Source organism: Sturnira hondurensis, unplaced genomic scaffold, assembly GCF_014824575.4.
Source record: "Sturnira hondurensis isolate 20B ecotype Veracruz unplaced genomic scaffold, ASM1482457v3 Scaffold0007487, whole genome shotgun sequence".
Classification (NCBI taxonomy): domain Eukaryota; kingdom Metazoa; phylum Chordata; class Mammalia; order Chiroptera; family Phyllostomidae; genus Sturnira; species Sturnira hondurensis.
In genome coordinates, this window is record NW_028080118.1 from 318,974 (window position 1) to 582,805 (window position 263,832).

Sequence of the window (263,832 nt, forward strand, 5' to 3'; positions counted from 1 at the left end):
AGCCAACATCATACTCAATAGGCAAAAACTAAAAGCTTTTCCACTAAGATCAGGAACAAGACAAGGTTGTCCACTTTCACCACTTCTATTTAATATAGTATTGGAAGTTCTAGCCACAGCAATCAGACAAGAAAAGGAAATAAAAGGCATCCAAATCGGAAAGGAGGAAACAAAACTGTCACTGTTTGCAGATGACATGATAGTGTACATGGAAAATCCTATAGACTCTACCAAAAAACTGCTGGAACTAATAAATGAATTTGGCAAAACAGCGGGATACAAAGTCAATATCCAGAAATCAAAGGCATTTCTGTATACTAACAATGAATCAGCAGAAGCAGAAATCAAGAAAAAAATCCCATTCGATATAGCAAAAAGAAAAATAAAATATCTGGGAATAAATCTAACCAAGGAGGTTAAAGACCTGTATGCAGAAAATTACACAACACTGAAGACAGAAATCAAGGAAGACACAAACAAATGGAGACGTATACCGTGTTCATGGATTGGAAGAATTAACATCATCAAAATGTCCATACTACCCAAAGCAATTTACAGATTCAATGCAATACCTATTAAAGTACCAATGGCATATTTCACAGACATAGAACAAACACTTCAAAAATTTATATGGAACCATAAAAGACCCCGAATAGCAGCTGCAATGTTAAGAAAGAAGAACAAAGTAGGAGGGATCACAATACCTGATATCAAACTGTATTACAAGGCCACTGTAATCAAAACAGCCTGGTACTGGCATAAAAACAGGCACATAGACCAATGGAACAGAATAGAGAACCCAGAAATAAACCCAAATCTCTACAGTCAATTAATATTCGACAAAGGGGGCAGTATCATAAAATGGGGTAAAGATAGCCTCTTCAACAAATGGTGTTGGGAGAACTGGACAGCTACATGCAAAAAAATGAAACTCGAGCACCAACTTACATCATACACCAAAATAAATTCAAGGTGGATAAAAGACTTAAATATAAGCCATGACACCATTAAAGTCCTAGAGGAGAACATTGGCAGGAAAATCTCAGATATTTCACGCAGCAACATTTTTACTGATATGTCCCCTAGAGCAAGGACTATAAAGGAAAGAATAAACAAATGGGATCTCATCAAAATAAAAAGCTTCTGCGCAGCTAAAGAAAACAGCATTAAAATAAAAAGACAACCAACTCTATGGGAAAACATATTTGCCAATGATACCTCAGACAAAGTTTTAATCTCCAAAATATACAAAGAACTCACAGGACTTCACTCTAAGAAGATAACTAACCCAATTAAAAAATGGGCAAAGGACTTGAACAGACACTTCTGCAAGGAGGACATACAGAGGATCCAGAGACACATGAATTGATGCTCAATATCCCTAGCTATCAGAGAGATGCAAATTAAAACTACAATGAGATACCACTTTACTCCGGTGAGAATGGCTATCATAAACAAAGCAATAAACAATAAATGTTGGAGAGGGTGTGGGGAAAAGGGGACTGTGGTCCATTGTTGGTGGGATTGCAGACTGGTACAACCATTATGGAAAACAGTATGGAATTTTCTCAGAAAACTAAAATTGGTCTTGCCTTTTGACCCAGCAATTCCACTGCTGGGATTGTATCCTAAGAACCCTAAAACACCAATCCCAAAGAACCTATGCACCCCAATGTTCATAGCAGCACAATTTACAATAGCCAAGAGTTGGAAGCAACGTAGGTGCCCATCAGTAAATGAATGGATCAAAAAACTATGGTACATATACACAATGGAATTTTATGCTGCAGAAAGAAAGAAGGAGCTCCTACCTTTTGCAACATCATGGATGGAACTGGAAAACATTATGCTGAGTGAAATAAGCCAGGTGTTGAAGGACAAATACCATATGATCTCACCTCTAACAGGAAGCTAAACAACAAAACAAACAAGCAAGCAAAATATAACCAAAGACACTGAAATAGAGAACAGGCTGACAGTGACCAGAGGGGAGAGGGGAGGGAATTTCAGGGGAAATAAGGGAGGGATTTAGAGGAACCTATATAAAGGATACATGGACAACAACTGAGAAGGGTGGAAATGGGAGGGAGGGGAAGCATGGGGTGGGATGGGATTTGAGTAATAGACAGAAAACTGTACTTGAAAAATAATTAAATAAAAAAACTGGAGGGAAAAAAATTGGGGGGGGAAATAAAAAATAAAAAATAAAAATAAAAAAATAAAAGTTGTACTGTTCACAAGCATTTGGGAACTTAGACACAGGTGGAATGACTACTTTTAGAGAAAAGGAATTGTCTTGCCCTTCCTTTCAAACTAGAGGAAAGAATGATAAATATGAATAAAGGCAGAGATGAGTTGACGTGGGGATACAAAGATATACAAGGAAAGGACTCAATCTGTAGAAAGTAGAAAGGGTCATTTGCTAAGGCTGGGAGTGGGTGGAGGCTTAAGGGGAAGAGGTCTGGAATAATTGGTTTTTGGAAGTCCCTTGGGTATCGACAATACTAAAATTCTGCATCAAGGATCTTGAATCAACTTGACATCCTTAAATAAAAGCCCCATTTTTTGTAGTTTTTGAAAGTGACTGTAGAGGCTGACTAAATTAAAAAATTTATTCTGAACAATTCATGGTTATAAGATAGATGTTTCAGGGCAGAGTGGCCCATTTACACAGGTCCCATTTATAGCATCGGTAGCACACAGTTCCTCTTATAAAAACAATCATTCTAGATATAGCATGAGATGATTCTTCTTTGCAATTCCTTTACTGCAATATTAGGATAGGGTAGAAAGTCAGTTTTAAATTATTAGTCTTTTTATCATTATTATTACTTTTACTTGAAGAAATATGTGGGTAACCCATATGTTTCTTCTTCTAACCTCTTCCAACATTTAGCTTTATGCATGTCATTTTTTATTTTCTTATCTTAAAGTAAAGATGCAGAAAACCACACAAATAAATGTAGAGCTTAGTGAGTTATACGAATAAAACCCTTGTAACCACCATTCAGGCTTAAAAAAAATAGCCAGCCTGGAAGCTCCTCCAAATGCCCAACACAAAACACAGCCCCCTTGCTCCATCAAAATATAGCCATTACTGTAAATTTTAGAGTAATTATTTTTTATTCTCATGGTTTTATCACCCAACAGTGAATCACTAAACACTATAGAATAATCTTGCCCAATTTTTTAATAACTTGATATGTCTTTTAGGCCTACTTTAATCTATAGGTTCTCTCTCCATCCATTTATTTTCCCTACAGTTTATTTGCCAAAGAACTCATGCTGTTTTGCCTGCAGAGTTCCCCATCATCTGCATGTTGCTGATTGCATACTCATGGTACATCTCGACATGTTCCTCTGAATATCCTGGTGGATTCAGGTCTTGATCAGTCTCTGAATTTCATCTTCTTCTTGTTGGCAGCCACTGATGCTCAGTTTCAAAACGATCATATTCTATCTTCTTATTTTCATTTACTGGCTGGGATGATTTTTTATATAATTTACATACCATAAAATTAACCCCTTTAAAGCATATAATTCAGTCATTTTTAGTACAGTCACAAAGTTTTGCAATCATCACCACAGTTTGTTGTTATTGGTCTTTGGTTAGTGATTTTTTTCTGAACTAATTTTGCAGTCTGCATTCTTCGCTATGTAGTCGCTGAAGTCTCTGCTTGGTGAGTACAGTGATCAGTTAACAAGTAGACAGAGATTTCCTTAAAGGCCTGGAACCATCAGTCTTTACCTGGAGGTTATGTGTGCCTTTTGGGGAATGCTTTCAACACTCAGCCAGGCAGTTTGCAACTATATCTTGGCCTTCATTTCCCCCTCTTGCAAAGAATGAATGCCAGTCTGCAGTGATAGTATAAGGTCTTTTCATGTCTTTACTGAGTGTGTGCAGAGCTCTACAAATTAGCATGTCCATCTAGGTATTCAGGAATGCCTTGGAGCTTTTCAAAGTCCTTACTGACACTCCATTTCACAAATTTTCATTTTTGGCTTCTTCATTAACCAATCATTTGTACCATTTGACTGCCTCAGGCAGAATTAAGCCAAACAGTTGCCCTCAAATGTTTCAACAAACACCCCTAAGGAAGAGGCTTTTTGCACTAGATGAACTGTGTTAGATTTTCACTCTACAAGATTTTTTTGTTTTGCCTTCTCGAGGGCAGTATTAACCCCAGTGAGAATACAGGACTTAGAATATTCCACTATTATTCATTTCCTTTTTCATAAAAAACACATGGTAATACATGCATAACAACACTATTACTGCCTTCACCAATATTACTGAATAGTTTAAATATTTTGCATGTACTGCATCCTTTCTTCTCCCATTTGTTTTATGGTTCTACCATATCCACAATGCCTCATCATATAGCCATACCATGTTCTCTCCCTCTGAACTCTCACTTAGACTTAATTCTAGGAGTTACTGTATATGTTTAATGCTCACAATTCACCATATGTTTATATATCTCTAGAGATACATAGACATAGTTTGGTTCTCTAAAGTTCATTCTCCATTATTTTTCTCAGGATGTGCTTATATCAATATTCCTTTAGTTTCTAGATGTTAACAATTCATTTGTGCCCTCTATACTGGCAAGTCAGTGTTTCTGGATATAAAATCTTGGCTCAGATTTTCTTTCCTTGAATATCTTAAAAATATTAGTCAATTCCATTGTGACTTAAAGCACTGTTGTTAAAAAGTCAGATGATATCTGATTTGATTTTTCCTTCTAAGCCTTATTCTCTTCATCAAAGAATTTTTTCCTTTAAAGCTCAGTGATTTTACTAGAATATATTCCTGGTTTTCGTCATTCTGGGCCAATATTCTCAGGTACACAGTAAGTGTGTGTTTTCAATGTGTAGTTTATATATATATATATATATATATATATATTCATAATATACATTATATGTATTATATTTTATATACAAATTATCATATGTATGTGTTTTGTTCTCTTGCTCAGTTTCCTTCTTCAGAGATTCATATAATATGTATGTTGGATCTTCTTTACTTGTCTTCCATGTGTATCATTTCCAGTCAAGTTATTTTAGCTCTTTATTTATTCTATAAGGTTAGATCCTATATCAAATGTCTTTGTTACAAAATTATAATAAATAGAGAGGGGAATAGAAAACTTTTAGATGTAAATATAAAATAAAACCAAATTTTCCTTTTAATCTTGTTTCTCTTTAAGGTATTTCACTTATTCACTCTTGTATTTTTTCTACTGTATTCTTCATTTAAAAATAAATATTCCTGTTATTCCTAAGTATTTTTGAGCTTAGTACCTTTATTCATGAGTTTCTATAATTCTGATTTATATTATTTTTATATCATATCCTTAATACATTTTTGTTTATATATATTTTTTCAATTTTTAAATATTTTAGAGATTTTATTTACTTACTTTTAGAAGGGAAGGAAGATAGAAAGAGAGGGAAAGAAATATCAATGTATGGTTGCCTCTTACACACCACCAACTGGGGACCTGGCCCCAGGCCAGGCATGTGCCCTGACTTGGAATCAAACCAGCAACCCTTTGGTTTACACGCTGGCACTCAGTCCTTTAAGCCACACCAGCCAGGGCCAATTTTTAAAAGATTTTTAATAATGTATCTTATTAATTATGTCATTACAGTTGTCCCCTTTCCCCACCTTCATTCCCCTCCACCCTGCACACCACCTCCCACACACATTCTCCCACTTTAGTTCATGCCCATGTGTCACAAGTTCTTTAGCTTCTACACTTCCCACACTACTCTTGCCCTACCCCTATTTTCTCCCCACCATCTATGCTTCTTATTCTCTGTAACTTCTCCCCCTCTCTCCTCCTACTCCCCTGTTGCTAACCTTCCATGTGATCTCCATTTCTGTGGCTCCACTCCTGATCTAGCTGTCCACTTAGTTTGCTTTTGTTTTAGGTGTGGTTGTTAATAACTGTGAGTTTGCTGTCCTTTCACTGTTCATATTTTTATCTTCTTTTTCTTAGATAAGTCCCTTTAACATTTCATAGAATAAGGGCTTGATGATGATGAACTCCTTGAACCTGACCTTATCTGAGAAGCACTTTATCTGCCCTTCCATTCTAAATGAAAGCTTTGCTGGATAGAGCAATCTTTGATGTAGGTCTTTGGATTTTATGACTTGGAATACCTCTTTCCAGCCCCTTCTTGCCTGTAAGGTCTCTTCTGAGAAATCAGCTGACAGTCTGATGGGAACTCCTTTGTAGATGACTGTCCCCTTATCTCTTGCTGCTTCTAGGATTCTCTCCTTCATTTTAATCTTGGGTAATGTAATGATGATGTGCCTTGGTGTGTTCCTCTTTAGGTCCACCTTTTTTGGGACTCTCTGAGCTTACTGGGCTTCCTAGAAATCTATTTCCTTTGCCAGACTGGGGAAGTTCTCCTTTATTATTTGTTCAAATAAGTTTTCTACTCGTGGCTGTTCCTCTTTCCCTTCTGGTACCCCTATAATTTGGATGTTGGAACATTTAAAGATGTCCTGGGGTTCCTAAGACTCTCCTAATTTTTTTGAATTCTTGTTTCATTCTTTTCTGTTTGGTTGTTTTTTTTCTTCCTTCTGGTCCACTCCATTAATTTGAGTCCCAGTTTTGTTTCCATCACTATTGGTTCCCTGTGCATTTGGCTTCATTTCACTTAGTGTAGCCTTCATTTTTTCATCAAACTTGTGACTAAAATCAACCAGTTCTGTGAGCACCCTGATCACCAGTATTTTGAACCATGCATCAGATAGGTTGGCTATCTCTGTTGCTTAAAAGTGTTGGCTCTGGGGCTTTGATTTGTTCTTATGTTTGAGCCATAATTTTTTGCTCAGGTCATGCCTGTTATGTATGAGTGGCAGAGCCTTAGGTGTTCACCAAGGTGGGGCAACCCAGCCACTGAGTTGTGACACTATATGTGGGAGCGGGGTCAGAGAGGGAACAATGGTGCTTGTTCTGCTTTCTCTCAGATTTCAGTCCCCTCTGCTGCTTCCCACAAGGAAATTAGGCTCTTCTCGTGCTGGTTCCTGGGTGAGTGGGCTTGTGTACATTCCAGGACCCTGTGGGTCTCTGCAACAAATTCTCCTGTGATGCTAGGAGTCTCTCCTGGAACCTTTTCAATCGGTGCTTTTAGGCTTTATTTCCAGGCTCTGGAGCCCTAGGTTGCACGGTCTGTCTTGCTGCCCATTTTTGCCTAGTGTATCGACATGCAAATGCGTGACCGTGGGTAGTCCTGTGCTGCCTGCACAATGGGGTCTGCCATCCACCACCTTTTCTGCCGAGAACCCTCTCCACTGGCTGCCAACTCTGCCCCTCTTACTGGTCTGGTTGAATGGTTGTTGGACTTCCATACAGTTCAATTTTCTGTCTGTTCTGGTTGTGTTTTTGTTTCTAAATCTTTTCTCCTTAATTTTGGTTGTGTGAGGAGGCACAGTATTTCCATCTGTGCCTCCATCTTGGCGGGAAGTCCGAAAGATTTTTAATTGTTATTCTATTACAGTGGTCCCACCTTTTCCAGCTTTGCTCTCCTTTGCCCATTCCATCCCTCACTACCACAGTCAGTTCCCACACTGTTGTCCATGTCTATGGGTAATTCATACATGATTTTTCACAAGTTCCTTCCCCTTCTTTCCACCATGATCCCCCACCCATCCTCTAGTCACTATCAGTCTGTTCCATGTTTCCATGCCTTTGGCTCTATTTTGTTTGTTAGTTTATTTTGTTCATTGGATTCCTCATATACATGAGATCAGATGGTATTTGCTTTTCACTGACTGGCTTATTTCACTTAGCATAATTTTCTCCAGTACTATCCATGCTGTTGCAATAGGCAGGAATTCCTTCTTTCTTTCTGCTGCATAGTATTTCATTGTGTAAATGTACCACAGTTTTTTCACACACTTATCTACAGATGGGCACTTACATTGTTTCGAGCACTTGGCTATTGTAAATAGCACTGCTATGAACATAGGCTTGCATAAGTTCTCTTGAATTGGTGATTTGGGATTCTTAGGGGATATTCCCAGCAGCAGAATCACTGGATCAAAGGGCAGTTCCATTTTTAGTTTTCTGGGAAAATTCCATAATGCTTCCCACAGTGGCTGCATGAGTACTCATTCCCACCGATGGTGCACTAGGGTTTCCTTTTCTCCTCATCCTTGCCAGCACTTGTTTGTTGATTTCTTAATGATGGCCATTATGACAGACATGAGGTGCTTTTAATTTGTATATCTCTAATGGCTAGTGATGTCAAGCATCTTTTCTTATGTCTGTGGGCCATCTGTGTGTCCTCCTCAAAGAAGTGTCTATTCATGTCCTTTGCCCATTGGATTATCTTCCTGGTGTTGAGTTATACGAGTTATTTATACATTTTGGAGATCAAACCCTTATCCAGTGTACATTGGCAAACATGTTCTCCCATATGGTGAGTTCCCTTTTCATTTGGGTAGTTTGTTTAGCTGTGCAGAAGCTTTTTAATTTGATGTGGTCCCTTTTGTTTATTGCTTAATTTATCTACCTTGACCTAGGAGATAGATTGGTAAAAATATTGCTACATGTGACATCTGATATTTTTCTGCCTGTTTTCTTCCAGGAACTTTATGTTATCTCAACTTATATTTAAGTCTTTTATTCATTCTGAGTTTATTCTAGTGTATGGTATAAGTTTGTGGTTGAGTTTCACTTTTTTGCATGTACCAGACCAGTTTTCCCAACACCATTTATTGAAGAGGCTATTTTTACCCCCTTATATGCATGTGCCCCCTTTGTCAAATATTAATTGACCATAAAGATATGGGTTAATTTCTTGGCTCTCCATTCTGTTCCATGGATCAATGTGCCTGTTCTTATGCCAGAACCACACTTTTTTTTTATTACAGTGGCCTTATAGTATAGTTTGATGTCAGATATTGTAATCCCAAGAGTCCTGAGACTACTCAGAGTCTTTTTTGGTTCCATATAAATTTTTGAAATATTTGCTCTAGATCTGTGAAATATGCCATTGGTATTTTAATAGAAATTGCATTGAATCTATAGATTGCCTTGGGTAGTATGGACATTTTAATTATGTTAATTATTCCAATCCATTAACATGGTATATGCTTCCATTTATTTGTAACTCCCTTAATTTCTTTCTTCAGTGTCCTGTAGTTTTCTGAGTACAGGTCTTTTACCTCCTTAGTTAAATTTTTATTCCTAGGTACTTTATTTTTCTTGTTGCTGCAGTAAATGGAATTTTATCCCTAGTTTTTGTTTCTGGTATATTGTTTTTGGTCTACAAAAATGTAATCAATTTCTGAATATTGACTTTGTTACCTGCTATTTTGCATAATCCACTTATTAGGTCGAGTAGTTTTTTGGTGGAGATTGTAGGGTTTTCTATGTGCACTATCATGTCATCTGCGGATAATGACACTTTTACTTCCTCCTTGCCAATTTGGAAGCCTTTTGTTTATTTTATTTGTCTGATTGCTATGGCTAGGACTTCCAGTGCTATGTTGAGTAGAAGTGGTGGAAGCAGACACCCTTATCTTTTTCTGATCTTACAGGGAAAGCATTAATTTTGCCCACTGAGTATATTAATGTTGGCTATAGGTTTCTCATATGTGGCCTTTATTATGGTGAACTATGCTCCCTCTATTCTCATTTTGCTGACTATTTTATCATAAGTGAGTGCTCTACTTTATCAAATGCTTTTTCTGCATGTACTGATATGATCATGTGATTCTTGTCTTTCAATTTGTCTATATGGTATATTACATTTATTGATTTGTGACTATTGTACCTTCCTTGTATCACTGGCATGAATCCCACTTGATCATGGTGTATGATGTTTTAATGTATTGCTGGATCCAGACTGCCAATACTTTGTTGAGGATTTTAGCATCTATGTTCATCAGGGATATTAGCCTATAGTTTTCTTTCTTTGTTGTGTCTTTACCTGGTTTTAGAATCAGGATAATACTGGCCTCATAAAAAGAGCTTGGGAGTCTTCCCTCTTCATGAATTTCTTGGAATAGTTTGAGAAGGATAGGAGTTAGTTTCTTCTTTAAATGTTTACTGAAATTCACCTGTGAAGCCATCCAGTCCAGAGTCTTCATGTGCCTGGAGTTTTGGGGTCATTGGTTCAATTCCACTGGTTGTTATCAATCTATTCAGGCTTTCTCCGTGTTGTTGATTCAATTTTGGAAGATTGTATGTTTCTAGAAATTTTCCAGTTCCCCTAGGTTGTCCAGTTTCTTGGCATATAGTTGTTCATAGTAATTTTTAAGAATCCTTTGTATTTCTATGGTATCAGTTGTAATTTCTCCACTTTCATTTCTGATTTTATTAATTGGGTCCTCTCTCTTTTTTTTCTAGATGAATCTAGTTAAAGTTTTGCCAATTTGGTTTGCCCTTTCAATCAACCAGCTCTGGGATTTATTGATCCTTAGAATTGTTTTTTTAGTCTCTGTGTCATTTAATTCTGCTCTGATCTTGATTATTTCCTTCTTTTTATTCACTCTAGCCTTTGTTTGTTCTTTTCCTCTCAGTCTTGTAAGGCTGTTTATTTGAGATCTTTTTACCTTCTTCAGGTAGGCCTGTATTATTACCAACTTCCCTCTCAGGCCTGCCTGCACTGTGTCCCATAGGTTTTGGGTCATTGTGTGTTCATTTTCATTTATATCCAGGAACTTTTTGATTTCTTCCTTGATCTCATTGTTAGCCCACTCATTATTTCATAACATGTTATTTAGTCTCTATGAATTTGAATGTCTTTGAGTTTTTCTTTGAGGTTGGTTTCTAATTTCAAGCCATTGTGATCTGAGTACATGCTTGATGTGATTTCAATTTTCTTGAATGTGTTGAAGCTTTTTTTGTATCCTACCATATGGTCTCTCTTTGATCATGTTTCATGTACATTTGAAAAGAATGCATATTTTGCTTCTTTCAGGTAAAAGGCTCTGTATATATTGATTAAGTCCATTTGATCTACAGTGTCATTCCATGCCACAATATCTTTGTTGATTCTTTGTTTAGAATACCTATCCATTGTTGACAGTGGGGTATTAAAATCCCCTACAATGAGTGTGTTGCTGTGGATATATTCTTGAAGTCCTCCAAGATTTTCCTTATATATTTAGGTGCTCCTATGTTGGGGGCATTTATGTTTATAATGGTTATATCCACTACATAAGTATTATATAGTGACATTCTTTGTCTCTTTTTATGGCTTCATTATCAAGTCTATTTTGTTTGATATAGAATTGCTACCCCAGCTTCTGTTCATGTCCATTTCCTTGGCATATTTTTCTTTCCTGTGTACATATTTTTCAGCCTGTGTACATCTCTTGTTCTGAGGTGGGTCTCTTGTAGATAGCATGTATGTGGGCCATGTTTTATTATCCATTCAGTCACACTATTTCTTTTGATTGCAGCATTTAATCCATTTATATTTTTTATTATTATTGATAGGCACGTATTCATTTTTCCCCTTTGTACCAGTGTTCCTCTCTCTCTCTCTCACTTTTTTCTTCATTTTCTTTCTTTAAAAAATATTTTAATGATGGGCCCCTAGGTTGCTTCCAGCACTTGACTATTGTAAATTATGCTGCTATGAACACTGGGGTGCATAGGTTCTTTTGGATTGGTTTTTCAGGGTTCTTAGGATAAAATCTTCATCTTCTTAAAGCAGATCCTTTAGCATATCTTGCAATGTTGGTTTGGTGGAGGTGTATTCTTTTAGCCCACTTTTGTCTGGGAAACACCTTATTTTGCCTTCCATTTTAAATGCGAGCCTTTCTGGACTAGTCTTCATCGCAGCTCCTTGCTTTTTATTACTTGGAATATTTCATGCCAATCATTTCTGGCTTGTAGTGTTTCTGTTTAGAAATCAGCTGATAGCCTTATCAGAGGTCCCTTGTATGTTACTAGCTCTTTCTCCCTTGCTGCTTTTAAGATTCTCTCTTTCTCTTTAAATTTTGCCATTTTAATTATGATGTGTCTTGGAGTAGATTTATTTGGGTTCACCTTGATTGGAACCCTCTGTGCTGCCTGAACTTGTGTGCTTTTTTTCCTCATAAAGTTAAGAAAGTTTTCTGTCATTATTTTTTCAAACAGGTTTTCTATCCCTTCTTTTCTTCTCTCTTTCTTTTAGATATTCTTATAATGTGAATGTTGTTACCTTTCACATTGTCTTGAAGTTGCTTTAAACGATCCTCATTCTTCTTTAGTCTTTTTTTTTTTCATTTTGTTCCTCTGACTGGGTATTTTTTTCTACCTGTCTTCCAGCTCACTGATTTAGCTCTCTGCTTCATCTAGCCTGATTTTGATTTCTTCCAATGTGTTCACCATTTCAGATATTTTATTATTCATTTCTTCCTGGTTCCTATTCATAGTTTCTATGTCCTTTTTCATGCTATTGTAGTTTCCACTAAGTTACTTGTAGCTCCCATAAAGTTCCTTATAGTTCTCACTGAGTTCCTTGAGCATCCTTATAACCATTATTTTGAATACTTTGTCTGATAGATGGCTTGCCTCAATTTCACTTAGCACTTTTCCTGGGAATTCCTCCTTTCCCCAGGAAAAGAGCTTTCGACTAGGTGTTCTTTCTTTGTCTCCCCATTTTAGGAGACTCTTTTTTGCTTCTGTGTCTCAGATTGCTCTGGTCTGTCTGCCTGTCTTCATGGGGTGGCCTTCATGGCAGAATTTCTGTGGGATTCAGTGTCACAGTCTCTTTAATCTTATGATCTGGATGCTCTAAGATACCCTTTACTCAATTTATGTGGGCTCTCTTATTATACTTGGGCATTGATTATTGATGGCTCCTTCTTTGGTGGTTCTCTCCTCTAGCTGGCTGACTGGGAGTCTCAACCATACCATGTCCTATATGCTTTTTGCACAGCCCTCATCTTGCTAGCCATGCTTGGCTGGAACCAGAAATCCCTTTACTGTGCAATTTTCTGATCTCCCTACCCAGTTATATTCAGTGGAAGAAAACTTCACTTTTAATATTATCCCTTTGCAAACAGGGCAGCTGCAAACAAGGTCCCAGCCCAGCATGTTTCAGCTCCCCTTTTATAAAGTCTTTCTGTGACAAACAACCTGATTAAAAATAGGCAAAGGACCTGAACAGACATTTCTCAAGGAAGGACATACAGAGAACCCAGAGATATATGAAAAGATGATCATCATCACCATCTACCAGAGAGATGCAAATTAAAACCACAATGACATACCACTTCACACAGGTCAGAATGGCCATCATAAACAAATCAACAAACAATAAGTACTGGCGAGGTTGAAAAGGAAAAGGAAACCCTACTATACTGTTGGTAATGCAGACTGGTGCACCCACTGTGGAAAACAGTATGGAATTTCCTCAAAAACTAAAAATGGAACTGCCTTTTGACCCAGTGATTCCACTGCTGGAATTATACCCTAAGAATCCTAAAATACTAATTCAAAAGAACCCTGCTATGTCCATAGCAGCACAATTTACAATAGCCAAGTGCTGGAAGCAGTGTAGGTGCCCATCAGTAAATGAGTACATCCAAAAACTGTGGTACATTTACAGAATGGAATACCACACAGCAGAAGGAATGAGCTCCTACCCTTTGTTATAGCATGGATGGAACTGGAGATCATTATGCTAAGTGAAGTAAGCCAGGTAGTGAAAGACAAATACCATATTATTTCACCTGTAAGTGGAACATAAGCAACAAAACAAACAACCAAGCAAAATAAAACCAGAGACATTGAAATGAAGAACAAACTGACAGTACCAGAATGGTGGGTGGAGGGAGATAATGGGGGAAAGAAGAAAAAGGGTTGTCAGGGAACATGTATAAAGGACCCATGCCAAAAAAGGGAGGATAGAGGGTGGGGGGTGGGGGTGGGGCAGGGGGAAGTGGTGATGGGAAAATGGAGACAACTGTATTCAAACAACAATAAGCAAATGACCAAATAAAAGAGAAAAAAAAGAAAAGTCTTTCTGTGGCACCCCCACCGCAGCACCAAGTCACCATCTGGCTTTCCACACATATCACCTCTCCAAAAATCCAGTTTTTTCAACATCTAACAATTCTATCTGTTTATAAAATATGTCTTTTTAATGTGTTTTCATAATATGAAGAATATTATTTTTCTCATTCTCTTTTCCTATAGTAACTTTACATGAGATTTTACTTTGACACATTCCTGTTGCTCACTTTAATATGAATTTAATTTGACTCAACTTTTAGAAAGTGGCACAATTCAGATAGACTTTCCTCTTCACAGAAGAGGGCCACTCTTCTATTGTTTTCATGTAGCATTAAATATGGCTGCTTTTTTTCTTATATTTGTTTCCCTCCCCAACTTTTGTTGAACCTTCTTTTTCTGTCCTCTATATTGTTTCTAACATGTTCAAATTTTATTCAACTGCCAGGACTTCCTCCTCAACCTGAGGCTCCATCATGATGGTGGAATCATAGTGGGTCAATTTTAATAGATCATATAAATGCGCAACTCTAGCTCTTTCAGACCTTCTAGCATGGGCTCTTATAATTTGTTTTTTATTTGTTTTTTTAATTTCTAATTTTATATTTAGTATATACTGTTCCATGTATCTCAATAATCTTCATCATTTTCATTGGTTTCAAGCAATACTATTAAAATACCACAATTTTATAACCATCTTTCTATTAATGGCTGTTTTGTATATACCCAGTTTTCTATAATAATAAAAAACATGTAATACTTTCCTTCTGAATTATATACTTAAAACAAATACCCTGAACTGAGATTATTCAGTAAAGAGATAAGAACAGTTTTATGACTTGCTAAAAACTGCCAGATTGTTCATTAAATTGACTGAGGCAACATATAATGCTCTTAGAAATGTATAAATATTTCAATTTCCCCAAGATTCCTATCACTAGTTTTAATAATGTTCCATTAGTGTTGCTAATTTTAGAGACATAAAGCAACATTTCATTGTTTTAATTTGCACTTCCTTTACTGTTGGCAAGGCTGCACATTGTTTCCTATGTTAATTTAATAATGGTGTTTCATCTTGTATAATGATTCTTCATATTTTTTACCATTGTCCACAGTGAACTTAATCCATTTTTTTAAGTATAATTTATTGATTATGCTGTTACAGTTGTCCCAGTTTTTCTCCCCTTTATCCTCCTACACCATGAACCCTGCTCCCTCCAGCATTCCCCCACTTACTTCAGGTCCATTGGTCATACATGTCAGTTCTTTGACTTCTCCATTTCCTATACTATTCTTAACCTCCCCATGTCTACTTTGTACCTACTGATTATGCTTCTTATTCCCTGTAGCTTTTCCCCCATTCTCCCCTCTACCCCTCCCCCTCCCTGCTGATAACCCTCCATGTGATCTCCATTTCTCTGATTATGTTCCTTTTCTCGTTGTTTGCTTAGTCTGTTTTTGCTTTTTTAGCCTCAATTCTTGATATTTGTGTGTTTGTTGTCATTCTATTTTTATAGTTTATATCTTCTTTTTCTTTTTTAACCTCTTTTTTAAAATGTGTTTTATTAATTATGTCATGACAGTTGTCCCCTTTCCCCACCTTCATTCCCCTCCACCCTGCACACCACCTCCCACCCTCATTCCCCCACTTTAGTTCATGTCCATGTGTCACAAGTTCTTTAGCCTCTACATTTCCCACACTACTCTTGCCCTACCACTATGTTCTTCCCACTGTCTGTGCTACTTATTCTCTGTACCTTCTCCCCCTCTCTCCTCCTACTCCCCTGTTGCTAACCCTCCATGTCATCTCCATTTCTGTAGCTCTGCTCCTAATCTAGCTGACTACTTAGTTTGCTTTTGTTTTAGGTGTGGTTGTTAATAACTGTGAGTTTGCTGTCCTTTCACCATTCATATTTTTATCTTCTTTTTCTTAGATAAGTCCCTTTAACATTTCATAGAATAAGGGCTTGGTGATGATGAACTCCTTGAACTTGCCCTTATCTGAGAAGCACTTTATCTGTCCTTCCATTCTAAATGAAAGTTTTGCTGGATAAAGCAATCTTGGCTGTAGGTCTTTGGATTTCATGACTTGGAATACTTCTTTCCAGCCCCTTCTTGCCTGTAAAGTCTCTTTTGAGAAATCCACTGACAGTCTGATGGGTACTCCTTTGTAGGTGACTGTCCCCTTATCTCTTGCTGCTTCTAGGATTCTCTCCTTCATTTTAGTCTTGGCTAATGTCATTATGATGTGCCTTGGTGTGTTCCTTCTTGGGTCCAACTTCTTTGGGGCTCTCTGAGCTTCCTGGATTTCCTGGAAGTCTATTTCCTTTGCCAGACTGGGGAAGTTCTCCTTTATTATTTGTTCAAATAAGTTTTCTACTCGTGGCTGTTTCTTTCCCCCTTCTGGTACTCCTATAATTTGGATGTTGGAACGTTTAAAGATGTCCTGGAGGTTCCTAAGCCTCTCCTCATTTTTTTTAATTCTTGTTTCTTTATTCTTTCCTTTGGTCATTTTTTTTCTTCCTTCTGGTGCACTCAATTGATTTTAGTCCCAGTTTCCTTCCCATCACTATTGGTTACCTGTGCATTTGGCTTCATTTCACTTAGTGCAGCCTTCATTTTTTCATCAAACTTGCAACTAAAATCAACCAGTTCTATGAACATCCTGATCAGTATTTTGAACCATGCATCAGATAGGTTGGCTATCTCTTGGTTGCTTAGAAGTATTAGTTCTGGGGCTTTGAGTTGTTCTTCTGCTTGAGCCATAATGTTTTGGTCTGGTCATGACTATTACGTATGAGGGGTAGAGCCTTAGGTGTTCACCAGGGCAGGGCAACCCAGGTGGCTGGGTTTTGACGCTGTATATGGAGGTGGGGTCAGAGTGGGGCAATAGCGTGTTTCTGCGCTCTCTCAGATTTTTATCCCCTCTGCTGCTTCCCACAAGTAAATTGGGCCCTTATGGTGCTGGTTCCCGGATGTGTGGGCTTGTGTACCCTCCAGAACTCTGTGGGTCTCTCTAACAAACTCTGTGAGCCTGGGAGCCTCTCCTGCACCTCTACCCCCTAAAGTTTTTCCAATTGGTGTTTTAGGCTTTATTTCCAGGTGCTGGGGCCCTAGGTTGCACAGTCTGTCTCACTGCTTGCTCCTTTGCCTGGTTTATCTGCACACAAATGTGTGACTGCAGTCAGCCAGCCGCCTTGCACCCTCCCTGGGTCTGCCCGTTGCCACCCCATACCTGGGATCTGCCAACCACTGCCTATGTGCCTGGGTCATTCTGGCCACTTCTTCTTGCTGAGATCCCTCTCCACCAACCACAGACTCTGCCCCTCTTACCAGTCTGGATGAATGGTTCATTGTTGTCAGACTTCGGTACAGTTCAATTTTCTCTCTGTTCTGGTTGTGTTCTGGTTTCTAAATCTTTGTTGTTCATAAACTTGGTTGTGTGAGGAGGTACTGTGTTTCCACCTACACCTCCATCTTGACTGGAAGTCTCTATATCTTCTTTTTCTTAGATAAGTCCCTTTAACATTATATATAATATGGGTTTGGTGATGATGATCTTCTTTAACTTGACCTTATCTGGGAAGCACTTTATCTGCCCTTCCATTATAAATGATAGCTTTGCTGGATAGAGTCATCTTGAATGTAGGTCCTTGCCTTTCATGACTTTGAATACTTCTTTCTAGCCCCTTCTTGCCTGTAAGGTTTCTTTTGAGAAATAAGCTGATAGTCTTCTGGGAACTCCTTTGTAGGTAATTGCCTCCTATCTTTGATCTTGGTTAATATAATTATGATGTATCTTGATGTGTTCCTCCTTGAGTCCAACTCCTTTGGTACTCTCTGATCTTCCTGGACTTGCATATCTATTTTCCTCATCAGATTGGGGAAGTTTTTCTTCATTATTTTTTCAAATAAGTTTTTAATTCCTTGCCGTTCCTCTTTTCCTTCTGGCTCCCCTATGATTCAGATGTTGGAATGTTTAAAGTTTTCCCAGAGATTCCTAGGCTTCTCCTCATTTTTCTCAATTCTTGTTTCTTCATTCTGTTCCAGTTGAATGGTTATTTCTTCCTTCTGTTCAAAATTGTTGATTTGAGTCCCAGTTTCTTTCCCTTAACTGTTGGTTCCCTGTACATTTTCCTTTATTTCACTTTGCACAGTCTTCACTTTTTCCTCTATTTTACGACCATACTCAACCATTTGAGTGATCACCCTGATTACCAGTGTTTTGAACTCTGCACCTGATAGTTTGGCTATCTCCTTGTTGCCTAGTTCTTTTTCTGGAGTTTTGATTTATTATTTCATGTTGGCCACATTTCTTAGTCTTGATGCACCTGTTATATTGTAAGAGGTGGAGCCTTAGGTACTCACGAGGGTAGGGAAACCCACTTTGCTGCATTGTCATGCTGAATGTGGTGGAGGGTTCAGAGAGGGAACAATGCCACTTGCTTGGCTCTCACCCCACTTTCAACCACTTCACTTCACCTGCTGCCCGCAAGTGAATTGTACCCTTCTGGTGCTGATTCTTAGGTGGGTGGTTTTGTGTACATTCTAGGATTACATGGACCCCTCCAATGGACACTTCTATGAGACTAGGAGTTTCTCCCACCACCACAACTCCCACGGGTTTTTACAGCCAAAGACTTTGAGGCTTTATTTTCCCACACTGGAACCCTGGGTTGCATGGTCTGTCTCACTCCCCAGTTGTTCCTCCTGGTTTATCTGAGTGTGGGAAAACCTGGTCTGCCAGCCACCACCTTGCCATGCATCCTCTCTGTCCCAGCTGCCTGTCCCCACCCCTCCTACCAGTATGAATGAATGTTTCTTCTTTAACTCCTTGGTTGTCAGACTTCCATACAGTTGGATTTTCTGGCATTTCTGGGTGGGGTTGGTTTTTAAATTGATTGTTATCCTTCTTTTGGTTACACAAGGAATTGAAGCATATCTACCTATGCCTCTATCTGGGTCAGAAGCCTTTAATGCAAACTTATTTAAACTCAATATATTTTGAAAATGCCATTCTATGTATTAAATATAATTGTCTATTTTGTCACTTCTGCCTTGATTTTATTGTGTTTTAGTTGTATTAACATTTTATGCAATAACACTGCCTATCTTTTTCTTTGTAATTTATTTTCTACTTTAATCAAATATTATCTCCCTTCATAACTGAATAAGTGCTCTATTCTCTCCCTTTATTCCCTGATAGTTATTTTTCTAAATATTCAACACTAATTTTTAAATTAATTATGATATATTATCACATGAGATGTAGGTTTTTTCATTTTCCCCATGGTAATATCAAGTTATCTCAATAGCATTTATGAAAATGAACCCCTTTTCTGTTGCGTTGTTAAATTTAGTTGAGTGCATATTGAACTGTTACAGATGTTGATTAAAGCCCATATTCATGTTTGCCAGAGGGTACCTAATTATATTCAAACAGTCTGTGTTTACGGTGTTGCTTTTTGAAAAACAAAGTCAATGCTACAGAGTCATATCACCAGATGGCATAGTGGCAAGTACTCAAAAGTAGCCTTTATCCTTTCTTTCACCACCTTCCCTTCCTTCAGTCTATAAAGTGCCACTAATTCCTTGACTCTATCCCCACTATAACCATCAGAGTTGCCAGCTGAAGAAGAGTCTCTGGCCCTTCTATGCTTTATGAATAGAAAATGGAGAGAATGTAGAGAACCAATGTATGTACACAAATGCCTTTTCTAGAAATATCCTTCCCTCATGCCTTCCTTTCCTTCTGGCATCTAACTCTTCTCTGACAGAAGTAAATAAATGCCGCTGACTGAAAGGGAGACTGCTTTGGAGAGCTTGGATTGACAGTCATTCACACATTGTTTACATTAGGCAGTAAATATGTTTCCAGTGTGTGATCTGAGTTACTATAAGTTTAGCTGGGGTTTTCTAATAAATGGAGATATAATACACACTTTCTCTGTGGCATTGTTGATAAGTAATTTTCAAAACCAAAACTTTGGTAAAGCAAATATATTTGGCATGCTTCAGAATTGCCAGTGATTTTTCAAATTTTTAAGCGACTCATCCTCAAGGATCTATATGCCTTACTTCCAGAAATTTTAAAGAGTAAAAATGGAGAAGACAAATGTGGGAATGTATGTAGTTTGACAGAGCCCCACAGGATAATCTTATACCTATCCCCTACACACTCACACACACATCCCTCAAGCAAGGTGCACTAATTATATTTTAAAAGTTCAGATATTTTCTTTTTAGGTTTTCTTAAAGTTGAATGCACCTGTGCAGTATACAGATAGACAGTCAATATAATATGTCAAAGAATGTAGACAGATAAAAAGAGAGTCATAATTTTTAAATTAAATTGAGTCTTCAAATAATGTATTTCCAAAAGTGTTTATGAATTTGTCAATTTTTGCTGTATTGTTTAACTAAGCTGGCGCACTTTTGAGTTTAGATGGAAATAAAATGAATGATCAAAAAATAGGGGAAGGGCCATCAAGGAACATATATAAAGGACACATAGACAAAGCCAAAGGGGTTAGTTTGAGGGTGGGAGGTAAGGGTGGGTGAGGTGGAGGGGGCAAGGTGGGGTGAAAATGGAGACAACTGTACTTGAACAACAATAAAAAATTTGCTTCATAGCCCAACTGTCCATCAGTAGATGGATGAGTGGACAAAAAAGCTCGTACATTTACACAATGGAATACTACTTGGCCATAAAAAAGCAGAAAATATTACCTTTTGTGAGAGCATGGATGGACCTGAAATAAGCAACTCAGAGAAAGACAAGTACCATTTGATTTTTCCTATATTTGGTATGTAATTAACACAATAAAGTAACAAAATAAAAAAACAGACTCATAGATATAGAGAACAGATTGATTACTGTTGGGGGTTTGGGGTTGGGAGGCTGTGTGCAAAAGGTAAAGGGATTAAGCAAAAAATACCTCAAAGAACATACAATACAATATATAAATGATGCACTATAGATAGAATTGTACACCTGAAACCTATATAGTTTTTTTAACTAATGTTCAATAAATGAGTTAAATAAATTCAATAAATTAAAATAAAAAGTAAGAAAAACTGCTTCAGAGGCAACTTCTAAGCTTCAGATACTCAGGCTAGGACTCATGAGACATAATTTCTTACTAGTTATTGGGCCTGCAATGAAGCCAAACAGCAGATATGTGAACAAAATATCATCTCTTAAGGAATAAGTACCCAGAGATACTTCATACTGGGAATCTATAATCCCTGAGGTCTTACCATGAGTCAGACACTAATATAGGGTTCTTTTTTTAAATATTCTTCCTAATTTTCACAGAAACTCTGGGAAGTAGAGAATATGTTGATAGATTAAGAAATTGAGGCTTGGAGGAGTTTAGAAACTGTCCAAGTTATATAAAAAGTAGGTGATGAAGACCTGGAATCTAGCTTTTTCTGAGTTAAGGTCCCTGTTTTTAATCATTAAATGTCAATGTAGCAGAAGCAATTTAGGAACGTTACCAGCTAGACAGAAAGCAGATAATTGGCAGTAAATGTCACTAGGGTTGGTTGTAGGGATGGTGATGTTCGGGTTTCCTACTGCCTTCTATTTACCCATGGAATGGTGCTGTTAGTGGCAGGCCAAGAATTAAGGCAACAAAGCAGAAAGCAAGCAAACTCACGGTGTGGCTGTCCACATGTCTATAATGACCTGAAGAACAAGGAGGCCAGTGTCAATCATTGTGGAATTTGTGGAAGGCTATTTTTTCTTGAGAGAAAGGAGAGAAGTAAAATAAAATTTGAGTAAATCAGACTTCGTGGCACCATCTCTTGTCATTTGCCATTTGCCTTATCTCATCATTTGCCACATGCCCATCCCTTGCATTCTCCCAACCTGCACTGAGGACAGCACATCATTGCTTTCTTTTGACACTGGCAGCTCAATCTCAGCTTTAATCTTCCCGACAGTGTTTTCTTAATTTGTCATTGACAGTTGGTATGCAATTTGGTTAGATACCTTTATCTTTTATGATGGTTTTCTTAAATCCAAGTTCTTTAGAAGTTTATTTCATAGCCATAGTTAAATATTTTAAATATTTAATTACAGTAAAATACACCTAATATAAAATTTACCATCTTAACCATTTTTAAGTGCTCAGTGCAGTAAAGTATATTCCATTGTTAAGAAACAGATCCCCAGGACTTATTCATGTTGCAAAACATAAACTCTTCCTGTTAAACAACTACCTTTTCTCAGTCTCCCAGACCCTAGAAACTACCATTCTGTTTTCTATCTATGAGTTTCACTACTTTAGATATCTCATAAAAGTGGACCTATGCAGTTCCACCTTTTTTAATGGCTTATTTATCATAATGTCTTCAAGGTTCATCCATCTTATACCATGTGTAGAATTTCCATCCTTTTAAATGCTGAATAATATTCCATTGTATGTGTATACTATATTTTCGTTTAACTATTTATGTGCCAATTGGCATTTGGGTTATTTCCACATTTTAGCTATTGTGAACAATTCTGCTATCAACATGTTTTAGCATCTCTTTGAGACCCTGCTTTCAATTTTTGGGGGTATAAACACAGAAGTAGAATTGCTGGATCATATGGTAGTTCTATTATTATTTTTTTAAAGACTTCCCTACTCATTTGGATAGTGGTTGCACCATTTTACATTCCAACCAACAGAGCACAAGTTTTCCAATTTCTCCACATCTTCACCAGCATTTGTATTGTACTTTTAAAAAAACAGTAGCCTTCCTAATGGAAGCAAAGTGATATCTCATGGTGGTTATAATTTTCATTTATCAAATCCTTAGTGCTGAAAATCCTTTTCATATACTTGTTGGCCATTTGTATATCTTCTTTGGAGAAAAGTCTATTTAAATCTTTTGCCAATTTTTAAAATAGGTTACTTGTTTTTTGTTGTTGAGTTGTAGGAGGATTTTTATATGTTCATAGATATTAAGCTTATTAAAGATAGCATTTGCAAATATTTTCTCCCATTCCTTCTTAGGATGACTTTCATTCTATTCATTGTGTCCTTTGAGGCATAGAGTTTCTTTTCATTTCATATAGTCCAATTTATATATGTTTCCTTTGTTTTCTGTGTTTTTGTGTAATATCCAAAAAAATCATTACCAAGCCAAATGTCATAAAGATTCTCCCTTATATTTTCTTCTAAGGATTGTATAAGTTTAGGTCTTATATTTAGGTCTTTGATCCATTGAATTACTTTTTTATATAGTGCAAGGTAAGGGTCCAACTTCATTCTTTTGCAAGTGAATATCCAATTGTCTCAGCACCAACTGTTGAACACAGCCATATTTTTTATATTCCTCCTTTAACTTGCTTATTGGAGTCATTCAAGAAAGATCAGTTTCATTTTTTAGAGTGCCCACCTTTCCAGAGCTATCTTCCTTTCTAGAGTCTTGAGCCATGGATTCATACTTAACTTTTCATTGAACTTTTTGAAATCATAGTTTGTGGTGGGCTTTTGTGCACAGCTTCCTTCTTCTTTGCTTTTATAAACACTATGATAGATCCTGCCCTTCACAGTTACCATTACTTCTTTTAATTTTAGTACAATGTAGCAAAGCTGAGGATCTCTGAACCTGAGTAAGTCCCATTGTCTGTCACTACTATACTAAAGGACAGAACATTAAATTCAAATGTCCACTATTACACTTGGCCTGCACGCTGGTCTCAAATATGTGTCTGGACTCTATTTTCTAATTAACAGGGTGAGGTTTTAAGAATGCCTTCTGCTCATATACAAGAAAGGCCATGCAGCCACTACTTCTGTGCTTTTCCTTTGAACAACTCAACTTCCCATCTACCAAAGTCTGGCCCTTTGACTTGATCTTCCAGAAGTGGTACAGAAAAATCAACTGTGGAAATTATAGCACATCCCATAGCTCCATCCTGGTCCTAGCCCATTCTAAGGTAACTGGGATTTGGGGATGAGTTTGAGTATGCTGAACAAAGGAATACTGATAAAGAGACCCCTTTCTAAGAAAAATGTGGTTCAAGTACGTAGTATTGATTGGAACACATGAGGAAAAGAGAATCCAAAATGGGTATACCAACACAAAGAGAAAGCTTCACCCTCTTCAAAAAATGATATTACTGGAAATCACAAGGTAAGTTCTAAAAATAAATTCATATTGCTCTTTTGTCTAATACTGTCTATTTTAGAGATGCGAATTCTGTGTCTTATAGCCATACCTTTCTTATCCCAGAGCACATTAAGTCCTCTATTTGACAGTTGAAATTACATGCAAGGTAAGTCAAGAACCTCTTGGATGGGTATAGTTGAAATGTGCCATCAGTACTCCACCTTGTTTTTCTTCTATTTTTTATTGATATTATGACAGCATTATCCAAAACAGCCATCTATATGTTCATGAATTCCATGGTACTCTACCAAAAATATCATGACCTGCTTGCTTTTTATCACATTTATCCTTAGATCTATAGATTGAGATTGTGAGGTACAGCATTTTAAAACTCTTAACCCCTTACAAGATAAGTTTTTTAAAGTTCATACATCTATTATAGTATTCCAGTCAGAAATTCCACTGTACATGTGTGCTTCAGCAAAACTTAGGACATATCAACAACTCCATGTCTGAAATATTTAAGGTCACTTTGGCCATAATGCTTCTCTATACATTAGAAATTAATATCTGAGGCCATGAGAAATTATCTTCACAGCTTTGCGTTATGAATACTAGATACCATCTTCAACGTTTTTCTTATACAGCAAGATTTTAGAACTTTAAGCCATAAATCTTCTTCAATGAATTTCTAAGAAGAGGCCTCCCCACAAAAAAAAAATGGATAAAATCATAGTTGGTCTGGTTAAGCTGGTGTAAGAAATCTGAAGCCTCACCTATACCATTCCCCTTCCACTCCTCTACCATATGTGTTAGTCCCACAGGTACTTCCTCAAACTGAGAAAGTTCTACATGGCACAGTGTGATTTTATAATAATTTCCCCCATAGTACCTAATTATGGCACTTTTCTCCCTTGTTCTCAATTTCAGCCCAGTTTTTTCTTTATCTAATTGGTGGGACTGAATGTCTTTAGCATCTTTTAGAACTTAGGTATCCACATGACCTGGCAGATGCAAACATCCCAAAAATGTAAAAGAGTAATTTTTCAGGTCAAAACAACTCATTGAATATACACTTTAGGATTACCCAAATTCACTTGCCGTGACTCTGTTTTAACCATGCACCCATCTGCTCTTACAAAGTTTCCCAAGTAAAACAGAATCTCTCTTAAACAACCTCTATTTAAATTAGTTAAAAATTAATCAAAGACTTCATTCTATCTGTAAAATGTACTGCCAATATCCAAGGCATGCTGAATCGTCAGGGATAATAAGCTATGTTTTAGTCTATGCAACTACTCTGCTTCCACCATTAGCCTGTGTGCATACTAAGTATAAATTCAATTTATTTCCAAATCTGTTTATTCAAATGTTACTTGTTATCATGATTATCAGATTTAATTAAACATTAATTAAATCAAATAAACAGAAGTTCAAAGAAAAGGTAAGCTGTTCTTTGTATAAAACTTAAGCTGAAAAGCTCTGTGAAGAACAATATCCAGAAGATGAGAAAACAAGCCACAGAGTGGGAAAAAATATTCACAAAGGACACATCGGATACAGGACTACTATTCAAAATATAAAGTACAATAAGATACAAAATACAAAGAGCTCTTAAAACTCAACAATAAGAACACATTTAGAAAATGGACAAAAGACCTTAACAGACACCTCACTAAAGAAGATATACAGATGGCATATAAGCATATGAAAAGATTCTCCACACCATATGCTCTCAGAGAAATGCAAATTAGACAATGAGATACCACTATATATCCATTAGAATGGCCCAAATCAGAAACACTGACAAAGCCAAATGCTGGATAAGATGTAAAGCAACAGGAACTCTCACTCATTGCTATTGAGAATGCAAAATGGCACAGACACTTTGGAAGACAGCTTGGCAGTTTCTTACAAAACTAAACATACTTTTATTCTAAATCCAGTAATCACACTTCTTAGTATTTACCCAAATAAACTGAAATCTTGTGCTCACTTCGGCAGCACATATACTAAAATTGGAACGATACAGAGAAGATTAGCATGGCCCCAGCGCAAGGATGACACGCAAATTCGTGAAGCGTTCCATATAAGAAAAAAATTTAAAAAACTGAAATCTTATGTCCACACCATAAGTGTGGATGTCCTGCAATCTTATGTCCTGCATGTGGATGTTCATAGCAGCTTTATTCATAATTGCCAAAACTTGGAAGCAACCAATATGTTCTTCAGGAGGTGAATGGATAAACTGTGGTACATCAACACAATGAAATATTATTTAGTGATAACATGAAATGAGCTATCAAGCCATGAAAAGATGTGGAAGAGCTGTAAATGTATATTATTAAGCAAAAGAAGCCAATCTGAAAAGGCTATATACTGCATGATTCCAACTACATAACATTTGGAAAAGGCAAAACTATGGAGACTGTAAAAAGATCAGTGGTTTCCAGGGTTTGAGATAGGGAGGGAGGGATGACTGGGCGCAACATAGAAAATGTTTGGGGCAGTAAAAATATTGTGTATGATACTATAATGATGAATGCATGTCATTTTACATTTGTCCAAATTCATAGAATGCACAACACCAAGAATGAACCACAAGATAAGCTAGCAGACTTTTGGTGATTATGATGTGTCAATAGAGCTTCCATCAATTGTAACAACTACACTGCTCTGGTGGGGGATGTTGATAATGGGGTAGACTCTGCATGTGGAGTGAGGGGCTGGGGGTATATTGGAAATCTCTGTACCTGCCCCTCAATTTTCCTGTGAAACTAAAACTATTCAAAAATTAAATTCTTAATTTTTAAAAGTTAAGCTGAATACTTCAGAAAGACTTTATAAATGCATGTCACTGTAAAATTATATATAGAAAAGACATCTATAAAAGTGGGGAGAATCCTAGGAAGATTCTGCATTCAGTTGCACTGTAGTGTCATTATCAAATTCATTATCTAGTTTAAATAAATACAAACTGTAGATGTTAGAGGGGGTGTTTTTAGTGCAAGAAAATAAAACTCAGCCCTGTGTTAAATATTAATAAATAATAAACATTTTTGTTTTAAATTAAAATGTTAGAATTTGTACGTAACATTTATTTAATCACCACAACTGTCATTTAAAAATTAACTAGTCAAACCACACTGTGTAACTAGTCAAACCACGCTTGTGTATCCTCAAACTAATGAAAACCAAAGTTGGAGAGAATCTAGAAAGTAAAAAGAGGAAAATGACACATGAAATATATGTGAACAATAATACACATGAGATACCTGGATTCTTGAATGAAACAATAGAGTCCAGAAGACAAAGGAATAACATTTAAAGTGTAAAAATATATATCACAGAGAGAGATCTAAGATAGAACCAAAGTAGGTGGAAGATAAACCACCTCCTCTCAGGACCAAACTGGAATTAAACCTAAATCATAGAGCCATCATCCATAATAACCAACTAAAAACTAGCTGAAAAAAAGTCTTATAACCAAGGATTTACAGACAAAGCCACATCAAGAGCAGTAGGAAGGGTGGAGATGCAATAAAGGCTGGCCCTATTCCCATGAGTGGTGGCTGAGTTTCTAAAGAAATATCTCGGGTTTGAGAGGTTCCCCCTGATAAGCATAGAGTCTAAACCCCAAGCCAGTCCCCCCACCCAGAACACCAGAGACAGGAAGGATGCACCCATATAACATCTGGCTGTGAAAAGAAGCAGGGCTTCTCTCCACCAGGGAGAAATTAGAGTTTGCTAAAGATACGAGCACATTCTCAAATACTCAAGGCATAAAATTTCATTCACAGTCACCCACTCTGGCTCTGGCAGAGGAAGGGTCAAAGAGACTAAAGTCATATGAGCAAAGTCTGGGATTTGTGGCTCTGGGGAAAGAGCTGAAGAGACAGCTCTTGTGCTAGTCATTCCCCCCGCCCCATACCACAGACATCATATTTCTTGGGTGGAGCACTCCCCTCAGTGTGGCATCAACATGGGGGAAAGCAATAACTCCATACTCTGGAGTCCCTTTCACCCCACAACGTACAGATTACACCCTTCTAAGGAGTTGGTGGCCTCGGACAGTGCGTATAGGTCTAGACGCACTCAGGGGGTGTCAGTGACTGAGTGTTGTGTAGTCAGCAACTGCACAACAGTTCACATGCCATGGTCAATGTTGAGCCTCATAGTCAGCCAGCCTGAGGGTCTATCACATGCACAAATAGGCCAATAGCAACCAAGATTCAATTATAACAGGAGGGCCCAAATAACACGCACAAGAGACATTTCTGGAACACCAGCCCAAGTGATCAACAGGATAGCACCACTAGACCCCCGACATGACACCTACTACATAAGGCCACCCCATAAAAACTGAGAGTCATAATAGATCTATCTAATACATAGAAACAAACACAAAGAGGCAGCCAAAATGCAAAGATAAAGAAATATGCCCAAAATGAAAGAACAGGAGAAATCTCAAAAAAATGAGGTATAAAACTTAACAGATATATAGTTCAAAGCAATGGTTATAAGGATGCTCAATAGCATGAAAAAAGACATAGAAACCATAAAAAAAGATCAGTCAGAAATTAAGAATACAATATCTGAAATGAAGAATACACTGGAAGGAATAAACAGTAAGTTGGGTGAAGCAAAGGATTGAATCAGCAATTTTGAAGACGAGGCAAAAAAAAACACCCAATCTGAGCAGCAATAAATAAATAAATAAATAAATAAATAAATAAGGATAGTTTAAGGGACCTTTGGGACAACATGACGCATAAGAACATCTGTATCATAGGGGTACCAGAAGGAAAAGAGAGAGAGCAAGGGATGGAGAACCTATTTTAAAAAATAATGACTGAAAACTTTTCTAATCTGGTGAAAAAAAATGGCACACAAGTTCAGGAAGCAAAGAGAGTCCCAAACAAGGTGAACCCAAAGAGGCCCACACCAACACATCATAAATAAAATGGCAAAGGTTAAATAAAAAGAGACGCTCTTAAAAGCCACAAGAGAAAGACAGTTACCTACAAGGGAGCTCCAACTAGACTGTCAGATGATTTCTCAACAAAAACTTTTCAGGCTAGAAGAGATTGGCATAAAATATTCAAAGTGATGAAAAGCAAGGACCTACAACCAAGGCTACTTTACCTAGCAAGGCTATCATTTAAATTTAAAGGAGAAATAAAGAGCTTACCAGACAAAAAAAAGTTAAAGGAATTTGTTACCACCTAACCAGTATTGCAACAAATGTTAAAGGGCTTGCTTGAAGGAAAAAGAAGAAAGAAGAAAGAAGGAGAAGAGGAAGAAACAACAGAATATATAGTTAAGAATATAGTTAAAAGAATAAATGGCAATGAATACATACCTATCAATAATCACATCAAATGTAAATGGCTTAAATGCTCCAATCAAAACACAGGGTAGCTGAATGGATAAGAAAGCAAGACCCATATATATACTAACTACAAGAGACGCAGCTTATAGTAAAAGACACACACAGACTAAAAGTAAAAAGATGGAAATGATATTCCACGCAAATGAAAAGGAAAAAAACTGGGAGAGATACATTGATTGGTTGCCTCTCTAATACCCCTAACTGGGGACCTGGCCCACAAACCAGGCATCTGCCCTGACTAGGAATCGAAGCAGTGATCTTTCGGTTCACAGGTCAGCACTCAATCCACTGACCTACACCAGCCAGGGCAATTTTTTTTTATTTTAAAAAGAAAATGTGAAGGTAAAATATATATATTAAAGCTGAGAATATATGTCACCAATAGACATAGACAATTTCTTGAGGTATAAGGAAAGGACACCAAATGGTAACTCATATCTGCAGGATGTAATTAGGAGCATTTGAATTAGTAAATATGTGGATAAGCATAAAGACTATGTATTTTTCCCTTAAATTTTTAATTATTGTCAGTATTTATAACATTCAGATGTGATATATATGAAAACTATAGGGCAAAAGACACGAAGCCAAATGGAACTGTGCAAGTACAAGATTCTTTTGTCATGTGAAAATTCAGCATTAATTCTATATAGACAACATAGAATTAATTTAACAATATTACTTTAACAATAAGTTAAAGATGTATGTTGTAATCTGTAGAGCAATCATTGGCAAATAATGAAAAGAGTCAAAATTTAAAAGTCAACAGAAAAATTAAAATGAAATACTGAAAATGCTCAATTAACCTTTCAAAAGAAGGAAAGGGGCAATAAAAGGGGGGATATGCTACAAATAGAAAACTAAAAAGCGAAATAAAAGACCTAAATACAAATAGATGAGTAATTACACTAAACCACCCTGGGTGGTATGGCTCAGTGGATTGAGTGCTGGCCTGAAAACCAAAAGGTTGCCGGTTCAATTCCCAGTCAGGGCACATGCCTGGGTTGCAGTCCAGGTCCCTAGTAGGGGGTGTGCAAGAGGCAACCATATATTGATGTTTCTCTTTTTCTGTTCCTCCTTCCCTTCGCCCTCTCTAAAAATAAACAAATAAAATCTTTTTTAAAAAGTAATTACACTAAACCAACTATATTAATAAATATACTCAATGCAAATGATCTAAACATAAATAATAATCAGAGGTGAACCGATTGTATTAAAAAGCAAGACTCAGCTATACAAGGTCTATCTATAAAAGTATCCACCATGTAATATGGAAAGTAGAGACATTTATTAAAGAAGATACAAGGTACAAGAAACACTGTCATAGGACAATGATGCCTCAGTCCCCTTCAAAGTAGGCACCTTGAGACCTCACACAGTTCTCCCAATCACCATCCATTGCCCCATCATACAAGGTCTGTCCAGAAGTCTAGTCATTGTTAATATAATGAGAACAGTTTGTGCAACATCGATGTAACCTGGCAGCCAAGGAGAGTGGACTGGAAAGTGCATGCACGAAGAATGACGACTTCACAGTACTAGTCAGTGGGAGCAGTAGATACTGTTGAATCAGCATGCGTACTGTGTGGCCATCACATTTAAAATGACTAATCCAGTAAAGCAATGAATCTGCATCAAATTTTGCATTAAGCTTGAGCATACCCCCGCAAAAACTATTCCAATGATTCAGAAGGCCGAAGCTACAGGCAATTGGCAGCTTCATCATGACAACATGCCCGCTCAGGCATCATGTCTCCTGCAAAGATTTTTGGTGAAACATCAAATCACCCAAGTGACTCAGCCCCACTACAGCTCAGATTTGGCACCCTGAGACTTCTGGCTTTTCCCAAAACTAAAATCACCTTTGAAAGGGAAGAGATTTCAGAAAATCAGTGAGATCTAAGAAAATATAATGGGCCAGCTAATGGCAATTGGGAGAACTGTGTGAGGTCCCAAGGTGCCTACTTTGAAGGGGACTGAGGCATCACTGTCCTATGTACAATGTTTCTTGTATCTTGTATCTTCTTTAATAAATGTCTCTATTTTTCATAATTATATGGCTGGATACCTTCTGGACAGACCTCCTATACCTAGAAGATATTTTAAAGGGTAGAGATATGTTATAATCACACCAAATGTTTTTTCAAATTTTCCTTGGTAATTGAACACAATTTCTGCACCACCTTTTAAAGCCATTTTAGGCTTAAAACTAAAGATCCACTGCATCTCATTGCAATATTAAAAGATAACCAACAGTCACAAAGAAGTCTTTGAAAATCAGATCGGGCATCAGAAAATTAAAGAGGAATGTAATAGAGTAACCACATGCATGTTAAATGAGGGAAAGTCAATTGAGAAAAACAACTAAAAATGAGTCTAAGGAGTTGGAAACAATGTTGTTAACCAGGGGTGTGCAACCTTTTGGCGTCTCTGAGCCACACTGGAAAAAGAGCTGCCTTGGGCCACATATTAAACACACAAACACTAACAAAAATGGATGAGCAAAAAACAGGTCTGTGCATAATTTTCATGATATCTGGCACCACAGATACACAAGAACGTCCTCGCATAATAACCCCAATTATGCAATAGCCCTTTCAATAATCTTTTAAAATCATCAAGCATGCCCCAAGTTTGTGATCACTAATACAGAAAATGTACATATCTAAGTAATAAAACTAGTAATGTTTTAAGTAAATTTATGATTTTGTATTGGGCTGCATTCATAGCCATCCTGGGCCACATGTGGCCAGCGGGCCAAGGGTTGGACACCCCTGTTGTTAACTGTAAGCACCCAAGTATATCTTTCCAAGAATTAAGTCAGGATTCAACTGCGAGTATTTGTTAAACAAAACATTTGTGCAAATGTTTTGTGCCAGATGAAAGGCAATGGCTTTACCTAACAGGGTGAAGGAAAATGAAATCTGAACATTGTTTCTCCAAACTAAGGTGATTTTTCATTGAGTAATGTTGTAAATGGCTGATTTATGAGTTCCAGAATGTTCAGACAGAAAACTGAATGTACCCTCTGAGCAGTCATTTGTTGCTCTGCTAAGTGGAAAGCAAGAGAATACTCATATTTCCCAAATGTCCAAGAACATCCATGTCAGCAAGAACAAACCTTGGTGCTTGTGTAGAACAGGCTGGGGGGGCCAGTTCTCACCCATGAGGAAATGAGCTATGATCTGAATCTAAAAGAGCTACTCCTCTCCTTGCTGAACACACAAAAAGGGTCAAGGAAAAGAATGAAGCCAGAATACAATGAAGAATAAAGAAATTATTTGGATCCATTGGGTGCTCTTATAATTGCTATATTCAGAAAAGCTATTGCCTTATTGTGAACTCATTGAATTCAATTCAACACATTTGAGTGCCTACCAGTGCCAGATATTGCTAACTTACTTGAGGATAGTCCCAGTAAAGGGCAACTGTAAATGTAAAGATCATAAGTAGGAGTTTTCCTGTCATATTTAAGAAACAGCAAAGAGACTAAGGAGGCTGGCATGGAATGATCAAGAGGAAGAAAAATAAATAATGGGGTAAGACAGAGAACAGGGGACAGATCATATAGGGCCCTGTGGGCCATTATAAGGAGAAGCCATTGTAGAATTTTGAGTAAACACGTGTAAAAATCATTCTGACAAGAGATTGTAGTGGTCAGAGTGGAAGAAAGAACAGTGAAGAATATAATGCAATAATATAGGTAAAAGATGGTAGTGGCAGATACAAGATGGCTTCAGAGTAGCTGGAAGCTCAGCCCACTTACATCCAGAACCAGACCCATCTTGCAGCTAAACCACAGAGCAATAAACTCGAAAATCCAACTGAGAGAGAGTGAGAGTATGTGTGAGTGAGTGTATACATGGACGAGTGTGCAGGGGATATGTGTTTGTGGGCAAGAGCCTGCCCACCTGCAGGGCACTCAGAAGTGAGTGGCCCACGCTCTCCTAGTGGAGCAGCAGCTGCCCAACACAGCACCTCTTGCTGCACAGATTTGGGGAGAGAACCATTTTGAGAAGTTTAAAATATCCTCCTTTGGAAGAAGCTTCCAAAGCACCCACATCTTGGAACCCTGAAGTGTTTCTGTGCTTTCCGCCCTGGCAGGGCTGTACACTTTGCTGCTGCCAGGAGCCAATATCTGGGGACTGTGGTACTTACTGAGGAAGGGGCTGCCACCTCCCTGACCCTGGGTACCATGGGAACTACAAACAAGACAGAATCCCACTGAGGAGGCTGTGGTTCGCTCAGGAGCAGCAAGCTCCAGGGAAAGAGAGATGGCTGAGTGGTGCTGGCTGTAGAAACAGTGTGGTAGGGGCAGGCCTGCCCAAAGCTGAGAATCACTGGAGGGAGTGGCGAGAGCACCCCACCACCACCCTGTGATATAATGTTGCTGCTGGACTCTTCACAGCACCATCTCAGGAAGATCAAGAGAAAACCTTTTTCTAAAACTGTCAGAGGCTCTGGCAGGCTGTGGCCACCTCTGACCAAGAGAGACTTTGTGCTTTTGGGGGAGGGGGAGTGTGCAGAGAACAGGCCCTCCAGGGCTTGGTGCTTCAGTGTGAGGGCCAAACAAAAATTCTTTTAAAAAGGAGCTGAGGCGAGACTCAAGACTTGGCATGGACCTTGTGCTCATGTGCTGCCATACACATGGGCTGCCATACACATGTGCAGCAGCTCTGCCAACAAAGAACTCAGAGTGACAGAGTCATGTTGAAGAGGCTGTGTGAACTGACCCAGCACAACTGGTGAGCAGGAGACTGTGCAAGTGGAGAGTTCGGGCACAAGTCTCCTGCAAGAGCAGCAGGCTGGGGACTCAATGGCCAGGAGATGAACATCCGAGACTCACCATAGCTAGGCAGGTGTCCTCACAGGTAGGTGTGCCTGACCTCCCCCCCCATCTGTGGGATTACAGGCTCTGCAGATTAGTGAAGGCAATATTGGGACACCTTGCTTGGTGCATATCTGCAAGGGAAAAAAAGGAAAAGCTCTCAAGGGGCCCTTTCTACCAGACACTACAAGCTACACTGTTCCTCAGGCCATGATCTGCTGAAACAAGCAGAGCAGAGAGATTAGAGACAGGAGCCACAAGGGTTGTTCAGGACCACAGACAGTCTCGGTGCCTAGACAGAGCTGCTGTTGTGCCAGGCAGGAAAGAGCTATCTGCTTTACACAGATTAGCTACTCATAAGAAACAGACAGTTAATTCACCAGGAACCATATATCATTGGAAAGAATCTGGGACAGACTGTGACATGTGATGAAGGGGGATGGGGAGGTTGGCAGGGAAACACTCCTACCATCTTCCCTTGAGGACTGAATAGCACCCCTCTGGTGGTGATCCAGGGTTCCCACCTTCCCAATCACACCACAGGCCCCCTCTGGAGGCAGGTGAAGAAGGTACTGGTCATTAAATGAAACACTGCTGGGCCCTGAGCCGATGGAAAGCTGGCAGGGCAGAAGAGTGGGGACCAACCAAATCTGAAAGACACAGCCACAGACTATGGATCACTTGTGGTCTCGAACAGGCTGCCTAGGGCCAGGCTAAGAAAACATCTGACATTACCAGGGCAGATCCAGAATGAGAAGACAGTGGTAAACACTGTATGCTACTGAGACTAATTCCACCATGGTCTTCTTAATTATTTGTATTATTTTTTCTCCTACATAACTTCTAAACACTCATTTTTTCAAGCTTTTTCCTATTATTTCACTAGTTTTTTAGTTTAGTTTATTTCAAATTGCATACTTTGCTCTTCCCTTCTCTTACCCCATTTTATCTTCTTTCTTTCTCTTCTTATTTTTGTTTAAAATTTTTTTCTGTTACTGTGCCTTGTTTCTATTCTTCACTCTTACTATTTCTCCCCACCTCCAGCCTCTCAAAAACTTTTCTCTTGTCATTAGTCATCTCACATTCTTTTTCCCATTCTTAAAATATCTTTATTCTGTCTCCACTTTTATCAATATGTGCTCATTTATTGTTGATATAGTGGCTGTTGTTGCATTTCTTTAGTTTTATTCCTAAATCTTCACTATCATTGTATTTCAAATCTCAAATTTTACAGTTCCCCTCTCTTACTCTATTTTGCCTTCCTCCTGCCCTTTCTTTTTTTCATTTTAAAATTTACTTTTTCCCTGTCTTATCCTGGTTTTTATTCCTCACACTTAGTATTTCTTCTCCATCTATCTTCTCAAAATCACTTTTCTTTCCTCTAGAGATCTCATAAGACTTTTTCTTTTTTTTTTTCTTGTTATTACCATTCCACTGGTATTAATCTTTGCCCATTTGTTAAGCGGGTATTTCTGTGGTGGGTCTTTTTCTCCAATTTTATTCCTAGTTCTTCAATATTCTTTTTAAAATTTTTTAAACCTCACACTGTACTCTCCCCTTTTCTTACTCCACTTTGCCATCTTCTCCCCTTTTTAATTATAATGTAAATTTTCTTTTCTTTCTTTCTTCACCTTGTTTCTATTCTGTACTCTTATTATTTCTCCTCTTTCTACCCTATCAAAATCATTTTTTTCAGTTAGTCATCTCATATTCAGTTTTCCTTTCTTATAACAATCTTAAACTCTTTACAACCTTTATTAATATTGTCTCATCTGCTGTTGATAATGTGGTTGTGGGTGGGGGTTATTACAGCTGGTGTAGGTTTTGTTTCCTGGGTTATTTTGCTTGTTCTGGCAATAACAGTACAACAGCATACAAGACATGGTCAGAGGTGTAACTCTGAGTCAGCCAGCTGGAGGAAAGAACCATGAAAGAATGACCCAGCAACAATCAAAACCCAATTAATACAAGACAGCCCACACAAGCAGCATAAAGGGCATCCCAAGCACATCTAGCTCAGGAGATCAAGGAGACTGCAGCACTGAGTCCCAAAAGTCTCTACCACAGAAGACCACACCATGAAGACAGCTTGTCAAAGCAGATCAATCTAATACGTAAAAACAAACAGAATAATCACCTAAAATGCGGAGACAAAGAAAAAAAACCCAATCAATAAAAAAAAGGAGGAATCCCCAGAAAGAGTAGCAAATGAAATAGAAGCAAGTAAACTATTAACCACTGAATTTGAAATAAGGAAATCTTCACAACCTTGAGAAGGGCAGTTTAGTAAAGTGGTGAGGGTGAAAGCCTGTCTGGACTGGCTTCAAGAGAAAATGAAAAGAGATGAATCTGAGACAACTAGAGTAGACAACTCTATGACTTCTTATGCAGATGGGAAATGGGATGGTAAGTGGGGTCAACAGAAGACTACTATAAACTGACAGAATGAAAAGCATGTCTTTATACTGATGAAATTCATCCAGCATAAAAGGAAAAAATATATGAGGGAGAGGGTAGAATTGCTGAAGTGATGTCCTTGTGTAGGTAAGAGGGAGATAGGGTCTAATTCAGGGTTGGAAATGTTGGCTCTAGAAGCAATTGGACTTCATCCTTAGTAATCAGATAGGAGGAGGAGAAGCAATACACACAAATATATGTGGGCAGATGTTTTGGGTAAGAGTCAGCAGAAGTTGTCTCCTGATTGCTTCAATGTTCTCAGTGGAGTAAGAAACAAGAACATTATCTGAAAAAGAAGTTGAAGGAGAAGGTGTTGCATGTTTGAAGAGAGAAGAGAATGTGTGAAATAGTCATCTGAGAGAGTGGGTGATAAATAAACTAGGGAAGAGTAGTGAGATTTTAGGCAGCACTAAGGGTCCATTTGAAACAGTCAGCAAAGCTGTGTGTTTTCTCAGTCATGTTCATTGTATAGGTGAGTGGACAGAGAAGGCAGAGTTGGATTTAGCCAGGACTGTGGTTTTGCCACAAAATACATGAAGACAAGTGATTATATGATACATACAAAAGGGTCAATAAAATAATTCATCATATAATATGAACTGGAAAAGGAAGGAGGAGAAGATACAAGTTAAGATATGTAAATGATAGTGAACCATAGTAGAGCATACCATGGTTGGGCTCCTAACTCTAAACCCGCTTGTCAGAAGCAGAGCTGAAAAAATGAAAATGAGTCCAACAAATCATGGGAGATTTATTAATATACTTCAGCTTATACAGAAATGAAACAAGGCAATACATAGGTCTCTATGGGACCTCAGCAATGGCAGCAAGATCCACTACGATTCATCACCTTTTCCAAAGCAGTATCTTATGATGAGAAAATGAGTCAAAGCCCACAAAAGTGAACACACCCCTGACAGGGTAGAGGAGCCCAGACATATTTAGTATATTAAAGAATGTCTACCTGTTGATTTTATACTTCAACACCTCAATACTTCACTGAGTAAAGTATTTTGGAGTCACATGTACTTTCCTTTAGGATTTTGCTCTATCCTCCACCACTGAAAGTTTCCAAGAAAGAATCGGAGGCCAGTAAGAATTTTCCTTTTTTCTTCCTGCATTCCTAAGTAGTTTGTCTTCATGTTTTAGGCTTGATAACTTAACTAGAGCATGTTTAAATTTTTTTAATTTTTTAATTACAGTTGATATACAACATTATATTTGAAGAGGAGCCCTAAACATGGGTTATTCCCAAATACCCATGCTGCACCAGCCAATCTCTCCATTGGCAACATCCATTCATCTAAGAGAATAATATCCTTCAGCACTGAAACTATAGAAACCAATAATGCCCAAAGCTCAAAATGTACCTCAACAAGGGATTGGTGTTTAAAACAGGCCTAGATTAAGTAGGAATAGTATCAAAGATGGTCATTATACATCACTGCAGAGCAAACAGAAAGATTGAAAAAAGGTGCCAATAATAAGCAGGAGGCAGGTATAAAATTACAAAGCAACTGTGTAAACACTACTTCAGGAAAGTACAGGGGGTGAGGGGAAGAAGGGAAGTTGGAATAGAGGAAGACTCATCAGGGCTGGAGGAAAAAAACTTAAGAAAACACAGCAATTTTGTTTTGTTTCTGAAAGGACTTCACATTTTTTAAAGGTAAGAAAACAGTTGTTAAAATATAAGATAAAATTAGAGGTTGTCCATGTATCCTTTATATATGTTCCTCTAAATCCCTCCCCTATTTCCCCTGAAATTCCCTCCCCTCTTCCCTCTGGTCACTGTCAGCCTGTTCTCTATTTCAGTGTCTTTGGTTATATTTTGCTTGCTTGTTTGTTTTGTTGTTTAGCTTCCTGTTAGAGGTGAGATCATATGGTATTTGTCCTTTAACACCTGGCTTATTTCACTCAGCATAATGCTTTCCAGTTCCATCCATGTTGTTGCAAAAGGTAGGAGCTCCTTCTTTCTTTCTACAGCATAGAATTCCATTGTCTATATGTACCATAGTTTTTTGATCCATTCATTTACTGATGGGCACCTAGGTTGCTTCCAACTCTTGGCTATTGTAAATTGTGCTGCTATGAACATTGGGGTGCATATGTTCTTTGGGATTGGTGTTTTAGACTGAGCAAGTAGAGCAATGAATCTGCATCAAATTTTGCATTAAGCTTGAACATTCCTCTGTGGAAACTATTCAGATGATTCAGAAGGCTTTTGGGGACAATTCATTGAGTGCAACACAAACCAAAGAATGGTACAAATGCTTCAAAGATGGTGGAGAATCTGTTGAAAGTGATCTACATTCTGGAAGGCCTGCAACAAGTAGAACACCTGAAAATGTTGACTGTGTACTGGCTGCAATCAACAAAGATTGGTGACTGACAGTGTGGGAACTAGAAGCTGATCTGGGGATTCCAAAAACTACTGTGCCTGAGATTTTGAGCAGGATCTTGGTATGAAGCATGTCATGGTGAAATTCATTCTGTAGCTTTTGCTATGAGAGCAGAAGAAACCTGACACTGGGAAAATTGTGTGAGGTCCCAAATTGCCTACTTTGAAGAAGACTGAGGTGTCATTGTCCTATGTACAATGGTTCTTGTATCTTGTATCTTCTTCGGTAAATGTCTGTTTTTCAAATTGCATGGCTGGATACTTTCTGGACAGACCTTGTATTTAAATTCACAGACATCAGAGGTTTCAAGGTACATGTATTTTTTTCAAATATTCTATGTAGTTAGAACCTATTATCTCTGGTTATAAGGTCATATGATGGGATGTTTTGGATCATAATATGTTAATCTCTATGGTTAACAACACTATGGATAAAAGGAGCTGGCCTGCAACTCAGGAATGTGCCCTGCCTGGGAATCAAACCAGTGACTCTTTGATTTGCAGGCTGGCACTCAATCTGCTGAGCCACACAAGCCAGGGCCCAAGTATTTCTTAAATGGAAAAATAAAGATACTGAGCATAAAAAAAATTAGAGGGAAAAGATGGAGGAGCTAAGAAAGTAAAATGAAAACTAAAATGCTCCTCATACAGATTATAATACATTGTTCATAGCAAGAAAATAGAATCAACTGAATGAAAGAAATATTTGAGATAACAAAGGTGGATAAAGCTGCAGATCCCAATTCTGATTCATGGTGGGGAGGGTTCTCTACCACTACCGAGCAATTCTCTGAACCAACTTGGTGTTGTCCTATAATCAACTCAGTGCTGACACTATCTACCAGGAGACAGCATCAGAATCCACAAGCTACAGGCTCAGTCCTATAAGATACCCTCCCTACCATTCAGACACCAGTCCCAAGCCCAGGTGTTCAGAGAAACATTTCACTTATTAGATGAGCAGTTTATTATAAAATGATATAACTCAAAAAAAGCCAGATGGAAGAAATATATAGAGCAAGGTATAGGGAAAACCATGTAGCAGTCTCCAGAAAGAGAACATCTTACCATGCCCTAGCAACAGGGAACTTTTACTTGTGCCCTGGGAGATGGACATCAGCCCTTCATTGGCTAAGCCATCTTTCACAAGTACCAACTCAACTATATTTGTACTTTATTCCTTTCATCTCTCCTTGCCTGGAATATTAGTGTGATTAACCTGTCATTGGAGTAAGTTACTTCTTTGTTGGCTTATTGAGAGACATTATCCTAAAAACCATTGGCTTGTGGAGTTATTACAAGTCCCTCAGTGAACCTGTGACTAAGTAAACTACCAGCAAAGACAATCTCAGTCTCCAAGCATAATTTTACCCCCAAAGCAAAACAAATGACCCATCGATTTGGCCTCTAAAATAGAGAACCTTTCCAAGAATGAAGAACTGGCTCTTCCAATCAAAAGGCACACTATATATCAAGAAACACTGACACAAAGCAAATACCATCAAAACATACTCTGGTTAGTGGTTTCAGATGGGTGCTAGACTTATTGGGGGATCACTCTGTAAGTTATATAAATATCTAATCACTATGTTTTACACCTGAAAATAATGTTTGCAGATGACATGATAGTGTGCAGAGAAAACCCTATAGACGCCACCAAAAAACTACCTGACCTAATAAGTAAATAGCAAAACAGTGGGATACAAAGTCAATATTCAGAAATTGAAGGCATTTTTGTACACCAACAATAAAATACCAGAAACAAAAATCATTTAAAAAATCCTATTTGATATAGCTAGAAGAAAAATAAAGTACCTAGGAATAAGCCTAACTAAAGAGGTAAAAGACCTATACTCAGAAAACTATATAACACTGAAGAAAGAAATTAAGGAAGACACAAATAATTGGAAACATATACCATTTTCATGGATTGGAAGAATTAACATCATCAAAGTGCATACTACCCAAAGCAATTTATAGATTCAATGCAATCTCTATCAAGACACCAATGACATATTGCACGGATACAGAACAAACATTTCAAAAATTTATATGGAACCATAAATGACCTCAAATAGCTGCAGCAATTTTGAGAAAGAAGAACAAAGTAGGAGGGATCGCAATACCTAATATCAAAGTATATTAGAAAGTGACTATAATCTGGTGGCCTTTGTAATCAAAACAATCCAGTACTGGCATAAGAAGACACACAGATCAATGGAACAGAATAGAGAGCCCAGAAATAAACCCATGTCTCTATGGTAAATTAATATTTGACAAAGGGAACAGGAGCATAAAATGGAGTAAAACTAGCCTCTTCAACAAATGGTGCTGGGAGATCTGGACAGCTACATGCAAAAAAATGAAAATAATAAAATATTGAATGTCAACTATAATTGAAACAGAAAATTAACATATTCTGGTTATTAAACCTGAAATATGAAAAAAACTGTTTAAGTTTGCAGGAAGAAAAAGCAAGTTACCTACAAGTAAGAAAATTCTTGCTGGTCTCAGATTCTCCCCTGGAAACTTTTAGTGCTAGAAGATAGAGAAAAGTCCTAAAGGAAAGTACATGTGACTCCAAAGTACTTTACTTGGACAAGTTATTCAAGTACAAAATCAACAGGTAGATATTCTCAAAACAAATAAATTAAACACTCAGGACATGTAGCCCTGTGAACTCCTCTGAAAAGAAATACTACTTGATAATGCAGTTGCGCCAACCAAGAGGAGAGTGTAATGAAGAACTCAGGACAAGACAAGGTAATAAAACAGTAAGGATTAAATTCAATTAAAGGTAGAATTTAACTGAGAACATTGTGATTGCACAATAGCATGTAAATAATTATAAGCCCCGATGACATAAAACCCAGACCAGCCACAAAAACTGAGAAGTAAAGTGGAAGCAAGTGAGAGAAGTAGTAAGAAAGCTAAGTAGCTGGCCTTTCAAGATCACTCATAATGTTAAAAATTGAAATATGGAGTCCTACCAAAAATCATTACATCACTCTCCTAATGATCTTTAAATCATATTTCTTAATTTTAAAGGGATATTTTAGGAACCAACATCCCTTATGGCAAAGACAGTTTTATCTAGCATTCAGTGATTTCTTTGGCTCAATTTTATTTTACTTTCCTTTTGTTAAATTCAGGAAAAATCTAATACCTGTTATTATGAAGATAATATGCTTCTATATGACCCTATTATTTTAAATTTGTTTTTATGTGCACACCTACATATCCATTTATCCTTCTATCTTTATAAGAAGAGATACCTATAATAATGACCACAAAGTATGATAATATCACTCATTTCTGAGTACTGAAATTTTTATTAAATTCGTACATATGTACTTTTCATATTGTGTGAATTTTTATAGCTAGTCTGCTTTACTTTCATAAAAATATCCATTTCTATTAAAATTAGAGGATAACTCTATGATAAAGAGGAAACAAAGAAAGAGAGTTGGCCAAATAGCTATTTTTGACCCTAAAATGATGCTTTAACTGTAAGTCTCCTGTGTCAGAACTATTTTACAAGGGCCATCACTTAGAGCAATTCCAAATTGATTTAAGTTACTGAACATGTGCTGCCTGTGCTATTCCAACATGTAATCTTTTTCCTTTTGTTTGTTGTGAAACAAACCCTGGTCAACAGAACACTGACAGCAGACATAAATTATCCTGTTTGTTAAAGGTGCAACCAAGGGTTTTATTATCTGTGGCAGTTTAGGAGCTGATCAGGGACTGAAAGTAAAAGAACCCTGGGGTCAATAGCTGGAGACTATGGTAACTGTCGTGGCCTTCTACCATTCAACATACAAGACCATAGCACATGTAATTATACATAACCCAAAGCACAGCTTGAGTGGAACAACACCTATTTAGAAGCATGCAGAAACAATATAATTATGAGGTTCCAGGTACAGTGATAACAGGATTATTTTTATTTATAGACTTATTAAACTGTACATTAATTACTAGCTCAGTGCAGATATAATTAATAATGGTGTGTGTCCTATGAAGATATCAATGGGAATGGGAATCAGCTTCCCTCCACCCCCACCTTGAAAATCAGGTAAGACTTGTCCTCAGGGATGGAACTAGAGTTCTTCAGAAAAGGAACTTTCCCAGTAGAAAGGTTATAAAAATAAGAAAGTTCATGCCTACTCTTTATCCAGCTTCCCCTAATGTTAACATCTTCTATAACCATAGAACAATCATCAAAACCTGGAAATTAATGAAATGCTATCAAATACATGCCTTATTCAAGTTTCAACAGTATGTCCACTGATGCCCTTTTTCTGTTCTAGGGTCCCACCTTGCATTAAGCTGTTATTTCTCTTTAATCCTCTTCAATCTACAAGAGTTCTTCAGTTTTCATTTGTTTCATGACCTAGATACTTTCAAAGAGTACTCAGCAGTTATTTTGCAAAATGAGCCTCTATCTGGGTTTGTCTTGTTTCCTCATGGCTGGACTGAGGTTACATATTATTGGCATGAATGCCACAGAAGTAATGTGTGTCTTTCCCAGGGCATCAAATCAAGAGGCACATCATGCCCTACTGTCACTATTATCACTGATTACTTGGTATAGGTGGTATATGATTGGTTTCTCCACTGTGAAGTTAATATTTTTCCTTTTCTATTTGGTAAACATCTTTGAGATATTTTGTTTTTAATATATTTTATTGATTATGCTATTACAGTTGTCCTATTTTTTCTCCCCTTAATTTTCTGCTGCCCTGTACCCCACTTCCACCATCGTTGCCCCACCTTAGTCCATGTCCATGGGTCATACACATGAGTTCTTTGGCTTCTCCATTTCCCATACTATTCTTAACCTCCCCCTATTTTGTACCTACTATTTATGTTTCTTATTCTCTGTACCTTTTCCCCCATTCTTCCCTTCCCCCTCCCTGCTAACCCCCCATGTGTTCTGTTCCTGTGAATCTATTTCTGTTCTAGTCGTTTGCTTAGTCTATTTTTGTTTCAGGGGGTTCTCTTGTTGATAGTTGTGAATTTGTTGTCATTTTACTGTTTGTATTTTTTATCTTTTTCTTTTTTCTTAGATAGGTCCCTTTAACATTTCATATAATAAGGGCTTAGTGATAATGAACTCCTTTAACTTGAACTTATCTGGGAAGCACTCTATCTGCCCTTCCATTATAAATGATAGTTTTGCTGGATAGAGTCATCTTGGATGTAGGTCCTTGCCTTTCATGACTTGGAATACTTCTTTCCAGCCCCTTCTTGCCTGCAAGGTTTCTTTTGAGAAATCAGCTGACAGTCTGATGGGCACTCCTTTGTAAATAACTCTCTCCTTTCCTCTTGCTGCTTTTAAGATTCTCTTCTTATCTTTCATCTTCGGTAATGTAATTATGATATGCCTTGGTGTGTGCTTCCTTGGGTCCAATTTTTTGGGGACTCTCTGAACTTCCTGGAAGTCTATTTCCTTTGCCAGATTGAGGAAGTTCTCCTTCACTGTATTTTTAAATAAGTTTTTCACTTCTTGCTCTTCTTCTTCTCTTTCTGGCAACCATATGATTCTGATACTGGAATGTTTAAAGTTGTCCTGGAGGTTCCTAAACCTCTCCTCATTGGGTTTTTTTTTTTTTTTTGAATTCTTGTTCCTTCATTCTGTTTCCTTCCCTTCACTGTTAGTTCCCTGTACATTTTCCTTTATTTCACTTTTCACAGCCTTCACTTTTTCCTCTGTTTTGCAACCACACTCAACCATTTCTGTGAGCATCCTGATTACCAGTATTTTGAACTGTGCATCTGCTAGATTGGCTATCTTTTCATCACTTAGTTGTATTTTTTCCAGAGTTTTGATCTGTTCTTTCATTTTGTCCATGTTTTTCATCTCTGCATGCCTGTTATGTAGTAAGGAGTGGAGCCTTAGGTATTTGCCAGGGTGGGGAAACCCACTTTGTTGTGTTGTGGCACTATATGAGGGAGAGGGGTCAGAGAGGAAACAATGACACTTGCTCAGCTCTGGCTGTCTTTCAGTCACTTATCTCTCACCCACAAGCAAATTGGGCCCTTCCGGTGTTGATTCCCAGGTGGATGGTTTTATGTACATTCTAAGACCCTGTGTATCTCTCCAACAAATGTGCCTGTGAGGCTGGGAGTTTCTCCTGCCACCTCAACCCCCACAGTGTTTTTTCAGCCAGAGGTTTTGAGGCTTTATTTCTCCATGCTGGAATCCTGGATTGTGTGGCCTGTCTTGCTCCCCAGTTGTCCCTTCCAGTTTATCTGCATGCAAATGTGGGACCGTGCATTGCACCAGGCGCCAGCTTGCCTGGTCCACCAGTTACCACCTTGGTTGCCCTGGTCCTCTAGCCACTGCCTTCCCTGTGAGTCCTCTCCTCCCTGATTGCCCATCTCTGCCCCTCCTACCAACCTGGATGAATGTTTCTCTCTAATTTCTTGGTTGTCAGACTTCCACACAGTTTGATTTTCTAGCAGTTCTGGTTATTTTTTGTTTTTAAATTTGTTGTTGTCCTTCTTTTGTTTGTGAGAGGAGGCAAAGTGTATCTACCTATGCCTCCATATTGGCCAGAAGTCCATGTTTGAGATATTTTGAAACATGCCAATATCTTGGTTCTCCTCAACTTCACTTACCCATTTTATCTATGAGCATGTCTTACTATAAATAATTATCATTGTACTATTTGTCTAGTGATGATTTTGTATTTTGCCCATTTTTCTGCACATACAAGGTCTATCCAGAAGGTATCCAGTCATGTAATGTGAAAAATAGAAACATTTATTGAAGAAGATACAAGATACAAAAAACATTATACATAGGACATGACACCTCACACAGTTCTCCCAATTACTATCAGCTTCCTCATCGTATTCTCCTGAATCTAATCAATAGTTTGAAATCTCTTTCCTTTTAAAAGTGATTTTAGTTTGGGGAAAACCCCAAAGTCACAGGATGCCAAATCTGGGCTGTAAGGGGGCTCAGCCACCTGGGCGATTTAATGTTTCACCAAAAAAATGTTGCATGAGATGTGATGCATGAGCTGGCATGTTGTCGTAATGAAGCTTCCCATCACCAGCTGCCCATAGCTGCAGCCTTGTGAATCATCTGAATAGTCTGATCATCCACAGAGGAATGTTCAAGCTTAACAGAAAATCTGGTGCAAATTCATTGCTCTACTCACTCAGTTATTTTGAATGCAACAGTATACATGCTCACTCAACTGCGTCTACCACCCCCACTGACTAGTACAGTGAAGTCATCATTGTTCATGCATGTGAATTTCAGTCTACTCTCCTTGACTGCCAAGTTACATTGATGTCATGTGAACCCATTCTTTTTACATTAAAAATGGCTGGACTTTTTCCAGACAGACCTCATATTAATTGAGATCCTTCTATAAGGAAGTGCTACCCATTCTCTTCTGTCATAGACTGAATGTCCGTATTCCTCTAAAATTCAGATGTTGGAACCCTCCCCTCCAATGTGATGATAGTTTTAGGAGGTGGGGTTTTGGGGAGGTAATTAATTAGATGAGGTCATGATTGATTAGTGCCCTTGTAAAAGCCAAGAGAGAGCTTACTGCTCTCTTTCTGCCATGTGAGGATACAGAAAGTCAGCAGTCTGCAATGTAGAAGAGGGTCCTCACCAGAACTCTACCATGCTGGCACCCTGACCTTGGACTTCCAATCACCAGAACTGTGAGAAATAAATTTCTGTTGTCTATAAGACTCCAAGTTTATGGTACTTTGTTTATAGCAGAACAAGCAGACTAAGATATCTTCCATTTGTATAGTCATTAAATCACTTATTTACATCAATAGGGACAAATGGATATTTATTTAATTATACAGGTTATAATATAATGCTATCACTATTTATTTTGTTGCTCAACTTGTCCCAGATTTGGCCATTGGGGCCCCATCGGATTGGTTCCTATCTAATTTTGACATGCTTTTGTTTAATTTAATAATTTATTTACTGTATTTTTATTACCATTTAGTCCTCTTACATTCCCAGCCACAATCACCACATGTCCATGTCTATGAGGCCTTTTTCCTTATTGCTCAATCCCTCCACTGCCTACTCTCCCCCTGCTTAGCTGTCATCCTGCTCTCTATCAGTGTGTCTCTATTTGTCTTGTTAGTTCAGTTTGTTCATTAGATTCCACATGTGAGTGAAATCATATGGTATTTGTCTTTCTCTACCTGCCTTATTTCACTTATCACATTGTTCTCCAAGTATATGAATACTGTCACAAAGGGTAAAACTTTCTTCTTTTTTTATAGCTAGTAGAATTCCATTGTCTAAATGCCCCGCAGTTGTTTTATCCATTCATCTACCGAGGGACACTTGGGCTGCTTCTACATCTTGACAATTGTAAGTGACCATAGGCATAGTTATGTTCTTTCAAATTAGTGGTTTGGGGTCCTTCACATGTATTCCCAGATGCAGGATTGCTCGATCAAAAGGCAGAGCCATTTTTTATTTTTTGAGGTATCTCCATACTGCTTTCTATAGTGCTGCACCAGTCTGCATTCCCACCAACAGTACAAAAGAGTCGCCCTTTCTCCATATCCTTATTGATGATAGCCATTCTGATAGGTGTGAAATGATATCTTATTGTGTTATTAATTCATGTTTCTCTGACAATTAGACGTATTGAACATCTTTTCATATGTCTATTGGCCATCTGTGCATTCTCTTTGAGGAGGGGTCCATTCAAGTCCTTTTCCTTCCTTTTTTTTCCCTTTTTTAAAATATATTTAATTATTGTTCAAGTACAGTTTTCTGTCCTATGTTCCCAGCCCTGCCCACCCACCCCCCCAGTGCTCCTGACCTCCCTCCCATTTCCACCCCCCTCCTTAGTTATTTTTAATGTGTCCTTTACACTTGTTCCTGTGAATCCTTCCCCTTTTCCCCTGTGATTCTCTCCATTATCCCCTCTGGTCCCTGTCAGCCTGTTTGTATTTTAGTGTCATTGGCCATATTTTGCTTGCTTGTTTGTTTTGTTCTTTAGGTTCCTGTTAAAGGTGAGATCATATGGCATTTATCTTTCAACGCATGGCATATTTCACTCACCGTAAAGCTTTCCAGTTCCATCCATGATGTTGCAAAGGGTAGGAGCTCCTTCTCCCTTTCTGCTGCATAGAACTCGATTGTGTAAATGTACCATAGATTTTTGCTCCATTCATTTACTGATGGGCATCTAGGTTCCTTCCTACTCTTGGCTATTGTAACTTGTGCTGCTTCCATTGTGTAAATGCACCACAGATTTTTGCTCCATTCATTTACTGATGGGCATCTAGGTTGCTTCCAACTCTTGGCTATTGTTAATTGTGCTGCTATGAACATTGGGGTGCATAGGTTCTTTTGGATTGGTGTTTCAGGGTTCTTAGGATATAATCCTAACAGTGAAATTGCTGGGTCAAAGGCATGTTCATTTTTTATTTTCTTAGAAAATTCCATACTATTTTCCATAGTGGTTGTACCAGTCTGCAATCCCACCAACAGTGAACTAGGGTCCCATTTTCCCCAGAACCTATCCAACATTTGTTGTTTGTTGCTTTGTTTATGATGGCCATTCTCACCGGTGTAAAGTGGCATCTCATTGTGGTTATAATTTGCATCTCTCTGATAGCTACCGATATTGAGCATCTTTTCATGTGTCAGGATCTTCTGTATGTCTTCCTTGGAGGAATGTCTGTTCAAGTCCTATGCCCATTTTTTAATTGGGTTGCTTGTCTTCTTAGAGTGGAGTCATGTAACTTCTTTTTATGCTTTGGATATTAAACCTTTGTCTGAAGTATAATTGGCAAATATGTTTTCCCACACAGTTGGTTGTCTTTTTATTTTAATGCTGTTTTCTTTAGCCACACACAAGCTTTTTACTTTGATGAGATCCCATTTGTTTATTCTTTCCTTTATGTCTCTTGCTCTAGGGGACATATCAGTAAAAATGTTGCTGTGTGAAATATCTGATATTTTCCTGCCAATGTTCTCCTCCAGGACTTTAATGGTGTCATGGCTTATATTTAAGTCTTTCATCCACCTTGAATTTATTTTGGTGTATGGTGTATAAGTTGGTGCTCAAGTTTCATTTTTTTGCATGTAGCTGTCCAGTTCTCTCAACACCATTTGTTGAAGAGGCTATCTTTACCCCATTTTATATTACTGCCCCCTTTGTCGAATATTAATTGACTGTAGAGCATTGGGTTTATTTCTGGGTTCCCTATTCTGTTCCATCGGTTTATGTGCCTGTTTTTATGCCAGTAGCATGCTGTTTTGATTACAGTGGCCTTGCAATACAGTTTGATATCAGGTATTGTGATCCCTCCTACTTTGTTCTTCTTTCTCAACATTGCAGCTGCTATTTGGGATCTTTATGGTTCCATATAAATTTTTGAAGTGTTGGTTCTATGTCTGTGAAATATGCCATTGGGACCTTGATAGGTATTGCACTGAATCTGTAAATTGCTTTGGGTAGTATGGACATTTTGATGATGTTAATTCTTCCAATCCATGAACACGGTATATGTTTCCATTTGTTTGTGTCTTCCTTGATTTCTTTCTTCAGTGTTGTGTAGTTTTCTGCATACAGGTCTTTTACCTCCTTGGTTAGATTTATTCCCAGATATTTTATTTTTGTTTTTGCTATATCGAATGGGATTTTTTTCTTGATGTCTGCTTCTGCTGATTCATTGTTAGTATACAAAAATGCCTTTGATTTCTGGATATTGACTTTGTAACCCTCTGTTTTGCCAAATTCATTTATTAGTTCGAGCAGTTTTTTGGTAGAGTCTATAGGATTTTCCGTGTACACTATCATGTCATCTGCAAACAATGCCAGTTTTGTTTCCTCCTTCCCAATTTGAATGCCTTTTATTTCCTTTTCTTGCCTGATCACCGAGGATAAAACTTCCAATACTACATTAAATAGAAGTGGTGAAAGTGGACAACCTTGTCCTGTTCCTGATATTAGTGGAAAAGCTTTTAGTTTTTGCACATTGAGTATGATGTTGGCTGTAGGTCTCTCATATATGGCCTTTATTATATTGAGGGATGCTCCCTCTATTCCCACTTTGCTGAGTACCTTTATCATAAATGGGTTTTGTACCTTATCAAACGCTTTTTCCACATTTATTGATGTGATCATGTGGTTTTTGTCTTTGCTTTTGTTTATGTTTATTACATTTACTGATTTGCAAATATTGAACCATGCTTGCATTCCTGGGATGAATCCTACTTGGTCATGGTGTATGATCTTTTTGGTGTATTGTTGGATGCGATTTGCCAATATTTTATTGAGGATTTTAGAGTCTATGTTCATCAGCGATATTGGCCTAAAGTTGTCTTTCTTTGTTGTATCTCTCTCTGGTTTTGGAATTAGGATGATGCTGGCTTCGTAAAATGAGTTTGGGAGTTTCCCATCATTTTGGATTTTTTGGAATAGTCTGTGAAGAATAGGGGTTAGCTCTTCCTTAAAAGCTTTGTAGAATTCTCCTGTGAAACCATCTGGTCTAGGGCTTTTGTGTCATGGGAGTTTTTTTTTTATCACTGCTTCTATTTCATCTGCTGTTTTTGGTCTGTTCAGGCTTTCTACTTCTTCTTCATTGAGTTTTGGAAGATTATGTTTTTCTAGAATTTTTCCATTTCACCTAAGTTTTCAAATTTCTTGGCATACAGTTCTTCATAGTAATTTCTTACAATCCCTTCTATTTCTGTGGTATCAGTTGCAATCTCTCCTCTTTCATTTCTGATTCTGTCTATTTGGGTCCTCTCTCTTCTTTTCTTAATGAGCCTACTTAAAGGCTTGTCTATTTTGTTTATCTTTTCAAAAAAACCAACTCTTGGATTCATTGATCCTTAGAATTGTGCTTTTAGTCTCTATGTCTTTTAATTCTGCTCTGATCTTGCTTATTTCCTTCCTTCTACTTGGTCTGGGCTGTCTTTGTTGTTGTTCTTCCAGTTCTTGCAGGTATAGGGTTAGGTTGTTTGTTTGAAATGTTTCTATCTTCTTTAGGTAAGCCTGTATTGCTATGAACTTCCCTCTCAGGACTGCCTTCACTGTGTCCCATAAGTTTTGGGTTGTTGTGAGTTCATTTTCATTTGTTTCCATAAACTTTTTCATTTCTTCCCTAATTTCAATCTTGACCCATTCATTGTTTAACAGCATACCATTCAGTCTCCATGATTTGGGGTGTTTGGGTTTTTTTTCTTTGGTGTTGGTTTCTAATTTCACTCCCTTGTGGACAGAAAAAATAATTGGTATGACTTCAATTTCCTTGAATTTGTTGAGGCTCATTTTGTGTCCTATCATGTGGTCTATCTTTGAAAATGTTCCATGTGCATTTGAAAAGAATGTGTATTTAGCTTCTTTGGGATGAAGGGCTCTATATATATCAATCAAGTCCATTTCATCTAGGGTGTTGTTTAGTGCACCTATATCTTTGCTGATATTTTGTTAGGAAGATCTGTCCATTTTTGACAGTGGGGTGTTGCAATCCCCTACTATAATTGTGTTGCTGTCAATATCTTTCTTTTTTTTAAGATTTTATTTATTTATCTTTAGAGGGGAAGGAAAGGAGTGAGGGAGAGAAATATCAATGTATGGTTGCCTCTCATGCGTCCATTGCCAGGAACTGGGAACCAGGAACTGGCCTGCAACCCAGGCATGTGCCCTGACTTGGAATCGAACCAAGATTGTGTGGTTCGCAGGCCTGCGCTCAATCCACTGAGCTACACCAGACAGGGCTGTCAGTATCTTTCTTGAGGTCCTCTAAGATTTTCTTTATATATTTGGGTGCTCCTATGTTGGGTGCATATATATTTATGATGTTTTGTCTTCTTGGTGGATTCTTCTGTTGAGTATTATGAAGTGACCTTCTAGGTCTCTCTTTATGGCCCTTTTTTTGAAATCTATTTTGTCTGATATGAGAATTGCTACCCCGGCTTTTTTTTCTTGTCCATTTGCTCGGAAAATTTGTTTCTAGCCTTTCACTTTTAGTCTGTGATGGTCTTTTATCCTGAGGTGGGTCTCTTGTAGGCAGCAAATGTGCGGGTCATCCTTTATTTTCCATTTAGCTATTCTATGTCTTTTGATTGGAGCATTTAATCCATTTACATTTAAGGTTATTATTAATAGGCACTTATTCATTGCCATTTATGTACCTGTGTTCCTCTCCATCTCTCTCTTTCCTTCCTTAAAGCAGTCCTTTTAGTATTTCTTGTAAAGCTGGTTTGGTGGAGGCATATTCTTTTAGACTTCTTTTGTCTTGGAAGCTCTTTATTTGGCCTTCTATCTCGATTGAGAGCCTTGCTGGCTAAAGTAGCCTTGGTTATAGGCCTCTGGTTCTCATTACTTAGAATATTTCTTGCTGTTCTCTTATTGCTTAGAGTGTTTCCATTGAGAAGTCAGTAGCCAAACTTACTGGGGCTCCCTTGTATGTTACTTCCTTTTTCTCCCTTGCTGCCTTTAAGATTCTCTCTTTGTCTTGGAGTTTTGCCATTTTAATGATGATGTGTCTTGCAGTGGGCCTCTTTGGGTTCCACCTGTTGGGACTCTCTGTGTTTACCGTATTTGTGTGACTTTTTTTCTCATCAAATTGGGGAAATTTTCCAACATTACTCTTTCAAATAGGTTTTCTATCCTCTGTTCTTCATCTTCTCCTTCTGGTATTCCTATTATTTGGATATTATTACGTTTCATATTGTCTTGCATTTCTCTTAATCCCTCCTCATTCCTTCTGAGCCTCTTTTCCTTTTCTTGCTCTTTCTGGGAGACTCTTTCTACTGTGTCCTCCAACTCACTGATATGATCTTCTGCCTCATCGATTCTGTTTTTCATTCCTTCTACTGTGTTCTTCAGTTCCGAAATTGTATTCTTCATTTCCTCTTGGCCTTTGCTGATAGTTTCTATTTCCTTTTTCCTGTTGATATAGTTTGTGATGAATTCATTGTAGCTCCCCTCTAGTTTCTGGTAGCTTGTTGTGAGCTCTTTGAATTTCCTGATAACCAGTGCTTTGAATTCACTATCTGATAGTTGACTTGCCTTTATTTCATCTAACATTATTTCTGAGATTTCCCCCTTTTCTTTCATTTGGGGATTCTTTGTCTTCCCATTGTTTGTGAGACTCTTTTTGTTAGCCTCAGCTTCTTAAATTGATCTGTTCTGATCCCCTGGGTTTATGGTGTGAACTTCTGTCGTAGAATACCTGTGAAATTCAGTGGTGCAGTCTGCTGCCGGTATCTTGATGTTCCCTGATTCCACCTACTCCTTTCTTTGTGCATGTGTGATCATTTGGAAGGGGGGCAAAATGGTTTATGACAGCAAAAGAGTATTTTATGTTATTTACAGTCACAGCCAGTAGAAAAGAAATAGAAAATATTTAGGCTATATATAGCGTTACCCGTAATCTTCAACCCAACTTGCCACTTTTAAGAAAGGATGGACAAAAGATAAGTCTCTTGTTGGGAAGGGAAAGCTTGTGAGTTGCATCTAGAAAGCAGTGAGGTTGAAGGTGGTCAGATTTTGAGGTAAAGTGACAGTAAAGAATAGTAACTAGGTGTAGCGTGTGAGCAAATAGAGTTAATCACTACAGTAATAGAATTCAGGAACCTGTAAAGTGGACTAAGATCTGAGAGATGTGTTGTGAAGTATTTACCATTGTATAGAACAGCTATTATTTAAAATAATATTAGAGCAACAGTCGTATGACAGACTCTTTGTGATCTGTCTGAATGGGGGGTATAGAGCTTTGGGTAGTATGCCAAAGGAAAACAAGTGGCGTGAAGTATAGAAAATTAGCAATACACTGTGGAGGAAAGAACAGGGGAAACTTGTCAAATAATACAATATAACCAGCCAAGACTAAGAAACCTATACAGAAAGAGGAGGAATACAAAGATAGTATTGAAATATAAAAGAAGTGAGAATAATGAAAAAATAATACAACTATGCAGCCACGTAAGGCTTCTCTGCTATAGCAAAGTGAAATTTGCCTCTCTGTCTCTATTGTTGAGATGCCCCCTCTTTGGCTCACACTCTGGTCCTTTCACAGTTCCCAGTTGTTTGTGTCTCTTGTGGGTAAAAGAAAACGAAGCAACAAACAAACAAACACAAAAAAAGCAGGAGAAAGGAGGAATAAGCGATAAGTTTGGGAAGAAAGGAAGAAGGACTAAAACAAAAAAAAAGAAAGAAGAGGAACAAAGTATTGAAAGATAAAGCAATAATAAAATTTAAAAAAATATAAGATTACTTAAAAATTTGCTAAAAAGCAAACAAACAAAGAAACAACAACAACAAAAATCCTTCCGTTGTTGGTCTCAAACTTTCCAAACTGTTTTTTCTGGTTTCAGCAGGACCTCTCTGTGGGCTGGGGTACAGGCGCACTTGTGCCTCCGGAGCGCCAGCCAGGCTACCAGACTGGGATGCGGGTACCCACACACCTGGCAGGCTGCCTGGGTTCCTTGGGATCTGGCACAGTCCTTCCCAGTCCTGTGGCTGGACTTAAGTGCTCCCGCCCCTCCTCTGGATGGCTGCTGGTCTGGGTGGGAAGTGAGGCAAGCTGCTGTTGCAGGAGAACACCTCAGTTCACTTTCCAATAAAGACTTCTCACAAAGCCTGCCTCTCAGCCCAGCCCAATCCCCAGCCAGACAGGTGAAGATAATGTGCCTCTCAATTCTCCACGGCTGGTGACCACAGAGTCTGCAGTTGAACATGGCCCTCTGCCCTTGTTACCCTTTACGTAAACTTAAGCCCACAGGTAGAGACCAGTATTGCCCAGCCTTGCTTAGATGGGGAGGGAGGGAGTCAGTTCTCTCCCACTGACACTGTAGCAAGCCCAAGGCTCCCAAGGAGTCTGCTGTAGACCGCCTGGGTGCCCGCTTCCGAAGCTCCCTCTGTAGCAGGCGCCCCAGCTCTGGTCCCAGACCAAAGCCTCTGCTTCCCCAGCCACAGTGGCGGCACCGAGGCCATTAGGCGCTGGCCAAGGGCGCCAGCTGCCACCTCCACCACCCAGCACCACCGCTGCTTTTGTCTTTACTCACATCTCGGAGTCCCCACTGACCTGTAGCTGTCTGGTCCCTCTGTCACACTCTCTGGTCTCTTATTTTCATAAATGCTGGGGAAGTGTTGGTTGATTGAGCTGTTCCTCAGTAGATTTGCCAGGATTTTCTACCAGGGGTACGGGAACTCGAATCACTCTGTCCTACTCAGTCACCATCTTCCTGCCTCTTCCTTGCCAGGACTGGTTATGATGACCAGCTGCAGTAACCAATTCTGCTTTTACATGGTTCCCTTGGAGCCCTGGAGTAGTGCTCAATAGATCCATTCATTCTGTTCTCCGTGGCAGTGAAGCCCCAATTCCCCCAAGGAATTGATTGTAGTGGCTGGCCGGGAAAGGGTGAAGAGAAGCAGGAGGAGGAGGCAGAAGGGGAGGGAAGATTGCGCCAGGATCCAGCTCAAGTGTTGGCCACAGGAGCGCACAGAGCAGGAGTAAAAAACAGCCGGAAGCCCAAGGATCTCAAGTCCTTTGCCCATTTGTTTAATTGGGTTGTTTGGTTGTTTGGTATTGTGTTTTGTAAGTTCTTTATAAATTTTAGATATTAACCCCGTATCAGACGTATCAGTGAATATGTTTTCCCATTCTGTGGGTTTTCTCTTTATTTTGTCAATGTTTTCCTTTACTGTGCAAAAACGTTTTAGTTTGATGTAGTCCCATTTATTTTTTCTTTTGTTTCCCTTATCTGAGGAGATATATCTGATAAAATATTGCTGTGAGCAATGTCCAAGATTTTGCTTCCTATGTTTTCTTCTATGATGTTTATGGTTTCAGATGTAACACTTATGTCTTAAATCCATTTTGAATTTATACTTACTTATGTATGGTGTAAGAAAGTGGTTTAGTTTGATTTTTCTGCACATAACTGTCCAATTTTCCCAACACCATTTATTGAATAATCTGTCTTTAGCCCATTGTATGTGTTTGCTTCCTCTATTGAATATTAATTGACTATGACATGCTTTCTTTGTGTGTAAACATTTTCACACAAAGTACTAACTTTGTGGCCTTAGTACTAACTAAGGAAGAATAATATGCTTTCTCAAGGCTTTTCTGTGGATTTGAAAAGGAATGTTTTATTTTCTGGTACCACTAGATGTTCCAGATTCATCCAACATTTTCTGTGTCCCATTTCTGAAATCAGTCAGTCTCTGAGGAGCTTTGGTTCCTTTTATTGGAAAATTGTTTAGAAATCAAGGTCTGGGCACTAAGTGTGCTTATTGCCAGTGGATTGTCATGAGCCTTAGGCCCTCTGAGGACAACCTAGAAATATAGGAGTATACACTAACCCATATATAGCAACAGCATCTATTTCTATATTTATTTCTCTGTATCTACACTAAAAACCATGAGTTTATACCGATACCTCTGTATCCAAACAAAACCTCAACCATTCTCACATTCCCTCTTTCCTTATTTGTAACATCTTTGTTTCTCTGCCAAAGAGAAAACTGGCTCTCATTATCTACAATAGACTCATTTTATTTGTGCAATATTTTTTTAAAAAATATTTATTGTTACATAATTGCTAAACAATACCATTGTGATAACAGTGTTATCAAAAGGAGTATTTATGCAGTTTGTCTTTAAACTTACAATATCAAGTCACCATGCTGTTTTCCAAAGTTACTATATTAGTTATCTATTGCTACATAACAAATTTCCCTCAAAATTTAGCAAATGAAAACCACTATTTCTCTCACAATTTTTTAGGTCAGGAATCTGGGTATAGCTTAGGTAGATGCCTTTGGCTCCTGGTCTCTCACAAGGCTGTAATCAAGGTGTCAACCAAGGCAGCATTCATCTCAAGGTTCAACTCGAGGAGGACCTGTTCCCCATCTCACTTAAGTGCTGTTGTAAGGCCTTGGTTTCTCAATGACTGTCAACTGGAAACATTAATTCCTAGCCACATGGACCTCTCTGTAGAGCAGCTGACAACATGGCAGCCAGTTTCTGTTTGAAATGAGTAGGGAATAAAAGGTGCCCAAGACAGAAGCCTTGTCTTTTTGTACTCTAATTTCAGAAATCACACCCTATCACCTCTACCACATTCTTTTCACTAGAAGTAATCACTAAATCCAGGCCAATTCAAGAAAAGATTACACATCCACATGAAAGCCAGAAGGTGGGGATCACTGGGGGCCATCTTAGAGGCAACATATCACAGTTATTTTGGTCAGTTCTTTTCTCATCATCCCTTTTGGTATGGTTATATTATTCATTTGAAATACACTTTGGGTCATTTATTACTGTTTGTATTCCAACTGGCTTCTCCCTCCCACATCTTTGTTGATTTTAATTATTGATTCATTTTTGGCAGGGTATGTGGAACATTACCACAGTTCTAAGAATCAAAGCTACACAAAATGATAAACTCTAAGAAGTGTCATTGTCACCTCATTTCCTTTTTCCCTTTCATTGTATTCCTTTCTCACCCACACTTTGTAGGTAATCAGTCTCTTCAGTTTCTCGATTATCCTTCCCGTATCTATTGTACAAATGAGCAGATATGTATATATTTTCTTTTATCCCTTTGTTACTTACATAAATGATAGAATAGCATAGCTAGTGTTTTGTATTTTGTTTTTTTTTCACTTAAGAATTTATAAGTGAAATTATTCCAAAATCAGTTTATTAGAAATCACCTGGGTTTTTTGTTTGTTTGTTTGTTTGTTTGTTGTTTTTTTGTTTTTATGGCAGCATAGTTCTCCATTATGTGGATGTGCCACACTTGATTCAACCATTTTGGGAGAGAAATTTCTGACTATCTCTTTATGATCAAGAAACATTCCCCAAACATTTAAGGATAATTTTCATGTACTAACTAAGGAAGAATAATATGCTTTCTCAAGGCTTCTCTGTGGATTTGAAAAGGAATGTTTTAATTCTCATTGCTTGATAAAGTTCAAGTGGAACTAGAATCTCCACACTCTACTGGTGGCCTTGTAAATAGAAATACCAGTTTAAAAGCAGCAAAGCAATATGGAAGAGCCAGCTCCTTTGACTAACTCAACTCATGAGAATTTATTCTAAGGCAATAATTTAACAGAGGAAAAACTCTTAAAGCAGAAGGATGTTCATAGAAAGAAAATTTATAATCCTCAAAGCCATAAAAATAATCCAAAAGTCCAATAAAATGCCCTAATAAATTATGATTTATCAGTACAATAGAATATTATGTGACAACTAAAATAATTATGCAAACTATGCAGATAGAGAAGGTTTTACTACATTGAGTGAAAGGGTGGGGTACAAAAATGATACATTATGATTGTAATGATGCCAAGTTGAAAACAGTAGCTGTATCAAAGTGTACTGATGCTGGGAAGAGGCTGCCTTGTCAGTTAATACTTTTCCCAGCACCTCTTGCATTCTTATAGAATCATGTAGCTAAATCCTGGCTAACAGAATTGTGTAGAATTTATGTGAGCAATCTCTGCCTGATCTAAACACATCTCCCATGCCTTTTTTCCTTGTCTACCAGCTGCATATCAATACCAAAAAATCATGTATTGAAAATGGCAAAGTCTGTTAATATGAGTCCCTGAGCGTGGGACAGAGCTTCCTCTCCCTTAACATTGCTAATTGGGCTTTAGCAAACATGAAATAAATGTCTACTATTTTAAGACACTGAGATACCAGGAACTGATTCGAACTTGTCTTTAATGCTAATATTTTACTATATTTTAATAAAATAATTGAATATTTCAATCTATAGGGAAAAAATTAAAATAAGCAAGTGAGTTATTAGTATTCTTCCTATGGTACTTCATCAGGAAGACAGCCAATGGAAGGCAAATGTCCATTGTGCAACTGTTTATTTTAAGCAGAGTCTCAGAACACTCCTGGGTAGGGGCTGGAAGGTGTATTTATGTTCTTTTGACTCTCAAAATTCTGTACTCACAGGGCTGCCACAGCCAGCAAGAATACAATCATCTAGGAAGCCAAGAATGTCAGATATACCAGCTCTTGCCTTAGTGTGCTACAGTCCTCCAAGAACAACTGCTGGCCTTATTCACTGACTTTGGCCCACCTATGGCATGGTCAGTCAACAGGTTAGTGACACGCATTAAAAAAAGTGTCAAATATTTGGTGCTATAAAAGGTAACTAGCAATATGTCAAAGCATCACCTTAATCCAATTGTTCAAGCAAAGATGTATTTGAAGAGCTGCCTTGGGCCTTTTGGAGATCAGCTGACACAGCCCTCCAGACCCTGGCAAAAAGAGGCCATGGGGCTGTATATCATCAGCCTAAATGTTTGCAACCACATCTAAGAATGGCATTGCTTCTCTTATTAGAATTCCTGCTACCAGTTTGCCTCCTGTGCCTTTGTGCTGATGTTTGTGGCTTAGTACATATTCAGAGATCAAAACATGGAACTAGATAAATGAACAGCTAAAAGAATTGTACTATAAATATTTTAATTAAATTTATTGGGGTTACTGGTTAATAAAATTATTTAGGTTTCAAGTGTACACTTCTATGGTACATCATCTGTATATTGCATTGTGTGCCCACCACCCAAAGTCAAGTCTCCTTCCATCACCATTTATCCCCTCTTTAACCTTCACTGTTCCCCTCATCCCCTTCCCTCAGGTAACCAACATACTGTTGTCCATTTCTATGAATTTTGGTTTCTTATATTTTTAATTTTCTGTTTTATGGTGTTTTGATGTCCTAAAAAAACACTTCTGTCTAGAAAAGTTCTGCCTGTCCTGAGACTAGCCAATTCTTAGAGATAACAAAGGGCCCAGCCAAGAGCATTCCTTTGATATGCAAACCAACTAATCCAGAGCCTTATCTCCTCTGCCTGACCCCTTATACCCACAGAAGACAATATTCCTTTGCCTTGACCATGCCAGGACCTGGTGCCAGACAATGAGAAAACACTGCTATCGCCCAGAGCTCATGGAAATTATTCAAACCAGTCAATCCAAAACTCTGCCTTGCCTTTCCCACAGAAATCTTTGCCTTTCCCACAGAAACTCTTTGACACCTAAACCTTTACCCCTCGCTCCAGTGTTCTGCCTTCTGAGTATCTTGGTGCTTTCCCAAGTGGTCCTGCAGGGCCTGCCATGCCTCCTATCTCTAGTACCTGTGAGTATAATAACCATTGCTTTTCTGAGTCTCTCTACCTTTTCTCCTCTTGTGGCCACACCTGGCTAACCCTCCATAAAAGAATACAAATAAGGAACCTACGTCATTTTTAAATATGTTTTTAAAATTTTTATTTATTTACTTTTAGAGAAGGGAAGGGAGGGAGAAAGGGTAGGAGAGAAACATCAATGTGTGGTTGCCTCTCACATGCCCCTACTGTGGACCTGGCTGGCAACCCAGGCATGTGCCATGACTGGGAATTGAACCAGTGACCCTTTGGTTTGCAGGTCTATGCTCAATCTACTGAGCCACATCAGCTAGGGCAGGAACCTATGTCATTTAAAAGTGCAAATAGACGCTCAGTCCATCTACAATACCATCCTGCCACCTCTCTCTCACAACTACACCAAGGAGAAAAAACCCTTGATTCTTACAATCTGTTGGAAGGTATTCAGATATATATAGATATATAGATATAGATATAGATATATATATAGATATATATGTATAGATAGATATATACAGATGTAGATAGATCAATATATATCTATATCTACATCTATATCTATATGGATATGCACATATATAATCTACAACTTCCTCGAGCAGGAATTCACCCCTACTCACCTTCTCATTTTAGGGCCTAGAAAAGAGCCACACAAATCCTCTATACTCATTTATTGAATTTGAAATAGACTTGCAAACACCCAAATAGTCAATACATTTCAACTACAAAATGCTTTCACTGTAGTAAATGAATAATCTAAAGATGGTGATATTATTGGGGTTGGTAAACCCCAATAATATTTGTTTTAATTTAGGGAAATTTTCACAGAATGCCCCTCCTGATTAGGCTACCTATATTGGCCTTTCTAATAAATGAGATACTTTTTAAAAAAAAATTCAGTACCAAATAGCTGATTAGATTGGTTTTCTTTTCCATGGAGGTAACTAATTTTGGACATAATCAGTTGTTCAACCTACACTCTGCCTTACATGAATATAATAAAAATTCTCTACTATTAGATCTGTTATAGCTTAGGTAATCTGTTAAGTGTCACTAAACTTTCAACTCATGTAGTCTTCATTGATACTCTGACATGTAGATATTATGCCCATTAAACAGACAGAAAAACTCAGGCTCAGAGAAGTTAATTGGTTTTTCCTATGCCATGTGATAAGTAAATGACAATACCAGGAGCTGAACTCAGTTCTATCTGATTCCAAAATCCACTAGGCCAAGATGTGTCCATAGAGAAAAAAAATTTAAAAACAAACCTAGTCTTTTCTCTGTATTGAACAGGTCCTCTACTTTAGATGGAGCAGCTGGAATATCAGAGGTCAGATGGAGACAAACAATGGGACATTAAGTCTTCTGGAGGCATAACTGAGTAGATGGGGAAGGAACAGGAGGGGCTAAAATTGGTGTATATTTGGAGACTTCCAATTATGGTGAATGGAACCAAACAGGGTTATATCTATTTCATTCCCAAACACCATAAAAATGAGGGTAAAGGAATAAAAATAAGACATTTGTACAAGAACACAATCCTATAAAGAAAAGGAACATTCTGGAAACAAGATTTACTCTTATGGATTAAGAATGCATCACAGAATCTCTTTTAAAGACCACAGAAGAGTTGGAAGCTAAAGTTCAGGCAGTCTGATCTCCTTAATTGCAGATTGGCTGGTAGGTAGGCTGAAGAGGGGGTTTGAAATGATTCACCTTTAAAAATAGCAGAAACACTCAAGTAGTTGTTGAAATGAATGACCACTGTCATGGGACTCTCCTGATGCTAGAACAGGAGACTCTACAGAGCAATATCATACTAACTCTATGTCCACAGTGTCTCACATTGTTCTGTTAATTCCTCAGACAAAAACATAGATGCTCAAAAGGATATCTCTTTTTCACCCCAATACCTGGTTTACTCTGACAAACATAGTCTAACCATTCTCCAAATGCCATGCTCTTAGTGAAGAACTTCCCAAGGCACATACCAGCAATCTTTGGCATTACTAGCCCAGGTAAAATACAAAACCATGCACCTACAAGAAACTTATCCCTCCAAAATGAACACCTAAAATCCCAATATGATGCTAGTCTTGAAGTACTGATATCAGTTTCAGTACAGTGTTGTTATATCTGGGGTACATGTTTTGGTAAGAAATATAACTGAACCTATATTACAGAAAGGTTGGTGTCATTGAGTTTGTTTGTCTCAGTCAGTTTAGGCTGTTATAACAAAATTCCACAGACTGAATGGCTTAAACTACGGATGTTTATTTCTTACAGTTCTGGAGGTTGAGAAGTCCAAAGTGCTGGTAGATTTGCTTATTAGTAAGGGTTCCCTTCATAGCTTGCAGATAGCCAACTTCTCACTCTGTACTCACATGGCAGAGAATAGAATCTCTAGTGTGTCTTCCTCTTCTAATAAGGGCACTAATCCTATCATGGGGACTCTACCCTGCTGACTTCATCTAATCCTAACTTCTTCCCAAAGGCTCCACCACCTAATACTGTCACATTGGAGGATAGGGCTTCAACGCACAGTTTCTGAGAAGATACAAACATTCAGTCCATAAGGGAGTTCTTCATTCAGTCTTTGCAGAGGCAAGTAAAACTCATTTTCTACTGTTGTTCCAGAACTGAGTGCAGAAGACAAATTTATAGTCAAGGTATTTTAATTCCAAGGACTTAGATTAGGCTAAAATTATTTTTGGAAAATATTCCACACTATATCTCACTCAGATCATCTAATTCAAGGAAGATTTATATCTCTCCCTTCTTGATGCAATTATAACCAATCAACAAAGTTCTCAAATTAAAATGCATAAGAATATAGATGATAATTCCAAGACTGAAAGCTTGAGTTAGATTGTCTTCATTGATCTTGCTTTGCAATGTAATAACAGAGCCAAACCATGTACATAAGTGACCACACAGACAGTTCATCAGTCTCTGGCTTCTCTCCTAGAATCCCAAACAGAGACTAGGTAGCTGAAAAGTTATTTTTTGTTTGTTTGTTTGTTTTTAGAGGTTTTGTTGTTGTTGTTTGCACCTCTTAGAAAATGAAATTGAAAAGGAAAACTCCCCCTGTTGGTATGAATGATGTCCTACTCTATAAAGATGCTTCCCAAGGACCACAACAGCTACAGTCACCAATACTATCCTGATACAGAGACATTTGAGGGACTCACAAAGCTAAAAAAAAAGGATAATAAAGATTTCATTATCAACTTACATTTACTGGAAGTCTCCCGCTTTTTGAGGCTTGAATTTTTTTTTAACACAGTTGGTCATTATCGTATTTTATTCTTCTGTAACATAGGAAATAAATTACTTCCATTAGTCTTTGACTAGAACCAGATGTACTGCTATTCAAAATATTTAACAATTAGCATCCCACAGGCATTGAACAATCAAAAAAGATGCATACCTGAGCTAGTTACTGAATGTCCCCTACAACACTAGAACTTAATTCTTTAGTTGCTAGATTTGGGAGGGTATGTTGTAGGTTGAGAAGTCTTCTCCTATCCTTGCAAAGCATCTGGAAATGGAACTGACTGCAACTGGGAGTTAGACTACAGTAGTCTCCAAGTCACACAGCTAGTACATTAACTGAGCCAAGATTGGACCCCAAGACTCCAAAAACTACGCTAATACTGGCCCCTCCTATGAAAAAAGGAAATCAAAGGCTAATGCTCTCTACCCAATGGTTCACATTTCATGACTTAATTATGACACATGCTTACACAACTTATAATTCTATAATCAGCTTCTGCAATGGAACAAATAAATTATAGTTAACATGGAAAGGTTTATCTTCAAGGACTATAACTTTCACCAATAAAATTAAAATTTTAGAATAAGAAAAATTATATAAACATTACTTTGTATACTAGGTCAATCTACATTTTTTTTCATTTAAAGATACAGGACTCAGCTACTTAAAGACAGCCAAAGTTCCCCTTCCTAATAGTGTCTAGTAATTTTCACAAGAATGGTTAGGTGTGGAATTGATTGACAGGTGTAGTGACTAACATTCTTCTCATAAGTACTTCATGGTCATTTCTTTTATTCTTCTTGCTAACAAGAAGAACCCCAGAAGATTAAGAACACCAGGTTATTCCTTGGTCCCTGCAAGTTAACTGCAGAAGATTAAGAACCCCGGGTTATTCCTTGGTCACTGCAAGTTAATAGTATGCAGGGAGGCAAGACAATCAAATACAGTATTTTTAGCCTCTATAAAAATACACCCATATACATATATGTTTAGCCTTTTTTGGAGATGTGTTATGCTGCAAGGTGTCCCCAGACCAAAATGTTTAAGACAGGGGCTCCTTACCACAATGATAAGAGTCATACTCTGTGGGTAGAAACCAGTACCAGAGAATACCAGTCAGGGAACTCAGCTAGGCTAACCAAAATCCAGCTTTTGTCTAAGAAAAATGAATCAAGGTTTCTATTTACAAAATTTATGCTATAACAAATATGAAAACTTTAGCTGAAATTAGTCAATTGCATTTTTTATCCTCTAAGTGATGGTCCAATTTTAATGAGGGAATTTCTGGCTCCAGAAAATATAAATTGTACAGTGTTGTAGGTAGGCATGTAAAGAGGTGCCCACTCTTCTCCAGATACATCATTTATATTTTTAAAAACCATGACATTTCTTACTGATGACTTTGACTTAAAGAAGACTGTGTGATGACATATAGTTCAGCTGGTATATGGAACAGAGGCATCACTTAGGGATGCATCAGAGAGCTGAGGCACTCTCATGGAACACTGCTTTTCAAGGATGGTGAAAAAGAAACAGACAGCAATACGCAAAAGTGTACTACTGTCATTGGAAACTGACTGCCAAGCCATGGCCCACATTTCCCAGTCCCTCTTGCATTTTGTGGGACCATGTGATTGGTTCTGGCCAATGAAATGAAAGCAAAAGTAGAGTATGTAACGCTTCTGGATAAAGTGCCAAGTATTCCATCCTTGTGCTTTCTTTCCCTTCTGAAGTGACCATAGAGGCTCATACTGAACATAACAGCAACACAAAATGAGTGGAGGCTGCATTCTTGAGTCACCACCATTCAGAGCAACTGCCCAGGACAACTGATTACCCAGAAACAACAACAGTGGATTTTGTGTGACTGAGAAATAAATATTAATTATCTTAAGCCATTGATGTTTGAAGGTTGTTTGTTGAATTACTAAGCCTACCTCCACAGGGGCTCACTGAAAAGGCCTCTGGTATCTGAAAACCTCATTTGGCAAAGATGAAGCATGGAGGAAAATGTGGAGTGCTTCTTGGAACAGACTGACAGCTGTCAGAGGAGAGGAGGGAAGGGGAACTGGATGAAAGAAGGTGAAGGGACTAGACAAAGAACATATACTCATGACCCACAGACACCAACAACAGTGTGGTAATGGCCAGAGGGAAGGGGGGTGGGGGTAGGGGCTGGTTGGAGGTGGGCAAAGGGGGAGGAAATGGGAACATCTGTAATAGTGTCAACAATAAAGACAAAGACAAAAGATGAAAATCATTATTTCTCAATAAAACTAGGGGGGTTATGGAAAACAACACAAACGGGAAAAAAACAGGGCAAGAAGAGAACAAAGAATGAAGATTTATAGTCACAGGGAATCAAACTTGGAGTCCCAGAAAATCAAGACAGTGGAAGGAAGTCTAAAATCAAATTTCTTTTTGATACAATTGAGGTCCTGATTTGTTCCCTGGCCTACATGACCAATGAAACAAATTACATACATATATTTCTGGCAACAAGCAGTGTTTCTTTGGTATTCTAATCATTCCTATTCCCCCAAATAATCTCCCTTTGTGATTGATGACTCTTGATTTTAGGTCACATTCCATTTCATTGAGTCCTCTTGAGATTTCGGTTACTGGTTGAAGCAACAATAAAGACATAAAAAATAGTTCAAGATTTCATTACACAGATTAAATATGTTAATCAAAGCTTTTTGATCCTGAGTGAGATCACTCAGGGTTTTTTAGTCAGCTACATATTTTTCAGAGCTCTAAAAACATTCACAGTGACATGAGCTGCACCAGTCTGCGTACTAATATCTTGAGTGGTAAATGCTCCAAGGATAAAGGAATGTTGAATCGTTATAGTGTTAGCCCTGGCCTTCTGCAACTCCCCTCTACTGGAATTGCTAACTTTCATTTTCATCTATCTATGTATCTATTTGTCTGTCTGTCTGTCTATCTATCTATCTATCTATTTTATGATTGCTAGCTAGCTAATTTTAAGCCCTAATAATGAGCTAGGCAGCAGATACACTAACTGCTAAAACCAAACCTGACTAGGGCAGAGATTCTTATGGGAGACCCAGCCACACCAAAAGATGTCTTGTTCTAGTATAAGGTAGTCACAAGTAGGTTTACAGTTGTTCATATGGACAATAATACAATAATTAATCAATAATATGAGAAACTGTGTTTCAAGTACTCAAAAATGTAAACATACTTTTGCCCCACCCTGTACGATCCTAGATTGGCCTGGTGTGTACTATCTCCACTGGCCTCTCACTTCCTTATAGTATGGGCATTATATCCTCAATACCCAGCCAGAATCTGGCCTATAGTAAACACTTGACAAATGTTCACTGAGTAGAACTAAGTTCTGGAATGCTTGCAGTCATGATTATCTTGGAATGCTTTCTAAATTTGTAAAGGCGGTTTGCATGGGCCTCTGCCTCAATTTCCTATTAGGGCTGAATATCATCTTTGCAAACCAGCTGTAGCAACCCCTGCACTGCTCAGGACCCTCTTATAGGATTTTGGACCCTTTTCTCAGTTGATATAGCTATAGTTTGAGGACCTTCTCCAAAAGAAACAAAAGCCACTCTCCATTTAATTCAAGAGCACCACTCACTCCTGCCAGATTCCCCTCCCCACTCCACTCACCCCACTCCACAGGATACTGTATTTTCCATTGTTGGACAGTCACACCTTAGGAACACAGACTATAACTCTTCTGTTTTATCTCCTAACCTCTCCCACTATTTCCACTGCTTCTCCCTCAATACCTACTCACTGCAAGGCTCAGGTAAGTCCCTCAACAGAGTCCACTCACTCCCCTAACTGCAAGGTATAGCCTAAAGCTAGATGGAGGGACCTTTCAAATGATTTCTGCTACTTATCAGCTCTAAAGTTTGCTACATGCAATTAACAGAATTAGAAAGCCATAAAATATTATTGTTTTCTACAAATAACTCATTTGATCTAAGATACATTGAAGGTAGAACTCTGTCTACTTATAAAAGGAATTGAGGCGACATATACATGTGGTTAATTATAGATAAAATGAATGGGGGGGGAGGCATGGTTATAAAACAGTAACATGAAGGAATCTTGTGAGGTTATAACTGTTTTATATGTTGACTGCATCAATGTCAATGTCCTGGACATGATATTGTATTATCATTTTTGTAAAATGTCACCTTTGGGGAAAGTGGGTATAGTCTGTTTTATTTCTTGCTGCATGTGAATCTACAATTATGTCAAAATAAAAACTCAATTAAAATAAAAGAATGAGAGTAAAAATATATTAGACACTTTGGGAATTTTGCTCTTAAAAGTCTTGTGTACATAAGCAGAAAGTCCATTAAGCTTTAGCTGAAGATGACTAAATTGATTTGCTGGTAAGGAAAATTCAGATAAGACACAGGTTAGTTAGGCAGTTCTCAATAAGAAAAATGAAGAGCCACTAAAAACACAGTATCAGAACCTTCTAGAACTTACCAGAATACAAACTATTCAACTTCTGACAATAATACAAAAAAACTCCTCAGAGCAAAACATTTATTTCAGTCCCCATATGGTGTATGTCACAGTGATAGCTATAGATATAAAAGAAGAGTCTTGCCTTTCTACCACCTTCCATTTAAAAGACTGGCATGTGAAACAGCAATATGAAGCTCTGATTCTAAGACATATGAGCTAAAATTTGCTTAAAAGTCAAGATCCCTGATTACCAGAGGAAGTATTAGGCTACAGTGAAAAAGCCAATGAGCCCTGGCTTGTGTGGCTCAGTTGGTTGGAGCATTGTCCCATAGACTGAAAGGTCATGGGTTCGATTCCTGGTCATGGTACATACCCAGGTTGCAGGTTTGATTCCCAGTTGGGATGCATATGAAAAGACAACCAATTGATGTTTCTCTCTCACATCGATGTCTGTCTGTCTGTCTGTTTCTCTCCCCCACCCTATTCCTCTCTCTCAAAATAGCAGTGGAAAAAATGTCTTTGGGTGAGGTTTAAAAAAGAAAAGTAAACTAAATAAATCCATAGTATTAACTTGGAACACTTCTTGGCAGTTGCAACATAAACCAAATTATTAATTAGACAATTGGTCATAGGCTGTAGTCCTCTGTGTAGTGATGCTAAGTTACACCCCTCATGTTTATATTCACTAGGAAATGATCATAATTACTTTTAGCATAGCCCTGAACTATCATTAGTGATAAATAATGATGATTATTACATTCAACGTTATTGACTGTATGACTGATAATACTATCAGCAAATTAGACTGAAGATCATATCTACAACAAATGTTATAATGAAGTAAAATCCTTTCAATGAGAGGCCCATAGCTACTCACATGTTTCCCATACTGTTTCATGTGAATTCTGATGGTATAATGTAGATAATCTAAGAGATGATAAGTCTCCAATTCAACAAACACTCAGGCCCCTGCTCTGAGTGAAAATGAATATCCTGGTACTTTTTACTTGCATTAATGAGGCAAGGTTTCCAGCCAGCTTCTTGGAAAGAGACCCAGAGAGCTGGCACTGGAGGCACCTAATAAACTGGGAAATATTCAGGTCAGGTCAGTGTTATTAGAGTAGAGATCACTCCAGAAATGCCAAATCATGGGGTAAGTAAGAGCATGAAGAGCTTGTGCTCACCCAATTGAAATCAGCCATCAGAACCAGGCAGGGGCGAAGTTCAGAATGCATACTCAAACTCACAGGACACAGCCAAGCCCAGGCATGTGCCTATTTTCCTTTCTCCATCTCCACCTCCAAGGCCTTCACTTAATATTTATCTTGAACTGTCTGATTGCAAGTGATCTCAAATTCTCTTTTGGATAAAGTACAAAGGAAAGAAAAAATATCAGTCAATAGTACACTGCCCTTTCTTGTTGCCTTAAAGGCCTATATCAACCTTCCTTCAGGGTGACATGTTGGTTATCTAAAGGCAGCTTCAGTTGTACAATTGTGAGTAACCATTAACCAAACAATCATTTGGACATGGGCATTTCTGGAGAAATGTCCTGATTAGCCATCTAGCCCCAGGTAGTAGTGATTTCTGAAAAGAGAGATCTCCTTCTTAGAGAACCACCCCTTGTACACCCTAGTTCCCAATGATAGTGTCAGATTATGAGAGCTGATCTAGACCAAGCAGCGCCCCCATCATTAAATGCCTAGGTAGGGTTAAAATATTCAATGATTTTTATCTTTTCAAGTAATCTGAACTAAAAATCATTGAATATTATTACTCTGTTTCCAAAAGGATGAAGCATGTTCAACAGCTGTGACTAATTGTACATAAAAGTGGATGGGGAAAATACAGGTTGGTCATTTTTGAAACTTTCTCTTAAAGTCCTGTCAACACATGCAGAAAAATAAAGAAACTTCAGCTGAAAATGACTGAATTGATTTAATGAGAAAGAAAAGGTAGCCAAAGCATAGGTTACTCAGTAAATTTTCAGTGGGGTGAATGGGAGCTGGAAAGCAAGGAGAAGAAATCCTAAGAACAGTGGGAAAGAATAGCTCAGGTCTACTGCCTCAGTATCATTATACATGTCATTCTTCCCACTTGGAAATCCCTTTCTATAATTTTCTTTTTTTTAAGATTTTATTTATTTATCTTTAGAGGGGAAGGAGAGAAACATCAATGTATGGTTGCCTTTCGTGCGTCCCCTGCTGGGAGTTGGCCTGCGGGGAACCAGCCTGCAACCCAGGCATGTGCCCTGACTGGGAATCGAACCTCGATTCTCTGGTTCGCAGGCCCGCGCTCAATCCACTGAGCTACACCAGCCAGGGCTTCCTTTCTATAATTTTCACACCCACATTGGATGTGCCTCTATTGCTCATTAACTCTTTCCCATTTTCATTTCTCACTCTCCTGGTGGTGATCCACTCCTTTTGTGATTAAAAAGAAAACAAGGCAAAGAAGATGCAGTGTTGGGAATAAGGGAATACAGCTCAAGTACACCTGAGCCATGACAAGGTTTTCCATGGCTGGTGATGTGATATATTGAGATGTGTAAGAAGGTTTGCAGTCCATTTTGGTCTCTACAGTGGAGGAACAGATGAAGGGATGGCAGAGTGAATGAGGAGAAATTCTCTTGCCTGACTCCAGAAGCATCTGGTGTGGCCCAAGGGCCCAAGCATAATGTCATTAAGGGAGAAGAGAGACAGGAATAGACCAAAAGAGACTTAATTCTGTGTGAGTGAGAAGAAAGAGGCAGGGATGGCATCCAGGGGTTAACTCTTCCCATTATGCCCCCAGAAATAGATTGTCAGATTTAGCAAATAAACATATAACACCCCCAATTAAATGTGAATTTCAGATAAACAATGACTGACTTTTAGTGTAAGTTTGAAGAGGAACCCCCCCAAAAAAACAGAGAATTATCTTCCAGAGGGCAGACCCCTTGTAGTACAGGTTTCCTTCACTGGGTGAGTGTTCTAGGAACCCATCTGCACCACTGTACCAGCTGGTGTTGTGAGAGGCTGCATTCAGCATCAGTGAATTTTTTTTTAGGGGATTAGAGCCAGGAAGCGCTTTTCCCAGAGGACACTGGACCTCAGGCTATCTCACATAGCCAGAGGACACAGGTCTATTGCTCAGTCTTTCTTTTTAATATATTTTATTGATTATACCATTATAGTTGTTCTATTCCCCCCTTCATTCCTCTCCACCCTGCACACCCCCTCCCCCACCCTTCCCCCCTTTAGTTTATGACCACGTGTCTCAAGTTCTTTAGATTCTATATTTCTCCTACTATTCTTGCCCTCCCCCCCTATTTTTTTACCTACAGTGAGTTTTTTTAAGACTCTTTCAATGTGCTTGCCCATTTCATCATGGGTGTTTTATGAGCACACCTGCCCACACTGTGCTGAGTGTTGACCAGATTTGACCACAAACAGCATGACCCCTGCACCCCACCCTTCCTATATACACAATCTCACCCCTAGAGATTTTTTTGTTTGTTTTCCTGGGTCAAAAAGTCCCCAAAGGGAAATGTTTTGCAAATGTGGAAAAAATGAACACAAAAACGGCACAAGCACAAGTTCAAAAACTGTATTGAGCGGTGGGAAAAAGTCTTGATAGGTGTATTGCATCAAATGGATAGTACTTTGAAGGTGACTGATGTTTAAACATATAAGAATAAATACAGTGGTACCATGGTAGTCATCATTAATTCATTCCAAAACTTGTGCCCAGTGCCAAAACTGATGAGTGCCAAACTGTTTGAAAGCTACCATAAGAATGACACATTGACATGTGTTTCATTGTGAGAGAGGGGTACCAAGTAGTGAGCAAGCACCAAATGCTGAAACATTCTTTTCCTCATCAAAATGTGAGTTCAGGGTTTGAGGAGTTCTAAAGCTGACAAGTACCATGGTATGACTATACACAATTTTTTAGAAATAAATTCTGGGGGTTTTGAGTCCCCCTTCATAAATCCCAAATATGGAATGGGACATACTTTTGCTTTAAAAAAATTGCTGTTTATCTGAGATTCAAATTTAACTGGTTAACCCTATGCAGGAGTGTTCAAGAACTTGAGTGTCAGACAGAACTGGGTTTGAAAATAGCTCCACTGGTCAAGTAACTTAATTTTGTATGTTTTTATCTCACTTTCCTCAGCTGTAAAGGGGAATGATAATAGAGCCTACTGCACAGTCCTATTGTGAAGGCAGTAATTACTCAGAGAATGTTAGTTTGATATTACCCAGAAGCTCATCAAGGAACACAATAACTGGATCAGAAAAGTGGCGGTGGGCAACTTCAATTGTGACCTTTATAGAAATGAACCCCCAAAGCGTTATGTCTAACAAACTCTTCCCCCACTGGCTGCTGATAGACCAACTTTTGTGGCATCTCAGACTGGCCAAGGCAAATACAATATTTTCTCCAGAAGCTACGACTCCTCAAGACAACCTTGTCTCCATCAATAGCACCACCCTTCTCTTAGGTTCAAAATTTATGAGCCATCTCTGCCACTCCCTCTCTCCTGACCCCACATCTAATATCTTTGGTTGAATTCACTATTTGCAAGTTGCCTGTTAACTCCTTTTCAATGCTGTAAGACTATGAAATTCTGTCCTGGCATTATAACCATTTTCTTCTTGGTACACACATATGCTGCTTATTTGACCAACACTCCTTTCAGAAGCAAGAGATATTTTTATTGCTTTTGGTGTAAATGACATAGTCACAGCTTTCTTCATGTAAGAAAACAATTATGTGAACCTTAACTATCGGAAAGGTCACAGGTCTTGGATCTGACCTAAACACCTGAGTTTTATTTAGTTGAAACACCAATCCATAAGAACCTATGCACCCCAATGTTCATAGCAGCACAATTTATAATAGCCAGGAGCTGGAAGCAACCTAAGTGCCCATCAGTAAATGAATGGATCAAAAAACTATGGTACATTTACACAATGGAAAACTACACAGCAGAAAGAAAGAAGGAGCTCCAACCCTTCTTCACAGCATGAAGGAACTGGAGAGCATTATGCTAAGTGAAATAAGCCAGGCAGTGAAAGACAAATACCATATGATCTCACCTTTAACTGTGACCTAATCAACAAAACAAACAAGCAAGCAAAATATAACTAAAGACATTGAAATTAAGAACAATCTGACATTAACCAGCAGGGAGGTGGGAGGGGATAATGGGGGGAAAGCAGGGAAGGGTTTTCAGGAACAACTATAAAGGACACATGGACAAAGCCAAGGAGGGGTGGAATCAGGGGATGGAGGTGAGGATGGCTGAGGTGAGGGGGGAGTGGTGGGGACAAATGCAGACAACTGTATTTGAACAACAATAAAATATTTTTCATCTAAATAAATAAATAAATAAAGTCCCCTAAAACCTCAAAAAAGAAAAATATATACATACATATGTATATACACACACATGAAATATATATACATATATTAACCACATCCAGGCATGCTTCTATAAATCTGAGTCCAATTGCTTTTGAAACTGTATACTACACCAACACAGAATATCAGTCCATAGACATACCCTTCATTTTCTACCTCCATGCTTCCTAGATTTTTTTTATTTTTTAAGATTTTATTTATTCTTAGAGGAGAAGGGTAGAAGAGAGAAAAACATCAATGTGTGGTTGCCTCCTGTGTGCCTCCAACTGGGGACATGGCCTGCAACCTAGGCATGTGCCCTGATTGGGAATCAAACCAGTAACCTTTTGATTCACAGGCCTGTACTCAATCCACTGAGCTACACCAGCCAGGGCCCCTAGATTTTTTAAAGAGTTTTATTTATTGATTTTTATATAGAGAAATATGGACTTGTTTTTCCACTTATTTATGCATTCATTGTTTCTTGTATGTGCCCTGACCAGAGATCAAACCCATAGCCTTGGTGTATCAGGATGACACTCTAACCAACTGCGCCACCCAGCCATGGCCATGCTTCTTTGATTTTTGTTACTCCTTCAAATTGACATTTTTGAGCACTGCATCAGGTGGTGTAACATAGACCATCTCATTTATTGCTTATAACAAATCTGTCAAGTATCATCACCCTCATTTTATTTCTTTTTAAAAAGATTTTATTTATTCATTTTTAGAAAGAGGGTAAAGAAGGGATGGAGGGAGAGAAACATCAAGGTGAGAAACATCAATGGATTGCCTCTTGCACACGCCCCATTCAGGGACTGAACCTACATTCCAGGCATGTGTCTAACTGGGAATCGAACTAGTGACCTTTTGCTTTGTGGGACAACTCCCAACCAACTGAGCCACACTGGTCAGGGCTCATCATTCCTATTTTATATGCAAGGAAACTGAGGCTGAGAAGTTTATTGACTTACTCTAGGATACATGCCACTGAGTGGCAGAGTTTGGATCTGAACTCAAATCTGACACAAATCCCATATTCTTCCCACTATACTACACAGCTTCACTTGTACATAAAATGCCTTCAACTGCACCCAATTCCAAATCTGTACCTATGAAAATGCATATTTTAAAGCCTGTTTCAAATACTATCTCCATAAAGTCTTCCCTGATAACCCAATCCAAAAATGAGCTCTCCATACACTGACTTCTTTAGAATGTTCTTTGTCCATTCATTCAATGGACTGAGCACCTACTGTGTGGTAGCTTCCACAGTAGGTGCTAAAGAAATAGCAGTGAATGGCACATAAGAAACACTCTCTTCTCTTGGGTCATATATTTTTATGCTTTATATCATAAAATCATAGAATGATTGCTTTAAATTTCATGTTATCTAAAGCCTTATTTTACAGATGAGTAAACTCCTACATATGAAGTTCAGTGTCAGGTTTTCATAAGCAGAGCCCAGACTAGAGGGTTCCATCCACACTTCTCATCAACAATGTGTCCACGATCTCTTTTCCATAATAGGCTGTCAGCAACTTCAGGGTAGCAACTGTGTCTGAATCATCTCTGCACATCCTTCAGCATTAACATAGCCATTCCAAAAGTAAGTGGAATGTATGATAATGGTGGCAAACAGTATAAATGGATTATCTATATGCTTAGATCCCAAGTGGACCAAAGAACTAGATATTTAACATTCATAAAGTATGTTACAATTCGAAGTATTCTAGACACTCTTCAGCAAAGAAGTTTTCATAAATTATGGATATACACTGCGAAGCTAAGCTTGTGGAAAGGATTACATATTTTAAAAGTAGAAAATATTGTTTTCTATAATAACCTGTATTTTTTATTGTTTCCCCTTAATTCAATTCCCAGAATTACAAATAACATACTAATAACTAACTTATTTGAAGACTGCATACCTATTTACTTCAACTATGAAGAAGCCACCTTAAATGAAAAAGGAAGCAAAAATTTCCTCTAAATAGCCAAAATATATTTTATGAAGCATAGGCACTAAAGAAATATATTGCATTGAATCTTTAATGTTTGTTCATTGCAGAGTGACTGAGTGCTCATGTTTCCCTGTGCAATTAACTCACTCTGGGACTCTTTAGTTTGGGCACATTTCAGACATACAATTTTCATATCCTGTAGTCAATAAAAAGCAGCTAACAGGAGGTAGAATATATTGGCCAAAAGCAGGCTATTTCATCCCATTCTCATAGTTCACTGTAATTCCAACAGCCATAGGCATATGTCATAAAAGCTAAAGAATGGACATAATGCACTACCAGTCTATCGATTACGGTACTTCATAACATCTGCAAAATGTGTTATATAAACATGCTGTGCAAGAGAAGCGGGGTTTCAGCTTAGCAGCAGCCAGACCACAATGGATTAAATCAGAAATTATTCATTTATCTTTCCGTATTTAAAAGGCAAAATCATTACCTTTGTGTAAGTGAAGGCATTTTGTTACTGCAAGACTCAGATTCCCTTCCTTTACATTTTTCAGCTTCTGAACAGATTTTATGTGGATTATTTTTCACCAGCAGGGGGAGGTTAAACCAAGGAAGTTATAAAAATGTCCAAGTCTTCACCAGAGGGGATGAGCCTTTTTGACTATGACTTTAGCAGCAAGATCTCACTTAGAAAGGTCAAAAAATAGTGCTTAACATTAACTGAGAAAACAAACTGAGGAAAAACAAGTAGCAAAAAGGAAATACTCTCAGCAGGACTGGCACTTGCACAGTGGCTTCAAGAACAGCTGAGAAAGAAACTCGACAATTTCTGCACCACTGTACACTGCCAGAAAATCTTTTTTTGCCATATGTTTACAGTGAGAAGACACCTACAGGTCAACTCGGAGAGAGGCAAGGGCTTACACTTCATTGCACTGAAACCGATGACGTAAAGACATCTGTTGTTATTTTTATGTGTAAATCTTCACGGGTAAATCCAAGTGTTTGGCCAGATAAGAGGAATGAGCAGAGTGTAGCCAACTCTCCAATGTAGCTTCCAGGAGTTCCAGAAAAGATGGGCGTTGGGGGCTGAAGGAACATACTGTTACCAAACCAAAGTGGGGTTTGGCTGCTTGCCTCCACCAACAGGCAAATTCCAGAGGTAGCAGTTGGTAAGGAAGGAAAGAAGTCTTTATTCAAATGCTGCACAATCTGGGATAAAGGAAGACTCTTGTCTCTAAGTCTATCACCCCTGGGAAACACAGAGGGAAACAGTGTCACCCTCAGTCAAACCAAAACCAAAGACAGCATCCAGACTTCTTCCTCCCATTCAAAGTACCATCCTATGGGAGCCACAGGTGACTGCTGAATGGTCATCCAGGCAGATCTTAAGCTTTCTCCTTGGAACCTACGCTTGCAGCTGGCACCACATTGGCCATATGGCTTCCAGGGCCAAAAACTCCACAAACATACTGGCTAGAACTTTCTGGAGGTGGGCAAGAGACCCATCCTTTCCTTTCTTTGGGTTTATATTCCCATGGGCTAGACCAGATGCTTTGTCAGACCAAACTTCTGCATACTCCAAGAGGGTCCATTCCCCAACCAATCCCTCTTTTTCTCCTGGCTAAACTGGCAGGTTTCCTTGATACAGAACCTCCCCCTGCCGCCATTTTTACCTCTACAGTGCTTGTGCCTGCCTTCCCCTGGTCCCATCCCCAATCAGGTACCAGAAGTGGATAGGGCTTCGCCACCATCTAATCAGCTCATGAGCTTTGCGCATGCTCAGTGCAATGCTTCCGCCTGTTGCCATCGTGCCTGGTGGCGAGGCTATCAGTGTAAATGCCACTGCAGTTAGGATTTTTTCCGGGAGGCTGAGTAAGCAACAAACTGTGAAGCTCACCTTCACCTCAGCATAATACTGAAAAACCACCAGATAAAAATCACACCCAGGGCAGAGGGAGGTCTGCTTTAAAAATGCAAATTTTACCAAACCATTTGCATCTCCTGAGACACAAGGACAGGCATAGAGAATTCAGGGGGAGTCCAAGCTGTAACACACACTTGGTATGACCGCAAACAAGTTACAGATCTCTTTCTTCAGTTACTCTATGTACAAATTAACAAAGGAGTATGGACAACAGAATCACTAAACTAATCTCAGTCCCAACATCCTGGGCTCTATGATTCAATTGCTAGATCAAAAATATGTAAGTGGCATTATCTTCACAAACTAGTATTATCAAATTTATTTGTTTATTCATCATAAGAAATATGGGCCAATTATTGTTATTATAATGGGTCAAACCTTCATGAGGTCTGTTTAAATTCTGTCTAGGTAACTGTTGAAGAACAAGAACACTTGGTATGCTGAGCTGGCTGTAACATTCCTCTCTGGGAGAGAACTGTTTATATTTAGGACAAAGTCCATGTCTGGTTATGAATATGAGCCCCCTGGGCTGTGACTGAATAGTTTGGGCTGAGACTATACCAATAGCTAAACTGCTCTCCACAACAAATGAAAAGAAATTGGTGTGGTTAAAAGGAAATAAGCTGCAGAAGGACAGAGAAGAGGTGAAAGGCAGAAGCAAGAGGTCATGCAGCTCAAAGAGCAACGGAATCATAAATATAAAGGAGGTCTGGAGAATATCTCCCAGGGCTAGTGTTACAGATCAAACTTAAGTAGACACTTTGTATTTTAATTTCAGGTGAACAACACATATTTTTTAGTATTCAAATACCCCAAATATTTCTTGGAAAATAGTTATACTAAAAAAAATTCATTGTTTATCTGAAATGTAAATTCAACTGGGTGCCCTGTATTTTTATTTGCTAAATCTGGCAATCCTACCAGGGCAGAAATTACAGATATTTTAAGAATTTCACTCTGACGTTTTTTAGCTGTACTAGGATGTAAACCCCTTTCAGGGCTGCCAGTAACCTATACATCAAGTTTGAGTTAATTAGTAAAAGATGCCCCTTTCACCCAGGACCCAGTGAGGGCACAAGGCTTGAGCAGTGGCTCATGGGCTGAATTTCTGCCTCTGTTTTCTCCCCAATTCTGCCTCCTTTTCATGTTTTAAACCCTTAGCAAATTTGGCTACTCAAAGTCCTAGGTCAAAGGTATGAGTAAGAGCAGAGTCCTGCCCCCCAACCCCTGACACACACACCCAGTGCAGGACTTACATGAAGCAATGCAGGAAAAGAGAAGCAGGTTTATTTCAGGGGATAAGCCTCAAAGCAAAGATCAAGAGGCTACAGAGAACAGAATTCAGAGGTGACTAAATAAAACAGTCTTTAGCCCTTACCAAGAATCCCTAGACATTGGAAGGAGTCTGGGTTGCCCACTTTATATTGGGTGGGATTAGAGTTCATTATAAATGCCAGAGAGATGCAAATTAAAACCACAATGAGATACCACTTAACACCAGTAAGAATGGCTATCATAAACAAAGAAACAAACAACAAGTGCTGGAGAGGTTGTGGGGAAAAGGGGACCCTAGTTCACTGTTGGTGGGATTGCAGACTGGTACAACCACTATGGAAAACAGTATGGAATTTTCTAAGAAAACTAAAAATGAATGTGCCTTTTGACCCAGCAATTCCACTCTTAAGAGTATATCCTAAGAATCCTGAAACACCAATCCAAAAGAACCTATGCACCCCGATGTTCATAGCAGCACAATTCATGATAGCCAAGAGTTGGAAGCAACCTAGATGCCCATCGGTCAATGACTGGATCAAAAAACTATGGTACATTTACACAATGGAATTCTATGCCGCAGAAAGGAAGAAGGAACTACTACCCTTTGCAACATCATGGATGGAACTGGAAAGCATTATGCTGAGTGAAATAAGCCAGGCGATGAAAGACAAATACCATATGATATCACCGTTAACAGGGATCTAAACAAAACAAACAAGCAAGCCAAATATGACCAATGACACTCAATTACGGAACGGGCTGACAGGGTCCAGAGGGGAGAAGGGAGACAATCATAGGGGAAAAGGGGATGGACTCACAGGAACAAGTATAAAGGACACATGGACAATAACTAAGGGTGGGGGGTGGAAATGGGAGGGAGGTGGGGAGCATGGGGCGGGGGGTGGGCAGGGTTGGGAATATAAGACAGAAAGCTGTACTTGAACAAGAATTAAATTTTAAAAATATTAAAAAAAATAAAATAATACAATAAAAAAAATAAATGCCAGGGTAAAATTCAACCATGAGACTATTTGGGGGAATAAATGTAGTTATATAACTAAATAAGGAAGTAGAAGAGTGATGAGGATTTATAGATCAGAAAGAAAGAGGAACTCCTACTCAGACTTCAAGACAGGTCAACTGTTACCTGCTCTGTGAAGATTTTCCTGATGGCTCCAGGCATAATTCATTCCTTCTTTGTGCTCCACTATTCTTGGCACCAAGCTCTGTTAAGCCACAGGGAAAGAAACAATCAGAATATAATGTGCAACTCTCTCTCTCCAACTAGATTATGAATTTGAAGGTATTGTAAGAAACCTCCAAACCTGTAGATAATTTTTATGAATTTATTTGAATCAAACTGATAACATATGCTGGGAAGCAAAATCCTAAATGCTTTGGACAATAACAGTTTTGCAGCTTTTATGCATTTGAAATTAAGGAGGGGACTTAAGAAAGGTTACAAAGTGGGGAAAAGCAAGGCAGATATTGGATTACAGGATAGTTAACAAAAGTATGTGCTTTCTTGTGGGTGGTTACAATTTATTTCAAAGGTATGTTAACTTAGATGCATAAAGACAATGGACAGAGTTTGTTTGAGGTAAAGATTAATGCTTTATTAAAAATTATATGCCTGGGACATGACTATCTACAATGACCTGCCTAGTTAGAGATTTATGATCAGATCACCATGTGAGGTTACTTTCCATAGAATTCCTTTTTGTTTTCCCCTCCAAAAAGAAGCAAATATGCCACCCCAATATATGGCTCTTTGGCAGAAGCATTGTTATCTAGGCACTTTGTATGGGTTTTTTTTTTCTCTTGTATGTAGTATTTTTAATTTTGTTTTTCAGTTACTGTGGACATTTAATATTATATTAGTTTCAGATGTGCAGCATAGTAGTTAGGTGGTAGGCAGTTAGACAGACATAAGCAGAGCAAGGTCGATGAGCCAGGTATGGAAGGCCACCAGCATGAAAGCCTCATGTACCTAGCAATGGGAAAAACTGGGAAAACAAGGACCTCAGCCCCAGGGTAACCTTTCCTTCCCTAGCATACCATTGCTCATGCAGTTTAGAACCACTGACCTTTCCTAGTGCTGTACATGTGGTCCAGACCCTCCCCTGACCTTTCTTCTTGTGGCATGTCACTAGTCCTGAGGTAGACCCCTTCCAGGTAGAACAAAGGGCAGAAGACTAGCTTCATGCAATTCCCATCTAGGCCCCTTCATGACCACTCCCTTAAGCATTAAACCCTATGGATGACATCTAGGCCTCAATTCTGTTTCAGCCCCAGGCTCAGAGAAGCAGCAAAACCAGATAAATGACTCCATGACTGACATCAGGGCCAGATGCAATGACTAATGAACCTCTGCTCTAGCACTGACCAATTACTGGAGACCACAACCCTGCAAGGACACATCTGGAAAGCTTATGAATATACTATTGGGATCTTCCCCTGGGACTTCCGGATAAATACCCTCAAGATGGAGGACCCTGTGTGGCTCTCTCTATGGAGCAAGCCAGTGCCTTTTCCCACTCTCTTCCCCCAGGTACACTTTTCCTCGTCTCTCTCTTTCTCCAAAGAAAGGGCCTTTCTTTTACCTCTGTAACTTGTTTCCTGAGTCCATTTCTTCTACAACTGACTTCTTTTACCTCTGAGTTTCTAAATAAACTTTATCTTACAGTTTGCATCTTAACTCTGAATTCTTTCTTAGCCAGAGCTTAAGTACCAAGGTTGCTAAACCAAGGTCTAGTATGACTCCACCAGTCTAGCACCTGGTGCCATTTCACCTCCAACAGTTAGGTATTTATAAAATTTACAAGGTGATATTTCCCCCTCATAACTGTAGTACCCATCTGGCACCATACACAGTTACTACAATATTATTGACTATATTTCCTATGTTGTACTTTACATTCCTGTGACTATTTTGTAACTTCTAATTTTGCTTCGTAATCCCTTCACATTTTTGACCTAGCTCTCCAACACCTCTCTCATCTGGCAACCATAATTTGTTCTCTGTACCTATGAATTTATTTCTGCTTTGTTTGTTTATTTTTAGATTCCATGTGTAAGTGAAATCACATGGTATTTATCTTTGACTTATTTCACTTAGCATAATACCCTCTAGGTTCATCCGTATTACTACAAATGTCAAGATTTCATTCTTTTTATGGCTGAGTAATATTCCATTGTGTGTGTGTGTGCCACTATTTATCTAATTGTCTATCAATGGACACTTAGGTTGCTTTCACATCTTGGTTATTATAAATAATGTTGCAATGAACATAGGGATGCATGTGTCTTTCTAAATGAGTGTTTTGGATTTTTTCAGATATATACCTGTAAGTGGGTTTAGTGCGTCATATGGTAGTTTAAGTTTTAATTTTTTTTTGGAATCTTCACACTGTTTTCCATAGTGGCTTTACTAATTTGCAAGGCAGAGGGGTTGTCTGCAGGGATTGTTTTTCCAGAAATAGCAGATGGGCAGAAGCTCTAAAAACCAGTAGGAGTTACTCTTTTCTAAGATATACTCACATTTATAAGGGAAATCTCTATTGGTAAGGGGGTCTCCCTCTCTGTACCAGAAAGAGGAGGATGACTCAATCTCTAGAAACTCTTTTCAATGCAGAAGGCAATAGCCTAAATCTGTAAAACACTCATACCCCTGTTTACTGTGCTTTTCCCAAAAACCTCCGAAAATTGACCTCCATCCACCTCCAAAATCTTGTTTTTAGCTTGAAATGGCACTTAAGGTGATAGCTTGGGCCATTTCTGAGAGTGACTCAGTTTTCTTGGATCTCTCCTATATATATAGGAGATATACATGTTATTAAACTTCCATTTACTTTTCTCTTATTAATCTTTTATCATAGGGTGGGTGGGAGGGTCTCAGCCAAGAATATAGAGGAATAGATGGAAAATTATTTTTTCTCCCTTACAAGTTTTTAGAAAGCAAAGAATGACCCATTAGTTTATTAATTATATAGCCACAGTGACTGGCAGATATTATCCACTTGATAAATTTCTGGGGAAGGGAAAAGATACTTTGAGTTTGAAATTGAGACTGTGGTACAATATAATAAAGGTTCTTCAAGAAAAATGAATATACAGAAACTTCATTTAAAGTGAAGTAGGGAGGCCAGAAGGGGGAGCTCTTATGCCCTACATATATGCAAAGCACAAGAGGGAAATAGCCTACCCAATTTCCTCTTCTTCTTTATAAAAGATATTATTCTCCTTTGTTTTAGTGGACTTGGCTCAGAATGGTTGCATGTACTGGATTTTAATTCCTTGTTGTTCCTGAATAAATCAGTTTTGCTGGAGAAATATCTGGCTCACTTTTTTTACAGTCAGCAGTCTTCATATATATAAAGGCTTGCACACTTGTTCTCATGCCCATGGAAAGCAAAAGGACAGATATCTTAAATGCAAGATGAGGGAACTAGGCTAACCATAATGAAGAACAGAAACAACCTGGTATCAGCTTCTGATATGGGCTTTATAAAATGGAAAATAAATAATTTTTCATTTACTTTAGTCAGTTTAGTATGGTCCTACCTCAAGGTCCCTTGCAGATCTAGAATCCTATTTCTCGTGATGTCGAATTGTAAATATAGTGGAGGCAATATCATTACTGTTTCTATGACCCAGTAGTATAGTTCACTATTCAAATTGTAATGATATGACCATGGCCAAGAGAACTGACACTTTGGGAACCTACAAAATAACATGCCGCTCAAAAAGGAAAATATAAAACTGCCAATCCAAAGGGACCCTGAAGCTTTGATTCAACTCGGAACTTTACCTTTAAGATGGATAGATGCAGTTTACTCTTGAATACACTGTTAATTCAGTCCTGTTGACTAATTGCCTTAGGACAGGGGTATCAAACTCATTTTCACCGGGGTCCACATCAGCCCCACAGTTGCCTTCAGAGGGCCAAATGTAATTTCAACTACTTAACAGTTAAGGAGCAGTTACATTTATATAGTCCTAAAATTATTTTAGCCCTTGGAAGACAACTGAGGCTGATGTGGCCTCTGGTGAGAATGAGTTTGACACCCTTGCCTTAGGGCAATTTTGGAAGTGCTGGAGCTGTCTGAACTCTCATATGAAAAAATTGTAAATAGAAATCTATAAAGGAGAAAGGAAGGACAAGTCAAGTCTCAGAATAATATTGCTAATAGTGATACATTTCTGTGACCTACAAAATGAAAGACCTCCTTCTCCCTCTTTTGTTCACATTTGACTTTTCCTTAAGAGTTAAACGTGAAACATCATCCCTGCCATAGGTAGTTTTGTGTCCATCCTTCTTCTAGGACTTTATGCTGTTAATTCTTGGGTTTTTTTCTCACCCTTTTCCTTCCACACTTCAAATTCCTCTTCTTCTGGCACCTTTCTCTTGGCCTACACTCATGCTTAGCTCCCTCCCAACCTAAAAACACTTTTCTGCTTCTCTGACTCTTCCTCACTAATATCCGGTCCTCCTCTCTTTCTAGGAGTGTAAAGTCTTCATTTCCTACTCCCTTGCAGTTAAGTAGACTCATGTGACTAGTTCTGACCAATGAATTTGGGAGTGAAGGCAACATGTCATTTAGAGACACAGTTTAAAAGAGTGGGTGTGAAATGTTTGACAAGGTATGGCAGCAAGATGATTGAAGCCTTGTCAGCCAAGTTCAACAGGACCTCTCTCCTGGCTTATGATGATCATACAGTATGAGTGAGAAATTAGCATTTTTCACTGAGAAATGGGTCAAAAAACTGATATGTGGGGGGGTTTAGGGAATTTTTTCCTATCCCATCCTGATCAATAATCTTCTTTCTCTTCTACTTCACTGACAATTCTCTTCACAAAACAATCTAGTAAATGGTTCTCAAATCAGCCTGTGTATAAGAAACACCCAGAGTACTTTTTAAGTAACCAAATTTCTAGGCCTCATCCCAGACTGAATGAATCCAAATACAATTCTGGGTCTGACACTGGAAATCCACCTTTTTATAGTCTTACCAGCTGATTCTAAAGCTATTCTGTACCATTCCTCAGATATGTCCTACTATGAATGGACCACCCCCCATAGTCAACAGTCCCTCACCTCTCATTTATTCATCAACATTTTATAACCTGGCTTCTCCATCCCCTACACCTTACCATAGGCCATATAAGACTTCTAGAACCTCCTAATTGTAAAACCATTCAGTCTTTGTCCTACTCAAATTCCCTGGAACATTTGGCACTGTTATTTGCCACTCCCTTTTTTGAAATTCTCTCCTCCCTTGCTTTTCATGACAGGACACTACTGTTATTCTTTTTCCAACTCTATAACCAATACATTTTTGTTTTATTTTTAATTTCCTGTCATCTTTCATCCTTGGTAGAAGTGATCCTATGCTTTTAACTTTAGTCCTCTGCTCTTCATTATATACTCTCTTCCTCTATTAGTGTGCTAGAGCTGCCATAACAAATTACCACAGAGTGGGGGGCTTAAACAACAGAAATTTGTCTCACAGTTCTGGAGGCTAGAAGTCTGAGGTCAAGGTCTCAGCAGGGTTGGTTCTGTCTGAGGCTATGAGGCAAGGAAGTATTCCAGGCTTCTCTCTATGGCTTGTAGGTAGTTATTTCCCCCCATATTTCTTCATACATTATTCTTTCTATGTGAAATGAAGCAGTATATGTTAACCTAAAATATTACTCTTTGGAAGAAGGATTAGCTTGAGTTGGTTATTTTTTAAGAAATACCAGACAGGAAAGAAGCTCTGAAAACCAAATAGAAGTTACCCTTTTGTAAGAGACATTTACATATATGAGGGAAATATACATTTACAAGGGTGTCTTCCTCTCAGTGCCAGAAAGGGGAGGATGACTCTAAATCTCTAGAGCTTTGCCTGATAACCTTCCATAACTGACTCCCCTTCCCCCAACATCTTCTTTTGTCTTTAGCTGGACATGGTGTTTAAGGTGATGGCTTTGGCCATTTCAGATAGTTGCTCTGTTTTCCTGGGTATCTTCCATCTATACAGGGGGTAAACAGGTTATTAAACCTGTCTGGTTTTCTCTTATTAATATGGCTTTTTATTACATGGGGCTCTCAGTCAAGAAACTAAAAGGAAAGAGGGGAAATTATTTTTTCTCTCCTATATATGCATGTCTGTCTGTCTGTCCAAATTTGTCCTTTTTATAAGGACATCAATCATATTGGATTAGGGCTCACCCTAATGACCTCATTTTAACTTAATTACCTCTGTAAATATCCTGTCTCCAAATAAGTCACATTCTCAGGTATTAGAATTTCAGAATTCTTATTCTGAATTTCTAATTAGAATTAGAATTAGCAACACATGAATTTTGGGAGGAAACAATTCAACCCATGACATTTCCTCAGTAATTTCATCTACTTAGTGGCTTCAATGATCACTTCAGTAAATGTGAAACATCAGACTTGGCCTTGACCTTGCTCCTAATCACTGATTTTAAAAAGTAGTATTGTGCCCTGGCTGCTATAGCTCAGTGGATTGAGCACAGGCTGTGAACTGTGAGGTCACCAGTTCAATTCCTGGTCAGGGCACATGCCTGGATTGTGGGCTGGGTCCCCAGAGGGAGCCATGCGAGAGGTAACCACACACTGATGTTTCTCTCACTCTCTTTCTCCCTCCTTTTTCCTCTCTCTAAAAATAAGTAAATAAAATCTTAAAAAAATAAAAATAAAAATAAAAATAGTATTGTGAACCTATGATTTCTCAGTAATACACTGAACAAGCAAACTTCTCCTCCATACAGAGCTAACAGAAACTCATTACACAAATAGCTACAAAGGAAGGTGGTGAGCATAGAGGTAGGGAGAGTATGGGGACCTATGGAAACCTATGAGAATGAGATCTACCCTCACTTTTTAGATGTCTCCATTTAGATGTTCAGCCAGTACCAAAAACCTAATGTACAAAACCAAGCAAATCTCCTCTTTCAAATCAATGACTTCAGGTGACTTCTCTATTTCTATAGTGACCCTATTCTAGGGAATAGAGGCCCTATTCAGGTGACTCTATTTCTAAGAGTGACCCTATTCAACAAGTCACTCAATCTTCAAACTAGTTTTCATCTTTGTTTCTTCTCCTCCTTATTCCCAACAGTCAACCAATCACTAAGTCAGAGCCAACTTAACTCTCCAACATATCTGTCAGTCCTGTCTCTATTCTCTTTTCACTACCACTGAAGTAGGTCACACCCATATCTTCCCAACTTAGACCAATGCAATGGCCTAACTGCCTCCCACACTTTCAAGACATTCTACATAACACTATTCGATTAGCATTCTAAGTAATAGCTGCTGTAGCTGGCATTGGAGTCTATCCCAACATATCTTTCCAGGCTCGTGTCTTGTCATTTTATTTTCCCCTACTTTACCTGGCACTGTAACTAGAACATGACCCATGTTTTTCATCTCTCTTCATGTTTTTATTATGTAAGATGAGATACTTTATATTTACTGAGTGCATGGAATGTAATACCCATTTCTATACCCACCTTACTCTAGTATGATTTTATCACAATCAATAAATACAGCTCAGTAAATATTTGTTGAATGACATGTGTGCTGTTCTATGTTTCACAAAAGATATATCATTAATCCTCAAATTAACTTTTTGGCATAGGTACTGCATTTGAAAAGTGTTTACTAATCCCATTCATACCTCAAAACATACAATTCCTCATGGTTGTCAGCTCTTGGCTAACCTTACTAGACCATGAAGAGGGGCAAGACAGCTATTCTAGAGCTTTAAGGGCTTACCCCTTGCCCAGCAAAGCATACCTGGCCATGCAGAGGAAGGCTGTATTCCTAAAATTACTTTTGTCACCAGTTTCAATCCCCTGCATCTTGCTTTCCTCTCTACTTGCTCCCTTATGCTTCTCTGGCTTCCAGCTAATACTGCCCTTCCAGTGTGGTAACCTGTTTGATCAATCTTGTGGCTCTTGACCCTCCTGCCTTTCTTCCCAACTCTAAATTGCTTTCTTCTTCCAGACTCAGAATATTCTGAGACACTTCCAAGAGACTTTTAGGCTTGGCCCAAGAACCTTGAGACAAGGAAGAGCATAAGTGCCATTTTTTTCCCAGGAGGGATCATACATCTAAGGATTTTCAAATTTTGTGCTCAAGTCCAATAGCAGTAACTGAAAACCATCTCCTGTCTTGTTTTAGCATGAGCAGTACAGTTTGCAAATGCTTGGGTGTACCACCTTGCATCAATTATTCCTGAAATCCTGGGTCCTGGTGTGGAGGCTATCAGGACCAAAGTTGATTAGCCTCTTAGCAAAATCTCCTCTGAAACCACCATATTTATTGACCACAGAGGGACTGTGCATTGATTTCCCCCATTGTGCGTGGTGTCCTTATCACCTCCCAGCATAAAGCTACTCGTTAATTTTTCTACACTGAAAAGAGAAAGGATTATCTGTTTTCCCCTTTCTCACCTGCTTAAAATCCTGTCCTACTTTGACACTTCTGGGATGGGTGATAGAAAGGTTTTGTCTGAAGGGCTTCAGGACAGTAATCCAGACACATGGCAGACCTGGCATCATTGTGTTTGGTGTGCTTCTCTCTTCACAGTTCCTGAGCAAAAAGTACAAGGCCAGGAAGAAAATATTCACACATTCTTTCCACAACTATATGAGGAGCACCAACTCTGCAATAAGTGCAGGGAAACCAAAGGTTGAATCTCTCAAGTAGCTCACAGTACAGTAGGGTAGGGCCACACAGATCATTTTCTTTTTTTTATTATGATCATTCAAAGTACACATTTCTCACATTTTGGAGGGCCCTATTCAACCTTTTCTCATAAGCTTCTGCTATTTTTCCCGTGCAAGAGAAAATGAGAATTTTGCTTAGGGAATTTTGCATGTATATCCAGTGGGCAAAAGATAAAGGATTTCCATAGCAGTGGTTTATTATAGTCTTTTCTTTGCAGAGATTATTCAGCCATAGACAATATTCCATCCACAGGAGACTTTGCTCCATTTTCTCTTTCTTTTATCTTGAAAAAAACTCTCTTATCTGGTAACATGGACTTGAAAATCCTCCACCTCCACAAAGAGATCACTTCCACACATTGTGAGCAGAGCAGAGATAGATGTGAGGCCATGCTGCCAGATAAATACAAGAGACCAGGCCTGGTATCCAGCCCAGGCTGGATTGGGGGAACAGGCAGGGAGTGAATCAGAGTAAGAGGATCATGGTGGGGGAGGGCCCCAGGCAGAGCAGACAGTATGAGCAATGGTGTGGGGGAGGGAGGAACATGCCATCAAGATTACTGGACAGCCAGCAAGAGATGGGGGATGAAGCTGGCACAATAGACTGAGTCAGGTCATCAATGAACTAGCTTTACTTCCTCAGCAAATAGGAACAGCAAATGATCTATCTCTGTTATTTGGGAAACCTCTTCATCAACTTTGGAATGATTACCCCCTATGTTGCTATAAAGAATTTCCCTTTCTCTTCTAACTCTATATCAGCTGGGTGCCCATTTCATTTGGTAGCCTCTTTAAGTCACTGCCGATACAGCAGGTCCTCAAATAACATTTCATTTTAAGGTTGTTGAGACACTATAGGAACTTAACTCTTGTTTACATCAATTAGCCTACAGTAAAATTGGTTTCATGATATGTCATTTCACTTAAAGTCGCAGAACCTGTTGATGACATTAAGTAAGGACTTACCATATACATAGAGTAGTGAAAGTCACTGGGTCTCCTTTGAAAATACAGAGGCCTTAGGCAGCCATTAAGGCCCTTTTGTGAATGTATAGTAACAAATATCCAACTGCCAAAGAAAACCAGAGGACGAGTTCTTAGCCCAGAACCAAATGACAGGTGCAGTCTGTATCAAAAGGAAGTTTTCACAAATGACACTGAAGAGAAGAGCACCAGTGAACTGGCAACAGAAGTCAGTATGATTTTTTGAAGATGCCATACAGTGATGAAGGGCTGAGGAGAGCCAGAGAAAAGATCTCAGTCAGATGTTGATACAGAAGGAATAGTGAATGGGATACATGGCCCATTGTAGCATATATTAGTTTCCTGTGGCTGCTATAATAAATTACCACAAACTTAAAACAACAGAAATGTATTTTCTCACAATTCCAGAGGATGGAGGTATACTCCCTTGGGAGGCTCTAGGGTTGACTCCTTTCTTGCCTCTTCTAGCTTTTTGTGGCTGTTAGCTTTACTTAGCTTATGGCCACGTCATTCCAAACCCTGCTTCCATCTTCACATGACTTTCTCCTCTGTATCTGTGCCTTCCCCACTTCTGTCTTTTATAAGGACATTTCTTATTGGATTTAAGGCCTACCTGAATAATCCAGAGTGATCTCATCTCAAAAGCCTTAACTTAATTACATCTGCAAAGACTTTTTTTCAAATAAGGTCACATTCATAGGTTCCAGGGATTAGAACATAGACATAGATGGGGGCCAGCAATCATTCCACCCACTACAACAGTGTTTACAAGGGGTAGAGGTATCCGTTCTTTTTATGACTATAAATTTAATACATGTTCATTATCAAAGTGTAGAGAATACTTTTAAAGCACAAAGAAAAATAAAACCTGTCTTTAATTCCACAACTCAGGGACAGCCACTGTTACAAATTTGAGGAATTATATTCCAGACTCCTATGAATATATGTGTATATTTTATTAGGCTTCTACTATACTTACTAATGTGTAATCTCCTTTTTCCTAATTATGGATATATTGTGAACATTATCCCATGCAATTAAATCTCTTTCAACAACAACATTTTACCAGCTGCGTAACACACTATCACGTGACTGTATCATAGTTTAATTAATCAGTTCTATACTCTTTAACATTTGAGTGGTTCCCAATATTTCATTGTTATAAATAACATGGAGATGAGAATATTCATGCCAGCATATCTAAAAGAGGAATTGGGTTGTATGATACAAAAGGATATTGATTGTGTACACCCGATATTCTCTGAGTTTTATACTAAAGCATACACTGGACTTCATGGTATCAGGCCAGAGATAGGCCAAGGATTTGCCCTGAAGTTCAGAATCACTTTACTACTCTCTTTCTCAGAAAAATGCCTCATTTTTCAGCTTCATCTCCTGCCATGCCTGTCTTATGCTTTTTATTTTCAAGGCAGGGGTAACACAACCATTGCCTCTTTTTAAGTATTAATATTTTATTAATGCTAACTTTCTTATCTAGTGAAGCAAACATCTTTATTCAGTGACATACAAATACAGCCTTTATTTTAAGCCCCATGATAAAGTCTGAAATGAATAGCACTAGAAAAAGCTACTATAATTTTTTTCTATACCTGCACTGAGAAATATATGTATCTAGACTAGAATAAATACAGAATAGGAGAGGGATCATGGGTAAACTGAGCAAATACAAAGTTATTTGAAAAAGCTACTGAGGCTCCAGAAAAAAAAAAAACAGAAAAGATTCATGTGAAAGAAGGGAAGAGTTTTCAGGAACAACTATAAGGGACACATGGACAAAGCCAAGGCAGGGTGGAAGTAAGGGAGAAACGTGGATTTGGCAGGGAGGGGGAAGTGGTGGCAGGTAAATGCAGACAACTGTAATTGAACAATAAAACAATTTTTTTAAAAAGAAGGGAAGTTTATGTTGAAATTACAACAAAGTCAATACAACCTATCTCATAGTTTCATAATAAGAACAACAAAGAGCTTCCAGACTGTTCATTAAAGAAAATTAGTATTTGCTGAGGAAGCTCATTCATTGTTTAATTTAAATTTTACTTCTCAATTACAGTTTAATATTATTTTGTATTTGTTTCAGGTGTACAGCATAGAAAATCATATACTCTACAAAGTGTTCCCCCCCCCAACATTTCCAGTACCCATCTGGCACCATGCATAGGCATTATTGACTATATTCCCTGTGCTGAACTTTACATCCCTGTGACTATTTTGTAACTACCAATCTGTACTTCTTAATTTTATGTTTATTTTTTCAATCATATTTTACAGTTAATATTATTTGGTATTAGTTTCATATGTACAGAAAACTGGTCACAAAATCATGTACTTTACAGAGTGGTCACCCTGCTGCTTGAAGTACCCACCTGACCCCATGCATAGTTATTATTGACCACATTCCCTATGCTGTAATCTATAACCCTGTGACTATTCTGTATCTACCAATTGTGCTGCTTAATCCCTTACCTTTTCCACCCTGCCCCAAACCCTCTCTCTTTTGACAGCTGTCAGTCTGTTCTCTATATGTATGAGTCTACTTTTATTTTGTTTATTCACTCCCCTTGTTGTTTAGATTCCACATATAAGTGAAATCATATGATATTTGTATTTCTCTGACTGACTTATCTCACTTAGCATAATACCCTCTAGGTCCATTCATGCTGTTGCAAAAGGAAATATTTCATTCTTTTTATTGTTGAGTAATATTCCACCACATACATGTACCACAACTTTTTTATCCACTTTTCTATTGATGGGTACTTGGGTTGCTTTGAGGAAATCTATTTTTGTGATGATCAAGCTTAATTTTTAAAATGACACAGGAACTAGCAAGTTCTGATATATTTGTGATTTCTAGTATTACTGCCATAGAAATTTGGCTCCTAAAGTGAATGCTCTTTCTGTCATTCTGCATTCTTAAAGTGAGAAATTGCTAAAAAAAATCTAAACATTTTATTTTTTAAGATATTTTTCAAATATTTTATTTATTTATCTTTAGAGGGGAAGGAAAGGAGAGAGGAAGAGAAATATCAATGTATGGTTGCCTCTCGTGCATCCACTGCTGGGAACTGGCCTGCAACCCAGGCATGTGCCCTGACTGGAATCGAGCTGCAGTTGTTTAGTTCACAGGCCTGCATTCAATCCACTGAGCTACACCAGCCAGGGCTAAACATTTTAAAACATTAGTCTTGAGTAGCACAAGGAAACAATTAAAAAGTGGTAGCAATATACAATACTAGTACATACAGTTTCAAAAAGTATATTAAAAGTGCATTTTCATCACCCACTCTGGTTGACTCCAATGGTGATTTACCAAATTATTTTTTTAGCTAGTTCTGGAAGAGGGAGTTGCTTAGAACTTCAGAAAAACACATTTCAGTCCAAACAATCAACTCAATAGCTGCTTCTGCCATCTTGCAGACTCATACAATTCATTTCTTTCCACACTGAGCCTTGATACAACATGAACACTTAGCCCTTGGATGCACTTTTAGATTTGTCCCATTCAGTTATTTCTTCATTCATCAAATATTTACTATGTTCACTCTCAATGATCTCAAAATCTAATAAGAGAGTAAACACATAGCTGAAAGCATACAGACTGGTAAGTATAGTGAGCAAGGTAAGAGCACAGAAGAGGAGCAAACACCTACCATGGCTAAGCCATGCTCAGTCTCTCACTTCCAGAGTTCTACCATGTAACTTGCTATATCAGCTGACTAGCCAATGTCTAGATTCTTCCCAGCCCAGTTACAGAGCTAACATTTATTTTTAAATTTCTCTTGTGCTTACTGTATGGTACATATTTTATATCTATTATCTTATGTAATCCTCACAAACACCATATGAGGTACATAAAAATTCTATTTTGTGGGTGTAGAGAAGATGAATAGAATTACCCAAGAATTTGAGCCCAGCTTGGGCCTAACTCTGGTACTCTGGCATATTGTATCTCATCATGCTGAGCATCCAATTTTAAAACAGAAAGTGGCTAATAGGTCAGAGGGGTTGACCAAGGTGAGTAAGAAAGGGTCTTTGGATTTCATCCTTAGGAAATCACATTTGTACTCATTGTACTAGTGTCCTAGAACTGCCCTAACAAAGTCCAACAAACTGGGGGGCTTAAATAACAGAACTGTATTGTCTCCCAGTTCTGGAGGCTAGAAATCAGAGATCAAGTTGTCAGCAGGGTTGGTTCCTTCTGAGGGCTCTGAGGGAGAATCTATTTTGTGTCCCTTTCCATGCTTCTGGTGGCCTCAGGCATTCATTGGCTTGTAGGTGGTCGTCTCCTCCCTGTGTGTCTTCATATTGTTTTCCCTTGGTGTCTATCAGTCTCTGTGTCCAAATTTCCCCTTTTTATAAGGTCATCAGTCTTACTGGATTAAGGCCCACATTAATGATGCCATTTTAACTCGATTATCTCTATAAAGACTTTATTTCTGTTTTAATTTTTATGTATTGGTTTTTAGAGAGTGGAAGGAAGAAAGAAGAAAAGAAAGAGAGATTTGTTTTTCCACCCAATGATGCACTCATTGGCTTACACCTGCATGTGTCCTGACCAGGGATTGAACTGGCCATGCTGGCATATGTGGATGATGCTCTAACCAACTGAGCTACCCAGGGCAAGACTTCATTTCTGAATTAGGTCACATTCTGAGGTACTGGGGTTACAAATTCAGTGTACAGATTTTGGAAGGATATGATGGAGCCTGTAATACACACTGAATAAGCACTTTCGGCTCGATAACTACAGAGTGCAGGGAAGGGATAAGGGCTGTGATGTAAGATGACAGAAATCAGCTGGGAGCTAGGGTAGGCTTGAGAACATTTTCCAGGTGAGAGAAAGCCTCCAGGAAAAAAAAGAGAGAACTTCAAGAACTATGGAGAGAGGATACCTGATGGAGCAGAGTCTAGCAGGGAACTGGAGGGGGTGCAGATCCTCAGAAAGAAGGTAGGATGACACTTCTGCAACAAAGGAAGAGGAGAGATATTTAAACAACTGATATTTATATGCATTTCTGGAGACATCTGCATCACATAAGCTCCAATGTCATCCCAGATTCTCCAGAAGCCTGCCTCATATTTTTTCAGTAACTTATAGTTAGAGCTTTATCATTTTATAACCATCCTATTTGCAGCTCTATAATTTTCAGGTATTGCTTACCACTTAATACAAAGTATCACAGGAGCTTTCCCATAGTCATTTCTAGAAAAACAGAGTGAACAAATGAGTATATAAATACAAAGAGAAGGAGGAAACATCACACAAAATAATCAGGTCTTGTATTACACTGCTCTGCATAGGTGAAGTTAAGCGGTGAGGCAAAGCCTGTGTGCACAGGCAGGGAGAAAGCTCTGAGCAAGGGTGTCAACAAGGCACATGCCTGTGCCAAGAAACGTGACAGAGAACAGTCCTCCATTCACATCTGTTCATACTCCAATAACAGGACACTAGGAGAAAACAACTGCAAAATCCCTTGTCTTCATTTCCTGCTGGGTGAGTAGCTGCTACATGTGAAACTGAAAACCTCACCATACAATGAGCAATTTCAATGAAAAGGATGCTTTATTGCCTAAAACTCAGTATTTCAAACCAGTTGTCAAAATCTGAAGTGATTCAATAAAGGGCAAGTCCTACAAATTGGTGCAAGGTGAGCATTTTTGAAAATGGACGTTTTGGATGTGGTGACTGACCAGACAGCAAAGTGCCAGTGATTCTAGCAGTGCTATGTGTAGTTGGCTGTGGTGTGCTGACCTGGGACTTGGTAAAGCTTGGCTATTGCTACCTCATCATGTTCATTTCAGCATATTAAGAAAAGCTCATTAGGGAAAATTGAAATGCTTTCCCCTGGATCTTTTAGCAGATCAGTGTAAGCATACACACTGTGACCTGAGAGGTCCCCAGGTGGCCACCTTGTCTCTTAATCATGAACAGTGGCTTTAGGAACATAGCACAGAAGACAAGTATGACAGCATTACCAGTATTTCTGTCTCCCTTCCCAATTTCTTTTGCACTCATACACATTGTATTTATGAAAAGAGTTTATATATAGCTTACCTGCCTAAAAGCATGATTCATTCCTTATAAAACATATCTTATAATTGAGCACATATTCTATACTATTTATTCTCACACTAATATGACAGTTCTCTTTTGAAATAAAATGCTCTCAAAATCCAGCTGCATGTGCATGTATGTATGTGTATCATGGCCAAGAGAATGTTTCAGTATTTAAAGCGGCAGGGTACTAAATTCAATAAGCCTATCCCAAAAAGAAAATGAAGTTTTCAGAAAACCTAACAGGTTCAAACATAAATCTTCTTCCCTTCAAGGTATGGGCTCAAAGAAAGAGATTTTTGAAATTTTATATCAAATTACAAAAAGTATTATGGAGTCCCACTGCTCCACTGCCTGTTTATAATTCAAATATTTTCTTTTCAAAGTAGAGTTCATATGAAGAAACAAAGCACAGAAACAATGCCTGTGGAGTAATACAGTCAGACTATTTCCTGCTTGGTTTTCTTTTTTCCCTTCTCTATTCTCCTTTTGGGATCTAAGAGGCAATTAGTGTTGTCTCTATGCACTCTGGTTAACCATAGCAGAACTCAATTCAGAAAGTGCAACTGTTGCTCACTCACACCAATTAAAGGGCTCTGTGCTTAAATATGCTCCAGGCCATCTTTCATAAATGAGTCTTTCTGACCAAAATTCTCAGGTGGGGAAAGGCACTGAAAATTAATTAGTACTATTCCTAGGTACCAGTGAGGATGCTGCAGTGCCACTGTGCTTTAGGAAAGCTCATCTGGGACTTGAAGCTATGCTCAGAATTTGCATCAGCTCACTGATTTTCTAAATTGTTTCCTACAAATGACAGATACTGACAGACAACTTTCAGGGAAGGTAAAAGTCAAAGAGCAAAGAACCAAAAGTTGGGCTGAGCTTTGGGTTCATGATACACGTGGCCTTGACCTTCCACTTCAGAAGATAGTTGTATAGTAAGGATGGTGACTGAGGTGAAAAACAGCCTTTGGGTCCTCTTTTGTGTGACCTAATGTTGAATGTAAGAATAAACAATGTCAAATGTTCAATTGGTTGGTCTCTATCGGCTCTTCTCTATCCTATCACACCCTATCCCCCAAATGAAAGAAAGAAAGAAAGAAAGAAAGAAAGAAAGAAAGAAAGAAAGAAGGAAGGAAGGAAGGAAGGAAGGAAGGAAGGAAGGAAGGAAGGAAGGAAGGAAGGAAGGAAGGAAGGAAAGAAAGAAGAAAGAAAGAAAGAAAGAAAGAAAGAAAGAAAGAAAGAAAGAAAGAAAGAAAGAAAGAAAGAAAGAAAGAAAGAAATTGGCAAAGTACTAAATTGACCTGTCATGATGATGGAGTACAATGATGTCCTAATTATAATATATTGCATTCACTAGAACAAAAAGTGGTTCTATTACAATATTTGCTTTGACACATTTGTCACTGCCCAGTACATTTGCCATCTTGTAACAAAATTATGAGGAAATTATCTCCCACCAAATACTTAAATGAGTGAGGAGTTCCCCTACATACAGTCAACTCTGAAGCCCCCCACCCCCCACAAACTGAGGGAGAGTGCAAGGTCTAACAGAGTGATGGGACTCCTGGAAACAACAAATTTTGTTCTGCATTTATTGTATCAGCCATATACATGGGGTCTCTCAGATCACCTCAATGGCATCTCTATTTCAGTCTTCCCAAACTTGTTGACCTATTTCAGTCTTCCCAAACTTGTTGACCTTTAAATGTTAAAGGGTCACATGGCCCAGTGTTCACACATTTTCCCTTCTCTACACTTACTCTCTTGGTGAATTCATCTGTTTCATATTTTTGTTGTTGTTTTATTTTTATTTTATTTTTATTGTTGACACTATTAGAGATGTCCCCCATCTTTTCATCTATATGCTGAAATCTCATATATATGGTGTCACAAAAGTAGGTTTACAGTTGTGAGTATGTGAAACACCATTTATTCTTGTATTATTATTTATTTATTGTATTATTTTCCATATGAACAACTGTAAAACTACTTTTGCCCCATCCTGTGTGTATGGGGGATGTGGAGGTGTGTATATATATCTTCTGAAGCCAAGATACATATATCTACCTACCTCCTCAATAGCTTCACTTGAATATTTAATAGGCATCTAAAATTTAACATGTCCAATACCAAAACCCAGACTTTCTTCCTAAACCTGTTCCTCCTCAATTTTCTCCATCTAAATTCATAACAATCCCATCCTTTCTGTTGTTCTGGAAAAGTCCTTAGAGTCATCCTGACTTCTCATAGTCACACTCCATAAGAAGGAATCCCTGTTGGTAATACCTTCAGAATACATCTAGAATACCATCTCTCTTACTGCCCTGGTCCACCACAGATTGCTGCTTCTGCCATGGCTTCTTTAAGTCTGTCTTCAACACAGCAGGCAGAGTGATCCAGTTAACACATGTCAGATCATACTGCTTTTCTGTGAAAACCCTTGTAGTGGGCTCCAACCTCTTCAAGTCCTTGTGCTAGACTACAAGACCCTCCACGATCTGCTCTTCCACGTGACCTATGACTTTGTCTTCTACCATTCTCTGCCTCCTTTACTCAGCTCCAAACATCTGACATTTCACAGACTTGGCTACACATAGGTCTATCTCAGGGACTCTGCACTTGATGTTCTCCCTCCACTTGGCCTGTTGTCTTCCCCAGGTACCTGCATGTATCATTCCTTGAACTCCTTCAAGTCTTCACTGAAAGGGTTCCCTCTCAGTGAGGCCTTCCCTTACCACACAATCCTAAATGGCGCTGTCTCCCATTTACCCAGGAGCACTCCTTGTCCCCCCACATTCCTTTGTTTTACTCCATAACAATGACATAGAGTACATAAATAACATATAGCACAATTTCATTTATTGTTTAATTTTGTCTCTTTTAACACTTGAATGTATATTCTGTGAGGTCAGAGATTTATTCCTGTCTTCTTCTCTGCTTTACCCCTAAGCCCTAGAACAGTACATAGCACATAGTGGGTGCTTCATAAATATTAATGTATATATAACTGGTTACACATTGGCTTCATAATCACCAGTAACAGTTGGCACAGTTCATCATGTAGGCTCAGGGTCAACTTCTGTTTCAAGATTAAGGGCGTTTCATCTACATACTGTTTTCTTAAATACACAGTGTCATAGGAAACTGTGTGTAGAGAAAACCAGAGTCCCCTGCTGCCTCCTTCCATCTCTTGGAGTGGTTAGTTGGAGGCAGACACAGTGAGTGCAGCCAGATGCTGGACTCCGAGGGCTGGTTCTTGCGTTCAGTGATGTAGCTGTTGAGATAATGATTGGTCTTCTGCTTAGAAAGCCCTCCATTCAGGATGTCCTGGATGTGCTGCATGATGAGGTTGATGGCCACTGGACTGTCTACCCCTCTAGGAATTATCACATCCATGTATTTCTTTGTTGGCAAGCAGAATTCCTCAAAGGCACATTTGGTGAATGTAAGATATTGAGATAAAATCTCCTCCAGGTCCTGCGCTCTTTCACTGACATCTCTTAATACTATACGGGAGAGCCAGGTGTCCACATCCGAGTTCAGGGAGATCTTCAACTGGAACAGGTCTCGCATTTCCTGGGAGTAGAAGGCCAAACTGCCTTCAAACAGGACCGCTTCTGCAGGGTAGACAGTGACTGTCTCCTCCTTCTGGGAATGGGACACAAAGTTGTACACCGGAATCTGCACGGTTTGCCCTTTGGTGATTTTTTTTTGAGAGTTTTGAGAATGAGTTCATTGTCAAAGGCATCTGGGTGATGGAAATTGAACTGACTTTTCATGGCTTCGGTCTTCTACTCTGAAGTGAGGATTTGGTAGAAGTTGTCCTGCCTCAGGATGACTGCCTGCTTCTGTTGGCACTCCACTTTGCTCTGCTGCAGAAGTTGCACAACCTTTAGACAAAAGAAGGGCTTGCCGCTGGCCTTGTCCCCGCTGACCCCAATCAGTAAAGGCTCACCGTGGCAGTTAGTCAGTTTGTGGTTAAGTGGGGTGGGCTTGCCATCACTGTCGCCATCGCCAGCCATGGCTGTCACCACCCATTCTGAACAGTGAGCATGTGCTAACGCATGAACCCTCGCTAAACATTCTTTGAATACATTAAAATTCCAAGGCAACTGGTCAATTCAGAAGAATGAGATAAATGTATTAAAGTAACTCTACATTTATTAGAATGTTAAGTCCAGCCAACTATTTACGATTTGTAGGGGGAAAGTGTGTGTGTGTGTGTGTGTGTGTGTGTGTGTGTAAGAGAGAGAGAGAGAGACATAGAGAGAGAAGGAGACAAAACCTTTGAAGCAATAGAGACAGAAAAGGAGATGAGGTAACTAAGCAGACATGCTCCCAGCCCCTGGGGCCCCATCAAAGCCAAGGCCAATTTTTCAGGCCTAAAGTTTTATAAAAATAACTTGCAAAGTTATGATGAAGTATTATTGACAATCCAATAAGCCATAAAAAGGCAGATTCATCCAACCCCAAGCTAATTTTTTTTCATTGTGCTACATAAAATGGCTATAATCAGTTATAGCTATAAACAGAATTACCAAGTCTGATTATTTTTTATCTGGTACTTCATCATCAATAGAAAAACATAGTAGACTCAATAGAAGGAAAATGATAAATGCTACGGGAACAAAATGTGGTTTATTAACAAATTAAAATCATGTTTGCCTATTCTACAGTGAAGTCCTGCCTTTCTTACCACTTATTTCTGCCATTTGAGTAGAAAAGCTATCTTCCCCTCAAAAAATAAAAATCAGGCACTTCATCTCAACCTGCATTTTTTTTGCCTTTTCATATTTTTCTTCCCAGACATATTGTGCCATGACAGAATTTCTCAGATGAAAGCAGAGTTCAAGGTAAGTTACTATGTAAAGATCTAATTAAATATTTGAAAAAAAATAGGTCTTTTGATCCAGTAAGAATTCAAAAATTTACTTACTCATTTTTGTCTATTAAAAGTAAAATTGGGGTCATTGAGATGGCTGAACAAAAAATAACTAAGCTGGGTCAAACATCAATTCAGCTTGTGTTACAGCAGAATGAGATAAAGGCAAGAACACTAGCCAGTTTTTAAGAGTCTTGGTTTCCATACCTACAAGACAATCACCCTTTTCCCTGCCTATCTCAAATGGTTGCTGTGAGATCCAAATATGAAAATGAATGGGAGTAGGCTCTGTCAATTTTAAAATGCTGCCCACATATAAGCCAAAGTATTTAATACTTGAAAAACTAGAAGGAACCTGTTTCTACTTGATTCCCAAGATGGGAGAGCAAATGAACTGTTTAAATGTAGAAACATTTGGCTCCCAAAGAAAATAAAATGCTTTAAAAATCAAAAGAAAGTACTTCCACCAAAATGGAGGTATAGGTGGAAACACTGTGTCTGCTCTCACAAACAAGTTTAAAGTCAACAAAGTTTCAGTAACAAAAACACAGGGAAAACACAGAGAATTGAACTATATGGAAGTCCAACAACAACGAACCATTCAGCCGGACCAGTAAGAGGGGCGGAGCCAGCAGCAGAGCAGGGTCGGGCAAGAAAGATCTCCTGACTCAGGCATGCAGGCAGCTGTGGGTGGATCCCAGGTGTGGGGTAGCAACAGGCGGACCCAGTGAGGGCGCAAGGTGGCAGGCTGACTGCCTGTCCAAGGTCACACATTTAGATGCTGATAAACCAGCCAAGGAGTGAGCAGTGAGACAGACCGTGCAGGCCCCAGTGGTGGGAAGCAGCAGAGGGGACCACCATTGCCCCTCTCTGGCCCCACCCCCACATACAGCATCACAACCCAGCGACTGAGTTGCCCTGCCCTGGTGAACACCTAGGGCTATGCTCCTCATATGTAACAGGTGCAAACAGACCAAAACATGGCTCAAAAAGAACTCAAAGCCCTGGAGCCAATAACTTTAAGTGACCAGAAAATAGGCAACCTATCAGATGCACAGTTCAAAATACTGGTGTTCAGGATGCTCACAGAACTGGTTGATTTTAGTCACAAATTCGAGGAACAAATGAAGGCTCAACTAATTGAAATGAAGGGAAATACACAGGAAACCAACAGTTATGGAAAGGAAACTGGGACTCAAATCAAGGGGGTGGACCACAAGGAAGGAAGAAATGACCAAACAGAAAAATATGAAGAAACAAGAATTCAAAAAAAAAATGAGGAGAGGCTTAGGAACCTCCAGGACATCTTTAAACATTCCAACATCCGAATTATAGGGGTACCAGAAGGGGAAGTGAAAGAACAAGTGGAAAACTTATTTGAACAAATAATAAAGGAGAACTTCCCCAATCTGGTAAAGGAAATAGACTGCCAGGAAGTCCAGGAAGCTCAGAGAGTCCCAAAGAAGTTGGACCCAAGAAGGAACACACCAAGGCACATCATCATTACATTACCCAAGATTAAAATGAAGGAGAGGATCCTAGAAGCAGCAAGAGACAAGGGGACAATCACCTACAAAGGAGTTCCCATCAGACTGTCAGTGGATTTCTCAAAAGAGACCTTACAGGCAACAAGGGGCTGGAAAGAAGTATTCCAAGTCATGAAAGCCAAAGACCTACATGCAAGACTGCTCTATCCAGAAAAACTTTCATTTAGAATGGAAGGACAGATAAAGTGCCTCTCAGATAAGATCAAATTCAAGGAGTTCATCATCACCAAGCCCTTATTGTATGAAATGTTAAAGGGACTTCTCTAAGAAAAAGAAGATGAAAAATATGAACAGTGAAAGGACAGCAAACTCACAGTTATTAACAACCACACTTAAAACAAAAGCAAACTAAGAGGACAGCTAGATCAGGAGCAGAATCATAGAAATGGAGATCACATGGAGGGTTAGCAATAGGAGAGTGGGAGGAGGAGAAGAGGGAAGAAGGTACAGAGAATAAGTAGCATAGACAGTAGGTAGAAAATAGACAGGGGGAGGGCAAGAATAGTGTGGGAAATATAGAATCTAAAGAACTTGAGACATGTGGACATAAACTAAAGGGGGAGAATGGTGGGGGAGGGGTGTGCAGGGTGGAGGGGAATGAAGGGGGGAATTAGAACAACTATAATGGCATAATCAATAAAATATACTTAAAAAATCAAAAGAACATTTTTGTGTTGAAACACTCAAAAATTCCTCTTGTGTTTCACCTGCTATGATGTATTATCTTTGGAGGCAATATGATGCTTCTCTTCTAAAAATGTCACAACTTCGTCAACAATAATTTAAGAATTTCAGGCAATTCAATGCATTTTTCTTAGAACATCTTTTTTGAAAAATTATCAAGTATAAATTCTTTACCCTCAATTTGTGTCATAACAATTGATAACCAGAATGTCTGGCTGACTTATAATTACCTACATCCTACCAACATGGCTCTTGATTCTAGAATGCAGGGGGTCAGCAACTACCTTTATAAGAATCAGAGATATGTATTAAAAGTCAGCTACTTACATAGCATTATTTTCTTATATGTGAAAAACCTTAATACCTAACTTAGGTAGAATGGCATCCTCTCTGTTCCCTTTTATTCATGTAGTCACAATGTGCTATACAATTGTGCCTCATTTTCCATGAGCTCCTTTCCTCATTTGCAGATTCTTACACAGAAAGTATGCCAAGTGATTATCATGGCACCCTCCAGTTAGAATTCATAAAGAGATTAAGTACAACTTAACATGTTTCTGCAGCTGAACTATGAGAGGGTTTACTTCACAAATCATCCACTAGTGCAATCTAAATCTCAAAACTATAAAATGAAAAAAAAAAAGTCAAATCTTTATGCTGTCAGTTATAAGACTGAGCTCCATCCAGTAAACCTGTATAAGTAGGTCAGCCAGTTGTACCTCAACATGCCAGCTCTGTAGGCTTCCCCGATGATTTCTCTTCCTTTCTTTATTCGGCAGCAAAATTACTGATAATAGGTACAAATATTAGCTTCCACACTACTATGATACACAGTTGACAGAAATCAAAGATGAAAGAAAAGTACTACTTATTTTATCAAGTGCCTACAATGTGACCAGCAATTTAGACATAATTTCACTCATTTATTCATTAGTTTCTTCACAATGACCTCTAAATATCAGACAGCCCAAAATAAACACAGCAGACAATGTTCCTACCTTCAGGTAGGTTACAACCAAGTTTAAGAAAAATACATTTAAGCTTCCGGGAAAATGGTGGCGGAGTAGGTCGGAGCGACTCCAGTTCTTGTACTCCTGGGAGAAAATCCTGGCAGATCTACTGAGGAACAGCACAATCAATTCCCCAACCAACAATTTGCTAGCATTTATGAAAATAAGAGACCAGAGATAGTGACGGACCAGATAGCTACAGGTCGGTAGGGTCTCAAGGACACAAGTAAGAACAGAGGAAGCCAGGCTGGCAGCCCTCAGCCAGCCGGTATAGACCTTGGAGGTGCTGCTGCCTCAGCAGTCGGGGCCCAGAGGCTTCCATCTTCACCCAGAAACAGGGGTGTCTGCTACGGAGGACTCATGGGGAGCCTGGCACCCCTGAGTAAAGTCAAGGGTGGCGGAGGCAGGACCGGCGGCCCTTGGTGGATGCATAAAGACCTTAGAGCTGCTGCTGCCTCAGCAGTTGGGTCCCAGAGTCTTCCATCTGCACCCAGCATAGGGGCGTCTGCCACAGAGGACTCATCGGGACCCGGCACCTGTGAGTAAGGACAAAAGTGGCAGCCGCGGGGCCAGCTGCCCCGGCCAGCCCTTAATGGCCTCGGAGCCAACGCTGCCACCGAGTTAGGGGTATAGAGGCATCCCTCTGTGGCCAGCATCGAGGGTGTCTGCCACTGAGGACTCAGCGGGAGCCTGGCACACAGTGGAGACTTGGGCCGGATGTGGGGTCCTTGGAAGAGAGCTGGCTCCCTCCCTCCCCCATGTAGGCGGGGCTGGGTGGCAGAGACCTGTCTGCCTGGGTTTGCAGGGAGGGTGGCAAGGACAGGGGGCCATGTTCAGTTGGGATCTCTGTGGTTGCCAGCCCCCCAGCCTGCCAGCCCGGGAAATTTGAGAGGAGCATTGTCCTAACCAGTCGGGTTGGGGATTGGGCTGGGCTGAGAGGCATGCTTTCTGGAGAAGTTTTTATTGGAAAGTGGACTGAGGTGTTCTCCTGAGAAGGCAGCTTGACTTGCTTCTCACCCAGCCACAGGACTGGGAAGGACCAGTACCAGATCCCGTGGGGCCCAGGCAGCCTGTCGGGTGGGCGGATGCCCGCACCATAGTCTGGTAGATTGGCTGGCGCACGGGTGTGCGCCTGGGCCTACAACTCACCCACAGAGGGGTCCGGCTGAAACCAGAAAAACCGGATTGGACAGTTTGAAACCAACAAGGGAGGTATTGGGGGGGGTGTTTTTTTTAACCTGTTTTTTTACCTTTTTTTTTTCAGTAATCATATATATTTCTTAATTTTATTGTTGCTGTATCATTCAGTACTTTCCCTCTACTTTCTTTTTTCCTGTTTTAGTCTTCCTTCCTTTCATCCCAAACTTATTGCTTTTTCCTCACTTCTCCTGCCCTTTTTTGTGTTTGTTTGCTTGTTTGTTTGTCTGTTGCTTTCTATACCACTGTAAATACTCCACAACACATCTCTCAGGTCTTAGCCCACTTTACAGGTTCCTGAATTCTATTACTGTAGTGATTAACTCTACTTGCTCACACACTATGTCTATTTACTATTCTTTACTCTCACCTTACCTCAAAATGTGACCACCTGCAACCTCACTGCTTTCTAGATACAACTCACAAGCCTTCTCTCAACAACAAGAGACTTATCTTTGGTCTATCCTTTCTTAAAAGTGACATATTCGGTTGAAGATTACAGTTAACACTATATATAGCCTAAAGATCTTCTATCTCTTCTCTACCGGCTATGACTGTAAATAACATAAAGTACTCTCCTGCTGTCATAAACCATTTTGCCTCCCCCTCCAACTGATCACACACACACAAAGAAAGGAGTGGATGGAAGCAGAGAACATCAAGATACCTGCAGGAGACTGCACCACTGAATTTCACAGGTATTCTACCACAGAAGTTCACACCAAAAACCCAGGGAGTCAGAACAGATCAATTTAAGAAGCTAAAGTTAACAAGAAGAGTCTTGTGAATAATGGGAAGACAAAGAAACAATGCCCAAATGAAAGAAAAGGTGGAAGTCTCAGAAATAACGTCAGATGAAAGAGAGGGAAGTCAGCTGTCAGATATTGAATTCAAAGCACTAGTTATCAGGAAATTCAAAGAGCTCACAATGAGCTACCAGAAACTAGAGGGGAGCTACTAGAAACAAGAGGGGAGCTACAATGACCTCTCCAAAAACTATACCAACATGAAAAAGGAAATAGAAACTATCAGCAAAGGCCAAGAGGAAATGAAGAATACAATTTCGGAACTGAACAACACAGTAGAAGGAATGAAAAGTAGGATTGATGAGGCAGAAGATCAGATCAGCAAGTAGGAGGACACAGTAGAAAGAATCTTCCAGAAAGAGCAAGAAAGGGAAAAGAGGCTCAGAAAGAATGAAGAGGGATTAAGAGAAATGCGAGACAGTATGAAACGTAATAATATCCAAATAATAGATATACCAGAAGGAGAAGAAGAAGAAAAAGGGATAGAAAACCTACTTGAAAGAGTAATAACAGAAAATTTCCCAAATTTGATGAGAGAAAAAGTTATGCGAATCCAGGAATCACAAGAGAGTCCCATTCAAGAAGAACCCAAAGAGGCCCACTTCAAGACACATCATCATTAAAATGGAAAAATTGCAAGACAAAGAGAGAATCTTAAAGGCAGCAAGGGGGGGAAAGGAAGTAACATACAAGGGAGCCCCAGTCAGGTTAACTACTGACTGGGAAACACTTCTCAATGGAAACACTCCAAGCAAGAAGAGAATGGCAAGAAATATTCCAAGTAATGAGAAACAGAGGCCTGCAACCAAGGCTACTTTAGCTAGCAAGGCTCTCAATCAAGACAGAAAGCCAAATAAAGAGTTTCCAACACAAAAGAAGTCTGAAAGAATATGCCTCCACCAAACCAGCTCTACAAAAAATACTAAAAGGACTGCTTTAAGGAAAGGAAGGAAAAGAGAGAGACAGAGAGGAACTCTGGTACAAAAATAGCAATGAGTAAGTACCTATCAATAATAACCGTAAATGTAAATGGATTAAATGCTCCAATCAAAAGACATAGAATAGCTGAATGGATAAGAAAGCATGACCGACACATATGCTGCCTACAAGAGACCCACCTCAGGTCAAAAGACCATCACAGACAAAAACTGAAAGGCTAGAAACAAAATTTCCAAGCAAACGGACAAGAAAAAAACCCCAGGGTAGCAATTCTCATATCAGACAAAATAGATTTCAAAAAAAGGGCCATAAAGAGAGACCCAGAAGGTCACTTCATAATAATCAAGGGAAGAATCCACCAAGAACACATTAACATCATAAATATATATGCACCCAACATAGGAGCACCCAAATATATCAGAAAAATCCTACAAGACTTCAAGGAAGATATTGACAGCAACACAATTATAGTAGGGGATTGCAACACCCCACTGTCAAAAATGGACAGATCTTCCATACAAAATGTCAACAAAGATATAGCTGCACTAAACAACACTCTAGATGAAATGGACTTGACTGATATATATAGAGATCTTCATCCCAAAGAAGCTAAATACATATTCTTTTCAAATGCACATGGAACATTTTCAAAGATAGAACACATGATAGGACACAAAACGAGCCTCAGCAAATTCAAGAAAATTGAAATCATACCAAGCATTTTCTCTGTCCACAAGGGACTGAAATTAGAAACCACCCCCAAAGAAAGAAAAACCAAACACCCCAAATCATGGAGACTGAATGGTATGCTATTAAACAATGAATGGGTCAAGATTGAAATTAGGGAAGAAATGAAAAAGTTTATGGAAAGAAATGAAAATGAACTCACAACAACCCAAAACTTATGGGACACAGTGAAGGCAGTCCTGAGAGGGAAGTTCATAGCAATACAGGCCTATCTAAAAAAGATAGAAACATTTCAAACAAATAACCTAACCCTACACCTGCAAGAACTGGAAGAACAACAACAAAGACAGCCCAGACCAAGTAGAAGGAAGGAAATAACCAAGATCAGAGCAGAATTAAATGACATAGAGACTAAAAGCACAATTCTAAGGATCAATGAATCCAAGAGTTGGGTTTTTGAAAAGATAAACAAAATAGACAAGCCTTTAAGTAGGCTCATTAAGAAAAGAAGAGAGAGGACACAAATAAACACAATCAGAAATGAAAGAGGAGAAATTACAACTGATACCACAGAAATAGAAGGGATTGTAAGAAATTACTATGAAGAACTGTATGCCAAGAAATTTGAAAACCTAGGTGAAAAGGACAAATTTCTAGAAAAATATAATCTTCCAAAACTCAATGAAGAAGAAGTACAAAGCCTGAACAGACCAAAAACAGCAGATGAAATTGAAGCTGTGATCAAAAAACTCCCATGACACAAAAGCCCTAGACCAGATGGTTTCACAGGAGAATTCTACAAAGCTTTTAAGGAAGAGCTAACCCCCATTCTTCACAGACTCTTCCAAAAAATCCAAAATGATGGGAAACTCTCAAACTCTTTTTATGAAGTCAGCATCATCCTAATTCCAAAACCAGATAAAGACACAACAAAGAAAGAAAACTATAGGCCAATATCGCTGATGAACATAGATGCTAAAATCCTCAATAAAATATTGGCAAATCGCATCCAACAATACATCAAAAAGATCATACACCACGACCAAGTGGGATTCATCCCAGGGATGCAAGGATGGTTCAATATCCACAAATCAGTAAATGTAATACACCACATAAACAAAAGCAAAGAAAAACCACATGATCATATCACTAGATGCAGAAAAAGCTTGTGATAAGGTACAACACCCATTTATGATAAAGGTACTCAGCAAAGTGGGAATAGAGGGAGCATTCCTCAATATAATAAAGGCCATATATGAGAGACCTACAGCCAACATCATACTCAATAGACAAAAGTAAAATATTTTCCACTAAGATCAAGAACAAGACAAGGTTGTCCACTTTCACCACTTCTTTTCAATATAGTATTGGAAGTTTTAGTCTCAGCAATCAGGCAAGAAAAGGAAATAAAAGGCATTGAAATTGGAAAGGAGGAAACAAAACTGGCATTGTTTGCAGATGACATGATAGTGTACATGGAAAATCCTATAGACTCTACCAAAAAACTGCTCAAACTAATAAGTGAATTTGGCAAAACAGCGGGTTACAAATTCAATATCTAGAAATCAAAGGCATTTTTATATTCTAACAATGAATCAGCAGAAGCAGAAATCAAGAAAAAAATCCCATTCGATATAGCAAAAACAAAAATAAAATATCTGGGAATAAATCTATCCAAGGAGGTAAAAGACTTGTATGCAGAAAACTACACAACACTGAAGAAAGAAATCAAGCAAGACACAGACAAATGGAAACATATACCATGTTCATGGATTGGAAGAATTAACATCATCAAAATGTCCATACTACCCAAAGCCATTTACAGATTCAATGCAATACCTATTAAAGTGCCAATGGCATATTTCACAGACATAGAACCAACACTTCAAAAATGTATATGAAACCATAACTGACGCCAAATACCAGCTGCAATGTTGAGAAAGAAGAACAAAGTAGGAAGGATCACAATACCTGATATCAAACTGTATTACAAGGCCGCTGTAATCAAAACAGCCTGGTACTGGCATAAAAACAGGCACATAAGCCAAAGGAACAGAACAGAGAACCCAGAAATAAACCCAACTCTCTATAGTCAATTAATATTTGACAAAGGGGGCAGTAACATAAAATGGGGTAAAGATAGCCTCTTCAACAAATGGTGTTGGGAGAACTGGAGAGCTACATGCAAAAAAATGAAACTCGAGCACCAACTTACATCATACACCAAAATAAATGCAAGGTGGATAAAAGACTTAAATATAAGCCGTGACACCATTAAAGTCCTAGAGGAGGACATTGGCAGGGAAATATCAGATATTCCATGCAGCAACATTTTTACTGATATGTCCCCTAGTACAAGAGACATAAAGGAAAGAATAAACAAATGGGATCTCATCAAAATAAAAAGCTTCTGCGCAGCTAAAGAAAACAGCATGAAAATAAAAAGACAACCAAGTGTATGGGAAAACATATTTGTCAATGATACCTCAGACAAAGTTTTAATCTCCAAAATATACAAAGGACTCACACAACTTCACTCTAAGAAGACAACTAACCCAATTAAAAAATGGGCAAAGGACTTGAACAGACACTTCTGCAAGGAGGACATACAGAGGATCCAGAGACACATGAAGAGATGCTCAATATCGCCTGCTATCAAAGACATGCAAATTAAAACCACAATGAGATACCACTTTACACCAGTCTGAATGGCTCTCATAAACAAAGCAATAAACAACAAATGAGGAAAAGGGGAGTCTGGTCCACTGTTGGTGTGATTGTAGACTGGTACAACCATTATGGAAAACAGTATGGAATTTTCTCAGAAAACTAAAATTGGACCTGCCCTTTGACCCAGCAATTTCACTGCTAAGATTATATCCTAAGAACCCTAAAACACCAATCCCAAAGAACCTATGCACCCCAATGTTCATAGCAGCACAATTTACAATAGCCAAGAGTTGGAAGCAAACTAGGTGCCCATCAGTAAATGAATGGATCAAAAAAACTATGGTACATATACACAATGGAATTGTATGCAGCAGAAAGAAAGAACAAGCTCCTACCTTTTGCAACAGCATGGATGGAACTGGAAAGTATTATGCTGAGTGAAATAAGTTAGGTGTTGAAGGACAAATGCCATATGATCTCATCTTTAACAGGAAGCTAAACAACAAAACAAATAAGCAAGCAAAATATAACCAAAGACACTGAAATAGAGAACAGGATGACAGTGACCAGAAGGGAGGGAACTTCAGGGGAAATAGGGGAGGGATTTAGAGGAACATATATAAAGGATACATGGACAACAACTGAGAAGGGTAGAAATGGGAGGGAGGGAGGAGCATGGGGGGTGGGGTGGGATGGGAGTCATAGACAGAATACTGTACTTAAAAAATAAGTAAATAAATTTTAAAAAATGAAAAAGACATTTAAAAATAATCACACAGCTGCCCTGGCTGGTGTAGCTCAGGGGATTGAGTGCAGGCCTGCAAACTAAGGGATTATGGTTTGATTCCCAATCAGGGCACATGCCTGGGTTGCAGGCCAGGTCCCAGCAGGGGAACCACGACATGCCACCATACATTAGTATTTCTCTCCCTCTCTTCTTCCCTTCCCCTCTAAAGATAAATGAATGAAATCTTTTAAAAAATAAATAAAAATTTAAGAAAATAAATAAATAAAAATAATCACCCATCTTCTGTGGCTGGGTAGAACATAATAAATCACAGCAAGTAAATATTCCTACTATAATAACTAACTAAATTCACATACATCACAAAAATCATATTTTAAATGCCTGGGAGAAATGCCTAATTTCGATAAAAATTAGGACTAGATGAACTACAATTTCAGAGATTATACAACCATTCCAAAGTCTGTGCTACAACAAAGACATAAGGAAATCCTTCAGCATGGATGGACCTGGAGGTTATTATGCTAAGTGAAATTGCACAAGTAATTCAACAGAGGAAGGACAGTCTTTTTTTTAAATTGTGCTGGAGTAATCAGACATTTATAGGCAACAAAAATGAAGTTCAAACTAAACCTCATACCTTATACAAAAAATTAACTCAAAATGGAATATAAGTATAAATCTAAAACTAAATACAATAAAATTATTTTAATGGGAAAAAGCTTCAGGATTAATATTAGTTCAAAAGTTCTAAATGTGACACTAAATATGTGACTTGTTTAAAAATGTTAAATTGGACTATATCAAAATTACAAATTTTAGGAGAACTGGACAGCTACATGCAAAAACTAAAACTTGAGCACCAACTTACACCATACACCAAAATAAATGCAAGGTGGATAAAAGACTTAAATATAAGCTGGGAAACCATTAAAGCCCTAGAGGAGAGCATTGGCAAGAAAATCTCAGATATCCATGCAGCAATATTTTTACTGATATGTCCCCTAGAGCAAGGGATATAAAGGAAAGAATAAACAAATGGGATCTCATCAAAATTAAAAGCTTCTGCATGGCTAAGGAAAACAGTATCAAGATACAAAGAGAAGCAACTGTATGGGAAAACATATTTGCCAATGACACCTCAGACAAAGGTTTAATCTCCAAAATATACAAAGAACTCACTTGACTCCACTCAAAGAAGACAAGCAACCCGATTAAAAAATGGGCAAAGGACTTGAACAAACATTTCTCCAAGGAGGACATACAGAGGATCCAGAGACACATGAAAAGATGCTTGATATCACTAGTTATCAGAGAGATGCAAATTAAAACCACAATATGATACCACTTTACACCAGTCAGAATGGGTTTCATAAATAAAGAAACAAACAACAAGTTCTGGAGAGGTTGTGGGGAAAAGGAGACCCTAGTTCACTGTTGGTGGGATTGCAGACTGGTACAACTACTATGGAAAATAGTATGGAATTTTCTAAGAAAACTAAAAATGAACATGCCTTTTGACCCAGCAATTCCACTCTTAGGAGTATATCCTAAGAACCCTGAAACACCAATCCAAAAGAACCTATGCACCCCGATGTTCATAGCAGCACAATTCACGATAGCCAAGAGTTGGAAGCAACCTAGATGCCCATCGGTCAATGACTGGATCAAAAAACTATGGTACATTTACACAATGGAATTCTATGCTGCAGAAAGGAAGAAGGAACTACTACCCTTTGCAACATCATGGATGGAACTGGAAAGCATTATGCTGAGTGAAATAAGCCAGGTGGTGAAAGACAAATACCGTGTGATATCAACGTTAACAGGGATCTAAACAAAACAAACAAGCAAGCCAAATATGACCAATGACACTCAAATACGGAACAGGCTGACAGGGTCCAGAGGGGAGAGGGGAGAGAATCATAGGGGAAAAGGGGATAGACTCACATGAACAAATATAAAGGACACATGGACAATAACTAAGGGTGGGGGGTGGAAATGGGAGGGAGGTGGGGAGCATGGGGCGGGGGGCGGGCAGGGTTGGGAATATAAGACAGAAAGCTGTACTTGAACAAGAATTAAATTAAAAAATTATTTTTAAAAAAAATTACAAATTTTACCTGTGTAAAAAAACCACTTAAAGACAAATACCATATGATCTCACCTTTAACAATAACTTAAACAGCAAAGCAAACAAGCAAGCAAAATATGACTGAAGACACTGAAATTCATGACAGGCTGACAGGGACCAGAGGGGAGAGGGGAGAGAGTTTCAGGGAAAAGGGGAAGGATTCACAGAAACTAGTATAAAGGACACATGGAGAATAACTAAGGGGGGTGGAAATGGGAGGGAGGTGGGCAGCACGGGGGGGGGCGGCTGGGATGGGAGTGGGGGACAGAAAACTGTACTTGAACAAGAATTAAATAAAAAATAAATTTTTAAAAACCCACTTAAGAAGATGAAAAGACAAGCTACAGTTTTGAATACAATACTTACAAACCATATATCTGACAAAGGACTCATATCTGGAATATATAAAGAACTCTAAAAATCTTGGGGGGGGGGAATGCAGACAATTGTACTTGAACAACAATAAAATAAAAATTAAAAACTTAATTAAAAATTTTAGAAACTGAAAAAAAAAGAACTATAAAAATCCAACAATAAAAAAATCAGTATAATTGGAAAGTAGACAAAAGACCTAAACAGACATTTCACTGAACAGGATATGCAGATGGTTAATAAGTAAATTATAAGGTGTTCAGCATCATTAGTCATTAGGGAAATACAAATTAAAACACAATGAATTATTGCTACATGCTTATCAAAATGTCTAAAATAAAAATAGTTCTATAATAACAAAAGCTTTCAATGTATGAGAAACTGAATCCCTCATACATTGCTGAGGAATGTAAAGTCGCACAGCCATTGCAGAAAATAGTTTGGTAGTTTATTTAAAAAGTAAACATTTAGCCCTGGCTGGTGTGGCTCAATGGATTGGGCATGGGCTGCGAACCAAAGGGTCACCAGTTTGATTCCCAGTCAGGGCACATGCCTGGGTTGCAGGCCAGGTCTCCAGTAGGGGGCACATGAGAGACAACCACACATTGATGTTTCTCTTCCTCTCTTTCTCCCTCCTTTCCCCTCTCTAAAAATAAATAAATAAAATCTTTTAAGAAATAAAAACTAAACATTTAACTACCATATGATCCAGCAATTGCATTCCCAAGCATTTATCCCAGTGAAATTTAAGTTATATCCACAGCCTGGTTGGGTAGCTCAGTTGGTTGTAGCATCATCCCATACACCAAAAGGTTGATAGGTTTTTCTATTGTAAGCAATGTGCTCTAAACATTCATGTACAGGTTTCTATGTGGGTGTAACTATTTTTTAAATCCTCAACTGAGGATATGTTTTATTTATTTACTTGGTTGTTATTTATTTTTATTTTTATTTATTTTCTAATCCTCACCCAAGGATATATCTTTTGAAAATTTTTTATTGTTTATTTATTTTAGTTTTCTTTCTTTATTTATTTTTAATTTATTTTTTAAAATTTCAATCTTCACCCAAGGATATCTTTACTGATTTTAGAGAGAAAAGGGATAGAGAGAAAAAGAAACATTGATGTGAGAGAGAAACATGGATCACTTGCCTCCTGCATGTGCCCTGACTGGGGATCAAACCCACAACCCAGGCATGTGCCCTGCTCAGAAATCAAACCCATGAACTTTTGGTGTATGGGATGATGCTCCAACCAACTTAGCCACCTGGCCAAAGAACCAAATTACTTCTTAAAAATGAAGGTAGCCCTGGTGTGGGGGTGGATTGAGTGTTGGTCTATGAACTGAAGGGTGGCTGGTTCAATTTCCAGTTAAGGTACGTGCCTGGGTTGCAGGTCAGGTCCCAGTTAGAGGCACACAAGAGGCAATCAGTAAATGTTTCTTTCATAGATCTTTCTCTCATATATTGATGTTTCTCTCCTTCTCTTTCTCCCTCCCTCCCCTCTCTCTAAAAATAAACAAATAAAATCTTAAAAAAATGAAGTTAAGATGGAAACATTGTCAAATAAACAAAAGCTGAGACAATTCATCATAAGAACATCTACATTATCAAAAATATTAAAGAACATTCTTCAGAGTGATAAAAATTATAATACATTGAAACTTGGATCTATACAAATGAAGAATATCATAATGGCAAATATATGACTAAATATAAACTTTTTTTTTCATTTTAAAACTTCTTTGAAAAATCATTGATTGCTCAAAGTAGAAGTAATGATATTATATAGGGTTTATAACATGGAGAAATAAAATGTATCACAACAGCACAAAGAACAGTAGGTAAATGTTGGTATAATGTTATGAGTTTTTTATATTACATATGAGGTAGCATAATATATTACTATATGGTAGTCATTTATTTTATATACATAATACATACATATATTTGTATACACATACATTCACACATAAATACATGTATTCTGAGACACAGTCTATAGGATTCACCATATAAATACATGGCATGACAAGTTTATAAACTCCTCACTGTGAGAAGGAACACAAAAGATCCACCAGGTAACTCAAGATATGTAAGTATTGAGGGTGTTTTAAGGATGGTGACAGAATGCCTTTGTATGTTCCATCGCTTTATAAGACAGTGGTGTTCCTTGACAAGCATAAGATGGACTTCTCTGATGAATTTTGCTGCCAGAGCAACGGTAGCCATATCTCCCCTTATTTTAATAATGTGTCACTTCCTGCTTCAGTCTCAACTCAGCCACAGGGACAAAAGTCCATGGAATGTGAATGAAGTTTAATGGTGACTACTGCCTATTCTCTTCACTTAACCCAAGAAGCTATTGAAAATAGCCCAAAGACCTACTGTGGGAGATGGACATTGCTTCCCAGAAGTAAATACAGCTCAGCTTGTACTTTGGAACAATTGGTGAACCTTGCTGCTTGCACAATCTTCTAGCAAAGGTTATGCAGTACCTGAACATGATCATGGCAGAATCACCAGGCCTCGTCACCATCTGCCTTTTAGGATATCTACTCAGTGCTGAATGTACAGGTTTGTTTCCTTTTAAAAGATACATTGAGTATGCTTGTCTTTTAGATATATAATGTCTGGTGCTGTCTTCTTTACTGAATAATGAATAAGGATTTGACAGCAATACTTAAGATTGTGGTAGTCAGCATGTGTGTTGGCAAATACTGGTTCTCTGGTAGCTGTGTCTCCTTGGTATTTAAAACTAAATAGATTTGCAATGCTTATGGTACATTTTTAATGGATACTGTTGGATTTAGGATTTAACCATGTAATTCCTCTTAGAAAACAGTCATCTCCTTGGTTAAAAAAAAACCTTAAAAGTGGGAAAATGCTTTAACATAGAAATAGCAGAATATGGAGAAAAAATTAACTGTCATTTTGGTTATTTTTACTCATCACTTTGAAATCAAAAAGGGAAACATTAAAGCCGCAAAGATGCTTTTATCTGCACAAAAATTTTGATTTTAAGATCTGTGATGTGTTTCAAAATTTTATAACTATATAATAAGGCATGCCTTTAATTCTTTAAATGTATAAAATTATATGCCTTCAACTTAAAGTTTTAGTTAAAACAAAATTTTCATTAGTAAGTTGTTATTTATCACCAACATTTTTCATGGATTAGAAAGAAATTATTTTATCTCTGACTCTAAATATCTCAGAGTTAATACATGAGAGAAGTAAATACTTGAGCTCTTAGGAGAGATGAGCCAGTCGAAGAATTGACATAACGTGTAGAAATTCATTTATGCAATGTGTACCACTTGTTTTTTCACAGCCTCAGTGACTTTATGCACTGTCCCCAAAGGAAAGCACACAGGAAAGAAATTACCTCATTTAGACAAACAGCATGTTCTCACAGGAAGCATTTATCACACTTAATTGTCAGCCTACTATAATCAAATCTAGTCACTGACAGTGCCAGGATCAGGGGTGCCAACCTTAAGGGTCCCCAGAAAGCCGACTGGCCCTGTGGTTCCCACTCCAGACATGATGTCAGACTGAAATGCAGAAATAATGATACAAGAATGCAAAGGTTAAATCAAACTAGCCAAGTGGGTAGAGTCCAGGAATATAGAAATGTAGCTGGAAAACTCACAAAGCAGGACATAAAGCTAAGCCTTTCTCCTCAGTATGAGATCAGCAGGACAAAGGACCCAAGGCCTTCCTTCAGGATAAGTGGTGAGATGATGGAGATGTTAAGAGGGCTGCTGACCCCTTGAAGAACTCAGATGTTGGGGAAAAGGACAAAGAGGAAGAAAAAAGAGGAACTGGGATTTCAGAGCTTGGGAAATCATGACTAAAATAAATAAACCTGAAAAAATTAAGATATATGATCCTCAAACAATATGAGGAGAAAATAAATGTGATTCTAGAGTCAAAGAAAAAAGGCCCTTGAGGAGAGATGCAGGGGACTTTCCCTAAGGGTGGACAGTATTGAGGCAGCACTCTCTGCTGCTGTTAAATTGGGATTGACTTCTAAAGGCAGTTCTGATGAATGATCTACCGAGGTGTTGCATTTTCATGACTGCTGCCCTTAGGTTTTATTGCATCAATTTGGATTTTGAAATCAAAACTATTCTGTGAAACCAATTCAGGTTTGTAAAGTACATGGGCCAAAACTGTCTTTCATTCAGAATGAATGAATGAAATGAATGAGAGAGAGCGTCAATCCACGCACTTTAGAAAACTTTACAAAACCAAGTGACTACTACTATGCTGCCAGGTACTGTGGCAAGGTACTAGGGACATGGGGACAAACCAGACTCCCCTCTTTGGCCTAAGGCACCATAAAATCAGGAAACACAATTTAATATAATGGGCTAAAATGTGCACCAGGTGCTAAAGGACCATAGAAAATGAAATACATAAACCGGGGAAACACTTAACAGAGAGATAATATTTTGAGCTGGGCCTTAAAAATGAATAGATTCACCCTTGAATGTCTCATCTAGGGCATTCTAGGCACAGAGGATCACTCATGTGCAAACATCCAGACCCACAAAGAAAGTGAAGGCTTTCAATAACTCATTATGTTTTGAGTGTTGAATATGACAAGTGAGGCAGGATACCAAGGCAGGGCCAGGTAATCAGACAATAAAAGCCCTAAACTAAAGAGTCTGGACAATAGAAAGCAATGTAGCCCTGGCTGGTGTGGCTCAGCGGGTTGAATGCCAGCCTGTGAAGCACAGGGTCACTGGTTCAATTCACAGTCAGAGCACATGCCTAGGTTGTGGGCCAGGTCCCCAGTAGGGGGTATGCGACAGGCAACCACACATTGATGTTTCTCTTCCTCTCTTTCTCCCTCTCTTTCCCCCTCTAAAAAGAAGAAAGAAAGAAAAAGAAAGAGACAGAGAGAACAAAAAAGAAAGAAAGAGAATCTCAAAAATACTCCCTTTAGAAAGCCATTTGGACTCATCAGAAGTACAAACAAATACCACTGATGGCTGATTTTGGATACTCAGGCTGGAAACATTATAATCAACTGTCTGAGGCAGGGGTAGCAAGACTACAGGAGACCAATCTTGAGGCTACTGTAATCATCCAGGGAAGGCAGGAGGGCTGGAACATGGACATTACCTACATAGACAGAGGAGGAAAAGGAATTCAAGTAACATTAAGGAAGTAGAAATGATATGACTTAACCATCTGGGTATGGGAAAGGAACAGGTTTAGAGAAAGTGTACTGAGTATGTCCTGGTCATTTTATGTGATTACTGGTCACAACCTAGGGCCTGAAAGCATGAACTGTGCATCTGACTGCCAGAGTCGGAATCCTGGCCTGACACATTACTATATTACCTGGGGCAAACTACTGGACTTCTCAGAATCTCTGTTTTTCTCAATTCCAAAAATGAAATGACAGTGCCTATCTCATGAGACCATTGTGAGTATGGAATGAAATAATGCTAGCAAAGCACTGAGTACAGTGTAGAACACATCAGAAGCATTATATAAACATCAGTGCTCTGTCATATTGCACTGTACAGTTAGGAATATGGAATTCAGAAGATGTATCTGACTGGTGATGAATATTTGGAACTCACTGTCAAATAACAGTAGTTACAGCCATATGATGATAATCCAGGAAACGAACATGGGTGTTGTGTCACTTAGTATAGTGCTTGACAGTAGTGAGTGTTCAGAAAATTGTGTTGAAAAAGCTAGGGGTGTACTAGGGTGAGGCAAGCAAGGCTAGTTGGACATCAGTATACTTGTACACACTAAAAGAGAGTGCCTCCTTCAATTTTGTGCCCTAAATGCCTTGTTTACCTTACCACAGTCCTGGCCTTGGCAAGGATGGATAGCATGAAAAGGAAAAGGGCTGAAGCTGGAGCCTGGGGAACTCTGAACATTTTCAGGGCAGGCAGAGGAGGTGAATTAACTGATTCAAGTGGCAGATGAATAACAAGAGTTAGAGCAAAGAGGAGAACCAGAGTAGAGTGATTTCATGGAAAGAATGTCCTGAAAAGGGAAAGATCAATAATTAGGAATGTTTCAGAGCAGTCAGGAAATACATAAACTCAGAATTATCCTTTGGGAGGCCATAGCTGATCCTGACAACAGTCATTTCATTACATGACAGAAAAGAAGGGAAGGAGCTAAAGAAAAGATTATTAAAGACCTAAAGGGAATTGAGAAAATTCTGAGACGGTGTAAGTTTCACAGGTTGACATACTTAAGACCACCTACATGAACACAAAGTAACCTGCACAGCAAATTCAGAGTCACTTCAATTTGAAATCCAGTTCTATTTTCAGGGAAGGAAGGGAGGGAGGGAGGGAGGGAGGGAAGGAGGGAGGGAGGGAGGGAGGGAGAGTTGTTTGTCATAACCAACATATGAGGGGGCAAACAACCTAGAATTATCTTCTGGAGGTTGAGGCCCTTGTAGTACAGGCTTCCCCGACTAGGTGAGTGTTCTAGGAACCCATCTGTACCAGTGTACCAGCTGGCATTGTTGTGAGAGGCTGAATTTGGGCTCAGTGAATTGTTTTTAAGAATCTTTCAAACTGCTTGCCCATTTCAAGATGGGTGATTTGAGTACACCTGCCAACACTGCTAACTGTTCAGCAGTTTTTGACCACAAGCAGCATTACCTCTGTGCACCACACACACTCCACCTCCATTCAACTGATCTCACCCTGAGCAACTTTTTTGTTGTTGTTGTTTCCTAGACGAAAAGAGTCCTCACGGGTAAACATTTTGCCAATGTGTAAGAGGTAAAACAAAAAATGGCAGAAGCACTAAAAGGCATCAAAATCATTTAATTCAAAAACTGTTTTGAACAGTGGAAAAACATCTTGATAGGTGTATTGCATCAAATGGAGAGTACTTTGAAGGTGACTGAGGTTTAAACATGTAAAAGTAAATATACATTTTTTTATAAATAAATTTCAGGTGTTTTGCACCCCCCCCCATATACCACCCTACACATATTATTATCTCATGGATCCTGTCAACAACACTTTTCAGGTACATATTTGTATTATCCTACTGGTAAACCCATTTTTCTTTTTTTAAAAATAATTTTTTAATTTAATTCTTGTTCAAGTACAGCTTTCTGTCTTATATTCCCAACCCTGCCCGGCCCCCACCCCATGCTCCCCGCCTCCCTCCCATTTCCACCCCCCACCCTTAGTTATTGTCCATGTGTCCTTTCTGCTTCTTCATGTGAGTCCATCCCCTTTTCCCCTATGATTCTCTCCCCTCTCCCCTCTGGACCCTGTCAGCCTGTTCCGTATTTGAGTGTCATTGGTCATATTTGGCTTGCTTGTTTGTTTTGTTTAGATCCCTGTTAACGTTGATATCACACGGTATTTGTCTTTCACCACCTGGCTTATTTCACTCAGCATAATGCTTTCCAGTTCCATCCATGATGTTGCAAAGGGTAGTAGTTCCTTCTTCCTTTCTGCAGCATAGAATTCCATTGTGTAAATGTACCATAGTTTTTTGATCCAGTCATTGACCGATGGGCATCTAGGTTGCTTCCAACTCTTGGCTATCGTGAATTGTGCTGCTATGAACATCGGGGTGCATAGGTTCTTTTGGATTGGTGTTTCAGGGTTCTTAGGATATACTCCTAAGAGTGGAATTGCTGGGTCAAAAGGCACGTTCATTTTTAGTTTTCTTAGAAAATTCCATACTATTTTCCATAGTGGTTGTACCAGTCTGCAATCCCACCAACAGTGAACTAGGGTCCCCTTTTCCCCACAACCTCTCTAGCACTTGTTGTTTGTTTCTTTGTTTATGAAACCCATTCTGACTGGTGTTAAGTGGTATCTCACTGTGGTTTTAATTTGCATCTCTCTGATAACTAGCGATATCAAGCATCTTTTCATGTGTCTCTGGATCCTCTGTATGTCCTCCTTGGAGAAATGTCTGTTCAAGTCTTCTGCCCATTTTTTAATCAGGTTGCTTGTCTTCTTTGAGTGGAGTCAAGTGAGTTCTTTGTATATTTTGGAGATTAAACCTTTGTCTGAGGTATCATTGGCAAACATGTTTTCCCAAACAGTTGCTTCTCTTTGTATCTTGATACTGTTTTCCTTAGCCATGCAGAAGCTTTTAATTTTGATGAGATCCCATTTGTTTATTCTTTCCTTTATATCCCTTGCTCTAGGGGACTTATCAGTAAAAATATTGCTGCATGGAATATCTGAGATTTTCTTGCCAATGCTCTCCTCTAGGGCTTTAATGGTTTCCCAGCTTATATTTAAGTCTTTTATCCACCTTGAATTTATTTTGGTGTATGGTGTAAGTTGGTGCACAAGTTTCATTTTTTTGCATGTAGCTGTCCAGTTCTCCCAACACCATTTGTTGAAAAGGCTGTCTTTACTCCATTTTATGTTATTGCTCCCTTTGTCGAGTATTAATTGACTGTAGAGAGTTGGGTAAACCTATTTTTCACTGAACCAAGTTAAGCTTCAAAGATTATGTGATCTCACATAATCTTTGTCAGGTTCTTATGAGACCTAGTGATCTCACAGGCAACAGATGGTAGATTGAAATCCAGAGGTGTCTGATCTGACTCCACAACTCTGTTTCTCCACTAGACCACACTGTAAATGGATGCAGACATAGATGATATTGTAGATGTGCCCAGGACCAAGCAAAAGAATCACCCAGCAGGGAGGAGGGCCTGGTGGAAACTGGGAGGCATCAATATATGGTGGCATCTACCTGTAGCACAGGAATTGTATCCCACGGTGCTCAGGTGCCTCAGAAGAGAAGGAAGGCACAAATGGCAGCACTGATCTAAGGGTTGGGATTGCAGGATATTGCAGCACTGAAGAGGGGGTGAAGGAAATGGAGAAAGTTGGCAGGTAAATCCCAAGGGTTATTTGCTGAACAAGAGAAAAGCAAGGTTGTCAAGAGACTGGAAGGGTCCCTAAAGTGAAGAGCTGCAATGAAAGTAGGGAAATATAGTTTAGTTTCTTTTTTTATACTTCTTTTGGAGTTAATGAGAAAGTAGTCCCAAAATGCCCTGGAAAGTTCATCTTAGAAGCATCTGGTCCTCTGAGATGGTGTCAGATAGTCTCTTGAAGAAAGAAACAACTCCAGGCAACTTCCTGAGTTCCTGTTATTAATTATAGATATAGATATAAATAATAGATTTGTATCTATTTATATATCTATAGAGGGAGACAGAGAAATAGGAAGAGGGATATTTAAGAGTGGGAGATTTAAGAGGGAAATTGGAAGAATTGGTTAGAGATCTCAGTCCTCTAGAGCTCAGGAGTGTCTCCACAGGCTAGGTAGTCACACCTAAGATTAACCATATCCTGAATCCCAGGGGAAGATTTACATCACTGAAATTCCTACAACACATGCCAACTGAAGGTGTTGTTGAGTCTGAAGATAAAAGCAATGAAGGCAGTGTTTTTTCTTTTAAATCTAGTGAGCCCCTGTGGTTGCGACTGGAGTTGGACCACAGTTAGGCTTCTGTTCTTCCAAGAGAAATTTGTTACAAAGTAATTTGGGCAACTGCATCCTTAAAACAGAGCCCTGTCATCAGGGTTGGAGGGAGGGGGTCGGCCACCTTGCAAGGATCTGCAATTAGCTATTTTCAAATGATAACAAAGCATGCAGTTAACTGCTTACTTAAGAACTTTCTATGGGAGTAAAAGACAGAAAACCGTACTTGAACGACAATTAAAATAAATAATTTTTTTAAAAAGAATACATTTTATATAACAAAAAAGAACTTCCTTTTTCATACAAAGTAAATTCAAATACAATGAAAAATCTGACCTTTTATTAGTGGAGCGCTCTTGACTAAAGGTAAAATTGAATTTTAATTCCTCAATCTCCATGTGTATACAATACCATGAGCACATCATAGATTTTTGGCTCCATTTCCCCAAAGATAAATTGGCTTTAAGATTCCCTATATTTTAAAAAAAACCCTTCCCTAAGAGTTGTATTTAATTTCCATGATATTTTCATTTTCATAAAGCTAAATAATAGTTCTTTCAAATTTCAGTTTTTCTCGATCATGAAAATGCCACCAAAGTTCTGAATCGTCCAAAGAGATATAATTCAGGTAAATTGGAAGAGTTTGTTCAAGGGAATCTGGAAAGAGAATGTATGGAAGAGAAGTGTAGTTTTGAAGAAGCACGAGAAGTTTTTGAAAACACCGAAAAAGCTGTGAGTATTTCCACAAAACATCCTTCAGATACAGAACAAAAAATAGTAAACCATTTTTAAAAAGACAAAAACTTCTTGTAATTTAAAAATATCTATACATATATGTGTATTATAAATGCTATAAAAGAGAAGGAATAAAATCCAAAACATTTTAAATGCCACCATTAACCTCTCCTTTTTCTTTATAGACTGAATTTTGGAAGCAATATGTTGGTAAGCAATTAATTTTATCTTCTAGCTTGCATATGAAACATTTGAGAATTATGTATTTTCTTTCTCTGTGCAAATATATAATATATTTTAACTCTGTCAAAAGGGCTAAATAATTTCAACTGTTTTACCCAAGATTGAAGGTGTTACACTACAGGTTTACCCCAGCATGAGAGACATCAGTTGGCAGATAAGCTTACTCCTCCCTAGGGCTTCAAAAAGAACATCATTCTACCTCAGGAAGCTGGAAGAAGAAACAGAGATTATTGCATCTGGGGACTGAATGAGGGTTTGCCATCCCCAGTAGAGAATCAGAGAATGTTGATTGACTTAAATGTTTATTGGTTAACCATCCTTCTTATGATAGTCTATAAAGCCCTCCACAATTGCCTAGACCTTCTCTTCCCATTGCCCCCCTCGTCTCATCTCCTACTGCTCCCCACCTGACACACTGGATCCCAGCCATCCTGGCCTCTCTGGTGTTTCTTGCATGCTCTAGGAATGCTTCTACTTTAGAGTCTTGGATCTGGCTGTTCCTTTAATGTGGAATGCTCTTCTGCTAGGTTTCCCTAGACTCACCACCTCACCTCCTTTGGGTCTACACCCAATGTCACCATCTCAGTGAAGTTGACCTTGATCATATATTAATATTCCAACCTGCCTCTCCATAACTCCTTAACTCTAGACACTGTATCCTGGTCTATTATTTTTCACACATAGCATTTTTCACCATCTGAGATATCATATAATGTTCTTACTTATACTATCATTCATTTTTCCCACCTCAATAGAGAGCTCACTTCATACTGGTAGGGGTATTCAATTTTTTTGTTTATTGATGTATTCCTAGTAACTTGAACAAGATCTGGTAAAGAAACACTGAGTAAATATTTGTTCAATGAATTTGCCAAAATGATGAAAAGTCAAAACTTTTAATTACAACCAAGTTTTAAAATCAATTTAAAATCCAGCAGTAGGACTTTGTAGCAGTATCAATTTCACAGGTTGACTTACCCAGGCAGCAAATTTACTGAGTTCCTTCCATTTGAGATCCAGTTCTATTTTCCAGATTCTGTTCTGGAGACATTGTTGGGATTGTTCATACTCTGCTAACTCATAATTCCTCCACTTTTGTTCTTAAATTATGGTGAAAGAAAAGATTCCCTTCATTTCATTTGCTTTATCTTCCTTTCCTTATTCTTGGTAATAAACACTACCAGGCCAATTCTCTACTGAGGTATTCCTGTAGTTATTAGTCTAAGTAAGTCTTCTCATTCTCTATTTCAACTATATTTAAAGTTTCTCATCTTGTGATATATTTTTAAAGCACACCAATTCCTACACCCCCCCTCAAATATTCCTGGCTGTATTTAAACTCCTATAATCCCTTCACTGACAACCCCCTAACCTGATCTCCCACCCCATAGCAGGGTAGGTCAGGACCTCTTAAGAACTGTATTTTTAAGTCGGGTTCCTGCCTTCTGATCACAGGCAGTGGTTACTCTATCTCAGGTAAAGATACCTCAGAAACATTCAGGACATGATTCTGTCACTACCCTACCACTTTGTCTATAGAAAAACACAAACAAGAACAAAAAAGAAAAAAGAATAACTGCATGCCTCTTTTCACTTGCAACAAAGATTCCTAATTCCCCCAAATAGACTATGCTAATTCTCACTGTGTGGGCAGTCACATACATCAGAGACACAGGCCCCTCACTCCCACTCCATTCTGTACCATCAACTCACCACATGAAGAGCCAGGCTAAGAAGGAATATCATTCAAACACCTGTTTGAATCACCATTCAATAACCAGCACCTGTCAAGTCCTTTACAGTTTACAGAGTACCTGTCACATTTAATCCTCACACCAGCCCTGGAAGCAAAGTATTATTAACCTCATTTCACAGAGAAGGAAACTGAGGCTTGCCAAAGTTTACCCAAATGGGCAGTCATGGAGCCCAGAAAACAATCCAAGCTCTCTAAGGCCCAATCCCTTGTCTTCACTATTATTCCTACCAGCCTTCAAATTTAAATGCAGTTATTTGCTAAACACCAACTTTAGTAGCCTTAAACAGGAACCCCTCTCTTGGCAACATCTTATCCCTTGTTGTCTTTGACCCCTACTGTCTGTGGCTTTGCCTCAGCCCAAAGTACACACAGACAAGCACCCCAAGGAGGACTAAATGCAGGATAAAATGACACTCATTTTAAAGATATGTCTCAGCAAAAGAGTTGCTGTGTAGCTGGCTGCAAGCCCAGACTCTTTCAGTGAAACATCCTAAATAATTCAGATCTGTTAGTCTATAATATAAAGTGCAAATGTGGCTCGTTTTTTAGACCAGTTCTGAACATCAATAATAATAAGCCAGATATAACATATTTTGTTTCCATGGAATTAGAACAAATTGAAGTATTTGTGCAAAAGCACATTGGATCAAGGGGCAGAGAGGACAAGGTATAATTTTTACAGCAAGCAGACTTTCCAGAGAGGGACTATTTCTGAGAAAGGGATATTAGTCTTTAATCGATGGGGCCTGGATACATGCTACCGACATAGGACATGACAGACATTTGGTGCTCTCCCTAGAACAGGATCACCATGCTAGATGACAGGGAGCTTCACTCTAAAGTGTGATTGATAATCAGGAATTATTTGCCCCTTTTCTCTCATTCTTTCATTCTTATGTCATCTTCAGCTCCCACTGTTTGGCTTCTCATGTACTGGCTTACCTATCTAGCTCCCATTTTTTTTCTTCAGAGCTATTTCTCTCAGCTCAAAGTGCATACCAGTCTACCTTATGATCCTATTCATCCATTTCTCCTGAAGCTGCCTCAGAAGTATGGATGGAGGCAGAGCTCTAAGAAATGAGACTTAAAGGTTCCCTTCTCATTTTGACCCTTCCCCTCTTGTCTATTCTTCCTTCTGTTTTCTTGCCACCAGTGTCTTCAAAGGTTTTCAAGAACTCTACAAAGGTTGAAACTGTAGGAAAGGTAGAAAGGAAACATAGTCAATCTGTACCTAAAAAGGAATGTTTTTCAGAATTTTTTCTCTTTTACTTCTTTGTATCAAAAGTTGTTTCTCTTGCCCTGGCTGGTGTAGCTCAGTGGATTGAGCGCGGGCCTGCGAACCAGACGATCGCGGTTCGATTCCCAGTCAGGGCACATTCCTGGGTTGTAGGCCAGTTCCCAGCAGGAGATGCACGAGAAGCAACCATACATTGGTGTTTCTCTTCCTCTCTCCTTCCCTTCCCCTCTAAAGATAAATTTTTTAAAAAGTTTTTTCTCACTTTACTTAGACCATTTAGGACCTAACTCATAGACAGAATACCTTTAAGAAGTAACATATGCTTCAGGCATCTTTTCTATTGTTTTGAACCATTACTGCATATTATACTTAAAAGTGAAATGACAACACAAGGAAGAAAATGCATTTTCTTCATGCCTAGGCCACCAATCCCTTGAGCAGAAGTACCATATGTTATCTGGCTGAGCTTGTGCAGCAATGTGATAGAACAAGCCTTGTATAGCATATAGATAATAATAGTTGAAGCGATGTGATTTGATTTGGAATTAAATCTGCCACCATTCTATAAGAAAGGACTGAAAATTCTTCTTAGCCTATGCTTCTCCTATACATTTTATACTCAGTCATCTCCCTTTGCATAAACTATGCACATGTCTTCCTCAAGGCAACTTCCTAAGACACTGTTCACCTAAGCACCATTGTCCGGGTTGCTTTTAGAAATACAGAAAGGCAGGGGCATCCCATAAGCACCTAGCTTCCTGACCCTAAAATTAGGATCTTCTTTCCATGGGTCTGTGCAGGGAGGATCATGCATTGTAAACAATTTATCTGCTAATTTAACATCTTAACCTATCTCAAAGATGGAGACCAGTGTGAGTCCAATCCATGTTTAAATGGTGGCATGTGCAAGGATGACATTAATTCCTATGAATGTTGGTGTCAACCTGGATTTGAAGGAAAGAACTGTGAATTAGGTAAGTAACTAGTTTTGGATTACTCATGGTTCAAAGTTTCTCTTTGACAGCAGATGAAACTGGAAAACACAATATTTACATATCATAATTTTCCTTTAAAACCATATACATTTTTATTATGGTAGAAAACAACACGATATCTATACTTTTAAGAAATTTTGAAGTGTACAACACAGTATTGTTAACTACGGGCACTATGTTATACAGATGATCTCTAGAACTTATTCATCTTACATAACTGAAACTATACCCATTGAAATGCAATTCCTCATTTTCTCTTCCTCATTCTGTGCTCCTATATGTTTGACTATTATAGCCACTGCATATAAATAAAAGAATGCAGTATTTGTTCTTCTGTAACTGGTTTACTTTACTTAGCATAATGTCCTACAGGTCCATCCATATTGTTACATATGACAGGATTCCTTCTTTTTAAAGCCTGAATAATATGCCATTGCATGAAACATATTTGCAAAGCTTATAACCATTTATTTTATCTGTAGTCATATTTTCTGGATGAGTTCAAGAAACCATTTTAAGAGCAATAATAATATTTGGTAGATAATAGGTAAAGACTCAATAAAGCCATATGCAGTCAGTATCATTATTATTATCCCAATTCCATGATGATGAAAAAACTACAGATAAAAACAAATGGTCAGGCCAGGAATTGGACTTCAGTTTGACAAAAGCCTATGCTTCTAACTACTATCCACAAAATGCAAAGAAAACTGAACTTGTTGACCTCATGACTAAATTGCTATCAACTTAGGCACTGGAGGTCAAGCAATCGGGGTATGACAAAGTCAGTTCTCTCATATAGTAGACACTTCTCTACACACACAAACCACTTTACATGTAAAACTTATTGACAAAAATCTGAGCTCATACACGGATTACATTGAAACAGTAACATATCAAATTGCAGTTCAGTGTAAATCTTTTTCTCTTATAGCCTAAACTATTTTTTTCTGAGATTTTGGCAATTGGAGCTATAAACCCTCAAAGTCCCTCAGCTACTTGTTTATTACTTCTGGATGCAAGATTACTGGTATTGTGATTGTGAAAATCACACAGTGCTAATGACAGATTCTCTTTCTACTCTGAAACTCCAGAAGAATAGAGATGCAATCCTGGGGAGTGAATTTAACACCACAGGCTGTATGACTAAGGGCAAAGGGTAGAAAATTAGCAGGACTCTATTAAGGCATTATAGCAATCCACCGAACCCATAGATTAAAAAGGCATAAAACAAAATGAAATGCAGCAGCTGCACTTGTCCCATTGAGAAAGGGAAAGAAGTAGACTGCAATGCTCAGAAACCCTTTCAGTATTAAAGAAAAATCCATTGATCATCCTCCTCTGAGATGAAAAAGATAAAAAAGAATAGAAGATAAAAAAGGAGAAGGTGGCAGGAACAAAACACTTTAAAATACAGAAAAGAGTAAATGCAGGTGGGTGAACTGGTATACCTGGCCTGCATTCCCATTCCCTCAGATTTCCTAGTGAGGGGACAAACCATTGCCTGGGCTCCCTTTCCTATGAGTGTGTTGACTGGTTCAACATCTCTTAGGTGCTACTTTCATATGAAAGTTTATGATTTTGAATTCAGATTTAGCCAAATAAATTTGAGCTTGTTACGGAAATCTACAAAAATCTTTGGAATAGATACTCATTTTCAGCTTAAATAACATAACTATTGGAGCTCAGGAAATGAATAACTCAATTAGTCTCAGTTAAAAATGAAGGACACATTATAGTAAAGTATAATTAAAAATAGCATTTTGCATTAAATATTCCTAAATGTCTTCAGTTTAAAAATAAAGTCACTGTAGAGAAAGAGAATAGGACTTCCGCCAAGATGGAGGCATAGGTGGAAACACTGTGCCTTCTCCCACAACCAAGTTTGAATACAACAAAGGTTTGGAGAACAAAGACACAGCCAAAAAACAGAAAATTGAATTATACGGAAGTCCAACAACCACGAACCATTCAACGGGGACAGTAAGAGGGGCGGAGCCAGCAGCAGAGTAGGGTCGTGCAGGAAAGATCCCCAGACCTAGGCGCTCAGGCAGCCTGGACCCAGTCAGTGTGTGGGGCAGACTGACCGCGGTCGCACATTCGCACACAGTGAGATGGACCACACAGGCCCCAGGGGGCGAGGGCTGACGGCGGTGGCACACTCGCATGCAGTGGGACAAAACATGTGGGTCCCGTGACAGTGGCAGCTGAAGCACCTGTGGGGGCTGCGGCAGGAGGCGGCAGATGGGACACCATAGTTCCTCGTTGACCCCGCCCCCAATACAACGTCACAACCCAGCGACTTAGTTGCCCTGCTCTAGTGAACACCTTAGGGCTCTGATCCTGCTATGGAACAGGAACGAACAGCCCAAAAGATGGCACAAGAAGAATTCAAAGTCCCAGAGCCGATAACTCTCAGCAACCAAGAAATTGTCAGCCTCTCGGAACCACAATTCAAAACACTGTTTATCAGGATGCTCACAGAACTGGTTGATTATAGTCACAAATTAGAGGAACATATGAAGGCTAAACTAATTGATATGAAGGGAGATGTCCAGGAAACCAATAGCGATGGAAAGGAAACTGGGACTCAAATCAATGGAATGGACCAGAAGGAAGAACGAAACATCCAACCAGAAAGGAATGAAGAAATGAGAATTCAAAAAAATGAGGAGAGGCTTAGGAACCTCCAGGACATCTTTAAAAGTTCCAACATCCAAATTACAGGAGTACCAGAAGGGGGAAAGAAACAGCCATGAGTGGAAAACGTATTTGAACAAATAATAAAGGAGAACTTCCCCAGTCTGGCAAAGGACATAGACTTCCAGGAAATCCAGGAAGCTCAGAGAGTGCCAAAGAAGTTGGCCCCAAGAAGGAACACACCAAGGCACATCATAATTACACTGTAATTACATCATAATTACATTTTAGTCTTTACAAGACTAAAATGAAGGAGAGAATCCTAGAAGCAGCAAGAGATAAGGGGACAGTCACCTACAAAGGAGTACCCATCAGACTGTCAGCGGATTTCTCAAAAGAGACCTTATAGGCAACAAGGGGCTGGAAAGAAGTATTCCAAGTCATGAAATCCAAAGACCTACAGCCAAGATTGCTTTATCCAGCAAAACTTTCATTTAGAATGGAAGGACAGATAAAGTGCTTCTCAGATAAGGTCAAGTTCAAGGAGTTCATCATCACCAAGCCCTTATTATATGAAATGCTAAAGGGACTTATATAAGAAAAAGAAGATGAAAAATGTTAACAGTGAAAGGACAGCAAACTCACAGTTATTAACAACCACGCCTAAAACAAAAGCAAACCAAGAGGACAGCTAGATCAGGAGTGGAACCATAGAAATGAAGAACACATGGAGGGTTAGCAACAGGGGAGTGGGAGGAGGAGAAGGGGGGAGAAGGCACAGAAAATAGCATAGAGGGTGGGTAGAAAATAGATAGGGGGGAGGGCAAGAATAGTGTGGGAAATATAGAATCTAAAGAACTTGAGACACATGGTTATAAACTAAGGGGGGGAGAATGGTGGGGGAGGGAGTGTGCGGGTGGAGGGGAATGAAGGGGGGAATAGAACAACTATAATGGTATAATCAGTAAAATATATTTTTAAAAAATAAGTTTAAAAAAGAAAGAGAATAGGACTTCTGGCCAAAATGGAGGCGTAGGTAGACACACTGTGCCTCCTCACACAACCACAAGAGGGAAAACAACAATTTTAAAACAAAAAACAACCAGAACTGACATAAAATCAAACTGTATGGAAGTTCCAACAACCAAGGAGTTAAAGAAGACACATTCATCCAGACTGGTAGGAGGGGTAGAGACAGGCAACTGAGCGGAAAGGACTCATGGGCAAGGCAGCAGCTGGCTGACCCAGCAAGGTGGAGGCTAGTGGAGTGGGCAGTCCCACATTCACAAGCTGATAAACCAGGAAGAACAACTGGGGAGAGAAACAGACCATGCAACCCAGGGTCCCAGCACAGAGAAATAAAGCTTTAAACCACCAATTAAAACCACCTGTGGGGATTGAGTTGGGAGAAACTCCCAGCCTCACAGGAGAGTTGTTTGGAGAGACCCAAAGATCATTAGAATGTACACAAGCCCACCCACCTGGGAATCAGCACCAGAAGGGCACACTTTGCTTGTGGGTAGTGGAAGAAGTGACTGAAACCTGTCAGAGAGTGGAGCTAGCACCATTGTTCCCTCTCAGACCCTGTCCCCACATACAGTGTCAGGACACAGTGATGTGGACTACCCTGCCCTGGTGAACACCTAAGGCTCTGCCCCTACTACATAACAGGTGCACTGAGAAAAATAAATTGCCAAAATGAAAGAACAGATCAAAGCTCCAGAAAAAATACAAGTAAGTGATGAAGAGGTAGCCAACCCATCAGATGCACAGTTCAAAACACTGGTGATGCTCACAGAATTGGTTGAATTTGGTTGCAAATTAGATGAAAAAAATGAAGGCTATGCTAAGTGAAACAAAGGAAAATGTACAGGGAACCAGTAGGGATGGGAAGGAAACAGGGACTCAAATTAATGGAGTGGACCAGAAGGAAGAAAGAAACATCCAGTCAGAAAAGAATGAAGAAATAAGAATTCAAAAAAGTGAGGAGAGGCTTAGGAACCTTCAGGACATCTTAAACATTCCAGCATCCAAATTATAAGGCTACCAGAAGGAGAAGAGGAACAGCAACAAGTGGAAAACTTATTTGAACAAAAAATAAAGGAGAACTTCCCCAATCTGGCAAAGGAAATAGACTTCCAGGAAATCCAGGAAGTGCAGAAAGTCCCAAAGAAGTTGAACTCAAGGAGGAACACATCAAGGCACATCATAATTACATTAGCCAAGATTAAAAATGAGAAGAGAATCTTAGAAGCAGCAAGAGAAAAGGAGACAATTACCTACAAAGGAGTTTCCATAAGACTGTCAGCTGATTTGTCAAGATACCGTACAGGCAAGAAGGGGCTGTAAAGAAGTATTCCAAGTCATGAAATCCAAGGACCTACATCCAAGATTGCTCTATCCAGCAAAGATTTCATTCAGAATGGAAGGGTAGAAAAAATGCTTCCCAGATAAGGTCAAGTTCAAGGAGTTCACCATCACCAAGCCCTTATTATATGAAATATTAAAGGGACTTATCTAAGAAAAAGAAGATAAAAATATCAACAGTAAAATGACAGCAAACTCACAGTTATTAACAACCACACCTAAAACAAAAACAAAAACAAACTGAGCAAACAACTAGAACAGGAACAGAACCACAGAAATGGAGATCACATGGAGGGTTATCAACAGGGGAGTGGGAGGAGGAGAGGGAGAAAAGGTACAGAGAATAAGTAGCATAGATGGTAGGTAGAAAATAGACAGGGGAGGGCAAGAATAGTATAGGAAATGTAGAAGCTAAAGAACTTATACGTATGACACATGGACATGAACTAAAGAGGGGGGATGTGGGTGGGAGAGGGTGTGCAGGGCTGAGGAGATAAAGGGGAGAAAATGGGATAACTGTAACAGCATAATCAATAAAATATATTTTTAAAAAGAAAGAGAATAGCCCCAAGGAATGTAAATAGAAGCACAAACCTTCCCTAACAGGTTTTGCTACATGTGCAGGCTACAGTCTACATAATGAAAGTGCTAAGTCTACAACTGGACCTCTTAGTCTCAGGTTCCCCACATTTTGGTTTGGTTGCACTACCTCCACCACCAAGCCTGGCCTCTAGGTTACATTGATCTCTCCAAGCCCATCTTATCAAGACTTAGAAAAATCCTTCCAGCTCAGTTAGTTCAGGAACAAAGTGGGAATTTTCTCAAAAAAGCACTTTTTCTCAGACACTAGAGGACAGCAACAAACTTCTATTTATGCTGTTGTTTCAAACTGAACTAAAGACTAATCTCAAAAGTTCCTATGTAGCACAGTTTATGGAGTACCTTGGCCCCTAGTCTCTTGCCGCATCCTGGCTTCAAAAGGGAAGGGAGATTTCCATTGTTCAGAATATTTGGTTTTCCTTTTTCCTTGTCCATGAGGCTCCTCTCCCATGAGAAAGGTACAAATATTCAGGACATGTTTTCTACTTAGAAGAATAACCATTAATTGGCTATTGTGTCCCTTTGGCTAGAATAAAGATCATTGTATGTCCCCAGATGTACACATTACATCTGAGTCCTTTTCGGATAGATCAAGGTCTGTAAGAACTTGGTCATTCTTGTCCTTTCTAAGAATACAAGAAGCGTTTCCTCATATAAGAGCATAGAATCAGACTTGGGAAAACCACATAGAGTTTCCTCATATCTGTTATACATGCCCAGCACCAAACCAGACTGGACCTACCGCCTACCTCTGTTAACTTATCACAATCTCATATTGACTGAACATTTTCCACAGGTGGTATTTGATTTGGCTGAACACTTTAGTACTGCTTTGAAACAACAAAATGATAGCTAGCCTCATGAAAGAGCCAGGAATGGAGTCACTATGAGTGAGGAGAAAGGTCTTTAAAAAATAAATAAAAAGGACCAAGTGACATCTTTTTGGATTATGCACTTAATGAATTATTGGTAGCAAAAGTTTAACGCTCAGGCTGGTTTCTCTCTGTCTATCTGGCAACTGTTGATTGGTTATTATTTCCTGAAGTGTCAGTAAGGAATATGAGCTAATTATTAGCAGAGCCTATGCCAGCCTGTGTAAAATATAATTCAAAAATTTAGGCCTCAAACCTTGAAACTCCATAATAGCTGAGGCTAGTGTGGCTCAGTGAATTGAGCACTGGCCTGTGAACCAAAGGGTCACCAGTTTGATTCCCAGTCAGGACACATGCCTGGTTTGCGAGCCAGGTCGCCAGTATGGGGCACAAAAGAGGCAACCACACATTGATGTTTCTTTCTTTCTCCCTCCCTTTCCCTCTCTCTAAAAGTAAAAAAATAAATAAAATCTTTTTTAAAAATTCCACAATATACTCCAAAACCATGCAGTCACTCTGTTAGCCTGGATTCCACCAGAAAAAAAGGAGTCTGTGATGCAAGCTTATTCATATGGTGTGCAATTCTAGGGAACAAGAGTAAAGGACAGGGGAGTGAGGCAGTGGGGAAAGGAGACCTACAAGATGAGTCTTCTCTTCATCCACAAGGGATGAATCCCATCCTGGGACTATTTTTCAAGAATCCATATCAATTGGCCTCAAGATAGTCCATCTAAGAGGGGGAAAGAAGTGAAAAAATGTGTCCATCAGCATCTGTCTCCCATTGGTCCAAAGTTCAGCCCATGAGTTGAACATATCTCCAGCTTATACATGCTGGGATATTTGGAAAGTTTATGTGGCATCCCATGGCTCAGCATCAACAGTGAAGTGCCAAGGTAGGAGATGAGAGGCACATAGTACAGATATGATTATTCAAGGCCATTCAAGGCCACACCTATGAAGTCAGTGGAAGTCTGTGGAGAACTGATCACCACAGTGTTGCGAGAAGACACAGGAAAAGCTAAGAGGAATTAAGATGGTGCATAGGAGGTATCTAATACAGTCATTCATTTTTAATTTTTCCATGTTCTAACTGCAGTGATAAGTAAGGATTTCTATTGAAAGTTGTACTGCTGTTGAGCATGTAGGTAAGGCAGAAGGTGTTTTCTATTCACTGTGTTCCTCTGCTACTCTAGAGACAAAATAGGCCCAAGAGCAGAGCCTGTTTCTCTTAACTCAGTTGTCTCAGCTAGCAAGCCCTGAACCATACTATTTCCTGTTACTGAGATTGCATGGGAGAAACAAAAGGAAAGCATGGTAATTAGAAAATATGAAATAAACCAAGTATATCAGGAACCACAGTTCATGTAAAATGGTCTTGATGACAATATTCAGTCTGGTGTTAAAAATCAAATTGTATCTTGTGGACAAAAGAGATACCTGAAATGAAAATACACCGGTAGGCTAAATTAAAGGGATGTAAAAATATTTTTTAGGTACATACTAACAAAAAGTAATGAGTGAAGCAAACACTATCAGACAAAAAACAATCCAAGACAAAAAGCATTACAAGAGACAAAGAAAGATATTTTATATTAATAAGGGCTCTTGTGTAGGAGAGTAAAGAAAATGTGAGCCACTGAAATGCTTCTCAGTATCAAAACATAATGTCTTTGGCATTTAGCTACCTTAAAGGACTCTATTTCGTTCTCTTGTGTTGTTTCATAGCCCCCTCAGCCAGCTTCAAGTTTCCTTTGATAAATTGGGTTATATGAAAACTATGAACTTCTATTTAGCAAAATATACTATGTAGTGTGAAAAGGCAAGTCACAGATTCAGGAGGAGAAATATTCATCACATGTACCCAATAACTGGAACTCTCAAACACTGCTGGTAGGAATTTAAATGTGTACAATTATTTTAGAACACTACTTGGCAGTATCTACTAAGCCTGAACGTATGATCCAATAATTGCACTTCTAAGTATATATCCAAGAAATACGCATGCATATATTACTGAAAGACACATACAAGAAAAAAATTTTAATTTTATTTATTTACTTTTAGAGAGAGGGGAAGGGACGGAGAAACAGAGATAGAGAAACATCAATGTGTGAGGGATACGCCTATATGTTGCCTCTCACGTGCCTGCAACTGGGGACCTGGTCTGCAACCCAGGCATGTGCCCTGACTGGGAATTGAACCAGTGACCTTTTGGTTCCCAGAATGGCACTCAATTTATTGAGCCACACCAGCCAGGGCTTAATAAACATTTTTAATTTTAGTACATGATTTCTTAAAAGTAGAATATCCAAACCTTCAGTTTTATGCCAAATCAAATATATCACTGGCACCATTTTATACCTTATGAAGAATATTTTTAAACATTTTATTTTATGTTTCTACTCAGCTCAAGGCTCCCCTCACCCAGCTTTTCTCCAAGAATGTTACCAGTTTATACTTTACCTATACCTGAGTCAGCAGTTTCATGTACTTTTTTGAAATGCATGTTAAATAATGTTATTGCTGTTGATTTTGCTTTCTTTCAGATGCAACATGCAGGATTAAGAATGGCAGGTGCAAGCAGTTTTGTAAAAAGGGCACTGGTAACAAGGTGCTTTGTTCCTGTACAGCAGGATATCGACTTGCAGAAGACCAACAGTCCTGTGAACCAGCAGGTCAAAATCTAAATAAGTTTTTTTCTAAGCTTGGTAGATATACTCTCCAAATCTGTACTTGAACTGTTAGCATTTTAACTAGCCTTCATAATTATAATCCCTACTCATTTCTACTTCCTTTTGAAAACATAGAAAAGAATAGTCACTTGAATTGGAAAAATTAATTTTTCCAACTGCATCATCATTTTAAAATAGAAATTCTATAAATGTGTTTAGTCTGAATTTTTCCATGTGTCCAATTTTTTCTCTGACTTTTATGTCATGAAGCAATTGGTTTTATATATTTGTAATTCATCCAGTCAAATTAATGTACTAATCCTATGCCATGAAAGATACATAAATGATTGATTGGTAGGCTTCTAGTATAAGGATGGTGAATTTTAAGCATAATTCTGCTAAAGTGTGGCTGATTTCCTCTGAGAAAGTTATTTCCTGTCCATGGGTCTCAGGCTGAGTTTATACCCTTGGCATCAGAATAGTTCCAACAACCATCTGTTTTAAGCTGTGCCAGGGTGTTCAGCACAGTCCGTCTATTCAGCAGTGGTCAAAGCAGTGTTTCCCAGTCATGTCAACCATGCTGCCATGTTGACAGCTGCCTATCGTATTCAGAACATCAGTCCTCCACACTCACATTACTTTTGTCTGAAAATGAAAGCAGTAGAAACTTTGATTTTTTAAAAAATAGGCTCTGCAGGATCAATTTCATTTGATAAATGAGGGGCCTTTTTGAGGCAATATACAATTTCCTTTGCATTTCCGAAACCTGATATCTTATTAAATTGGTACATTAAAGCATGCCTCATTCCTCTGTAACTGGGTTCGATACCTATCTCAGCAATGCACTCGGCAGAGGAAATTAAAGAAAGGACCAGAATCCAAGAGTATTCATGCTGTAACTAAAATAAGAAGTATTTAATGCTTCAAGGCACTGCCTGCCTATCCTACCTGGTTCCTCACTGCTTCAAAGCCAGCCTACCTTGGAAGGAGAACGTATGTATGTTTCAGTGTACATGGATGGCATAGTAGCGAAACCCTTATAAGCCCTTCTATGTTATGAGAGAAAATAATTGAGAACCACCTCCAACTATTATTGTATCTGAATATAGCCTTAGCTTTAGCAGAATAAGTAGGCCAAACCTAAAATAAGCTTTTCTGCCTTTCAATAGTAATGGTCCCTTTTCTCTAACAAAATACATAAGTATTTTGAACTAATTTCCTGTTTTCCCAACCACATGCTGCCTTCATGATACTTTGCCACAGCTGGTTGCTATAGAAATGTCTGTTATAAGGAATGTGGCTGAAAGGAAAGTGAGAAATAAAAATGAAATGTAAGGTGACTTTGCTTGACTACAAATTTCCATTCTGGTTGTTCCCAATGCATCAGAAGACAATTTCTGTTCTTTTTATTTATTTTTTTATCCTCACCCAAGGACATTTTTGTCTCATTGCTTTTAAAGAGAAGGGGAAAGAGACAGAGAAAGGGGACAAGAGGACACGTTGATTGGTTGTTTTCTCATATGCACTGCGACCAGGGCACACACCCCACAATCGGGAATCAAACCAGTAACCTAAATATGTTCCCTGACAGGGAATTGCACCTGTGAACTCTTGGTCCACAGGACAATGCACGAACCAACTGAGCCACACTGGCCAGGTGACGATTTCTTTTCTTTAGGAAATAAACCAACCAAAGGTAATAAAGTGGCCAGTTCTCATTCCCAGGTGGATATGGCTGTAATAATCATATTAGTAATTTATTTGGTTAATACTTGACAGCCAGGTAATTAAATCACAATGATCTCTCACCCAAGAGATACTTAAAATTCACCTTGGAATCTAGAAGGCATTGTAGTCTACAAAAGAAATCCTGTTAACAATAAGCAGCGGGAGTCCCATTTACCTAATTCTGAAGTTAAAGTTACATGGCACCAATCATCAGATTTTCATTCAGGGAGAATACTTGAGAATGACTTTTTAGTTTTAAAAAAAACTGCCCTGACTGCTGATGAGGCTCAGTGGGTTGTGAGTTGGGCAACATCCTATATACCAAAAGGTCACTGGTTCTATTCCCAGTCAGGGTTGCGAGCCAGGTCCCCAGTCAGGGGTGTGGGAGAGGCAACTGATCAAAATTTCTTTCACACATCAATTTTTCTCTCCCTCTCTTTCTCCCTCCCTTCCCATCTGTCAAAATAAATAAATAAAATCTTTAAAATACTAAACACAAAGTCATTAGACTTTATAAAAGTCTTACAAAATTTGATTCTGGAACTCTTCTATTTCTTTAAAGATGATGAATTCCTGAATCAAATGTTTTTTTTTCATGAAGGGTTTGAAAATTTTCCATTAAAATAATTCAGTTAACCTTTTAGTTTGAGACTATATTCATTGATTAATTTTTTTTAAATATTGATGGGCCTACTTTTCAGAAGTGACAAGGATGGGCTTCATTTTTTATCTTTTGTAATACATGTTCTGCTTGTCAATGAGAAATATTCAAATATTAATTGTTTTTTCTGTTTTTCTAGTGCCATTCCCATGTGGGAGAGTTTCTGTAGCACTCACTTCTGACAAGCTCACCCGTGCTGAGACTATTTATTCCAATAGGGACTATGAAAATTCTACTGAAGATGAAAAATTTGAGGATAACATCACTCAAAGCACCCAACCATTTAACGACTTCACTCGAATTGTTGGGGGAGAAGATGCCACACCAGGTCAATTCCCTTGGCAGGTACTCTGTATTGATGTGTTGTAACTGGAGTTCAGAGGGCAAGGGGCAGGCCAGGTGGAGGCTGAGGCTAAGACACTAGGTAGACTGCCCTGGCTGGTGTGGCTCAGTGGATTGAGTTCCGGCCTGCAAACCAAAGGGTCACTGATTTGATTCCCAGTTAGGGCACAGGCCTGGGATGCAGGCCAGGTCTCTGGTGGGGGGCACACCAGTGGCAACCACACATTGATGTTTTTCTCCCTCTCTTTCTCTTTCCCTTCCCCTCTCTCTAAAAATAAATAAATAAAATATTTCTTTTAAAAGACACTAGGTAGTCCTATCAAGGTGAGGGAAGCATTTAGGCAAGTTTCAGCACTAAGCAATATGAGGAAGCCTTCATGGGGTCCAGGGAGCTGGTGAAAGAGAAGTCCAGAGACAGCTACTATAAAAGGTCAAGGAGAATTTGGCACCAAGGAAATAGAGTAGCAGGATCCCAGACAAGCAATAGGGAGGGATGGAAGTGAGATCACAGGTACTGGGGTTCAGGATGCTACTTTAGCTTCTGCCCCTGTGAGAACTGGTAAGAGTCAGAAAATCTCTAGGTCCCAAAAAAATTGTATTATTTCAAAGGAATTTTATAAAGGACTCAAGTAAGAAGAATTAAGATAAGAACTGGGTAATTGGAACCAGGGTATGAGATACCAGCTTGATCTAAGGCTGTGGTTCTCACAGTGTAGTAGCATCAGAATCACCTGGGAACTTGCTAGGAATGCAAATTTTCATGCTACACCCTAGGCCTACAAAATCAGAGTCGGTGGGGGGGGGGCGGACAGTAATCTGTGTGCTGTAAATACTTTGGATAATTCTAATGTACACTACAATTTGAAGCCACTGGCCCAAAGACAACACACTTATTAGAGAAATTAAGGTCCAAAACCCCAAACAGTGGAATCATGGTACCTAATTGCACATTGCTCCAGATGTGATCTGCAGACAACACATATGAGAATCAACTGTGCACATTTTGGGGGCAACATCCAAGAGCTAGACTTGTAGCAAAGCCTGAGTTGTAATTAGCTATAGCTAATGCCTAAGTGATTCCATCAAAGAGAAAAAGTAGGCCCCAGAGGCAAGGAGTCAAGCCAGTCCTTGTATAAAGTTGTGCTGTCAAATAAGATAATTACTAGCCATATGTAGTTATTTAAATTCAACTACTGTTAAATCAAATTCAAAATGGATTTTCTCAGTCCATTTCAAGTGCAAAATATCAACAGGTGGCCAGTGGCTATACCATATTGGAAAGCACAGGTACAAAACATTTCCATCATCATTCTATTGGACAGCACTTATAATAGCTGAGTTTAAGATAAAAACTCCTAGTGGCCACAATCATGTAATTTTGTAGTATTCTCAAGAATGCTTCACTAAACCTCTACTGAGGTTTAAACATTTGCCATAAAAAACAATTGCTTTAAAGAATTTTTAATCACCAAAGAGGTTAACAATTTAAGCCAGGATCAGGTAAATGTCCCTGGGTTTAACACTAATGAAATTTTCTGAGACTAGCTGTGTCTCTACCCAGGATTCTTTAGATTGCCTGCTATTGTCTAATACAATGGGTAAGATATTGAACCTATCCCTGGAAGGTAGAGATTTGGCACAGACATTGTTGTGAACCAAAAGGTCATTGGTTCAATTCCAAGTCAGGGCACATGCCTGGGTTGCAGGCCAGGTCCCCAGTTGGGGGCATGCAAAGGCAGCCAATTGATGTTTCTCTCCCTCTCTTTCCCCGACCCTTTCCCACTCTCTAAAAATAAAGAAATAAAATATTTTCAAAAATTTCAGCTCTAAAAGTAAAAAGCTGAATTAAGAATGCAACAAGTGTCTGAGAATTCCGTGAATGCTTGTTATTGAACCATTGGCACAGAATGTTACTGAAGGGTTGTTGATCATCATAACCAAAACTTTATATTTTCCTTTCTTTTACCTCTGTTTTTAATAACATTTGTTGGACTTCATCTTATAAACAGTAAGATATACATATGTTCCTTTATATACCTTCTGTCCCCTACTTAAGCATCCTACCAGTGCTGCTACCTTCATCCACCATGACCCATTCCTTCACTTACCCATGTCTTTACTTTCATTCATGACTCTTCATAAGACTGACCCTTGACCTTGTTCCTCAATGTGTCCTTGAACAATCCCTCTTGGGTCAGCCACTATAATTATGCTTCATTCTATTTAACATCTATGTATCTAATTCCCTATAATTTTACTACTTGTGTTCTTGTGTATTTTCATTCATTCTGTATCCAAGTTCCATGGATAAAGGTGCTTAGAACAAAAAAAATCGACTTCATAATTATTACCTTTCTTGGGCTTGTGGGACATAAAGCAGTACCTGGAGTGGAGGACTCAGTCATCCAGGGGTATTTCATTAGCTAAGAAGATGACTTCCCATTAAAAAAAAAAAACAGGATTATTTTTTAAAATCCCAGAATGCATGCATTGCAGGCTTAGCATGGTTCCCTTGTCAACCCAAAAGGAAATGCAAATGCATTTAAAGCAGAGCTAAAAAATGGGGTTTTATAAGCTCTCAATTGAGTTATATAATCTGTTCCCCATGCATCCCCTTTAAGCCAGTTGCTTGCCAATTTTTTAAAATGCCAGTCCTTCCTAATAGAAATTTTACTATAGCAAACTATTTTTTTTCTTTTAAGCAGAAGAAACTATTAGATGATGGTACAGTTGTATTGTGAGAAAGAAGGTATAAATGATACACATCATTTGAAATCTGTCATGTCCTCCTTACTGAACACTGGTAGTTAAGTATACCTGTTCTCTCTTTTCTATCAAGTCAAGCTAAAATCATTTGTAATGTTCAAGATCACTCATACATATGTGTGCACACACACTTTCACTTCCTATTTCACCCACATGAAGTAAGATTACTGACTGGAGAATTACAAAGTACTAGGTGTTTGTTCTTAACCAAAGATAAAGAACTGTGAGCTACTTTCTAGGATACTCGAAAAACACCAAGTTGTATTTCTTCACTGTTTCTGTCCATCTCCACCCCCACCCAATTTCTCATGTAAGGTTACCTGTTTTAAAAATATGAGATAAACCGAGCATACAAAAGTCGTTTTTAGACAAAGAAGAAACAAAATTAAAACAAACCAGAATCTATCATTTGTGGAAGAGCCAGCTCCACCCCATCATGGTTAATCTGCAGGGTGGAAATACTTGATTTGATTGCAGACAAGACTGCAGTGCACCTGCTACAGCCAAGGCATCAAGAGGAAACAAGCAACAGCTGGGGTTTCAAAGGCCAAACTATTCTTATGGCAATGAAATAGAAAGTCCTGTTTAGCAAGGTCACCTAGCAAAGAGTGATTTAAAATGCTGATGCTTCAGAAATAAGGGGGTGGGGAGATAAAGCAAACATGTAAATGTAGAGATTCCACAAAGAACATAGGGAGATGACTTTCATCTGGAGTAATGAACAGTTTGAATGAACTAGAAAGGTTTAGTCTGTTAAAGAAAAGCTTTAAGCGATCTGTTTTGCAAGAGCTAAAGTGCCACTGGGGGAAGGGAAAGATGACTTCTTCTTCGTGGGTTTACAAGTGAAAGTTAAAGGCAGGTAGGCAGGTTTTGGCCTTGGTTCCGAAAGCCCTTTGCAGCCACAGTGTTGGTTATGTGGGCTAGGCAGCTTTGGGAGAAAATGCTGGTTGAAACAATGTTTGTCTGATTGTTCACTGGGGACAGCAGTGGTGCATAACCCCACGAGGGGAATGTTGAGAGCACTGGTTCACCTGGGGAGAGATTAGAGTAGGCTAGGGGACAGCTTTGACACCTTAAGGAGCTATGTACACCTTCCATGTGGCCCCTCCACAATTGCATTTATTTCTTACCTTATTCTGTTTAGGACTTTCATCTCCAGGACTGGAGGCAAGGGCTCCACAGCAGCCACTGTGGTTGCCACAGACGCTTCAAAGAACAGCTATTGGTTCCAGCCTGCAAGGCTCTGACCCAACCCCCAACCTCAAAGGTGCAGGCCAGCTAGCCTGACCTCAAACCCTCATCCACTTTGACAGAAGGCCTGGAAGTGTGAGGGAGGTACAAGGCTAATTTCCTTCATTTTCCCTCCAGATGTCTGGTGGTGGGCTCAGAGCCACTTTGAGAACTGGGGGAAAGGAAGCAGGAACTCTGCAGGGACGCCTCAGGAGGGAAGAGAGGTAGCTACAGGGTTTAGTGAAAGGCTATTTCCTCATGTCAGTATAGCCTCAGCCTCCTTATCGCAGTGGGAACTAAAACAACACTCAATTTTCATACAGCTACATAGGGAAGCAATGGAAACTCTTGAACATTAGGGGAAAAAGGGAAATCACAACCCTATACTACAAGACATCTTAAAAGTGAAAGATTTGATGAAGTGAGGCAGCATTGAGACTTTCCAAAACTTTCATTTGGTTTTGGTCCCATGACCTTGAGCCTGTCAACTGATCATTCTGAGCATGCTCAAACTTACCCCAAGTACCTTATCCCACGTCTTCTGCTTCAGCTTAGATCTGTTTGCCCCTGAATGCCAAGTACCTGGTCTTCTGTTTTATCAAAGACAGAATACAATGGAAGCCACGGTGTTAAGCTTTCCCTATCCTTTATATTAAGTTGTATCATATGCAATTGCCTGTATTTAAATGTTTTAACAGACAAGATATGTTTATTCTTTAGTTTATTCTCAGCCTAAACAACCTTAAAATGTCTTAGTTTTTTTCCCAGTCTGGGCTTTCCTCAACTTTGGCTTGAAGCTGCCCTTAAAGGTATGCAAGCTCTTGACTGTACAGCTACTTGCACAGACCCAATTCTTTCCATTCTATTAGGACACACCCATGGCAGACAGCATTTGTATGTCATGCAAAGTTATCATATGTATGAACCAGAACTTTTCCTTTTGCGGGGGGTATTGGAAAGAAGATGTTATATCAAGATCCTAAGACTATAGCAATATCTTCACCTTGAAAGGTAACCCTCTATCATAGCTCAGTTGATAAAGTTCCAATTAAGAGAAATAAACAGATGACAAACGTAATCTTACCTGGCCTCACAAAACTATTTTGGACAGAACATTTGGACTATTATTCTCTAGGATAGTTTGATGAAATCTATTTCAATGACCAGTCTAGTTCACCAGTCATTCAAAACTGAAAGTGAGCATCACCTCTGTGCCCAGAAAAAAATGAAGTAGGGCTTAGGGCTTAGGGCTGAAAGTGAACATCCCCTCTGGCCACAACAAGCTACACACCATTCAGAAATGGTTTTGCTTTTTATATGAGAATGAGTATGCAAATATAGAAAAAAATATTGTAAAGCTGGAGGTGGCTAGGTAGGCAGAATAAAGGTTTACTAAAATCACAGGGAAAGGCCAGGCTCAAGTTGAAAGTTTAGGAAGTGAACAACAGGGCAACAACTGTCACACCTAAGTTGGGATTGTCAGTGAACAACACCAGAACAGATATGTAAATGTGTATTTTGTATATGCATGTAGGTGTATGCAGTGTGTATCTGTTAGTGTCTGAAAGGGAGAAAACAGGCTCCTGTTAGGACATTACAAATATTAAAATGTTTGACAGGTCAGAACTCAGATGCCATGCCTAAAACATATGCTTTCCCATTTTTCCCATCATTCTCCAAAGGGGACGCCTTACAAGAAGTTGTCCTTGGCCAAGCAGACAGCTCATCCCCAAATAGTTAATATTTAGATAGCTGTGACCCCGAGGTGGTCAAGCAAACATTCCAAAACCAAGTCATTTATAATATCTTTAAATGCAAATATATTTTAGGAATTTTCTTGGCAAATATGTTTGCTAAAACATCAAATACCAATCAGGGATTGGCCAAAAAAAAAATGCTCTTCAGGCATAAAAGAACACAACCCTATTTCTCAGTCATCCACCAGGAAGCTGTTGAAGCTCCAGGCAGCAAGTCTTTGGCAGGAGTCAGACTGCCTACATCATAGTCTCTCTGCCCACGGGCTACAGCAATCATTCGATCTGGCCTAACTAGCACATTTTGCCAAGAGATGTCTATGTCACCTCTGACACAGAGGAGAAGCCCACTTACATCACTGCTTGTGCATTCTTAACTCCAGTTACTTGAACAGAGGTATTCAGTTGTAACCATTAGGACCAATATAGAATAGTGTTGCCCAAATTTGCTTGGTGATGAAAATCACTTGGGGTCAGGACCAGCTTCATGAGCTTGTGACCATTGCACAGGGCCCTGCATCCAGAAGAGTCCCCCATTTAATCTTCAATGTTTTGCATTTGTGTTTTATGACTCAAGTCCAATGAGACAATGAGATATAGATGGGCTACAGACTTGGAACCTGGAATCACTGTAATCTCACTTCTCACACCCCAAGGGGATGTATTTTGGACCTCCCACTCCCCTGTCTCCTGGTGCCTGGTCCAGCCCTGCCTCTTCCTCCTAACACTTGCCCAATGACCACGGCCACCCCCCAACCCATGGCACACAGACATATTCTCCTTCCTCATCCCCAATAGCTACCATAGTCATCTTCCTCCTGCACAGTCACAGGGAAGGTTGAGATGGGTGCACACACCCTACGACATCTTTGGAGGGGGAATGGCCACATTACTTCTCAGGACCAAAAGTGTGTCACAGAAGATTTGGAGGGTGAATTGTAGGGAAAGCTGCTTGCCCATCTCCATTCCAGATACTGAGCACATACTGACACGAAAGTTGCAGTCCCTTGGGAATCCCTGTTCTGTGAATGATTGCTGCATTGGGCCAGTGGGAAGGGAAGATTGACCTACCCTTACCACTGCTGGGCATAGGGTACCAGCCAGGTGTGAGGAGGTTACATGCACTTGCATGCTAACTTGCTGGATGCAGCCCCTGGGCACCTGTCAGTATCTGCCCTCCCAGTAAGTATCACCCATTCCTGAGGGAGCAGGACACTAAATAATAAATTAAAAACACCCTGATGGGTTGCCAGAAGCCACAGAAGGAAAGGAAAAATTTTGTATTTTAATGTCTTCAATGCTATTTTTCTTGGCTTTTAAACAGGGGTCCTGCATTTTCATCTTGTAGTGAGTCCCACAAATTATGTAGTCCGATCTGGCCAGAATGAGCACTTTTAAAACATACAGATCACCTGTCCTTGGGGATTCTGAAACAGTTTTTCAAAATTATGTGTAAGGATATTCCAGAGACCCTCATTTTCTCTCTCCCCACCCCCCCCCCAATATTCTGATTAAGTCTTGGTTGGCCTCCAAATCTGCATTTTACAGGCATCCCAGGTGATTCTACCACAATTGGCCCACCAACCACACTTGGAGAGATACTGGGTGCTTAGAAACATAGCTTCCGGAACCAAGAAAACTTGTTTGCATCCTAGCTTTGCCACTAACCCTAGGGTAATTAATGCACATATTCTAAAGCTCAGTTAGCTCAGTATAAATGATAATATTAATATCACTCCCCAACATGCTGTGAGTATTATATATACATAAAACACTTAGCACCAACATAAGCAACTAGTAAATGTTCCCCCCAAATGAAGAAGACTGTTAAGTCTAGGTGGTGTGTACACTGAAGTTTATTATATTATGTGAGTTTTCCTACATTTTTACAAATTTGGAAGTAAAAAAGCAAAAGCTAGAATGAGAGGGAAAGCTAGAGTATGGAAAAGGGGGTCAGAAGCTTGCAATGAGTCAGCCCCATGGGTCGTGGGACACTGGTGTTCCTGCATCTACGACTTAGTGGGTGTTCAATTGAATTCAGGACAAAAAGAATCTTCACTAGAACATGTCCCAAGGACCTTTTCAGACTCACACTGAAAGAAACTGACCGTTCCTTTCTCCTAGTGTATGAATGGGCTTATGCCTGGGGCTTTGTGTGCTTTATGTAGTAAAAGAGCATCTATTCACAAGAGCTAGTCGGAGTCCACAAAAAGTTTATCAAATGTTAAGTGTGCCCTCTAGCGTTCACTTTCTTTGGTTTCCTCCTGAAGAGGTGGATCAAGGACTTTGCTTACTTTGGAAGTGAAATTCTCCAAGTTGATCTAGTCATTGAGGTGGTGAGAATATTCACTGTCTGCCCTGATTATGCCATGAATGTGCAGATGAAAGACTAGAGTGGCTTCTTCTCCAATAATGCCCAGGCTCAAAGCAGCACCCAAACACCTTTGTCCACTGTGCCTCAAAATAAGGCACGGCTAAGTACAGTGTTTAGGACAAAGACAGCTGACAAATCTAGCCATGGACAGTCATATATGGTTAGGGACAATGGAAGGAGTGAATGAGTGGATGGCCATAAACATAGCCCTTATGGAGGCCATAGGTCTCAGTTCATAATATTCCAGTTTATAAATGGCTTGAAAAGACCTCCTTTAAAAAATCAGTAATTTTTCTCTTCAAATAACCTGCAGCAAAAAGATTTCCTTATGTAAGGACAGGATACTCAAATAATAACTACTGAGCTCACGGAGTCAAGTCAGCACATTTGTGAATGTACAGTTCTAGCCATCGAGAATCTGATTCACCTGGAAATGGAATCTGGGGGTCCCAGATTTCGAGGAGAAGCTGTTCCCTCATATTTGCCTCATCTCGAGCTCCCCCTGGCTCTCACTGCACATTCTTTTCAAGACAGTTACAGGAATGGCTTTTTTGATTATGCTCCAGGAACACTAATTAATCTGTGATGCTGACATTTTCCAGAAACACTCCAGTTCTGCCAGCACCTACAGGCCAACTTTTTGACCACTCCTATAAACAGCACACATTTATTTTGCTCTGAATCAAATTTATTATGTTTTAAGACTTATAATTTTGTTTCCACAGGTCATTCTGAATGGTAAAATTCAGGCATTATGTGGAGGTTCCATTGTTAATGAAAAATGGATTGTAACTGCAGCCCACTGTATTGAACCTGGTGTTAAAATTACCGTTATTGCAGGTAAATAAACAAAAGGATAGTAGTCTGCAGCATCACTAGATCTTCTATAAGACTAGTATATCACATTTTACCAAAATCTAATAAGATCATTGATAAATAAGCTGGGTTAATCGTAGAAGGGCCATATTTTCAAAGTCCAACTTGTTTTATCCTCCAAGCTCTTCAGAGTTCTTTTTGTGTACTCATATTAGTACTCACTTTATTGGGAAACAATCCTATATTGATGTCACTACAAGACTGAGCCTTCCCAAAAGCTGTGTCATATCACAGATCTTTGTATTGCTGGTCCCTGCACAACCTGTAGTGGGCCCTCAGCTAACATTTTAATGAATGACCATAAAAAGGGGCCAAAATACTTGCAATTGGGAAAGTCTAGAATAATTCATGACGAGTAGATTATCAACTGTGAACAACGTTAAGACCTGTAACAGCAAGGGTGAATGAAACCATCTCTATGATGGGTCTTAAATCATGTTTTTGTCTGAAAACTATGCATTGGCCCTCGTTACATTTTACCCAAATGATACCAATGTAAGATTAAGATCTTTGACACTTGACTGCCAGTTAATTCAGTGATGCTGAGTAGACACTGAAGGCGTTTCTTTATGTGAAAGACTATTTGTGACTGAAGATAAATTTATTTTCAGTGGGTGAAATGCTAGTTAAGTAATTGATGCTTGGTGGACACTTGGAAAATGTGTCTCTATGGAAAAGACAGTGACTGACAAAAAAAATCTGTTTTCAATAGGTAAACATAACATTGAGATGGAGGAACAAACAGAACAAAAGCGAAATGTGATTCGCACTATTCTTCACTACAACTACAATGCAACTATTAATAAGTACAGCCACGACATTGCCCTTCTGGAATTGGATAAACCCTTAATGCTAAACAGCTATGTAACACCTATTTGCATTGCTGACAAGAAATACACAAACATCTTCCTCAATTTTGGGTCTGGCACAGTGAGTGGCTGGGGGAGAGTCTTCAACAGAGGGAGATCAGCTTCAGTTCTTCAGTACCTTAAAGTTCCTCTTGTTGACCGAGCCACATGCCTTCACTCCACAAAGGTCACCATCTATAATAACATGTTCTGTGCTGGCTTCCATGAGGGAGGGAAAGATTCATGCCAAGGAGATAGTGGGGGACCCCATGTTACTGAAGTGGAAGGCATCAGTTTCTTAACTGGAATTATTAGCTGGGGTGAAGAGTGTGCAGTGAAAGGAAAATATGGAATATATACAAGGGTATCCCTGTATGTCAACTGGATTAAGGAAAAAACAAAACTCACTTAAAGAAAAACGCATTTTTAAGATTGATATATTTGGGGTTGAAAATTAACAAGGTCATTTACTAACTAATCACTTTTCTATCTCATCAAATTTGAATATATACATTCTATGAATATTGTTTTTTCAGTTTATGGGAGAAGTCTATCTAGAATTGATATTTTACTAGAGTAAGTAGATTAGAAAATGTAATCACTTGAGAAATACAGGGTCCAGCAGAAGTAAGGCCTGCTTGAGTGTGGTTGGTATGGAAATATTGTGGGTATAAATAATTTATAGTTTTAATTTGAACATTTCACCTAAAATGTCCTATGGTGTGCTTGAGTGTGATATTGTTGTGTTACAGAATTACAAGCTTATGATTTTGTAATAAAAGATTTTGTAATAAAAAAATGTTATTTGTGCCAGACCTGTATGCTGTGGTAAGAATTTGTGGCCATAACAACACTGGAAAGTTAACTTCTTTATCCTGCCCATCAGGCATTATGTTTATCCACTGAAGCAACTTCCTGATTCTCCTTCCTTAGCAGCATGCCATGTTCCAGATCTTTCTTACCTTTCCCACCAAAATGCCAACATATATTAGGAGTGTATCCAGGATATTTGGTCTAGTCCATCAAAATTCCAGCACTACACTCATAAAGGAAAAATACAGGAGCAGCTGACAGGTTAAAACTCATAAGAAATACTACTTCTTCTGTATCCTTATTTTTGCACCCTTTAACTTTCCCAACTTCTAATCTCCAAGTCAGTTTTTTTTTCTCTCTCTCTCTCCCCTTCCCCCGACACACAGAGGAGGGAAGGGGAACGTCATACTGTTTTGCTGGTACACACAATTATATATGTCTATCAAACCCAGACTTGCCTTCAGTTTAGTCTTGCATTTGCTTATCTGAACATAGGGACTAAGTAAGTCCTAAAGAACTTGGGTGAAAAGTTCTCTCAGAGAGTCACATTATTAAAATACATACATAATGGAAGGAATGCCTTATCAGAATAGTTCCCGAAGATCTTGTACTTGTGTAGTTATGGAGGTCTGACCAGAGTTGGCTCTATAAATGTAAATTTATGTGGCATTGTAACTAAGAAAGCTGAAAAGATGTTAAGAGAAAGAGGATAGTCAGCTTATAATCTAGAGTGAATTCTGCAAGGAAGAATTCATCAGTGTCTCCAGTACTGACCAGGGCTAAGGAGGAAGTTGCCCAGAACAGAGAACATGAGCATCATGTTCTTCTAACTAGTGTATCCCTGTAGTGGAGAAGGGTACACCAGGTTCACAAATGTGAGTCATTCCAATGAGCCAACTAACTCTCCCTTTTCTGGTTTCATGCCCACTGAGCAACTTTTTATTATAATTAGGTCTTCTATATCGGATTTTCTAAGTGGTTGCTGACCAGCCAACATGTGTACTTCAGTTGATTAGACAGAATATCTCCCTTTATGAATTAATAAACCACTGCTCTTTTTCATACATCAGCTTTCTGAATTTGGTTGATATGGACTGGTCACTCCAGCCAGACCTCACTATGGCTGATTTCTTTCAAGTTATGACAGTTAATACTTCAGTCTTTCAAGAATAAATATCAATAAATGTATTTCTCAATTCCTCAAAAAGTGTTTCTTGTTGCCTCATTCACAGAAAAGAACCCCAAACACTACATTCAGCCAAACGATCAGAAGAATGTGTCCAAAAGCAATACAACACATCAGAGTTTTGATGCTCTGTTATGACTCAGTTTTCATTTGAGTGTGGATCCACCAGGGACAGGACTGAGTTTAAATAGCGGCGGTTATGGTCTTCATAAGTCACTCTACATTTTGGGCTTTGATTTCTCCATTTGTATAATGAGGGATTTTGACAGGATTCTCTCCGAAAGTCCTTGTTGACTTTGATAGGCTGTGCTTCTATTCCTTTATTTAAAAAACATTCAAAGAGAGATTATTACTCTGTGCCACACATCATTGGTGTTCATTAAATTTCCTTTTTTTAAAGATTTTATTATTCATTTTTTAGAGAGAGGGGAGGAGAAGGAGAGAAACATCAATGTGTGGTTGCCTCTTGCACACCCCATCCTGGGGACCCGACCTGCAACCCAGGCATGTGCACTATGAATCATACTGGCAACCATTCGGTTCCCAGTCCGTACTCAATCCACAGAGCTACACTAGCCGTTAAATTTCATTAAACATGTTCATTAAATTTCAATCCTTATTTACATATTTTGTGAGTTAACTAAAATAATGTATGTAAATTGCTTTGTCAGTGCTAACTGTATTACTACCCAGTAGATGCTCAATAAATGTTAGCTGAATCTGAACCCATGTTTATTCCAGAGTAGGAACAAGCATTGTATTGTGTCATGAAAAGAGGCCATACCTAAATAATGAATGTGGTTGAGGTTTAATGAAAAAAAAAAGAAATCAGTTCTGCTATTTTGGGCTAAAGAAGGGAGAGAGAGAGGAGAGACACTGTAATTGTCCATCTTAGGTTTAAAGAGGATACTAACTCATTCATGGAAACATGTTACTTTAAATTTTAATGACTAAAGGTCTTTAGACCCATTAATTTAGCATTTTAATGACTGGGTCTACAGTGCTCTACAATTGGTAAAAGCGAGTCACTCTGGCCTTGTTGCCATGGAGATTGCCCCTTACAAAGGCAGCAGTAGGGGCATGGCCTTCCACCTTCTGTGGTTGGTCTTCCCTGTCACAGAAGGAGATTCTGGACCTATCAGTCTCCAAGCCACACTTATCCTTTTTGCCATGAGCTCAGAAATGAGTGAATTTATCATGAGCCACCTGTAGTATGTTGCCATCATTAAGCACATGGGTCCTTCAAGTGCACCTAAAAGCCAGCATCTTCAGAGCCATGCCCCCCTGGATTCTACCTAGAGCATTTGAAATTGCCATATAAGAATCATTAATGCCCTCAAAATCACTGGAGCCTCATAACCTATATGGGCTAAAACATAAATGCTGCTGCAACACTGGAAATGACAGATTAAACTAGAACTCTTGCTGAGTGAAGAAAAGTGTGTTAATGTAGTACAGTCATTTTAACTTGCTTAAGTATAATTGTGTTTGGTTCTTTTGAATATTAGATGCTTCGTGCTGATAGGAATTAAGTGTGGTCCAATTTTCTGTGCCAAGGGAAAAAATGGGTTTCCTCCCCTGCTTACCTGAACCATGACAGGCCAGTTCACAAAACTGCTTCATTATAATTCTGCAACAATTTCTGAATGCAATCTAACAACATCCAATCTAAGAATGTCAGAGCTGCAAAGGCCTGTAGGCAATATTGTAACCACTCTGCCCATTTAACAGATGAAGAAGTTGAGGCCAAGTCCTGGCTGGTGTGGCTTAGTGGACTGAGCGCTGGCCTGCAAACCAAAGGGTTGCTGGTTCTATTCGTAGTCAGGGCACATGCCTGGGTTGTGGGCCAGGTCCCCAGTGGGGAATGTGGAAGAGGCAACCACATATTGATGTTTTTCTCCCCCTTTCATGCCCTATCCCTCTCTCTAAAAATAAATAAATAAAATCTTAAAAACAAAAACAAAAAAGAAAGAAATTGAGGCCAAGATAAAGCTAGGCCCAAAGTAACAGAGGCAGAGCCAAAACTAGAAGCCAGGTCTCCCACTCCATACTATGAAAGCATAGAGCTTTTGACTGGAGTACTGTCTATATTTTTAGAGCAGCTGGGGAATTCTGCATTGGTGGCAATCTTTTCAGACAACCTGGGACTGAAACTGCCTAGAATTCTTACTAGTGATGTTTGACAACTGACAAAATCAAGAAGATGAACAGATAGCCTGGAAAGCAGAGTGACAGTCAAATAATAAACTGAAAGTACAGTCCCTGGCTCATAGTAGGCACTCAGTAAATGTGATGGGGGATTCTAGAAAACCAGAATTTATTTATAAAAAATTATGTATTCATTCTTATGTTTAAACTTTAGTCACCTTCAAAGATTCTCCACTCGATAGAGGTAATATACCTATCAAGACTTTTTCCCAGTGCTCTAGACAGTTTTCAAACTTGTCGATTTTGATGCCTCTTAGTGCTTCTGCCATTTTTTGTTTGTTTGTTTCACCTCTTCCACATCAGAAAAATGTTTCACTTTGAGGAATTTTTTCATCCAGGGAAACAAAAAAAAGTCACTTGGGGTGAAATTGGGTGAATAGGGAGGGTAGGGCATGGGGGCCATGCCGTTTTTAGTCAAAAGCTGCTGAACACTCAGTGTGGTATGGGCCGGTGCACTCATAAATCACCCATCATGGGTGATTGCCCCAATGGGCAAACATATTGAAAGTCTTGAAAAAAAATTCACTGAAGCCAGTCACAGCCTCTCACGACAAGGCTGCTGGTACACTGATACAGATGGATTCCTAGAACACTTCCCCCTGTTGGGGGAAGCCTGTACTACAAGGGGCTCACCCTCCAGAAGATAATTCGGCTTTTTTGAGTCCCCCATCATACACATGGAATGAACTTGTGCTGCTGATGTCTGAGTTTTAATCCAGCCGTGAGTACTGGGCCTTCCAGATGTGACCTTTGACTTCTAGAGCATGTTCGTCAGTGTCACCTGGCACACAGTCAGAGAAGCAACATTTCAACTCACTTCATTGCAACTCTGCTGGGTAAGACATATGCAGCCCAGCAAGACAGCAGGCTACTTCAGGAGCATTTCAGGGTTGAAGGAAAGTTTCAAAGGCCCACTGAAGGCCGGATTCTGACAATGCAATGGCAGGCGTGGGTGACTGGGAAACAGACTTCAGTGGTGGACAGGTCTGTGTGGGCAAAGCATGCAGGAATCAGGGCTCTTTTTAAACCTGAAGCTTATGCCATCTCCAAATGTCATGATTAAAGCCACAAAAACTAGCGTGTTCTGCAAACTATGAAGGCTGCTGAGGGAATCATGGCAAGGAAAAGGCTATGGCATTCTGACCCTTTTCACCCAGTCCATGTACACAGATCACTCTACTCATTTTCTGCAATTGTACTTTCAAGGCATACTTTTTTCACCCTCTTTTGGGGGTTATGGCTTGCCTTGAAATTCCCAAAGTTCACCTCAACCTCTGCTGTGGATAAAGTTATCAGAAGGGATGAACAGCAGGCAGACCCTTTCCAATACATATAGATAGAAAGACAACAGCTTCTGGAACATGACCAAAGTTTTTTCACACCCTCACGGGGATATTTCAAACTCCTGGCCAGATCATTTCACTCTGGTAGAAGAATTACCCTCTTGGTTGAAAGAAGAATGGAAATAGGAACACAGATATTCCTGATTCCAAAGACTTCCCTTCAAAAGGTTACTTCATTGTGATGTTAAATATGAGATCCAAATCTATAAAAAGTTGCCAACATAATAAATCTCCTGGATGCTGTCATTCTTGAACTTTTAGAAATCCTGTATTTAGCACCTCCAGATCAATAACCACAAAGTGGCTTAAAGGCTGACCTCATAAAGAAAAAGGGGTCTCATGATCTACACATTACATGCTTTAGTAAAGATCTATATATAAAAATTTTCCCTGGATGGTCTGGCTCAGTGGATTGAGCACTGGCCTGCAAACCAAAGGATCGCCAGTTCGATTCCCAGTCAGGGCACATGCGTGGGTTGCGGGCCAGGTCCCCAGTTGGGGGTGTGGGAGAGGCAACCACACATTGACATTTCTCTCCCTCTCCTTTTCCCTCCATCCCCATCTATCTAAAAAATAAAATAAATATTGTATACATAAATATCCAATTTCCTCTTGGAATATATTACAAAAATAAACATGCATTTTCATGATATTAAAACAGCTCTAGCCCTTGCTAGTATGACTTAGTGGATTGGGTATCATCCTGTACACCAAAAGGTCATTGGTTCAATTCCAAGTCAGGGCACATGCCTGGGTTGCAGGCCAGGTCCCCAGTTGGGGGGCATGCAAAGGCAGCCAATTGATGTTTCTCTCCCTCTCTTTCCCCGACCCTTTCCCACTCTCTAAAAATAAAATATTTTCAAAAAATTCAGCTCTAAAAGTAAAAAGCTGAATTAAGAATGCAACAAGTGTCTGAGAATTCTGTGAATGCTTGTTATTGAACCATTAGTAAAAAACTCAGTCACTAAGTGAGGAATGAGATAGTCATCCTGAACACATAAGGGACTATGCCATAGGAGGGGAAACAGATAAGTACAGAGAGACCTCCTACACTGATTTCTTTCCAAGTATATAAAAAAGGAGTTATCACTAATTTCCAGGAAATGTAAAAAACATTAGCTTAGATGGCTATGGTTATAGCCAAGGCCTTTTCCTCTGCTGTTAACATTCATTGCTTTTGTGTCTGTGTTCTCAGAAGCTGTATTATCTCTTGTCTATGCTTTGTATCTTTGCTTTGGTAGGTATTTTGTTGTTATACCTTGTTTTTCCTTAAGTCAGCTCTTGGGTTCCATTTGGGTCTGGAAGTTTTATATCTGAATTAAGTTGTCATTCTTGGTCACAGGGATTAAATTTCTCTGAATACACCTCCCATGTTTTTCACTGTCCATAGTCTCTTCCAGATGCTGTTTCTAGAGCTCTACCCAATCATGTCTTAAGATTAGAATCTCTGCATCATTCATCTAGAAAATGTAAATTTGGCTAACATGAGCTAAGAGGATAATCACACATTACCTAATGCTGGGTTAAAATTCAAAACTCTTACCACACTCCAAAATGGAATTTTGCTGAATGCTTACTATGGGCCTAGCACTGTATCTGTTTCATAAGACAGAATTAGTGTTGTGCTGGGACTGGCTTGTACCAACTCCTAAATGCCAATTTTGTACATTTCTTTCCAACTCTCAATTCAGAAATTTCATGTCAATAGCTTGAAATCCACCATGGTAGAGATATTTATACCATAGATACTGACAAATACTACAAATACATATTTTTTAAGACATCCAGTTGTTTAACATTTACAAACATACCAAATGAACACATTCTAAATATTTGACTAAACATTCATAATTTTTAGTCTTCTAATCAATTATTGCTATGAGTGAGCACTACATACACTGTGAATTAAAATATAAAGTTGTTTAAGGAAGCTAAATATTCATGAGCTACAAATATTGAAAAATCAGACTTTTGTAGTTGTTCTCAGATGGCAATGTCATTATTTTATGCTGTAAAGTAAAACATAACATTTCTTCTTAAAAATATTTTTTTAATTTATTTAGAGAGGGGGAGGGAGGAAAAAAGAGGGAGAGAATCATCAGTGTGTGGTTGCCTCTCAGACACACCCCAACTGTGGACCCAACTGGCAACCCAGGCATGTGCCCTGACCAGAATCGAACCAGTTAACTTTCACTTTGTGGGATAACACTCAACCCATTGAACCACACTGGTCAGGGCAAAACATAATATTTCTTTTTTTAATAATTTTTTATTTAATTCTTGTTCAAGTACAGCTTTCTGTCTTATATTCTCAACCCTGCCCGGCCCCCGCCCCATGCTCCCCACCTCCCTCCCATTTCCACCCCCCACCCTTAGTTATTGTCCATGTGTCCTTTATACTTGTTCATGTGAGTCCATCCCCTTTTCCCCTATGATTCTCTCCCCTCTCCCTTCTGGACCCTGTCAGCCTGTTCCATATTTGAGTGTCATTGGTCATATTTTGCTTGCTTGTTTGTTTTGTTTTTTTAACGGTGATATCATATGGTATTTGTCTTTGCAACATCATGGATGGAACTGGAAAGCATTATGCTGAGCGAAATAAGCCAGGCAATGAAAGACAAAAAACATAATATTTCTTAAGCACAAATATTTCTCCTATACAACACATTCACACATTGTTAAGCCAACGGAGCTTTAGTCTATGGTAGTTTTCTGCAGGTATGTTAGTTTATAGCAATTTATAATTTATTTATAAAGACTGTGGGAAAGAGTTCTTAACTGTTATTTTCACCAGCATGTAAGGGAAAAAAAGTCCCACAGGCATGTATGGAAGGTAAGATGTCACACACTTTTACAGCATTTCAGTCATTGGGGCACATAGTATTATATTTTACTTTTCTAGTACTGAATTAAAGTGAGCAGAATTTCTTAGTATGAAATGTTTCAGACATATACAAATGTATAGAGAATAATGTCATGAACTCTGAAGCACCAACACTCAACCACTCCTTCTCTTCCACCCACCTACCTTCAGAGGTGGCCACCACCCTTAATGTGGTCTTAATCACTATCTAGCCTACCTATACACCTTTACTCTAAATTATTCATTATACATTTTGCTTTGCATATTTTAAAACTTTATCAATGAGGTCATATTGTATCTATCCTGCAATTTGTTTCTTGTGCGATTCATTGATGCTGATACAGGTGGCTCTAGATCATTCATTTTCATTTCTATCTAGTATTTGATTGTATGATATTCCATAATCTAGTTACCTCTTCTAGCGTTCATGGCCATTCATGTTGTCTCCAAATATGTCACTCTTCCAAATAATTCTTCTATAAACTTTCTGGTCCATGTGTCTCCTTGAGCATGTATGTTTCTCCAAGGTAGATACTTAGGGTGGAGTTGGTCAGCCTTATAGTATGGGCTTCAACTTCACTTGGCATTAGCAAAAAACTCACATAAGGGTTGTGCTAACTTATGCTGCCTGTAGCAATGTGGAAGAGTTCTTTCTGCTTTATGTCCTTCCCAATACCTGGTGGTTTTAGCAGTATAGGTAGGTTTTTAAGCTACTAATACTAATATTTTAAATGCCAGCTTTGCATTGAATTAAGGGATCTTAAAACTAATTGTAAAGGTACAGGCACAGTCTTGTGTCCTCCCTGGGGTCAGTAATATTAGGAGCATTTTAGCTCCTAATATTAAATTTTAAAACACCCACTATAATTTTTCTCTTTTAAGCATTTTAGGTGTGGTTATAAAGTTAGAGTCCACCTAGTCACATTTTATTTGTTGTCACTTGATTTCTCTCATAGCTTGCCATGTTAAAGAGGATGTTCACTATCCAACTGAGATAAAAACTATTAACTAAAACCTCAGCATATCCAGTTCTTCTCATGCTTCCAAACTTTCTGACTTCCTCTCCTGCTCCATTATATTTTAATTTCTTCTCCAGCCTGGCTGTATTTAGTTTGTTATTTTCATGGTGATTGAGTCAGTGAGTCTATCTCACAAATACTTACACAAAATGTATCTTTGAAATGGTTTATATTTTATTTTTGTTTGGGTTTAAGGAAAGTTGTTTAGCCTAAGGAATACACTCTCACAAAGTCCGACTTCACTGACTCTTCTTGATATACCTTATCAGTCCTATTTGGTGGACATCAGCTGAAACTACCTCCTCAGAATTTCATGTGCTGATCCATATGTGTGAAAATGAGGTCATCAACAAATATTGGGTTAGACTCTCACAGAATGAAAGGAAAAACTTAAGACTTGAATTTGTCCTGAGCTTAATACAGAAAATACATTTCGAACTAAAAAAAGAATTATGTTTTTAAAAATGTGCCTATTGTTGCATGGAGGACCTGGAGATTATTATACTAAGTGAAATAAGCCAGTCAGAGAAAGACGAATACCATATGGTCTCAACTCATATGTGGAATCTAATGAACAAAATAGACTGACAAAACAGAAACAGAGGCATGGAAACATGGAACAGACTGACAGCTGTTGGTGGGGAGGGGAAGGCTGGATGAAAGAAGGTGAAGGGATTAGATGAATGACATACATGCATAACCCATAGATACAGACAACAGTGTGGGGATGGCAGAGGCAGGGAGGGCAGGGACTAGGTGGAGGTAGGCAAAGTTGGGGGGCAATGGGGATATCTGTAATAATGCCAACAATAAAGTTAAAAAATATTTCTGTAAAACAGTGCCTATTATAACTTTTATAAATTTTCTTTTGAACAAAAATATAAAAGGTTTAGGTTTTATTTTTAATACTTTTTTTTCCTAAGCATTTTGCTGTCCTTGGGCAGACCCTATAAGACTAATTGCAAACTGACTATTCCAAGTCAATGTACAGAAGCATGCTGAAATGAAATAAAAATCACTTGTTTTGACAATTTAATACTGATACTAAATTCATTGAGACTTCCGAAAGTACTGCCCTTGTGGGAAGCTGATTCCTGTGGTCTAGTATATCAATAGGCATTATTATACTTAAGAATAAGCATTTTTCTCAGAGAAAGTGTGAAACTGGATTGATTTCTGACTAACCCCCAAACAAAATCATTGACCTAATTTCTCTTCAAGTGGAGATTTCTTACATGCCCTTACACTTTCAAAAATACACTCTGAAATTTTCTCTTTTTGTAACAGAATATTGTAGCTTAGATGCCAGGGTTTTTTATAACAACTATATATATTCTGTGTTGTGAAACTGACACATGATTTTGGAGAAACATCAACAATAACATTCACTTCTTAGCCAACATAGGAATAAAAACTTAATTACACTTTAATTTTTAAGGTGTTCTTTGGGGTTGCATCAACTTATTGATTAACTACTTCACTGATCATACTTCCTCCAAAGAGCTCAAAAATAAATTTAAAGGCAAGAGAAATAGTTGACCCTGTGTTGGGATGCTCATTAAGCCATCTCAAACAATCTCAGATTTTAAACAGTGGAAGAGTCCATCAAACCAGCCTCTTAGGCTTTTGTATCCTAACGAATATTAAGACACAAGTTCTGGAACCCAAATAGGCTGGGAAAGAAACCATTAAGTCTGGTAAACTCAACTAAGAGTCCTTTGCAAGCAATAGCTCAGAGAACAATCACGGGTATCTAGATGCTTTCCAGGTTTCCTTGGGCTCCAGTTATATGGAAGAAGATTTTCTCAGTGTGTAAAAATATCCATTCATAACCATAGCTATTGAACCCAGGAAACCTCATTTATTGCTATCCTAGATTTGGGGTGAAGAAGCCTTTTTGAACAGGCATTTTACCCTATTGCTACTCAGATATCTCTGTCTATCTGTCTCTCTCAGAGAATCATCCAGTTAGGCTGAAGTAAACATTTAACTCAAAAGGCATATGGTGCCTATACGGTATCACTAATGAACCAGAAGGAAACAGTTTTCAATATATAATTGATACTATACTAAGCTGAAAAAGTATGTGAATGAATTTAAGGATGCACATTTTCAATGTGGAATTAAAACAAGTGTATTTACATTGTAAGTACATTTACAATGTAATTCGAATTTGAAGACTTAAAGGGAAATTGCTGCTATATTTCATATTAACACATTTATAGCCCAATAAAATGAATACAGTACAGTTACATATACAAGTAAACCATTCATTGTACAGTGGTTAAAACATTAAAAGCCTATAACCATATGCTTGAATCTATAGAATTCAGTATTGTCTTAAATGATTAAAAGCCCTAGTTTAATACCATGAAATTAAAACATTTTGTGCAGAAGGGCATCATTATTGAAAAAAATTTATTTCCTAATTCTGTCTTCTAACCACAGGATCAGCACACAAAAGAAATGAATTTTAATTTCATTTTGGTGTTATTTTTGCAGAAGCATTAAGTAAAATATCAAATATAAGGGCATTTTCATGAGTGAGTCATAAATCAACCATCATAAATTCCAGCAAGTGTACATGAGAAGATTTATAATTTCCAGGTATCTTTGAACAAAATACAACTGGTTTGTCATACAAATTGTTACATCAAATGATACCACTGGCATAAACTATGATCTTGATATGACACACAAACCTATTTAAAGGATAAAATATTTATGTATTATATAGTTACTGAATTGTTTATTGTAACACATTTCATCAAAAAACATGCACGTAATATGCCAACTTGATAATAAAATGCATAATCCATGATTCAAAAGGCAGCAATTTCAAATCATTGTCTTCAGTGGACTTGATATAAACTACTCCAAGCATCAACTCAATATTGCATGCAACAACTGGCCCTGCACTTTAAAACAAGTCATCACACTGCTTACATACATAAAAGAAAGACATCTATACATGTATTATTTTAACAAATAAAAAAAACTAGAAAGAAACACAACATAAGAAAACATTTACTACAACACATATTTTTCCAGAAAATTCAAAAGCAAGTAAAGACACTGGAAAGTAGAGCATTTTTACAGGAACACTTCTTGTGCATACATGAATATTTAACTTAAAGCTGTGACAAGTGTGTCTAAATTAAGTTGCAATGCATAAAATGTAAACTTCAACACATCCTAACTACAGGACTTTTAGCTTTGGATCTTTTTAAAACTATAAGACAGCTCTGAAAGCCTTAAATACCAGCCAAAGTGCAAAAGAGGTCCTTCAGAACATCTCCCTTTGGTTTGTTTTAGTCACATAGATAACAGCATTAAATAATAAACTATGACTTAACAAAGTAGTTTAAAATTTCTGATTCTTCCTCCTCTCTCTTTGGGTTTTTGTTTTGTTCCGGAGGTTGCCAACAAAATTACAGGTTAAGTCTTTTATCTATAAATGTTCAAACTAATTCCTATCCAGCTTTTTTAGATAGAATCTGAATGCATGCCATAAAAAAAAACTACTTGGAAACAAAGTAATACTGCATTTTTCACCTGCAGGGAATGAAAGGTGTGAAGACGCTCCTTGCAAAAATGAGACAAACTGTTAATGATGAAGTCCACCTCAGTCCTGAGGAGATTCTGTGAATGTCATGGGCAGCATAGGATCATCCTGACTCTTGTGCTGTTTACTGTAACACTTTTACAAAATATAATCTAGTTCACACCTCCAAAAAAATCTTAATTTTACAAGTCTATTCATTCTCCTTTAATTCAAGGGGAAGTTAGTTTCCTTGAGTTACCCAGAGCAGCATCTACAAAATAATGAAGAATGATGTTAATATTCAAGTGACTTTTCAGGCCAAAAATGTTGTCTATGCTATAATTTCTAACACTGATAATAAAGTACAAGATGGAATCAGTTAATTTGGGGGAAAATGTGATTCATCACAACACATAGTTGGCTTAGACAATATTCCAAATCTGGGCATCTTAGATTTTTATCTTATTCTAATAGGCATACTTTTTTAATGTTGTAAAGTGCAATCTTTCTTTGTATATCTGTTTGATACTTTTCTTTCCTGGTTAGTGCTTTTTCTGCTCTGTATAAAAACGAAATTATAATCACAAAGGGTAGGAGCTCCTGCTTTCTTTCTGCTGTGTCATATTCCCTTATGTAAATGTACCACAGTTTTTTCATCTACTCATTTACTGATGGGCACTTAGGTTGCTACCAGCACTTGGTTATTGTAAATTGTGCTGCTATGAGCATTGGGGTGCATAGGTTTTTTGGATTGGTGTTTCAGGGTTCTTATGATATAATCCTAGCAGTGGAATTGCCAAGTCAAAAGGCAATTCCACTTTTAGATTTCTGAGGGAGGGTGATAATGGTGGAAAGAAGGGGAAGGCACTAGACAAGGAACGTGTATGAAGGACCCATGCACATGGACAACAGGGTGGGAATTGACTGTGGGAGCAGATCATCGGCAAGGCAGGGGAGAGCAATGGGGGAAAATTGGAACAACTGTAATAGAAAGACAATAAAAAACATTGTTAACCACTCGGCCATGAATATATTGTTCTGTGTTTGCTTTTGATCAAGCAAAAAAAGTAAAAAGACTCATGGATGTGGACAACAGTGTGGTGATTGAGGGGGATGGGGTGAGGTGGGAATAAAAAGGATAAATGGTAATGGGAAAAAATACAGTAAAAAATAGTAATTGCTCCTGGGGAAAAAAGGAATTTTATGATTCTAGCTTTTTATGTTTAGGTCTATGATCCAATTCAAATTAATTTTTGTATATGGACTAGTGAGGTAGAGGGATAAAGATTCATTTTTCCCCCTTGTGGATATACAATTGCACCAACACCATTTTTAAATATATTTTATTGATTATGCTATTATAGTTGTCCCATTTCCCTTCATTCCCCTCCACCATGAACACCCCCTCCCACCCACAATCCCCCCCTTTAGTTCATGTTTATGTGTCATACTTATAAGCTCTTTGGCTTCTACATTTCCCTTACTACTCTTACCCTCCCCCTGTCTATTTTCTACCCACCATCCATGCTACTTATTCTCTGTACCTTCTTTCCCTCTCTCCCCCTCCCACTTCCCTGTTGCTAGACCTCCATGTGATCTCCATTTCTGTGGTTCTGTTTCTGTTGTACTTGTTTGCTTAGTTTGCTTTTTTTGTTGTTGTTTTAGGTGTGGTTGTTAATAATTGTGAGTTTGCTGTCATTTTACTGTACATGGTTTTTATCTTCTTTTTCTTAGATAAGTCCCTTTAACATTTCATAGAATAAGGGCTTGGTGATGATGAATTCCTTGAACTTGACCTTATCAGACAAGCACTTTGTCTGCCCTTCCATTCTAAATGAAAGCTTTGCTTGATACAGTAATTTTGGATGTAGGCCCTTGCCTTTCATGACTTGGAATACTTCTTTCTATCCCCTTCTTGCTTGTAAGGTCTCCTTTGAGAAAGCAGCTGAGTCTGATGGGCACTTTTTTGTAGGTAACTCTCTTCTTTTCTCTTGCTGCTTTTAGGATTCTCTCCTTCATTTTTATCTTGGCTAATGTAATTATGATGTGCCTGGTGTGTTCCTCCTTGGGTCCAACTTCTTTGGGACTCTCTGAGCTTCCTGGACTTCCTGGAAGTCCATTTCCTTTGCCAGATTAGGGAAAGGAGTCCATTTCCTTCTTTATTATTTGTTCAGATAACTTTTCCACTTGTTGCTCCTCCTCTTCTCCTTCTGGCACCCCTATAATTCAGATGTTGGAATGTTTAAAGATGTCCTGGAGGTTCCTAAGCCTCTCATTTTTTTGAATTCTTGTTTCTTCATTCTCTTCTGGTTGAATGTTTCTTTCTTTCTTTTGATCCACTCCATTGATTTGAGTCCCAGTTTCCTTCCCATTACTATTGGTTCCCTGTGCATTTTCCTTTATTTCATTTAGCATAGCCTTCATTTTTTCATCTAATTTGAGACCAAATTCAACCAGTTCTGTGAGCATCCTGATTACCAGTGTTTGAACTGTGCATCTAATAGGTTGGCTACCTCTTGGTCACTTAGTTGTATTTTTTCTAGAGTTTTGATCTGTTCTTTCATTTGGGCCAATTTTTTTTGTCTTGACCGCCTGTTATGTAGTGAGGGGCAGAGCCTTAGGTGTTCACCAGGGCAGGGAAACCCAGTTGCTGGGTTGTGATGCTGTATGTGGGGCAGCGATTAGAGAGGGAACAATGGTGCTTGTTCTGCCCTCTGCTGGATTTCAGTCACTTCCCCCGCTTCTCATAAGCAAATTGGGCCCTTCTGGTGCTGATTCCTGGGTGGGTGGGCTTATGTATATTCTAGGACCCTGTGGGTCTCTCCAATGAACTTTCCTGTGAGGCTGGGAGTTTCTCCCGGCACCTCAACCCCCACAGGTATTTTCAATTGGTGTTTTCAGGCTTTATTTCCCATCTCTGGGACCCTGGGTTGCACAGTGTCTTGCCCCCCAGTTTTGCCTGGTTTATCTGTGAATGTGGGACTGCCCGCTGCCTTGCGCACCATGCCACAATCCACCACTGCACTAGGTCTGCCAGCTGCCACCCTGTGTGCCCGGGGTCACCAGCCACTGCTTTGCTGCAAGTCCTCTCCACCCCACTTACCCAACTCTGCCCTGCCTACCAGTCTGGATGAATGTGTCTTCTTTAACTCCTTGGTTGTAGGACTTCCATACAGTTCAATTTTCCATCAGTACTGGCTGTTGTTTTTAAAATGTTGTTGTCCTTCTTTTGGTTGTGCAAGGAAGCACAGTGTGTCTACCTACACCTCCATCTTGGCCAGAAGTCCCACACCAGCACATTTGATAAAACAACATTCCTTTCTCCATTCAGTTGACTTGGCACCTTGATTGAACATTAATTGGTTATGGGTCGGTGGGTCTACTTCTGAGCTCTTTTTCTCTATACCACACTCTATTTACTGTAGCCTTATAGCAGGGGTGTCAAACTCATTTTCACCAGGGGCCACTTCAGCCTCATGGTTGCCTTCAAAGGGCAGAATGTAGAGCTCCTTGGCCCTAGTTAAGGAGTAGTTACATTTATACAGTCCTAAAATTACATGTGGCCCTTTAAAGGCAACCATGAGACTGATGTGGCCTCCAGTGAAAGTGAGTTTGACACCCCTGCCTTATAGGGTCTTGAAATCAGGGTATGTAAGTCTTTCAAATTTTTGAGATTCTATTCCAGACTCTGTGCCTTTCTGTATACATTTTAGAACAAACTTGTCTTTACTTCCTCCCCCTCCAGCCCCCCCAGTGAACCTGCTAAAATTTTGGTTGCATTAACTCTACAGGTCAATTTGGGGACAATGGACTTCTTAACAATGCTGATATTTCCAATTCTTGAACATGATATATATTGCTCCCTTTCTTAGGCCATTTTAAATGTATCTCATCAATGACTCATGCTTGTCAGTATAGAAACCTCAGACATCTATTGTTATACCTATTTCTATTTATTATATCTTTTATATCACCGATGTAAATGGTGTTATTTTATAAATTTCATTTTAAATTCTCTGTTGATAAGATATAGAATTATAATTTATTTTGCATAATGACTTTGTATACTATGGCCTAATAAAATTCACTTATTACTTCTAGTACTTTTTTGTGTATAGATTCCTAATGGTTTTGTACATAGACATGATCTCCTGAGCACAAGAATGTTGTGTCTTCTTTTCTAATCTTTTTATCTCTTTATTTTGAGTTATGGCACTGGCTAAGATTTCCAGTAAAAATGTTGAATAGAAATGGTGAGAGTAAATATCCTTGCCTCGTTGCCAATCTTAGGGGGAAAGCTTTCAATATTTCACCATTAGGTATAATGTTAGCTATAGCTTTTCACAATAGTACATTATCAGATTGAGAAAATTCCCTTTATTTATAGTTTGGTGAGAGTTTTTATCATGAGTGAGTAGAGTTTTGTAAAGTACTTTTCTGCATCTATTGAAATGATTACAAGAATTTCCCCTTAATTATGTTAATATGGGGAATTACACTGAATTTTAAGTGTGTAATACAAGTATTTAAAGCTATCCATTTCCCACCCTATTTGGCTGCATCTGCAAATTTTGATATGTTTCATTTTTATCCAACTTGAAAAAATTCTAATTTCTTTTGTGCTTTTTTGTCCCACATGTTGTTTAGATTTGTATCATTTAATATCCAAATGTTTACAGATTATTGATTTCTAATATAACACCTTTGAGATTTTATATGATTCCAATCTTCTGAAATTTATTGAGACTTACTTTATGACCTAGCATATGCTATATCTTGGTGAATGTTTTATGTATACTTAAAAGAAATGGTGTATTCTGCAGTTGTTGGGTTTTAAACAAATATTACTTAGTTCAGATTGTTGGTATATCAGATTCTTCTGATTATGTAAATAATTCCATAATTCAATAATTATCTAAATAATTCAACAATTAGTGCAGAAAACATTTAAAAGGAGACTCAGGTTTGGAGTACCCAAAAAACAACCAAACAAGTGACTCTATTTGTGGGGTTCCCATGCAATCCAGTATTTACATTGAGCCCTATCATCCTTTGATTTTATTTTACGCCATTAAATGAAATTTGGAACCAAATAAGTTAATACTGCTCTATTAGATTTATCTAAATACAATGTACCATTACCTGGAATTTAAATACAAGTCCAAATTAGAAATTCAAAGGAAATACATACATATAGAAATAATAGTCCTGTTCACAAACAAGTCTGGTTTCTCTTTTGTGCTGACTTTTCACAGATAGCTCAGTATCACTTAGGGAGAAAATGTACAAAAATATGGGTCCGTATGCAGGAATTTTATGTACGAAAGTTTGAATTAATAGAATGGAACACTAGGTTAGTTCTCATTGCTGCATACTACCTTCACACATTAAATCCTGGGCACAGACACAGAGAAGTATGTGTGTGCAGCAGAAACCTACCATAAGAAAAGAACATGTTCTGTGCACTAAGTAAAAACACACTGGTAAGGCATTCTTAGGTAGTAAAGCTGGTACCTTAAAAGTATTTTATCAGTATTTAGTTCTGAAGGATCTCTTATAAGACACCACCTGATCACAGTATCTTCCCTGCCGGGTCAAGTCAAGGAACATGTATAAAGGACCCAAGGACAAAGACAATAAGGGGGAAGACTGGATGTGGGAAGTGGGGGTGGGTGGGGCAGGGGAGAGTAATGGGAAGGAAATGGAGACAACTGTAATTATACAACAATAAAATATAAAAATAAAAATAAAGACATCATAGTATCTGAAACTCTTTCAAACCTATCAACCTTGTAGGGAAAAGTGTAACATGTTTATTAAATCCTGGCTAATGTAATATGCTTGCAGTTTTATTTCTAAATAATAGAAATAAATAATAGTGCAAAGAGAGTAAGAGTATTTCTTACCCTATGCCAATTTCATATCTGGTAAAGCTTTAAAACTTTTAGCCTTTAAACAAATAGTATACAGTATGTTCATATTATACCTGTAACTCTGGCCTTCCGAAACCTATAGTCACCGATTAAAATCTCCAAACTGTTCCCTGGAATCAGGCATTTTTTTCTTCTGTTTAGATTTTTCACCAACCTAAATAATAAATGAATTAGTAGCCAACAATGATGGTATAAGCTAATAAAAAGCAAAGACATTGCATTGCAGCTTAAATTTTCACAAAGCTATTGCATGTATTCAAAGACAGTGCTCTTAAGTCTTTTGAGTAACCTACAAAGGATTGACGTTTCCAGCAAAAATGGTTATTATTTTAATGACACATGATTAATTTTCACCCTTGTGTGAATACTCTTCCATCTTTAGGGTCAGAGTACATGGTAAACATAGAATTTCAGTAAAGTTACTGACACAATGAAATAATAATTTCATATAAAATTTCCAAGATTTGTGGAAGCTTCATTTAGTCCTCCTCCAAACAATATTCCTTCCTGCTTTGGGTTCTCTAAAATTAAACAGTACATTTGGCAGAACCACCTTTGCAATTGGTGCTACAGGAAGTCAAATGCATACGGATAGGATAAGACCAAAAAAAGTCAGTCATTTGAATTGATAAAGAGAGGTATGACTATGTTGTAAAAGAGCAAGGCATGGTCCCTGGCACACAGTAGGCATTCATTAAAGATGTGATGATTTAATGAATGACTTAAATTACCACGTGTAATGCAATCTGTAGCCATTACAAAGCCAGGTGTATCAGCTGGAATGTTTGAGCCAAAGGCAAACCACAAAAGAGCATGCAGACTCACAGCATTTCATTCTTTCAAAGCATTTTTCACTCACCGAAGGTTAACATTCCTTTCAGTGAGCTATAAAGGCATGGCTGAAGCAATGAAAATGAAACACTGATAAGAAATGTGATATTTCTGCTTCTTGAGACTGTATAACAAAGATACAAGTAAAGCAGAATGTTTGATTAGATATCCATGTGCCCCAGGCGGAGGTCATCACAGGCATGGAGAACACACCTACCATTGACCCTCAACATCCTCATGGAGAAGCTGAATGACATCTCCATTTCTAATCAGGAGGTCTTCTGAGCCCCTATTCCTGCAATCTGCTAGGGCTTTATATTTGTCTGGAGGCTGTAAGGTTGTTTTGAAAAATTACATTATAAACTTGATTGCAAAACTACTTGCACAACTGCATGCTCTCTGACAAAGAATTCATGTGGTACTTCAATGGCAAATGTGGTAGCTGTGGCAGCTTTGCAGGAACAAACGAACATGAAGCAGTTTGGGATGGGGAAAAAAGCAGAACATGTGTTTATTTAACCTGAAGAATTCACTTTAATTTTCAAAAGGAGAATTACACCATGAACTACACAGAAAATAACAGAGGTACACAGAACTAATTTGTTACATGAATCATAAGCATAACTCCAGGAAAAAACAAACAAAATAATTTTAAACACTATTATATATAATCTACCCTCATGAAAAATTTATCTTGGCACATACAAAATGCAATGGCTCTAAACAAAGATTTCCTAATGCCCCCAAAAGGATTTCTGGTCTTTATACCGTTTGGCACAGGTAAAAAAAAATGGGCACAAAAGCTCTGGGTCCAACAAAAGCAGGTTAAATATTGTACTTTACTTGGCCCTAACCTTTTGCAGCTATAATTTTAACTTATTCATTAATAAGCTAGAAAATACAAGGCACACCAATTGCATTTAGTTACAAAGTAGATGGAGAAGAAATAATAAATCTCATGTCCAAAAGTAGTTAGAGATGTTTCCAGCACAATATCTAACACATTGAATACATAATTTCAAAAGGTAAAAGTACAATATTAAATTTTTTCATGAAAAAGAAATAATTATGTGATGTTGATTCTTTACACATCCAAAAGGAAAAAGAAATAATTATGTGATGTTGATTCTTTACACATCCAAAAGGAATTAACCTAAAAACAATATCCATGTCACTTGCGCCAGATGTCTTTTGAGCAGTCCTTTTTCCTTTTTATCAAATGGGCTGAGAAGCAGGCAGGAAAGAGCTACTTGCCATTTAACATAGTAGCTTCATCATAATAGCAGAGTCATCCTCGACAGCCTCTAAGAGGTAAGCAGCACCTATTATTTCTGACTTTTGATTTGATAAAGCAAGGCTAAAAGAGCAGCTCATTGGAGCCCATTTTGCTTGGGGGTGTCTTTCTTTTTTTTATGCATTGAATTGTTGTTTTTTGTTTGGTTTTGTTTTGGGTATGTGTTTCTTAGTAACACATCTTGGGGAACTATTGGGAGAATAAAAGAAAGCTAATAGGTGTTTCTACATTCCCATCCCCTATGATTAAAGCACTAATCAGTTTTGCATATGTACTTTCTTTTCTAACACTACAGCTGGGCAAATGCTTACTGAAGATTTTGTCAGTTCTTAACAATCCCCTCATAGATCACCTACAGCAAACATTTAAACCCCAAATGCCTTCCCCTGATTTTTCACTCACAGCTGAACAACTACCATCCTCAGACACTATTAATTTAAAAATGAAAGTTCTTTATTATTAGTCTAAACCAGTGCTTCTCAGTTTAGGAGGCAGAGCTTTGGAGGTGCCTGACACCCTTCCAAGGGTCTGCGAGGTCACACTTCTATAAAGACATTATTTGCTTTTTCACTCTTATCCTCTCATAAGTATAGAGTGGAGTTTTCTAGGGCCTACCTGGTGTGTGACAGCACAGACTGAATGCAAAAGCGGGTTAAAGCCACTTGCAAAAATATTTGATACACCACTCTTCTCACTAAAAGTTGTGTTTTGAAATATGTAAAATTTTAATTAAAATGTTACTTATATGAACTTACTATGGTTTAGTAATATTTAAAGATAATGAATAAATAACTTTCTATTTACCAGTTTTAATTTCTAATATGGTAAATATCAACAGATGGAAACAAGAGCTCTGTGGGATTCTCAATGAAGTTTAAGAATGTAAAGGATTCCTGCATTAAAAAGTTTCAGTGTTGCTGGTCTAGACAATTAACACCGGACAAACCTCTTAGCAGCACTGAGCCTCAGTTTCCTCCTCTGTGCATTGGAGGTAATAAAAACCCGCTCTTCCTCTCAATAATTCTGTGAATATTAAATGGGAAAATTATATTGTGAACTGTAAACTACCCTACAACTCTGTTTATGGTCATTGTATTATTAGTAGAAAGAAAACTCTGGTACTTTTTGAGAGAAACCATTCAGGTTGATGCTCTGCAGCTTTGTGGTTCTCCATACCATTATTCCCTTACCCCGATATTAAAACTGCCAAATTGATGTTGGTACTCTGAAGGGCACCAAGAAGCAGTCCAGTACAATATACCACTCCCACCCTCTAAGCTAGCTGGTGACTTCAAAACATTGAAGATATACCCTAAAAAGTCTAACTCCCCTCTAATAATCCAAGAGGATCCTAACAATATTGCAAACGACTTCTATAAAACACTTACTTTTACCCTAAAGCAACCTCCTTTAGTTTTATGGGGTGACCCCTTGTTCTAATATGCTGAAATTTAGTATCATTAGTACATTTTTGATAGCCCACTAAACCCTGTTCCCAGATGTTATTAAAGAGTTTTTAATGTGTAACATTTATTTGCTATATTCTCCAATATGGATTCTATTGATTTTTAATTAATTTTTAATTAATTGACTTTCTATTGTCCTCTGATTTTGTCTCATGTGCCTTGACTGAAAACACAGTGGTGAAGCTGAATTAAAGACAACACTGGTCAATATATTGAGACTTGGAATGACTGACTATTGATCTCATCGGCTTCACTAGGAACTCCACATATAGCTCAAATAAGTTGAATGGTTATACCTGTTTCCAATCTTTGGCCGTGCCATATACCTAATGACCTCAAGGATACTGACAAAAGATTGCCCCTATGTACTTCACCTATTTCATCAGTAAAATTGCCTCAAGAGTTCCCATTTGTTTATTTTAATATGTCATTACTAACCATTAGGGGTCTTTCTTCTTCATTGTCAACATAGGAAGAGTAGAAATAGTCGTTTACCCATGTCTCAGGTCCTTCAGAGATTTCTGCAGTCCAAACAATAAGAAAAACATGAAGGGTGGCAGTTACTTAAGGATGCTGGCCCACGGCAAGGAGAAGAGTAAACTTATAGCAATAATCAAAGCTACAGTGATCCAAGAATAGTAGCTCCCTATAATAGAACCTCCAATTAGACTGTACTGTTTTAGAAGTGCTGATATTTCCGAAAGGGCCTGGAATGTCATATACTTCTTTTATTTATTAGGATGGTTTCAAATTGGGGTTTGTGGGAGAGTTATTAAAAATAATAAGGTAAATAGCATTCCAAAGAATAGTTACCCCTTCTAACAGAAAATAATCTCTTCCAATTTTTTTCTATAGCATTTTATTGGCCTATTTGAATAGCACTTATAACATTCTACTTATTAATATTATATTTGACTTGTCTTAACTCTCTTATTAGGCAGAGACCATGTGTTATACATTGCATGTCACATAAGAACCTTGAATCTAACAGGTACTTCATTAATAAAATATTTTGAACTGATATGATTTAAGCAATCAATATAGGCAGAGAATTAATAGGCTCTCAATGTGGTCACACTAAACACTAAACCATTCATGTAACCTTGGAACAGCTATGTCAACTTTTTCTGACTTAGTTTCCACACCTATCAAACTATGGCACTGATACTAGTCTCCCTCCTGACTTCTCTGGGAACCGCAGCATAGATGACCTGACAGAAGTGACCTTTAAACTGACAACTGAAAGTTCAGCAGCATTACCATTATTTGGTTTTAAAGACCATCACATTTAAGTAGTGCATATTGTGCAGTCTGTTAGGCATTTCTCCAGAAGTCTCTGCTGTTGATCCCAGAGTGATTCAGGTATCCCCATGTGATTACCTAATGCTTCTGCAGTACATTGTACTTCTCTATCAAAATAATCATCACATTTAATTTTCATTGCTTGTTGAGTTACTTATGTTCTTAGCTTCATGGGGATGACAGCTGAGTGCCTCTCATTTTTAAAAATGTTATTTATTTATTTTTAGAGGAAGGCTTTGGGAGGGAGAAATGGAGAGAAACATCGATTGGTTGCCTCTCATACATGCCCTGACCAGGGATTGAACCTGCAACCCAGGCATGTGCTCTGACTGGGAATCGAAGTGGTGACCTTTTGCTTTGCAAGACAATGCCCAACCAACTGAGCCACATCAGTTGGGCCTGAGTATCTTAATTACACTCTATGCCCAGGGTTTTGCACAATTCCTGAAATACAGGCTGTGTTATATTTGCTGAGATAAACAATTTTTTGAAACCAGTTTAAATGAAACAATTTGCATTAAAAACTATTCCAGCTGTAAATGACTCTTTTCTATTCACTAAACCTTCTGATTCAGAAGGTCTAGGAAAGAGCCAGAGAATTCACCATCCTTATGCATTTGCAGGTGATGCTGATGCTACTGGTGCAGGAACTGCACTAGGAGAACCACTACTCTGCAGTGTCCACCAGCATCTTGCACACGCAAGACATGCAAGCCTTATAAAAATGGGTTCATTCTGTTTTTTTTCTTATATAAAGGTAATAGACAGGTAGATTTTCCAAATTAACAATGGGAGAAAAGAATTTGGACAGCTGTGAATCTGACCTTCAGACAACCATGACACGTACCTTTACCGGCTTCTGCCTGAACTGCCGGGATTGCCTTACAGACCCCCACCACAGTGCTGGTGTGCTTTGGTTCAATTTCCTGGGGGCCTATAAAAGCCCCCTGCTGCCCTCTGAAATAGTAAATATGCAAAACTAAGTGAGCTTTGGTATAGTCTACAAGTAATAAAACATTTAAAATGTTTTTTTTCCTACTGATACCATGTGTCAACAACATACCCTAAGAATCCATTCAAACAGAGCTAACTCCCTCTTACTGTGTGGTAATAGTTCATAATATAGGAAAGCTTAATTCGTAGGACCCAAGCCAGCAGGGCCTCTCTTTAATATGCAAGGAAAAAATTACTTCCTTGCAACCTAACACGGGTATAAATTTTAAAATTCCAACAGCATATTAAACTGTATATTTGAAATTTGCTAAGAGGTAGATCTTAAATGCCCTCACCACACACACACACACACACACATGCATGCACACACATGAATAACTATATGAGGTGATGGCTGTGTCAATTACCTTAACTATGGTGAATATTTCACAATGTATATGTAGTCTAAGTCCCCAAGTTGTACTCTTTAAATATATACAATTTTAACTGACAACTACAACTTAACAATGTTGGAAAAATATAAACAACAGTCCCTGTTACTCCAATGTTAGCTTTAATTAATTAAATAAGATATACGTAAATGATGATGAAACTTTAAACTGATTAATACTGTTGAGTTCTATCAGCTACTAGGAAGTCAACTACATGAAATCTAAAGATTTTACTTCTATAAGACAAATGATTGAGTACTGTGAAGATAAAGACTTCTTTTTAAAAAATATTTTTGTATTTATTTTTAGAGAGGGGAAAAGAGAGAGAAAGAGAGGGAAGGAAACATCAATGTGTGGTTGCCTCTTGCACGCCTCCTACTGGGGACCTGGCCCGCAACCCAGGTATGTGGCCTGACTGGGAATCAAACCGGTGACTGGTTTGCAAGCCAGTGCTCAATCCCCTGAGCCACACTAGCCAGGGCTGAAGATAAAGACTTCTAGTGTGACTTTTAAATGGTTCTCCTAAAGCTCCAGATGAACCAACACACTTTTGCACCTGATTTTAGCTACCTCTGAAAGATAATATGCAACAGAGACAAAAAGAGTATTTTCAGTAAGTTATTTAATGATCCCTCTATCAGACAGAGAACACATGCTAAATTTCTGTGCCAAAGCTCTGGAGGGCTAAAGGCCTAAAGATTCACCAGTGTGGTGAATCTTTCTGCATGTCTACAAATGTTCTATGGAAACTCTACCCTTTAGGATGCCTAGTGGCAGAATACAAGGACCACATCTCTACACCTCTGCTCATCAGTGCTATTATTTTGGACTGCTACCTTCCTCAAAGACTTAATGGTTGTGTCCCGGCAGAATTCCCTCTGAGAATCAGTACCTCATCTCTAACTACATAGAAAGAGAGGTCGAGTTACCAGCATGTGGTCTCCATCAAAGGACCACAAAGCTGTAGGCCAGGAGTAGCTGCCAGTCCTTCACCACTCTTCTAAAGGATAAGGAGATAGAAGGTGACCAAAAATATGTTGAAGAGAAATCCACTAGTGCAGCCACTTTGGGGTAAGCCTTCACACCAAATCCCCCCATCCCCTAATGTACTGAGAACAAAGCATCTGTTATTGTGTTTAGCCCAAACTATTGAATTATTTTTAACATCAAGGGGAACAACTGTATAACTATTAAGGAGTATCCCTTTCCAAGTATAAGGATAGAACTGAGAAAAGGATGTGTTTATGGAATTTGACAAATTATTACTAAAAGGGCAGGTAGTTTTTATCTGAGCTGCTTTACTAATAGTGCTTGGTGTTACACAGGGAAAACAGAAGCTTGTGGGAGTGGTGGTTCTTAAAGAACAATCACTTACTCATCATTCTGCTGAGAAGAGAGCTGGCCATCTTCAGGTAACTGACTGTACTGCTCTTGATGTTTAACTGTGGAATAAAAGGAAGTTTATATAAGCGTCATTTAGAAGCCACACTTCTTCCTTCCTTGAAGACCAGTGACTTTCACATGTGCATGCACACCACCCATTCTCCATAAGAGTTAACCTACACAGACTTGAAATAACCAGAGGGAAGGCCAGTCTGAATTTGGAATATAAAAAAGGACCAAATAATGGAATATTTCATTCAAGGAGTACAACTGTATTACTGGAACCCCAATCCAATATGATGAAGCACTGATAATATTTGAGGTGCTAAACAGTTGCCTCATGGGAAAGACTCAGAATTGACACAGTCTTCTTGGTATATTATTTCACCGCTGTTTCCCAAGCACTACAGTTCATTTTCTAGTGTAAAGTTCATTCTCCAAAATAGTTTACACAACCCCATGAGTCTTCATCTCCTACTAATTAGTTTAACAAACACTTTCATTGTAAATAGTATAAAATATATATCAACCCCCTTCCCTGTAATGAAATCTGAGTCAATGGACTATTATAGTACTGGTTCTGGAAAATGCATGCTTAAATATACCTGTCATAAGTTCTTGTTGCTTCAACAAAATACTTCTTATTTCTTTTAACCATATCATCTTCATATCTATGTTTGAAGCCTAAAGATTTTAAAAGGGGGAAGAAGAAGACATGTTTCCTTTAAAAAGCCAATGTAATTGGGGTATCAAACATAAACCTGAACCTAAATCCTGAACCAATATGTTCAATTTCTAACATTTTGATTCTTTGGACTCCTAAGAAGCAAGTAAATAACCATCAAATTAGATGAAATAATAGTCAAAACCATTTTGAGCCCTGGCTGGTGTGGCTCAGGGAATGAGTGCCAGCCTGCGAACCAAAAAGTTGCTGGTTCAGTTCCAGATAGAAGCACATGCCTGGGTTGTGGGTCAGGTCTTCAGTTAGGGGGCGTACCAAAGACAATTGATTGATGTATCTCTTGCACATTGATGTTTCTCTCCCTCTCTTTCTCCCTCCCTTCCCCTTTTTCTAAAAGTAAATAAATCTTTTTTAAAAACATTTTGAAATTGCCCTTAAATAATGACACTCACAGGAAATGTGAAATATAATCTCACTTACTTTTCTTTGTGTGACTGATCTTTTAAAAATATAAGTGTTTTTTTGCCCTAGCTGGCATGGCTCAGTGGATTGAGTACCAGCCTGTGAACCAAAGGGTCACCAGTTTGATTCCCAGTCAGGGCACATGCCTGCGTTGTGGGCCAGGTCCCCAGGAGGGGCAACCACATATGGATGATTTTCTCCCTCTCTTTCTCCCTCCATTCCCCTCTCTCTAGAAATAGATAAATAAAATCTTTAAAATAAAATATGATAAAAATATAAATGTTTTTACATTTAATTTCAGTAAAATAAAACAAGTTCTACTGTTTCTGAAAAGCCAATCTATTGCAGAGTAATTTTGATGATGATAACATGCAAGCTTCCTTAAATAGCTTTCCATTACTTCCAAGATAAGTTTGTTAAAAGACAGCAGGAACCCTTGCTCGGTTGCTCAGAGCAACCAAAAGGTTATAGGTTTGATTACAGGTCAGGGCACATACCTAGGTTGCAGGTTCAATCCCTGGTCCAGGCACATATGAGAGACAACCAATCAATGTTTGTCTCTCACATTGATATCACATTGATATTTCTCTCTCTCTCTCCCTCTCATATCAATAAATGTATCTTTGGGTTAGGATTTAAAAAAAGATAGCAGGAAGTCTTATATCTCAATCAAACCAAGAAAACATTTTATGGACTATAATTACGTAGTACAGAACTGAAACCAAGAAAAAAACATCACTGGGCACTATCAACAGACAACAGCACATTCACCCATGACAAGTCCTGATACAAATATTGAAATGAAAACATCCTCTTGCAATGTTCTCTCTCATTCCTTTCCCCTTCCCTCAAATAGGTTGGACCTTACAGCACATCTGGCCAGGGGCTTCAGAAACAATGATCAAGTCTGAATCATCACATTGCCGTGTCTTGTAATCAGGTGATCTCCAAATGTCAAGCACAAAAGGAACTCAGAACTATTATCAATCTGTAACCCTAGAAACTTGATGGGGACAGAGAAGCCCCTGCCAAACTTTTGGCTATCAGCTACAATTCACAAATCTCCTAGTAAGGTTGCGAAAACATAAAGCCTTAGAAAGTACCATAGGCATATCTCAAGTTAAAAAGTCACTAAAAAAGTGTTCAACTACATCACAAAAAACAATAATGAAACAATATTTAAGTGATCTACGTGAGAGGAATGAGAAGGTTTTTTTAATATTTTATTTATTTATCTTTAGAGGAGGAGGGAAGGAGAGAAATATCAATGTATGGTTGCCTCTCGTGAGTCCCCTGCTGGGAACTGGCCTGCAACCCAGGCATGTGCCCTGACTGGGAATCGAACCGAGATCGTGTGGTTTGCAGGCCTGCGCTCAATGCACTGAGCTACATCAGCCAGGGCTGAAGCTTCGTAATATAACTAGAGTAATTTTTAAATGACCAACCTGGACAATATAAATTTCTTCTTTCCCACCATACCAGATTTCAAACTTGCGGTTATCTCCTTTTACATGTTCAGTGATTCCAACTTCTTCCATCTATAATATGCAAGTCAAAATTTTCATGAGCACTTTAATTTGAATATGAAATGACGTTAAACCTACCCCTATCATATTCTAAATGAAACAGAATGTCTTACTTGGGAAAGTATACATTTTATATTCAAAGAATATGAAATAATATTTTGATCACAGACATGAGTATTTAAATGTTTCCACTGAATTACACACTTATAGTACAGACTACATGCTCCATTACAGTGATTAAAACAAAGGTTATCAATGTGAATATCCAAGTAGTCCATCTAATATCAAATTATGTTGTAAAGTAACTGTACACTCTGAAAACAAATTATTGCATCAAACATAGAAGTAAAAGTAATCAAACATCAGTGCAAAATGTCATCTAAAATTAAATAGTTCTTTTAAATAATCATTTGCAAGATAAATTAATGTTACAGATTATTACTTATCTGTAGAGAAACCCCACAAGTTACAAAGATCTGATTTATATGGGGCAGGGGAAAATCAGCCAGGTACACAAGCAACCCCTGTATTTCCACCAGTCTCTCAGCCTCTCTAGAAGACAAATAATCTGTCATGGGAGGATGTCTTCTTGTACTCAGTGAAAGTTTTATACACAATATCCCTTCCTTGCCACAACTTTTTTTCTCCTCCCTATGATTGTTCAAAGCAGAGCCTCTTCCATTTTCATTCATTCTGTGCTGCTCTAGCATGGTTCATTCCATTTTGAGCAATTTTACTCCCTTTTACAACACACATTCTCCTTCAGTTCCCTTCTGCCTTCTTTTTCATTCAATTCCTGACTAATTATCTAAAGGAATATCTCACTCTCCATTCCACTTAGGAGCCCAGGAAATGGCCCAAATTAGGGCTGATAAGTTTTAATAGTAGTGCTAGTGAGACCCTCATATCAAGGAAAAGAAAAGGAATGACTAAGAAATAAAATGGGACATATAAATGCAAGAGCCTGTGACATCCACCCTGAATGTTGTCAGAAATTACTTTCAGAATGCCCCCAAACATCTTTCTATTACTATTCAACCACTCTAAGCTACTTTTGCTCAAACATTAGAATTTAAGATAAATAACAATCTCATATTCAATACTATTTAAATTGATTTTGCCTCAATACATGATTTTGTCTCAATAACATAAGATAGAAAGCACAAGTGCTTCAGAGTCCAAGAGGCTACAGTTGGAATTGCATCTCTACCATTTACTAGCTATGTGTCTTGGTACAAGTTGGTTAACCTTTCTGAACTTCAGTTTCCTCAATTATAAAATGGGAAGAAAATCTATTTCATAGAGATGATATACAATTAAATAATAGGCATTAAATGCTTAGGTCATGCACTTTGCTTTTTAGAGTATTAGTTTGCTTTCTCAACTTTCCCTTATTTGAATTGCAATAGTTTTTGTTATTTTTCATTGCACATATCTAGTACATCATTATACAGTAAATAAATTTTTTCAAGTTGGCAGATCCCAGGCATGGGGTGGCAACGGGCAGACCAAATGAGCACACAAAGCAGCTGGCTGACCATAGTCACACATGCACACGTAGATAAACCAGGCAAAGGAATGAGCAGTGAGACAGACAGCGCAACCCAGGGCCCCAGCTATGGGAATTAAAGCTTAGAAGCACTGATTAAATAAACTTTCAGGGGTTGAGGTGCTTGGAGAGGCTCCCAGCTTCATGAGAGAATTTGTTGGAGAGACCCACAGGGTCCTACAATGTACACAAACCCACACACCCAGGAACCAGCACCAGAAGGGCTCAATTTGCTTGTGGGAAGTGGCAGAGGGGACTGAAATCTGAGAAAGAGGACAACAAATGCCATTGCTCCATCTCTGACCCCGCCCCCACATACAGCATCACAACCCAGCAACTGGGTTGCCCCACCCTGGTGAACACCTAAGGCTCTGCCCCGCATATGTAACAGGTGTGACCAGACCAAAACATTATGGCTCAAGCAGAAGAACAGTTCAAAGCCCCAGAGCCAATACTTCTAAGCAACCAAGAGATAGCCAACCTATCAGATGCACAGTTCAAAACACTGGTAATCAGGATGCTCACAGACTTGGTTGAATTTGGTCACACATTAGATGAAAAAATGAAGGCTACACTAAGTGCAATGAAGGAAAATGTACAGGGAACCAATAGTGATGGGAAGAAAACTGGGATTAAAATCAATTGAGTAGACCAGAAGGAAGAAAGAAATGACCAAACAGAAGAGAATGAAGAAACAAGAATTCAAAAAAAAATGAGGAGAGGCTTAGGAACCTCCAGGACATCTTTAAACATTCCAACATCCAAATTATAAGGGTACCAGAAGGGGAAGAGGAACAGCCACGAGTGGAAAACTTATCTGGAGAAATAATAAAGGAGAACTTCCCCAGTCTGGCAAAGGAAATAGACTGCCAGGAAGTCCAGGAAGCTCAGAGAGTCCCAAAGAAGTTGGACCCAAGGAGGAACCCACCAAGGCACATCATCATTACATTAGCCAAGATTAAAATGAAGGAGAGAATTCTAGAAGCAGCAAGAGATAAGGGGACAGTCACCTACAAAGGAGTGCCCATCAGACTGTCAGCGGATTTCTCAAAAGAGACCTTGCAGGCAAGAAGGGGCTGGAAAGCAATATTCCAAGTCAGGAAAGGCAAAGACCTACATGCAAGATTGCTCTATCCAGCAAAGCTTTCATTTAGAATGGAAGGGCAGATAAAGTGCTTCTCAGATAAGGTCAAGTTCAAGGAGTTCATCATCACCAAGCCCTTATTCTATGAAATGTTAAAGGGACTTATCTAAGAAAAAGAAGATAAAAACTATGAACAGTGGAAGGACAGCAAACTCACAGTTATTTACAACCACACCTAAAACAAAAGCAAATGAAGAGGACAGCTAGATCAGGAGCAGAACCATAGAAATGGAGATCACAAGGAGGGTTAGCAACAGGGGAGTGGGAGGAGGAGAAGGGGGGAGAAGGTACAGAGAATAAGTAGCATAGATGATAGGTAGAAAATAGACAGTGTGGAGGGCATAAGTAGTGTGAGAAATGTAGAAGCTAAAGAACTTGTGACACATGGACATGAACTAAAGAGGGGGAATGGGGGTAGGGGGTGTGCAGGGTGGAGGGGAATGAAGGGGGGAATGGGGCAACTGTAATGGCATAATCAACAAAATATATTTAAAAAATAAATAAAATAAATAAACTTTTTCAAGTCACCCTGGAAAAATATCCATTATATTTAGCATACAATACTGTTCTCAGCTCCAAACAATTCACCTATAAATGATCCACTGGTATACAATCCATTTGTAATTTGTAGATTGTATATATTTTCTCAAATATCAGAACATATAGGCTTTTTTAAAAGCTTTCTATTCATTAAATGTTCACTGTATCATGAACATTTACTCAGTTGAGAACCAATAGGCAGAATTAAAGGTCTAACTATATGTGTATAGTTATATATAATATACTATACAATAAAGAACATATAATAAAATTTGGCTGATTCTATAGTTACACCCTGTGGTCTCTGCTTTATCCTTCGTATTTTCATTGATGATTCCTCATAGCTATGAGTATGTTTTATTATAAAGCATTTTTATCTCACCATGTCAAGTGTTCAGCGCCCCAACTCTTAACTGAATTGTCCAAGATTAGGAAAGTTTGAAGATGTCACCTACCTTGTTAAATGTCACCCAGTAGGTGAAGAACTCTGGGGTTATACCTAGTCACTACCAATAGTTTCCCCCCCTTTTTACTGTTGAGTGCTTATAAATATCATTAACTCATTTGATCCACATAGCAATTGTATATAAGTAGGAACTATTATTAGCCCATTATTCCCAGGTGGAGGATGTGAAAGCTAAGTTCCAGAGAGGTGAGTCATTTGCCTGAGAGCACATAGCTAGTCAGTGGTGCCCTGCAGCTATGAATTTCTCGTGGTGACATTGGCTCACAAAACTATGCAGTTTCACATGTGTAACTCAACAAGCATCATCTGCACACAGCACCGTGTGCCCATCGTCCAAGTCAAAGTAATGTTTCACCCCCACTTATCCCCCCAAATAACTACCAATCAAGACTTTTATCTCCGTTTCTGGGATAGAGTTTAGTTATTTGGGCGGGGGCGGGTATTACTAGGAAATTGATCTTGAATCACATTAACAAAAAATGTAGCTAGTCTTAGCCCTGGCCAGTGTGACTTAGTTGGAGCATCAGCCCATATGCCAAAAGGATGCAGATTCCATTCGGGGTTGGGGCACATAGCTAGGTTGTGGGTTTAATCCCCAGCCAGAGCACATAAGGGAGGCAATTGATCAATATTTCTTTCTCACACTAATGTTTCTCTCTCTCTCTCTCTCTCAAATCAATAAACATATCCTCAGGTGAGGATTTAAAAAAAATGTAGCTAGCCTTAAGTGCTATGAAGCATTAGAAGCAATACACTAGGTATAAAGCAGTAACATGGCTGTACCTTGAAAACAGTTTTTGAGATCAAAATAAAGAAACTGAGAATTCTAACAGAATGCAATTAATATATATTAAAACTACATGTACACAGAACATTAGTATACATGTATCAAGAACAAACAAAGTGAATGATAAACATCAAATAAATTAAAATGGTTGCTACAAGGGTAGAGTGGAGGTGTGAAGAATGGGCATTAAAAAAGAATGAAGGAAGGAATGAAAAAATGAATGAACAAGAACAGGCTTCCCAGCACAGTGTATTAAGGGCTCGGACTGTGGAGACACCTGCCTGGGTCTAAAGCAGCAGTGCACCACTGACTAGCTATGTGCTCTCAGGCAAATGACTCACCTCTCTGGAACTTAGCTTTTGCATCCTCCAAATGGGAATAATGGGCTAATAATAGTTTCTATTTGTATACAATTGCTACGTGGATCAAATGAGTTAATGATATTTATAAGCATTCAACAGATACTAGGGCATAGTAAGCACTATGTTTGTTAATTTTTTTTTAAATGACAATAATGAATGCATAAAGTGAAGACTCTGAAGAACTCAAATCTCTCCATCTGACTAACTTTAGGGACCTATCTTAGGGACCTTCTTTTGCATAGAAAAGGTCAAGTTAAAATGCAGCACACAATCATTACCAAGTACATTGTCAGGCCAGGGAATTGCAGCTTGACATGATGAAGTCAAGGCACCAGTACACTGACAGTGAGAGAGAAGTTACTCAGCTGTAGAGAGCATCTGCACTGATCCTCTCTACCAAGGAGAAGACTTTGAAACCGGTAAACTAACTGTTGCCAAACACAATGACTAGTAATGCTAGCAATGATCTAATTCTGGAATCTCATGATAGGTAAGGAAGAGGAAGTAAGCATAGTGAGGCTTAAGAATAGCCTAACTTCCAGCTTTCTTTGTGAGAATCATCACCAGTTTCCTAATAATCCTAGTCTAAATCCTTGTAAGCATCACTGACTAATCCTTTTTATTACAAATACTAAGAGTTATTGGGGAACCAAAGAAAAATCTAACTCATTTTTCCCTTCCAATGTCAGGTATTTATTTCCTGTATCTAATAAGTCAACAAGCCCATTTGTGTGCCTTTCACCAAAATGTTTCTTGCATCTATCCCATCTGTTTCCACAGTGACTACTAGTTTGAATTCTCATGATGTCATTACCTGATACCAGTCTGTCCTTACTCTAATGTATTCTAGAAATATTCTGTTGGTGGGTCCATCATTGTGACAAATTAAAGGCAACATGAAAAGTCAATACAGCCCTGGCCGGGTGGCTCAGTTGGTTGCAGCATCATTCCCATACACCAAAAGGTTCAATCCCTGGTTGAGGCGAGTATAGGAAGCAACTGATCCATGTTTCTCAGTCTCTCTTTCCCCCTCACCCTTCCTCTCTCTCCAAAATCAATGAACTTATCCTCGGGTGAGAATTAAAAATATAAAAAGTCAATACAAACAAGAAACACTTAGGTATTAAATAGGTTATCCCACAAGTAAAAAAGTGAACCAAATGAATTTGGGGCAAGCACATTTATGAAGGTCAAATACCTTCCCAAGAAATAGGTATACAGAGATCAAGAGATCTGAACCCTGTCAGAGATCAGCTGCAAATTCTTGGTTCTCAACTGGTGTTTATTAGAGACATAAAAGACCCTTCGAGATTTGAAGGGCTTCGGAGGTGCATTGCGAATATCAAAGGAGCAGCTGGGCATCTGCTATTTTAAAAAGTGAGCATTTTAAAGAAGTTGTGACACTGCTTTGAGCTCAGAAGCAACCAGGGAAAGTGGACAGTAGGAAGTTAGTTGTAAACCTGGTGAGGAACCTTATTAGGAGCGGCATGGAACGGGTGACCCTCTAGAAACAGTGAAAAGCAGGGTCTGCTTATCTAGTAGCCTGCTGACACAAACACATCTCAGAACACTCTGCTTGTTCTCTTCATCATTGCTGATAAAAATTACATCAATTCTTAAATGTATGAGGGGGGACCCCAAAAAAACCAGTTTATTTATAAAAAAATGGTATATTAATTATTACATGTTTAAACTCCAGTCACCTACAAAGTACTCTCCATTTGATGCAATACATTTATTGAGACTTTTTCCCACTGCTCAAAACAGTTTTTGAACCCAATTTTGATGCCTTTTCGTGTTTCTGATGTTTTTTGTTTCACCTCTCCCATATCAGCAAAATATTCCCTTTGAGGGCTTTTTTCATCCAGGGAAACAACAACAACAAAAAGTCACTGGGGGTGGGATCAGGTGCATAGGGAGTATGAGCCATGGGGGCCATGTGTTTTTCAGGCAAAAACTGCTGAACACTCAGCAGAGTCGGGGCAGCTGTGCTCCCAAATAACCCATCATGAAATGGGTAAACATACTGAAAAAGAGTCTTCAAAAAATATTCACTGAAGCCAAACACAGCCTCTCACAACAACGCCAGCTGGTACACTGATACAGATGGGTTCCTAGACCACTCACCTAGCAGAAGAAGCCTGGACTACAAGGGGCCCACCCTCCAGAAGATAATTTGGGAATAAACTCCCTTGTATAACAACTACGAAAGAACATGTTCATGAAAATGACATAAATGATAGTTGTTAGAGAATCAAGAGTAATAATTTTCTCTATTTTCCAAATTTTCTCTAACAAATGCTATAGTGCTTTTAAATTTGAAACTTGAAAGAAAAAATTAATTAGGTGTAAAAAACTCAAATTCACCAATTACAGACTCATGTAAAATGGAAGTTCCTCTTGTCAAATGTCAGGCCTAGCTGGGAGTATCATTGGACCAACTGCGACTTCCTCAAACAATATTCCTCTCATTTTCATGTCAAACCAAAGGTGGGTAGGATTGAGGGTAGGAATTGGGAATGGCTGGGGTGGGGGGAGTGGTGGGGGAAAATGGAGAAAACTGTACTGGAACAACAATTAAAAAATGAATAAAATAAATAAAAACTAGTATTAGAACAGAATGCAAATTTGGGTTACAGGAGAGGAGAAAGTCATTTCAAAGGACAAGACAAGACAGGTGTGAATAGGATTCAGCTGTAGGTGGGTTTGAACACCCAGGAAAGGAGATGCCAGGGAACAGAAGGAGGATACAAAAAAGGAAGGTGGGGATTTGCTAAGCACATATTCATTTGTAAATTATACTGAGGAAAAGGAAGAAACAGTTTCCTTCTAGTCTCTTCTGTTATAAAGGCTCCCTGCTACCAAGACCAGGAACTCCACCCCGTACCAGTGGTAAGAGTGTTCATGCAGAAGCCAAGTCACTTATTATTTCAAACTATGTTCTGCAGGGCACTAGGGAGCCCGCTTGGAGACTGCCAAGGGTTGGAGTAAGAGAGGAAAGGATGGAGGCAAAGCTCTGCTCTCCCTCATTCATTTCAGGCAGAGAAGTTCTGCTTTATCTGACTTCTATATAGGATTGCTACTTAAGATTTTGTTGGTGAGAGAAACAGGGGAAGAGGGAGGGGTTAAAGGGAAAAAACCTTTCACTTATAAAATAAATAAGCCTTGGGGATGCAATGTACAGAATGGTGACTATAGTTAATAATACTATAGTGCATATTTGAAAGTTACTAACAGAGCAGATCTTAAAATTTCTCATCACAAGAAAAAAATTAACTATGTGGGGTATTGGATGTTAACTGAGCTTATTGTGGTGATCATTTCACAATACATAGAAATATCAAACCATTGTTGTCCATGTGAAACTAATGAAATGTCATGTGTAAATTACACCTCAAAAGTATGTGCCATGAAAATATAAAACCCACCTATTCGAAATGAAAAAGCACACAAACTTGAAAATATATGTGAAAGAATATTACGTTATACAATTCAAATTGTCTTACTTTTAAGGAGTGCTTAAAACTGTATGATGGGTATCTAAGGGAACCTTCTCCGCTTTCAACACGCCTTTTACAAAAAACAATGGCTTTTTCATACAAGAAAAGGTGCCGCTGCATTGGTTTGAATCTAGCAAAATCCTTCATTTTTGTAGCGCCTTTTTTGTGTCCAATCCAAACACTGAATGCACCTTGTATTATCATCTTTCCCAGATCATTTAAGTTTCCCTAGAATGGAAAATCAAAACTCATTAGCACAAAGCAGAGCTACATTCAGATTTCTGACATCAACACTATAGTGTTTAGCTTGAACCACTAAAAACCCTGAAGCATAATTGATAAGCTTTTAAAATTTCATCATTAATTTTTATTTTAAAACATGCTATGTGTCAAATAGTTACAAAATTACTATGAAGTGAAAGATCTGAAAAGCTTCCCTTTCCCTGCCTTCAGGTCTCCATGTGGAGGTAGTTGAGACAGGGTAACTCTTCCCCACTCTTTCTTGATCCCGATTGATGATGGCATCAACCAGTCCAAATTTTCTCAATGGCTGGTGGTAACTAAGGATTTGATCTTTTTCTTCCATATCTATCCTGGACAAGGTCAAGGAGCAATTCTGGGGCAATATGTCTCCTTAGAAGACCCAAATATTCCTTCAGGCAGGATAATTCAAAGTCTGGACTTAGAGGCAGACTTCTGGGGACAAGAGGGATGTCACAAATCCATTTGGCTAGTGATCTGAAGCCAATTCTCTACTCAGCATTATCACTAATAAGGCTGACATTTGGGTCACCTCCATTTGTCTGCCTCTTCTTATTTCTCAATGGGTTCCAAGAGAGGAAGAAAGGGATATGAACATGCTTACCCCCTTAAAATTGTGGTAATCATTGAAGTCTACTTACAATATAGCCATTTATTGCAATCTGATGCATAGAGTCATTAACTGACTTCAGTAAATCCAGCATTGTGTCAAGTGCCTCCTTTAATTGTTCATATCCTTCACAGTCTTTGCTATATTTTAATAATTCCTGTAATTAGAAGTCAAGAATTAAACTTAATAGTAGGCAGACATCAATAGCTGAAGAAAATGAACAAAATTTTGGCTAACATGCTTCCAAGGAAAAATTTCAAATAATGTCACTTTTTGTTTTTTTAAATATATTTTATTGATTATGCCATTACAGTTGTCCCACTTTCCCCTCTTCACTCCCCTCCACCTTGCACACCCCCTCCCACCCACATTCTCCCTCTTTAGTTCATGTCCATGTGTCATAAGTTCTTTAGCTTCTACATTTCCTGTACTATTCTTGCCTCCCCCTGTCTATTTTCTACCTATCATCTATGCTACTTATTCTCAGTACCTTTTCCCCCTCTCTCCCCTTCCCACTCCCCTGTTGATAACCCTCCATGTGATCTCTATTTCTGTGGTTCTGTTCCTGTTCTAGTTGTTTGCTTAGTTTTTTTTTTATGTGTGGTTGTTAATAACTGTGAGTTTGCTGTCCTTCCACTGTTCATAGTTTTTATCTTCTTTTTCTTAGATAAGTCCCTTTAACATTTCATAGAATAAGGGCTTGGTGATGATGAACTCCTTGAACTTGACCTTATCTGAGAAGCACTTTATCTGCCCTTCCATTCTAAATGAAAGCTTTGCTGGATAGAGCAATCTTGCATGTAGGTCTTTGCCTTTCCTGACTTGGAATATTGCTTTCCAGCCCCTTCTTGCCTGCAAGGTCTCTTTTGAGAAATCCGCTGACAGTCTGATGGGAACTCCTTTGTAGGTGACTGTCCCCTTATCTCTTGATGCTTCTAGGATTCTCTCCTTCATTTTAATCTTGGCTAATGTAATGATGATGTGCCTTGGTGGGTTCCTTCTTGGGTCCAACTTCTTTGGGACTCTCTGAGCTTCCTGGATTTCCTGGAAGTCTATGTCCTTTGCCAGACTGGGGAAGTTCTCTTTATTATTTGTTCAAATACGTTTTCCACTTGTTGCTCTTCCTCTTTTCCTTCTGGTACCCCTATAATTTGGATGTTGGAATGTTTAAAGATGTCCTGGAGGTTCCTAAGCCTCTCCTCATTTTTTGGAATCCTTGTTTCTTCATTCTTTTCTGTTTGGTTGTTTCTTTCTTCCTTCTGGTCTACTCCATTGATTTGAGTCCCAGTTTTCTTTCCATCACTACTGGATCCTTGTATACTTTCCTTCACTTCGCTTAGTGTAGCTTTCATCTTTTCATCTAATTTGAGACCAAATTCAACCAATTCTGTGAGCATCCTGATTACCAGTGTTTTGAACTGTGCATCGAATAGGTTGGCTATCTCTTCAGTGCTTAGTTGTATTTTTTTCTGGAGCTTTGATTGGTTCTTTCATTTGGGCCATTTATTTTGTCTTGATGCACCTGTTATGTAGTGAGGGGTGGAGCCTTAAGTGTTCCCCTGGGCAGGGCAACCCAGTTTCTGGGTTGTGATGCTGTATGTGGGGCAGGAGTCTCAGAGGGAATAATGGTGCTAGCTCCACTCTCTGCCAGATTTCAGTCACTTCCCCCACTTCCCACAAGCAACTTGGGCCCTTCTGGTGCTGATTGCTGTGTGGGTGGATTTGTGTATGTTCTAGGACCCTGTGGGTCTCTCCAACAAACCTTCCTGTGAGGCTTGGAGTTTCTCCCACTGCTGCCTCAACCCCCACAGGTGTTTTCAGGCTTTATTTTGAGGCTTTATTTCCCTGCACTGGGACCCTGGGTTTCAGTCTGTCTTGCTCCCCAATTTCACCTGGTTTATCTGCACACAAATGTGGGACTGCCTGGTCCGCCAGCCGCCTTGCACACCACACCCCTCTAAAATCCACTCCCTCGCTGGGTCCACCTGCTGTTCTGCTTTGCCTCAAGACCCCTCTGTCCAGGTGCCTGACTCCTCCCCTCCTACCAGTCTGGATGAATGTGTGTACTTTCACTCCTTGGTTGTTGGACTTCCATACAGTTCAATTTTCTGTCAGTACTGGTTGTTATTTTGTTTCTAAATTTTTGTTGTCCTTATTTTGGTTGTGTGAAGAGGCACAGTGTGTCTGCCCATGCCTCCACCTTGGCCTGAACTCCTAATGTCACTTTTTGAGTAGTTTCTTTTAAGCGTTATTTGTCACATTAGTACTATATTTAATAACAATATCCAATCAGAGAAGACATGGAATACTGAGTAAGCACTGTGAAGCAAAACACATTCAATACTTTTGTAGCTAAAAAACAAAACTGTTATGATATACTAGAGATTAGTTTATAAAGCAACTGTACATTTTTTGGTCCTCTAGATACAGCAATTTATTTAATTTAGTATGTATATACAATAGAACATTGTGAAAATACATTTTAAACCAAGCTCTGCTGCATTCATAATTAACACAACATTTCACATTATACACAGGATGTACCATATTCACTTTCCATTGAGAAGACCCATATAAAATGTAGTTGCAAAACTCTAAGAAGTATTTGCTTAGTTCTTCTTAACAACAATAAAAGTTTTGCAGCAAATGTTATACATATGCTATTGTAACTTGAATGGATAGTTTAATAGCTAGAAGGATGCCTGATATTCTCAGTTTTACAACTATGCCTCCAGTATTTGCATAGCCAGTGAATTGAGGGCCATAATGCACTGATCCTGCCACTAAATCTAACCTTCATAGTCATTGACTCTGCCCACTCTTAGTGCTTCCTAGTCAGCTACTTCCTTTTTAATGGCTTTGGCACATCTGACCCAAAGAAGTAAATAAAGAAGCAAATGTTTAATGTACTTACTTTCAACAGTAACTGATATTTAGTGAGTCGTTGCACTGGTTTGAGTAAATAGGAGTCCAGACCAAGTCTGTGTTTTAATTTTCTTTGGCATTCCTGTCATTAAAATATAATTATCAATCAATTTAAATTAAGACATATACCTGTCAAAATGCCAAGTGATTAGAGCCAATGCATACTGATTTCTTTTGTTAAGTTTTTTATTTATTTATTTTGGACAGAGGGGAAGGGAGGGAGAAAAAGAGGGAGAAAAACATCAATGTGTGGTTGCCTCTCATGCGCCCCCTACTGGGGACCTCACTTGGCCAGCAACCCAGGCATGTGCCCTGACTGGGAATCGAACTGGCAACCATTTGGTTCCCAGGCTGGTGCTCAATCCACTGAGCCATTCCAGACAGGGCGCATACTGATTTCTTAACTCGCAATTTTCTTACCAGAAAATTGCTGTTACACATGGTATGGTCATTAGAGCCAGAAAATTCTCAAATTTCAAAGACTAAGATTTACATATAAATTCACATTGATGTAGAATGTTTAAAAGGTAAGAAAACAATGAGTAACCATACATGAACATTACTAAAAAGTTCTTCAATATATCCAAGAAATCAGCTCCATAGGCCAAGGCCCAGAAAAGAAGTAGGTTTTAGTGAATATAAATCAGACTGGGCATGAGAAAAGTTTTTTTTTTTAATATCACAAGAAAAATACAGTCCTCATCAACTGGTGCTATATTTCACTTAATTACTGCCTCACTGCCACTACAAATATAAGGGTCATGACTTTGGGTCCTGGGAGCATTGTAGGGTCCATAGGAAGGACAAGATGGGGGCTGGATAGGATGGAGAAGTGCAGAACAGAAAAGGGGTGGGAGAGGTTACACCTATGTAAGATCCAGGCCCCCTTCTAGATATGGATACAATCCAATAAATAATCTAATTTAAACAGTCATCAACTTACAGACATAGTGGATAGACACATGCATTGAACTCTCCTCTCTCATGAAACCCAACTACAATGATGGGAAAGTTATTTTTACAAGGCAAAATCCAAGTTACAAAGATGGGAGAGGAAGAATCACTGACAAAATGTGGAAACTGGAAGCCAAACTGACAAGTGTTTAACTGATCATACAGGAGAAAGTGAATCTGAAGTTGACAGAGGGGAAAGCCAAGGAGCAATTCAATTTATGTTATAGAACACTTTTCCCGCATCCACCATGAATTACAGACACCAAGTACCTCTGAAAGTGGGAGGTGAGAAATAGGGTTTGAAAAAAATGGTTGTTGAAAATCTGTTTAAGAAGTCATTAAACGTGCCCTGACTGGCATGGCTCAGCTGAATGAGCATCATCCTGAAAAGCTAAAGGTCTCCAGTTGGATTCTGGCCAGAGCACAGGCCTGGGTTGCAGACCAGGTCCCTGGGTAGGGGCGTGCACGAGAGGCAACTGATCACAATTTCTCTCACACGTCAATGTTTCTCCTCCTCTTCTTCTCCCTTCCTTCCCCTCTATCTCAAAAAATAAATAAATAAAATTTTAAAAATATTTATATAACTCTTCTACTGGGAAAGTTTGAGGTAGAATTAAGAATAATAATACCTAAAAGATTGAGTGAAAAAAACAACTGCAAGAAAAACAAAAGGAAAAGAAAACCACCATCTTATGGCACATAATTCATCCAAGCATAGAAATCATGGGGTCTTAATAATTTAACATTGCATACCACCTTAAGCAAAATTATGATACAACTATATTAAATGATTTGGAGGGAAAAAGTATGTTTATGAGTGTGGAGGCAGATGGGGCAGCTCTTCATAGTCCATGGTGGAAAGTAGCAATATAAGCATTTCGCTACCAAAGGAAGTAGCTAAAAGAGCTGAAAGCAGTTGCTTCTGGGGATCAGCATAAATGCGGTCATGTGCATGTGCATGCATGTGCATGTGTGTTTGGGGGAGGGTAAAATTGCTCTTTAATCAATGTATGCATATGTTGAAAATCTGTATGTGTATATTGATTATCAATATATGTATATATTGATTAGAGTACTTAGAGTACTTTGACCTTCAAGTAGAAACTAAATTTATAAATAAGAAATATCCCAATATCTTCCAGAAAGAGTATATCCAAAACCAGAAAAATTACTATACCTGGAAAAAGGCACATTCTGAATACTTCTTCCACACTGCCTCTGATCTGGGCTTATTCTGACAATACTTTTCGTACAACTGAAAATCAGCTTTCTGTGATAAAAGTGAATTCAAACATATTATCAATGTGTGACCATGTACTTTTCTTATCAAGAAAGGCTGAGTGAGAGTGAGTGTGGCTAAGCATTACAGGGAATGCGGCCTAGAGAGCTGCCACATCGGCAGCAGGTCAGGAACAGCACGCCTATCAGACCAGGTAGCTGGACACATAATTCTCCCAGTAATTTCATAACTTCCACTTCCCAAGTTTGAGAGTTAGAGTGAGAAAAGCCTTCTCTGAATGTATTATAAAAGCAACCCCATATTTTCACAACCATGAGCTAATAGGATACCAAAAAATACTATCTTTGTATGCTGTTAGTCACCTGGTTCCCTTGTAAGTGAACTTATAGCTAACTTTCAAGGTCCTTGGTTTATTGTTAGGAAATCATCATTGTACCATAACCCATTATGGTACAATGGGTTGTGTCTATGGTACAAAGACATCTGCCCATGCTATTCTCTCTCCCTGGAATCATCATTATTTGACCCTTTTCTAATGGGCTGACTCCTACTAACTCTTTAACAATTCATCTCATGAGTCATCTCTTCTATAAAGCCATCATTTATACCTCTGGTCTACATAAGATGCACCTCTTCTTGGCCCCTATACGTCCCTTTGTATATCTCTAACATAGTACAACTCAAACTGCATATAGTGGATTCCCTGTTTTTCTCCATGAATATTCTCAGGCTTGGTAACCACATAGCCTAGCACAGTGCTTGGCCCATAGTGGTTCTACTAGATGGCTGTTGAATGAATGAACATATCAAAAGGCATTAATTAAACTAATACTGGTTGCCAAGAACTCTGCTAACTTTATAAGAGATACGAAGATGTAAAGGATTTGGACCCTGCCTCAAAGAGTTTTCCATGAAGTTGGAGTTTGAATATGTGTAAAGATGCATAGTAAATGTAAAATCCCTAATGAGTAGCACAGTCATTAAGTCCTACAGGAGTCCACAGGAAAGAGAGACTGCTGTTGCTGAGGGAAGAATCTGGACAGAGTTTAAACATGTTTAAAATTAGGGTATGTTGAGAAAGGTAACAACACGAATTTCTTTCTTAACCTTAATGTTTTGTCAGTCCATAAACACTTTCTGAAATATCTATTAGGAAGCTTTCAATAATCACTCTTTACAATTGACCCTCAAATTAAGACAGAACTGTTATGTCAGGAACAGGAGGAACTAGATAAGCAGAGAACATTCTGAGAGGAAACTCTAATGGAGGAGAGTATGATTACAAAACTTGAGAACTCAACTGTATTAAGTACGCTCTTGAAACATGGAGAAATGAGGCTCCCTGACTGATCTCACAGAATAAAAAGAAGAGCTCTCTGTTTCTGCAAATATCCTGTGATAGGTGCCGTGGATCTGAATGCCAGATTACATTTGATTCTACTAAGACTTCGCATGTATTACAAGAAAACACCAAGGCATCTCTTAGGCTAAAAATTAACCAAGCCAAGAATGGTTGGACTAAGATAATCCCCAACTCTCACATCTTCATAGCGAGGATGGTTGCTTAAACTCCTGGGATCACCCAGGGGTCAGTGGTCACAAGCTGAGCCATTGAAGCATTTGCTAGCACAGAACACAATGGCCATTTGCAAGCTCTTGATACCCCCATTGCACCAGCTTCTGTAACAAAACCTAGTTTAGCATTAAATACTTGCTGGAGTGATGTGTCTCCTCTAAAAACAAAGACATAAGAAACAATACCTACCTTGTCTCTAAATCTGTTCTTATAAAATGAGCTGCTATTTTGGTGGTCCATATTTATATATTTTTAAATAATAATTGAACTAACCCTTTCCAGGAAACAAAGTCCCACTCTTTCTGGAGCATCAATGCAATTTTCCAGGCGGCTCATGAAAAGGCTATGAAAATTTCAGAGAAAAAAAAGAAGATATTTTTATGTGAAATAATTGGTCAATTGCCCTTTAAATAATACCATGAACAATTCAATTCAGCAATTACATACTTTTTATGAAATTCATATATTTCTGCCATATTTCCAAAGAGAACATCCTTTTTATTTCTCAGGAGAGGTGGCACAAGATCAAACATCTCTGGATTGTCCATCTCCGCTCTATAGCCCTATCCAAAATAAATACATTCATTCATTTACAAATATTCACATTAACGGTTGATTGGGCCACCAAAGGTGTAAGTACAGCAAAATGCGTAGGGGATTAGTGCATGAAACTGTAATTTTAACAGTCAAGTCTTCTAGTTCTCAAATGTATTCATTATCATTACTATTTTTTTAAAGTAGGACAAGGAAGTGAAGGTTTTCCACTCAATGGGTAGATCAAAGTGACTGCTCTTTGGCCTTCAGGGTAGTTTTATAGAGTATGAAACAAAACAGAAGCAAGTATGAAAAATTATATTATCGACTGTCAATAAGTGTTTAGGTTTTTTCAGACTAAATTCATACTATGACATTTGTATGAAATGAATGTTTTTCTCCCATTTTTGGTTCTTTACATCACAATCTCTAAATAGCACAATGGGAATAGTTAGAGCAACCTGCTGTATCCCTAAAAGAACAGCTTTTCTCTTCTGTAATAAATTGTGAATCCACAATTCTCACTCCTGAGGGGGGACCTGAATATGTACATCTCACAAACATGCAGCCTCAAACCATAACAGAAATACGCAGTGATGCCTTGGGACCATCAAGGAAGGATGGAAGAAAAAGAAGACTGCCCTAATCACTTCCTAACGGATAAAGCAGGGAGCGTTTAGGAAAAGATGGGAAAAATGCAATGAGTCCCTTACCAACAAAACCGTAAACAGCTCGCAAACATACACCTTCTCAGTCTGTATCAGCTCATTCAGGACATGGCTAAAAGAAAAGACCATATTTATCCATTATTTTTATCACTTCAGAATTGTATTACAATGTTTCAGTCATTATCACTATAAATTGTCTAATGTAAAAACTGTCTATTCACAGGAACTACCAATGGTTTTAGTTTTATTATCAAAATATAAAATTAATTCTATGGTTTCTAGAATAAGTACCAACCCCAAGATAAGATTCTAAAATATATTTAAAAGAAATGGGAGCAGGGCTCAGAAGTTATTTTTAAATGAAAAAAAAAACATTATTTCTAACTCACTAAAGCTTAAGAATCTAAAACCTCACAATCTCTACTACTAAAAATCTGAAACATGTTTTTTTTTTTGGGGGGGGGAGGCAGCACAGTTTCTGAGCTATAGTTCCCTCTCTAATTCCCTCGCCCTCAAAAAGAAATATTAGCACTTTAGGAATAAATTTTCCCTTTTCTTGGTAATGTTCTGAAATTTTCCAAGACATTAAATGGATTTATTATAGTGGTTTTTCCAAGTATAAATCATACTTAAGTTTCTGTAGTAAGTTTTGTCACTGTATCTTTAAAATAAAATACATTTTCTTTCCCATGTCATTTCTAATTGACATCATATTTAACATTCCTCAGTCCATAATATAACTCTCTTAATTTAACTTCTATCTTTGGCCTCTTTTTTTTTTAAAGTTTTTACCCTTTAAGCATTAACATTTAACAATCATATACACACACATAGGGTGGCGCAAATGTAGGCTTACAACAGTATGTATGTGAAACACAGTTTCTCCCTATATTATTATTTATTAATTGTATTATTTTCCATACAAGAAACTGTATACCTACATTTTCCCCACCTTATATATGTCCACATATACCTTGCCCTAAATACTGACTAGTTACAACTGTATGGTAAAAAATTTTAAAAGTAGATATAGTTATGTGTGGAATATTAACAAAATACTATAAAAGTAAACAAAACAATGATTATTAATATCTATAAAATAACATTGTACATATACATAATCCTTTGTAGCTTTTGGAACACTGTCCCATTCACTCTGACCTGTTTTACATAAAAGGAGATTAAGATTCTGAAAAGCTCTAATTTTCAAGTCATGTAAACTGAGCATTGGTTGGCCAGGCCCAAATCCAAGACTCATATCTTGTCTAGTACTCTTTTCATCACACCCCACATAACCCACACTGTGAAATCAAAATCCCAAGCATGTTCTCCTTGAGCACTGAATTGGTGACTCCTACTGGTAGATTGTATATGAATGTCTGTTAGTAAAATAAAAGATACTTCTTTAAAATATCCAAGTCGCTGTTACTGTCCAAACTGGAGGATGGAGCAGAACTTGTCTTCTGCAGACAGTCATGCACCACTTCAATCTGAAATGACAAAAATAACTGAATTATCATCTAAGCAGGTATAATTTCTTCTTTCAGGAAACCAAGTTCAAATTAATTTTTCTCTGGTATTGTAGATAAGTTGAAAAATAGGATTATTATTCCTTCAGACATAATATGCACTAGTAAAAAATGATTTGAGCTGCTTAAGAGAACAGATTTAACATATTAATTAGAATTTATTTTATGTATTAAGTAATGTTTCATTTACTGGGCACTTTGGGGAAAAAGGGTCAATTCACAAAAAGTTGATTGTGCAAATAACTGAAGTTTATTCACTGAAGAACCAAAACAGCCTTTTAACCTTAATGATTTTTAATGGAAACTTTTCTAGACAATATTACATAAGTCCTTGAAATCTTTAACCAAGGATACAGAATACCATGGCCCCCTTTCCCACTGACTCAGTGACATCAGTCATGAACATGAGCCCTGCCTGATACAGCTCAGTGGATTGAGTGTCAGCCTATGAACCAAAGGGTCATTAGTTCGATTCCCAGTCACGGCACATGGCTGGGTTGCAGGCCAGGTCCCCAGTAGGGGGCGTACAAGAGGCAACCACACATTGATGTTTCTTTCTCCTTCCCCTCCCCTCTCTCTAAAAATAAATAAATAAAATCTTTTTAAAAATCGTGAACACGAATGACATGATAAAATTTAATGGCAGACTCCAGGGCTAGTAACATATGAAGAAGTGTCTGTTTCTTGAAATGGCTATAACCTGTTCATCTGTCTCTGTTCTCTGCCACATGTCAGTTTTTGCCCCAGGTGACTTCCCTGATCCTCAACTGCTGCCTTATGTGCAAACTCTATAGGGCTCGGTCTGCCTTACTGAGTCGACTACATGAAATTTATCACAAAATGGGATTATTTGCTCTTCAGAAGCATCTGAAGTATTCCAAGGATCCTGTTTTCATTGGACAGCTGAGATGTGCAGAAAAGGCTAACCTCCGAGTAAATGTGGCATTACTTTGTAACAACTAGAACCCAACATGAAGTATGGAATCTATCAGCTACAAAGCATTTCCACAGAATATGACCTGCTGATTACAAATGCAGGTAGAAAGGAACAAACATTTCTCGACTACTTTATATGCAATATATTGTACAGGCACAGTCCTAGGTCCTTAAAATACATCATTATATCAAATCTTAACAGCAATTTAGCAAGTTATGGCACACTCATCCCCATTTACAGGTAGGAAAACTGAGGCTCAGAGAGGTCTAGCAACAGGTCCAACATTGCATACCTAGTAAGTGATGAAACAAAGGCAAGCCTATGGTCTGCCACCCATGTCATGCTCCGCCACCCATGTCATGCTCCCTCTTTAAGAATGTGTTTCAGCCCTGGCTGGTGTAGCTCAGTGGATTGAGCATGGGCCTGCGAACCACCCGATCGTGGTTCGATTCCCAGTCAGGGCACATGCCTGGGTTGCAGGCCAGTTCCCGGCAGGGGACACACCAGAAGCAACCATACATTGATATTTCTCTCCCTCTCTCCTTCCCTTCCCCTCTAAAAGATAAATAAATAAAATCTTAAAAAAAAAGAATGTGCTTCAATTTATGTCTGCTCAATGTACCAACTGTTATCATTTTAATACCATAATTAAGACTGAAAATACTGCATACTCCACTTATCAGATAGGTATACATCATTTACTTCTTTTTTTTAAGATTTTATTCATTTATTTTTAGAGGGAAAGGGAAGGAGAGAGGGAGAGAAATATTGATGTATGGTTGCCTCTTGTGAGTCCCTTGCCGGGAACTGGCCTGCAACCCAGGCATGTGCCCTGACTGGGAATCGAACCGCGATCGTGTGGTTCGCAGGCCTGCGCTCAATGCACTGAGCTACACCAGCCAGGGCCATCATTTACTTCTAAAGGGTTTCTGAAACACAAGTTTGGAGAGTTCTGAAACATCAATTTATACTTTTAAATACATAAAGATTGTGCAAATTGACTTGAATTGGAATAATGTGTCCATTTGGAACAAGGCTCACCAGCTATAAATCTCACTGAGAAACTGTACACAACCACAGCCTATTTTTTTTCTGGGAGATATGCAAATGAATACACAGAGCTGAATGTCATGGTAGTCGTGAGTTAAAACTAGAACCGAAAGACATGTAAGACTATGGAATTAGACTATGGAATTAGTCTTGGCGCTCAGCCTGCTTCCTTACTGAAACCAGAAATTGTGGCTGTACAACATGATAACCAGGTGTGGTATGTCAGTATAGGCCATTCGCTAGCCTGCTAATAACTGTATAAAACCCTGAGAACACTCCCATGTGTACCATATGCCACACATTTTTCAAAGTACTTCATAAGTGTTAGATTGTTTTATCTTTACACCAATTCCATGATGAGGGCACTCTATTATTATCCCCATTTTGTAGAGAAGGAAACTGAGTTCCAGAGAATTTACCGGAGGTTATACAGCCAGGCAGTGATGGAGCTGGGATTAAAAACCAGGCAGATTAGCTCTACGATCTGTATCACTATGACGAACTGCCTCCTGGAGACATATTCTTGTCCTTATTTATCATCAATAATACGCAAAGAAAATGTAGGGTATTGCAGTTATGATGAGGCTACTCTCTGCAGATACCAGAATATGGGTAACTGAGAAGGAGCTGTATATTTATAGGGAAAAGCAAAAATGCCTTTTTTGAGCCCGAAGTATGGTCCATTAAAATTCATCCTTTGTCCATGCTTTGCAGGACTACAATTACTTGTGAAAGAAATTTCCTTTTATAAAAATGTGCAACACTTATTTGTGTTTATTGAGGTGAGGTGGAGGGAAAAGATGCTGGAACTTACATGAGATACTCTACAGAAATTATTCTGAACTTGACCCGAGACTTGAGAATCTGCTCATACATCTGGGGATATGCCAGGACTGCAATTAGACACAATGCAGTAGCAGTTTTTTCTTTTAGATGACATAGGCTTTCAAATGCACAATACTGGTTGATTAAATTAAAATACGGTTTAATTTCCCATACCAATTCTGCAACCACAGCAATAAAGCCAACTTTGAATTAATTAATGGTATTTACTTTTAAGTTCCTCTGACTTTGTTTCCAAATCTTCTTCCCTGGGAGAGAAATGTAAAAGAATAATTTCAGATCAGAATGAAAATCAACACTTTTAATAAAAACACATGAATGTTTATTAAATAGAGAGGTCATAATATTACAATGTCTTTATATTATTAGCATTTTTAGATCACATTATACAAAACATTTGAAGGGTTAAACTTAAGTATATGATCTCAACTTCTCATTGAGTATGATTTTGCCATGTATTAACTCTCATCAAACATTTGCTTGATCGCCAAGCAAGCATGAAGTGAGGTGTTATTATTTACAATTTATTTGCAGATTTAGTGCTCATTTGACACATATGCAATATTATATTGTATATACTTTCTTTTCCTCCTTCGCAGGACCCATTGCAAGGTACATTGCAAGGGAAAGGCTATGCTTTGGTTTTCTAAATTGTATATTCACTTTCATTTATTTTAAATATATTTTGTATATAATTTTATATATAAATTTTGTGTTTATATCATAATGTATAAATATTAATTAGACTTACTGGCACTTATAATATAAAATCAATTTCTCAATAAGTAGCGATGCCCACCACTTTAAAGACACCTGATACAGAGATCTGAACTGATTTGCTGGGTCAAAAAGAGTTTGGGGGGAAAAGTCTAAATTTAACTAATAATTATAGCATTTATTTGCCACTTACAACATGCTGGCACTCTTCTAAGCACTGCACATGCATTTTCTTTTTTAATCCTCAAATTACCCTAAGAGATAAATACTACTTCTACCCCCATTTTAAAGATAAATAAGGAAGGTTAATATCTTGTCCCAGAGGCAGAGGTGGTATTCAAATTCAAACCATGTACTATCAGAATCCGCGTTTCTAACCCCTACATAAAACAATATTTGTGAAGCATGTTAAAACGCTAAAACAAAACAAAACTAAAAACAACTTCATCAACATTCCAAGCTTTAATCTTTCTGTTCTTGCTGCTTAATCTTTTCTTTTTTCTTTCTGTTTAATCTTTCTCTTCTGTTTAAAAAGGGTGAGCCCCTATATTGTTAAGCGAGGAGTCCAGATGTTTCTACAAAGACCAGGGCATGGTCCACTCAAAGACTAGGTCGTTTAAGCTCCTAATTCTCAGGGCTGCTGAAAAGGCTGCCACCCACACAGGCTGCATGGATCTCTCCTCTGCCTGGAAGAAACTTCGTTTTTGTCTTTTCCTCCTCAGCAGGAGCCATGGCAAGGCACACTCGGGGAAAGGCTCTGTTGTCATGTTCTCTAAATTTTACACTTCACTTTCACTTATTTAAAATACATTTTATATATAAACTTTATGTGTATATAATCATATAAATACAAATTAGACTTACTGGTAATTATCATACAAAATCAATTCCTCAATAAACACTGGTGTCCACGACTTAAAAGACACCTGATATACAGATCTGAACTGATTTACAAAGGTAACTTAGGGAGCTCTGCTAATTAGCTGTGCTAATTAATTATTAGCAAGTGCATTAAGAGATGAAAAAGGAATATTTACAACTTAGGACAAATGCAAGTTTTTCTGAGAAGCAAGATAGAGTAATTAATTCTTTTAACAATGAAAATATGTATATAATATTATTGAGTGCCTATACTATGCGCTGAGCTCCGTGTTTGGTGCTAAGGATATAAACATGAATTGTACACAGCTCCTGTCCTTACAGAGCTTACAGTCTATCGAGAGAAACACAGAACAGGAAATAACACTAACGCTGAGAAGCAATGAAGGGGGGACTTGTTATCACATGGCTTGAACATCTAACTGAACTGGGTACAGGGGAGGAGAAGCAGGAAGGAAAGGCTTATCTAAAGGAACTAGCAGAGGGAAAAGGGAGAGGGACAGGAACAGTGTTCCTGCGAGAGAACAGTATGTGTGAAGTGCAAAGGTAACTAAGGGCATTTGAGAAGGGAAAATAGGGAGACAGGGAAACTACTGAAGCTGTCCAGGCAATAGATGATATTAGGTTGGATTACGTAAGTTGCAGTGAGAAATAGCAGTAAAAATGGAAAGAAGTGGACTTTGTTTGACTGATTACAGATGGGGCATGAACGACAATGGGGAGCCAAGGGCCTGGGAACCATGGTGCTGTTTGCTGAGATGAGAAACACAGGAAGGACAGAAGGCTTGCAAGAGAGAAGTGATCAGTTTGTGGTATGGAGTCCGAGTTGTCTACAGGAAGTTTGAGGAGGCAAACCATAAATGCAGGTTGGATGATTAGGAGAAAGATTGAGACTACAGTTACAGATTTAATAGCTCAAACCACATTTTACCCCTCATGGATGATGTTCTTCCCTAACTTCCCTCTGTATTAAATGTTAATTCAACAAATATTTATTATCTCCTGCTAGGTGCAAACAGGCACTATGCTAGGTACAGGATTCTACTTGATGCAAATTAATAAAAACCAAAAACAAAGAATAAGAACAGTTTGACGTCTTTTATGAAACATCAACACTTACGTTTTGATTTGAACAAAATTTCTATACCTGGCCCGGTCATTAAAACTCTTGGAGAATTATTTGGGACTGACTATTAACTCCCATTATATAACTCATAGAGCAATTAGGTAAAATGAACGGTGTTTGTAGCATACGTAATACTTTGATTTAATTTGTAAACCTGTAAACCATGATGGGCGATGAACAAAATCATTTATCTAACCATGTCATTTATTCAGTAAGCTGCCTTCTTCCTTATAAATACATTAGGCAGTCTGAAACTGTACCAAATCTAACCTACTCCCAACAAATACTTTTGTTGTGGATGACACAAGAGTATAAAATGAAAGAAAGTTTGATGTCTTTTAACACTGCCAACTGTCTTTTTTTATTTTCTGTTTATGAGTCGTCATTCGATGAAAGAGCTTAATCTACTTTTTCTATAATCATTCTCCAGGGCTAAGTTTCATACAGAGAGAATAATCAGTGGTTATTATGAAAAAGAGAGAAAGTTAATTGTAGGCAAAATGCAAGAATGAATGCTGCTGGGTTTAGATGCCAAACTGGTTTTTCGTGTACACAAACTCAGAAAAACGTACTGATGAAAAGAAATAAAGATGGGCTCCCTTGGCAAAAAAGGTTACATGCTTGAAAGAAAGAGCATCCAACTCCCGCTGCAGAAAGTATAACACCATTATATAAGAATATCAGAAAGAAGAAATGAAACAACACAAAACAGAATGTACTTTTAGTGATTAAGGTGGGGAGTGGAATTTGAACAGTCTTTTCAGAACCATGTTTCTCAATCCAAGGTGTGTGCCACTGCTGGACCCCTTTCAAGAAGCCACATATTTAGAGGACTATAAAGCAAAAAACCTTAGTCAGGATAGTCCAGTTTATTGAGTACTTCTTATATTGTACAATTTCTTTCACAAGAACCCTTTGAAACCAGTAGGTGTTAATGTTCTCATTTTAACAGACAAGGAAACTGAGGCTAAAAGAGGTTATGTGAACTGCCAAGATCACATAGCCAGTAAATGAAGGCAGAAGTCTGAGATCTTAGGAATATCAACCTGTTCTATTTTCATTCTCATAGTTATTGGTTTTTAGCTTCTTATTGGTTTTTTTTGTTCTTTTTTACTTTTCCCCCATATCATCTCAGTGAACATTCTTTATTTGGGGGATTGTTTATAGTTTTGTGAGTATATGTTTATATTTCATAACTACTAGTTATACAACTTGGATTGTCTTAACCTAATTATCTGCTTTTTTCACTCCTTTTTAATCTGATCCATGCTGGGGCTGAGCTGAACTTTTATACTCATTATCCCTGGCTCAACCTTTCTCTTAATTTCCAAGTAGTTCCCATACATTAATAAAGTTTCTGATTCTCTCAGGTCAGAGAGACAAAATTTAGTCCCTTGTTCACTCAACTCACCTAAGGCTCCAAAGCCAAGCCTCTCCCCCTACCAACAGGCCCCAGAGGCAGCTCAAGGTAACCCTAGGAGCAATAGAGCCACCTCATTTCCAGAGTAGTTCAACAACACAGTGAGAATAATTATTTTACCCCACAGAACACAGAAAGGAAAATGTATATTACATGATTAAAATGAGTCAACAAAGATTAAGACCAGAAAATGGAACCTGTCACAGGTGATTACCAGCAAAATCATTCAAATTACTTGCACCTATTTAGAAGAGGCAATCCATTCTATTACCTAAGCCATTCACTTACAAGAAGCTTATAAGAACCAAGTTAGTTTATCAAGTAATAAAAAAATGCATGAGTGCGTGCAGGCACACGTGTGTACCACTTTCATATGCCTTCCTCTGTCTGCTGAAAAAAAGCATGAAGTTGAGGCTGGTATAAATGTTCACATTCACTGCATGGCTGGAGTATTCAGTGCAGACCAGCACTGTCCTGGGCTGTATTAGATCACTACTGTGGTGCCAACGTCAACTGCTGCCTGTGCAATATAATCACACATGATCAACAATGCTTAAATACAATTTCAACTTATCAGGATTAAAGAACAAATTCAGCATTTATATCAAGAATAACAAAGTAAATCCGAGCAGAAAAAAAAGAGGTAGAAAGGGTAAGAACGTAAGATTCTTTACCAGGTTTAGGTAAAATAAATGATGCTTTAGATCGAATCACTTTGTTGCAAGCCGATGCCCCAAGCTGGATTGGCCTCACACACTTATCTTCCAGGTTCTTGAAACTGGCTTGTTGGTTCTCAAATATACTTCGAATGCTTTCAAGCTTGAGTTGTATGGTCTGCATTTGAACCTACAAGTTGCGTAAAAATTTTATGAAATATTTTCTGAAATGGGGTCATTACAAATCTTATTAGATTTCTCAGACTCAGTCAAAAGTCAATGCAGACTTTAAAATATAACTCAAAGAAATTTAGGAAAGTAATGGAAAACAGATTAGTGTATGATTTCCATATGGTTATAAAACCTGAAGATCTCAAGCAAAACAAATAAAAGAAGAAATCCATCAAGCAGTCATGAAATAGGTCACTGCATAAAGTGATTCACCCTTCATAGGGTGGAAGGGATATTGGCTGGAAAAGAAGGCTTGTTTAGCTTGAGGATGCCACCAAGTTAAGAATTGTCACAGTAGTTTGTTTTAACCTACAAGACATTCTTTAGCTCTCCATGTTGTAAAAGGCTCCTCAGAACCACTGATAAAGAATATACCCTCCTGCCTCTTTTAGATGATTTGAGGCAGTTAGCTAAGCCACTAAGCCAGTTAGTGGCTTCCAGAGAATGACTGGGTTATTATCACAGCCAGACTTCTGATTTTCTGGGGCATCCCCTAAGGACTGCAGCTAAGCATGGATTTAGATACTGCTCCAAACTCTGAATCAATTAGACACTTCTAACCGCAAATAGCACCACAAATGCATTTACCTACAATGTGAAGACAGTGATTCATGACGTTCCCAAAAGGACCGTACTGAACAAACCTATATAGCTCGTCGCCTGGCCAAAAGCAATGTCTGCCTACTCCCCCCGCACCAAGAAGACCCAGATCTTTTCTTTAAACTTTCCTTCTCAAGTTCAGTAGAAAAACAAGATTTGTGTCCACAGAGCATCTGTTGGTGGTCACTGTAGCACAAAGAACATGCGTTTGGGGTAGGGCGCTCTTAATGTAGGCCCGATATTCCCCTGTGACAGCTCTGGGCCTTTCTCCAAGGAGGCATGAGAAAATGCATGTGAGAGCTCCCAGCACATGAAGAGTTTAAAAATAATGGAGTCAGAGCTCAAAAAGGAAACTAGTCTTTGTTAAATAGCAAGAATAAGGCTTTGGACTTTTTGGTGCTTAACAGTGTCACTGATATCACTCCTAATCCTTAAGAGAACTATGTAATGGCAATTTGACACAAAGGTAGCTGTGAAGTAATAAAACTAGTATCAACACCACTGCACTTACAGTTTTTAAAAACCTGTTTACTCGAAAAGAAGCTTCTTACCTTGAGTTCAGGAGATAAAATTACATCAAATTCATACTGTAGGGTTTTAGGATCACAATTTATAAAGGGCAGAGCTGTTTCAAGAAAATGTTCAATATCTTGGCGGGTCTTCTGAGCATCTTCTTTAGACTGGAACTTATCTACCTCTTGATTAGCTAAAATATACTCTCCTTCATCACAGCACTGACGAGCCTGGTGAGCACATCACACACACACACACACACAAACACATACACAACCATCAGTAAATGAAAAATAAATATGTGTGTCCCTTAAGACAGTGTTTATCAGTCCTGGCTTCTGTCATTCAGAGTTGCTTTCAGAGCTATTAAAAAAGTAAACATATCTGGGTTGGGCCCCCAGAAATTCTGATTCAGTGGCTCAGGCCATAAGCTGGGTATTTCTATGTTTACAGAGTTTTAGAGGTATTTCTGATGTGCAGCCAAGGCTGGGAAGCTCTGCACTCGTTTCTTAACAAGAAAATCATTCTGCAGCAGCAGTCTGACCATTCTCTCTCAATACCAACACTTGGGCCACATGCTATTTTCCCAGAATCAATAACTGAAATATGAAACTCATAGCAAAATATAAAGTATAACATAAAAGTGTAATGATTGCCCAGGACAAGGATAAAAGTTTCCTGGCCACGGAAGGAGACACGCAGATTAAAACATTCATGTTCACATGTGATGCCTGTAAGTGATACCCATTTTACATCCCGCTGCCAAGATGAGACCATATCTTTACTGCTTACTCATGAATGGGGTCAGACCCACAAGCCATGGAGGAATATGTTCTAGCCACTGTTTAATATTTTATTGCTTTGACTATGAAATGTAGAAGGAGTTCCAGGCTTTCACACAGTGTCCCCAGGGCTTTTCAAAGTATTCTGACTACAAACTATTAGCCAAGTATAGGCTTCAGAAATGTACCCAAAATAGAAAGAAGCCGTCACAATCAAGATCTCAATATCACAACAGAGGCCAAGATTTTTTGCAATACTAGTCCTGCAATGAATTCTACAGAGGTAATATGGATTAAATGAGCATAGTCCAGTACAGACTCCTTGCAAATGTAATTCTAAAGCTATACCAGACCCAGATCCTAGAACCTCTAAAAAGGACCCAAGAAAAATATTCATCTTCTTTTTCAGAAATGCACCATGTCCCAGGACACTACCTGCTGTAGGAGTTTATGCATTTTTAAGGTCCTGCTGAGCTGTGTCCATTTGGCTTTGATCTCATTAACCAAAATATCAGAAAGATAACGCAGCTCGTTGCACCTCTGGCAGATCAGATCAAGTGCGTAATGGTGATTTGCTGCAAGTTTGTGTCCGTGTAAAATCACAAATTGGGCCTTTCTTAACAGATCCTGTTTTGGGGAAAGAAGTAAAACAATAACGGCATGATCTCTGTTCAAAGACAGCAAGGGAAAAGTAATTAAGAAACAAATTGGTTGGGCACAGAGACATTTTGCCAAAACTATTTGATGTCATACTTCTGTAGGCTGCAAAACAGCTTACAGTTACAGCAATTAGCTATAGCAGTTGATGTCATCAGAAGCTCACACATTTCTGGTAACGGAAAGAAAATTAACCAGCCTCCCAAACTGGGGATAAGATTCACTTCTCCCATGATGTACAGATTTAGAACAGAGCTGCCTATATCAAATGAGGTACACGCCAGCCAAAGAAAGCTAGTTGACCTTTACGTATCTCAGCCTTGGAAATCCCATGAAAGTCATCATCTACCTGACTCCTTTACAGACACAAAGTGAATGTGTCGCTGGGTTTCCATGTCAAAAGCAATCTTACCTGCCTTGCCTCCACCTCAACTGCTGACCCACCCCCAGCATAGTGACTGAAACACAGTAGGAGCCCAGGAAATGTTTGTTGAGGTAAAATAAAACCACAGCCCCAAATGAAGAAGTGACTAGCTAGCGTATCTAGCTAGTTGAAAAACTAGGGTCAAAATAGGAGGTTGTCGTTTAATGGCAATAGAGTTTCAGTTTTGCAAGATGAAAATTTTCTGGAAATCTGTTGCACAACAATGTGAATATACTCAACAGTACTTAACTGTACAATTTGAAATGCTTAAGATATTAAATTTTATTTTATGCGTCTGTCACCACAATTAAAACTAAAAAGTATTAAAAACAAAAGCAAGCAAAAAATGCAAAGCCCCCTATTTTCCGAGGCCATCTGCCTTCTCTTTCTTCTATACCAGAGAGATTTGTGAATTGCCCCAAAATCACAGAGACCTGCAAGCACAATTCCAGAACTGGTCACCACACCTGCTTCCTCTCAATTTTAGATTCTGGTGCTTCTAGTTCACCCATAAATCTATTTGTATGCCAAGAAAGCACCCTAAAAACCACGGCCTTGCCCTCACATACAAGACAGGAGAGCAAAGCTAGAGTTTGTTAAGTAGTAACGCCATGAGTCCAAGCTGTAAGACTGGCAGCTGGCTGTTTTGAGTACGAACTATACAGCCATGTATCTCAGGTACTGTGCTGAGTGTTTCATCTGCACCACCTAAATGAATCCTTACAATCACTCCACAAAGTAAGTCCTTTCACCCCCAATTTATAGATGAGGACATTGAGGTTTAGAAAATGTAATCAATTTACCAAAGGTCACACCACCAGTAAAACTAAGCAGATCTACATGCCTGAGTGTATGTCTGGTTCAAATGCATGTATCACATGATGGATGTTTAAAGAATTATGTTCTTGTAACAAAATTGCATTCTTTAAAGACATTGGTCTAGGCTCTTCAAAAGTGATTTCTGATCCTGTTGCCACTGGTAGTCCTGAAACAGTTCACACCATTATCTCAGAGGCCTCCTACATGACACACGCAGTGTCACCTCATGGCTCACACTGAACAGAGAACAGACCAATATGATTGAACCGAGTATTCAGATCGTACCTGAGAGATTAATCATAATAAGTATTTAGTCTAGTGAAAAGCAACAAAATGTAACTATCACATTCCATAAATAAAATGAACATCCAAAATGTAATCTTACCTTAGACTTTTCATCTAACTTTTCCAACTGTTTTATTTTTTGTTTTATTTGAACTATATTCCCTGTGGCATCTGCCAACTCTGCTTGTTTGTTTGATAGAAGTTCAATTTCATGTACAAGCTAAAAATAGGAATAAAAATTAGTCTTAAAAGCATATAAACTATTCATCATTTCCCTTAATATTCAAGTTTTATAGGAAATGCTATTAAATCAGAACACCAATATGAAAAAATTATACATATGGAAAATACTTTCAGTTATTCTATTCACACTAATTGTTATAACCTATTTAAATTTAACCTCCTAGAGATCAGTGTGTACTATTTATAAACTATCATTACTTATATATGAGAGCATGTATATCATCATTTACATATGAGAGCATGTATAGAAGTATGTATATGTGTATATACCTGTATGTATAGCCCTAGCTCAATGGTGAAGTTCTAGAAACAAAGACACTTCAGTAGCAGTGAGCATACCTAGCACCCAGATCTTGGTTTTTAGTATCATTCCCCAGGAAAACAAACCAGAGCTTCTCAGGAAAATGGCTTGTTCTCAGGCTGAGGCAGAGTAGGAGTAAGATGACCTTGGATCACCTCTTTTTTTGTTTTAAAGATGTTATTTATTTATTTTTACAGAGAGGAGAAGGAGGGAGAAAGAGAGGTACAGAAATATCAATTGCTTGCCTCTTGTGCACCCCACAGTGGGGACCTGGCCCACAACCCGAGCATGTGCCCTGATTGGGAATTGAACCAGCGATCCTTTGGTTCACAGGCTGGCACTCAGTGTACTGAGCCATACCAGCCAGGGCTGAAAGCATTTTATATCTAAAATAAATGTGAAGAGTGCTGGCTGGGTAGCTGAGTTGGTTAGAACATCATCTTGCTACACCAACAATGCAGGTTCAATCCCCAATCAGGGCACTGACAGGAAGCAACCAGTAACTGCATTTGAAACAATAAATCTCAATCTCTCTCCTCTCTTCTCTTCTCTTCTCCTCTCTCTCTCCCCACTTCATCCCCTCCCTCCCTCTCCCCTCTCTCCCCACTTCCTCTCTCTCTCTCTAAAAACAATAAAAAATAAAATAAAACTGAATAACAAATGTCACGGCAGATTGCAGCTTTTTCCCTCTCATATTGGTTAACACATAATTACATGCTTTTTTGAAAGAAATGAGCAAGCCACAGAAGTAGGAGTCCTGGCACTTAGTAGTTGCTTTCTTCATTCAAAGTCAAGATTCACTCACATTTGCCTCCTTTTTCTCCCTATCTCTCCGTGAGCATAAATGGGCATCTTATGAGACTATATTTGTAATGATCAAGGAATAACAACCTCTGACATAATGAAAATAAATGTACAAAGAAATGTTTAACTGACCTCTTGAAAATCCTGCTCAAACTTCCATAGTTGCAGATACTGCTCCATTTTTAGTTGGTGTTTTTCCCAAAATCCATCAAAAGCAACTTCCATATCATGTACTTGAGCCAGCAATCTTAACAGAGAAAAGTCATAGAGTTCTGTTAAAACACTGGCTTGTTTTATTTTTTATTTTTTTTTAATATTTTATTTATCTTTAGAGGGGAAGGAGAGAGGGAGAGAAATATCAATGTATGGTTGGTTGCCTCTCGTGCATCCCCTGCTGGGAACTGGCCTGCAACCCAGGCATGTGCCGTGGCTGGGAATCGAACCACAATCCTCTGGTTCTCAGGCCCGCACTCAATCAACTGAGCCACACCAGCCAGGGTCACTGGCTTGTTTTATAGTTATGTAGATAAACCTGGTCAGGACATTAAGAATTCTAGGCAAAGTCATAGCCATGACACTCGAGCCAGAAACCATCAGTGTCCACAGAACCTCTTCCATGAGTAAACTAACTTCTGTGAGGCAACTGAAGAGTGAGTCCTCGGATTTCCAGAGATCCAGGAATACTTTAACACTTAACAGATTACAGCAAGACACGTGAAATTCTCTTTCAAAAGTATAAAATAAAAAAGTCTAAGCCCAAAAGAAACTACTCACTTATTAATAGTTTGCCAATCGCCTCCTGTTTGCTCATGAGGTTCAAATCTTGAACTTACAGTTTCTTCCATGTCAGGCACTTCCAGATTGGTTAGCAGAATTTTTCCTTCTTTGGTTACATCTGTAATATCATTCTGTACAAAGGTATGACAGGATGTATCAAATACCTGCTAGGAACCTAATCTGAATGGCCTACAGAGAAAGATGCATATGCCTATAACACGTAGAATAGAAACGGTAGCTCTAGAATGGCCTTTGCTTTTATAACTGAAAAAGCAAGGAATGCCTCAGTACGATAGAATCCAAAAGCTGTTAGAATCTCCAGGAAGCCTCTGCCTGTTGAGCTGGATGTAGTAATCACTATTTCTACAAGATCGTTACAGGCAGAAGTACCCCATAGAGTGTTTGTAAGCCTCCTTCTCTTACTGGAGGCTAATGCTAATCTACTGTATTCTGCTAATAGTTTAATGTACATAAATAAAACCATGGTAGCATAACAAAGACTACCATACTAGAGCACACAATTCCAAATAATATTTAATCCTAATCCTAATCCTTAATTGTTATCCATCACTGCCTACCCTAAGTATTACATTCATGTTTGGATTAATTAATCATGAAGCATATGCTTCTATTCAGAAGGTCTTTTTAAAAAAATATATTTTATTGATTATGCCATTACACTTGTCCCATTTCCCCCCTTCCTTCCCCTCCACCCTGCACATTCCCTCCCCCACCATTCCCCCCCTTCAGTTCATGTCCATGTGTCACAAGTTCTTTAGATTCTACATTTCCCACACTACTCTTGCCCTCCTTCTGTCTATTTTCTACCTACCGTCTATGCTATTTATTTTCTGTACCTTCTTCCCCCTTCTCCTCCTCTTCCCACTCCCCTGTTGCTAACCCTCCTTGTGATCTCCATTTCTATGGTTCTGCTCCTGATCTACCTGTCCTCTTGGTTTGCATTTGTTTTAGGTGTGGTTGTTAATAACTGTGAGTTTGCTGTCCTCTCACTGTTCATATTTTTATCTACTTTTTCTTAGATAAATCCCTTTAACATTTCATAGAATAAGGGCTTGGTGATGATGAACTCCTTGAACTTGACCTTATCTGAGAAGCACTTTATCTGTCCTTCCATTCTAAATGAAAGCTTTGCTGGATAGAGCAATCTTGCATGTAGGTCTTTGCCTTTCATGACTTGGAATACTTCTTTCCAGCTCCTTCTTGCCTGTAAGGTCTCTTTTGAGAAATCCACTGACAGTCTGGTGGGAACTCCTTTATAGATGACTGTCCCCTTATCTCTTGCTGCTTCTAGGATTCTCTCCTTCATTTTCACCTTGGCTTATGTAATTATGATGTGCCTTGGTATGTTCCTTCTTGGGTCCAACTTCTTTGGGGCTCTCTGAGCTTCCTGGATTTCCTGGAAGTCTATTTCCTTTGCCAGACTGGGGCAGTTCTCCTTTATTATTTGTTCAAATAAGTTTTCCACTCGTGGCTGTTTCTTTCTCCCTTCTGGCACCCCTATAATTTGGATGTTGGAACCTTTAAAGATGTCCTGGAGGTTCCTAAGCCTCTCCTCATTTGTTTGAATTCTTGTTTCTTCATTCTTTTCTGATTGGATGTTTCTTTCTTCCTTCTGGTCCATTCCATTGATTTGAGTCCCAGTTTGTGTCCCATCACTATTGGTTCCCTGTGCATTTTCCTTTTTTTCACTTAGCATAGCCTTCATTTTTCATCTAATTTGTGACCAAATCCAACCAATTCTGTGAGCATCCTGATCACCAGTGCTTTGAACTGTGCATCTGATAGGTTGGCTATCTCTTAGTCACTTAGAAGTATTGGCTCTGGGGCTTTGAACTGTTCTTCTGCTTAAGCCACAATGTTTTGGTCTGCTCAGGCCTATTATGTATGAGGGGCGGAGGCTTAGGTGTTCACCAGGGCAGGGTGACCCAGTTGCTGGGTTGTGACTGGGGGCGGGGTCAGAGTGGGCGCAATGGCGTTTGTTGGGCTCTCCCTCTGATTTCAGTCCCCTCTGCCACTTCCCACAAGCAAATGGGGCCCTTCTGATGCTGGTTCCTGGGTGTGTGGGCTTTTGTACATCCTAGGACCCTGTGGATCTCCCCAGTGAACTCTTCTGTGAGGCTAGGTGCCTCTCCCAGCACCTCAACCCCCAAAAGTTTTTCCAATTGGTGCCTTTAGGCTTTATTTCCTGTTGCTGGGGCCCTGGGTTGTGCAGTCTGTCTCACTGACCATTTTTAAATATGCCTGGTTTATCTGCACGTGAATGTGTGTCCATGGTCAGCCAGCCACCTTGTGTGCCTCACTGGGTCTGCTCATTTTCTCCCCATGCCCGTGTTTTGCCAGCCACTGCCTCTTCCTGCTGAGACTCCTCTCACAGGCCACAGACTCCTCCCCTCTTACCGGTCTAGATGAATAGTTCGTTGTTGTTGGACTCTGGTAGAGTTCAATTTTCTGTCTGTTTTGGTTGTGTTTTTGTTTCTAAATCTTTGTTGTCCTTAAATTTGGTTGTGCGAGGAGGTACAGTATTTCCACCTCCACCTCCATCTTGGCCAGAAGTCCCCTATTCAGAAGGTCTTAACCTTGGGTGGTGGATTCTTCAGGCATGTAAGAGTGATCTATGAGTTCCTTCAGGAGATGTAAAAATTTGGGTGTATATGTATTTTTCTGTGAACAGCACCCACGACCTCACCACCAATGTGAATAAGAACACAAACATTTAAGAGCTAGTGGCAATTTTGTGCCAAACAATTCTGTACATATCTCACATGCTATACTTCATTTCATCCTCACAACAACCCTACCAGGTATGCATGCATCATCATCGTCAACCTCACTGTACACATAAAAAAGCCTGACATTTAGAGAGGGTAAGCAAATTACCTGATAACATAGTTTGTAAGAGACAGAGCTTTCTTTCCTTGAACAAAGTTTTGTTTTTAGATTACGATTCAAAATTGCACTTCCTCTCCTCTTCTTAATTTAAAAATGTCCCCTCTGCATAGAGCTTGTATCTGTCAGTGAGCCAGCAAGCCTATCATCATGTGAAGGACATGAATTCTACAGGGAATCCTAGTGCTTGTTCAGATCCTTTATAAACTTTGGGGGGAACGTGAATTTAAAGCGGTTGGTGATCGTCTAAATCAGGTCTCAGATTTCTTCACAACCCAACACTCCAGAGAGCTGGGTAAGAGAGCCAAATCAACTTGCTACTTATTGTAGAAAACAACAAGAACTAGCCCTCTGTGGAAGAGAAGGCTGGCAATCAATTTACCAATGTTTGACTTGGTCCCGATGCTAGTATACTGCAGAGGTGGGACAAGAAACCAGGCCTCCTGACTCCTCATCAGGTTCTCCATTTTACATGGTGCCTGTGGTAGATGTTAAAATAGAACACCTGTGTGCATCTTCATACTCTAACTTTCCAAATCAGCGGGCCTTTCCATGGGATAAAAAATATGTGGTAACAAAAATGACTTTAGATTTCTTATTCTGGAACATTTATAAACTATTCTATTTACAAATAAATAACTTCTGAAGAGAACACACCATTTATAAAGGGAGTACTTAGATACAACAATTCTAGGACCTTCCGTTGTACTCTTATTTTTTACACGTGCTTTATAATATATATAAATGTATGTTTTGTCTCCATACCCGCCAATCAGTGTGAAATGGACACACTGAATACCTCTCTAGAAAAAGACTATGGAAAACATTCGTTTGTCCCCTCTGTCAGACGTACCTTCAACAGGTGATACCTTTCAGCATGAATTGAAAGAAGTTTTTCTATTGAAGAAATGTCATCTGGTAGTTCTGTCTCAGCCAGTTCAGTTCCAAAGGACTGTAGCATCTGAGCCATGTCTTTCACTGTGAGGGCAAAGTTTTCTATAGCCTGCAAAGAGCCAGCAATTTTTTTTAAATTTTGTGGGATCTGTGCCAGCGTATCAGAACCTGGATCAGTAACTGTATTTTACTTAGGTATGAAAGCAAACACATATACTATGAACTCTCCTCTGCTAAGGAGAATTGGCACTGTCCTTGGCAATCAACTCTAACTCTGCATCTAAGCTTCTAAAATACTAAATAGTCAGGTGAATGGTCTTCTTGAATGCCTTTTATCTAAATTTCTGTACTTTCCTTGACAATGATGAGAACTATTTCTAAAAGATGTCATGTCCCGAGTAATTAAGTTTATGACCTTGAAAACCCTAGTGTCTTCCTTATTCTAGTAAACTCTGCAATTGTAAAACCACTTTATAATAACTTTCCTTCTGGAGGGAGATGAGAACATCAAGACCACTTGATATTTAGTATAGTTTATGAACAAGTATTAGCATTCTGAGTAAGATGATGGCATGAGGCGATGTGGGGACTCTAGTCATAACAATTCATCCCAGGTTTTGTTGCCCTAAAATGTCAAGTAAGGTTTTACTGTTCATCCTGTTTCCAAAAGCAATTACTCAGAGAAAGAAGGACAACCATATACCCCCTGTTTACCACACAACTCAGGGTATCTGCTCGGTTATTTATAGCTTTATCAGTTATGTAAGGCTAGTCATTGCTAATTTTGACAATGTACCTGCACATGAAGGACTACCGGATGAAGAATACACATGAGAAAAATAGGACCCTGGTTTAATTAAACAGTATTTAATTGCTTCCTTCAGAAGGTTTCCTATATCTATGGAATTTGCAGCAGAGACTCTTATACCACAAACTCATGCCTGTGAGACACAGGACACTTGCCTATTTGTAAATTTCTACAACAGGAGGACTCTCTGCTACAAAGCTAACTGCCTCGGGAGCACCACTATGACGGCAAGATTAATAATATGACTTGCATTTTTGAAGGCCTGCCATACTGATAGGCTAGGCACCATGCCAAACATTTTACATTTGTCCTCTCATTTCATCTTCCCAATATCCCTGTGAGTCAAACTTATCTATTATTCCCATTTTACAACTGGGAACACTGAGACTCAGAGACGTTATATAATTGGTGCAAGGTTATACAACTAAAAAGCATCAGTGCTAGGATTTGAATCCCAACTCTTTGTTCCTTCAGGTTACTACATGGCCACAGGACAGGGCAGGACAGAGGAAGATCTCCTTATTCCCTAGGCCTCTCTTTCAACTGCCATCCTTAATGACTCTTCAGCATTTCTAGGTATTTCCTATGGAAGAAAATCAAGATGTTGAATTATATGCTTTTAAAAACTAGGAACCCCAGAAATCTGTTTTTCCCGAAGAGGAAAAGAATTCTAGCACCCAATTTAAAAGCTAACAAGAACCATAAGCTCTAGAGTAAGGGCAAAAGGAACATACATTTCTGAAGAGGATCCATTCACTGTGGCAGTACTGCAAGGTGCCGCCTAACTCAGGGGTTAATTGCTTGTCATCAATGTATGTCAGCAATTCACTAACTGAGCCCAGCATAACAACCTATATAAATAAGCAAGAAAGATACTGTTAACTGCCCTTTGGGGCATCCTTCCATTCAACTGTACAATGAACTTTAGCATTCACTTAGCAGAAATTTAACTTTTATAAATGCTTCTAGCAAATCTCTTCTGCTCCTCCCCCCACACATGTATTCACTACCTTCTTCAAGTAGTAACAGGTTTCATTTATAAAACATTTTTCTACAAAGCAAAATTAATCTCCATAGAAACCCAAAACACCTGACTCTCCTTGATCTAAAATGTTGCACTGTTAACAATCAACCTTCTGAAAGAATATTATGCCTACTGCGAAGTAAAAGGGTTTTATGGAATCTGTTACAATTTATCAGGAGAGACTGATCTTTGCAAAAATATCAAAATTTATGAGCACCCTAGCCCTGAAAACATATAAAAATATCTTTAAAAAAGCAAAAACATCTGAACTAGCTCAGGATGCAAGTTCATGGGAGTACAAATACATAAAACACTCACTTATAATTTTCTAAAATGAAATGTCTTGATTTTATACACACATATACACATACACACATACACACACACACGGGGTGAGGAAAAAGTAGGCTTACAGTTGTTCATATGAAAAAATACAATAATCAATAAATGATAATACAAGAATAAACTCTGTGTTTCACACACTCTCAACTGCAAACTTCCTTTTGCTGCACCCTATATATATATAACATATGTGACATATATCATTTTCAAAAGGAATTGCTTCATGAAAAATTGATTAATCTACTCCTTTAACAGTAGAAGCGGAAGACTTTCAGCCATTTTAAATTTACATTTTTGAAGACAAATTCAATTTTTTTCCTTTTAAATTTTTTATGAGCACATATATAACATGAACAGCATGGCACAAAGTCTTCATGAGAATAAAAGGAACAAGACATTTTTTAAAATATACTCTTACCGGTAGTTTGAGCATGAAATCCTCCTGACTAAATCGAAATCCAATGTCTGTGAAAGTCCGTTGAAGAAAACTGGTTGGACGTAGAACCAATACCAAGTGTATGTTCCCCGGGAAGGAAGTCTATAAAAAGAGCGAGCACAGGAAAGAAAGAAAACATTGTCAAAACATGCACTCAACTGAGCACATATCAGAAAACTGTAATGAAAGGAAAGAAATTTTAAACTCATAAAAGCCGCCCTGGCTGGTGTGGCTCAGTGGATTGAGCACCAGAACCAAAGGGTTGCTGGTTCAATTCTCAGGCAGGTCACATGCCTGAGTTGCGGGCCTAGTCCCCAGTAGGGGGTGTTTAAGAGGCAACCACACACTGATGTCTCTCTCCCTCTCTTTCTCCTTCGCTTCCCTTCTCTAAAAATAAATAAATAAAATCTAAAAAAACACTTTAAAAATCATGAAAGCCACTAAAACGACAAACTTTAAAAAGAGATAGTGATAAAATCTAAAAACACAAAACCAAAAATAAAACCAATGCAAGCTCATCAGGTCAGATCTTTGCAATGCTCATGGCATGGCATTTTCTCACACTAAAGTCTCAAGTTACAAAGAATTATACTCTTAAGCTTCATTTTAAAGTTATTTATTTATTTGTACTGAAATTGCATGTATTCCCTATAAACAGAATTAGGAGACAGGTTCCTAGAGTATCCCTAAAAGTCAAAGGAAACTCAAATCCTGCATACTTGTAGTAAATAACAGAAGAAAACTATTTTATGAACACAAATGTTTATTTTTATTCAAGCAACATTCACTGAATATCTTCTGTGTGTCCACTCTGTGTATTTTTTTTATCAATGTATGGTTGCCTCTCGTGAGTCCCCTGCTGGGAACTGGCCTGCAACCCAGGCAGGTGCCCTGACTGGGAATCGAACTGTGATCATGTGGTTCGCAGGCCCGTGCTCAATCCACTGACCTACACCAGCCAGGGCTCCGTGTATTTAAATGAATAATTATCAAGCCCTGTTAGCATTCAGTACACCCAAATTAATAAAATATAGTCTGTACACTTCTTGCAAGAAAATGACAGTCTGAAAATAGTGGAGGACATTAATAACCATTAGCTCTATAGCACAATAATTTAATAAGTGAAACAAGGGCGTTAGAAAAAGACACAACAGGAAGTGGTAGCACTGCACATTCTAGGCCTAGGAATGTCAAGAAAGGTTTCAAAGCATAAGGAGAGGTTAATTGGAATAACACGTCATCCTGGTGCACCAACACTTCTCCAGCTTCTAGAATACTGGTACATAATAGGTGGCCAAGAAATAATTGCTAAATGAAATAATGCAAAAGACAAGGAGGGAACTATGCAAAATTAGTAAGGGATGGACTACTATAGGCCTATATTAATAGTAAACTACCACACATCAAATGCTCTACTATGTGCCAAGTATTTTGCCAACATTATCATAGTTCCTCTTCATAATAATTATTTCAAGTAGTTAGGCTATTCTAACAAAGAAAGTGAGGCTCATATATTTAAGTGTAATTGACCCAGCTGGTGAGGCCTTCATTTACACCTGAGTCTGTGCTGTTAATCACTCTATTACCCCATTGCTTCAAGAAGTTCCAATCAGAAAGGCTAGGGGAAAAGGATGATGGAGAGATAGCAATGGGAACCAGTGCTGAAAAGATGGGCAGGAGCTGGTTCAGGATAAGGCTTGGGTTTTCCCCTGGAGAAAAGGAAAGACGCTAAGAAGTTTCAAGCAGCAGAGCAACATGATCAGTTTGCATTTTAGGAGGATCACTCTGGCTTTGGGACTGGATTTGGAAGAGAGTGAAAGCAAAGAGGTGAGCTAGGAGGCTACAGTACAGTAATCCAACCCAGGGAGGAGGATTTCCTAAACTGGAGCAACAATACTAGGGATGAGGATAGAAATCAGCAGAGAGAATCTGCAAGACATGATATCGGAATGTGTCTAATAAGAAAGAAAAACCTGGAAACAGCCTAAGTGCCCATCTGAAAATGGGTGGATCAAAACACTGTAGTACATTTACACAATGGAGAACTACACAGCAGAAAGGATGAATTCCTACTCTTCACGACAGTATGGATGGAACTGTAGGTATTGCGCTAAGTGAAATAAGCCAGGTGGTGAAAGACAAGTGCCATACAATCTCACCTATAAGAGAAACGGAGTCAACAAAACAAACAAATGAGCAAAATAGAACCAGAGACATGGAAATAAAGAACAAACTGAGAGTTACCAGAGGGGTGGGGGAAGAGGGATAATAGGGGAAAGTAAAGGAAGGGGCAAGTCAAAAAAACATGAATAAAGGACTCATAGGCACAAACTATAGGGGGTAGACTGTCGGAGTGGGGGGGGGGACGGGGCAGGGAAGAGCAACAGGGGGAAATGGTGGAACAACTGTAACTAAACAACGATAAAAATAGTTTAAAACAATGGAAAACCTAGGAAATCAATCTCCAGATTTCTGGCTTGAGTAACTAGGTGAATGGTACAGCCCTCACTAACATGGAGAACACAAGAGGAGCAGGTTTTCACGAGGGGGACAAGATACTGACGCCCATTCCTGGACCTGTCAGGTTGACAGGGTAAGCGGAACATCCAGACGATGTGCATCAGCAAACCTATGTACAAGGAAGAAAGGAAAGAAGGCCAGTCTGGGAATGCAGTGTTGGGAGTTGGCCTCGAAACAGAAGATTAAAGCACAATAAAGCAAAGTATACCAGAAATATTTAAAATACAATACTATTTCAGCCCTGGCTGGTGTGGCTCAGTGGGTTGAGCACCAGCCTGAGAAGCAAGAGGTCACCAGTTCAATTCCCAGTCAGAGCAAATGCCTGGGTTGTGGGCCAGGTCCCCAGTTGGGGGCATGTGAGTGGCATACAATCAAGGTTTCTCTCACTCTCTTTCTCCCTCCCTTTCTTTAAAAATAAAATCTTTAAAAACAAATGTCGAAAAATATAATAATATTTCAAGCATGTTGAAATACTAGTAATTAAAATTATAATACGAAAGTTGTTAGGATATTGTGGGGCAGAGTAATGGGAACTCTGTACTTTCTGCTCAATTTGCTGTGAACTCAAACCTGCTCTAAAAAAAATAAAGTCTAATAATTTTCACTGAGTTGTAAGAACTAAACTCTTAGGGAAATGACACGTAAAAGTGGGAATTTTAAAAATTCAATTGGAAATACTGATAAAACAAAAAAACAATTAAGTAGCAATGAGAACTACAGGGAAAGAGAACTGAGTGTCATACAAATAGGTAAAAGAGCACAAAATTAAATCACTAAATTAAACAAAGATAATAAATAGATACGAATTGGGATGGCTGTCCAACTTATAAGTCCTCCAAGTGGCCATGTCTGTACTACCCTCTCCCTTCATGAGAAATTTCTTCCCCTCTGCTTTACACTGAATGTTTATGCCTCCCCCGAATTCATATGTTGTAACAAGCCTGAATGTGCTAATATTTGGAGGTGGGGCCATTTAGAGGTGATTAGAGCATGAGGTTGCAACCCTCATGAATGGGGTTAGCAATCTTATAAGATGGACCCCCAAAAGATACCTCACCCCTTCTGCCATGTGAGGGCACAGAGAAAGATGACCTTCTAGGAACCAGGAACTAGGCCCTCACCAGACATCAAATCTGCCAGGACCTTGATATTGTCCTTCCAGCCTCTAGAACTATGAGAAATAAATTTCTCTTTATGAGCCACCCAATCTATGGTATTCTGTCATAGCACCCCAGATGGACAAAAAGAGGCCTCTTACAATTTTCATTGGTTCGTAATAAAAACTGTTGTCTTTCTACATGACCTTGCCCTTCCAACACACAATGATTAGTGGGATGAAGATTTGATGTAAGTAGGACAAAAGTCCTGCCCTATGATTTTACAAATTGGTGCTAAGAAAAGGGAACTTTGATGGCACAGTTGCAGAGTTACTGGGAATCATGACCCCTGTTGCTGGAGAAATCTTATTTCAACTTTTCTGGAGAAACAGAGATAGAGTTCCAATGACAATGTACATTCTCTCCTCTATTATGTACATAATATATATTGTGTTTTATGCTAAGCCTGGTTCACACCACCCATGGTTATTATAAGAATCAAAAGAAATAGTAAATATAAAGGTAGTTTGTAAACTCTAAAATAATTAATAACATAATTTACTTTGGATTCTTAGACCCAAGGCCAAGCAAGTTTAGGTAGAAAACTCCCAGAATATGGACACAGTCTTACTTAAGGAGAGACTCTGACAAGGATTTGTAAGAACTCTGGACCTATTTTTAGCTTGAAAACACTGATTCTATTTCTATCCCATTCACTTTAGCAGTTAAGTTCATTCCTTCTCCTTCACATACAAAAATCACTGTATTATTATACTACCTGCTTTGATCCAGACTTTTGTTTTTTCACTTTTCAACGGAACTGAAAGCACCCAACTTTTGCCAACACTTAAAGTAAAATTGCTATTATCCTTTCATTGATTTTAGGTTAATGTGGTCTCATTGTCTCTTTCTCTCTGACTTTCCTTAATGTCATAGTCTCTGGTATGGAGTAGGAAATATCTGGATGCAAGACCCTGGGGAAGACCAACTTAAAGTCGGGAATGCTCACCCTCCTCCCAAATCAGGGTGGAAGATACAACGGGAACAGAGAAGGCCATGTGGCAACTCTTTGCCTGAGCTAAGGCCCAAGTCTCCACCCTGCCATTCCTAGGAGAACAAAGCTGTCCCAGCAGCCAGGTCTAGGAACAGCTGATCACGCAGCAGGGAGCAAAATATAAAGAGAGGAGCAGAATCACTGTCCACAGAATCCACAGGAAGAGTTTCAGCAGGGTTTGAAAGCCTCCAGCTCCTCCAAAGCCAGGCAGGGGTTTAGTGCTGGCTATTTGTTAAATCACTTATTGTCACTATTTAATCAAGTAGTTTATCCAAAACACTGATGGCTGTATAGAATGCTTCTGAAGAAAATTCTACATTCTAATCAGATCATTTTAAGTAAAACTTTCTGATTATTTTGTCTCCTTCCTTAATTTCTTGAAAATGTTTAGTGACTTGCTTATCACCAAAAGCCCACAAAAGCTGTATTTTTAAAGAAAATGCACTATTGCCCTGGCTGGTGTAGCTCAGTGGATTGAGCGCAGGCCTGCGAAACCACATGATCGTGGTTCGATTCCCAGTCAGGGCACATGCCAGTTCCCAGCAGGGGAAGCACAAAAGGCAACCATACATTGATGTTTCTCTCCTTCTCTCCTTCCCTTCCTCTCTAAAGATAAATAAATAAAATAAAATAAATAAAATCTTTAAAAATTTTTTAAAAAAAGAAAATGCACTATCAAGGATGAAGACTTCATTTATTGCCTGTATAATAACATTTACAATATTTTTGATTGTACAATAATTTCAGCTACTGAAATAATTTTGAGATCTTTACTCGGCTACTATGCAAATCTTCCATTTGGACAAATAAATAACTTGTATGCAATAGCTATAAAACTACTAAATAATTGGGTGGCACTGAAACAATTCATTTGATTTGTCAGTCATTTTTGGTTTTTTACAAAACTAAATTAAACTGTTCAGACCACGTATATTGTTTCTATCCCTCATGCCCATTAAATCCCATGTATGTAAAAAATACACTTGATTTTTCATTCCCAGGCCCACTCACTTATCCCAAACTGAAACAGGTGGTTGCTATATTGTCTAATTATAGCAAATCCACAAGCTCACATGAACGACTACTTTACATAGCTTCTCCCTCTCTAGAAAAAAAAAGACATATGTATATATATATATATTTGTATATATTCAGGGCCTCTCAAAGACTTAAGGTAGGAAAAGGAGATTGGCTAGATTGCCACGGGTGGGAGTGTTGCTTTTTATTCAATTGTTATTGCAAAAATTATGCTAATCCTGAGCATTATTATGACATTGTGCCAAGTACTTTACATGCATTAGGTTCTTATTTTATCCTCATTTCACAGCTGGAGAAAACTGGAAGTAGTAGGCAGAATAATGATTTCCCAAAAAGGTCCACATCCTAATCCATATAACTTGTGAATATATAACATTACTAAAGAGACTTTGTAAATGTGACTAAATTAAGGATCCTGAGGTGGGGAGATGTCATGGGTTATCAGGACAGGAATAATGTAATCACAAGGATCCTTATTAGACAAAAAGGGAATCGAGAGGACCAGAGTAAGGGAAGAGATGTGATGATGGAAGCAGAGGTCAGAGTGACATGGGACCATGAGCCAAGGCATGTGGGCACCTCTAGAAGCTGGAAAGTCAAAGAAACTGATTCTCCTCTAGAGCCTCCACAAGGAGCAAAGCCCTGCTGACACCTTTCTTTTAGCCCAGTAAGACTCATTTTGGTTCTCACCTTCAGAACATTAACAGAATACATTTAAATATATTAGCAGAGTACATACCATTTGTGGTAATTTGTTACAGCAGCAATAGAAAACTAATACACTGTCCTGGCTGGTGTGGCTCAGTGGACTGAGCACTGGCCTGTGAAACAAGGGTCACTGGTTCAATTCTCGGTCAGGGCACATGCCTGGGTTGCAGGCCATCTCCCCAGTAGGGGGCAAATAAGAGGCAGCCACACATTGATGTTTCTCTCCCTTTCTTTCCCCTCCCTTCCCCTCTGTCTAAAAATAAATAAGTAATATCTTTTTAAAAAGAATAATACACTGAAGTTTTGTGAGGTTATTTTTCAAGAATTTATAGCTTGCTTGTAAGTGGCAGAATTAAAGACCAGATTCATCTGAGTGCAGAGCCAAACACTTAAACAAACTTTAATTGAAAAAATAAAAGGAGAATGTACATATATATATATATATGTATATACATACACACACACACATATATATATATGTGTGTGTGCATATGTTCATTTTAGCTTTCCCTCCTCTGGAGAAACACCTAGTGGACAGTAAAACAATCAACAGGAGAAATTTGGGGCAACGTAGCAAAGACGGTATAAGGATCAGGTTTAAGGTCAAGAATCTAAACATGAAACCTAAAGCAAAGGTAACAAACTTGAATGCCTACCATGTGTTAGGGGAATAATGTAAATGCATGAACTAGGCAGAGTTTAATTAAAACACAGCCTGACTGAGGTGGAAAGTAGCAACTCACACTCTTCCTAGATGATGAGAGAAAATAGGAAATGTGGCAAGCTGGAAAGCATTGTGGGAGAGGCACTCACTACTCAGTTCCAGCTAACTGTCATGTGGAAAGGTGGGCCCAGCTTTGCCAAGTCTTTTGATTCCCCCAAAGAAGCCAGAAATCCACATTTTCTGTGAAACTTCAGGATTTTTAAAAATATTTTATTTATTTTTAGAGAGAGGGGAAAGGAGAAAGAAAGAGGGAGAAAGAAACATCAATGGGTGGTTGTCTCTTGTGCAACCCCCACACTGGGGACCTGGCCTGCAACCCAGGCATGTGCCCTGACTGGGAATTGAACCAGCGACCCTCTGGTTTGCAGGCCGGCACTCAATCCACTGAGCCACTCCAGCCAGGGAAAAACTTCAAGATCTTTAAAAATGGGAAACAAATTAAAAGTTTGGTAAAACAAACACCAAATAATATACAGCCTAAACAAATACTTCTACGGACTACTAGTTTGCAAACTCTGAATTAAAGCTTCACATATATGAACATGGGCCCATGGCAATAATATGTACACTTTTCTATCTGTGATTGCTGGCAATAAGAATCTAGAGAAGACAGAGAACTCAAGAAATTTTAACCTGCAAGGCCGTTTAGATTTAAGATGTGTTTGTAGATAGGTATATAGAGACAGTGCTTTTCCTCCATATAGATATTTACATAACTAAACATTCAAGATAACCCATTTTAAAGCTAGTATTCAAATGAGCAATCAAATAGCATATCACATATTATAAATAGTATAGCTGCATGCACGTATCTCACAGCAAATACATCGCAAGACCATTGAGCTTTCTCCCATTTTGGTCTGGAGAAACTACGTTCATAAATTCTTGAGTATGCTATTTTAAGTCTCTGTAATCTGTATAGTTATATAAACATGAAAAGGCACAGTTTCTATTTTCTCCAAAATCAAACCCTAGAATTTAAAACTATAAATCATTTTTAGGAACTTATCAAAAAGAGCACAGAGATGTGGGCAGGGGTCACACTTGCTTTATTTTGTCATTTTTTCCCCTTAAAAACACAGGTAACATGAGAGAGAAAACAGTGTTGCTTTTAGCTTACTGCAGGCATTGTTTGTTTTGTTTTGTTTTTTTTTTTTTTTGAGTTCCAACATGTGACTGCTTAAAGGTACTCAAGTAAAAGGCAAATACATTGCTCATCTTCATAGGGCTCAGAGTCATTTCTCCCATCACTGTGTGTGGCCCCACCCCGGCCCTCTGCAGCAGTTCTTACTGGTTCTTCAGGTTCATGGGCACAAAATGAGCTTTCTCTCACCTTTTCCTCCTAGAGAAAAGATTTACTCCCTTTCTCCTCACATGTTCCCTCAGGTCACCCAGTTATGTGGACACATAACAGTAAGGACAGCAATAACACCACCAAAAGGCATAAACTTGATACACCATTGCACTACCAAAGTCTAGAAATTCACCTTATTTCATTTCTTTTGTGAAATACCTAACAGAAGCAATTCATATACTTCATTCACACTTTTCATTCATTCTAGTTATTTCTTTAAAATTGCCTAAAATGGCTTATCTAATAAAGAATGTGGTTACTTCAGTATAAAAATCATTTATAGCCCTGGCTGGTGTGGCTCAGTGGATTAAGTACCAGACTGCGAACCAAAGGGTCACCAGTTTGATTCCCAGTCAGGGCACATGCCTGGGTTGCAGGCCAGGCCCCCAGTAAGGGACTCATGAGAGGCAACCACTCACTGATGTTTCTCTCCCTCTCTGTCTCCCTCCCTTCCCCGCTCTCTGAAAATAAATAAAATATTTTAAAAATATTTCTATTTTTATTGCTTTTACTTTTTTAAATATTTAGGATAAAGAAATGCAGTAACAGAGGGAACCCTTGACTGAAAGCCTATTACATATGTGCCAGGCTTGTTATATATATTACCCCATTTACTCTTTGTAACATTGCAGTGATGTAGGTATGATGGCCTTTTTACAGATGAGCAAACTGAAGCAGAGCGGTGAAAAAACTTGCCCAAGGTTATAGACAGGGAACAGTGGCACCCAGGCCTACCTGAATCCTAAGGGTGAGTTTTTTCCACAGCACATAATAATTTTCAGGACAGGTACTTAACAATGCATGGACTGAATGCACACTCAGACCTGATGCCTAGCATTTGGGAATGACTTGACATTAACATCTACAAAATGGAACAAACATTAACATTCAAACACATTGCTGGAAACAATTTGACATCATGGAGCCCAGTAAACAGAAACTATTATCATCTAATATTATAATAGAATATACTGTTGAATTGTTGGACTGTGATTGGCCTTGATAAGGTCCAAACTATCTGTTTAGAAGAGGCTGGGAAAATCTCATAACCTCAAGCTACAGAGCAGCATTTCCAAGGCCGTGATTGACTGACTTCTGCACTCTTCCACACCCTACCCCCCCCACCCTTAAAGAGTACAGAAAGTATGAGTTACTCTACAGATCACCAAACAACTTGCCAACTGATCTCAGGGGCAGCAGAGTTCCAAGAAATACTCCTTTCCTTGTGGGTTGCCCTTTCTGTCACATATCTGTTCTCATCTCTTTCCTCTCACTCGACCACAGTCACTGCAACTTCCACCAAGTAACCAATTTAAGCCTCTCTTTGGACTTTAAATCCACTGCACCATCCTGTCAGGCACTACCTATCATAGTCTCCAGAACCAGGCTAACTCCAGAGATTCTCCAAAGTTAAACCACTGTGTCATCAGCTGAGTTTCCGAGTTTTCACTCTGGCCAAGCCCTATCCATGCAAGCAGAACAAATTTGTCTTCCACTATAGTTCTGTGTTTTAAGACAATCTAATCAATGTCAAGATATCTGTTCCTAGGGGCCTCTTAAAGTAATTCATTTAAGAGAATAATGGAGGAAAGAATCAAAGAAAGGTAAGAAGACGTATGCTTTTACATAAGATCTAAACAAATGTCATCTCCTTTATAAGGACGTCCCCACCAGGTAGAAGTTCTTGCGTTTTAGTTATTTATGAACATGTCCTACCTTCTCTACTCGACTGAAAACTCTTTCAGCTCAATAGCCATCCCATATTTATCTCGTCAATTTATATTGTGTGTAGCACAGTACTAGATGCCTCTCTTCAATGAGTACTTGTGTACTGTATTTATTTGTGTATTTAAGCCTTATGTTATTAACGCATGTGTATATACATGAAACTAAGTTTGCCACTGAAAAAGCATCTATATATAAAGCAATTATGAACTTTCTGAGTCAGTTACTTTGGATAACAAAAGTATTAATGTCAGTTGTACCCAATACTGCAAAGCATCTACACAGGCATTTTTGCCAAAAAATTGTCTATTAAAAGTCCGAAGCTAGCCCTGGCTGGTGTAGCTCAGTGGATTGAGCATGGGCCTGAGAACCAGACAATCTCGGTTCGATTACCAGTCAGGGCACATGCCTGGGTTGCGGGCCGGTTCCCACCAGGGGACCCACCAGAGGCAACCACACATTGATGTTTCTCTCCCTCTCTCCTTCCCTTCCCCTCTGAAGATAAATAAATAAAATCTTTTTTAAAAAGTCTGAGGCTATTATTCTCATTATACAAAATCATTTGTAGATCTGGAGATACAATTTTGTCAAAATAAAAAGATTCATAACGTAAACTGTAATTTTAAAATAGCATTCTGTGCTAAGAGGTTTTTTAGAACATAACTCATTTACTCACTCAGTGATGGTCACTGTCTTTCAGCCACAATAAAATTCTTACTCATTTATCTCCTTTATCTTACTTTTGATTCCAAATGTTATTTTGTATATCTGATCTTTATTTTTGGTGTTGTATCAATATTTTGATGAGCAAGTATTATATTTTAAATTGTAACATAAATATTATCTTAAGTTTTGAAAGAAAAAAGTGGCAGTTAAATTCCTGCTGATAACTAGTTAGTTGCTCAATTAGCTACTATTATTTCATATTTACCCCCCAAAAATACATATATCACTTTAAAGATTTGCTGGGAATTTAGTATACAACTAAGCTAATAAAGGGAAAATTTTAGGTAGAAAAATGCTGGAAACATATTTTCAAGGAAAGATTTCTAAATTCTAGCCTATAGTGAAAAGTGAGTCACTCTGTTTTTCTTTTAAAAAGTTGTCAATAGGCTAGAGTTCTGTATCTTTAAAGTTTTAACTTGGAGAAGAATTAAAATCAGAAACACTTCAATTCATTAGGCTTTAAAATGTTGTCACTAGTACAATAACACCCAGGGAGGGCTTCCTTTTTAAATGCTGATGAAGTTGTCTCCGGGCCTTATCATGATATCAAACTGTACTTGACCACAGTGAAAGAAAGAATGAATCCCCTCCTGTTAGATGTTATTTTAACCAGTCATTTAAAGCTACTCTGCCAAGTGATTCAAAATTGTCCATATAGTCTTAAGTGGCTAACGGCACTCCCTCATAAAAACTTGATTAGATTGAAATTTTGAAATTACATTCTATGTTTCCCGATGGCATCGCCACAGTAAGCACATCAATGCAATCCATGCAAATACAAGTCTCCATTCTCTCCATCTGTCCTTAAAAGCCCCATTCAGCAGTTTGTGCTATAGCACCATGCTGCAGCATCCCTGCACTTGAACTTGGGCAGAGGCTTTCCAGGACTGCAGGCAGAGCCCTTACCGCATTCCTTCTGAACCTCATCTTGCCTCTCGGGGGAGTTGCTTCTGCCATCTCGCTTATACACAATAACACTCTTCTTTTCCAATTGTCAATGCAACATTGATGAAATATGAGCTGCTTCTGAGGTAGTATTGAAAAGCGGCAGCCAAAAATCTCTACCACACAAAGCTACTGTAGCTGTAGCAGCTTCCATTACCACTGTGGCAGCACGGTAAGAAAACCACTATCCCTGATTAGTCAGCTGACAAATCCTTCCCTGCTGCTCATTGTAATTCAGAGTTGACACATTCCCCAATTACTTAGCCTGATTGAACCTCATGGATTAGCTTGTGCTGGACTGCTCAAGAAGATCGGGCATGTCCTAAGAGTGAAGAAAGGGGGAAAAAAACGGACTCTCCTAGGGGCTTGATGGGACTGGCTTTCTCCTCTGCGCAGTTTGATTTTTAAGGTGGAATGGTAAGAATCTTTGTGAAGGTAGTATTAACTGATACCTTCATCCTTGTCCTACCCTGGTCTATAACTTAAAATTCAATTCTATTTTTTAATTAAATTCTATTCTGTATTTAAGCCTTATGAAAGTTGACAGTTTGTGAATTTTTTCCTGATGGTAATCTAGAAAGAATAAAACATGCAAATTTTCTAAGATGGATAGAATTCTCTCCCAAATTAGCATTTTCCCAAAACGTATAACTTAAAATAAGTCGTGTCTCCTATCATGAATTATGAAATATAAACCTAACTGCATAGTTTATCTTGGAACCTACAAATTAAGGTCTTCAAATTGAACTATAAAATTATTTCATTGATACTCATTTAAAATAATATACCAAAGACAGTTACATCTATCTATGCAATGACAATTCTCTGAATGCCAACTGTTGCTCTTGAAGTCAGCTTGTATTCAGTATTTACCTTTATTGCAAACAGTGCTGAATGGTTGAGACGCAATTAATGTGCTCTTGAGTTTAGGTATACAAACTACCACAAGCAGAAACATTTAAAATGTTCAAAAGAACCACTTATCCAGCAAAGCTATCATTCAGAATGGAAGGACAGGTATGGTGCATCCCAGATAAGGTCAAGCTAAAGGAGTTCGCCATCACCAAACCTTATTATATGAAATGTTACAGGGACTTATCTAAGAAAAAGAAGATCACAACTATGAACAGTAAAATGACAACAGACTCATACCTATCAACAACTGAGCCTAAAAAATTAAAACTAAAACTAAGCAAACAATAGAACAGGAACAGAATCACAGAAATGGAGATCACATGGAGAGTTCTCAGTGGGGAGGGGAATGGGGAGCATGGGGGAAAAGGTACAGGGACTAAGAAGCATAAGTGGTAGGTACAAAATAGACAGGGGGAGGTTAAGAACAGTATGGGAAATGGAGAAGCCAAAGAACTTACATGTACAACCCATGGATGTGAACTAAGGTGGGGGAATGCAGGAGAGTGGGTGCAGGGCAAAGGGGGATAAAGAGGAGGAAAAATGGGACAACTGTAATAGCATAATCAATAAAATATACTCAAAAAAGGAAACACTTAATCTATAACCAGTTACATGTTGCCATCACCTGTACCCCCACTTCTTCCCAGTGCCATCAATTTGACAGTTATGAGAACAAAGGGACCCTGAGTGCCCATCTCTTTGCTGAACCATGGTTCATTCTTCCTCAGTAACAAAGCATTCCTAGGAAAATAGAAAGGGGAGAATTATCTCCCAAAAATCAAGTCAGTATTCCTCTGTTGACCCAAAATCAATAGGACCACAACTGAATCTTATATTTCTGTTTTAGGAAAAAGAAGACCTCTATTCCAAGCAACCTATTTGATTAGTAAAAAACTAAAACTTGAGCCCTGGCTGGTGTGGTTCAGTGGACTGAGTGTTGGCCTATGGACCAGAGAGTCGCTGGTTTGATTCCCAGTCAGGGCACACAATTGGGCTGTGGGCCAGGTCCCCAGTAGAGGGCACAAGGGAGGCAACCACACATTGATGTTTCTCCCCTTCTCTTTCTTCCTTCCTTCCCCTCTCTCTAAAAATAAATAAAACCTTGAAAAAAAAAACAAATTTAAAACACATTAAAATTTGGCCAAAAAACTGTTTGACAAAAAAACCGATGCCATGTGTCAAATGGTCACTAAATAACAATTAATTTAACCAAGCAGGTAGTTATGGCCAAAAGAAAAAAAGTTAGGCTCAGTAATTTGAATGTTTCATTGTAACAAGTGTTATATTTGGTATAAAATAATTGATCACTGGCACAAACTAAAGTCCGTTCAACATGCTTAAGGACCAACCCTGATAAACCAGTGGAAGGTAAATAGCTGTTACTTCACTTAACACCATTGATAAGGCCCAACACTATATGGAGGGTGGATTTACTCTCTCCAAAGGAGTTTTACTTTTTTCTAAAGAACACTGAATTTATTAGTCTATGCACAATTAATTTGGAAAATGATAGAAAGCAGCAGGTGGAAAGGGCACAACTGAAATTCACAAAAATTCAATTCTTGCTCTGGCTCTTTTTATTAGCTATTTGAGCTCACATAACCTTTCCGAAGTGTATATGTCAATGCAATGCTCTCATCCATAAGCCAATAATAATGACTTCTGCTGGAATACTTAATCAGGAAATAAAGAGAATCAATATTACTTAATAAATGTGACTGCTTCTATAGTGGCAAAAAGATATTATACAAACTCAAGTCTTTGTTATTTTATTTTAGCATCTTGTCAATCTGGTGTTAACTCTTCTCTCCATTGCTTAGTTAAGCACCTCTGCTAATGAAACAAACAAACAAAGCAAAAACAATCTGCTGACTTGCCTAAGATGGTTCTATTCATACTGGGTATGAAAAGAATAATGTTCTCATTCATTTTACCATGTGATGTCCAGTACGCAGTTAAATCCTTAAACAATGCAGGATTAGGGTCCCAACCACCCATATAGTCAAAAATCTGCAGATATCTCTTCACTCCCCAACACTTAACTACTAATAGCATAATGTTGACCAGAGGTCTTATTGGTGATATAAACAATAAATTAACACATATCTTGCATATTATATGTATCATATACTATAGTCTCACAATAAAATAGGCTACGGAGAATAAAATGTCAAGAAAAACATAAGGAAGAGAAAATACATTTACAGTATGTATTGGAAAAAAATCTGGGCCTGGCTGGTGTGGCTCAGTGGATCGAGCGCCAGACTGCAAACCACACGATCGCCAATTTGATTCCCAGTCAGAGCACATGCCTGGGTTGTGGGCCAGGTCCCCAGTCTGGGGTATGTGAGAGGCAACCACACACTGATGTTTCTCTCTTTCTCTTTCTCCTTCCCTTCCCCTCTCTGAAAAATAAATAAGTAAAAATCTTTAAAAAGGAAAAGAAAAAAAATCTATGTATAATTGGACCCACATAGTTTAAACCTGTGTTGTTCAAGTGTCAACTGTATTTCTCACACTTGTTAGCAACTGAGTATAGTGGAAAGAACTCAGGCTCAGAAGTCCAACAGCCTAGATTTTTATCTTGCTGTCACATATAAATCAACTTTCTCTAGCGGGTGTGGCTTCCTGTGTCAGTCAGGAGACAAAGGAAAAATTTCATATTGTTGATGATGTTGGATTCTCAAAGAAAAATGTATATTGATTCCCAACCACTCTGATCTGAGGTTGACAACACGGTGCTTCCATAAACAGCTCCGCTCTTGCCAGCTCAGGACTCTATGGGTTCCTCATCTCCCTCCTCTCCCATGAAAGAGAAGTACCAGACAAGGCCACTATATCCCCGTGAGCCTAATAATGTAAGAGGTCATCTCCCCTGTGGGCAGGACTGCATCTGTCATAACATTTTCTTTAGGAAAACTCTTTTCTCTACCTGGGTCTTGGGAAGCTGGGGACTAGATTCCAATTGGGGAGATATGTCATTTTGCAGGTGGCTCACTTCCTTATCCCTATCCCAGGTGGGGGGCAAGGAGTCTGGAAAGATACACTTGTTAAAAAGTGCTTATTTAGGGATTGTTGGATTACTGACTACTGTTTTAAACTTCCTTATTTATACTTTTTCATATTACAGTGAGTATACAACACAGCTCTTTGCATTTCTTAAAAGTTCCCATAAAAACTTGCCTAGCTCTGAAAAACATAGGGAACCATGAATCTCTTCTCACTCATAACTTGAACCATTACCTACTCACCTTTTCACATTAGGTTTTATTTTGGGTGAAGTTGTTTAGCTCATTCTCCTATACCAAACCTTCTTATTTTCTCACCTTATCATCCAATCTATCTTTTTTAATATTTTATTTATTTATCTCTAGAGGGGAAGGGAAGGAGAGAGGGAGAGAAATATCAATGTATGGTTGCCTTTCGTGGGTCCCCTGCCGGGAACCGGCCTGCAACGCAGGCATGTGCCCTGACTGGGAATCGAACCGCGATCATGTGGTTCACAGGCCCATGCTCAATCCACTGAGCTACACCAGCCAGGGCCATCCCATCTATTTTATTGTCTCCATCAGTAGTTTTTCATCTCCATCAAAGTAATTTATACACCCACAAACAGAAAGTATAATGTAAAACAAAAGTAAGAAGCTACTTAAGATGCATTGGTACTTACTGAGATTTTCTGGAGAGAGATTTTGACAGAAGACCATGTATCTAATCGTCGATCAAGAATAATGGTAAACCGGGAGTCAGATCCATTGTGCCTGAGAGATAAGAGAAAATAATATGTATTTCTTAGTAGTAATCCAAATTTGCTTCATATGTGCTTACTTTTGATTTATTAGTTTACATCTGATGTCTTGATTGAAGACAGATTTGGATTTGGAAGCTATCACAAAGTGCTACCTTGGAAAACCAAATTTGTTCCATATTCCACTACTCACTATTTAAAATTTTTTTCAGGAGCTTTGGCCAAGTAACTCAGTTGGTTAGAACATCGACCCAATACACCAAGGTTGTGGGTTCAATCCCCAGTCAGGGTACACACAAGAATCAACCAAGGAATACATAAATGGAGCAACAAATCAATTTCTGTCTGTCCCTCCTTCCTCTCTCTCACTCTAAAATCAATTTAAAAAGTTTTAAAATTTTCTTCTCGGCATGACTGTCAATTTTTTAAAGGGGCAAGTGATTAGTGTAATGTACATAGGTCACTAAAATAGATTTGGAATACTGCAGACTTGGTTACAGGTAAATCTTATAGACAGCTGTCTTTAATGACATCAGATTTAACTTGCCATGGCAGTTCATCATAAATCAATGATCATTCATTCATTTGGAAAAATACTATTAAATATGTTTTTATCTCTAGTCTACTCTTTTAGGGAAGGCAGTGTAGTGGATAATAGAACCTTTTTCTTTGGTTGTCAAATGATCTTTCATTGAAATATTTTCCTTTGTGGTTCGTAACTGTCCAGGCGTCCTACTGCCCCACTATGATACCATCTATGATGTCATGAGGGTGGCAGCCATCAACACTGCAGCCCACAGACTGAGCTAGCCCCAGAATCTCTTTAATGTTTCCAGAGGGCTCTCTAGAGTTCAGTGCTGCACATGTTAGACAATGTTAACAATATCATCAAAAGTGGTATTTCCACTGTACTTAATGGGGTTTTTTTTTTTTTTTTTGCTTCTTTCTGTCTCATGGTAGTTCTTTGAGGGCTTTGATGACCAGGGCAGAGGCAGAAGGCACAGCCTCCATCTGGGCCTCTCTGTTCTGAATGGCCAGTTTCATCGTGATCCTCAGAACCCTCCAATCACAGGTGGCTTTGGCAATGTTGTCACCAACCTTTTTGGGGGACAGGCTCAGGGGACAGATCTTGGAGGTGAGGGTAAACATGGCAGTGACTTCCCCACCAGTGCACCTCAGGAATATAACTTGGATCTAATAGGGGTTGAATCTTCAGTGGAGGCAGTGGTGTTGGATGAACCCAGATTCAAGAAAACTGAAGAAAGCTAAACCTACTTCCTCTGAGCTAAAAGCCGAAAGCTAGAACTTCTATTTTCCCTAAAAAGACCACTTTCGAGCTTCAAGGGGTACCTTCACAATTTTATCAGCCTAGATGTGTGCCCCCTTAGTCTTCAGGATCAGTAACTAGAAAATTTTTCTTTTAAAGACTTTGCCTTTGACCTAAATTAAACCTTTAAGGAAGCTTTTGAAATATTCCCTCTTAAAGTGTACAAGTCTCAAATGTTCTCCGATATCAAAAAGTTCCTCCTAATATATTCCAGTATCACTTTTGAATCTATTTAACATTCAGTCTTATTTTATCCTTGGAAGAAATAAAGAATAGCTACCTTAACTCTTGGCTAGTAAGATTTCCTTTTACACAAATTAAAGGCTTTATGTTTGATCATCATTTTCAACTTCTGTTCTTTATAGGGATAAATACTTCTAGACCCCCAATTTTGTATTTGTAAATCCTCAATATAATTTTTACAGCAATTTAGGTAACTGACAGCTTCCCCTTCTATTTCTCATCTACTCTGAAGGTGAGTCTTATGATCATTTACAATAATAATAATAATAGTCACACTAAAAAGCCATTTTCCTGTTACTCTATTCATATGGGTATCCAATACAAAACAAACTGAAAAAAAAGTTAGAAACTGCAATACCTCGCAACAGATGTCAAGTAAGTCAGTACTTTTTCTATCACTTCTTCTGATATACATTTGAAATTACAATTTTCTGGAAATGTAACAATCCAAGCATCGTCTTTTCCCCGACCACCTAAAATGGTATTTAAAAATCAAACAAATTAATAATTTGTGTGAAAACAATGCAATAAAGAGAATTTTTACATTTGAGAGGAGCAGTTAGGAGACAGTTTTTGGCCAATGTAACTTTTATAAGGATTATATCTCCACATGAACCAACATGAGACCATGCTCCTAAGTTGAAATAGTGACAGAGTGGTTTCTAAGGGGACACAGAGAGAGAGAGAACTAACACAGAATGAGTGAATATAGTTAGAATATAATTTAATGGAATGTGCAGTCAAAAATATAGTCAATATCTCAAATTGGACAACAGAAATTATAACTGCTTCTATGCCAATGCAATGAGCCTAAATTCAAAACAGGTAATTGGAGGTTTGACAGCAAGCGGAAACTTTGATATAATCAGCCACTCAACATCATGGTGAGCATGAAAGAATACAGGACACAACTGTAGGAAGTAAGTGATGTTCTAATGGATTTGTGGAAGATACAACATAAGCAGTAGCAGCAACAGTGGTATAGAAATCCTACCCAGTATAAAGAAAGACTGACCATAAATCCTCTGCAAGTTAAAATTCAATGTGCATCCCACTCCATAACCCCCTCTGCATTCTGGAGCATGAGGAACAGAGAATTAAAGCCACTGAAGTGCAGGGATGATCCTTACTTACACTTGCTTAAATTTCCACTCTACATCTAGCCTAACACATGAGCACAGAATAGTTGCTCAATAAATATTTGTCACTAAATGGAAGTTGAGAAATTATTTTAGGAGGAAAACTGTAGGGTGGCCTTAGAATTTAGCTCACAAATAGAAATTTCTAAAGAGGTTCAATTGTAATTCTTATTTAGCTGAATTTAAGTGAATAGAAATATAAGGATATAAAAGATTCAATGTATTGATTCCCAGTCAGGGCACATGCCTGGGTTGCAGGTCATATCCCCAGTATGGGGTGTGCTAGAGGCAACCACACATTGAGTTTCACTCCCTCTCTTTCTCCTTCCCTTCCCCATCTCTCTAAAATAAGTAAAAACATTTTTTAAAAGTAATTCTTAAAAAAATAAAATTCAATGTACAATAAAAATATGACAATAGCAAAGGAGATAGAGTGGAATGACAAATACTCAATCCAAAAGAAAGCAGAAATGGGAAGAACCCCCCCCCCAAAAAAAATTAATGGGACAAATAGTAAGATAGTAGATTTAAACCCAGCCACATGAATATTCAAATTAAAGTAAATGTCATGATCTGGACAACCCAGTAAAATGTGAGTGATTATCAAATTGGATAAAAAATTAAGACACAGCTATAGGTAATACTGCCTACAAGAAATATACTTTAAATATAAAGGCACAAATACATTAAAATCAAATGGATAGAAAAAGATATGCCATGCTAAAATTACTCAGAGGAAGCTAATTTTCAACAAAGTAGATTTCAGAGTCAATACTGTTACTAGGTATTAAGAAGATCATTTGATAATCAAGCAGCAATAAATAACATCAAGAGGACATAATCTCGAATGCTTACGTACCTGATTACAGAGCCTCAGAATACATGAAACAAAAACTAATAGAGCTCCAAGGAGAAATTGACAAAACTACAATTTTTGTTAGAAATTTCACCCCCCCTCTCTTAATAATTGATACGACAGGAAATTTACAAGGACCCAGTGCACTTGAATGACCAGCTCAATCAACATGACCTGACATTTACAGAACAATCCACCCAACAAAAAGCAGAATACACAGTCTTCTCCAGTGCACTTGAAAAAATATCAAATTCATCTAACCAAGGCAAACTCAAGGGAGTGTTCCCATTCCCAAATTATCTTTTGAATCAAATTAGTCCAAAGTATTCAATCAAGTAATGATAAATCTTCACTGTATAACTGACTTAAAGAGAAGGATCTTTAAGGAAGATATAATCATAGAGAATTATGGCATCCAAACAAGAGTCTTAAAGAAACTCAAAGGAGAAACTGTACAACTCTGAACCAAGGGATTTAGTGCATCATTAAAGAAAGAGCCTCTATAGATAAGATACAGTGTAAAACTAGTAATAAAAATAATATATAATTATAATGTAATATATATCTTACATACAAAATAACAGACCCGCCAAGTAAGCTGGTAAGCACTTGAGTGAAAGACAGAATCAACTAGCACTTAAGCAAACTATACCTACCAAAGGAAAGACTGCAAGGTTCTTATAAGAGTAAGTTATCATTGACTAGTCTATAAACTGTACACCTACAAGTGCTGTACTAGGTAGTGAATTTGTAAGAACAAAAGAGATATTTAAATTCTAAATTGGAGATTGTAATTATTTTCCCCATTGTGAACCCTTTCTTTAAAAGAAAACATATGCAGAAACATTTTGAAAAAAACTACAAAAAGCAGATAAGAAAGGAATTGTGGAGAGGGGTCTGGTGGGAAAATAAGCCCTGAGAGTAATTATTATATTTGGAACACAGTTTGAAAAACATTGATGAGCTTCAGTAAAATATCCCAAACTCAACTGTGACAGTATGTCACACATTTATACCACTTATAAAATAAAACATAAAACCACATTAAGTAACCACTAATTCACAATTACCACTAATTATAATCATTAAAGCAGAAGCTAGATTAAAGTGCCCAATTAAGATCACCTATAAAGTAAATGCTTGTTTAGTAAGCTGAGCATGTAGGTGTCATTTTAGAAAAAATAATTAAACTACTGAACACCTAAAGAAGCATTCATTTCTATGCAAACAGTGCATATACTTGTAAAGTTTTATCTGTCTAATATAATATATAATGTTTAATAGTGTAGTTCAAATTACTCTAATACCTGAAAGCAATTAGCTTGTCTTTAAGCAAAATTTTCCCAGATATCTGACCAAGTAAAAATGAGATGTATGGTTTACCATAGGTTTATCTCTAAAAATATGTATTGCTGTTGAGTAGCATTGTCCATAGTAGCCAAAGGCAGAAGTCACCCAAGTATCTATCCATCAACAGAAGAATGGACAAACAAAATGTAGTATACACATAATATGGAATAGTATTCAGCCTTAAAAAGGAAGAAAGTCCTGACACGTGCTACAACATGGATGGACTGGAGGATATTATTTCTAAGTCAAAAAAGCCAGTCACAGAAAGAGAAATACTGTAGGATTCCACTGATACCTAGGATAGCCAGATTCATAGACAGTAGAGTAGAATGAAGGTTGCCAGGGGCTGGGACAGGAGGGAATGGGAAGTGATTCTTTAATAAATACAGAGTTTCAATTTGCAAGATGAAGAGTTCTGGAGATTGTTGCTGAGGATAGTTGCACAACAATGAGAATATAATTAATGCCACTGAAGTGTACACTTCAAAATGAGGAAGGGGGAGGGGGACTTTGTGTACACTTCAAAATGAGGAAGGGGGAGGGGGACTTTGTGTACACTTCAAAATGAGGAAGGGGGGAGGGGACTTTATGAGATTAGCTAAATAACATACATGCATAGGAGGTCTGTCCAGAAAGTATCCAGCCACATAACACAAAAAAACAGAGACATTCATTAAAGAAGACAGAAGATACAAGAAACATACATAGGGAAATGACACCTCAGTCCCCATCAAAGTAGGCACTTTGGGACCTCACACAGTTCTCCCAGTCACCATCGGCTGCCCCATCATATTTTCCTGAATCTTGCTGATGGTCTGAAATCTCTTCCCTTTCAAAGGTGACTTTCATTTTGAGAAAAGCCAGAAGTCACGGGGCACCAAATCTGGGCTGAACAGGGGCACAAGACATGATGCATGAGCAGGTGTGTTGTTGTGATAAAGCTGCCAATCACCAGTTGCCCATAGCTGTGGCCTTCTGAATCATCCAATAGTTTCCATAAAGGAATGTTCAAGCTTCATGCAAAATTTGATGCAGATTCACCGCTCTACTCATTTAGTCATTTTGAATGTGACAGCCACACAGTGTACATATACATGCTTACTCCGTAGCATCTACCACCCCCCTGACTACTATACAGTGAAGTTGTCATTATTCACACATGTGCATTTCAGTCCACTCTCCTTGGCTGCCAGGTCACATCAATGTCACACAAACTGTTCTCGTTATACGAACAATGGCTGGGCTTTTTCCAGAGAGACCACATATATGTATAGACCATGGATATGGACAACAATGTTGTGAAAACCAGGTTTGGGGGAGGATGGTCAGGGGCTTGATGGAGGGAAGCAAAGGAGGAGAAATGGGGGAAATCTGTAATAGTGTCAACAATAAAAACTGATGAAGAAGATAAATTCTATGTCGTGTATTTCACAATTTTAAAAATATATATTTTATTGATTGTACTATTACAGTTGTCCCAATATTTTCCCCTTTGTTCCCCTCCACCCAGTACCCCATTCCTTCCAACAATCTCCCCCTCACTTCATGTCCATGGGTCATGCATATAAGTTCTTTGGCTTCTCAATGTCCCATACTGTTCTTAACCTGTCTGTTTTGTACCTACCATTTACGCTTCTTATTCCCTGTACCTTTTCCCCCCATTCTTCCTCTTCCTCCTCCCAGCTGATAACTCTCCAAATGATCTCCATATCTATGATCCTGTTCCTCTTCTGCTTGTTTGCTTAGTTTGTAATTTGGACTCAATTATTGATAGTTGTGAATCTGTCCTTTAAATATTCATTGTTTTGATCTTCTTCATATATAATTCCCTTTAGCATTTCATATAATAATAGCTTGGTGATAATGAACTCCTTTAGCTTTACCTTGTCTACAGAGCACTTTATCTGACCCTCCAATTCTAAATGATAGCTTTGTTGGATAGAGTAATCTTGGATGTAGGTCCTTGCCTTTCATGACTTCAAATACTTCTTTCTAGCTCCTTCTTGCCTGCAAAGTTTCTTTTGAGAAATCAGCTGACAGTCTTATGGGAATGCCTTTGTAGGTAATTGTCTGCTTTTCTCTTGCTGCTTTTAAGATTCTCTCCTTATTTTTAACATTTAGCATTTTAATTATATGTCTTAGTGTGAGACTGTTTGCATCCATCTTGTTTGGAACTCTCTGTGCTTCCTGGACTTGTATGTCTCATTTCCTTCACCAAATTAGAAAAGTTTTCTTTTATTCTTTTTTCAAATAAGTTTTCAATTTCTTTCACTTTGTCTTCTTCTCCTGGCAACCCTATGATTCGAATGCACATACATTTAAAATGTCCCAGGGGTCCCTAAGCCTATCCTCATTTTTTTAAATTCTTTTTTCTTCTTGGTACTCTGATGGAATGCTTTTTTCTTCCTTGTGTTCCAAATCATTGATTTGATTCACAGCTTCATCTCTTCTAACGTTGGTTCCCCATAGATTTTTCTTTATTTTACTTAATGTAACCTGCATTTCTGCCTAGATCTTTTTTATAGTGTTGAAGTACCCAATGAGTTCCTGGAGCATCCTGATAGCCAATGTTTTGAACTGTGCATCTGATAGGTTGCTTATCTCTATTTCATTTAGTTCCTTTTGTGGAGTTTTGTTATATTTTTTCACTTGGGCCATATTTGTTTGAGGTATGTTTACCTACACCCCCATTTTGACCAGAAGTCCATTTTATCACAATTTTAAAAAATTATATTGCCCTGCTATTTACAATAGCCAAATGTTGGAAACAGCCCAAGTGCCCATCGATAGATAAGTGGATTAAAAAACTGGTACTTTTACACAATGGAATACTACACAGCAGAAAGAAAGAAGGACTCCTACCTTTTGCAGCACCATGGATGGAAATAGAGACTATTATGCTAAGTGAAATAAGCCAGTTGACAAAAGACAAATACCATATGACCTCATTTATAACTGGAAACTAATGAACAAAAAATAAACTAATGAAAAAAATAAAACAGAGATATGGAAACATGGAACAGACTGATAGCTGTAGGAGGGGAGGTGGAAGGGGGGGATGGAAGAAAGAAGGGAAAGGGACTATTCAAAGAACACGTACGACTGTCTCATGAACATGGACAACAGAGAGGGCAGACAGGGGTGCCCTTGACTATGGGAGACAGGGGTGGGCTTGGCAGACAAGGGCAAAAGGGAAAAGTTGGGACAACTGTAGTAGAATAAACAATAAAAAGTATACAAATGTATATACATAAACAAACAGATATATATTTCAGAAAAGTAAACTTCTTTTGTAATGCATAAATAAAATCCTAAAGAAAAATAACTTAGTAAAGCTGCTTGGTTAGGTGAATGACTTCACAGAATTTGTAACAAACATTTAAGTAATCAAAGTATGATGGAGGAGAAAACCTGAAAGAAGTCATCTGAGTCACCAAACTCTTATCCAGTCAGCACCCACCTAGGAGATGTATTCTACCTTCACCTCTCATGGATTTCTAAACACTTGTCTGAAAGTCAAATATACAAGCATGGTAAGTTTGATTTTAATCACATATCTAAACATATTGAAAAGTCTCCAATTATTCTGTAAATGTCCATTTTTTAGCAACTATGTGCAAAATGTTTAAATGTTTATTAAAACAGTATTTCTCAAAATATATACACATATACTAATAAGGACCAAACTAACTTTGCTAATCAAGTCATAGATTTATCTGGTCTAAATATATGTAAACGTCTCCTTACCAGACAAAAAGGCGATGTCTTGCATTAAGAAATGACTGATGTCCTTTACCCGGAGATGCAGCTCAGAATCTAAGACAAATGAGAAAGAGAGAGAAATGACATACATGTCAAAGTACTCCTAGAACCATGCAATTGCACACTGTGCTAAAAAGAACTCCAGGGGTCCCATAGATCTGTGCACACAGACACACTGCTGATCTTCTCTTCTTTACTTCTCAGCTATTTAGCAAGGAAATTTCACTGTTGAAAACATCACTGAGTAAGTATGACTAGTGTCCTACTTCTCAGAATCTATGCCCAGGACATAAACTACTCTCAATCACCAGAAAGCCAGGGGCAAAGGTCCAAACTCCAGGTAGATCGTCATGTGGAGACCCTAGCAGATTGTCTTCTACTTCTGATAATCCCTTTCATTCTGCAAAGCTTAACTAGAGATTACAGACACTTCTCAGATCTCTTATCTTACTGAATCCTTAAAATAACCCCAAGGAAAATATTGTTATTCCATCTTAGAAGTCAGGAAAAGAGTCGGAGAGTAAGCCCAGTGTAGTAGTTAACCATGTGGCTTTTGAGTCATACAGATTTGAATTCAAATCTCAGTTTCTTGCATTTACTGGCTCTAGAGAAGTACAAGTTTCTTAGCTTCTCTGAGCCTCAGTTTCCTTACCTGTAAACTGGGCACAATAACGTCCACCTCACAGGGTGCTGTGTCAACTAAGTACAAAATACCTGGCGTAATAGTGGGTGTTTTATGAACAGTAGCAATATTAACTCACCTTTGATCGTTAGAGGTGGAACAGCATCCATGCACTCATTGTTAAATATGTTTTAGTTGTCTCTGATCTTAAGGGCTGATTTCTAATGTTCAATTCTAGTGAACTCTACAGGGGCCAAAAATCAAAGTCCACTACCTCTCTCTGGTCCACAAGCAAGGACAACTCTTTAAAAGAAAGAGGTCATCAAACAAGGCTATTTTTGATTGTTGGTTTTAATGCCTGTGGTTCCACATCTCTTATAGAAGACATATTTCCACTTGCTGTCTGATACAAAATGCCTTCAAAGACATTGTTTTTGGTGGTGTCTGACTGATGAAATAGTAGCCTTCTTAGTGCTCCTCAAATCACACCGGGTTGGCCAAAAGGCCTGTTTAATTTTACCCATAAAATAAAAGACACATTTTTTCATTTTTACCAATAACTTTACTGATTTGGATATTTTGAGTATGTTGGCTATCTCCTGCTATTGGCTTCTAGTGGGCGGAGGCTGGGGGGTTGCTAAACACCTTCCAATGCAAAAGACAGCCCCACAGAAAAGAATTATTTGGCCAAAATGTCCACATTATCAAGAAAATTCACAAACCACTTTTGACACATCCGCTCAGTCACAACACCTTCTCCATATACTACACAAATCCTTTTTGTGTGTTTCAGTTTTGTTTTCACCTTTCTTCAAAGAATAAAGCATAATACATGCAAAGTGTTGCATATATTCTTCCATCTTCAATATTAAAATGGCCACACAAAAATCTACCAATTTTGATAAGTTTTTTTAAGTGCACACTGATATAACAGCTGTCACAGTACAATCTAACAGAATTGTTTCAAATGAAGTTAAAGACAACTAAGTACTACTAGAGCCATCATATGGAAAAAAATAAATGACCTTTTTGGCCAACCCAATAACATATGGAGGTGGTTTATCAGGGTCAACCATGCCCAAGGGGATGACAAAAACAAGTTTTTAAGGGTTCACACTAGACACTGGAATAGGTTATCTGTTATAGAATGAACTACTCCTCATGCTCCCCCATCTGAAACATAAAGAAATTAATTAATAATTAGTAGGACTTCTGGCCAAGATGGAGGCGTAGGTGGAAACACTGAACCTCCTCGCACTACCAAATTTAAGGACAACAAAGATTTAGACACAAAAGCACAACCAAAACAGACAGAAAAATTGAACTGTACCAAAGTCCGACAACAACAAACCATTCATCCCCAACAGTAAGAGGGGCGGAGTTGGGGGTGGGCAGAGAGGGTTCCCAGCAGGAAGAGATGGTGATTGGCAGAACACGGGTGCAGGGAGAAAACGAGCAAACCCAGTGAGGTGTGCAAGGCTGCTGGCTAACCGTGGACACACATTTGTGTGCAAATAAACCAGGCAGGTTTAAAAATGGTTATTAAGACAGACTGCACAACCCAGGTCCCCAGCAATGGGAAATAAAGCCTAAAAGCACCAATTGAAAAAACTTTCAGGGGTTGAGGTGCTGGGAGAGGCTCCCAGCCTCACAGAAGAGTTTGTTGGAGAGACCCACAGGGTCCCACAATGTACACAAGACCACACACCGGGAACCAGCACCAGAAGGACCCAATTTGCTTGGTGAGAGAGAGCCCAACAAACACCATTGCTCCCTCTCTGACCCTGCCCCCACATACAGCATCACAACCCAGCAACTGGGTTTCCCTGCCCTGGTGAACACCTAAGTCTCTGCCCCTCATACATAACAGGTGTGAACAGACCAAAACTTTATGGCTCAAGCAGAAGAACAGCTCAGATCCCCAGAGCCAATGCTTCTAAGCAAGCAAGAGATAGCCAACCTATTGAATGCACAGTTCAAAACACTGGTGATCAGGATGCTCACAAAACTGGTTGATTTTAGTCATAAATTAGATGAAAAAAATGAAAGCTACACTAAGTGAAATGAAGCAAAATGCACAGGGAACCAATAGTGATGGAAAAAAACTGGGACTCAAATCAACGGACTGGACCAGAAGGAAGAAAGAAACAACCAAACAGAAAAGAATGAAGAAGCAAGAATTCACCAAAAAATGAGGAGAGGCTTAGGCACCTCTACGACATCTTTAAACGTCCCAACATCTGAATTACAGAGGTGCTAGGAGGGGAAGAGGAAGAGCAAGTGGAAAAGTGATTTGAACAAAAAATAAAGGAGAACGCGTCCCCAGTCTGGCAAAGGTAATAGACTTCCAGGAAATCCAGGAGGCTCAGAGAATCCCAAAGAAGTTGGACCCAAGAAAGAACACACCAAGGCACATCATAATTACGTTAGCCAAGATTAAAGATAAGGAGAGGATCTTAAAAGAAACAAGAGAAAACGAGACAATCACCTACAAAGGAATTCCCGTAAGGCTGTCAGCTGATTTCTCAAAAGAGACCTTACAGGCAAGAAGGGGCTGAAAAGAAGTATTCTAAGTCATGAAATCCAAAGACCTACATCCAAGATTGCTCTATCCACCAGAGCTTTCATTTACAATGGAAGGGCAGATAAAGTGCTTCTCAGATAACGTCAAGTTAGAGGAGTTCATCATCACCAAGCCCTTATTATATGAAATGTTAAAGGGACTTATCTAAGAAAAAGAAGATAAAAATACAAAAAGTGAAAGGACAGCAAACTCACACTTATTAAGAGCCACACCTAAAACAAAAGCAAACTAAGCAGACAGCTAGATCAGAAGCAGAACCACAGAAATGGAGATCACATGGAGGGTTAGCCACAGGGGAGTGGGAGGAGGAGAAAGGGGGAGAAGGTGCAGAGAATAACTAGCATAGGCGGTAGGTAGAAAATAGATAGGGGGGAGGGCAAGAATAGTATGGGAAATGTAGAAGCTAAAGGACTTGTGACACATGGACATGAACTAAAGGGGGGAATGTGGGCAGAGGGGGTGTGCAGGGTGAAGGGGAATGAAGGGGGAAATGGGACAACTGTAATGGCATAATCAATAAAATATATTTTTAAAAAGAAATTAATTCACAAATTTATTTTTTTAAGAATAATGCCATTAAAAATCTTAAATTTGCCCTGGCAGGTGTAGCTCCATGAATTGAGTGCCAGCCTGTGAACCAAAGGGTAGCTGGTTCGATTCCCAGTCGGGCACATGCCTGGGTTGCAGGACAGGTCCCTCGTAGTGGGCACATGAGAGGTAACCACACTGATGTTTCTCTCCCTACCCCCTCTAAAAATAAATAAATATATATATTTTTTTAAAACCTAAGTTTGTCAGGACATAAAATTTCATTCCTAAAAATGTCTTGTAAAGTTTTAAATGAGGCTCCTGTTATGCCTAGTGGACTTTTACATTTTTATGTCTTCACAACCAAACTGCCCAATGCTATTATTTTTCCAGTGCTACATATTTCCTCAGATAAAAGAATGTGTTGCTGACAGCCACAAATGTGCCACACATTGACATTTTTAGGTGTGGACACATGTAAGAAGGAATAGGGATCATGCAAAGAGGACTAGAACTTTTTCTGCCCTTCAAGGCCTATAGAGTGGCAATGTCCCGAATGTGTCCCACCATTTAAATAGGAGCACTAGACATTGAAATATTCCTACACAATAAAACTCAAATCCCTCCCTGCTGGACCAGTTGAAGACAGATTGGTGAATTTTGTCAGATGGTAGCTGTAGATGCACTATCAATAATAACTACAACCTGATTCCTCCCATACCATTCAGGCTTTTGTATAGCTATAGAAACTATATCCACTTACTCTATATTTTCTTAACCCACTATGTAATAAGAGAGCTACCAGACATATAAGGCTAAGGGCTAGGAGTGTGAGGGCTCTGTCAACGTGCGGGTCTGTGATCCTGAAGCAAGTCATTCCCTACCCCTGACCTCATTACCCCCATTTCAGAAGTGAGGGAGATATAACAAATGCTATTTAAGGCCCCTTACATTCTGTAAGATCAAACAGCAGGTAAATCCATAGATATAAGAGAAATAAAGTGATGTTTCTACCATAAAATATCTCCTGCAATGTGCCACCAAAACAATATTTCCATACCAATGAAAAAGGATAAAATAATGATTAAGAGAGGAAATGGTATCACTTTGAGAAATGATAACATTATATGCCATCGCTGGTGTGGCTCAGTGGATTGATTGCTGATCTGTTACCCAAAAGGTTGCTGGTTCAATTCCCAGTCAGGGCACATGCCTAGGTTGCAGGCCAGGACCCGGTAGGGAGCATGAGAGGCAACCACACATTGATGTTTCTCTCCCTCTCTTTCTCCCTCCATGCCCTTCCCTAAAAATGAATAAATAAAATCTATAAAAATTTTTAAAAAGAAATAGCATTATGGGATGGAAACAGACTGAAGAGAAAGGTGATAACAAGGGAGAGGAAACAGAAGATACAGGGTTATCACTGAGCAACCACAAAAAAAAGAGTACTGATTCTGGAGAGAATTGACACTGAGTTCCACCCAACTTTGTATCTGACTCTTAAATATCTGCACAGATTTCCTACTGAAATACAAAAGTGAGAATAAATATGATTTATAATTTTCCTCTTGCTGACCCTTTAAACTCTTACTCCAGAGCATGAGAAATAAAAAACCTGGATCAGCAATGCTGGATCAAGTCCACATGACAGCATGTTTCTTGTTGGCCAGATTCACACTTGATAGGAGGCTTGTCCAGCTGTTCCGCGTGGAAAGCTCGATTACTCACAAATGAAAACCATGTATCCTATCTACTTCTGGCTAGTTGCTAAGCTCCAAAAGGGCCGGTTGGGAAGCCAAAAAGGGGGTGGGGCACTAACTCAACAGGTAATCTGACAAACACCGTTAAAAACACCCAGTTGCAGCACTGCTTCATTTAAGAGGCTTGCTGAAGCACATGTGCTTGTAAAAGCAAACACAATCAGGCAAAAACTGAAAACAAAAGACAAGAACAGTGCTTGCCAATTCCTTCATTCCATACATTTGATCAGGAAGCAAAAAGAGACAAGCTTTTGTTGTGAAGTCATCACTAATATTTCTTTTTAGGTAATGAAAAGTAATTTGTGCAAATGAGGATACAAACTCCAATTTCAAATATAAAAAAAATTTTAAATCCTAACAAATGTGGAAGTAAATATTTAGGATGGTTCACAGAGGAGGAAGGTCTACACATTCAATTTTTGTTCTGTCACTTGCAGAAATGGAGAACACTTGTCACCTTGATAAAGGGTACCCTTTATCATTTTTAGAGATTTATTTTATATTCATTAACTTTTTAAAACAGCCATTTATTGAGCACCAGTTACTATTCTAAGTTGTGAACAGACACGCTGTGTAAAAGCAAAGATCACAAACAAGTTTGTGAAATATCAGGGTTTAGACACACTGAAATATTCCCCAGCAAATACAGGCAGAAGCATTCCAACTTCTTGGCTATGAGCTATGTATATGTATGCAATGTTTCCCAAAAGTATTTGATCAGGTACTCCTTTGTTTCTTTGGTTGGTTGGTTGATTGTTTCATTGGTTGGCTGGTTGGTTTTAAGAAAGGGGGGAGGAGAGGGAAGAGACTAGTGGAGAAAAGAGAGGAGGGAAGGAGAGAAAGAAGAGGGGAGGGGAGAGAAGAGAAGAGAGGAGAGGAGGGGAGGGGAGGGGAGGGGAGGGGAGGGGAGGTGGAAGAAGCAGAGAAGAAGAGAAAGGGGGGAGGATGGTAACAGAGAGCTACAGAGACTTCAGGTGAACAATCACTTTGCTCTAGAAGATGTAGATAAAATGATGGCCAAGGTAAGATAGAGAAATCCTTCGCTATCATTGATAGAGTTATTTCAAACAAAGGCTGAGCAGCTCTGTGGCAAGGAAAACTAGAGACGACAATCAAGCATGCACTTGGGCTGGAATAAATAATCTTTTATGTCCTTCTTCAAGAGTATGCCTCCATGATTTGAGTATGTATTACTATTCCAAGGAATTTCAATTCTACTGAGTTTATTAATGACTCCTGTAGAGAAAATGATGGTTTAGAAAGTTAAGTAAATTGGCATCTATAAGTGTTCTAATTTTATAGAAAGTATTTTTACTCCAGATTCTGCCGTGTAACAGCAGTAATTCTAACCCTTGAACTTTATTTCACAATGACACTTTCTCTCCTGTCATATACAAAGGAATATGAGTCCTGAACCATGCTGCACACACATGTCACTTTGTCCGGGCACTACCGAGTCTTAATGAATAAACCGCATGAAAGAGCAAACACCTCTATTCTCGTGTTTTCCCAAAAATAAGAGGCAAAATGGAGCACACACTAAAATAGAAAGGAAAATCAAGGAAATGTCAACCAGAAAGATGCAGGCTCGTTCATGGCAATCAACCCTTTGCCATCACCAATATGAAAACAGAGGGGAAAGGGTAGTAAATGATTAACAATAGATATCACTTGAGGAGTTATGACTTATAAACAACCTGCCACACACCACATAAAGCAGTTGGTATACATTTTCTCTGGTCTTAGCAATATCCTCCAAAGCAGACATTAAAACCCTCCTCTTACAGATGAAGAAACAGGATCCCACTCACCCAGTTATTCATTCAAAAAATTCATACAACATTTGTCAGGTACCAGACACTGTTCACACCCAAGGCAGAATCCAGGAGAAGAATTTTAGAAGATGCTTTTATGGTCCATCTATGTGGTTCCCTAAACTCAGACAGGCAATCTCAAAAGTGCACCCAAAATACACTCAGTTAGCTCTACTGCAACTTATTAACTAGATATGGTTCCACAGCCTCCCATTTTCTTCCAGCAAGAGTTTCACCCCAAACCATATCAAAAATGTTTTTATACAATCTTTTGCAAGAAACACCATTATTTTTACAGCCTGAAATTTTTAACAATGGTGCTTACTTTCAGCAATCGTCTCTTTGAAAGTTCCCTATTGCTGATGTGCAGGACTCAGATGAAATTAAGTTTTGGTTCAGCATCTAAATCCCGTTGCCAGGCATATGGGCTTCTATGATTGTGATTTTTCCCTTTCAAAATGACTGTCAGATATACTAGCCCATCTATAAACAGTAATGATTTAGCACATGCAAAAAACTGGAGTGCTGTCTTGACACATTGTATGCTTTAAAAGGTAGAACGAATAAAAGGGTAACTGTGAAACTGTCACAAAATGAATTCCCATTAGAGGATAGCAAAACAAACTATGCAGTATGTTGTTCTGCAATAAAGGTATAGTGAGAAAGACTGGCATAATTCTGTACTAACAAAAGAAAAGTGAGATTCTTGCTAAATCCTCCCTCTGTTAACAACCTACCACACCTCCTTCCAATCCATTGTAATTCAATTCAGCAAACAACCACTGGGCTTCTATTTGCTCCCCTGGGCTGGGTGCGGAGGCCCATTGGAATATGAATAGTTCCTCATTTTAAAAAGCTTAAAAGTTTAAACTCATGGACAGGGACAGCAGTGTAGTGATTGAGTGGGAAGGTGGAGGAGGGTACAGTGGGGATAAATGGTGACTGAAGGAGACTTGACTTAGGGTGGAGAACACACAATAGAGTGTACAGATGATGTGTTGTAGAATTAATTGTGCACCTGAAACCTCTACAATTTTGTTAACCAGTGTCATCCCTTAAGTTCAATAAAAAGGAGGGAGCTTAAAAATTTAACAAAACCTATAGCATAAACAACTGGCCATTATATATTTGAAATACACAATATAATGTATAGAAAGAAGGGAAATTATTAAATCTAATTGAGAGAGTGAGAAAAAGGAAGGTTTTCTAGATGATGTGACATTTGAGCTGGGCCTTGAAATTCTATGAGAATTCAAATGCATGGACAGGGGAATAGAAAAGAACTTTCCAAGTGAAAGATACAAGGCACCAATACAGGAGTAGATAAAGGAACAGCGGATTATATATGGCCTGATATGGTTTGAGTTTAGAGCATGGGCGAGTCTAGCTAAAGCTTGAAAGAAAGACTAGAAGCTAAAAGTGGAGACCTTTGCAGGCTTCCAGAGGAGAGCAGGCTTCTGGAATGCCTTTGATCCAGGATCACTGACTTAGCACAAAGGTATTTTCCAAGCAAGCAACTGCTACAACAGAAAAGCTGGTATGTAGAAACGGGCGTACTCTACAATCAATTAGCTACCAATTTTTGGTGTAGCCTCAGGCAATTCACGGAAGGTTCCCTATGGCTCCCGTTGTTTATAAGCACCTATAGAACACAAAGCCTGTGGGAAGGGGAAGGGAAAGGGAAAGCTCTCCTTTTGTGTTATAATCTCCAAATAAAACTTGGCTTGAGTTCTATTCTCAGCTTTTGCTTTGCATCTGTTTGTTGCAATAAATGCTAGTTACATACGAGTGCGAATATAGGCAGAGTTCCATGAGTCCACCTAGTAAAAGTCATCAAATCTGGGGTGGTCTTGAGGATGCCCCAAATACAGTCAATTTCCCAAAAAGAGAAGTAAAACTAGCTACATTTGCAAATGATACAATCTTGTATACACGAAATACTAAGGAATTCACACACAGGAACCCACGCACAATAAAGCCTGTTCACACAAACAAGTTCAGCAAGGATATAGATTTTTGTATATTGTAGATCAGTATACAAAAATTAATTGCATCTCTATTGTGCAAAGTATAACTGCAAAACATACTCTGAAAATTACAAAACAATACTGAAAGAAATTAAAGATGATCTAAATAAATGGGAAGCCATCCCACATTCACGAACTCCACTTAATATTATTATGGTGGCAATACTTACTTAATTGATACGCAGATTCAAAATGACCCCTGTGAAAATCCTGGGCTGGCTTTTTGTCTCCAGAAATTGAAAACATGATCCTAAAATTCATATGAAAATGCATGGGAGGCAGATTAACCAAAACAACCTTGATAAAAATAAACAAAGTTGGAGGACCCATACTTCCCAATTTCAAAACTTACTACACAAAGCTATAATAATAAACAAGACAGTGTAGTGCTGGCATAATGCTAGATGTGAAGATCAATGGAATAGAATTGAGAGTCCAAAAATTAGCCCATATATCTCAAGTCAATTGATTTTTTTTAACAAGGACAAGACAATTCAATGAGGAAAGAATAGCCTTTTCAACAAATGGTAATGGGAAAACAGGATGCCCACACTGAAAAGAATGAAGTGGAACCCCTACTTTACACCGTATATAAAAATTAACTCACAGCGGGGGCAGACATTGAAATGTAAGAGCCAAAACAATAACATTTTTAAAATGAAATAAAGGAATAAATCTTTGTGACCTTGCATTAAGCAAAACCTTCATATATATGACATCAAATACAAAACAATAATAGAAAAAAATAACAGATAAATTTGACTTTGTCAAAGCTTAAACTTTTGTGTCTGACAAGAAAGTGAAAAGATAATCCACAGAAAGAGAGAATATATTTGTAAATTATCTGCTCAGGAATATGTATCTTGAACACAAAGAGCACTTACTAATCAGCAATGAAAAGGCAAATAATTAAAAATGGACAAAGGAATAGACCCATCTCCAAAAAAGATATAAAAATGGCCAATAAACACATGCAAGGATACTCAACATCATTTAGTCATTATGAACTGCCCATCAAGACCACAATGAGATACACACTTCACACCCATGGAGATAGCTATAATGAAAAAGATGTACAATAACAAGTGTTACTAAATGTGTAGACAAATGAGAACCCTCATACACTGTTCATGGGAATGTAAGATGGTTTAGCCCCTGTGCAAAACAGCTATGCAATTCCTCAGAGTTAAAGAGTTACCGTATTTCCCAGCAATTCTGCTTTTAGGTATGTATCCAAAAGAAATTAAAATCTACTCATGTATAGGAATGTTAATATCATTATTCATAATAACCAAAAGGTGGAAACAATGCAAATGCCCACCTGATACATGCAACATGAATGGATCTTGAAGGATATTGCTAAGCAGAAGAAGTAACAAATTATATGATTTTGTTTATATGAAATATCCAGAATAGACATAGGAGAGACAGAAAATAGATTAAGTGCTTGATTAGGGACAGGGGGGTGTGGGGGAATGGGGAGATGACAACTGAGGTACAGGGCTTCTTTTTTATTGTTACTCAAGTACAGTTGTTTCCATTTCCTCCCCACCACGTCCCCCCACCCCAGCCATCTCCACTTCCCACCCTTGAACCCACCTCCCCTTGATTTTGTTCATGTGTCCTTTTATACGTGTTCCTGAAAACCCTTCCCTCTTTTCCCCCATTATCCCCTCCCACCTCCCCTCTGGTTACTGTCAGTTTGTTCTCAATTTCAATGTCTCTGATTCTATTTTGCTTGCTCATTTGTTTTGTTGATTTTAGCACTGATAAAATGACCTAAAACCGACTGTGGTGATGGTCACATACTCTGAACAGTGCTAATAAAAACAGTGAATTTTGCCCTGGCTGCTTTGCCCTACAAGCCAGGGGGTCGCCAGTTTGATTCCAGGTCAGGGCACGTGCCTGGGTTGCAGGCCAGGTCCCCAGTGGGGGCCACGTGAGGGGCAACCACACATGGATGTTTCTCTCCCTCTCTTTCTCCCTCCCTTCCCCTCTCTCTAAAAGTAAATAAATAAAAAAAATTTTAAATTTTAAAAATAAAAAAGTGAATTTTACACTTTAAATGGGTAAATTGTATGCTGTGTAAATTATATCTCAATAAAACTGTTACAAAAAAAACAAACGAAAGGACTGGTGTTTATAACAAAAGAAGTTTATTTGCATAAAAGATGTGCTTTTTCAAAAGCAAGTCCTTCCAAAAGAATTTAATCATGAAATGCCAATAGAAGGGAGCTCAACTTTTAGAAATATATGTTAAAGAAAAAAAGATGACAGTTGTGTATAAAGGAGAATGACCTCATAGTACCAATTAGTTAACATGGTGGTTATAGTTGGGTGTTATTTTGGATAATGTATACACATAAAATTCTGATTTTTTTCCACATAAATAAGTATTTCATGCAGAGGTAATACAGCATGGCATTTTTTAGTGCATTCTCCAGAGACAGATTGCCTGGATTACCAATTCCAGCTCTACCACTGGCAAGTTGTATGGCATTGGGTAAGCTGCATAAATTCTTTGTGTCTCAGCACATGAAAAGATGCTCAATATCACTAGCTATCAGAGAGATGCATATTGAAACCACAATGAGATACCACTTAACACCAGTCAGAATGGCTATCATAAACAAAGAAACAAACAACAAGTGCTGGAGAGGTTGTGGGGAAACGGGGACCCTAGTTCACTGTTGGTGGGATTGCAGACTGGTACAACCACTATGGAAAACAGTATGGAATTTTCTAAGAAAACTAAAAATGGGTGTGCCTTTTGACCCAGCAATTCCACTCTTAGGAGTATATCCTAAGAATCCTGAAACACCAATCCAAAAGAACCTATGCACCCCAATGTTCATAGCAGCACAATTCACGATAGCCAAGAGTTGGAAGCAACCTAGATGCCCATCGGTCAATGACTGGATCACAAAACTATGGTACATTTACACAATGGAATTCTATGCCGCAGAAAGGAAGAAGGAACTACTACCCTTTGCAACAGCATGGATGGAGCTGGAAAGCATTATGCTGAGCGAAATAAGCCAGGCGGTGAAAGACAAATATCATATGATCTCACCGTTAACAGGATTCTAAACAAACCAAACAAGCAAGCAAAATACGACCAATGACACTCAAATATGGAACAGGCTGACAGGGTCCAGAGGGGAGAGGGGAGAGAATCATAGGGGAAAAGGGGATGGACTCACATGAACAAATATAAAAGACACAGGGACAATAACTAAGGGTGGGGGGTGGAAAGGGGAGGGAGGCGGGGAGCATGGGGCGGGGGGCGGGCAGGGTTGGGAATATAAGACAGAAACCTGTACTTGAACAAGAATTAAATAAAAATTATATTAAAAAAATTCTTTGTGTCTCAGTTTCCTTTAGTGGTAAAATGGGAGAAATGTTAATACCCATTTCCTGGGGTTACTGTAATGTTGAAATTGTTAATACATGCAAAGACTTGGAACAGTGCCTAGTATATAGAAAAGGCTCAATAAGTGTTGGCCATTGTTACAGAAAAAAAGAAAAAATAACATCATAATTTAAAAGGTTTAGTATACAGCCCTAGCTGGTGTGGCTCCGTAGATTGAGCATGGGCCAGCAAACCAAACACAGGATCACCGGTTTGATTCTCAGTCAGGGCACATGCCTGGGTTGTGGGCCAGATCCTCAGTAGGGGTTGTAAGAGAGGCAATGACACACTGATGTTTCTCTCCCTCTCTTTCTCCCTCCTTTCCCATTTGTCCAAAGATAAATAAATAAAATCCTTTTAAAAAGGTTTAGTGTACAAGTAAGCATTCAGGCAGTGGCATACAATGACTTGGTTAGCATTATGTTTCTGCAAATATTTTAATTCTCACCTTCCCCAGTTACAACTGCTTCAAGGCCAGAATACCATTCCTACCTTTCAGTTCATCTGCAAATAGGGGAATAAGATCAGGGTTCCTTATCCATATCTCAGATCTTGTATACAGGGAAAACTCTTAAATGATATCATATTTGAATATAAAAATTGAACTTTCAAGTTTGAAAAACAGGGAGGAGTTTCCCTCACTGGTCACGATGGGGGCTAAAATTCCTCAAAAATCTTCCTGCGACAAAACAGAAAAACATGGTGGGAAAAGTAAAATTAAAGCCTTTCTAATGCATGGCCGAGCTGGCAGAAAAGACAAGGAAATCCTCAGAGGCCGAAACCACTACTAGAGCAAATGTCCTGAGAAGTAAGCCAACTAAGAACAGACGTTGCCCCCGGGGCATCTGCCAATTCCCAGGTGACTTAACAATTTGGTTTTAATGGTCATGCGCTGGTGAAGATTCAAAGCCTACAGCATTAGGAATCAGATCAGAGAGAATACAAGAGCATATCTGTATAACCTGTGGGTAGGATAAAATTTTTTAATCAGGAGACAAGAAGCACAAAGCATAAAGGAAAAGACTGGTAGTTTAGACAACATTGAATTTAAATTTTTCTTTCACCCAATGACATCATAAAAAAGAGAAAGGCAACAAATTGGGTTTAGATACTTGCAATACATAGAATTGAAAAAATGCTATCAAGGCTATATAAAAGATTCTAAGTTAATGTTTTAAAAGACAAATCACCAAATAGAAAAATGGAATAAAAATAACACAAACAGGCATTTCAAAAAGAAGAAACAGGAATGGTCAATAAACATCAGAAGAAATCCTCCACTGCATTAGTAATGTGTGAAATACAAATTTCAAGGACAGGAAAATAATCTTTCATACCTATCAGTTAAGCATCAATTGAAAAAAATCAACATTAGCAAGGCCCTTTATGTGCAACAACATAATCATTATAGGAATGCTTTGCTTTTGTCCTTGGTTCTTACCACAGATTTTTCTTCACAAAGCATCCACGTTGAAAGAGCACCTGTTTTAGTGATAACTGAAAGAAAGCACATGAGATAAAGTTTGACCCTGATAGAGCTGCAGAGTAAATACAGTGACTTTACACAAAATGAGGGGGGGGGAATCAGTTAGATGTGGCAACAAAGATCACAGGAAGTCTGAGGTTGCATTAAAGACTTGTATAATGTGGAATTGAACACTGGAAAGTGTTGCCTGAATACCTACTAAGCTTTCAATGTCATTTTACCACTTGTTTACACAGCACATAATAAATAGTTTCCAAATCAGGGAAGCAATATTCGCAAACCTCACTGTTCTCAGATGCTCAACTGTGGGATTGTTTTACCCCCAGGTAATGTAAAGCAGAATTCTGTGTGGGGGGGGGATGGAAAATGTAAGGAAGGGATGAGAGAATGGAGAAAGAGAATAGGAATACAAAACAAGAACCTTTTTTATCTAAGAAAAAGAAGATAAAAAACGTGTATACTAAAATGACAGCAAACTCAAAATTATCAACAACTGCACCTAAAACAAAAACAAACTAAGCAAACAACTAGAACAGGAACAGAACCACAGAAAGAGATCACATGGAGGGTTAGCAACAGGGGAATGGGAGGAGGAGAGAGGGGGGAGAAGGTAAAGAGAATAAGTAGCATAGATGGTAGGTAGAAAATAGACAGGGGGAGGGCAAGAATAGTATGGGAAATGTAGAAGCTAAAGAACTTATAAGTATGACAAATGGACATGAACTAAAGGGGGGAATGTGGGCGGAAGAAGGTGTGCAGGGTGGAGGCGAGTGAAAGCGGGAAATGGGACAACTGTAATGGCATAATCAATAAAATATGTATTTTTAAAAAACACAAAGTTACAGTCCCTAACCACTATAGTTATGGCCACCACTAGATAATTCTAAGCATACTAGCTTAGCAACAGGTAAATATTACCATTAGCCACTTTTTAAGTTTTTATTATACATCAGGCCTCTGGAGAGCAGCTACTTCAAGTACAAGCTTGGAAAGTAGATAAGATGACCTACTAATATCAGAACTCAAAATATCTATGAAGACATATGACTAAATGTCAGATCTCCTATTCCATGACTCTTCTTATGTTCAGAAAACCTAATTTTCAAATATACCACATCTGCAAAGGTAATCCAATGAAAACGATTTGCTTTAGCTTATAAGGAACGCAGAAGAACACACATCTGTTAATGGTCCCTGGAATGTGTCAACTAAGGAACCAAAACTGACCCTCTTGTAAACTGACAAGTATAAAATGGAAAAGAAAAACAGGGATGCTGCTTTTTGCTCTGAGTCTAATCACGTGATCTGGCTTGTAATTGCAAACTCAAAGACATTGCTCAAATACACATATATTAATTTTAAGTGCCATCAAAGAGTCTAAGAATATATAATCACACCATATATTTAAAATAACTTCCTGTGGTTTGTCTTGTCATCAAGCTGTACACTAAAACAGCTAATGCTTCAACTTAACTATCAGTGACACAAGAGCGCAAATGAAGTTTTGATGAACTGAGAACCCACAGTGTCCTGAAAAGGGCAGTTCAACTCTGGCACAAAGTTATTCAAAAGAAATGTTCCAGTAGTATCTACAACCTTTCTATCTTCCCTAGAAGTTTTACAAAGAGAATCATTAGCAACTTATTTAAATGAATTCAGTATATAATACTATGTAATTGTATATCATCTATGAAATATGCATATAATATATACACATACATATACATATAAAGTACATATATGACTTGATTTTCAAACTTGATTTCCAGGGAAGAGAATGTTGCTTTCATGGAAATGTTGGGAAGTGTCGGGGGAGTGACAACTAGATTTTTTTTTTTATTTTTAGAGAAAGGGAAAGGGAAGGACAAAGAGAGGGGGAGAAACATCAATGTGTGGTTGCCTCTCATGTGGCCCCCACTAGGAACCTGGCCCACGACCCAGGCATGTGCCCTGACTGGGAATCGAACCAGTGACCCTTTTGGTTCACAGCCCATGTTCAATCCACTGAGTTACACCAGCCAGGGCTGACAACTAGATTTTTTTTTAAGTTCAAACTTCCCCTTTTTACTAATTGAGTAAGAGATCATTTGAATATTAATAAATTAAAGTAATAATGGTGACACCAACTTTATATTTTAAAGCCATTGGCTCTTTATTTTTTTAATCCTCGCCTTGAGGACATTTTTCCATTTCTTTTAGAGAGGAAGGGAGAGAGAGAAACTTTGAAACATCAACTGGTTGCCTTCTCATACATGCCCCAACTGGGGATGCAACCCACAGCCTGGGTATGTGCTCTGACCAAAAATCGAACCTACTGCCTTTTGTTCCAACCAACTGAACTACACTGGTCAGGGCAAACTCATTGGCTCTTTTATATCCATACATACATTACAAACACGGATCCATTTCTTCAAATATATATGCATTAGAATGTCACTGTAATGTTAACTAATTTCCTGAATAGCAGGAAGTGGTCTCAGTATGAAATTGACTCAGTCTATATCAAGGAAATACAGAAACATTACATAAAATTTCATCTACTTATTCAGATATAAACAATTTGAACGATTGTGTAAAGAAAGTACCTTTCGCAAATCTAGCAGCTTTTGCGTGGGTTTTATTTAAACTATAAGCCCACTAGGACCAAACTAGGCAAATACTTTTTGTGCTGAGAAGGTACAGAGTAGCCTCTTTGTGCTTTATGAAGGGAAAGTTTTTAAATAATATAACAAAATAATTTTACATTATATATTTTATTTCCTGGACTTGTGTGTATCAAGAACTTCATGCTCTGCCCTGGATGGTGTGGCTCGGTGAGCTGAGCACTGACATGCAAACCAAAAACTCACTGTTTCAATTCCTGGTCAGGGCACATGGCTGTGTTGCGGGCCAGGTCTCCAGTGGGGGATGTGAAAGAGGCAACCAATTGATGTTTCTCTCCCTCTCTTTCTCCCTCCCTTCCCCTCTCTCTAAAAAAATAAATAAAATATATATTTTTGAAAATTCATACCCTGACCATGTGGCTGTGTTGGTTGGGCATTATACCACAAAACAAAAAATTGCTGGTTTGATTCCTGGTAAGGGCACATGTTTGGATTGCAGGTTTGGTCCCCCAGGTGGGGTGCATGTGAGAAGCAACCAACTGATGTCTCTCTCTCTCACTGATGTTTCTCTCCTTGCCTTCCTCCCTTCCCATGTCTCTAATAAGTAAATATAAAAATTTCATAATAAAATAATTTTTAAATAAACACACCTAAATGTAAGCCATAGGTCAACATATGGGGTATGATCCCAATTTGGTAAAATACCTGGATACATGTGGATTTTTTATTGTCATACTCGCTAGTTAGAAATAAACTCCATGAAGATTGGGGTTTTTGTCTGCTCTCCGAAATATCCTAACATTGTCTAGCACATATCAATGTGTGCTAACATAGGAGGTGATCAATCAATATTTATGGAGTTGAATTGCTATAAATATCCATATCCATAGAAAGTTCCTTTGGCCACAAGCCCAAGCTGTTAGCAGTGCATTCCTGCAGACAGTAGGACCCAGCTAGGCCCAGGGGTGACTTTTGCTTATCAGTTTATGGGCATGTATATTGTTTAGATGCTATACAAAGATAATAGATAAATAATTAAAAACATAATAAAATGGGAAGTTATTAGCAGGGAGAGGGTGGGGGGAGAAGAGGGGGAAAAGGTACAGGAAATGAGAAGCATAAATGGTAGGTACAAAATAGATAGGGGGTGGTTAAAAATAGTATGGAAAATGGAGAAGCCAAAGCACTTATATGTACAGCCCATGGATGTGAACTAAGGGCGGTGATGCTGGTGGGAGGGGGGTGCAGGGCAGAAAGGGATAAAGGAGAAAAATGGGACAACTTTAATAGCATAATCAATAAAACATATCTTAAAAACATAAGAAAATGTGGGAGGGAAGACCCTTACCAAAAGCAAAAAAAAAAAAAATTTTTTAAACACGCAAAACCAAAAAAGTACTGGGTTGGCCAAAAAGTGTGTGTAGTGTTTTTTCCATACAGTAACTCTAGTAGTGCTTATTTGTCTTTAACTTCATTCAAAACAATTTTGTTAGATTGTACTGTGACAGCTGTCATATCAGCGTGCATTTAAACATCAAAATCTGTGAATTTTTGCATAGCCATTTTAATATTGAAGATGGAAGAAAATATGTGATATTTTTGCCACATTATGCTTTATTATTTCAAGAAAGGTAAAAACACAACTGACGCACTGAAAAAGATTTGTGCAGTGTATGAAGAAGGTGCTGTGACTGATCAGACATGTCAACAGTGGTTTGCAAAGTTTCTTGGTACTGTTGATATTTTGGCCAAATAATTCCTTGCTGGGGGCTGTCTTATGCATTGGAAGATGTTTAGCAGCACCCCTGGCCTCTACCCTCTAGAGACCAATAGCATGAGATAGCTGACATACTCAAAATATCCAAATTAAAGTTATTGGTGAAAATGAAAACTTTGTCTTTTATTTTATGAAAAAAAGAACCTACATGGACTTTTTGGCCAACCCAATTAATAAGGCACTAGGCATGAAGAAAATAAGAGGAAAAACCAAGAAGATAGAGAGATGAAAGGGAGAGAGCCAAAAAGTACACGAGAAAAATGAGGTGCAGCGGGTGGGAAATGATGAAGAAGTAATCACCATCCAAGAACTTAGTGTCCCAAGTTGCTGGGCCTCCCGTGTCTCTTGCAAGTGTTTAATTAAGGGGATGGCTATGGAAAGCTTTTCCAGCTTTTCCTTCCACCCCCCTTCAGATTAAAAACCACCCAATGGAGACAGCAGGTTTTCCTTATACAACAGAGAGAGCTGCCATTGTCTCAGAAACTTGCCTAACAATTACAGCCCAGTGAATTCATTATTCAGAAACCCAACACATGTAAGTACATTTTGAGAGGAACTAAATCATTCCCTGAAGACAACTGCCTATGTGGTGATTTAGTGTATGCAAAAATAAAGATAAAAATGTTTTTCCCGCTTAAAGCATCAGCAAAGGCACGGCAGAGTGGCCCAAACTTATCTGTTTAGCACTGAAATCTCTTTTCCTAAAAGACATCTCCTGCCATAGAAAGAAGGAGGATTATACACTTGACTGACACATGGTCTTGTCCAACCTGGGAAGGTCTTTGCAGAGTCCTGATCAACGTGGTATCAAAACACCTGCCTCTCATTCTCCCTACATTATCTCACCCGAGTCCCACATAGACTTCCATGCTCAATGCAGGATCCCAAAACCTAAGGCAATTGAGTCAGTGATTATACTAGTGGTTTTTTATCTTCATTCATGCTTTTGTTCTTCCTTGGGAGAACTCTTGTGGATACTTACTTTTTTGCCTCTTAAGCTTTTAGGAGAGTCTCTAAAATAATTCCATAATGTGAATTAATTAATATATTGTAATCCTTCTAAACTCATGAAAAAACTATATATGAATAACCACCCAATATTAGTATTGATGGGCCACAATGCCTTACAGTAAATGACTCCTACACACCTTCAATGTGAATACCCCATATTTTGGGAAACCTCAATTTGTACAACTATGCACAAGAGGTTCAGACATTCCCTAAATTGAACTATAGAGTCAATGCAATCCCTAACAGAATCACAGCTAGTGTTTTATGCAGAAAATGACAACCTAATCCTAAAATTTATATGGAAATGCAACAGTCCCAGAACAGCCAATACAATCTTGACAAAGAAGAACAACAATGGAAAATTCACACTTCCTGATTTCAAAATTTGGCTCACAGCAACAGTCATTAAGACAGTGTGCTACAGAGGTAATGACAGACTTATACATAAATCAGGGGAATGAAACTGAGAGTCCAGAAATAAACCCTTGCTCCTATGGTCAAATGATTTTAAATCAGGATACCAAGACATCTGAAAGAATATTCTTTTCAACAAATGGTTCTGGGAACATCTGGATATATTCACATGCAAGGGAATGGAGTTTGACCCTAATTCACATCATACCCCCAAATCAACTCAAAATTGATGAAAGACCTAAATGTAAGAGTTCAAACTATAAAATTCAGACAAACACATAGGTTTGACAACATGGATGGACCTAGAGGATATTATGCAATGGAAAATAAGTCAGACAGACAAATACCATATTATCTCACTTAGATGTGAAATATAAAACAAACAAATTTCATTGATAAAGAAAACAGAGAAGATTTCTGTACAAGATGGAGGCATAGGTAGACACACTGTGCCTCCTTGCACAACCAAAAGAAGAAGAACAACAATTTAAAAACAAAAACCAACCAGAACTGACAGAAAATCAAATTGTATGGAAGTCCAACAACCAAGGAGTTAAAGAAGACACATTCATCCAGACCAGCAGGAGGGTCGGAGATAGGCAGCCAAGCAAAGATGACTCACAGCAAGGCCGTGGCTAGAGGACCGGGGCAGGCAAGGACATGGCTGGCCAGCAAGGCAGCAGCTGGCGGACCCAGCAAGGTGGCAGATTATGGACTGGGCAGTCCCACATTCACTCACAGATAAACCGGGAGAAACAACTGGGGAGCGGGACTGACTGTACAACCCAGGGCCCCAGGGCCCCAGCGCCAGGAAATAAAGCCTCAAACCATTGATTGAAAACAATGGTGGGGGTTGAGGCGGCAGTGGGAGAAACTCCCAGACTCACAGGAGAGTTTGTTGGAGACACCCACAGGGTCCTAGAACATAC

The 263,832-nt window shown here is 38.6% G+C and overlaps 2 protein-coding genes, 1 non-coding gene and 1 pseudogene across 3 annotated transcripts; 2 read left to right on the forward strand and 2 right to left on the reverse strand.

The window, feature by feature from the left end:
* Nucleotides 1-26,074: 26,074 nt before the first annotated feature.
* Nucleotides 26,075-26,181, forward strand: LOC118991420 (U6 spliceosomal RNA). Its single transcript, XR_005067417.1, has one exon. It is a non-coding gene; the product is annotated as a U6 spliceosomal RNA (small nuclear RNA).
* A 72,376-nt stretch (nucleotides 26,182-98,557) lies between these two features.
* LOC118991395 (uridine-cytidine kinase 2-like) lies at nucleotides 98,558-99,459 on the reverse strand (annotated as a pseudogene).
* Nucleotides 99,460-115,586: 16,127 nt separating this feature from the next.
* F9 (coagulation factor IX) lies at nucleotides 115,587-149,957 on the forward strand. The gene is made up of 8 exons (XM_037052622.1): nucleotides 115,587-115,687; nucleotides 123,147-123,310; nucleotides 123,499-123,523; nucleotides 127,410-127,523; nucleotides 136,570-136,698; nucleotides 139,224-139,429; nucleotides 148,276-148,390; nucleotides 149,139-149,957. Exons 1-8 carry the CDS (start codon nucleotides 115,600-115,602, stop codon nucleotides 149,684-149,686), a joined length of 1,389 nt encoding a protein of 462 aa, XP_036908517.1. The 5' UTR covers nucleotides 115,587-115,599; the 3' UTR covers nucleotides 149,687-149,957.
* A 12,281-nt stretch (nucleotides 149,958-162,238) lies between these two features.
* MCF2 (MCF.2 cell line derived transforming sequence) lies at nucleotides 162,239-242,875 on the reverse strand. The gene is made up of 29 exons (XM_037052635.1): nucleotides 242,851-242,875; nucleotides 236,117-236,231; nucleotides 234,111-234,201; nucleotides 217,617-217,736; nucleotides 216,567-216,683; nucleotides 214,984-215,133; nucleotides 211,221-211,354; nucleotides 210,579-210,693; nucleotides 209,199-209,318; nucleotides 207,349-207,540; nucleotides 206,170-206,361; nucleotides 204,806-204,977; nucleotides 200,200-200,237; nucleotides 197,032-197,120; nucleotides 195,676-195,742; nucleotides 194,876-194,991; nucleotides 194,702-194,771; nucleotides 192,790-192,882; nucleotides 190,648-190,740; nucleotides 187,765-187,890; nucleotides 186,869-187,090; nucleotides 178,434-178,526; nucleotides 176,450-176,528; nucleotides 175,837-175,903; nucleotides 173,929-174,033; nucleotides 172,213-172,312; nucleotides 169,232-169,344; nucleotides 168,237-168,337; nucleotides 162,239-162,521 (listed from the first exon to the last, which is right to left on the reverse strand). Exons 1-29 carry the CDS (start codon nucleotides 242,873-242,875, stop codon nucleotides 162,481-162,483), a joined length of 3,156 nt encoding a protein of 1,051 aa, XP_036908530.1. The 3' UTR covers nucleotides 162,239-162,480.
* Nucleotides 242,876-263,832: the final 20,957 nt, after the last annotated feature.

Coding starts and splice junctions, on each gene's coding strand:
- MCF2 (XM_037052635.1), bottom strand. CDS start 242,875: ATGCAAGACATCGCCTTTTTGTCTG. Junction 217,737..234,110: donor TCTCTCTCCAGAAAATCTCA/GTAAGTACCAAT, acceptor CTCTTTTTATAG/ACTTCCTTCCCGGGGAACAT. Junction 207,541..209,198: donor AGTTAGATGAAAAGTCTAAG/GTAAGATTACAT, acceptor TCCCCAAAACAG/GATCTGTTAAGAAAGGCCCA.
- F9 (XM_037052622.1), top strand. CDS start 115,600: ATGCAGTACCTGAACATGATCATGGCAGAATCACCAGGCCTCGTCACC. Junction 123,524..127,409: donor ATTTTGGAAGCAATATGTTG/GTAAGCAATTAA, acceptor CCTATCTCAAAG/ATGGAGACCAGTGTGAGTCC. Junction 136,699..139,223: donor ACAGTCCTGTGAACCAGCAG/GTCAAAATCTAA, acceptor CTGTTTTTCTAG/TGCCATTCCCATGTGGGAGA.